Below are 288,358 nucleotides of genomic sequence, written 5' to 3'. Positions count from 1 at the left end.
AACTCCATTAAATAATACAGTTCCTTCACAGGGATTTCTCCTGGGAAGGAATGTCTTCGATTCAAGTGCCATGTTATGACAAGCATGACAGACTTGATAGCGATCTGTTCCAACTCATGACATTGCTTAAATTAGGTTAGATAGAATCTGCACAGGCTTTTCGAAGGAAAGCTCCTCTGGGTGAAAGCACTATTATTTTTGTTAATGACAGTGAATTATGATTTTCTTCTCCTAGGAGTCATAAACTATGTTGCTACACAGTACTACATCATGTAATGTATGTAATACATGATTCCTTAGCAGGGGTGGAAACTGTTACATTTGCATACATTAGAGCCAGAGCTGTAATCAGAATGTGTTTTCCCGCTTTCTTCATTGAATATTTATGGATTTCTTTCCCACTTCCCCCTCTGCTGCACATGTCTCTCCTTGACCTGGTGTCTTGCTCTGTCTCGCTCAAACTGTGGAAGGGCTCGTGCTCATGGCATGCTCCTGTTGCTCAGCAGACACCGAGTGCCTGGCTGCCTTTCAGGCTGCTCTCTCAGCCTCACCCTCTGCCATGCACATGCAGCCACAGCCTCAGCCATGAGGAAAGACAGATGGAGGCAGAAAGCAGCTCCACTCCATCGCTGTGGGCTCAGGAGCTCATCAAGCCAGGCAGCTGCTGATGGCACCAAGGATGTTTGCAGGTAAACAAGGGGATTTTCAGGTTGTAGCAACACCTGAGCACCCTTGAAAACACCACAGCCAGCAGATGACAGGGTAGAAAGGCACAGGGTGATGCCTTCAGTGCTGTGCCTCTGTGTTCAGTACATTCCACACATATATTTCCAAGGGCTCAGATCTCAAAAGGTGCTCCAGGACCCCTACATCACTGAGGCTTTACTCAGAAATCCTATTTAGCAGCCCACCAAGCAAACCCATGCTTGTATTCTTCCACAGCTTTGATAGTTCACACCTCAAATTTAAAAGTAGTCATTCAAGTGCAAACACAGATGATAGACTTAAAGGATTTGTTCAGAGCTCACATGAGCACACCCGTTTTCCCATCAAGACAAAGCAAGACAGAAGACTGACACCCATTTGTAATTTGCAGAGGGGCTGGAGGCCATCTGAGCAGCCTAGACAAAGGGAAGCAGCAAGTGTACTAGTTTTGATGCCACATGGGAGCACAGAAACAAAGCAGCAAAGCTGGAAGACTGTGATCAAGAAGCAGAAAAAAATCAAATTGCTTTTGAAAGCTATAAAACAACAAGAAGCATATAAAGTTCTAAGAAAAATGCTTGGATCTCAAGCACAAAAACCCACACTTGGTCCATTTTGCCAAATAAAGCGCCTGCAACTTGAGAAACAGCACATCTCCAGTCTCCCCTCCAGATAAAGTTGGTGCAAGTGCCTGAGGTTAGGGACAAAATGAGAGCTGGGTGAGATCCCTCACTGGCTCCTGAGGCCCTGCTGGAGCACTCAGATGCTGATGGAGGCGGCCGATCAGGGACGTGCTCCCAAGCACTTTGGTGCTGATCAAAACAGAGTAGACCTTCCTGATGTCCATCATGCTGGCAAGGCTCAGCCAGGTTAAGAGGAGGTTTCACATCCATGTGTCAAAAGCCCACAGTAATAACAGGCTGCACACTCAGAACTGAATTATTGCCCGTGCAGGGAGGTTAGAGAGAAACCAAGAGCATTCCTTACTGACTCAAACCAATTTAAGCTCAGGTTGCCAGAGTGACACGTTGTTATTTCTTAGCTGAGAGATCATTCAAGGCAAACTGGAGCCCTGCAGGCAGCCTGTGGGCAGCCCTGCACACAGAGAGGGGCAGGGGCTGGTGTGCGAGGGAGCACTGCAGGTTAGAGGCCACTGCCACCAAAAGGACACAAAAAGAGCTCTGTGCTGCCACACCGAAATATTCTCTGCCTCAGAGCAGATTTATGGCTGGGCTGCCAGGGAAGAGCTGCCTTCAATGAAAAGGAGCAGAGGGGGTGGTTGCAGAGTGAGACTCCTGAGGGAGTGAGGATGAGGAGGTGGCAGTACATGGTACTCCGAGGGGTTTAATACATGACCAAAGATGTACTTACAGCTAAAAGATGACTAGGTGCCTAAAAATGCAGAGAAACATATGGGACCAGATCTCTGAGAAAGAAAGTTTTTCCTGGGATGGGATTAGAGGAATTTCCAAGTTCTCCCAGTCAAGGGAAATGCAATGACAGGAGCATGGCACTCCTCCGCTTCTTAAAATTGCAGAAATAGCTCTGCAGAACTGGTCTTTGTGCTGAAGAGCAGTTGCAAAACTAAAAGAGGAAAACAAATTTTAAATAGGATGTTTATAGGATAAACAAGTTTTAAATAGGATGTAAATAGGCAATTCCTGTGCCATTGGGACAAGTGCAAAGCAAAGAGTGTCAGGTGGTTTTAATTCCTATGTTTGAATTTGTGACAAATTCATGGTAAAAAAAAATATGAAAAGCATCTTGAAATAACTTTGGCCTCTCTCTTCCCACATGAGACACTAGTCACAATTATCTTATAATTATGTTACAGCCATTTGCCATCCTGGGAAGGACAGACACAGTCACTCTTCTGCTGCACTCATCCTGGAAAATCATTTATTCAATGCAAACAAGGAAGGAACATGCTTTAAAACACTATCCAAACTCACAGTCCCTAAAGCTGGAGGAATGACACACCACTGAACAGGCACGAGCCCTGAGTTCCCACCCAGTTCAGGGCAGATGCCTCTTCAATCTCAATCTGTGTGAAGATTTGCTATTGTTTTGGATCATGTTTTTTCAGCTGTTAACCAGCAGACTGCAGTGCTATTAATCTAATATCTTTATGAAAACAACATTATTTTCGAAGAGAACTCTATATTTATTTATATGGTAAGTGTCATTTGATCACTTTTGTGAAATTAAATCTAAGTTCATACTGCATGCTCTCCAAACTACTCTATAAAATTACACTTAAAGCAAAAATTATATAAATCATAGACAAGCTGAGACAGTCCTTACCCCTTAAAAGTACTGCATGGGTATTATTTAACCATGATATATGCAAACAAAATGCAAATTAAATAGCAGTGGGTGTGGTATATATGCAAATTTCAAACCCTCCCCAGTCCCAATTTCCCCTTCATGAACTGCCTACAGCTATAACTCAGAATTTATAAGCCTCTCAGCTTCTAATGCAATCTCTGTCAAGGGAATGAGGCAAAAAGAATGGAAAATGATACAAAGTCAACCTGCTGCCTTAGGTCCTGCTCCTATCCAGGGATTTGGCCACCCAAAGTATTGTCAGCTTGAACATCCCAAGCAAGGTGAGGCACAGGAAGATGTGGGACTCATGAAAAACCCCATGTCCAGCGGGCACCTGGATCTGTCTGTGTTACCCAGCAGAGAGCCGAGAGCTCTGCAGGGCTGGAATTCACAGATGGGAAGCACCACGGACCAAGAGCTGCCCTGTGCTCCTTGCAGCAGCTCACAGGGACGCCTGAGCAAGAGGAAGCCTGCAGCTGCTGTGCCCCTCAGCCACTGCTCCAGCCCACAGCCCTCTCATTTCCATCACACCTTTCTCACTTTCCCACAGCACAAATTCCTTTCATCGGCATCTCCCCACGGTTTCAGTGCAATCTGTCTCTTTGTTTTCCAGCAATAATGTGAAATGACAAATTCCATGAAGAACTCTATCACACCTCTACCTAGAGGGGATATTTTTTATGCTTCTAAGGCCTAAGTACCTGGATTTAATTTTTATAAAAGCAGAGCTCAGGTGTTTGGACAGGAAATATTCCCCGTTTCAAATCAAATTAGTATTTTGGAGAGTCTTCACTCCTAAGGTGAGAACTGGCAGCAGAAATGACCTGTGCTTGGGGCACATAGGTCAGTATTTTTCTGGAGGAAACATGAAAGTCATCCTTTTGGCTGACCTACCTGCCACTGGCACAAGACATCATCACACTCACCCAGCACTGAAGGAGAGATGCCAACAGCTTGAGTTGAGCCCTACACTTCAAGTGCAACCTTCCCCACACTGGTCTCAGAAGGAAATTTTCCATATGTTAAACTGAAAAAGCATTGCAGGTATTCTCCTCCATCTCTCCTAATACTTGAAGGCCTCCCTTACTTTGATTCCCTTTAAAATTTTCTCTTCAAGCATTAATTTGAGCCTTCTCTCAAAGGCTGTGGGGACTTTCACCCTGTGACAGCCTCACTGTGTTTTTCTTGAGAGCCTTCCAGTGTCTTCATTTCCCTCCAGGGCCCTCACCAGGGAGCCAAGGCATCACATTTAGTTTCAAGAGACTCGATAACAGAGGATCTGTCTGCCAAACCTGGCAGACTCAGACTTAACAGAGTTTTCCTTCAGAGTTTCAAAAGCAATAGGATGAAGCAGCCCCAGAGTCTCTCCTTCACCTTCCTCCTTTCTAACTCAAACACTGCAAAAGGAAGCTGGTTATTTTTCACTCCTGTATTGAACTCACTGTATTTGTCATCAAGACCTTCCCCTGAGGACAAATCTAAAGGCACACCTAAAGGACAGAAATGAAGGTTTTCCTTATCCCACTAATTGAAGACATGGAGAGGGAACAGAGCAAAACACACAAGACAGGTCTGTAAGTCTGTCCAGTTCAGTTCCAGGACTTCCAGATCAATCTCACCACTCACAGCCCTGGCCACTGAATGAATTTCTTGAATGTTACTACATTTTCTGCTTTTATTAGACCTTCATGAGCCACACAGCCTTCACAGTCACAGCTATGTAGAAAGGAAACTTAGTATATAGAGCAGAGACAGGGCTTAAAGAACAGAGGATTAAATAATTAATTTTAGTTCTGAGAAAGCACCTCAAAGAAGAACAAATGAGAACCTACTTTTTAGTTCAAACTCAGTGAAGGTGAACTTTATGTTCCTGGAGACTGGGAGAGTTGCCTTTTCCCCTGTGAACACCTTTTGGAGATAGCACAGTTTCTCCCAGTCCAGCGTAGCCTGAAAATTTCTGCATGAGAAAAAAGGTATTTGAAGAGGAAATCAAGGAAAAATGCAGCTTTGAGCACAACGTGCTTGAAGCCCCATCCACTGCAAATAGAACACCCTAATTTGTGACTGCAAACCTGGGAGTAACACAATGATCAAAGGCAGTGTCTGATAGCGCAGTACTTGTGACTTGTTCCTGTCTGTTCTGTTCCCACCTAATTATCCCTTCCTGAAGTGAATGGAAAATAGTTTAATCTGGTTTTACAAAGCTCATTCCATCAAATTAGTCAGTGAGGTACATGGTACAGCTACTGCTGGTAAAACCTACACCTAGGAAAAAGTGAAGATGGAAAAACCATCTCTCAGTGTCTTGTTTTTTTATTTAACAATTTTAACCAGCTCCTGCAAAGGAGGGGGGGGGGGAGGAAAAATGTGTGCAGGGAAAAGGCTCAGCAGACACCACCTTCCACAGAGGTGCCAGGATGGTGCTGCACACGTAACACAGCAACCCCTTTAAACCCTACTGATAGAAACAAACAAACCAAAAAACCACAGCACCTTTTTCTCTCCCCAGTCCTCTCTCTCCCACAGGAGCACAGGTTTTCCATTACTAATAGTTAAAGTCCACCAAGGCTGCTGTCATAGGGGATGCTGTCCTGAGCCCTTCCAAAACTTCAGAAGGAATGCTCACTCATACCACTTCACCAGATTTTCACTCTGGTGAAAATCACACAGTTCTCAGGAACGGAGAGAGCAGGCTGTGTTTGGATTAGCAGGGTTATCCACCATTCAGGAGTGTCTTAGCCTACCCTTATCCTTGGAAGGAACAGCTCCTACCCAAGGCATGGTCTCGTTGGAGCATGAGCAGCTCCAGGCTTTGGGAGCTCTCATTAGCAGTCAGCACTTACTTTATCAGCTGCTGGTAGGCTGCACCTGTGCTTTGGTCTCCTGAGTCTGTCAAAGTAATAATCCACTCGACATCTCCTCCGTCTGCTGTGCATTTTATGGTTTTATGGCTTATTCTTCTGTAACATCACTGTGTGCATGCAGTTCGGGTGGGTTGACCTTGAGAGGCAAAAGCTGCTGTTAGGTAACTACACCCATAAATCCAGCTCAGCCCTGTGTCCTGCTGATCCCTCTCCACACTGAGCCTAACCCAGGCCTGACTGAAACTCCTGGGAAACCTCTGCCACTAGGCGTATTCTTTATCCTGTTGTCATGCTTCTCTGACCGAGTAAGCTGTAGTGTTACTAAGCCTTCGATCTAAAAACAATCCTCCCTTATTTGGAAATAAACTTAAAGCAGTGAATTAGATAAATATGGAAGACAGATCCACAAGGGGACAGAAAAGGTTACCAGCCTGCTCCCCCAATCCCACCAGAGAACCATATCTTCTTAAACTATTCATGGAAGGTCTTCTTTAAGCTCTTTTGAGAGTTTCCAGGGGTGAGCCCTGCTGCATTTGTATTTAGACACAATTTTTTAATTATTCACATGGTTTAGTCCTTGCTCAGGTTTTAATATCAATTCTAGGACCATGGAGTGAATCAAATCAAGATGATTATTTTTGAGGGGGTGCCAAGGGGTGGTATTTGCTTTACACTGGTGCATAAAATACACAAGACACTGTCAAAACAAGCTGGGAGTCTCTTTGCCTGCACTTTTCAATCTGAAAAGACTCCAAACAATACAGTGCAAAACACATGAAGTTGGAAAGTAACCTATGGGGAGAAATAATGAATAAAACAATTTGATGCCTTTCCAATCTGACAAAACAAAGAAACATTCTGAGCAGAAATTCTAAGGGATAAAAATCCAGCTTTTCATTATATGTGTTAATTTATGCTTTACATATTTTGAAAAACGTTGAATTTTTTACTTGGAAACCTGCTACTGCATCTCACTGAGTGACACTTGGGCAATACACAGAGAAGCACTGGTAGATCTAAGCACTGAGCATGGGGCATTTGCAGTTACTGCCAACACTTGCTAATTTATCAGGGGATGGAGCTTTGCTGAATGATTGGTTTTCCTAACCACTGATGGCCATCTCCTTCCACCCACAGCTCTGGCCTTGGTGACATTCATGGGAGAAAGGCCTTTGAGCATTTGACTCTGTCACCTTACAAGCACATCAAATTCTTTGATGTGTAATTTGTTCAACCAGCTGAGGAAGAAACACAAATCTTGCACAGAGTCCAGAAGAGCCGAGAGATGCCAATCCCACTAGGGCTCAGGAAATAGAAACCACTAGGATGAAGTTGCTGTGATAGCAGTGCCCTAAACCTTCTCAAATTGCATAAAATATTTCTTCCGACTTCACCATTTGTTGAATCAGTTCTGAAAACAGTTGCTCATTCTGCAACACCATTAAACAGAAAAGAAAGAGAGAAAAGCCTGACACTGTCAGGTGACTGCAAGATCAGATGGCAATAAAACAAGCCAGGCTGGGCAGGATTTCAATTTGGCTGCTGTATTTAGTCGTGGCTGCCTCACTGAGACATGATTCGATGCTATAGACTCTTGAAAAGACACCTCTCTCACTTTTGTCCTTCTCATCAAAAAGTCTAGGATACGTTCCACACTCTAGGATATATTTTAGTACATACCAGACGAATGAAGAGGAGGGGTTAACTGTTCCTTAGTTGCAGAAAGCATTCCTGCATTGAATAATCAGAATTAAAAATAAATACATGAAGAAAACCCACACAGCAAGAAAGTAAGATGATCAACAGCATGTTCTCCTCCAAAAAGAAAGACTTCTGACTCTCTCAGTGATATTATAGAACAGCTGCCTACCACCACATGGAAGCTTCATATGAAGATGTTCGGCTATCATGTTATTATCTGGATTTTCTTATGAGGTGAACATATTTTGCATCAAATTATAAATACAAAATCTGAAATCTTGTATTCTGGAAGCACTAGGAATCTCAGACTCTGTTGGAATTATTACCAACTAATGAGAGCATAGATCAGAGGTTAAACTACACACCAGCATGGTTGAGAACAACTGAAACTGCTTTGTCTTTCAAAGAAGCCTCAACTTGTCTTAAACGAGCAAACCAGACAGAAAAAAAAAATCATTATGTATTTTCTTCTACTGTTTAGATGCCTTCACTCTGCCTATTCCCTTTATCTCTACCAAGGTCACTCCATGAATCTGCAAGCCAGCAAAAGAAAAAGTCGTGGAGAAGTGTCAGCTTACTAATCAAGTACATATGGCTCTCCCTGGAAAAGAAACTTTCACCTACAATCAAACTTATGTTTGTGTTTCTGTGCTCCAGCAAAGTTCTTTTTTTCCAAAAAGAGCCAGGATTCAAAATAAATATTTAAAAAAATCAAGTCTTCAGAGTCCTTCTTTCAATGATAAATAATTTCTTTGACCTTTTCAAAAGCTGATCCTTGACCTTGAAGATTCTTATTTGTGTTCTCCTGTTAACACCTGCCAGCTGTCTCACTTTAGCCAATTCTGCACAGAACAAGCAGGCAGCCCCTGAAACAGCACAGAGAGCTCTGCTGACACTCACTTCTTGTCACCACCTCCTGTCCACTCCTAGATTAGTCTGCAGCCTTTGATACAAAAATTGGAGGAACCATTAGTAACAATAACACCAGCGGTGGACAGTTCAACCCCAACATAGCTGCTGGCAGTGGTGTCCAGCAGAGCTGGAGGCAGGCTCTGTTCTCCCATCATTGAACAGCCCATAGAACATCCATGTAACCCTTCTTCTTGTCTTTAATTAGGAGGATGATTGGGAGAGATGGAGAAGGTGCTGCAGGCTTGGTTAGCAAGTTCACTCTCCACCACAGACACTCAGAGCACACCACAACACCTCCAGGAACACAGCTCTTGGAGAGGAGCAGATGGCTTGAGCTGCATCCAAGGAGGCTGAAGTGAATGAATCCAAGCACAGCCAAAATGCAGGATGAGGGGAAGGATTTCTTTGAACAGCTCGTGGAAACATCATCTCCCCTTCTGTGGCAAAGCACGCTGCTCATATTTGTCAGGACTGTGCCTTGGGTCTGACACCTTGCAAAGTCTGGCTGCTTAGGTGGCATCAGTAATCCATGAATTTGTCACCTCTGGGCTGGATTATAATAACTCAATGTGCTTTGAAACTCAGTGTGGAAACTGCACACCAGCTTCAGCTGGTCGGGAATGGGGAACAACTGCTTATTTCATGGCTTATGTTGCCAAGGGCATATCTGGTTTGTGCTCAAGTCTTTCCCATGGCTCCCAGCCAGTATCTGATGCCAGCTTAAGGCCCCAGTTCTATATTTCAAAGTAATTAGTGTCTTAAGTTCCAACCACATCAAAGTCTGAATTCTCATCCATGAACCCCTGTGGCATCTGCAAGCCTTCAAGAGGTCTTAAAGCTCAGAACAAAGCATCCAGGAGAGCTGTGAAGAAAATAAGGTGGGTTTATCAATAGCTTTGGAATATTTTTCCTGTGGATATCAGGCAAGTCCAGACTCTGGTATACTTCAGGCATATTTCTTTAAGGTGGACTTACTTCCTGACCTAAATTCACAACTCAGATGATTGTTTCATGCCAAAACTCTTCCCAAAGCCCTCATCATATCAAATGTCATGGGTTTCTACTCCAGTTTGGAAGAACTAGAAGAGGCCCTACAAAGTCCATTAGTCCACACTGCCACTGACCTTGTCCACAACATACAGATGCTCCAGCAGGTTAATACCCATAGAGAAGGTAGAGAAAAGCAAGAGCAGAAGGAACATGCTGAATGCTTCAATCTGTCCTTGACATTTTTTTGGATGACAGACCATACTGGAGAGGAAGTTAGAAACTATTTCCATTTGGTATACACCTACCTTCTCACATCTGGCAATTTTGCACCTTCATCAGATGGATTCTTTTGTTCCATTCTCATTAAAAATTACAAATAGGTTTGGGAGGTTTGCTATTTACTCCTCCAGGCAAAGCATCTTGACAAGAATCCAGGGTGATGTTATCCTACCTAGCACACCAGCCTGCAGGCAGACTGATTTGTCTCCAGTATCACCTAGTGGAATTACCAGGTTTATTTCCTGTGAAAACTTGGTTTTCCAGTTCTCCATAACTTTAAGAATTACAAAGGGATGTTCTTTTACAGATAGACAGGATTTTATATACTTTATGTGTGTTAAGCAGGCTTTAAAATGCTGTTTCTTCAGGAACTGTATTTTTTCTACATGGCTGTTTTTCACTCAGTAATTCTCCTGCTTCCCCCCCCACCCCTTCCCAGTGCATCCTTCTCCTCTTGAATTTTCTCAGCATCAAGTCCTGCTAGTGGTAGATGTGATTATCTTGCTATTCCCACCAATGTCCATGACATCTCTTGTTAAAAAACAAACCCAGAGTAGCACAGGCAACCCCTCACATTCATCATATTCTGCCCTTACTCAGACAAGATTAAAGACCTTTCAATAATTAAAGATGGAAGGGTGTCATTGAAAGGTACAAGGCAGCAAGGGAAGGTGAGTTATCCAAGCAACACATCCGTGAGTCTCTTGTCTCTTCTGACCCTTGTTCTGAAGGCTACTGTTTGTAAATCAAGATTAATGAGAAGAACAGCACTTAAGTGTACCTGATCATAAATCTGGGAGAGTTAGTACACTCTCTGACAAGATTAATATATTTTATATCTGACACTGTCTGTGAAACGTTCTCTGTTCAATTTATTACCATCTCAGACCTGAAAGTGGAGCACAGATTTCCTTGCAGAGCAAATTTTACTTTTTGCAGAGAGTTTAATTTGTAACTCTATATCCTCTTGAGGTAATTTTCATTATGAAATATACTTTTAATACAATTCCAGTATAATTCTACATAAACATATTGGCAAAAAGCCACAGAAAAGTGTTGCTGGTTAGACCATTAAAACAATTTGGGAATTTTTTGATGAAAGATCAGAAAATGCCATTTCACCAAACTCAAAACATTGCAAATGAAGAGTTGTTCAAAAATTTGTTAGCTGGGGAGAAAAAAAATCTGTAACCTAAACTACATTTTTACTTGAAACAGACTGAACTTTCTTCCTTTGAAATTTGTAATGATCAGCAAATACTTAATTTGCATTTTTAAAAGTCTGAACTCAAACTGCAGTAATTACAATTTACTGAAACAGGTTTTTCAACTAAGCCAGTTCCTTCCTTTAAATTCCCTCAGCTGATGAATAAGAATGGTTGAGATTTTGGGTTTCTGTCTTAATTTGAGACACCAGCATTTTTCAAATCTTGAATTTCTCAGCAATTAGGAAACAATTCCCATGGTGCCAAAACAGCCACAAGAACTCCATGACAAATTGTAGCAGATATTCAGATCTCCAGAAGTTCTTGACCATGGTCAGTGAACATGGTGAGCATTAGTTCCTCAAGTTCTCTTTGGTGGGCTGAACACGCCTGGGATCAGCATCAGACGTTTCAGAGAGAATTATTTTGTGCAAGGCTACACCAGCTGCAATGACAGCATGGTATAACACATAACAAGCAAAGATAATGCCTCCCAGCTCATCCCTTGTAGCTGAAATGTAATGGAGCAAGGAGAAATTCCGTCCAATGGAAGGAACTCCTCCTGGAGCTGCCCCTGTGGTCCCAGTGAGTGAGCCCCAGGCACCATGGGCTGCTGGCACATCTCTTCCCATGGCCATTCCCTCCTCCCAAGGCTGAAAAATGCCTCCTGTCCCCTTCTGAATCAAAACCAGACCTAGAGAATAATCAGAGGGCTCGGCTTTATTTCTCTGGAGAACAACCCATGGACGCAGAGCAGCCATCTATAAGGTGCTCCTCCAGTTCCCACCACAGCTCCCATGGCCTCCAGGCTGATGGGAAGAACCCACCTGACAGAAGGCAATTTCCCTCCCAAGGCTCATCCCTTCATAGCTCCTGTCTTTACCCTGTTTGATTCCCCTTTGCACAAACAGCCCTGCTCTCACCAGCTCCTGCCCTCTGACACCGCATTCCTAAAGGCAGCACCCCACAAAATGTTTGCTTCTCATTATATTTCTTGATCTTCACTGCCACTGTCACCTCCTCCTACCACACCATATGTTCCTCCTCTCTTCCCTGCTGAGCAGTCTCTGGTCTCTGAAATCTGACAGCTGAAGTGACCTCTCCCTCCTGGTCCCCAGCTCTGTCTCAGCTGAAGTCAGGGACTGCAGTTGGCACACTGCTCTCCTCAGGAGCACACCTGCAAACAAGGGTACAAGCACGTCCTCATTCCACCCTTAATCAGCTCTCTCTCCTGATGCTGTGGGGTTTTTGGGACACAGAGGTCTCCTGGTATTTGGCTCTAGAGTGTTTAAGCAGGTCCTCTCACCTGGTTGAGGTCACTGGGTGCTTCACAGCACAGAATCTCCCCTCCATATTACTACAGACTATCCATTTCTAAAGCCTTTTTGTCATCTTTTTCTCACCAGCACCACAGAAGAGCTTCTGCCATAGCGTGAACTCTCAACAAGACACAAGGTCAGAATCTCACCCATAAACAAACCAGTTACTTCTGTCTGTGCTCCAGCTCCACAGCCAGGACTAAAATGAAGCAAAGTCAAATTCTCTAATCTTCTACAGTATAAAACACCCAGCAATCAGAGGCTTATTAGCAGATAATGATTTACATTCTAGCCACCAGTTATTTGCAAAGATCATCCACTCTCCCTGTCTAAAGTATCATCAGGGTTTCTCCAAAAGTCTACTCCATTCATCATTAGGGGGATTTACACTGTAAACAGGACAGCTGCATTACTAAGTCTAATTACCCTGAGAAGACAGAGCACCGTGTGCCTACACATCACGCTGGAATTAGAAGTCCAGGTAGAACAGGAGAGAGGCTTTTAATTAAACAAAGTCAGTTACCTTTCACAGAAAGCCTACGATTTAATTTAAGCACACACACAGGAAGAACAGCAGGTCAAACACCTTCCCCATCTTGTGAACCTGAAGCTTAGTGATTGCCACACAAAACAATCATTTCTACCCACCTGCCTCACATTTCTCTTTAGGAGTATTTCATTCACTTCTTGGCTTTCTTTCCTTTAATTAGGAGTAAGGAAAAGGTTGTAGTGACTTCATAGTATGTCAGATTTAATCTGCATAAGACCCAGCCACATGTTGGAGGGACTTGTGGCAGGAGTTTTTAATAAGGGATTACAGAATGCACCTGCTGTGGCTGAAATATTGTGAGTTTTTTTGAAGCTCTGGGAGGCCTGCATTAGGTTAGCTTTGACTTGAACATTTATTACTTATCAACCTTTGGCATTGGGATGGAGTCTAGAGCACAGTGATGACAGCAGCTGATTTAAATTGCCAAAAAAGTGATCAGGTTGTTTGCACAAAACCTGAGAAGCATTTGTCTTAATGGCTGCTGCAAAGATGGGTAGGATTCCTCTGCCCCAGACAATATTGGTTTTTTGTTCCCAAATGTCATCAGATAATGACTTTTATGCCAACAAGTTAATTGCAAAAGCAAAGCAATGAAAATATATACTAAACCATAGTCTCGCATTTTCTACATTTGCTTCCAATTTAATGTAATGAACAGAGAGTTTTGTGAAGGAAGATTGCAGATGCCACGGAAAGTAAATTGCTTCTGAGCAATACTATCATGCTGCCAACTCTCCCCTTTGCTTGCACCTCTTGTGCTGTTCATTTTCTCCATCTTCCACAGGTGGTGAGACATGGGGTCAGTCACTTTCTTCATGTGAAAGAGCTCAACCCAGAGCTCCCCAGGACACACCTTTGGCCGTTTGGTGCAGGTTTGGGACAGACATCCTCACTCCAACCTGCTGTACATTGCTCAGGCAGGTCCAGACTACTGGGGCAGAGAGAGGCAGCACCTGTGCACTCTCCTGTGTGTTTGAGAAGCCTCCTGTTCACACTTCCTTTCCATTTTCTGGTTTTGAGGTGATTTGATCTGAGAAAAGCTCACTGTAGACCACTGCTGGCATGTGCAGCTGCACTGCCTGGTTCAGCAGCTCTGACAGCCCCGAGCAGAGCCAGGAAGGGGCAGTTACACAGACCACTTCACCAGGGCTGCAGAGCTGGACCAAGCACGGGAAACAGCTCCCTTTGGAGTGTTAGGTGCCTCCTTTGGAATAAATCACTTGTCAGTTCGTTGCTCACGGCTGCCAGTGTGCACCACGCTCTTTACTGCATCCCAGCCCTGTGCATTCTAATGGCTCACAACAGAAGTGAGAGACATCCTGAAAATACACGGAGCACTGACAAGTGCTAAAGGGGCTGCTCTCCTGCTTTAAAACAATTCTATTAACACATTATACTGCAACTGAGGGTAATTATTTCCAAGGGAAATGGCTCACCATGACCCACCATAGGCTCTCATAATGGTGATTAAACTCACATGTGACTAATACATATCAGACATTAACTGCAGTTTGAGGATTTATTAAGATTTGCAGAGACATCTCCAGGGCCACAGAAGACAGTCCCCTTGGGTTGCAGAAACCCAATACAAAGTAAGAAAACTTCTCATTGACTTATAAAGCTGAATAAAATTATTTCTGATTTTAGTAATACTTTCTAGTATTAGTAATAAAGGAATACCTCTGCAAATCCAACATTTTATTTAGTAAACACATAAAAATGAAAGGGTTGTCACTCATAATATGTAATAAAGTATTGCATTTCACCTTCAGTTAACTCTACTTTAACCTACAAGATTGAAGAAGATTCGAGAAGTGTTTAGACAGTACTCTCAGGCACATGGTGTGATTTCTGGGGCTGTCCTGTACAGGGCCAGGAGTTGGATTTTGATGATCCTTGTGGGTCTCTTCCAACTCAAGTTATTCTATGATTCTACCTCTTAATGTCGAGATAATTTAGAAACATTAGAAAGGGGTTAAAAAAATAACGCTTACCTTCCACTGTTTCTCATCTAGCATTGTATTTCTCTCTCTGCAATCTGATTGCAGCACAGCATTGTGCATTCAATCCTTCCCTGCCACACAAATATGCAAAATACTGATCAATGGGATTCTCCTTGTTGCTTTGCAGCACCCAAATGGCTAAGCCAGTGCTGGAGAGGGATGAAAGCCAGCAGCTGATTCCTGGAAAATCTCCACCTGTCTCCCTCCTGACACCAGCTCTCTGTTACATGCCAGTCATGCTTTCATCTACCACCGATGCAAATCCACCCCAGCAGGAGCTATGAGCAGGGCCAACAGCAAAAGTGATAATGCAGGTTCTGCTGTGCCACTCATGCTGCAGTCTCAGAGCGTCCCAGCCTTGCCAGCAGCATGAAAGGAAACCCTTCCAGGGGGTTCCACAGTGGCTTGTTGTGAGCTCCACTGCCAGAGACAACCGAGAGGGTGTCAGTGAGCCAGCAGCCTCCCGCACCTCTCAGGATGGCTCTGCTGTGTCAGGATGGCAGCTGGTTGCAGCTACAGAGCAGCTGGCAAACCTTCAGCCCTTTATAGGAAACCACCCTGCAGCACCTGTCTGTAAGAAACAAATGCTCTCATGAAGTTTCTCCGGCTGCACAATACTGTAAACATTCCTGACCAAAAAAAAATGTGCTGTTTTGAAAGGATAAATGACTCTCATCAAATTCTGTTCGTGCAAGAGAAGTGCTGGAGGCTTTAATGGCTATCTCTTCTCTGCTTTTTTGAATGTGTGTTTATGCACAGATTGGATATAAGGAGTGGAAGGAAAAGGAGAACAGAAATGAGGAAAATTTAGATCTACATCTCGGGTTGAATGAGCATAGCAGCAGCTTTTACCACGCAGCCAAGTTTTCCACTGCCTGTAAAGCCTCACAGTAGCTGCACACAGTCAATATTTGATAGACAAGTTGGCAAAGCTCTTACATCTCACATTACCTGCTTGCTACACAGCAGATTGGGTTGTAGGCTGTTGGGCTGCAGGAATCCACACTAGGGAAACACCACAGTCTGGCTTCTTCCTTGGACCTGTGCCCTGGGGACAGGATGGGAACAGCCCTGGCTTCTTAGCTCTCACTCTCACAAGCAATAAAGCAGAGAGAGATAGAATCGCTTTCCAACATTGATGGAAAACATTTGGGCTCCATCATTCATCCAGGATTTCTATGGATAAAGGTGCACACCAGGATATCCACTGCATTTACCGACCTATCTGCATTTATCCAACCAGCTTGGCACTGCTTGTGTGTCACAGCCTGAAGCTGGATCTCAAATACAATCTCCATGGCAGGACTTTGGCTGGAGCAGCACCAAATCCAGCATTCCTCTCAAGCTGGTGACACTCTCTCCCAGCCTCCTGCTTGGCCACTCCCTGAATTCAGCTGACAGCCAAACCTCATGGGTGCAGAACAGGACATTTATGAACTTGAAAGCCAAAAATATTTTAAGGATTAACTTTGTTATTCATCAAATATTGATTTGTCCTAGATCCGAGGATATAAGGAATCACACTCTAGAACACAAAGTGTAGTGGGGAAAGGCATTAAGAAGGAAATACTTCATAATTTCACAGGCTATTTATTCATATATACATATATATATATGAATAGCAGTTATATATATATAACTACTTATCAAGCAGGGGAAGCACAATTGGTAAGCTCAATAATGTCATTCCTTCATTAAAAACACCTCTAGAATCTCCAAAGCAATCTTTGAACTGAGTCTCCTGTAAGGGAAAAAAATATTGTTGGAGAATACAGAAAACATTCCTGCCTCTTTCAGCTTGTCTGACAGAACATAACTCTGCTCACCTATGGACCAGCAGATCAATGATCCAGGAACATAACTCTGTTGAAATATTCTTGATGTGGTGAGCATTAATGGCTCAGAATAGGCCTATAGGGTCTCACCCATCAGTGCACCTGCAGCAATTCAGAAAACTGTAACATCTCTGAAACTGCCACCAGCCCATTAAACCACAGCTCTACGGAAGTACCTCTCTCTAAAGGAGGAGCAAAATCTGATTTGATTTGGCAGACTCAAATAGCCTCATCAGAACTATTAGCTAAAATATATTCAAAGGTGCTTATGGGGGCTTTAGATCTTGTTGAAAACCCCACACCTTTTTCATGCCATGAATCCAGAACTCCAGTGGATAAACCAAGATTCTGTTCATGAATTATTGTCAACACAACACAGAAAAAACTCCCCGCATAGCCCAGCCAGCCTTCCCCATTCATCAGGATTGTGCCATCACTGCTGAAGGGTACAAGGGGGGAAAGACACAACAATCCATATTTTAAAGGTTTCTCTGCAAAAATACTTACAGATATTTGAATAAAAACTCTCTAAAATAGAAACTAAAATATTGATACATTAATCATAAATAAACATGTACCATAAATGCAGCTCTGTAAGAAGAGTCTTGATAGGCATTATAAACAGCTCAAAAAATTTCTTCTTGCATGAACTCAAACACTCCAGATCTATTCGTTGCTAGGCTTAATTTTCAATCATGTGGAAAAAAAAAAAAAGGTTTTACTAAAAGAATGCAAATATCCCTGTGCTTCATAAAAGAAAGTTCCTTTTTTGACATGATTACCCTAATCTAATTAAAAGCTGTGCTTGTCACATCTTGGAAAATTAACTCTTCACACAGGCAAATGCTATCATTTCAAGAGGTCACAATAAATTACTTATAAACAAGAAAACAAAATTAATTCCTGATCTAAGCACCAAATTCTTTACAGACCTAATTAAAGAGCAAAAATCAGCACCCTGAAGTGACTCTGAGATGCCTCACCACTTGCAGAATAAAAATTTGTGTGTTTAAGGGAACAACTCAACACATTTGGGAAAGAGATGGAAAGCAGCAAATGAATAATATAAAAGATGAGAGACAGAATTTTATGCAAATGCAATATGGATATCAATACACCCCAACACCAGATTAGTGAGTACATCATTATTGTGGAAACTGGGGGATTGGCTTTGTTGTCATTCAATGCCAAAAATCAATGCTCAGTATCCTTTTCTCGTGACACTGTTACAATTCATAAATTATTAACGGGAGTCTTTTGTAAAAAGTTCCTGTTTACAAGGTTACTCTGTAAGTTAAAATGTTTGTTTGTCCTCAGAGCTCTACTGTAAAGCATCTGTGGGTAGATTTACATGATGAAGTTGATAGATTTGTATTTTGACAGTACATCTGTCATCCTTGCTTCCCGTGTCAAGAGGTCAGGTGTGCACTTGGTGTTATCAGGTGGCTCATTAGTGTCCTGTGGGATGTGCTACCTTGTCTGCTTTGCTTTAAGTGACAAAAAACGTTCTTTCTAGCCCTTGCTGCAGGAATTCACATCCCCTCTACAATTGTTTGTGCTTTCCTACTGTCAGAAGATTGGATTCTTAGCACATGAACAGAGAATGGCTCTGGGCACAGCACGATGTAGGGGGAAAGCTCAATCCTTCCACACACCCCTTGCTCCATCTGAGGGTGCAGAGTACCCCCATTTAACCCCAAGCTTTACAAGGCTTGGAATGCATATTTAGACACTCAGCACAGCCACATTACATCCTGTACCATCCCTGTGTGAAAAATGCACATTAACCAGAGCCAGCAAGCCCTGAGCTCGCTGCTAACCACGGGCAGGGACTGGTGCTCTCTGCAGGGGTAGGGGCTAATCCTCAGGCTGTGAAAGCCACGGGCTGCTGTAGAATGAAGCAGTTTTCCCATGACTTTCCAAAGGCCCTGGAAAAGTTGTTGAAAGCAGCGGAACGTTCCTCTGCTCTTCCTGCAATATTCCTCACGGATTTGCTAATGCCTCCTGCTGGCTGCAGGCACATCTTCAAAAGGCAGATAGAGAACATCACTGTGCATTCATCTGGACCCGTGTGAACTCATCAGCTCCAGGAGCTCCTCAGGAATCCGAGTGACAGCAGAGTTTAGTCCTGTGAATAGCGGGGCTGTTTCACAAAGCACTGATTTTATTTTGTTGGGAGTTAAAGTAATGCATTTTACATTGATTTTACCACTGTAGTAGATTACTTTGTGAGCTACTTAATTTAAAGGGTAAGCAAACAGCTGACAATTTTGCTTGCAAATCACTTGTTCTAGTGAATTTTAAGGAATGGGCATATTTGTCGAAAAACATGGTAAAGAAAAAAATCATCGTGATTCTGCAAACTGGAAAACTACCCAGTGCACGAGCTTGGGTGAATGTGCATAATACTGCACAGCACACAAATAGATTCTATACCTAATTTTGTACTGTCTTTGAGGCTGTTTTTCCACTGCTGTAATGTTCATCTCTTTCTCACGACGGCTCATGGATGGTATCATAGATGTTCCTTTAAGGAACATGAAAATTATTTTGCAATTTATTGTGGCTCTCCAAGGCCTCAGCCGTATGAAGGCCACAGGCTAGCAGTCCTTGAAATGTCTTGAATAATGCTTTGTATCCATAACAAAGTATCTTGAGGTAAAAGTTCTATTGCCCATGTCACATTGCCACTCTTCTGGCTCACTGAGAGCATTTGAGGAGTTGGATGAACTTTGCCCCTCATGGATTTCTTTTCATGTCTGAGCCAAGCATTCCCTCTACTCAGAAAACCCACTGAGAAGTTTCCTGACTGGAAGGCATATCTGTGAAAAACCTCTCTGATGATTCAATTAAAAAAAAAAAAATAGGGAAAAAAATGTACATCAGCCCACAACCTTGAACTGCAAAGAACACAATCAGGGTTCTATGGCCAAGAGCCATGAATGGGATCCCCAAACCTTTACCCAGTGAGAACCCTGAAGGGCAGAAGGGATGCTGAATTACTGGAGTTTATACAATTTTGTGTAAATTCCTATACCAACTCATGCAACTTCACAGCAGCATGGATTGTCACTAAGTGAAGCACAACTCCAGTGAACAAGCAAAACGTTTGTGCTCTTATTTCTCTGCTGGAGGATTTCAGTGCCTAAATATCAAGCATGTAAGTGGTGTCAGTTCTGCAAAATATCATTTACAAAGATAAAATCCTTTGATACCCCAAAATTAAGAAGTCCCTACTAGTGTTGGATTATCCAGTGTCCCCAGATAACCCCTATGAAGCAGATAAAATGCAGGTTAGGGCTGAGACAGACAGCTGAGAGAGTTAAGAGAGCTTTAAAAGCTGCAACCACAGCTTGAGGTACCTCACTTTATATCCACAAGGAAATAGGGTACCTACCTTTCAGCTAAAGCTCCGTGTCTTCTTTGCTTAACCACTTGTAATCTGACCATGCTCTTAGATACCTTCCATAATGGAAAATTTATATTGGCTAGAAGAGATTTATAATTCTCTGAGCTTCAGTCCTAGGGAAGTGTACAAAGACTGAAGGTGGAATTGTTTTCTTCTCTGTTGTGGAATGGGACAGGAGAGTGAAAACAGAGCTGATTTTCCACTTAAGTCTCCCTCATGTCTGCACCTTTTACAAGTCATTACATCTCAAAGGACCAGAAATATATATTCATTTCCAGGACCCATCTTAGGCTGGTAAAATGCAACAGTGGCTTTTCACGGGCTTGAACTTCCACATTCAGAGCAGCCTGTGGGGATTTTTCTGGCAACATTTTACTGCCTATCATTTTGCATAAATGAATGTAATAACAATATGCTACCAATAAAACATGCTACCAAAACTGCTCTTCTTTTGAGTGATGTGATTTCTATGTATTAATGGGAATGTCACACTCACACATAGAGCAAGGCAGAATGGACCCTGAAGTGTTTTTACTCAATGTCTCCCAGTGGGTGACTTTGTCCTCATAACTATAATAAAGCTGTGGTACTTTATAAAATTCTAAAGGTCTCCTGAAGGTTGGTACATGCTGCTATTCTAATCCCCATTTGTGAAATTTCATCCAAATTAGAAAAATCCAGTAACAGACACATTCCCACAGTAGAGTTCTAGACTGTAAAGTATAAGCTGTTAACTCTGGCCAGGCACTTTTTTGATTGTCTTTTTAAGTAATTTTAGCAGCAAAAGATATTTAGGAAATTATTTGGAGATATGCTGTTTATGCATCAAGGCAAAGTCATCATTTGGAAAAAAAAAAAAGCCTCCTAGTATTATCATTGTTTAGTTAATCCTGCTTTTGCAAATGGGATTCTGGTTTCTCAACAAAACTCTAAGGTAACTGAAGTGAAAACAGTACATACTTCATGTTTTCAGGTGTAGCATTCTCATTTCCAGGCAGTGAGAATCCTTGCAACATTTACCTTCAAAAAACCACCCTCCTGAACATAACCAATATATTCCAAATTCCAAGGTGAGCAGATCCATTCTGAGTTTGTCCAGAATTATTACCCCAATGCATTGCTGAGAGACACTGTGCTGCAAAATCCAGTCCTTTAAATGACATTACTACAGTTTAGAGGTACTAATTTATCCCAAATGTTTGTTACAGGATCATCTCTATCTCTATAGATATAGAAACATCTATTGTTATGACAGAAGTCTTAACTGTTCTCTTACCTCGGGGTCTTTTCAGTCTGAAAGCAAATTGTGAGTCTTCAAAGCCATTTTCCATTGTTGTAGGTTTGTTATAAACTAACCCTTGAGAAAATTTACAGCAAGTGTAAAAAATTTATCCACTCTCTTTAGATCCAGATTTGAACAAAAATCCTTGAAGATAACAGACTTGGAGGTAAATGGAAAATGGAAAAAATCTATCATGAATTTGACAGAGTTTCAGGATGCAAGGGAAACCTTGAAGGGAGTGATATTATGATAATTTAATTTCTAGATAAATAAAATGCTATATATCTAGTTTAATCTATATGTCCAAGGATTTATTTGGATACCACAGATATTTCCTTATCTAGCTGGGGAATACAGGGATGGTGGTAAGGAATGGCTGAGGAGTGAACAGTGGCACATCCTGCTCAACGTGAGACAGGATGGAGCTCCTCACCAGTCAGTCCTGGCAGTGTTCAACACTCCTGAGAACCAGCAATGGCAGATGCCAAATAAAACACCTAATTCTGCAATCTGTGTACAAAAATATTCACCAAAACTGTGTGGAGGGCTACAAAGACAGGCAGAGGGGAGAAAAAAGGACATGAAGAAGCCACAGATATTTTATGCCTACTGCGATGTCACCTGGATGAAAGGAAAGGCATCAGGGTCATCCTGAGGAGGGACAAAAAGAACAGAGTTAAGAAATAAGATCTAGGTATAATCAGGATATTAATCAGTTCCGCTTGGATATTAATATATCATCAGAGAAGTGTGTGTCTGCAATAATCTTTGTTTGAAATTGTATGGCAAGACATTGCCATGTTTAGAGCAAGAAGATTATTCTCTGGTCCAGGACAGGAGAATGTCTGTCCAAACAAAACCCTGGGCATGATGACCCACAGGATTTAACCCCACAGAACCTTAACAGTGGGGTGAGGCTGAGGTTGCAAAGAGGTGAGGATTGCTGCTTACAAAAACTGCTCTTCTGGAGCCAGTAGTTAAACATAAACTGCTCCAGAAAGAGCACACCGAGGATCTGAGGCACTGCTCTCTCCCAGACTTTAATTCTGCTGCCTCTCAGCAGAAGGGCAGAGCTGGTGTCAGATGCCAGACAACAGCATCAGAAATAGCAGCAATCCTCCAAAAAATAAAAATAAAAAAAAAAAAAAAAAAAAAAAAAAAAAAAAAAAAAAAAAGAGGCAGGGACACATGACAGCATTGACCCAAGACCCTCTGGAACACAGCTTCTTCAGGGAATATAAAATCTCCGTCATGGGCTGGGCTTCTAGGAAGGCAAGTCATTCACTGGGCCATATTTCATAACCCCATGCTACCAAATTTATGTTGTAGTCTCTCCCCTCCCTCAGTGACAGCAAATGCACTTTCCAGGGGACTCTTTCAGGGCATGTGACATACTGCACTCCTTTGGGGTAGGACTGCATTAGAGAAGTTTTGGTTTTGTTCTCAATTCCACCACAAATCCAGTGTGTCACCACAGGAAAGTAACATATTTTCATTGTATTTGCCTTCAAAAATAGACAACTTTTCTCTAAAAGTCTTTTTTTCCCACCTAGAACATCTCAGCAATGGTTTTAAATAAGCATCACCATAGAGCACTTACTAAGATAAATAAATAAATTCCAGTTATGGATCAACACTGTACAAAGAGCAAATGAAAAGGATCTTCCCTGATGACACCATAAATACATATGCAGAGAAACAATAGAAATAGTAAAGGTAATTTTAAAATTTAATCAGAAAATGAAAACAATGGAAAAATATTGGGAATGTAGAGCTCATCAGGGCAAGCAGAGTCTATTAACTGTTCAGCTGTCCAAGCACAGAAAATCTGTTTGTTTATCACTGAGTACAATGATCACTATGATCCCAGCTGTAATCAAATACATAATTGAAAGTGACCTAAACCAAGGAAATCAAAACCAAGAAACACAGGGCCAGATCTTTCCACCACTGACTCTGGTGGAATTAACTGGCTGAATGCTCCCACTCACTCCAGCTAATCAAAAGTTAATAATTATGACCCTGAACAGTTTCCCACTGCTGATGGGATCTTTCCTATACACAAGAAAGCTTATGCAAAATTACTTACATTAGTACAAGACACCTTTTTTTGTTTTTTCGCCTTTCTGTCTATATAAAACTTGGATGTGCATTGTCACCCCAATATTTACATAAAGCATAACAATGACTTCTGTCTCTGGGTCACCAGCAGTTCATCTGCACCACTGCACTTCAGTCTGCTGCAATGTCAGGGGGGACAGACTGGCTACAGCTTCACCTCTTACCCTCTATTCTATTTATGAAGACTGATGACAAGAAACTCTTAACAGGCAAATAAGAAAAAGAGCATGAAATGCATCTACAATAATAGGGAACAATTATGTGTCTCAAAATGTAACCACTTGGAAATTGAGTCTGTCAAGGAACTGGACATTCAATTATTATAATCATTCTAAACAAGAGCTAATTGAAACTGAAGATTCACTTTTATCTAGAATTTTGCTTATGAATTTTAAGTATGTTACCTATTAGGATATAACCAAAGCTATGAAAATCCAAACAAATTATTCCCCTTCCAGTAAGCCTTCCTTATGCAGTTCAAGCCTGCTCTCCTTTTTTTTGAGTCATCTCAATGAATATTTCTAGCTAATGGCTAAATTCTTTTCCATATCTAGATTCAAAGAGGCAAGGAATATGTATACTTTGCTATTCCCCTAGAGAATGGATTTATTTTAGGACAAGAAAAACTATGCCTGCTTTCAAATTTTATCTCTTCCTCATGCTTTCCTGCCATCACTTATGAATGTAAAGGTTAAATTACCTAGAACTATCTAAGGAAATAAATCTAATTGCACAGCTATAACCAAGGTTTGCCCTACAATAATTGCTACTAATTCTCTAAGTTCCATCTTTTCACTTTCATACCACCTTGATAGGTACTAATTAACAGTTGAAAATACACTAAGACATAATTTATAACACAGTCCCGTCAATTCACTGGGATCTGCTTTGTATTTTTATGTTGTACTGTATGCAAGAAACACCTCAGACAAATCCACAGAATCATATAAGTTATAAAGACCTTAGAGATCATCCGTACCAGCTCTAACCTCAGCATTTTCTTTCTATGATCCCCTAAGTTACATTCATGACCTAAAATCATTTAAAACAATTTTACATATCTTTGTGTCATTAAGAAAGTCTTATCCTTGGTGCACCACAAGAAGCTCAGGTGTGTTCTTCCACAACTTCCAGATAGATCTCAGATCCTTGGGAATCCAAGGTACATTTCAGGTTGAACCAAATCTCCTTGTTTTTTCTTGTGAAATCATAATGTACCACTGAATAGCAAAATCCAGGTTCAGGAACTGCAGCCACAGTTGAAAGGAGAAGCGTTGTCCTTTTCCCCAGCTCCTTTGTAAGTTCGAAGGATGAAGTCAATAACATCATAACAAAAAAGGGTCTCTGTGTAACAGCCATGGAACAGTTCCACATGCCATAGTCCTGGCAGTGACCCTCAGGTTTAGCCTTTGCTACCGTGTTACCTATAAAAGAAGAGGAAAGAGTTACACAGAATTGACCAGAGGGAAAAAAGAAAAAAAAAAAAAGAAAAGAAAAAAATAAAAAAGAAATGTCAGGTTCATTGTTACTGCAAAAGAACTGTGCACACAAATAGACAATGAATGAGCTTGCCCCAGCCACACCTTTATACTACACAGAGAAGCAGAATCTCTATATAAATGTTAATTATGCTGTTATTTGCCAGCATGAAGGGGATTTGCAGGTAAAGAAATGTTAGTTCATCATTAAATTTGCCACCAACATCTCCTGGAAATCTCCTATTTTACTTTGCTTTGTGTCATTCCCAGCACCAATGCCTCCAGCACAAGTGTAGGATTTCCATCCCAAAGGGTCATTCATGCAAACTGCTGCCCATTCCCTGTGGTCCATCCTATGGGAGGGAATCAGGGACCAGGCAGCACATGGAGGGAATAAATTGTTCTTGCAGCAGAAATCTCTCCCAGACAGCAGAACTCCCCCAGGACCCGGGAGGGGCTGCAGGGATGTGCTCAAGCCTTAATGCACACACAGGGACAAACCCAGCAGCTCTGGCTGCACACTGAGGGTCCTCTTGGATTTCCTGTCCTGGAAATGGATGAGAGCAGGCAGCTGGAAGGGGAAAGCTTTGTCAGCTCTGCTCTACAGTGTCTACATGTGTCACAAAACTAAACAGACACTCAGCATAGAGATTTTATTTCCTTCCCTGAGGGAACTGATGGAAGATGCAAATTCCTCAGCTTTGCACATTTTAACTGTCCCACTCAGACACTAACTATTCATCTAAATACTGAGTAGTGTCAGCAGTCCCCTGTGCTTCAAATATTTTACTTACACTGTTTTCCCTTATTTTCATGGAATGAAAAGACAGAAGACTTAAAGTTGATTAAATGACATTTCCTCTTTCAGTGTATAATTAACCTGTGGAAGCCACTGTCCCACGTAGCACTGATCCCAGGGTCTTAAAAAGCTTTAAAAAATTGATTACAAATTTAAATGGTAATGAGATCATCTCTGCTGCATAACACCAAAAAAAAACTTAGTATGGAATGGATCTCAGCTATTGTGTTTTATGCATAAAGCAGCTATTAAATTGGAAAAAAATAATGGATGTGTACATTTTCTGTAATTGTCCCTCAAAGGATTTTGCTGTGTCTGATTTGAGCATCCCATTGCTGAGGTGGCTGAACAGTTTGGGCTACTTGTCTGACAGTTCAAATAGTCCTCTTTGTGTAAAATTTTAACAATATACCTAAGAAATATTTTGTTTATTGATCTGAGAGAAACCTTTGGTTCATTTTCAAAGTAAATTATAAGTTACACCATACTTCCCTTTTCCCTGTGGCAAGGAAACTTGTCTTTCCATTCTAGTTTCCTTACTACTGTCCCAGGGAAGGAAGAGGCAGCTGCATGATTGAGAATTTGACACCTCAGGCCTTCAGTCATCAGTGACAACATAGAAATCTTTGTTCTGCCCCCCACCTCTTGAGTATCTGTCAAAGGCATCAAGGATAATTAACTCACTCAAAGGATAATTAACCTGATTCCCTCTTCTCCAATCTGGTCCCTTTGGTATAAATCATCAGCTCTCTTCTGGTATGTCCAGAGATGGACTTGTCTTGTACAGTATCTAGAATTCCTAATTCACCAGTCTCACCCTTCAGTGTGATGCTACAAAGCTACTCCTTATCTACAAATGAGTAGTTAAAAAACAGCACTGGGAGAAAACTGAAAGGCTGAGGGTGGTCTTTATCTTGCAATAACTGAGTCCCAGTTATCCACACTGATTCCAGAATTTGCAGACAAATTCCAGGAGTAGTGTCCCCCACAGGAGAACAGCAGGACCCAGGCATGCTATGGATTACAGCTTTGGCACTTAAAAATAACATTGGCCATAGAATCATAGAAAGGTTTGGGTTGAAAATGCTCTTGAAGCTCTTCTAATTCCAACCCCTCTGCCACGTGCAGGGATGCTACTTCCTCTGTGCCAGTGTGCAATGTCTATATCAGTATCACACCACAGCTGCCCAAAACATCCAATTTCCTCTCACCCATCCAGAAATTAGTGCAGTTTTCACTCCTCAGAACAGCCTTTACTAAAGAACATTTGGTGACAGTATTGCTTATTAACTCAGACTGTAACCTAATGAACAACATTCTTTCCCAGCTAGAAGAGGCTGTAAAGGGAAAAGCTGAGCATATGTCTCTCCTTGCTATTGCAAGCTAAAGACTCCTGGTTTATGATGTATTTAGCCATGCAGTTTGCTGTGACTTGCTGAACTACAATGCACTGAACTCATTTTAAATTGCCAAGCAGACAGAGGACATGATATTTTCTCTCCATTAATTAGGAAATAAAATGATATAGCAAAGGTCTGGAATTTAAAAAAAAAAAGCAAAAAAACAAAAAAAAAACCAAAAAAAAACCAAAACAAAAAAAAAAAAACAAAAACAGGCCAGCTACAGGGTAGTCTGTAAGTAGAAATATTCTGAACCAACCTGATTTCCAGTGGTGTTCAGTGGCACAGTGGCATCAGTGCAGGTTTTCAACAACTAAAAGGCTGTCCAGCACAGGAATCTAACTTTATAAGACAGTGGTGAAGATCTTGGATCCCTGTACTAGTCTACAAATTGAAGAATTGGTTCTGGAACATGATTATCCCTCTGGCACTGAGCACAATGAAATAGTTTCTTTGGCTCACTGAAGACTGAACCAGGACCATTTTCAGTTTAACTGCAGAAGTGAGGGGACAGTTCTGACCAAATATTTCCTCTGGGAGCAACTACATTAATCGCATCTTTCCAAAACTTTGAAAAGGCCAAGACTGGTGCTCACACCCATAGATACACATCACAATGCAACAACAGCAATCAGCAGACTGGCACCCTTAAATAGAGGTGATCTCTGTACTTGCCTTTGTGGTTTTGACTTTATTTCCACTGCTGCAAGACCAACCTGAATAGTCTGGTAGTACTTTACAGTCCTCTCCATCCAAACAGGGGTTCATGTGACACCACCACTTCTGCAGGACAATGGAAGCTAGAAAAAAAAGAAGCAGGAAAAATAAACAATTTTTTTATCACTGTTGTTTTGGTGGTTTTGGCTTTTTTTAAGGGAGGTTGGCTATGCCATGTTCAATTGGTTGATTTCAAAAGGTAGAAACAATTACTGGTATAATATTGAATTACATGGAGTGTGTTTGAGGTTAAAAAAGTGGCTGAACACTTCACCAGCTCTCAGAAGGGTAAATGCCATATGCAAATGGTAGAGAGGCAAGCACCACCAGAGACTGACTCCAACATTAGAATTGACCTCTGGAAGTGCCTTCCCATCTCCACTGACTACAAAAATGACTTGTTGCCTTCATTTGCATGCTTCAGTCAAGAACCTGCTGTAAAGGGGGAATGAAGCTGAGGTTTCTTGTTTAACTCATATATGCATATGGTAGACTGGACAGAGAAATGCCAATCTCTTCCTTCACTGGGTGAGAAAACAGAACTGCACAGAGATGTATACCCATGAGATGTGTCAGCAAATACTGCAGGTAAGAATGGGGGAAACTCTGGCAAGTACTAGAATATCAACTAAAAACCTGCTTGCAGTCACAGTGCCACTTTTGCAGTATGTTTTGGAATGCTGCAGTTGTACACCTTAACTGGGCAAATTTATTAATTTTCTACCCTTACTCCAATTTCTATTAAGATCTATTATTTTTAGAAATGCAGTCATGGCTTTATAAACCTGCTGTTAACAACAGCAGCTGCATGCATTTCTCAGTTTTGCATTGTTCATCGATCAATCATCGAACCCCAGAAAACTATTATAAAATATATCAGTGCACAATCCTACATAATCTATACTGGATTTCAAAATAAAGTATGGCTTAAAATGTTGATTCAATTTATCTGCCTTATGTTACTATGTGCACAAACTATTGAATCTCATACCTTAAAAGATAATACATTCAGAAAAGATGAACAAAAATAATGGAGTCTACTTCTTGTAAAGCACTGTTTCTCCCTTTTATTTCAAGATGCATTTGTTCTTCTGCAACCTTAAAATTAGGGTGTCAAGCAGGCAAGCTGACATCAGGATATTGCTGAAACGTTCATTCAATTACTTTTGTTTTGCACTTTTACTGAAAAGCATTATGAAAAAGTATACTGCTTTGGCTTTTATAAACTAATCTTTCAGCCTTATAATATTGCAAAATAAATGTATGAACTTCTACCCGTTGTTTGGGTCTCTGATCATTTGCATTGATACTGATTGGTTGTGGATATCAGGTTGTGGACAAAAAATGGGTTAAACCTGACTGTGTTTCCTGGGAGGTGAGAGATCATTTCCGACAAGGTCAGTAAAGATGGAGTAAAAAACACCCAGAGAAGATGGCAGCACCCAACAGGGTTCCTGGCACAGAGAAAAACACAAAACAGGGGATTGTGTGTTGGAAGGAGGCACCATGATCCTTCCTGGAGGAGTGGGAATGAGGAATGGCAAGCCACGGGTCTGCTGGGGCAACTAGGGCTGGGTGATTTGAGATGGGAACACCACCAGGCACCAGCCACAGCAGTGACCAACAGCAGAGAGAACTGCTGCCCTAACACAAGTGATCACCACCACTGGATAAGGGCTGAAGCTCAATGGAAATGAAAAACAGCTACAAGTCAATTGCAATTGCTTTATAGAATATTTTTGGTTTTGTTTTTGTTTTGTTTCATTTTGGTTTTTGTTTTCTTACGTTGGACAAGTAACTCTATGCTTTGGGTGAATCCTTCCCTTTAAACTCAGGGCAAATTATAGGCAAAATTAACAACCCTGAATTCAGGACAACGGTGCTGGAAAAAGAACCTAAATGTCTGTATCAGTCTTCAATATGCAAATTTAAGACCAGTTCTTGCTTTCACAGTGTAGGAGTCTACTGAAGGATGTGTATAGAGTGGGAGAAAAACACATCTAATCCTGAGGCTAAGGAAAGAGAGTTACTGTGCTGCAGCAACTCACTGTAGTCCCAGATGCTTGCAAAAATAAGCAAAGCCTGCTAAAGCATTACCCTAAGGAATGAGGGGAAATCAAAAGCTTTCACTTTAAAAGTCAAAGTCTTACATTCATAATATTTTGTTGCACTTAATTGCGACTATACTTGAAAAAAAGAAAAAAAACAACCCAGCTATTAAATTCCTTCAGTAACTGTTGACTAAATAAGGCTTCTACAGTATTTATATATTTCTGCCATAGAATGACAGTGCCACCATTGCAGTCTTTAAGCGAGTTTAAAATAATATCTGATTTATATTATGTGTTATATGTAAAAGTATTTCTTCTATTTGATGTGTCACCTAAAAATGCAGAAGACACTTCAGATGTAAAAAGAAAACTCCCTAAGAAAATACACAGTTAAACTTAAATATATTGCTGAATTACAAAGCATAAAAGCACTAGGAATCTAAAAAATTTTCTCAAAAATCCACTTTTTAAAATATCTGTTTTGACAGCTTCCTAATAGGTTAAAAAACCCTCAAAAAACAGATTCACTTGTATTTAGAGTTTATGTCTGACAGTAAATATTTCTGAATATTAGATTAGAATTGGACTTCGAAGCTTTTTGTTTTATGTTTAAGTGAACCAGTTGCAACTTTATATGCAAGAGAATGAAAAGAGGATCTTGCTTATGAATTAATGAAATGAGAGATTTTGGTAATTTTGAGATTAAAAGACGTCTGTCTTGGAGTAGCTTGACTAATTTAACAAGAGCAGCAACCTCTACAAAAAATAGGCACATTAAATGGTGCAATAATGATCCAGAGAAAAGCTCTCCATATCAGATGTCCCAGCACCATCTGCATGATCACTCTTAGGGCTGCATTTATTATTCAGTGAATTTTTAGCCAAGCTACTAAGTCTTAGGACATCTGGAAGAGTTAATATCATAAGCTTGAATTTCTTGGCTTATGTTGTTTTCAAACTAGTTTTAGAGGAGAATTCTTGCGTGAAAAAATTCAGAATTTATTGGCGCAGAGATGAAATGGACCAGTACATCTATTAAGAGGATTAATTACACCAAGATTTACGCACAGGCTCATTATCATCAACTCACAGAGATCTTTCCAAAAATTAACAAAAGAAACGACCACGCTTCTTGAGGCAGTGGGAAGTCAGACATCGGGGAGACTAAACTTCTCAAACAATGTTTAGGAGTGAGCAGAGCCTCTCACCTTCCACGCAGGAGGGCTGAGCCCGTGTGGTGCCAGCCACCTGGCCCGGGAAGCAGGAGCACTTCACGGTCTGGGACCGCTCCTCGATCCGGTTCTTGTTGCAGCACCGGTGCACGGCCACCACTTCACACGTGCCTTGCTTCACCTGGTGCTGGCCTAATAATTCCAGGGGTAAGAGGTGGAGAGGAAAAAACAACACATCAGTGCCTCAAGGAGGAGTCGGGTTGTGCAGTCCTACAAGATACGGAATCTCCCCAGAGCCAGCTTAAATCCCAGGAATGTAAAGAAGCAAAGAGTCTCTTGTAGGATGTGTCTCTTTCCCTGAGTTTATATACTATTCTTATAAAATATTGTAAGTCAGTTTTCCAATCTTTCTTCCCTCACCCTTACAAAGCCACAGGGAGAAGGACAGGTTGGAATATTCAGTTAGATGATGAAGGCAAAAAGACAGGCAGACAGAACGCATCCCTTTGCCTTCCTGACATCCATTAGGCTTTATATTTAATTCTTTCCCTTTATAAATGGACACAATGGATAGGATAATATTTAATACAAAAGAGACATCTTAAATAGTAGGGAAACTTTTAACACATCAACATGTAAGCAGTGCTTGCTATGCTTGTCATCACAGACAGGCTGAGAACAAGGTAGGCTGTAAAGCTGTCATGGATAGCAAAGTTTAGTCCAAAAGAAAAAAAAAAAATAAACAAACACACCCAAACTATATGGATTTATTCAGTTCCCTCCCAGACCATTCTGAACAAACCTCTGATAAATATTGCGTCTTCCTGCTTTTCTCTTGATTCACTGTCCCCTCTTTCTCCAGGTTTATTTTCCCCTCTCTTTCTCTTCCTTGCTCTTGCCTTCACGTCTCACCTCACTGCTCCTTGCAGCTGAGCATTTTCCTCCACTGCCAAACATCCTCTCCACCCTGCCTAAACCTTCTCTCACAAACTCCACTTCACAAGCCCCTCAGCTCCTTGCATAAGTCATTTCCATGTCCTCACTTTCCTGAACAGCCTTCAAGTGCTTCATCTTGCGCTTGTCTTGTCTTACTTAGAGTAGAGCCTTGGAAGGCTCTTATCTGTGTTTGTAAAGCACCTTGTAAATTAACAGCACTACAGAGCAGGGTGAGTTATTTCATGAGAGCGAGACAGAGAGACAACACTGAGAATATAAAAATAGTCATCATCAAAGCAGCACAAAGTATGAGTAAGAGAGACAGTGGAGATATCGGCGCAGGTGTGGCTGATAGCCAAGGCACAGAGAACAAATAAATGCAGGGAGAAGAGAGAGAACTCTGCAGAAACAGACAGTCCTCCAAGTGACAGACCTGAGAATTATCCTGCTTCCTCCTCACTCTTTGTTTGCCCTGTTTGGAAGTTTATGTTTGGGTATTTTGGGTTGGTTTGGGTTTGTTGTTGTTGTTGTTGTTTTTTACAGTACCTGCTGCTAACTAACATTGAGCACACCTTTACAAATTAACTTTTACTGAGGGATTAAGATCACTGAAATTTTTGTGCAGGAAACTTTATGACTTGATTAGGTGAGAAATCTTGACTTTCAAAAAGAGTTAGCAATGCAATTTATGTTTCTATGGGGGTTCTTTAAAAAAAAAAAGTATTAAATACATACATATAACTTTTTTAAAAAGTTGGCTTGGCAATGTTCCTTGCTGTGTATGTTTTGGTTTCACAAGTATTTCGAGCACAGCTGAAATACTTGTGAAAACACTTGGCTGCCTGAATTTTGTTGCCAAATTTGCATTCATGACAACCTCAATGGACAAGAAACTATGCATATTCAATCTTGGAGTGGAAATGTAGTGTTCTACTTGAGCACTCAACTTTTAAAAAAATTATATATACAGAGATTTTTTGGGGGTTTTTTTTCCTTTTTTTTTTCCCCCGAGGACAAAGCTACATTGCTTTTAAAGTAAATGTGCTACAGTAGAAAAATGCATAAGGTATTTTACAGGAAGTTAGTTGGCAAAATGCTGAAGATAACATAAAAGTACCTTACAGAGCCACTGTAATAAGCTTATTGGCAGACTCTGACTTTTCATAAAAGTGCCTAATAATAATATAATATATATTATTATTATATAATAGGAAAAAAATGAAAGCAGCTACTGGTCAGGAAGACAGCAGCTTCTCTGTAAGGCAATATGGAAAACAAACATACAAAAGAGAAAGTAAATTTGCCACTTTATCCCAAAGTATTGTTCCTCAAAACACCTGACATGGCAATGCTGGGAGAAAGGATGGCACAAATTCTGAGACAAAAGATTTTGTAAAATGAGATTGTTATTTAAGAGAGGTTGTTAATTTAATAAGGTAACTAATTTATTTATTAAATAATTTAATATTTATTTCATTATCTGTTTATTAGTGCTACAGCCTGAATCAAAACTGTTGGGAGCAAAGAGGAAAAAGTTTCCATTGGTTTTCTACAGCTCCCACTGTGGTGGTTCTGCATTCACTGGAATCAACAGCAGAGTTTCTATTCACTCCAGCAGAGCAAGGTCACAGTCTGGTTTGTCTCTTGAGAATGAGACTTTATAAGGGAAACAATAAAAAGCAAACATTTTGAGCTGCTCAGGCCATATATTTGTTTTTGCCATGTATCTCATCTGAAAAACCGAGTGGCCAGGTCTTGTCCTTAGTCCAAGCTACTATTCACCAGACATCAGATGCTGAGATAAGAGAAGTTGTTTTTTTTTCCAGAAGGTACATCATAAGGATAGACAACATCCAGCTCCAAGGATCAATACGTAGCTGCAAGGATGTCTATTTTTCAGCTCAAATCCTGCTTCCTTTAGGTGAACAATCCTGTTAAGCCAATACCAAAGGAAATCAAACACACTGGCCCTGAGCACACAGCCCCAAAAACCTGGGGCTCTCTTTCAATTATCTTGTTTGAATTTTAGAGCAGTGACAGTGCTGCCCTGAAGTGCCAGGAGTCAACAGACACACTGCTGTTTGCAGAAGGTGAGATTAAGTTGCCTCGTGGAAGCTGCCCTTGGTTCAGGAGCTGTTTTACTGTCACGTTCCTGTTTGGCAGCTCCACAACCAGGTAGGGGAAGGTGTCCCCTCTTCATCTCCTGGCAGGAGTGGGATGCCCAGGTTTGAAAACACCACTGCCACACAAGGGAAGGCAGCACTCCCCTCCCTCATCCCTAATGCACAGCCCTCATGGAGAGTGGAGGCACTAAAAAGCCACAGACATCTGCATGCATCATTTGCATTAATTGGATTGCCCTTGTAATTGTCTTTCCCCTCCTACACGCTCACATCGATATTTCCTCCTGTTTGTTCACACACATCCTGACACTTTTTATGCTGTTGAGCACCATATGAATTTCTCCTTAATATTCAGACACATCTGTGAGCAGGTGCTGAACAAATGCTGAGGGTTAACGTGGTGCCTTTCGGTCCTATTTTTGCCAATGTTCAGAAATCAAGAGGATAAACACTCATTTGCAGAGAGGCTTTCACATTTAAGAAAACTCACAGAAAATTTTAACCAACCCTAACTCAATCTATTCCTCCCTAGATCTACTGAAACCTGTTGTATCTGTATTCAGGTACCCAACAGCAGCAAAAAGAAAGAAAGAAAGAATTCTCTCCTGCATGTTTTAACATTCATCTTGCACTAAATAAACCTTCATCTCAGGTTTAAAGTACACTTAATGTGCAGCTGAGATTATACTGACAGAAACATTCAAAAAAATGCCTTAAAATATTTTAGAATTGGTGGATTCTCTGGAAGCCAAAGCATTAGAGGAGCAGGGACTGAAGAGTTTTTTAAAATGTGAAGATCACAGTAAGTGAATTCTATGGTGGACACATCAGGAAAGGCATTTCAGGGAGAAATGCAGTGTGAGAGAGGGAGAAAAGCTGTGGAGAGAAAAGCCCATAAATTCATAGCTCACCACCTGTAAACCTATTGAGATCCACAACTTAAGGGCTGTCGGTGTTTGCAGTTGAAATTCAGTTCCATCTTCCCTTTTAAATAAGAAAACTCTCAGAATGGAGAAACCTTTTATCAGCAACACCAGCACAGAAAGGTCTCTGTCACAGAGACAGAACCTTCTATATATTGAAGGGAGAACAGGGGCCAGCCAGGCATGGAGGAGGACAGGGGATGAGTGTTGAGAACCACCTGGCTCTGTGTTTCCTCTTAGCAGGAGTTTGGCACGAGTGTTGCTATCCATATCCTAATTTCTTTGCAGCTCTGCTTCCTCAGAAACACCAGTGCTGTTCTGGGTCACTGAGGACACTTTCTCTGCCTTCCCAGTACAGCACACAGACACAATGGGACAGGGCTGCCTAATGGAAGCAACCTCCAGATGCTCCCTGCTCTGAATGTTGTTGCCTTCCATAATGAATACCTGCAGGTAACAACAGCCCTCGGGTGCCCATCCATGAAGAATGGTTCTTAATGACCTCAAGAAGTGACCACATGAAGGTTCTGTGACCATTTACTTGTTATCTGTAGGATTTTCATCCCAGAAGAAAGTGCTGTGTAGAGCTGCAAGACAGACCCCTGGGATTTCAGAGAACACAGGCATCTCTGAAGAACAAGAAAGTACAAAGCAGGAAGTTATTAGGCTTTTTATTGGAAGTACAAACCAGGAAGTTATTAGACCATTATTGGACATTACAAACCAGTGCAAGTATTGTGAGTAGAGTTGACTCAATAATCAATGCTGAACTACTTATTCTCAGTGATATTCTTAATATTCTCTGTATTATCCTTAATATTCTTTCTCAACAAACATATTTGACAAGACCTTATTTTCACTTTCTTCATAGAAGTCAAAGGGCAGATACTCAATTAATACTTCTAAAACTCTTTGAAATGCTCAAAAGAAAAAGAGGGAAATACAATTATTGCTAATAAAATACCAAACATGGTAGTGATGCACTTCAAAACCGCAAGGAACATGTCAAAGAAAGAAGGAGGCTTTCAGAAGGTTGCTAACTAATTCTGTCCACATCCATTTCATCTCTGTGACTAATTCTGATCATTCCCAGAGAGTGCTAGCTCAATGCAATTCACATGCAGGCAGCACGCCTCTACCAGAAATCCTGAACAACCGCCTCTTCTTTCTAATCTCTTGGCTAAGAAACATAAGGAAAAGACAAATTTTAAGGGAATTTTTAGCTCTGTTTCATAATCTGACACCTCTGATGAAGAGAGCTACTATGCTGTGCAGAGCAACAAATCTGGAGTAGGATGAGCCCAGCTCAGCACATTCCTCAGAAAGCCTCAAAAGCAGCAAGCTGGGTCTGCACAAAATCAACTGCATCATTTATTTAAAGGGTAAGAGAATGGATGTCAATAGGAAGATGAACAGCTATGGAACTAAATATTGCAGACAACATTCAGAGAAACAAATGAGTTTAGAAGTCATCACTGATGCTGTTGGGAAGAGGAAAGCACTTTAAGAAGCTTGGTGCCAGTTCATCATCTGCCTTCATCTCACGCTGGCTTTTGCTTACAAATACATGAGCATAGGAAGCACACACCAGAAGGCAAATATTGTTAGAAAAACACAAAATTAGAGCAAATAACACTTGCTATTTTTCCTATTCTTTGCCAAACATATTTACAGGAACCAATCCTGCCCACATGTCAGGGTTTTTCGAGGGGTAAAAGAGAAAAAAGGGTATTTCTAAAGTTGATAATTCTTCTCAAGAAAAGGAGCTGAAAGTCACTTGGAAAGTAAAATTTACACACCATCTTAAAGGCTGAGAACATTAGCAGAGCTTTTTCTCTGCTGCCATTCCATCAGCTACTGGAGTTTTTTCATAATTTCACAATTATCACAAGGTTTATCTTAGATGCTCTCCTCCTTCAAGGATATACAGTACATATATGTATACACACACTTTCCCAGAAACTACCTCTGAATATACAAATCAGTCCAGTTCCAATTTCAAAGTTCAACCTTTTCACTTACAGGCAGTAATGGAGTGCTCAGAGAGAGTCCAGAACTGCCACAAAAGTGCAGTTCAGCTGTTCTAGGAATAAATAGACAAGAAATATCTTCCCATAATCACTTGCTCATGATAGTAGGCAAAGTAAGATGCAACACACCAAAAAAATCAAACAAAAACAAACAAAAAAGGCAAAAGGAATCCTATTTGCTAACCATATTTTTTACAACCCTCAAATACACTGCAGGATCATGATTCCTAATGCTAACATATGTAAGAAAAAAATCTAGCAAAGTTACAGCCATTTTCCAGATATAGGAATAGAGAGGTTGGAGCTTCCACAAAACATGGGTTTCAAAACAGAGTTTTTTCACAACTTATAAAGTTACAGATTTTGTTTTCATCAAGACCTTTGTGCTTTTTTCCTTGTGGAAACTGGGGAATCAGGGAACCAGCCCTGAACCACTTTAATTTGTTCCAGGTTAGAAGTGACATGCGGGGTAAAAAAATCCCAACTCTCGAAACAAGCAAGTAGAGAGGAACACCAGGGGTACAGTAGGTGTAGCTCTATATTTGAAAATAGGTGAGTGACCTCAAACCCCGATAATGAGACCCAAAGAGTTAATGAAATCATAACCCTTCAGAGCAGGTGGAGGAACCTGCTGACACAGCTGGAGAGAATCAGGTAACACAGTGAATTCTGCAGTGAGTGTCAGAGGTCACATCCATATGGAGATTAAAGTCCCCTGGAATAAGTAGCACAGGTGACCTTAGATCAGACACAAGCAGGGAGACTTCTCCAAGGAATGAAGCATTAAATCTGAGCGGTCGATAAATCAAAACAGCTGAGAAGGTGCTGGAAATGCAAGGGGGAGGAGAGAAAAGCTGCTGCAAATGAGAAGGTGGATGAAGGGTGACCTGGAAGCAAAAACAAATTAAAACTTAAGTGTCTCTATCTGCCAGGGCACACACTGAAGTCAATCAATGAGGACTGCTGGGCACCAATATTCATCCTGGTTCAAGCACACACATCACTTGTACAGACAGGATCCAAGAGCGTAAAACCTCATAAGGCACCTCAGAGTAAAGCAGTGTTAATAATTTCCTACAGAGACCTTCCTACTGTGGGGCTATTTTAGGTGAGGCAGAGGAGAAAATACAAAGGAAAGATTTGGTTTTCAATCATAACTTGTAGCAAATGAGCAACATTGTGCTCTCTAATATAGAAGTATTTCCCAGGTGTCCCATTAACATTCACTCTTGCTATTACACGCAGACCACTATTTTTCTCTCATTTGTTCCTTCCGCCACAAATTTATCATGAGAGAAAGGGAAGGAGAATGAAACCAGTTCCCTAGAGAGATTTCTGCTTGCCTGAAGAAAGCAGGTACACACACATCCATGCAGGCCGGGCTTATGGTTAACTCACCACTTTGTAAGCAAAAATTAAATTTTCTGCCTCAAGTGTGAGAGCTGATTTCTTCTTAAAACAAGGTTACTCTTGCCATAGGAAAGCAAAAATAGCATAATTGGGACCACAAACTGAGAAAGGCAGTCACATCCACATCAATAATAAAGCCATCCTGCCCCAGGTGTCTCTAACACAGCCCCTGTAGGTACCAGGAGCTCACTGCCATTTGCAGTTGCTCTCCACACCCAGTCTCAGGGCTGTGCTTGTTGTCTCAGAGCAGCTCATTGCTGCTCATCTATGGCATGACAGAAGTTCATTTAATAGTATCATAATCTCTAAGAAATAAAAAAAAAAAAAGAAAACAAACAAAAAAACACCAAAAACCCTTGTAAGCCAGTCTCATGCATGCAACAAAATATATTTTCAGGATTAAGCCTTGTTCCTTTCTGAGCATTCCTTCATCACCTGAAATATCTAATGATCATTTCAGGCTTACTTCTGTAAAACAAACATTTTTAATCTACTAAATACCAGAGGTATTTTTATCCCAGTTCAAGGTCATTCATCAGACAAGAATGATATTTGTTTAGAGAACATGAAACACTAATTGTCATCTAAGTCATTAGGCTTTGCAGATTAAGTAAATGGAAGCTGCCAGAAAACAAAGTAGATGTTTGGGGAAAAAAGCATTCCCCTCATTTCAAGTGAAAATTGAATCTTTATTCTCACGTCCAAATAGAATCAGTAAAACTGGGGTGAGCTACCAAGGAAATATGTATTGTACTCCATTTCACTGCTCAAAACATCTCACACTTGCAAAGCATAAAGAATTGCTTCTCTGGGTTTTTGGGTTTTCTTAATAACGCAAAGGTGTATTTCCCTCCTTAAATTACTTTGATGGGACTATAGAATATTAGGACTTTGCCTGAATTTGACAGTTAAAGGAAGGCAAACAATTATTCATTAATTAACCCTCATTTGACAACCTCTTCCAGAAAGATCTAGACATAACTGTTATCATTAAGTGGTGTGAATGGTTTATGAAACTCTTCTGGTTTTCCTGTCTGACATTCTTAATTTAAAAGATGGGCAGTGAATCCCTCTTTCCACTAATTGCTGTGTTTATTAAAATCATAGAGCAGCGTTTGTGGCACTGGAAGAACTGCCTTTTACAAAAACCAGAACCAGCAGAGGAGACTGAATTTGAATGATAGATTTCACTGCTGAAGTGGGATGAAGTTTTCCTGTGATAGGCAAATCAGGCAAATGGAATTCTGAGGAATGTCACCAGCAATCAGATCAGTTAATGCACTGGGCACCAGGCCATCAGCTCCTCAACTGGTCTTTAATCCCTGGGCAAAGCCTTATGTCTTGATCACCACTGATTAATTATTTTCAAGGTTTGTCCCATTTTATATCAGGTTTTATACAGCTGTAATGATTACCTAGGATTTATCTAGCGGAATAGACAAGGAAAGCAACACAGCAGTCCAAGTATAAGATCCAGCTGCCAGTTAAGCAATAACAGCTCATAAAACTAAATTGAACAAATGCATTTTTAACTCTGAGTGGCGTGAGGACTTCTAAGTGGTTTCAGCATGTACAGACTCTATCCAACCTGGCTGAAAAGTAAATTGAACTTAAGTTGTTTTAACCTTGATATCCAGAAGTACAAAGCATAAGTGAGGTTTCCAGAATGCCAACAGATACTTTTTTAGTCAACATTGTTGAAATATGGGGGGTTTCTTACATGAAAAAGCCCCCACTGCAGACTGCCCACTACTTCTTGCTGCACTGTAACTCACACACAATAAAATATAATCACAATGAAACAAAGTGAGAATCAAACTGGTAACTTCCCCATAGGCCCACATTTAAACTCCTGACCCCAACTTACACTGTTAATGACAGAATAATAATTTAAAGGTCAGAATTCAGAAGTTGTCAGGGTCTGTACATTTCCTATTTTGTACTGATGACTCTGTCAAAGCTTCAGCATTAATACTTCTTTTTCTTTTCAAGATTCTAGAGTTCTCTTGAGCCTCTCAACTCTCACTTTTTAATCTTCTTTACCAAAGAATAAAGGCGCAAGACTAAAACTTTAACATTGCAGTCACAGGTTGTAACCCAAGAAAATCCCAGAAGGGTGCAGTTCAAAGAGCCAAATGTGGAGACCTCTGCTCTGTAACTGGGCATACACAAGTGGGTGCTGCCACAAAACACAAACTGCTGGCCTCTCACCTTATTTCCTCCTTGCCATTTATATTATTAAACCTATTATTTTATGCAGCAAAAAGTTGTTTTTTGAAATCAATGTACAGGTAGTTTTACATAAATTTATGTTTTCTTCGTTTGGAAACTGGCAACAATAAAGATATTTCACCCAGGCTTAAAATGTGAATTACTACAAAGAGGCTGCTTGACTCAGTGAAGACAGAGTGTTAACACACCCTTCTCAGGAATGAAAGAACTATCAGTTAAAACATTACTTTTTTGTTCCACACATCCCATTCCAAGTACCCCAGAATCCAGCTCTTCTTCCATTCTTATTAAAATTCACAGTTCTTGACAATGACTAAGTAGATTTTCCATTTTAATTAACCCGTTCAGCTTGAAGTCACAAGTTAAGACACAACTTTATAATGGCACAGAAGCCACCATACCCTGTAATATTTACCACAGGAACAAACTGGAGAGTAGCATCACACAATGTCACAGCTTTGACAGAAAGAGACCACAACTCTGGGAGAAAGTCTGAGAGTTTGATACTTGAGCTAAATTCAATCCTCACTCCTGCCATCACTTAAAGGACTGAAAGAGCTCTTGCAGATTATTGCATTTGGCCATGAGATGGAAATTTGCTCCCTCAAATAACTGAGCACATTTATTTTGTGATGCAGCAGATGCAACAATAGCATTTCCCTGTGCCTGTAGGAAACCAGACAGACACTGGCTTAGCTCCAGGACACTTGACAAAGCATATTTGGATTAGAAGCTCAGAGGAGCTAGAATTGAAGAGGAAGTCTCAAATTCCTAGGGGCTTTTAAATGTCCCGTTCTTATGCTGGCAATGAAATCTATTTGAAATCAACAGCAATTAGATGCTTAGATAGCAGGAAGACACTTGGATATTTTTCTAGATGTTGTCCAGAAAAAAAATAAATCATTCATGGGAGTCTGAAAAGGAGATTTGCTTCATTCACCACAGAAGAGAGGGATTGCTCATTTTAGCTGGAACACTTGCCACAACTGGGCAAGTTGCAGAAACAATGTAGGGAAATTGTCCCTTGAAAAGTATCCCAGCCAGCTTGTCAGATTTGACAAAGTTTTATTCTTACCAGAAAACAACAGGCTCCCTCACCTGGTGAATTTTCCCTTGGCCCTAATAAGACTATCAGCAAATGCAGAGATGAATTAGAATAGTCATTAAGGAGACAGAGCATAAAAAATGAGCCACAGGAAAGGTCAGAGCAACGAGGGTGAATGAAGAAAAGCACATGCCCTGTCACTACCGCTGCAGATGTGAAGGAAACAACCAAGGGGGAGAAGCAGATGTTCCTGTTAAAGTCTTGCAATTTTCATGGCTGCTTTGAAGGATAATGGAGCAGCCATAGGTGGCAGGAGAGGACATGTCATTACCTTCTGCAGAGCTGGTTAGGCTCCCCCAAGAGCCATTGACTTTAACAGCAATGCTCCACCATCTCCCGTCTGAGAAAGTTAAAGGTGACCTGGCACAGTTGTCATTAGTTTCACTCTTTCCATAAGGATGGTACTTTAAAAAAGCTCTTGTGTTTTGCTCTTGAAGTCAGCATATTAAAAAGGGAAAACTTTTAACTGGTTTCTTCTGATCATATTCTCAAAAAAAAATTTCAACCCACAGTTTATGCAGAGGTTTTCTACTCTTAAAAATTGTGTTGACTTTAACTCACTAGAAAACAGTTTCTCCCAGTGTGGTTGGCTTTTCTTGACCTCAAAACACACATTACCATGCAATACAAAGAGCCAGAACAGTAGATAGCTTTCAAAATCCATGGACATTGTGAGATTATATTCAGTGTCCTTTTGATACTTCCTTCAACTCAGTGTCTCAGCAGGGCCAGAGTGGGAAGCAGCTACTGTTTGCCAAGCTGTTCCTACAGAGCAGCAGTTCCATAAAGGCCCATTGCTCTGCAAGACCCCTTGCTTGAAGGTCCTGAGAACCCAAGAAAATGTCAGTTTAATCTGCAGCGAATCCCAGCAGCAGGAGACCGTTCCAGCTGCGTTAGTGCCGCTGTCTGAAACGAGCTGCCAGGTGCTCCACAGCTCTGTACAACACGCTTGCTGGACAGCCCATGGAAAAAGACTTCCCTTCCTTTCACACCTGCTCAACTCCTGTTACTTTCAAAACCTCTCGTGAAGCTGTGTGGGGTTGGACTGCATCCTTCACACCGTTCTTTGAGCCTTTAAACGTGAACTTCTAGCATTCTCTGCTTCAAACACGAACTGCTGTCCTGCCTCCTGCTGCTGGGCTCCCTCCAGTGCCCACGCCGGAGGACTCGTGTCCAGCAGCATCATCACTGCCCAGCAGGCAGCTCCCAGCAGCAGGAACCTGGCTGGAGCCACATTAATCTCCCTCAGTCAGCACAACCCAAGAAAACAGCAGAAATTCTGTCTCCTAACTGGATAAGAGGGAAGGAGACAGCCAGAGAGAAAAACACAGCCACCACAATTTTTGTTCAGTGAATACATTCTTATCAACAGCCCTGAGAGTTCCAGCTCACTGCAGACCAAGCACCTCTCTGAGGGCACTTCCCAACAGCAGCAGGCACATCTGGCTTGGGAGCAACAACCTTGAGGTAAAAGGCTCTGTACCTCATTACTAATCTATCGAGGCTTCCTGATCTTATGTGATTGCATCTCATAATTATTTGCAAGTGCCTCTTTCGAGCACGAGAAATTACAAGACTCTCTTTATAGTGACTATCCGCCTTCAGAACATGCAAACCTGACCAGTTGAGACTAAACAATGTAATTAACAGGTTGGTTTCTGCACTACCACCTCCCTGAAGAGAACTCAATTGCCAGCACACTGACAGTCCTGGCTAGCCCAGTTTAATTCTACTTTGGCAAACAGAAACTTTCAAGGAAAATAACTCACCCACCTGAGCTGCCCTGGCTTTTCTTTAATGAAATAGTCAGAGTCCCGTAATGTAAAAATACCTACATTTCTGCATTTAATAAAAATATTAGTTTTGCTTAACAAATATTATAAAGCTTTGTTGTTAGGGAACAGGCATGGTGGTATTCAATATGACAATGCAGAAACAGAAATTACTTTTGTTCAAAAGTCTTTTGTTATTTCATATGTGATTAAGTGCCTGCAAGCTTTCTGTTTAAATGCTTCTAACAAAGCCATTTACTTTTTATTCCTGAATTACAGGTGAAATATGTAATAATTTTAATTGCATTTAATTGCAGTCTCCAACAAGCACTGCTTCTGAGAATGTAAAAAATGGCAGTACAGAATCTAAGGTAAAATTTCCCCTTTACTTTTGGCCAAAGGTTAAGGGAGAGACAGAAAATGTGGAAGAGTTAAAGGATTCTAAAATGATTACAGAAAACTGACTGGGTTTAAAACAAGAAAATACAGCAAAGGATACATTCCACTGTGAATCAATGGCTGTGATAAGGCGAGATACAGCTAGAATGGATATTTTAATTCATTCTGAAGTCAGTGGGGGATGGCCTGAGGTTATCATGAATATGTGCACTTTGGAAGTAGCCTTAGCTGAGAAGGGATCCAGCTTCAGCAACAAAACACCAGAAGAGTTCACTTACAAACAAGAAAACAGATTTCTCACTATCCTGTTCCAAGCACTCTATTTCTGTGAGGCTGCAAAGTAACAATTTCTCTTTAATCACAACTCAAAACTACACAGCAAACCAGACCAGTGAGCAGCCAGTAAACGTGCTCATCATTTGACCTGGCCATGTACAGTGTTCCTAACTCCAGGTTATACAAAACAATGTTTCACAAGGTTCAGCACCAGAGAGAATTAGACATTCAGATATTAAAACCACCTGACACTTCACTTAGGGTCTTACCTCTACCTGAAGGAAATTAGCCATGCAAGCTTCCTAAAAAAGCAGGGAAGCACCAGAAACCACATCCATTGCCAGCACGTGCAGTTTCACATGGGTGAGTGAACTGTGTATGTATTTCAGCATCGCCTGCTCCTCGTACCCTTAACTCTAACACATCCCAGAGACAAGAGCTGGACAAGTGAACCATCACAAAGATGCGATTCCCCCAGGTACCAGGACAACTCCAAGGAAGGGAACATCCACATGACAGTCCCTGAGCCAAACATTCTGCCCTGATGGTGGATAGAACAGTTGAAGAAAAGTGTGATAATCATAAAACCATTGAATCATGGATAGAATTGGATTAGAAAGGACCTGAGAAATCACCTAGTTCTAACGTGCCTGCCATGGGCAGGGACTCCTTTCTCTATCCCAGGTTGCTCCAAGCCCTATCCAATCTGGCTTTGGACACTTCCAAGGGTGGGGCAGCCACAGCTTCTTCGGGCAACCACCCCCACAGTCAAGAATTTCTTCCCAATATCCCTTCTAAAGCTGCTCTCTTTCAGTTTTAAGCCATCCCCCCTTGTCTTGTCACTACAGGCCTTTGTAAATTAGTGTCCATCTCTCTCACAGCCCCCTTCAGTCCTCACAAGGGTTTCTCTGCTGTCTCTCCACAGAGCCCACAGCACAGTGTTCTGATGGACCCAGCCAGCAAATGATTTCCAGAAAAGAACTTGGAGGAGGTTTCAAGTAATTTTCCCAAACTGACTGCAGCACTGGGGCACCTGAAGGCCTGAACCACTGAATTTAGTATAAATTTCACTCCCTACATAAGTTTTAGGTATAATTACCTTAAATATCAAGTACCTTAAATATCAATACTAAAGCCAACACCCTCCTTCAGTTACAAAGGCTGCCCTTTTTTCACTCCTCTTGAAATCTATTGAGCCTGTGAGCCAGGGTGGATTTTGTTCCCATTTTTCCCTGTTTCATATTTATTTTTTTCACACAGGCAAGGCACTGAGAGCACTGAATTGCCACCTGTGGGTATCTTTTACAATCGAGTGAACAGCAGGGTGTGTCAAAAGAAGAACTCAGCTCCCTTCCTACTGAGAACTATTCCACTTTTCAGTTTGTACTCATTAAATTCCACTAACTATTAGATATGAAATCAGACATGTTATTTGGCAACAAACCTGACATCCATTTGCAATGGTTTAGAAAAAAAAAAACCAGCATTATTTCTCCTTCAAGAATGCATTTTTCTCTTTAAGATTAAAGGGTGCAGTCTTCTGAAAATCATAACTTGTTTCTCCTTTTATTTATTTAAAATCATTATCAGGAATTTCAGTAATATATTGTTATTCAAAAAACACGGAAGTTGGCTAAGGGAGAATAGATTTCTATTTCTTCTAACATTCCTGTGAGTTCAAACCAGAAGGATTTTTGTAGTTAACTTTTTACTTGTGCATCAAATTTCAGAAAATATTCCAGCCAGTAGAGAAGAAAAATCTGTTAATCTAGACCCCATAAAACCTGAAAATACTACAAGTGAAGAAACAGACATATTTGTGCTTGAAACACCTTGTCAAAATCGGGACTACACTCTTTAAGAGTTAATCACCTCTTATTTCTCCTTCCTAGCATTATGAGAACAGAGCTATGACTGATCATGATTCACAGCTTAAAGCACAGGTGAGTTTCATATGATGGCAATTATCAGGATGAATAGATTCTGTGTAAGAGATCCAACATGCTGCCAGTCCAGCACGTTACCCTTCTGAGCTTCTGAGTAATTTTAAATATCTCTGTAGGGCTAGATTATTAGGTAGTTTATGTTTTATGGCACACAGACCATTTATGGGGAGTCTGTTAGAAATGGAAGACAGCTTTGTTTGCAGGATTCTGTAAGTGGTTTCCTCAGATACCTTCACACTGGAAGGGGCTGGTTTCATGGGGTCTAAGCAGGGACCCTTTTCTCTCAAGAGCTGACTCTTCAAGCCACACAAAAACATGGAAAGCGATGAATTAAAATACTGAAAGACAATCCTGGAGCAGCTTCTGGCTAGAGGCAGAGAGAAAACAAAGGACCTGTGCTGCTTTCAGTAAGCAACCAGGCCTGGGTGTAAAAGTAAATGCAACACGGTTTGTGTCTTGTCTTCAGAAGTACTGAACCAAGACAGCAATAAGACAAAGTGAGAATGGACTCAGTGAAACAATTTGTTATTTGTTTATTATTCACTAACATCTGATAGAGACTCCACAGAAACAAAATCCCTTCCTGGAGGTCTTTGCCTTGCTTAGAACTCATTACCCCAGAGACTGGAGATATCACTGATGCTATTTTAATCCACTGAGCTGCTGTTGCTTAGTTATGTGGCAAGTCTCATAAAACTCTGCTCTGCACAAAGCAAAATCTTCTCTCTCCTGGCAAGAAGTCCTTGAACTTGAAGGTTTGAACCTCTAGCAAGTCAGACTGTGGCAAAATTACTAGTCATAACAGCAGTGCAGGATAATGCCTTATATTTTCAAAGTTTAGGGTTTGCTGTACTGTATTAGTGCACATCCAGCAGCTCTTGTCACCAATAATTACTATCCCACAGCAACTACACTAAAGTACCCACCAATTAACTAATTTCATTTTGACAGTTTTAGAAGCAGAAGAGGAGAAATATTGATGTCTCCAAAGCACAGTCAGCAGCTGACACACATCTTCTTTCTATCCAAAGGAGCTGCTGTCAAATGAATTGCTTAAAAAGGTGTTTGAGGTGGTTCTATAGAATACAGCAAGGATGCAGTGCAGAGCCTCCTGCAAATATTAATTCTTGGGGTGCTATGAAGATTGGTACAAATGAAAAATACTCCTTGGTAGCAAGAAATGACAACTTGAGAAAAGTAGTATTTCTAGATGGCCAGTATTTTAAAGGCTGAGCAAGTTTTGAGGATAGACATTTCCTCTAAAAAATAAAGCAAATCTTGATTTTTTTCAGCAATATGCACTAAATATTTAATCAGGTATCCTGGAGCTCGGGAAGGTTTAAGACACTGTGTTAGAATATTGAACTAATAAGCTCCTCCAGTAAGCCTCTAAATACATATAGTTAAACATTACCTAGTTTATTTTAATTATTTAACACAGAGACTGAAGGAGGTTAATGTGACCCAGTGGACTTGTTTATGTTGAAAACTATTGCCTCTCCTTACTCAAAAATCTGCATGCTGAGCTGCATCAGAGCACAGAGCTACAAGGGAGCCATAAGGAACAGGGGTTTACAGCTGCCTGCTAACACCAGGATGGGAATGTTTGCACCAGGGCTGTGCCTGCATGGAGACACAGCCTATAAACAAAGTCAGGCCCATTAATTTTATTTCCAGCACCTGGAAAACTAATGTATTTAAGTAAGAGGTATAGTTGAAAACACCCTGGATGATGGGGGATATTGGTCATTTCCAAAATTTAGTTTTAGAAATATAAAAATCCCCATCATTTACTCTTCAGCTCACAAATCCTAATAGCTAGTGGTCCTTCTCTTTCTTCAGACTGTGGATGATACTTTACTTGGGTCTTCTGGTCCTCCAGCTACAACAGGAGAGAAAGTTGCCTTCACTAAACCACAGAAAGAAAAGAAATAAACCACACAGGAAAACTCAAGAGATAGAGTATAGGTACAAAATATTATGAAGAGAAAACCAGCTTTGCAGTCTTCCACACCCATACAAAAAGAAGGAGATGAGGGAGAGGCAACTATCCATGGCCCCCACCAGGGGAGGGGAGGAATAATCCAGTTTTATGCAATGGCAGCTAAGACCCAGCCTATTCACCTGGATTTCTCTTCTTTAGAAAGACTAAAAACTAGTCTTGCATAAGTAAAATGCTTCAGCTTAATTTTAACTGGGTATCTTCTTTATCAAAAGAAATCTTGTTCAGCATTTGTTTTCATTTGTCCTTGGGAATGTCAGCACAAGCTGAGGCTTATGTTCCTTCTTGTACAAGGAATGCAAAATCATCCATCTCATGCACAGCATAACGTGCCAATGAACATCATGGCTTAGCTCTGCAATGTCTCTGTTTCAGGGAAGTGTTCAGAGCCATCATTTTGATTCTATAAACTGGTATTTATAAAATAAAGGTTGTTACAGACTAAGGAGAAAAGCCACTGAGAGCAGAAGTCAGGGAGCCCTTAGAGGATCAGCTGGCAGTCAGAAGGCACTGAAGTTCACTGTAATAATGGAGTCATATGCACTCAGGAGGGAACATATAATGAAAATTTTGCATATGTGTTTCCTAGAAACAAAGAATCCTCCATGCTAGAGCAATCCTATCAGCAGATCCGTGCAGAAAGCTCTGTGCTGCTCTACTCTTGGAGATCTACTGGCTTAAAACTGCAGAATCCTGCCCCAAAGGATGGCAAACACCTATTTCAGCTTCACAAGAGACCTGCTCTGCCACCTAGACCTTTTCTCACCATCACCTTCTAGGAGGTTATGACCGTGTTTTGTTCCTAACTCATTGCTCTACTTAAGTGAAAGGTGTGGTGTTTAAAAACCTTCAAGAGGTCCAGGTGCCTAAATTCCACAGCTATTCAATTTCCAAGATTTAAATAATTTGGGGCTTGTTCTTTGGAGCTTTGCCCTCTAGAAAAATAAAATTTCATGAAAATTATTGATCTCACAGTAAAAACAACCTGATTTTCAAACAAAGCTGAGGTAAAATGATGAAAATCCTCCAAGTAACATCAGCATCATCTTCAATCACCTAAAAATCTCAGTACTGGGGGAATTAGTGGGGCAGAAACTCATCCACACGAAGAGAAGATAATAATTAGTGATTCAAATGCTTTATCTGAGAGTGAGCCCAGGGGGTAGCAGAGTCTTTTTTAACCCCTAAATAAAAATAGCATACTTAAGTCTTAATTTTGTTGGCTTGTTTTTCCTTTTCTGCAGGAATTTCATTAGTGCTTTCCTTTAAAGCTCTCCCAGGACTGAGTTATGTGCCCGGAGAGCTTTTAAAGGAAAAGCTCTTACTCACTTGGCATCTCCCTCCAGCCCCTCCTAGCTCTAATTACAAGGTATAGATTTAAAATACAAATTAGTTCCATCATCGCATCCTCGGCCTTTTGGAAAAAAACAAACAAACAACAACAACAACAAAACTCAACAAAAACATAAACAAAACCCCAAAGGATAAAAAAAAAAAAAAAAAGCAGTATGTCCAACCTAACGTAGAATGTTGAAGTCAGCAGCTTGTACTGGGAGAGGGGGGAAGAAAAGATGAAGTCCAAATTTAAAAAAAAATTCAGTACAAAGCTCACATGCCCGTGGCAGTCTTGCTTGAGTACAAAGTTGTGCAGCATGTAGGTGACATAATTAGGTCACTGGGGGCCAGTCTTCTTAGAACTATTATATAAAGAAATCCATAAAAGTTCTCAAATTAAACACCTTCCAGGTTTCAAGAAGGTTCAAAACAGCAACTCTGTAAGCAACCTGGTGTAAGTCCTTCCTGGCAGTACAAAGCATTGCAGTTTATGATCTGGCTAACTAGCTGCTTTCCATCATTATTCTGTTCTCAGCTTGCAATCATTTATGGGATCCCAATAAGCATTTATCACTTTATCATTGAACACAACAACATTAAAGAAATTAAAGGTGAGCTACTATTGGTGTTTCCCTGTCATTTGAGGATGAGGAATGACATTGTTCATGTAACAAATATAACTAATAAGAGAATTTTCACATGAGGTTTTCAGAATAGTCTTAAGGGAACACTGAAAACAATGACCTTTCCTGTTCAGCATTTGCTGATGATATCTAATGGATTATATTTAACCCAATGGATGATATCTAATGCATGACATCTCAAAGGGATATCTAATAGTCAAAATCTAATGGAAGTGAAGCCGAGTGTGAGCTGGACACTCACATCTGAGAACAGCACAGGTTGGAGGCTGTGACGGAGAGGGGTGGACCCCAGTGTTGGGTCACTGCACTGACAACAGCCTCTGCTGGCCCAGCACTCTCAAAAATAACTGGGGAGCCAGTGGCAGGTGGAGGCACTGCAAAACAACACCTGTCCTGCTCCTTTGGAACTTTCAGTCCTTCAGGATGAAGAAGTTTTGAAATTCAAGGTACACACATGGTTCCCCTTTAGGAAAACATTGTGAAACACAGAGTGTCACTAAACTCAGCAAACCACAGCAATTTCCTGTTCTCTGCAGCAGTCCCAGTTCCATTTACTCTGAAGCATTTCATAATTAATTCAGAACATGCTGGATTGTTGGATTGACAAACATCATAATAAACAAGAGCAAATTGAAATGGACCAAGCTAAAGAGAAGAAATATCTTGCTTAGGGCAGAAAACAAATTATTGTTCTTATCACCCGTAGCCAATCCCAACACTTGGAACAAGACACCAACATCCTTATGTCCTTAACAGCAGCCTGTCTACATCACTGTTACAAGTGCATAAATCATCTCTTGATTACACTGCATCATTTCATAATGAATGTATAGCACCGAATCCCAGTACACTTCTAAGCTGTGCCCTTAAAACTTCCAAACTCCCCTAAAACTCCCCAGTTTCATATGGATTATTTTTATGTATCTGCCAGCTAGACCTCTCCATGGATATTCCATCTTCTGTCACCTGGAGCATACACAGCACTCTCCCACAGGGTGAGGCACAGACCTAGATTAATAATGCTAATGAAATATCTTCCCTGGATGGCACAATTAACCCAAACTAAGGGATCTCTTTACTTTTAAAAAATTCTCCTTCAAAGCAATTTTTCCTTTAGGCTTTTAAGTCAACTCGATAAATCCAACAGCTGGGAGAGTCATGTAAATCAAACAGCCCCAATTTCCATAGTGCAGCATCAGATAATACATTTGGCCAGTGCTGGTGTTGATAAGTTTGGAACAGTTTTGTGTCACTGTATCTGCAAGCAAGTTCAGAAGGAGGTGAACAAGTTGCCAAAATCTTGTTTCATTCCAAGATTAAGGGCTATAACAGAGGTCAAGCCTGTACCAGCTCCAAGCTTGCTTTTTTTTTTTTGCCATATAGCAATTTTCCTCACTTCATTGTCTCCATGTTCTTGCCTAAAACAATCATAACGACCTGTGGCTTGGATTAAGTCTCTTCTACATATCCAAAAGGAAATACTATGGATTTACTGTTAATAATTCAGCATTTATAGCCCTGCTGTTCTAGGGAAATAGTCTGTTCTGATCTCGTATTTCCTCCTTGCAACAGCACTATCCTTATTGCAACCACTTTATGCCATATTCACACCTTAGTAAACACAAGTATTTTCTCTTAAACTTAGAACCACCTCCAAAGGAAGCAGGTGTGATATTTCCTAAAATAGAGATTTGTACAGTTAAGGCTTTCTCTTCAACATGAGAAAGTCCCACAAAAATTAAAATTCAAATTATAGTAATGTTTTGGGTATCTAGGTAGAGCCTGAACTTCAATCAACAAAACAGAGCTTTTTAATTTTTAACATCTGGTCTCTTGCAATTAAATGTTGAGAGTAAATGCATTTTTTAAAATTATTCTTGGCTAATTAGTAAAAAAGTGTAGCTGACAGCAAAATGTATTTTTCTCTCACAGTACAGAGTCCACACACAAATAGCTAAAAAATACAGCAGTGACAATGAGGTGAACTGCCCACACTTTCATCCTAATAGATCGTTAGCCTTGGAGGTGAGCTGGAACTCATTTAAATACTGGCACACATATAAAGTATTGCAGGTCCTAGCACCTAACATAAAATCATGACATTTGGTTATGAAACATTATTACATATCTCTATAACATAAATGCTATACATCTTCATGCTATATGAGATGTTGTTACAAATTTTAAGAAACATAATTTGCATTTTAAATAGACTCAGAAATTCAGATACCACTTCTAACATGAGGATACCAACATGAGGAACGTGGGGCTGCTTAAGGTCAAACCTAATTACAAAGCCTGCTAAAATGAAGATCATTTTTTAAGCAGTGCAAAATTAGATTATTTGTCAGCGCTATCAGGCAGTAAATACCTGCCTGTTTTAATTGCTGTTGATACAGCCTAATAAAGCTTGGGAAGGAAACACGCAGGCTCAATTTCATTTCCCTTCCCAGGTGAAGATGTGCCTGACAAGCTGGGCTGGGCTGGTGCTGGCTGCAGTGACCCACAGCAGGGACCTGTCCCCTTCCCACCGCCTCACCTGGCCCCTGCTCTTGGAGAAGCTGGAGCAGAAACACACGTGCTTGGACACTGAGGAAACTAAAAACCGAGCCGTGCCTCTCCTGGGTACACAGAGGCAAATAAAACATGAAGTAGGGAGAAAATGTGATGGGAATCTGGGGTAGTAAGTTGTAAGTGGGAGCTCAGGCAGGACCCTGTGCTGTCGTGCTGCTGCCATCCAGCGGGCTCAGCACAGGCACAGGGATGCTCCTTCTGCATCCCCCTGCCACTGCCCAGCAAGGCTGAAGAATGCAAAGTGAAATAAAGCAGAGGCCGAATAAATAGCCTTTGTAAGAGTCTGCTCCTTCTGCACTAGGACAAAAGAGGCGCCTCCTGCCTGGACTCACTCCTGGTGCTGCCAGAGAAATCACTCCATGGGTTCCGTCCACTTCCATCCTGCAGCTCTTTAGCCGGTTTAAGATGCTGGAGCTGAGAGAGGAATGGTGACACAGAGCTTGGTGATGTGCAGCATCTTACCTATCTTACGCCAGTACAAATTCCAAGTCTTCAGATCTAGAATTTCATTGCACTGAAAATGGAAGTTCAGCAGAGACCTCGCATTTGAAAAATCCTACTGGCTGCTAATCTGCTGTGATAGGTATCTAAATATATTGTTAAATCTAGCTTTAAAATGCTGTGTCTACCTTGTTTCATTACTTGGGATCCCAGAATATGTGTAGAGCAAAATGAGGCTTTGATATTCTGCTATCTACTTATCATCTCTTCATAGATAACAGAGGGGCTAAGAATTTGTAAATGATAGCATAACATTTTCATTATCAACATCATTACTTGTGGATGATGAAGCAGAGACAGTGACAACAATTTAAAGCCAACTCAAATTGTCAGGGTATCGTCTACAGGGCAATTTATGAAGAAGATAAATTTCTGATGCTAATAGGACTCTACGGCAAGACATCAGTGGCACAAACTACTCCAAATCAAGGAGAATTGGAGGGAAGCAGGGGGCAGGTGGGATGACTTGGGACCAGGAAAAAGACAAAGATTTTGCTCAGCAATTTAGCTGCACAATCAGTACTCTGCTCTGTGAGACTGTGAGATGCTGCTGAGATAGAGGAACAAATGTCAGTATCTGTATTTTTCATACCTTCATATTTCATGTAAAATTGCTACAAGAAACATAAAATGATCACTCATCTACTTTTAATTTTACCCGTCTTTAAATCCCACTACACAGTATTCTCCCAAAGAGTGGCAGTGATTGAAGTCAACAAAGAAGGGGCATGATGCTTTGTTTTTGGTGGGAGGAAACAGGTGAACTGTGACTGAAAAGCAACACTTAACTAGTACCTGATATTCAACTACACCACTGACAGAATGGGAGAATAATAATCCACATTTCAGCGGGCTTGGATACTTTAGAGTTTTTGCAACAGCTGGAAAACCTGACATGCTGTCCTCCCTGTACAGTCAACCTCCCAGAAAAGCAGGGTCACAACCAGAACTCCTCCATGTCCCAGAAAGACCTGAGTGCCATAAAAAAACTCCACAAGAGTCACAGGCAAAAGCCAGGGCTGCCCTGTGACTACAGGCTCTACAAGTCAGCTTTTACAGAGTCTGCAAGGGTATCTGCCTTCATTTGCTGCCATATGCTCAGTTCAGCTCTGAGTGGGACACCCAGCCCAGGACACTCTCAGTGCATAATTTCAGGACTCATTTAAGATAGTTGTGTTCTGTCAGTAAAGAGACGTGCTTGATTTGCCTCTATACCAAAACACAATAAGCCCATTTACCTGATAAAAAAGTTAACTGGAGCATTAAAGTCCTGATAATTCACACATCCCTACAAGCAAGACTTGCACAGCACCTAACGTGAAGAAAAAGCTCAGCTGTGCACATTTCTACCATGTTACTTCTCAACTGCATTTTAAACTTGAGCACTTGTTTGGATATAGGACCACAGATTTAACTGAAAATGTACAATATATTATTTGATTCTAGTCAAGAGGTTATGTAATCATTAGTGCAGACCTATTTATCTCCCTCCCGTTTCATCATTCCAAAATTTAAATGTGAATTTTGAATTTCAATTGGCCTGTCCAGTGCTCAACGACATCATGAGATCCTGTTTCCACTGAAAGGGATTTCTGCCCTTCTTCCTTGAAGACTCACATCCTGCTCACTCTAGCATGCAGTCCTTTCACAAAGTAGATAGCTTAAGTCATCAGATTTATGCAAAAAAAAAAAAAAGACCAAGGAGCTCTCATTGCCCCAGAGAACACTTTGCAATTGGATGCTGTTTTTACACACACTCTTGCCGAAGCACAGTGTTTATCCTTGTGATTTTGATATCAATTTATTTTTATATTCAGAATTACCTTGTTTAATGCTTTATTTACAGTGTGTTATAACGTCACTGGTCCCTTCTCTGCTGGAGACCACTACATGCTGCCCCTCAACACCAGGTACCTTGGTGTTACCTGTGCATGAAACGAGGGTCAGCCAAGGGGTACACAATGCCTGTGCTCTCACCTCACTCACCTGAGACACAAGGACCCCATTTCTTCTCTCCACATCCTCACAGCCAAGCAGCAAGCCAGTTCCTACTTGCCACACTAATATAAGAGCAGTGGCAATTAGCAATTGCCACTCAGTACAACCACCTGCTGAGGCTGCCACAAACCAGACATCTTTCCAGAGCTTGTCCCTTGACTGAATTCATCATTGCACAACAGGCAGCTTTCCCTTGGTCAAGGAGTGACCCTGTTAATAATATTTATCATCTAACAGATCTCAGACTGAAAGGTCATGTCATATTACACAAAAAAAAATATAGTGAGCAAAACCTAATAAGTAAGAGTTAATGTTCTTTCTTTGCAGTGCCTTTTGACACACTCTGGACCAAGAAACGCTGGAAATAAGTTTGGGAACGAGCTCTGCAGTCACTTGCCAGCTCTGACAGGTGTGCACCTGTGCTGGCCAGCACAGTGCAATGATGGCATTTAAAAACAAGTGTGTTGTTTGTATAAATCACAGCCCAGCCACCAAGTCCCAGGCAAGACAATCTAAACCTGACCCCTGGCTCTGTTCTGCAGCTGAGACCTGTTGGCTCCCAAGACATGGAAGGGTTCACCATGCACACAGGGGTTTCATCCCCCATCTCTTAAATGAGAATCCTCATACTTCCTTTGGAAAGCAGTTCATGTTGCTGACAAACACCTTATATTGCTTTGATTTGGCTGCCAGAGGAACTACCCCAGCAGATCACTGTTTATTTAGGCTGCAGAATCTGGGGCAAAGACCCTTCTCTTTTTTGGAGAGACAATACAGAGAAAATGGTGAATCACCTTTATTCCCTGGTAAACTGGTCCTTCTGCAGCCATAGTTCTTTTAATGCTGCTTTGATGCTGTTCTTTCTACAGCCAAAAGAAAAATGGAAATTATTTTGGAAGAAACCCTACTCGGGTTTTGGATTTGATCCAGAAATCAGTCAATCCAAATCCCTTGATACTGGAGAAGGGTAAGGAAAATTCTTTGACAGTCACTGTTGGATTAGATTTGTTGCCCCAGAAGAGGACATGTTTTCAGAGTAAACTCTCTTTTCTCTCTAGCTTGGCACAAACGACCATGTGATGCAGTCTGATAAAAGGATGTTTCATTACATTAGCATGGTAGACTTATTTGTCAGTTGCAGACTAATTATCTTGGCTCCTTGTTTGGGGACTGTGGCATCCCTTGCAGTAAATTGCATTTTGCTGAGGGCAGCAATTTTACTCCATTTCTAAAATTGTCAACACAAAGTTGTGGGGTCTATTGTATTTCCAAATAAAATATTAAAAACAGCGTGTGGTGGGGGGAGAAAAACAGCCCATCTGTCACTGTATTTCTGAATTAAATATCAAGCTATTGGGTTTTTTAATATATATATAATTCAAACAACAAACAACATAGGTCTGATAATAAAACCTATTATATTGTCTCCATATTTCTGAAACATTGGAAGAAGAACAAAGGCTGAAAAATTAACTCTATGCAAGTAAATTATTAAACTCTATTGTAGGCAGCCATTCCTAAAAACAGACAACAGAGTTGGACACCCAGCCAAGCAATGACAATCCTAAAGAGCAACTTGCAGAGCAATCAGACTTTCTTGTAACAATATGCATTTAGAAACACTGAAAATAAAATTATCAGCTGCATTCTTTTCCTCAGTGACACAACAGTACTAACTTCAATAGGGTGCATGTAGAGAACAGCAAGGAGCTCTTTGCATTCAGACTCTTTTAGATGGGAAATTGCAGTTGACTTAGTTTTGGTCTTTTTTGTTTTGGTTTGGGTTTTTGTTTGTTTGTTTGTTTTGTTGTGGGGTGTTTTTTTTGTTGTTGTTTGTTTTTGGGTTTTTTTTGCTTCATTTTTTCCAGTTGGAAGAATACCAGGATCTGCTGAAAGGACTCAATGGACAGAAATCATTAGCATAGCCACAAGTCATGCCAGCCACTCGTGTTGCTGGGATGAGTTAAGCCAACTGACATCATATGTTCTTTTCTCAAGTCATTCTGACTTGATTTTAATATTTTCGACAAATTATGTTTTCTAAAGACAAATCTGAGGATGCTTAGTTATAAGTGTCAGTGCTGACACACAGTCTTTAGATCTTCCTGTTTGATCTCCTCTGGAAAGGGCATCTCCTCAACATGGCAAGTCAGGGGAGACTTCATGTCCCTTCCAGAGACAACCCAGGGACACCACAAACAAGGAAAGCTCAGTGTCTGCTCTCTATCAGCATTACTGCCTGTTAGGCAGAATGAAATCTCCTGAGAAAAAGAAAAGAAGCTGTAGTAGATGGGATATACAGAGCACAAAATATGCTTTAAGGTTTCTCACCCAATCTGAAAATAAAATGAACCCAAAGACTACCTTGGTACATTTAGATTTGTGTTTTACAATCACTGATGATTTTGTTTTTGCTGTCAGGCAAAACCAGCCAACATGATGCAACACCCTACAAACAGCTGTTAACACACTCCTGGTCTGTTAAACACAGATCCTGCCATTCCATCCCAGCTAATTTGCAATAGTTTGTGCAGAAAGACATCAAAAGAAACCTGCTTATTCCAAAATATTCACTGCATCTTAAGATGCTATTTGAAGGAAATACAGGTTAAAAAAAACAGAAGTGGTATCAGGAGAATGCAAGCAGGAAATAAAGCTAAGAGAAACCTTGCCTCACACCTACCTGGTTATTATTTCTCAAAATAACAACATAAATCTAAAGACTAGTGACCATTCACAGACTGCAAGGCATATGGATGATATCTATAAGGAGAAAAAATAGGTAGAAATAAAGAAAGGAAATAAATAAATAAAGGCAGGCCAAACACTAAGCCACAGAACTGTTGATCCTAGAATTTTCCATTCATAACTTCTGGCATTTCTGGAGGTCTTGTCAAAGATGGCCACCCTGGAAGATAGTGAATGTCAGGTGCAGCTTCCATCTCCAGTGTGATGAGGAGAGATTACCCTGCTGAAGCCTACAAGACATCTTTAATCTCCTGATTTAGAATCCATTGCCTGCTATCAGTTGTCACTGTTCTGAAGGAATGCAAGAATGCTGCCAAGCACTGAGAAACTGCTGCAGCAAAGGGCTACCAGCAACAGTACTGAGGTGCTCTGCCAACAAAACACTTAAATGTTAGTTAAAAAAAAAATCCCATCTCCAGGTTCTTCCATTATTAGTTAAATGTTTTCTGGGTTCCAAGAAGAAATGCTTGCTCAAATACGTCCTTGAAACCAGGCACATCCACACCACAAACTTTGAAACATAAAGTTGAGTGGCAGCTCTCTGGATGGGAGAACACTGTGCTTGGCACGAGAGCAGAGCTGGGCACTCCTTGGAGCCTGAGTGGACCAGGCACAGGTGGGATGTGTTTGATTCTACAGCCAAGGATGACAACAGATTTTCTGCTCTTAAATACAAGGTGAATATTTTTTTACCCACCCTCAGCCAAGTGGACAAATGAAAGCCACCATGGAGAGTCAGCCCACCTTTTGCCTCTGAACCACCCTTCATCAGCTAGCACAAACAAAAACAGCCTCTATCACCAGAAACTGCTACTCATTTCCATGGACATTTATTCAACATGTGCAGCCACCCATTTGGGATGAAAGGCCTTACAATTATGCTGAAATGGGACTTGAAGTTTGGGGCAAGCTCTGCACTGCTGTCACAATCAATGTAGCTGTGAGGCTGTGGCAGTGCAGCCCAGCCAGGGAGCACAGACCTGGTGATCAATAGAGGAACAGGCCCTAAAACAGTTTCCATCCTTCAAAATGGCAGTGATTTTAAAAGCACTGAATGGTGAATTATGTGAGAGTGACTGGTTAAAGATTTAATAGAATCATAACTATGAAGTTTAACTTTTCTGCTGGGACTTATCTGGAGTGGGCTAGAAACTAAATCACAGAAGAATCACAAACTCCCACTTCAGTGGGGTCAGAACTTCACCTTAGGCAGGTCTTTTAATCATTTCAGAGCAAGGAACTTGATCCAAGTCCTTTACATCTCAATCTCTTGCCTTCATCACTCTGGCATCCATCGTCCCAAGGACTCAGCATGCTGACCTCCATGTAAACCCAGAGCAGAGCATGTGCCACTTTTTGCTGCATCACTTTGCTCAAATGAACACCAAGGACAAGATCTTTTCCGTTCTATTTGTGGGTTTACACTTATCCAACCTTTTCTTTCTCACACTAGCACAAGACTATCCATTTGCAATGTAATTTATTTTCTGTTATCAGATCTAAGTTGGGAGAAGTAGATTTAAAAGAAATACACAGAGTAAAGAAGGCTTTCCTGGCTGGAATTTTGGTCAATGGAATATAAAGATTATCATTTACAGCAGGCGGCAGCTATGTAAAAAAAAATGATGGTGTCAATGTAAAATGAATAAAATAAAGGCAATATTTTTAGAAGCTTTCCCCAATGGTTTTAAGATAAGGTCACTTTGATACTGCAGGAAAGAGCTTGGTACCAGCCTCCTGCTCTACAGTTTGATACACTGAGCTAGGCCATTTGTATTAAATGAGACTCTATCTCCTTTTTATAACAGAATTCCCCCCACACACACTTTTGAAACAATGACAGTTGATACATTTACCTGCACATTTACCACTTTGCCTGTAATTCTCCCCCTCCCACCCCTCAACTCCCTAGAATACACAAATCTTTCCATATGCAATCACATTCCACCAGTTAAAGTGTACATTCTTGGAAAATGACACCAGAAGCTACATTTTACCCTATAAAAGAGTAAATCAACACTGAATTGTTACTTGCTGGTAACATAGCTATGCATCTATTTTGAAGTAATTGTCAAAGTGTGTCATATATATTAAAAGCTCTCATTGTTATTTAAGGGGGGGGGGGGGGGGAATTAAAAGAACAAAAATACTTCTTATGCTTTTTCTCCTGAAAAATAACTTCACAGCAAACTTCACACAGAGAATTCTGCTCCTTTTTGTCTTAAAGGGAACCTATTTCTCAAGTGAATTGCCTTCCCCACCTTATTACTCTAAGAGATTACAGTCAGGGTTGTATATTGTAGCTACCCTATATTTAGAAGCTGGGTAATAAACCACATAAATAGCACACTGAATAAAACATTAAGACATAAAAGGAGTTAAATTGAACCAAGGGCTAAAGCTTATTGTGCAGTAACCGTGTCTGACCCATGAAAATACTAAGGACTCATAATTCTAGTTAGCAAAACGCAGAGTTGGGATTTAATCAGGAGAAGCGTGGTGGCTGAGTGCTGGAACCCCTTCCACAGCCTTGCAGGGCCCTCTGGTGGAAACGGGAATCCATCTCATGGCTGCCCAACAGTCCTGCCAGGAAAAACGATGCTCTAGCCCCAAAATAAGAGAACAAGCAGCATGGGTTTCCCCTGTTTTCTTGAAAGCAGCAATCTTTCTGATACAAAGCTGCATTTTTCAGCTCTCCTTTAAGAAGATTAAATCCTGTATAAGTAAAAAATTTTTCCTCTCACTCTAATGGGGACAGAATCTGTCCATAAAGCCTTGAAAGTAGAGGGGAAAAAATCCTTAAAGTTGTGAAAAACTGCAACTGATATGGAATATTATGTCCAAAAAATTTAGACTCTTCAGCAAAGCTGGAGGCATTTCAGGTGACCATCATCACATAAAACAGTCTCAAAAAAACCAAGATGCACCAGTAATTCATGGCAGAAACTGCTCAGCTGGCTGCGCCAGCTCAGGGTCTGCAGGGCCAGCCCTCGCATGAGCTGACTTGACAAAATGTCTTTTCAATACTTCTTCACTTGTGACTTAGAGCAGTCAGGTGGAAACAAATCTTTTCTGCTATTAAATATGTGTTGCTTCGTCCAGCACAGCATGGAATTGATCATTATATTGTTATTAGGTACTCAAGAGTCTGAAATACTGCCCAGTTTTTAAAGAAAAAGTAAAATTGATGCTTCCCTTAGTTATTGTCAGACCAAAAGAAAAACTTCAGAAGGGTTTTCACAGCAGCGAAGTCAGATGAACATTCTCATGTTTCTTCTCCACACAGATATACAAGGAGGCTATTAAAATAATCTGCACAAGCAGCATCTTCTATGATCTAATGTTGATGAGAAGGAAAAATTCTCCTCTACCTTTTGCCTTTTGAGTCTGTCAGCCAAGATCCCAACTGCTCCAAGGCAACAGCAGGAGCAGATTGCAGGATTGAAGAGTCTCTCCCCCGACAGGTATTTGATGGTGGTGAATATTTCACAGAGCAAAAGAAAGAATCAGGTCTGTCCTACACTTCATTACAGTGAAGAGGCCTCCATTGTCAAAGGGATTTCTCAATGACATCCTCTCCCACTTTTCAGGAGCAGGATGGCTATAAGGTCCATAAGATCCAGTCTCTGTCCCTGCTTGAATAGGGCAGACAGCTGTCAAATGTCATTTTCTCAGCATGACCTAGGTCAATAATTGTCTTTTTCCAGATTAGGCTCCTTAAAAATTGCAGTATTTTGAAAAGAAAAAGTCGATTCCCACTTTTCATCTTAAATTCCCTTTTCTGCTCTTAGTTAAAAAAAGTTTATTAGCTGCAGCAAGTACACATTTATTTGAAAGTGCTGATGATGTAAAGTAAATCACTTGAAACACACAGATTGTCCAGGAGAAGACACAACCTGTTCTTAAAAACCAGCTCCTCCTAAAGCATCCCAGGCTGGGCACCTCATGCCTCCCAGTTCAGCAGGTACCTGTGACAGCTGCTGGACCTAAAGCACAAAGCCTTTGCAGAACCCAAAGCTTGGACTCATCCTTCTAATGTGCTTCAGGGTGTTTTACTTTAAAAAATGTGAATGCTGCCTATTGACTGCAAAACTTTTATCTCAATAGCTACCCAAGAACATGCTAATTTGTATGAAATAAATGAGGCTAATTGTTTGCTTTCCACAAAATAGGCTCTGCTAAAAACCCTGAATTATTTGCTTTCCTGACAAACAAGGCAGCACCTTGCTCACATAACAGATTCCATCAGAGGTTTGATTATCCACTGGAAAGTTAATCTATGTGTTGTGTCAAGCAGCAAAGGTAAGATGAGGCTGGGAAACACAGGACCCTCCAGGACAGGCCCCTAAACCCTCTATATCCTCTTTGGTGCCAAGAGTTAGATGTAGGGAGCTGGAGAGTCAAAAATGGGATCACTGCTTCATCTGCCACATGGGATCAAATTGGGATGGGGCTCACTTCAGTGTACAGAGGGAAACTCACATTTGGGGAAGAACAAGACACCACAGTCTAAAAAGGTACATGAAGGCTCCAGCTTCAAGGGTGTCCATTAGAAAAACAGCTCCACAGTTGGACCAAGCTATTGATGAGGAGCAGAACCTTCTTGCAGCTCACCAGAGGAATCAAAGCACACAAATATGCTTAAAGTCAAGCAACCTGACTGTCTTTGTGGTACCTCTTTGATAGGGCAGAAAGAATTCCTGGTGTCAATTTAAAGTATGATCTCAAGCATTCTGAAATTTTATGCAAAAAATATTGTCATGATTTACATAATACACTCTGTTCATCATACAAGCCCACAACACAAGATCACTGCTGCCTTACTACAGGTGTTTCCCTTAGTTATACAGGCAAAGTCCATCTTGAAAGGACAAAAATAACATTTCTTCTGACAAGACTGCTCCCCAAATGAAAAAAGCTGCAGAAGGCTCTTCTCCAGGTTTTTCTGCAGCTCTGAAATGCTCGTCTATTAACTTGTAATTGTGCATAGATCCCCTTCCTCATGGAAGTGATACAGCTAATTCCCAGAACAAAGCAGCAATATGGGTTGTCCTCCACCACTGCATTCACTGGAATCACTCCTTAGGCTTTTGCCTCACAATGCAGTTCCTCTCCATAAACTGTGGCTGTATTTTATAGCAAACACAAGGGTTACACAGCCTGGGAAAGCAGAGCTGGTGATGGGGGAAGGCAAGGAGGAGGTTCTGTAGCTCTCAGAGACACAGCAGTTATGTTCAAGTCAGTCAGTCCTTCTTGCCAGTTCTGAAGATATTTTGGTGAGCCCAGGAGGAGCCTTCAGCTCCTACCTAGACAACCACTGGAAGCAGCCAGGAAAGAGATCAATAGTTTGTCTCTTCTGGAGGATGGAGTCTCTACCAAACACATCCTCACTTCCCAGCCCTCAGATGAGTGGATGCTAACATTAGACCTGGACCCACAAAAGTCTGGCTGAGACTTAAGAACATTGCATATGGATTTGAGGACAAACACCTAATTTAAGAATAGGGCCACATCACAAACAGCAACACTTGCAGAAATCCCCAAGCCAGCATGAAGCTGACCATGAGAACACAGATCCATTGCGGTGTTTGCAGACTTTTGGCTCTCCTAAAAGCAGCACTGACAGGAGGTATTTTGTTACCTTACCTTTCTCTAGTGGGATCAAAGGTGGCACAGTCTTGGCACAGCTACCCTGTTTTATTTAGGACTTGCACAGATATCTTTGCATTAGCACTGGTACACCTCTTTCTGCTTTCAAGCTGCTGTCTGCATGACTCTACCACAGAAGTTGCTACAAAAATCCAGTCTGGAAGCCAATCCAGCCTGTTCTGAGCTTTTTGGCATTTATGATATGGTAACACATAGTGGCTGGTAGGTATTTCCCTACTACAACAGTACATCCCCTTAAATGCAAGATCCTTGTTTCCCTCACTATGCCAGTTAGAAGAAGGAGAGTATCACAGGCTGATCTAAGTACAGGTCAGAATTTGTGTCAGTCAGTGAAAGAACTGGCTAACATGAGTCTGAGGGCTTCGATTTATTGCCCACCAGACCAAATGATACCGCTGTAAAGTCTGTTGATAACAACAGGATTAAGAGGGTGAAGATAAAGATACATCTCAGAATGTCTTTGGATAAGGATAAAGCAAAATGACACAAACAAATCCCAAAGTCCTAGCAGTCATGAAGTCACTCCAAAACCCTCCTGGCGAGCTTCAGTACATAAATAACTAGAGAAAAGCCATGAAAATTTACAATAACTTTTTTTCTTTTTGGTGGTGTATTTTTAACCTATTGCACTGATTATAACGCGCTGTCAACAGCCTCATCAATTATCCATTGCTAGAAAGTGGGCTCTAACATGCTGCAAGTGGTATTAATTGGTCTCAGTAGCACATAATGAGTTTAAAAGCTCCTACCTGTGTGCCCCCGGGGATGGTGACTAGAGGCGGACAACAATTTACAGCAGACCATTAACACATAGACCAGAAAGAGCCAGTCAGACAGAAGCATTGATTTGGCACAGAATCTCATCCTGGAGGCAGAAAAGGAAGCAGTTGAGTGAAAGAACAATGCAAGCAGGGAATAACATAAAAATGATGTGGGGAAGGAGAAGCTGAAAGGACGCTGAGGAATAACTGATGTGGCTTATTGCAAGGCAACACTCACAAAATCATATTCATTATTTGGCTGGGATCAATTCTTTGTTAAGGACATTTTATAATTAGAAGCAATGTCTGTCACACATCACATTACCCAGAAGCACATGTTTATAATAACACATTATGAGTGCAATGCAGTTCTATGAATCTGAGATAAGGGATGGGTTTTTTTGTCTTTTATTAAGATCCAGCCATACTCCAGTTTAAGCATACATATTTATGAGTTGTACTACTATTTTTAAACTGCACCTCCCCCACTGACAAAAAAAAAAAAAAGTCATTTTTACTTAACACTTCTCAGGACATATTTACTAAAGCTACCAACTCCCCTGTAGTCATGCACAGGGCTTGGCTGGGTCTCTCAAATACACAATATTTGGGAGATTTCCTGGAGATCAGCCAGTTGCTGAGGGTAAAACATGAAGCAGCACCTCAGTCAAACATGCAAGGACTCACTTCTCTGCCAGGGTGTTGGAAACTGCATTTCAGAAAACGTTTGCTCTAAAGAAGGTGCTGTTACTCTTACTCATGTCATTTTGAGAATTAAGATCCCAAATACTCCGTAATTTTTCTGCAAATATCTACAATTAAATCCCTCAATAGCTTATGTTATGCCATTCATCATATGGAAAGGGAATCTAATCATCTTTTTGAACTCAGTTATGATGATTTATTGCTTGCATGATACATAAATGGGTGTTATGTACTTGAACCCTTAGATACCATGTTCCACACTTTCAGCAAATTCTTCGAGCAGGAATACATCAAATTAATTAAAGGCAATTTATAGATTTGCATAAATTGAACCAAATACTGTTTTCATGGCAGTGACATTAGTCTGCAGTTAATCAGCATGCTGGGATTTGTGCAAGCCTATCACAGTTTATTTGCACCAAAGGTCCTTTGGACACTGCTTTCCCTCTGCAGATTCCAGTTCTGAGTCTTCCATGTATTTTTTTTTTTAATTATCTGTATATCTTGAAAACACCTAAGACCATTCAGCTAATCCAATGTTCCAGTACTGAAGAGACAAGTTTATAGAAAGAAATCCCAAGCAACACATGCCTTAGACATGTCACTACCAGGTGACACACTTGGATGTTGTTTAAATTTGATAAACATCTACCAACAAAACCAAAACAGAGGCCATAATTTCTCATTTTAAATTGTTTGCACAATTTCCCTTTTCACACTTTGAAGAACAATGCTTTTTCTGATTGTATGTGTTGATAAAGCCCGAACAAATAAAAAATGTGCTTTTTAATATCAAAAGTGAAAAGACCAGAAGCCTGCTACATGTAAATATATTTTAGCAACAGATACTTGTTTACACTTCAGAAAGAAATGCATTGGTGCAAACCACAGCACCTTCAGCCTACTTTTTTTTTTTTTTAATTACACAAATATTATGGATAATAAACAGCTCACGATGTCTACAGACTTAAGAGAATGAAAATTATGTAGAAAGAAGCCATACATAAAGCATTGATTTAGCAAAATGGTACATTTTCTGGCTTTAAGGAGATGCTCTGTTTTGAGCCCAATATGTTGCTACCCTGAACACAGGAGCAAACACCCTGACAGCCTTTTGCAGCTGTATGTAGGAGACTTCTGTGAGCATGAATCAAGCCCAGAAGACAAAGACATCACTGCTCCTCACCTACCCTATGAGTAACCCTCTTCTGGAGCACTCCCAGGCTAATTCAGAGCAGCTGAACCTCATTCACCTCTTGCATCCAGCTGAACCACATAATGTCACTGCAGCTAATGGGACTGAGTCACTGTGAAACCAGCATAAATGTTACTATTGCTGTTGGTCCAGTATCAGCCTAGAGAAAACTGCCTGGTAAATTCCGAAGTCAGAGTACCATTTCAGATTTTGGTCATCCGAATTTTTCCCAGGTGACTGAACCTCATTTTTTTTTTTTTTTCTTTAATTTAACCCTAGTTTTCTTGGCCTCTCCATGAGAAGCACACAAGTTACAGCTCATGCACCAGTTATTACTGAACAGGAAGTCATCATCTGCTCAGCTTCCAATGCCATCCTTCTGTTGCTGTAAATGCAAACACTCAGATCTGATCTGAGTATCAGTGGATACCCCAGCTCTGGTGCCACTCTGATCTATCACCATGAAGACAGAAACCTTCCTTCAGGTTTCCTGGATTTAGCCTGTGGAATTTAATACCCCAGTCCAGGCATTCTGAGCATGCCATTTCAGGTGGGAGTTAGTGGAAGGGACAGGTGTGATGATGGACAGGTCCCAAACCATGCATCATATGCTCAGCAGCTGCTGTTTCAGCTCTTAAATGGACCCAGGTGTTCCCACCATTCCCAGTGCAGCAGCAAAACTGGTCTCAGTGGACAAGGCCATGTATTGACCTATTTTCAGAAGTTTTCCCCAGCTGAGTTTGACTCTTTTGAGACATTAAACAATGTGAAACCAGGGCTCATCAGGTTTACAGGGTAACCTTACCCCTGTGTAAGAATGTTCAAGTCCAGGAATAAGCGTTATCATTACAAAGCATCCACTTGGTCTATCCAAACTGAAAGGCTGCTAAAAGCATCCAGTACCATCTAAATGACACATCTGCAGGCTTTATCTGCCTTGCAGGTAGACAGGATGCAAGTTTTCAGCCTGCTAAAGTAAAGAAATACAAGAGGATCTTTGAAAAGGCAGAGAAAAAAAAGAAATTTGGCAGACAGATGCAGCAAGGGGTGCTGAGCCCTTCAGCATCAGTGGGCTGCTGCTTTCAGAAATGTCAAGCCCTCATTCTATATTGGATTCAAGTGGATATTGTTGCTAACCAGAACAGAGAATCTTCAGTGTCATTTGAAAGGTAAAAAATGCTCTTACCTTGGGGACTTCGCAAGAATTTTGTTCCAGTCAAACACAATTATTTCAGTGTGTTTTTCATAGTTATTCCAGATTCCCATTTGCAGCAGCAAATAAGCCTTTCTGCATCTCAGAATTTTTCCTTCACTTCGGGGACCTAGAAAGAAAGCCACATTACACTGCAATTAACGTCTGGAAAGGTGCTGTAAAACACACCTTTGTTACCCAAATCTTAGTTTCACAGTGCCATCTACAGTGCAGTCCGGGGCAAAAGGCAGCAGTTGTATTGCTGTTTTCTTTCTGAGAGCATAGGGAAGGTGTGGTGAGGCAGCTCTGAGGTGTCACTACATTAACCAAAGGCAGAGTTTGCTGTCCTAGCGGGTGCAAACAGAATGCGTGCAGCTCTCTGGGGCCTCATCACCATGTGCCCTCTCACCACCCAGCTGCTGGGAAAGCTGTAAGGTCTAAGCAAACACATCTCCACACGGTTCCATGAAGCCACCAACAGTTTGAAGCAGAGATTATTAAAGATAGTGGGGAAAATCTGTCACTGTCTTCATAAAGATTTGGCCCAAGTCCTGGAGCCTGCCTCAGCAGCAGAGAGTCACACTCACAAGAGAGGATCATCACAGTCCCTGTCTGGGATTATGCATCATTGCACCCTCTGACCCTGCTTCCAGCATCCCCTCTCACACAAAGTGCAGGAGCTGCACTTTGAAATCTCCACATGGAAACAATTTTGCAGCAGCTCTGACAAGCTCAAGCTCTCCATTTTATAGACATTCAGGCCTCTTTGCTGTATATATTTGTACTCTCACTTCCATCCCTGGGCACAACTTGACCTTCTGCTATTGAAAACGTGACACAGAGCAATTTGTGAGAGTAATAATAATGTGGTCGTCACCTACACAACAATCACAACAAACCTTTTCTCATCCACCATTCTTTCCATTTCACTCCTCCTTTGATCAATTAGAAATGTGCTTTTAAGAAGCACAAAATTACAGCACCACATTGGAGGGCAGAGCATGTCTGGGGTCATAAATTACATAGGCAGACACCTTTCAGCAGGTCAGGACAGGAAAGCCCCTGGCTCAACATACTCATACAATCACAGGACCTTCCATTCACAGGTTGGAAGGGACCTCAAAACTCATCTTGGCCAACCATGGGCAAGGACACCTTCCACTGGACCAGGACTTGCTTGAAGTCCCGTCCAACCTGGCCTTAACAGCTCCTTTTTGTTCAGAATGCCATGAGAAAACAGAGTCATTACTGGAATTAAAGAGGCGCCAGTCCAGCAACCCATAATTAATCACATTTTACCCTCTTTGCTTTCCAAGGTGGAGTTCCAAGGTGAGCCAAAATCAGTGATCAAACCAGCAGTGGAATTCAACACAAAACACAGGCAAAGAGTTGCCTTAAAAGAAAGAATTGCCATGCTGTATTAATCCTTTCTTCCACAAATACACATAAAATACAAAATAAAAAATAAAACAACAGTGTGCCTCAAAAGACCTATTAAGAAGAAGCAAACAAACAGGATTTTCAATATAGCATTGACTGACTGAAATGGTTATGTGGTACATTTTTATCCATTTCAAAATAGGACAGGTAGATAAATATATTCTTACAGTGCTCTTGTAGAAATCAATACTGCAATACACTAACTTGGGTTTTAGTGCTTATCTGTTCCATAATTTTTATTAGAGAGAAAAATAAAACCCTGTGCAGATGCATCTACAGGTAAATACAAACATCAGCGTAACCTGCTCTGTAAACACATGTTAAACACTGGTAAAAGGCAAGGGAATATTGATTAGTCCAACTCATTCTAATTAAGTGGGTGCAGTAAACGTGACAGGTGATACATCCACCTGCATATCTCCAGGCTTTCTGATGCCTTCCAGGCAGTGATATTTCTTTTAAAAATAGAGTTGTGTTTGGGGAGATAAAGGCAAACTCCTGAAACCAGCTTCAGCTGGTTTATGTCAATAATGGAGACAGATCAGAAAGGAAACAAGAGGCTCACCTGGTTAATAACTGTAAAAGGAATTCCAGGCTTTTCAAGGCAAAAGCATGCTTTGTGTGTGTTTTGTGAACAGTGGGTTTAGCTGCTGGCCTCTGTCTTGTCTCAGGGTGACATGTTACTTTGGAAAACAGAGCTGCTTGTTTATTTTTATACAGTGAGCTCTGGCCAGTGAGCAGCTGGACTCCACCTCCATCTCCAGCAAAGATATAGAAAAAAAAGGAAAAGGGAATGGGAAAGAGCTCCATTTTCAGTATTTATGCATGGACCAGCTGTGAACAACTCTTGCTTTGCACAGGAGGTCCCAGAGGCTAAACCGCTCCTCTGGGGCAGTATTTAGGGCAAATAAAGATTGTGGGTTCTGGGATCTGGAGGGAATTGCAACAGTCAGGTCTGCTGCGCCTTGGTCCCAGCACAGTCTGCTCTCTGTGCCTCTGCACTCTAGTAAAATGGGTATTAACAGCATTTCCCTGTGCCAGGGAATTGTTTCAAGAACAGAAACAATAAAGGTCTAAAGTTATTTGAAAACTCTATAGGCACTGTATAATTCCTTTGACAGATGGAATAAGATAACATTTTAAATTAGGTGCATTTCCTACCAATATTTACATGTTGTAAAATGCTTTTTATGGCTACTTTCTGCAAAGAATAAATTACTAAACCATTTTGTGCCATCTTTTATAATAAGCTATTAAATAATTTAGAAAACCTCCTTTCATTAAATATTTAAAAGGCCTTAATTTCTCTATTCTGAATAATTCCTCACTTAAAATACAACTGTGCATCTCTTAAAGACTCCTCTTCTGTAAAGCAAGGGGTGAGAAGGAAAGAAATTTGGGGGCTATGTACTGTTCAGGGGATTTGCCAGCCTGACGTTAACCCCACTGTCAGTCTGGCCAAACTATTACCTCATATTGAATAAAGGACAAAGGGAAAATAGAGCAATATCTGACATTTCTTAGAAGAAGGGATAAAAGATCTGATTAGGTCACTGTGTGCATTGAAAACTGCTGCTGTTTGAGGGGAACTAGAAACAAGAGAGAGAGCTAAAGCAAACACCTACACACTGGATGACCAACACAGAGCCCTATTTTGGGGCTAAACCACTGTACACAGGGTAAGTTTTCAGTGAGAGTACCTGAAAGGGCTGTTAAAAAAAAAAGGAAGAGCAACTTTTTACACAGGCATGAGAGATTTATATTAGATGTTATATAAAAGTTTTTCCTTGTGAGAGTGGGGAGGCCCAGGCACAGGCTGGGCCAGGGAAACTGTGGCTGCCCCATTCCTGGAAGTGTCCAAGGTTGGACAGGACTTGGAGTAACCTGGGATAGTGGAAGGTGTCCCTGGCCATGGCAGGGGGTGACACAGGATGGGCTTTAAGGCCCCTTCCAGCCCAAACCATCCCTGATTGTGATCCTGATGTTGCCCCCTGGCCTGGGGCAGTTCCAGGGCAGTGGGGTACAGGCACCACAGGTGACTGCCCCTGTCGGGATACAGGTGATGGATGTCCCTGTCGGGATACAGGTGATGTCCCGCTGTCCCTGTCGGGATACAGGTGATGTCCTTATGTCCATATCAGGATAGAGGTGATGTTCCCATGTCCCTGTCGGGATACAGGTGATGTCCCGCTGTCCCTGTCTATCGGGATACAAGTGATGTCCCGATGTTCCCATGTCCCTGTCGGGATACAGGTGATGGATGTTCCTGTCGGGATACAGGTGATGTCCCGCTGTCCCTGTCTATCGGGATACAGGTGATGTCCCGATGTCCCTGTCGGGATACAGGTGATGTCCTTATGTCCATATCAGGATACAGGTGATGTTCCCATGTCCCTGTCGGGATACAGGTGATGTCCCGCTGTCCCTGTCTATCGGGATACAGGTGATGTTCCCATGTCCCTGTCGGGATACAGGTGATGTCCCGCTGTCCCTGTCTATCGGGATACAGGTGATGTCCCGGTGTCCCTGTCGGGATACAGGTGATGTCCCGCTGTCCCTGTCTATCGGGATACAGGTGATGTCCCGCTGTCTCTGTCGGGATACAGGTGATGTCCCGCTGTCCCTGTCTATCGGGATACAGGTGATGTCCCGCTGTCTCTGTCGGGATACAGGTGATGTCCCGCTGTCGCGGTGATGTCGGGACCGCTCCCGGCTCTTCCCGAGGATCCGTCGGGTCGGTGCTGCCCCCTGGCGGCCCCGAGCCTCTCTCCATGCGGATCCGGAGCCCTGGCAGCTCCCGGGAATCTCTCCCGGCCTCTCCCGCCCGGCTGCGCTCCCAGCCCCGCCGGAGCCCCGGCCCCAGGGACCCCGGGCTGTCCTCCCGGGGACAGCAGCAGCGCTCCCCCCGTGCCGGCGCGGCTGTCCGCGGCGATCAGCCGCTGTCATTAATCACACCAACAGGGTTCGTGCTTTCAGCCTGCCCTTGCTTCATCGAGACCGCCGTGTCCTCCGGGTGCCCCGGCGGATACAGGGGAATAGAGCGTCTCACATTCCGGATTTGGTCCCCTAACCCTCGCCCAGAAATTTCTGCATCAGCTCACGTAGCTGCAGCTCGATCTGAAGGCTCTGAGTGTCAGTAAATCCACCTTGGCCGAGTTGTTCCTACAGTTAATTAACCTCACCTTAAACACTGCACCTTCCAGCTTGTACCTCCTGATACATTCCACTTGTTTCCCAGCTGGCACATCCCATGGGGATGTGTGAGGTCCTTAAAGGTCTCAGTTCTGCCAATCCTTACTCACACCAAGTAAGGGTTACACCAGGTAGGAAGGTACTGTGCAAACTGAGAGAGGACATAAAGTTACCCAAGCAGTACAGTCACAGAATCACAGAGTGACAGACTCACAGAATGGTTTGAGATGGACAGAACCTTAAAGCCCATCCTATTCCACCCCCTGCCATGGGCAGGGACAACTTCCACTATCCCAAGATGCTCCAAGCCCTGTCCAACACTTCCAGGGATGGGGCAGCCACAGCTTCTCTGGGCAACCTCTGCCAGGACCTTGTCATCCTCCCAGGAAAGGACTTTTTCCTAATATCCAATCTAAGCCTACTCTCTATTAGTTTGAATCCTTCCCCCCTGTCCTGTCACTTCATGCACTTGTAAAAAGTCCCTCTCCACCTTTTCTGTAGGCTCCCTTCAGGTACTGGAAGGGAGCACAAGACTAAGCTCACTGTGCAAGAAAATAAAACTTTTGTTGGGCCCATTCCCTCTTATCTTTTCTCTCAGAGCTGACATCAGCTCTTCTGCTTCCCTACAGGAATCTCTGAGGGATGGAGGTCTGGTCACATCGAGCTCCCCACAGCAAAGCAAAGTGTGAAGGCTCTTTGGACAACACAAAAATCATCCAGGCAGGTTTCTAAAAACCCACAGGGTCACTGCAGCAGTGCCCAGCTCTCTCAAACCCCAGCAGACTCCCTACACACTTCACGGGCAATTTTTGAACTGTTTTTTTTTTTTATTATTATTACATCACGTCCCATTTATGACATCAGTCTCTGCTGGCAGCAGCTCAGTCTGTCACCCCAGTCAGGCCTTTCCACAGGAATATTTCAAAATCTCACTTAACAGGAACTGGGGGTGGTGGGGAGGAAAAGAAAACAATACCAATGAGAGCTAGAGGAAATAAACCCCACATCCTCCTGAGGAGGGAGAACTGAACTACTTTTATATCCACATAGCATGAGATATCGACCACACCAGCAGCCAGACCATCCACACACAGACAGACATCCTCTGTGCCCTGGGTTTGAGTCTGTCTTCGGCAGCATTTGGAATTCTCTAGGATAAATCTGTCCTCACCACCTCCTTTAAACATGAGAACTAACCTTTTGTCTGTTGTTGGCATGTAGAGATTATGTCCTGGGAGGATATCCTGTAAAACATGCCCAAATCACCCTGATTTTCTAGCCCAGACACCACAGACTTCATTAGTTAGTAGTGCCAGAGTCACAGTAGTGATTTGGATGGATGATCTGTTGAAAAGGTTTTTCAGTTGGACTCATTTTAAGTGAGAGTCTGTGGCTCCAAGTTTGAGCCAGCAGAGCTCAGGTCACACAAAAGCAGAAAGAGCAGGAAAGGATCAGGAAACAAATTCAAGCAAGGGACTGAGGGCAAGGAACAGAGGACTGACTGCCAGAAACCCCAAAGTCCACGCAGACTAAGGAGGAGCTTAAAATCAAAGCTGTTGCTTCTTCTGCACTCTCAACATAAAATGAGTTCTCATCTTTCCTCCAGGATAAAATCCACCAAGACCAAGAGGACTGCTCAGAGAGCAAAGTGCAGCTATTCTGACTGTCAAGTGGAGGCAGAATAGACCCTTTTCTCCATGCTGCATTATTTATTATTCATCATCACCCCACTAAAGACCATTCTGCCAAACTCCAGAAAAGGAAGGTATCACCATCAAGGTTTCATTTTAAAGGTTGCACAGAGTTACCAATGTGGACAGCCAACACAGGAGATCTCATTACAGCACAGAATTTCAACTCTTTCAATTACCTTTATCAGAAAGAATTTTTCCTTGTGATTATCCAGGTTCTTTCAGTCCCTCACTGCAGCTCAAAATCTTCTCCACCCCCCTGTGCAAGGCCTGCTTAAGAGATGCACAGGCTTCAGGCACTTTGTTCAAGGGAGAGCAGGAATTACTCCAACCCTGTTCAAAGAGGACACAGAGCAGAGACAGTGCCCTGCTCCACTCCCAGCTGCCCTCCCAGAAGCAGAGCAGTTCTCATCTAAAGCAGGCAGCACACCAAAAAAACACGAAGAGAAATGTCTTTGAAGGAAATCTCTTCAGCAGAATGTTTCAGACACGGCAAAAACACATTTTCCCCTACTGTAAACTTTGCCTGCCAGGTAGCAAAGCATTAAAGTTGTTGCACAGGTTATCTTGAGCCATAAATCACTGTTTTCTATACCCTGAACTGAGGGAAGAATTTAATTTCTCCCCTGGAAGGCAAAGATAACTGACCTGCTATAGAGCAGATCACTCACCTTCCTTCCCTCTCACCAGGGACCCAGTTGAGCTGGTGGTTATTTTGCAGAGGTTGTTCAGAGGAGGGAGGAATGGATGGAAGGGATGGAGGAAGAAAACTTGTGTCCATTTGTGCCTCTGGATAATCCACTGGGAGGCCCCAGATCTATTCTGGGTGTGTGGTGGCCAGCCCAGTGCTCACGTGGAAGAAGCAGGTAATTCCTAAGGGTGACTGCTCGAATTAAGAACAAGAGGCAATCCAAGGGAAAGAACACGAAAATTAAGAGAGTCAGCAAATGCAAGTGGTAAGGAAAGGTGGAAGTAACTGTTTGTTTAGTAAAGAAAAAAGAGTTTGGTGGAGTCATGTCAACTGTCTTCTTGAAGAGGCTTGCTTTAAAGGACAGGATTTAAAGTGGTTCTCTGTAGCTACTGCAAATAGCATAAAAATAAATTCAGTGTCCTGCAAAGATTAATTGTTGTGTGCATGAAGGGAAAATTTCTGTATCTAAGTGGGAGAAACTAGTGGTACAAAATGCTCAAAATCTCATGGAGCCTGGTTCATGGAGATTTCTTTAAATTGGATCAACACCTGTGGGATGGTCAAGGCTCACCTCTCCACCCACAGGGCTGGATTACATGTTTGCTTAGGTTATGTAACAGGACAAAATATCCTGTATGCCCTGGAGCAAAAAAACCATTGGGATATAAACGTGGGGTAGTCAGTCACTGATCAGTGTCATCCTCAATACCCTGAATTCAGTCAGAGGTTACTGGAGGAAAATCCTGGCAGAAACAACTGAAAATGCCTCCTGCACACATCGGGTTTTTCATGTAGGCAGAGTCAGGGTGTGCTGTATTTAGATATATTTCTGATGGTTCTTAGGGTCCTCATGCAATCTAATTTGGTTCTTTCTGATTCTACTGCATTAAAGTATTTTATTCTCTTGACATTCCCAAAACCACCTCACTCACAGTTACAGCATGTCCACTCGTGCTTCCCTAAGCTGTATCAGGCCATGGCAGCAACAGGGCCTGTCCATTTCTCTGTCACCAATGTAACCTGGCTCCTGCTTTTGTTTCAGTTCCCAAAGCACTCCAAGAGGAAAGCAGAGAACAGTCAGCTTTGCTTTTAGAACACAAGCATGTTTTATGAGCACTGGATGCATGTTGGCTGATGAAGAATCCTGACTGTCTCTGTATATGGGATAATTGTTCCACTTGGGACTCATTAGCTAATTATTTAAAGATTCTAAGGAAAAGCATTTCATAAATACAGCACTAAATTTCCAGAAGTGTAATTACAGGCTGAGCACACATTTTTTTAGCACCTGTATTATCCACTACATAAGCCAATAGCAAAGTACCCTGTGCTGTGCTGCCCCTGCTCTCTGGCAGGCTTGGGGCAGGACAGGATAACTACCAGGAAATTGAAAGGGAACACTTCTGGTATTCCCATTTCAGTAACAAAAATAACACAGAGTCATCTTGGGTGGTTTAAAGTTCTGCCCCTAACATACAGAATCTCAACAATGAAGGATAAAACTTGCACAGATTGAGGGAAGCCCAGACCAAACAGCCATCACCCAGATACTTGATCTGGTTTGGTCACTTGACTTTGATGCTATGGGATCAGCTTCTTACTCAGTGGTAGAAAAAGTTGTTTGCTTATCAGTAACTTCCTTGAGTTACTGTGGAAAAACATTGCTCTGCTGAGCAGGAGAATTCCAGAATAGGATTTATGACCCACCAGTCTGGGAATTGTTACTCAAAAGTAAAAGATGTCACATCACAGATTGACAAAAATGAGGCAATTGTGTGGCATGGAGACTTGGACTTGGGTCAGTAAAAAACTGCATTTAAAGGAGAACCCAGTCTTGTTCAGTCTGGATTCTCATTAACTGAGCAAAAACATATTTATAACCAGTCTCAGAGTTGTATTTGTTTTTTTTATGGTTTGGTAACTCATGCTGGATGGGAGCCCTGCCCATCACACCCAGTGCACCCAGACATGTGTTTGTACAGGGGTTCTACGTCCCTCCAGCAGGTCCTGCCTTTCTCCTGGTAACCAGGAAAATTCCAAATCCCAGTAGGAGTACATAAAGCAACACTCAGCTATTTTCATTTCCGGACACACCAGGAACTGCATTCCCTTATGCAAGAAAATTTCTGAAGTCCCAGAAATTTTGCTCCTCACTTCCAGAAGGAATTTCCTCCATCCTTTCCTTCCTTTCCTCTTCCTGCCCAATCTTTCATGCCTCCATCCCTGTGAATCTCAGCCCTCTCTGTTTCTGGTTTTCACAGCCCTTCTCCCTGCCTCCTCTGGGAAGTTCTCCTGCTTGGCATCAGCCCACGTGTGAATCCCCAGAAAAATGGGCTGGGAGGCAGGGGAAGAGACCCCCCCTGAGGTACCTATTGATCAGTCATGAAAAAGGTCTCCCATGGCAGCCTAGTAATCTGCTGGATGCTGTTCTCATCCCTTCATATGCCCAAGGAAGCCACACAGAGTTCTGGGTACTGCTGCAGTGGAAAAGGAGCAAACCCCTAAAGGACCCAGGCACCTTCCCGTGGCTGCACTACCAGGAGAGCAGAGCAGCAGCCACAAAAAGCTGATAACTGCCTTTCAGAAACAGTAAGAGAGGTGTTAATATAGTGTCTCCTTCTCAAATAGCTGAATTGTCAGAGGGTCCTCCTTCCTGCACCTGTCACAACTGGGGGAGCACGTTTCCATGCAGGAAACCTGACCCCAGCCAGCCTTGGAATGAGTAACACCATCTCCTCTTCATGGCTAAGGCTAGAAACTCTCTTTTTTTATATGGATTTGTTTTCTCTCTCTCTTTTTTTCTTTTTTTTAATTCATAATAATCATTTTCATTTTCACAAAGCTCAGGGAAGCCTGAACTTCAGGGTTTCAGTTCCCAATCTGCCTACAATGGATTTTTCTTTTCCTGTTCTTCATTCATGCAAAAGCCTCTTCATGATCATGGAACCGTGTGCATGATGGGAAGAGCAAGAGGGAGGGTAAGTGGCATAATTTTGATTATGCTTTGAAATGCTCAGGGTTGGAAATGAAGTATGAGATTCCCCCCACTTCCCCTGCCTCTCTTGAAGGCAATTATGATTGCCTTAAAGATGTGAGATCTGTTGAAAGTAACAAATCGTTGACTGCTTATTTTCAGGGTAGACAACAATCAGCTTTTAATCAGCTTCTCATCACCGCTAGAAAGCTATTAACTCTCCTAAAAATAATTAGAAAACAGAAAAGAAAAATCTTCTCCAATTATTTTTATCCAGGAAACTGAGATTTTATGCGGGAAAAAAAGAAGACACCTCAAGATTCAGAGGAAAAAAAAAAAGTTAACATAGTGGCACATTAAGTTCTCTCTTTTAGCAATGAGTTATTATTTGCCAGAGGTTGGATTGTGCTTCCTGGGTTTGTACAAGATTATGGATATTAGCACCTGAATAAGAAGCAGTATTTTCAGTCACCTTGGGCAGATACTCAGATATTTCTGCTGATCGTTTTTGTTAAAGGAAAGGGATTGCATGTGTCTTCCATTTCTCTGATTTCTGACTATTCACAGAATCCTGGCTTTCAGATTCCCACAGCACACAATTTTTTCCATTTTTGAGTAAACAGTCTGAATTTCCATTCTGGGGTAAATAGTACTCAAACTTATCAAACTTACAATAAAGAAAGCAACCTCCAAATTTCAATTATATTGGAATTAGCAGCAGGTATGAAGCATCTCAGATATCACTTTTTGTGATTTCAGACGGGCAACTGAATAGTCATTTCAGCTCATGTTCAACTTTCCAGAAGCCAAAAAGGTCATGAAAATATCCCCTCAATGTGCCTCATTTACTACTACCACACAGAGTTTTAATAGTACAATGCTTGTTACTCAAACGTAACTCAGATAAAATCAACCATGAGCACTTTGCAGGGTCCTGAGACAGCTGCTGCTGACCTGCCCAGCAGGTATTTGCCTTCCAGGTGATGGCCAGGCAATGTCCTGGGTGTTCCTGAGGTGCAGTTACACAACAAGGAGCCTTTGGTAAGAGACTGGGGGACAGGTAGATTTTGTCACAGTCACATTGCAGGGAACCCACCCTCCAAAAAAGTAATGGACTAAAAATCCCTTATGGACTCTAAGGGACAGTTCTCTAAAGAGTGTGTGACTGCTCAAGAAATTAAGTTCTCCCCCACCAGGACCCCAGTGGCTGTATCTTTTTGTTTTACTTTCTCTATTGCCCATTGGAGATGAATTGTGATTACTTTAAAAAGGGATTCTTCTTGTCCATCTTTCAGTGTTGTACCCATCTGACCTACTGGTGTCTCTTAAAAGATTGATGAACTGGAACACAAAAGTGGAACTCTCTCAGTTTAAGTGTTCCCACCTGAGTTTCCTGCCCTGTGAGATACCTTTTTAAAGAGGCCCACGGAGTGGTTGCACCATTGGTTCCAGTTCCAGGGTTATTGCACACAGAATTTCCATGGTATGGCAAGAGGCAAGACAGCAAAGATAGTCACAGGGCTGCTTTACATTAAAAACTGCTTTCATTAAAAATGTGCTACATCTCGGACCAGAGCAGGAATTTAAGTCTTCTGCTTTAGTACTGGTCACTAATTAGATGAGAAACAGCAACACTCATTTAAAGAAAAATATGGAAAAAATTAATTACTGGATTTATATTTTCCCCTCACCAGTTGAAACACCTCTTTGCAAATGACAAATTTTTTTACTAAAATTAGCAAGAAAGGCTGCAGACAGCCAAACCTTCACTCACCAGAGGGTACCACCACATCCAAAAAGGAAGACACAGATTTTTAATTTAGAGCTGTGCCTTGCACTAGGCAAACCCAACATTTTCACATAGCTATGTACTGCCAGTTTAGTCTAATATTTAATCATTTTTAAACCATAGATAAAGTCCTGTCCACCTCTATCCTCCCTTAAAACTGACAGACAGTGGCAAAAATTCACTTCTCTGCTCACAGAAATTGTTTGGTGAGCCAAACCCAAAGGACATTTTCCAGAGAGTGCAACCACCCTTATTTTACCTTCCTGGTCCTTTTTGTAGGCTGATGGCTTTGGGCAAATAGAATATCTACTTAGCCATTTATTTGTTCAGCTTCATTCAGATTGTATAATTTTGAGGGGCACTTGTGAGTATGAAGTGTCTTGTAGCAGCTGTGTGTCAGAGTGACAGAAGAACCCACCTGGAACACTGATATTGCTTCATAAACCAGAATAAATGGCCAGTAGAGGGTATGGTCTATCATTTTAAATTATTTTTGCTTTCCAGCCAAAGACATTTGGTTTCTTAAGCCATGATTTTATCCTTTCTAATTTGACTTCTCAATTGTACCAGAATTCTTAATTATTTCGCTGCTCGCAATAGCACCATCCAATTTATCAGCTGAGAGCAGCAGCATAGCATAAATAATCTATTGCCTTTTTAACCTGAAGGTCTCAGCATTTAGTCTTCAAGAATATGAAAAATTTCTAATTTAATAACGGAATGTTCCTGTGACGGTCACCCTAACTGGAAAGTATTGATTTCTGAGGTTTCCTGTTCTCCACTCAGGAAAAGTCAGCAGAGCTCTCTGAATACAGAGCTCAAGCCCAGCTTAAGCTCCATTCCAACAGTCTGGAAACAGCTGGAAGTTATTTGGGATCCCCTGGAGATCTCACCTACCAGAGACACCTGGCTACTCATGTCCCGAGGTGCATGTCCCAAAACACAAAACCAGCAGCCAGTTGTGTCTGTGTGTTGAACATTGTTGAGAAAAAACCGTGAATGAAAGGGAAAATCCAGAGGTTGCTCCCCTGGCACAGAGGACCAGGAACAATCTCTGCTGTGAGTGGTAAATTTCAGTGATCTTGCTGTAGGAACAGGATTGAAAAAAAAAAAAAAAATTCTCTAAGAAAGACCTGCTAAGCACCATGTAATAAAAACACAGAGAATTAATTTTCCTTGGCTCTTATTTACATCTTTGATTCTGAAAGTCTTGTTCTGGACAACAAACATGGGTTCCCATCCATTACTCCTGACAGAGCAAGACCCACAGTGTGGCACAGTGTTTGTTACTCATCTCAGAGACACAAATATCATGTTTAACCAAAAGCTGAGGTAAGATTAAATTAATAAAACAAGGTAAAACAAAGTAAAGCCTGAAGCACCAGAGTATCCCCAGCACTCTGCAGTTTAGCAGGGCATTGCTGGGTGGAGCAGAAAGAGTAAAATTTGCTGCCCAAATCTCACTTTACCATCAAACCATCCAGTGGGAGCTCACCAGAGACATCCTGCTCACATCATGTCCTGTCTGCCAAGCAATGCTTTACCCAGAGTTCTTATAAAGCCTCCCCAGCCCCCTCCCATTATAGGTACAGCCCAGTTACAAGCTGCCCCTTTTTTCTCAGCACCCAGCTGAGTCACTTCACACAGGACAGCCCTGAGTTAGAAGGCAAAAATCTGCAGATCTTTGTGAAGCATCTCTGTCTTACCCTAGAAATCAAACAGAGATGTCTAAAAAAGACAGGAATAACTAAACTCCAGCCCAGCCACTGGACAATGTGTTTGCCACAGAAGGGCAGTGACCCAAGGGCCTGAGGCAAAAGCTCAGCCATGCTTGTCAAATGATGCATTTGTAGCTGCACTGAGATCTGAGATTCAAGCTTGAAAACCAGCAGGGCTCAGGAGTCCCTTAGAATTGAAGCATGAGGACTGTGAAAGTCTGAATCCCAGGTGCAAAGCCATGCACATCATTATTCCCACCAGAGGATCCACCCGGGGACTTGTGCGGGTGCCTGCTCCATTAATACGGGACTGAAAAAACCCAGAGTGTGAGACACAGAGGATCCCTTCCAGCACCAGGCTGCTTGTCTCCTCCTTTAATAACATCAGCTACCACATCTTAATAGAGCAGCTCCTCCTCCTCCCAGCTCCTCCTCTACCCTGTGTACCCTGATGATGCCTCCTCGATATTAAAAGCAGCGTCGGATGAAAAACGGAGGCCCCGAGACGTCCCTTTTTTCATCATGTATAATTTGTAAAGCTAGTCAGAAAATAGCAAGCAATTTAGGCTGGAATTTTGCCAGCTGGGATATTCATAGCACATGTGATCAAACAGCAGAATTTGCCAGTCACTGGAAAAAAAATCAGGCTCCGTAACCCGACTTCACCACCGAGGACAGAGCCTGTAAACATCATTATTGATCAGGGCAGAGCTATTTTCATCAGCCTGCACTGCTCTGGACATTAAACATCTGCAGAGTCAACACCTACACAGCTGAAGTTAGGGCAGATAGCTCCAAGAATTTCACGTTCCCGAGACATGAGCAATTTCCAAAAGAATTAGCAGGCGAACACACTATGAAATTACACTGAAAATTGAAGAAAAAGGTATCATCAATGGATTTGATGTAAAACTCTGGGTTATGGTACAGCTTATTGATATATACAACAAATTAAAACAGCTAATTCATCTTATTACCTTCCACTGATAATTTTTTAATTAAGTTACTTATCTTTATCTACATATTTAGGAATGTAGGTCTTTCATTATTCATCTCTTAAAGAAAATCAATGCTGTCCTGATTTGTTACAGCTCAAACAAGGGAGCAGTATTATCTATGCTACGACTGACTAATAGAAAAAAAAATTCATTAATTTTATTAGCAAGCCCTAAGAAAAGGGCTATTGAGCACATTTTCATACTCCTAAAAGTCTGAATTATGAACAAAAAGCTTAATAGTGTTCAATATGACTAAAATAGACATAGCTTAAATGCTTATAAATAAAGAAGAAAAAGAAAATTATTAAAACAGTCTTATGTTTTAGAAAGTTCAGCCCTAATTCTGGATTATATTGTAGAAACCACTAGCAAAAAAGCTTTATATTCTTGCTTTTATTATTTATTAATTATTATTCTGTGTTTTATTTGTTACTGAGACTGGAAGCTCATCTGTAGTACTGGTTAGATTCGAGTGTCTAAGTGCCTATCCTCTACACAGTTTGGAAATATTTGCACATCAAAACAGACTCTGGTTTTACACTTGGGATTCTAAAGCTTTATAAAAGACACCATGAAAAGAGTAAACTTTGAATCTCAATTTCTGGAGGAAACAGACTTTTTCTAGTCATCTGGAGTGTCCTTTTCTTCTCAAGGTGACCTTAAGTTTCAGATTTGTGAAATGGTTTTCTCTTGTGTTCAATCCTACTGTGTAATAAGTTTTAAAAATGACTATTTATCTTCTTTAATATATTAGTCATATATAGCAGGAGAAGCCTCTGTGGGAATTTTTTGCTATCGGGTTTGCTCAAGCCTAAGTCAATGCTGATTTACAAGACATAACTTACCCTTAGTAACAAACAATCATGGATATATTTATTGGAATAACATCTTCACATTCTCCTCCAGCATCATGTTTCGTTTATCAGTTCCAGTGCTGCAGACTGGGGGACATTTACAGTGACCAAGGCAATTTGAAAGAAATGCTTTTATGTTGCCCATCTTATTACAATTTTACAAGCCTGGCATTTGGCAAAACAAATAGATCTGACCGTTCTGAAAAATGCTAATGAAATGCAAATTAGCCAGGCAGGTATAAGTTATATTTATGCCAGAGAAGTGAGAATTGGTGCATTGCTCAGAAACTGCCCATTGCAGAAGTTATATTTAATGAAGTTTAATTTTTTTTAGATTTTGCCTTGCTAATCATGACCTCGGCTGCCTGCACCATGTAATGACAATAATGAATAAACATGCTGTGCTTATGAAGAACTAGAACCTAACAAGCTGATCAATTGTTAATTCTATAAAGTGACTAAAACGTGTCTCTACTATCAATAAGTAAATCAGCTTCTATTTGCAGTACTAATGCACCTTGTACATATCCTCCAGCTATCCTGCCCTTCTCTGTAATAATGTAATTATCAGTTTGGTCATATTTAAGTACAACCTGAATGAGATTTGATATTTTTTTTGTCTTGAGGGCGGAAAAATAGGAGGAATAAATGTTTGGGTATTTAAAAAGACACAATACATTTATTTGGAGGATGCAGATTTTCCACTTGCCCTCAAATTAGTTATACAAAATTATTCATTTGAAAGCCAATTATTTTACAGCATTATTCTTAAATCATACAGGCTATTATCAGACAGACATTCCAGAGAAGAAGGCCTTTTTATTATTAAAGCCCTTTTGCTCTAAGCCTCTGTAAAAAAGACTTTAAACAAAAGACAACAGTGCTCATTAACTGTAGCAGAGGATGTTTCTTCTGTTGGGGGAAAAAAAAAGCATTCAGAATAAGACTAATTTGGCTTTATTCAGGCTTTATTTTTCCTCTAACATAAAGAAAACACAGAAGGTAGATCAGATCTTCAGCCATAATACAGTTATATCTATTCCAAAAAGGATGTTTAGCACATGCAAAACCCAAGAGTTTTGCTTGAATTATCTGTTTTCCTTCTCATTCCTGGAACTCTGTGCAAAGACAATGGGAGGAAACAGCTCCCTGTTCATCCACCCAAAACCAGCACCTATCTCAGTTTGGGGTGCTAGCAGTGAGGAAGCCTCACCTGGAGCATTTCACAGGTGAATGATACACACTGGAGGGTGAGTAATTGTATTTAAAGTGGCTGCACTAATTGTATTTGAAGTGGCTGCCCTCTTTTTCAGAGTTATAAGCAGTAATTATTCTTAATGTTTACAGCTTCTGTGACCATCCTTCTATTATTAAACTGAAATATATGTCACAAAAATACATTAGAAATATTGCAAGGAGAAAATGTTCTGGAGGGAAATGCTCTTAAGTGTGTGGATAAGCTCAGTATACCAATTAATTTCTAGCACTTAACCAAGTGTTATTTCTCAGGTGGAAGGTTACACTCATTCTGCCAGTTGTCCCAATTCACCTCAGATCTATCTCTCCCTGACAATTTGGCGTAGAAAAGGAGGGATAGTCCTTTTTACCTGCTACTCTCTTAAATTAAGACAATCAGCACAGGTTTTTTAAAGGTATTTGATCTAACAAAGTTTTGCTCTTTCGGTGGTCCCTGAATAGAAACAGATCTATTGGTAAACAAAAGCAGAATTAACTATTTCAGCAGCACACCAAAAACACAGGGATAGTTTAGTACTAAAATAATTATTTTGCTTTTTCCTCCTTTAACCCCAGTTAAACCCATACACCACATATCTGGCAGGTATTTCCACAGTTAAACTCTTACTCCAGTAGTACTTTGCAGTTAAATAACCCAATTTAAATTACTCTGTGCTGTGCTTCCAAACAACAGGCATTAACTCAGAGGTTCAGAGGCACTGTTTAACTGAGCAATGTAACAGGAATACACACATGACAGTCTCTCTGTATTCCACAAAATAATGATTCCTTTTTGAGACTCAATGACCTGTTTTATGTGAAGGCCCACTCACTGCTGTAGATCTGTTTGGGGAAATTTTCATAGCATTTGACTTCTAACCATGGTGCATCAAAGCCACTAAACTGGCAGTGCTCAGCACAAACAGTGACATGGCCAACACGAGCCCACCAGACAGCCAGGATCAGGCTTTTACACCTGCCTGGATCCAGGGCCAACCCCAGCTGCATCCCAGTTTTCCTCGGGGAGGAAGCAAGGCCCCAGAGCAGGGCAGCCACAGCACCTTCTTTAAGATTATGAAGATTTCCTTCACTATATCTTATTTTTTCTGGGAATAAAACAAATGGGTATCTGAATACAGCCCTGGAACTGCCATGGACCCTGGCACTGGCCAGAGGAGGAGATGACAGCAGAGGGGAAGGGATGAGTCCTCCTTCCTCCTTAATAACCTACCTGCTGAGCATTTGCCAGGAAATTTGAAAGAAAGCAGCAAGGAACATGGGCATCTCCAATGCCCAGTGAATGCACCTTCACAAGCAGCCAGAGCTTCTCTATTTTCTTTCCAGTATTATCCTAGAATCATGGAATGGTATGGGCTGAAAGGGATCTTAGAGTTCCAAACCCCATCCCAGCATGGACAGGGACATCTTCTACCAGGTTGCTCCAAGCCCCATCCAGCCTGGTCTTGAACTTTTCCAGGGATGGAGAAGCCACAGCATCTCTTAGCAACCTGTGCCAGGGCTTTGCCACCCTTACTGTAGAGAATTTATTCTCAATATTCAAACTAAACCTGTTCTCTTTCAGTTTAAAGCCGTTCCCCCTTTTCCTGTCACTACAAGCCCTTGTAAATTATAGGGAGCAGAGTCCCAAAGACTAATTTAAGCAGGGCACATTCACCCCCTACTTGTGTCGTAGAACCATACTTCCATTGAAGAACTCAAGCACACTTTTGTAATAGTTTAAACATAACAAGAAGTTTTATTTAGGAGTCTGAGCTAAGTTAATTTTGCCAGGAAATTGTAATATGGATGCATTACATTAAATTCTGAAACATGGCATTTCTCTTCCTGTCTCCAAGATTATTAGCATCTTACAGTGGCTTGAATTAAAAAAGAAGCATTTATTTTATCACCCTGATATCAGCCCACTGTAATATAACATTTTTGAAACAGGGAAATATGGCAGCTTGAAATCATAAATTCAACACTGCAACAAGATAAATCCTTCCCATTAATGTAAACCTCTGTACTTCCCAATATATCTGCATCTGCAACACACTTGTGTTTGCTGATCAGACTATCATAAACACACATAACTCTCCGTGAATAATGGAAGCAGCAAGAAAATCCGAGGGTAACTGCTCTCCAGACTAAAGCAGCCACAGCCTGGTCCTTCAGACAGATTCACTCATGCAGGGACGTTCCTGCTTGTGTTTGACAGTATAAAATACCATCGTCCTCACCACTGGAATCCACATAACACAGCAAAGGACACCGAGGTACAGTCACTCCTTAATTACACATGCACAGAACGGATGCTGGAAGCTTTATTAACTTACAATATATATAAATCCCAGAGATGCACAAAGGAGAGGTTGGGTACCCTATCAATTAAGAATTTCTGGATTTCTCACTGAATATTTGAGGTGAGAATGAATTGACACAGGAGGAAAAAAAAATAAGCTGATTTAATTTTGTTGAAAAGAAAAATCACGTAGTGCTTCCTACAACAACTCAATTTCCACCTTTTCCCCTTTACACTGAGATCAACACTCTGAAACTTGCGCCAAATGGGAATTTGGCACACAGTTTAGGAAATGCAAACACATGAATTAATAACCTGAATTATGCAAATAGGAACCTGAAATTTGCAATTTTTTTCAAAAAGCTTAAAAAACTCCTCTTAATTGGTTTATCCATGTCTAGGCATTACTCACATGTTTCTGGTTTAGTAGTTAGCAGCCTCTTGCAGGCTCAGAAAAAAAAAAGCCTACAAATGCTTTAAGAGCTAAAGCACTGAGGTTTGCTCTCTCCACTATAAGAAAAAGGTTTGTTGCTTCCAGAACCAGAAAGTCCGAGCTGATCCCATATTCTTCAGCTCAAAGGGATGTAGCACATTACTGAGTCATGCTTAGCAAGAGGCTGGAGAAGAAAACAGGGGCAAGAGCTCTGCACTGGGGTTGGGGAATACGTACTTTAACCATCTTTTACCATCCTGTAACAGCAAGGATGGGATTGCTGCCCCTTAATATATTTATCCTGTTATACCTCACAGCACATATAGCACAACTGCTGTGGAAGGAGGGACAAAACCTGTACTGGTGCTGTGCAGAGGGAAATATCCTTTTAGGAGAAAGACCTGACCCCACCAGAGTTTTTATTCACTGATGTTCCCTGTAAAGTGTAACTGAAATTGAAACACAGCAGAAAGGGGAATAAAAACAACAGGTCACCTTTGGAGTCACAAAGATACCTGGTGCTACTTTCCCTCATTTGAGCTTTACTCTGGCACTGTTGCACCAAGTCTGAGAAAATCAGCCTTTCAGCTCACAGACTTTCCGAAATAACTTCTGGGAAATATAAAATAGAGCAAAACGGGTGAAATCCGCACTCCTTTGTTCCTCCTTACAAGCCTCTTCAGAATAGCAAAGAGGCTTCGGTGCCCCAGTCCCATAGAAATCCCCGTCCTTGCAAGTACTCAGGATGCTCTGGCACTGCAAAGCAGCTCAGCTCGAGCTGCCTGACCCCAGGTGGAAGTGTGCTGTGATCTCCTGATCTGCAGGGCTGGCACCGGCTTCAAAGCAGCCGCCTGCGTGATGGTTATCACATTTTCAAAGGGGAAAAGAGATGCTGAAGGAGTTCTACTAGACCTTGAGAAAAGGAGTCCCAGGGCCATAAACTCTGAGAGAGAGAGAGACAAGGAAAATCCAATACCTCGGATGAAAAGTATTTGCATAGGAGAGATCTTTATTCTGAGTGTGCTTCCAAAATCCAGGACAAAACATTATGCTCAAGATTTTCCTTCAGAGACTGACTGGAATGAGGCTTAGGACTCAAAGGTATCTTGCTGCTCCATATTCATATTGATAGTGAGTTTAAAAGAATAAAAGATGGGTCTTAGAGAGTTATAAAATATTGGTAGTCCAAAGAAAGCAAATTTCTGCGCTCACAAATTCCAGTTTAGTTCTATATTAAGAGCTTATTTTTTCAGTGGCCTACCGAGGTAGGTGGAATTACAAAACCATAATAATTTCAAGATGCCATAAGAAACTTTATTTTACACGAGGCTGAGAATTAATTGCTTTCCATCAAGTATTTTGCTATTTACTTCTCCATGTACAGTTTTTTCTAGCACTGGAGCAGTATTCTACCCTTTTCACTCTCAGCCCAGTCCTTAATTGGGAAGCTTTGCCTGAGAGAGGACACCAGGTACTGGCCTTCAACTAATAAAAGATTGGCATGGGGAGATCAGGGGCTGCTCCCAAGTACCACCAACCAGTTGCCAATTCAGATCCAATCCACAGCAGTCACATCTGGAAGGCAACACCAACTAACACCTGCACCTGAGCTGTGTGACCAGGACAACTGGTGGATTCTCAGCAATTTATAGAAAACTCAGAGAAGTCAAGGTGAATTTTTTTATGCAATTTAAATAATATTCCACAATCACCAGAGCTGGAGCAGCCTTCTAAACAGCTGAGAAAAAGGGCCAAGGAATAAGTGTCATGAATCCAGACAATCTCTGCACCACGGAAAGTCAGAAAGCTCTTCAGTATTGGACTAAAAGCTATCACCAAGACTCTTGTTTCCTTTTGCCTCTGTTTTTCTGCAATAATTGGAAGATTTCAGCTGAGTGCATCAAACCTGTACCTTCCACAAACACTGAAGTCACTTAGAAAAATATATCAAACATCAATATGAAACTAGATGGGGAAGAAAAAGAAATCTGCTACATCACCATCTAAATGTAAGACATTAAGTAATAGCATTTTTTAAAAAAATCTATTTCACACAGATGAAAATCATTACAGTTCTCTAGAGACCCCCTCTCTCTCTCTCTCTCTCTCTGCAGCTCCCCGTGTCATTTCCTAGCTGGTAAAAATGTGCCACAGGATATCAAAAGACGGTTACGTTCTTCTAATTTTAATATTCCTCTAATCCAATAATGGCTTGTTTACCGCTTTCTAATTTAAAGGTAATTCATTAGATGTATCCTGTCACGTCTTATTGGCAATGAAGGCATAAGGATCTTACACAGAGCTCTGAGGCATGTCAGTCATATTGCTAATATTCTGTGTGGGTCCCTCAATGCAAAGGGCTATCGATGCAATGGCACTGATAAGGGACTCTGTGTGTGTGTACATACATACAAATCACAACCAAAAATATAAAAAGGCTTCGGGGGTGAAGTCTGGACCCAAACATTTCTGGTTTAGCATTGAGAATTCTAGCAAACAGAAATATAAGTGATTTGAGTGCAAATATTTGTGATAGTGACAAAAAGAGTCTTGCACAGCCTGTGGGGATGCCCCTGTGTGACCTGCAGGGGAATTGGATGGGTCTGCAGTAAATGATGAAGGTTAAGGAAACATTAGACAGAAGAGGCAGCCTGAACTCCGAAACGAACATTTCAGGAGCCAGACCATGCCAGGCAACATCTGTTGTGATTCTCCAAAAGCTACCCCGAGTTTCTGAGAAACCCTAGGGCAAAGTGACAGGAACTGAGGCCAAGGGCTTCGGACCTGCTGGACCTTGGCAGCACGAAGGCACCAAGGTGAGGGTGAGAGCAGAGCAGGAGCCATTGGCACAGCAGGGCAAGGCACCTTCCTGCCTCAGCAGCCACGGCAGCATCCACCTGGCTGCACGGGGTCCCTCCTCACTCCCCGGGCACGGAGTCTGTGCCCACCTCCACGGGAGCAGCTCTTCTCCAAGCAGTCAGGCAAAGGAAAGCAATTTACTACAGGTGAAAGCACTGTGCGCTCTAACACGCTGCTCAGACAGGTTTTTTCTGCCACAAGGGCTGGGAACTCTTTGGCTGTTTCCACTCTGCCAGCAACCAGCTCAGCCACATCAGCTCTGTCTGTGCCAGGGCACCGATACACCCATTTTCAATAATCTCTTCCCGAGAAGTGAAGCCTTTAACCAAGCAGACTAACCACACACGTGCGGCTGCTGAATGAATTGTTGGCTATCTCAGAGGAGGACAGTGACACCGTGCTAGGAAACCACGCACAAACTGGCATTATTCCCCAGGAGCACGGCAGCATCACCAGTTTGGAATACAGTTTGGGTCAGTACGTGTCCAAACCCATCCCTTCATTGGCTGTCGGTGATGTCATGCCCGTGCATTAATCCCCGGTGACTGCAGGTTTAACATCACCCGTATCACCCCATCCTCTGCTAACGACAATGACCACGCACTTGGAGGAAATTACTCGAGCAGAGAACAAAGCAACTTGTTGAAACAGGCAAAGTCGCATCTCTTAAGTGATTATTTCCAGCTTTTCTTTTGTCAAAGTGAAGTTGCTGGGGTCAGGAGACGACACGTGCCTCGCTGAAAGGAGTGGGTAATGTTAGAGCTCTGTTTTAAAGAAAGTAAATCCTCTCACTCAAAAAGGTGAGAGTGTCAGTGGTGAGAAACCAACTGCTCTGGGAAACGAAAGCATTTCAGGATCTACAAAATCGCTAACCGAAATTACAAACACATTTTAAAATAAAAAGAATGGAAAAAAAGAGTGGTATTCAAAGAGCAAGCTTGACCCTTTGCTAGCGGCACCCTCATCACTGGAGTAACGGGGACAGTAAATGAATTTCGCGCACACACCCCAGTGCAGAGACAGATTTGAGTCCAGGACCAACACTTGCAGTGTTCCGGACTGACGCTCGCACAGCCCTCTCCCTGAGCCTGCCCAGCCTCGGGGCTCTCCGCAGGCGCTCTGGGAAGCGCGGACACCGCAGGCACTGCCGGCACGGGGGGTGCCCGGTCTGGGGATCCCGCTGCCCCCGGCCGGGGAGCACTGTTAGCCGCTAACTGCGCTCCGAAACGCAAGTTACGTCGCAGCTGAAGCGATGTTTCTCCGCCAGCTGCCTCCCCCCGGCGCGCATCACACACCCCCCCCCCCCTCCCGGGGGACCCCCGGCCCCAGCCCGGCCCCTCCGGAGGGATCTCTCAGCTCCCGGCCCGGCCCGCACCTCCCGGCACCGAGCAGCAGCCCGGGCAGCCGGAGGGGAGTCCCGGCCCGGCCCGGCCCGGCCCCGCTCCCGGTCCCGCTCACCTGGCCGCCGTCTCGCCCGGGGAGCGGCTGCGGAGGCTGGAGCAGCGTGCGGGGAAAGGGGAATCACCCACAGAGGAGCGGGGAGAGCACCCGGCGTTCAGGCTGCGAGAAGGATGCTCCGCACAGACTCCCGCACGTAGCGGCGCAGCGCCCAAAGTGGCTTTGGAACTCCCCTCCCACTCTTCCTCCTCCTCCTCCTCCTCAGAGCCTGGGGAGGAAGCACGGTGTTACTGCTTCGGCGTCTCTCCGACCTCCGCGGAGCATCCTCCCCTCCCTTCGCTGGCGCCGGTCCCTGACCCCACCGCGCTCGGGGAGCTCAGAGCCGGAGCTGCTCGGGCGAGGTGCGCTCTCCTCCCTCCCTCCTTCCTTCCCTCCCTCCTCTCCCTCCGCACCGGGGAGCCGGGATGCTGCCCCCGGGGAAGATCGCTCTGCCTTCCGGAGGCAGAGCCTTCGCTCAGCCCGGGCTTTTAATCGCCTGACGGAGTCCTGACCTTATTTCAGCATCCGAGTGGTCGCAGCTCAGCCCAGGAAAGACACGGGAGATGTTTGCGTCGCAGCCGGGCCGGAGTTCGCAGCATCTTTCGGAAACGGCTGCAACTTGAGAAGGGAGCGGGGGCTCAGGCCGTAGCCTCCCCGCTCCTCTCACCGCATGTCCACAGTCCTGCGGGTTATCAATAAATCATCATCTTCACAAATTTGGTTTAAATGTTCAAAATGAAAGCTGGTGTTTCCCTGGCTACAAAGTCGGGGTCACTTTGCCTTTCCAGCAGCCACCGGGAAGCAGAGCGTCCTTCTTGCTCTGCCACTGACTCTCTGTACAACCTTTATCCCCCACTTTACACCCTCAGATTCTCCCGTAGCTCTGCTCACCTAAACAGTGACGTCCAAATAAATGCTTCAGTGGCTGTCAGGCATTTAAATATGTGTAGAATCGAGTCTCGTTTCTGTGAGAGAGGGCAGTGTCTCACCGTAGGTAACCACAGGGCTCAGTGCAACAGTAGGTTGATCTCAGCTATGTTACCTAAGTCCTGTTGTGATATAAATCGACACCCTCCTGGACAAACATTCCTTAAATTGGAAGAATCACTGTAAAAATGCCTTGTGGAACAGAGCAGGCTACTTTTATCACATGAAAACACTCATTGGCTACTTCTGTGGAATTGCAAATTGCCTTTCAGGTTGTCTTTGTGCAAGTTCTCTAGTCTATATGCAAAATGCAGTAAAAATCTCAGCAGTTTCCATGCCACCAATCATAGTAAATTAATAATCCAAAAGCAGACTCTCATATCCTGGATAAATTCACTTAGCCTGAAAGTTTAAGTGATTGGTCCAAAATCCCCAGCCTTAGCTCTCCCTCATCTCATGTTAGCACAACACGGCTACACTCTTTTAAGAACCAGGAGTTGCAATATAGTCAAAATAGGAGGGAACAAGCCCACAGCCTGAGACCACATCTCTGCATCTCATTCCTTACCTGAGGAGCTTCTTGCCTACTGCTCCTGACACTTAACACCCCTCCAGACCTCTAGCAAGCCGAGAAAAGGGGAGAGAAAAGGCAGAAGCAGGAAGGAGCTCCAAGGTTGCATAAAGAAATGTGAGAAGTAGGTGTGGGTAAAAGGGAGGGAACTGGATGTACTGATGGGAAACAGAAAAATTTAGAGGACAAGGGACACAAATTAGCAGGAAGAAAGGTTTAATCTTACTGGCTGGGGTACAGTTTGTTGAAAGTAGGCTGGTCAGAACATCAGACAGGGATTATGTAGGATCAACAACCCCCTGATATATGTGGATGGAGAGTTTACCAGCTGTGGGAGCTTTTACTGGGTTGCTGAGCCACAGGAGACAGCAGTTCACAGCTCTCCCTGGCCTGGTACTGTCCTGTGCTTGTAATTCCTTCCCATCTCTTAGCCTCAGTTTTCCCATCCAGACAGCAGAGATGGCATTTCTAGCACTGGGTTGCTGTCAAAACGAATTAAGAGGTCCAAAGAGTACTTTGAAATGCAGATATTATGCTCACTGGTTTTAATGTCTCCAAAGCGGTCTCCAGATATCTCTAAATCCTCAACATATCCCTGATCAATTCCTGTTTTGCATAGGAGGAAGCCAGGCAGAGGGACAGAGGCTTTAGTCCACCTCTTTTATGTGGTGTTCTGAGGGTCCCCCTGACCTTGCCATGGCTCAGGTTCCCAGTTTTTGTCCCACAGTGTCTGATCCCATCCAAAGCCCTGTTTTGCTGGTGCCACAGACCAAGCTCCATACATGCAGAGCCTTCACACCTGATTATTAATTACTACCTTATTAGTAATAAATTACTACCCCCCAGAAAGCTATTTCCTCTGGCAATAGTCAACGCCCAGGCTTGAGCTCCCTCACCCTGGAGTTCCACCCATATTTCTGATATCCACAGTGCCCTGCAGGGCTCTCCCAGACAGCTTGGGTACTCTGGGGCTGGACTAAACCTCGCCCAGTATTTTCCTTGCCTTTGCAGGTGCACTGGGAAGGAGCAGGACACAGGAGCTTCTGGTCCCCAGGCCTGTGATCAAATTATCTCTCCCTCTGTCACACATCCTAATCATCACAGCTGGCAGCCATGCCAACAATATTAACGCTGCTGAGTAGCTTTCAGTTTTGCAATTAGCAAGGTTTTCTGCTTCCCTCAAATAAAAAATAGGCTGGTGCTTCTTAGCACTGCATAAATGATACAGAGACATTCAGGGCCCACGTTCCTGCCTTGTTGAGATGAACCGACATTAGAAGTGCTGGAGATATTTTAAGTCTTCTGAAGATTAAAATGGTTACAAAGCTTATTATTTCTAAACATGTTTATCCTGCCTCTCTTTTTTGTTTGCAAAATTAGGCAAAGCACAGTTTAAACAAACAACTATTGTACTATTAAACATTGATTAAAGAAAAGGGTTCCATTTAAATTATTAAGTGGTAAGATAAAAAGCATCCCTTCTCTTTTGTACGCTACTTTATTCAGAAGTCAAACTTCTGTAGTCTCACTGAATGCTAATGAGCAGCATAATAATGCACAAGGGCAAGAGGGGGCTGAGTAATTAAAAACAGAGGCCAGAAATCAAAGGGCTTGAAATACACTTAAGAAAATAATTCAATTATACATTAGAAACCTGGGATAATCAAGACACATCCCATAGTTTCATTCATCATTATGCCCCAATTTTATATCTCTACTGGTTTGCTGTGCACAGGAAGCAGGGATTGGGACTTTCATGTGTGATGCTTCAGCTGGAGAGACAAAGGCAGCGTGCACTCAGGTCCCATCCTCATCTCTGCTCCTTGAAAACGGCTTCACTTGAGTGAGTAGATTCTCACTTATCTGATTTAGGGAAATATTTTTGGTCACAAGATAGTTCTGTATTGGTTCTATATTTCTTTTCTCTGTAGCTTTGCAATTAATTAACACAAAGCTCCACACCTACCATTTTATTTTCCCTACAAATCCATCTCCCACCACTCTCCTTGGCTTCACCTCTTCTCATGGCTTCAAGCTTGCCTGGTTGTCCACAAAAGCCTCTGCTAAGCAAAGTAGTGGGTAGGTTTGTCCAGCAAACCATGTGTTTAGCTGGGGTGACATCATGAGACTCTGAGGCTTTCATGCAACACAAGCTGGGTCAAAAAGTCCTGATGTAGCTTTGCATTGTCACTTTTATGGGCCAAGAAATCCCAGCACAGCTCCTGGTCTCCAGGACAGCAGAGCAGACTGTTAAATTTATAGGGAATTCCAGTGCCATGTGATAAAACAAGGAAAAATGGGACAGTTTAGTCTCGTTCAGTGACTTTGGAGGATTTAAGTGATTTTGCCTTATGCAGTCTGGATGCAATAAGCAATTATCAAACTTAGACTCATTGCACTGACTCCAGCTTAAAGGAGGGAACTGTAAGTGATGCATTGTCAGGCACCACGGAAAAAAACAGAAAAAGTGAAAACAAGAGCTTCCATCTGACAAAGAGCACTGTGTTCACAAGCTTTGCAGATGAACAAATTGTTACCTCCTTTCAGTACATAATTAAGGCAATGACAGGAAAAAAATATTGGAAACAACCCAGAGAAGAAAAAAAATCAGGAATTTTAGCAAAACCAACAGTGAATTGCATATCAGCTTCCTGAGAAATCAGAGCTGCTTTGTCTCATTAGAATTTTTAAAGGTTTAAGCACAGAGACTCTGAGTTGTCTCTAATGAGCAATGGAGCCAAACCAAACACTGCTGTGCTACACGGGGCCAGAGGAGCCCAGAGTCCAGCACAGGTCACAGTTTTGAACAGTGGGAAAGGGAAACAAGAATCTCAGGTCAAGTTTTCCAAAACTAGGGGTCTCAGAATGAAGGTTATGATTCCAGCAGATGGGGACTGTTTAGTGTAGTTCCAACTATTACTGAGGTTTGCTGCATCTTCCATTGAGGATAAAAACCCTGAAGGCTGCACATGAAGAGCTGATTTCAACCAGCGCATGACAGCACTGGGTGAAATGACAATGTGGTTGTCTCAAGATTTCCTCAGCCTTATCAGCCACATCTTCCTCAATCAGGAATAAAGCTCTTTTTGAGGTGATTCAGCTTCCCCCAAAAAAAAAAAAAAAAAAAGAGAGAGAGAGAGATGCACAGTCACTTGTTAAATAGGAGATCATAAAGACAAGCAAAGCAGCTCATAACATGAGTGGAGCAGTGTTTGCCAGAGGTGAAGAGGGAAATGGGCAAGTTAAGACAGACATTAGATTTCAACCTACAGTGAGCTAGAGAGCAAAAATATCCATTTCCCCCTATTTTTGTAACGAGGAATTAATTTTTAGATCAGACACAGACAGACACGTTGCTTGATTTTGCAGAGGGAGTGACTGGAAGTAGGGAGCTGCACCCAAGGGCAGAGCCTGAGCCACAGAGGAGCCCCACTGCTCAATATTTGTTTCTCAAGTTTGTGGTTGAAATACTCTAATAGATATCTTAGTGACATCCTTTTCCGAGAAACAGTCTGGGGCAGTAATTCTGACAGGACAAGTCAGCTGTAATGAATCTTTTTCCTCAGCACAGATGGGGCCTCACATGCATTGCTCCTTCCACTCCCTAAGACTATGTGGAGACAAGAGAAAGCAGCTTTGGCCTCTTATCTTACCTGCCTGAAACAATATAGTGGCAATCAATAAATGAACTACATTTTCTTTAAATATGCAATTACATGGAATAGATTATAGAAGTGACAAAACCCAGAACAACTCCACAAACACAGAGCTGGGCTCTGATTTCTATCAATATGAGATGAAAGTCGTGTAGTTGCTCATTTACAGCTCAAAGCTGCATTATTTTCCCTAACTCGGGCTCTATTGGTAGTCAGCTGAACACTCTAAAGCAGAAATACCAACTCATCTTGATATTCCTTCCACAGTAAATAATGATTTACAAAGGAGGGGGGGAAATCTCCCTTTCCCTCCCTCTTTCAATTCATTAAGCTCAACTGTGATAACCAGTGAGGCATACAGGAAAGGGCTAGGTATCTCTGCCTCTGAATATTTAATTCGGGACTAAATGTAATGCACAGCCTCCTTGCACCCTTGGGAGTTCAGCAGCCAATATGCCAATGAATATATCCTGACAATAGTGATTTTTTCTGCACTTCGGAGGCATGAGTGACATTTGCTCACCACATATGTTACATCGGATGCTGAGGTCTACACTTGTGAGAAATTAATCAGAATCCATCTGTTTCCTTCTCATCCTGGACAATTTCATTACAACTTAACCAAAGATTATAGGATTCCCATGTCTGTGTCCCCAGTCCCCAGCCCCCAGCCCAGTCTTGGTGTTTCTATACCGAATGATTAAAGCTGCTTAGTTTAAGTAAGGTCAGAATCAATCTTCCTTCCTGTAGGGAAAGGCATAATGCTCATGGGCAGGGTCCAAAATCTGCTCTAAATTACATGTAGGTAAATCCGGAATATCCCTGCTGAACCAGAGGGGGTTCAGATTTATCATGGAGTGGGTTGTGGGCCTTGATCTATCAATACATATTTCTGGTGGCTGATTTTGATGCTATCAGGCTCAAAATGGCACAGTCACTGCAGGTCCTCTGTTAGATTTTCATTTACCTGTCCAGGTGGTGAAGGGGGATGGCTCAACCCTTCTGTGGGGATTAGAGATACCATGGCACTGTTGGGAAAAAAAGTGCTCTGTCTTAAAATACTTCCTGTACTTAGGTGGCTTGGAAAATTCTATGCATATTTCATATTTACTGGAACCTCTTCAATTCATTGTTGTAGTAAGGCAGAACTGGACAAAATGGTTGCTTGGACAACCCTGAATTATAATGACAACATCTGCACAATGATGGATTGAGAGCTTAAAAGTGGGGGGTTCTAGGAGTTCTTTGGACAAGGCACAAATGGCTTAACAAGCCCAGAAGCAGAAATATCCATGAGATTCTGGTAGCAAATTAATCTGTGGCAGTCCCAAACGTGAGGCTTCCTGAAAGAGAAGCCAAAGCTGGGAACCAAAAAGAGAGGTTTCCATTACAGAAAGTGTACAGAGAGATGGGAGTAGGAGGCTGGGAAAGCCCAGTAAAGAGGAAAAGGGGCTCCAGTGACAAGGAGCTGAGAGGCAGCTGTGGCACCAGGGCTCTGCAGGTCAGGGAGGCCACACTTGACACAGAGGGGCCAGCCTGAAAGTTGCTGGCTGCACGCAGTCATGGCAGCTCCCAAAACCTTTTGGCCACTTACCTGTGACTGTGGCAGAGAGACCTCAAGCAAAGGAGTTCACCCAGCAGCGGGGAGGTGGAAGCTGAATGAGGATGAGGTGTGCAAAGCAAAACACCATCAGCAGGCTGAGATGGAGCTGGGAGAAGCTCCCTGACCCTGCTCTGAGCTGTGCTGCCTCCCCCACTTCTCCCAGCCATTATTCCAGCTGACTTGCAGATACCTGATAGTTATTTTTGAAATGAAGGTGCGTTCGGATCAGGCTGTCACAGCCTGTCTGTTCAATCAGGAGTTATTTGATCAGATGGGGTTTTTTTTTGCTGTAACATAATCACACGATACCAGGGATGGAAACAGGGCCTCCATTGCCACTCCAGGTCTGGATGCTTCCTTGCCAATAAGATATTGACACATTGGGAGATAGCTGTAAAAGAAGAGGAAGATCTTGCATAAATTAACTTATGCTATTTATAGACATGGAGAGCAGTCTATCCATGGGACCATCTGCTAATCTATGTCCCATGGCAATTAAAGTCAACATTTCACTACATCTTCTCCATCAAGGGCTGAGATTATGCACTGAACTCCTTTTTTTTAATAACACTAACCTTGCATCTGTGCTGTTTAGTGTCTCTTTCCAACTTTCTGTGGCACTTTCCATGCCCATACTCGGAGTGCCTGCTGCAAGAAAGAAAAAAACTCAAATGGATGATTTTTATTAATTTATAGTAAAGGGGGAATAAGTATTTAATGTTTCTCAAGAACTCTTCTGCTTTGATAACAAGAAAACAGACATTATGTACTAAATTAATGAATTCATATATTTGATATAAAGTGATCTTTACACAGTCACATTTCATCAATGCTTCTTGTTACAAACCACATAGATTTTCAGAAGTAACTTACAATTCTGGACATTATGTTTTTAATGTTCCAATCCAAGATACTTCCAAAAAATTATCAAAAGCCCGAGAGCAGGTTTCTTCCTCTTTTCTTCAGACAATCTCATTTACTTCAAGGAAAGGTGGAAGCCTGAAAAGTATGGCATCCAAATATTCTGCTTTAGAAAACGTGCAAAGGCAAAACCCAACTGTAGTTACTGTACCACTTGTACAGCAGATTATAGATATAGAGAAATTTCTGAAGTAACTTGGAAGCCTGAGTCCTAGTGCCTTATTCTGTACCTTTTTATACACAACACATTTTTATTACTCCATGTAATTTTAATAATTTATACTGGCACCATCTCTTTAACAATTGCATCCACTACATTTAGCAATAGGAGCTTCTATAACAGCAAGAAAGAAAATACATAAGATTCGATTAGCAGGAGGGTTTGCAGAAAGGCAACCTTACAGCAGGACTGAAGGGCTCCTGCTCAGGCCAAAGATATTATTTTGCAGAAATAATTACAGAAATGCACATTTCATGGACACTAATACATTTGGTTAATTTAAAAAAACAATAAAGCCTTTCTTAGCTAGTGAATTGATCAATTACACAAATAAAAACTCCAGTAATGCTCCACCTCTGTCACAGCTGATATTACAGAAAGCTTCTCTTTTCCAGCTGTGTGGGGATGTGTGTGAGGGAAGGAAAGAAATGGAATCATGAAGCAGTGACACAACCAAACCTTATCCCACGCTGGTCTGAAGCCTCACTGCAGTCACAAGACAATTAGAAGTTCCGTGACCACAGAGCTTTCCCCAATTTGTGTTGGCTGAGCTCCTCTGTGGGGAATGATCACCACCCAAATATCCCTTTGCTCTCTCTGGTCTCCACTTTGCATCACAGGATACAAAACCTGAGCTTTACATCCAAAACTGCCTTCCCAAAGGTCCAAACTCTCTGCTCAAAGCCTAAAGGTTATTATGTAAAGTCCTAGAGGAGAAAAATGGTGTAATACCTTCCCTCAACACCTAAAAAGACATAACAGACCATTATTGGCTACAGATATAACATAAACAGAGTATAGCAGGGCAGAGATGTAAGCATTTGTGGAGAGGCTTTAAAGCCATTGCTGTCCATTTTTGCACATTAAAACCCACAAAGAGTTTTATTTAGAGCACTAAATCCTTTCATTTCTCCCTGGCTAGATTTTTTACTGTTAAAATATTCATCATGCACTCTGAGAATCTAGATGCCAAGTATTTATTTTATTTTTTATATCCTTTTAAAATTGTTTCCTTAAAATATTTTTCAGGTGTGCAGATTGCTCTTAAAAAAACCCACTGAAAATAATGGTTAATTGTAAAACAGGAAAGAGAGAAATGGGACATCAGGCACTGCTGAGACCTCAGTACAACAAAGGGTGGACTCCACAAAGCTCAGCACTAAGGGCGAACAGAAACAGCATTTTCTCAAAGTTAAAAGTTTTCAAAGTTAAATTTTTTCAGGTTTCAGGTAAGTAAATGTAACTTTCTATTGCCAGCGGGGGTGGGGGATGGAGGAAGGCTTCTTTAAAGGGGATATTTGTGTCAAAGACTGACATTTTCATTTCCCTTCAGATGAACAATATTTCTTCTGAGGTGGGTGACTGGCACTGAGAAAAATCAATGTTTTTCCTATTTCCTACTTGAAAATTCCCCTCTAATCTTGATCCCCTGAAGGCTGAGCCCAGCTCGTCCTGTAGTTTTTGGGCTGGTGTCAAGTCAGGCACCTTCTGCCTGGAAATTCCCTTTGGATGGAGAGAGCTCAGCCAGGGCTGGCTCACGCCCAGTGCTGTGCTGCTCCTCACCCTGCAGCCTCCCCACCCAGGGCTGCTGGATGTGATCAAATGTAATCTGGCAGCTGTGAAGCTCGGTTACAAACGCCTGGGAAGAGATTACCTTCAGCTTCCAGAACATTTCTTTTAATCTGAAGAGAAGCAGACACCTCCCCTCTCCTCCCCGTGAAGCCTCGGCTTTATGCATGGAGTCAACCTCATTCTCAACACCACAGTTTGAACCATTATGTTCCCATCTCTAGTCCCACGTGGAATTTAACTTCTTCCACATGAAAAAGAAAAATTTAACTCTCCTTCTTTCTGTTTATTCTCACAGAGGAAGCAGTCAGAGTGAGGCACAAGTCTGAAAAATTATCCCACACTTTTACCAACTGCTTTGGCATCTCCTCCAAGAGCTCTCTGGCCACTGGTGCTCCTTGGAGGACGCAACAGCATCTCCATTTGATTTCATAGAGAATTTGTGCCATTGCTTCTCTGTCCAAAGGGCTTCCATTCTGCATCTATATAAATATAGAAAGCAGAAGATAATGTTTACCAGCGATGGTCTCCAAGGAGCAAGGGATGTGCTTGTACATAGTCATTCCACCTGTTTTGTTTTCTCTCCCAGACACCGAAATTAATGAAAAAAAAAAAAAAAGGCAAGGCTGCATTTGTAGACACTGACTACATTATTACTGAGCACAGAACTTAACACTGAAAGTCTGGGTCATTTAAAAAGGTGACCTGCATTTGTGAGAAAAGGTATTGGGTTTATTTGTGGACAACAGAGGGACACACTGGATTCACTATACCATAAGCCTCCCAAGCAAAATGCTCCAGTTAAAGCAGAGTAAGTAAAGACATCCCACAGCTGAGGAGGGAGCTTGCTCTCTTTCAGCAAATTGCTGGTTCTATGACATATTAGGCGTCATTAATGGATTAAATAACTTTTATGAAACATGACCTGCCATTTCCACAAACAAGTCTCTTAATTTTACCACAAATATTTCCTCCAAACTCTTTGATTTTCATTTAGTGTCTATCTAAAAGGCTAAAGACCCAGGCACTCCACTCAGTTGCACTGACATTATCTTTTAATTAGCAGAGGTCACTTAATGCTTTTAGTGCAATCAACAGTTGCTTTCTTTCCATGATCAACTACAAGAGCACCACAGTTAATGCAGACTGATTAAAACTTGAAAATCCTTTAGTGTAGAAGTATCTCAGGACAAATATAATCAAGCTACTGCCTGTAGATCATTTTCCTTGACAGCTTTGATTGCAGCACCACCAGGAAGAACAATGCAGGAGCTGTGGGTAAAAGGCCTCTCTTGTCCCGTGGGTCTCACTGAGTCCTGATAAAGTCACGGGTGAAATTAATCCCCAGGGTTATCTCCACCTGCATGTGTTCGACATCCACTGAGCACTTGCAAAACCTTGTCTCTGTAGGGGGAAAACTGAAATTAGTGCTCACATGTGATTGATAAATGGTAAGTAAAGCTCACAGTGGAGAGATTTACACAACTCGCTGCTTGGCACTGCAGCTGAAAGCACACATGAAAAATTAGGACCGACCATATTATGTCTTGCAAATGTAAATCAGACTCCTTCATGTGAGGAAGAAGCTGGAATTCTTGTCGGATTTCAATGGAGAAAGACGTATTGGATATTTTGTAGTGAGGAATTGGTCTGAAGTGAGCAAGTTTTTTGGGAGTAGGGACCATGCTCAGTTCATGAGAGTGGCAAGTCTTCTATTTCAGAGTCACCTGCCCTGTTAAGAGACAGATTTTAAAAGCTAAAGGCAAACAGATTGGGCTATTGTCTACAATATATAATAATTTTGTTAATCCTTATTCTTTTGACCCATGCACAAAGAAAATTATTCCAGGAAGCCAATAGTAACCATTCCTTTTTAATCCCTGCATTATATCTGCTATGGAGGTCACAAAGTCAGTAAAATGAGAGGAGCTCTTACTATGCCAGTTATAAACTAACGAAGGTTTTTAATCTTGGCAGCTTTTCATTGCTAGACAAGGAGACATATCACAAACAACAAAACCAGGATGAACCAGACCAAAAAAAAATTGAGCAAGCATGTCCATTTAAAAAACAATTACATAGAGCTCCCTTGGAATGGCCATATACATCCCCAGACCAGCAGATTTCATCTCCTCTGCTGCATTTAGGTTATGAAAGGATTTCGTTTCCCAAGAAAAGAATTTGAGACACAAGGAAGGCAGGGCAATTTTAAATTAAACAGCATGACTATGGTAACATCTGCAATAGATTGAATGTCCTAAACACGGTGCAGGAGAGATCTGTCGTCTTATCTACGGTTTGGTAAATAATTTCTCTTACTTCAAGGGTCATTACATCTTCAGCTCTTTCTGTCATTTGTGATTCCACTGAGGGGCTGGAGAATAAAGTCTCTACAGGTGCTTGTGGTGCAAGTGAGCAGCTATAAATAACATCCTGGAGGTCTGCTGTGCGGGGTATAAAAACCTCATTCCCAGCCTGACGTGCCTTCATTAGGCACCGACTCCCAGCCCCACAGGTCTCAGCATCTCCCGACACAGAATTTGGCAGGTGGTCACTAAGCAGCAATATGAGCCATTAGGGAAAAGGTTTTTCTGTTCCCGCACATCCCCAAAGCTCCACAGCGCTCTCCTGAGAGAAATGGGAATTTGGGGTGTGGGGGGAATCCTGCCAAGTGGTGTGTTCCCAAACGGGTGATTCAGCACAAAAACCTCCCTCTCCATTCCTCAAGCCTGAACTCCTTAGGTGGGGGATGACAGAGCGTGGGGTGGGAGCAGATCCCCACCGTGGGGTTGCACTCCCACATCTCTCTCCAGCCAAGTGGAGCTTGAGGCTCCCTTGGAGCCACCCAGCTGTGAGCTGCCCCAGAGCCACACACCACAGCTCCAGTGCAGGTGGAGGTGAGCTAAAATAAACCCCTCAGTCTAACTGGAGACTGCTTCTATCGCTGGGGAAAAGATTTAAGGCTGGGGCTGGTGCAGCAGCATCTCCCTGCTAATCCCTGGAGAGTCACAAGCTTGGGGTTGTAGCAGCAAAAAGAGGAGTAATGAAGAACATAAAGGCTGTGGAGGGGTTCTCATTGTAGGGGTGCTGTTTTTTGGAGAGTGCCAAAAATAAGTGTCACTTTAATTAAGGAGAAGGGGGGAAGATCCCAACCAAATCTTGTGTGTGAGGTATTAAAACTAAAAGAGCTGAGGAGAAGGTGAAGGGGCAGGCAGAGCTAGACACGTAAGCAGTGCACAGAGACCTCATGGGACAAGGTTAGGACAGAAGTGACAGCTGGTCTGAAGAAATAGCATTTTAAGATCCAAAACTCTGTCAGGAAAATCCAACCGTGTGGCCGATAGAGGAGTTCAATAAAAAATGGGCAGGCGGAGAAAGGACACGAGGTACATAAATACATGCTTATTCAATAAAGCAAGAAATGGAACGGCAAAATTGAGCAAACAAGGCTGCCTGGTGGTGGGAGACAGCCTGATTTATTTGCCTTGCTGAGACACAGCAGCGTGGAAAACACAGCGGGGAAACTGTGTTGTCTCGGTAGGAATTATTCAGCACAGGAGGGTTAGGTCATGGCTAGAGCATCACAAAGAGCCTCTGCAAGCCAAGTTTCCACAGGAAGAAAAATCACACAGACAATGCATAATTGATGCAGATGTACCAGGAGTGCTGAACGCTCTGGGGACGGGGAGGAAAATTATTTAAAAGGAAAAAAAAAAGTCAACAAATAGTTAATAATAAAGCAGGAGTGACTTCTAATTACCTGTACAGAACTGCCTACAGCCCATGCCACAGTGACAAGCTGTTTCTTAGCAACTCAGAGGCAGATTTTGGAAGGGCTCCTTCCAAGGAGGGAAGCTCCTACCTTCTGGGGACCAAAGTTCAGCAGTGAACTCTGACTGCACCATCAGGTTTTAGGGGCTGTGGTACTTTGGAGTGATGTATTTTGCCTCCTAGGTAAAGAGAGGAGAGAGCAGGCATCAAAAAAAAAAAAAATCAGGGAATGCGGACAGGAATCAAGAAACCCTGTAAAGGAGGATATTGAAGTAATGGATTTGGCATCAGGGACACCCAGGAGTTTCTGGCAGAGGAGGGGTGCAGGAGGGGTGCAGCATCACCTGAGTCAGCAGCGCAGAGAAAAGTGCAGATTCTCAGAGCCAGATGGTTTCACCCAAAGCTCTGCAGGGAGAGAGCAACAGAGCTGTTAGCACAGAGATCCCTTCCCATTAACCCCCTTCTTTGGGAAATGCTCAAGACAAATCCATTTCCCAGCCATTACTTTTTTTCCTTGCCAAAAAAAAGCTGTTTATTTTGGGAAGTCAGCAAATTTACACACACCTCACTGAACAACACATTTCCACAGAGTGAAACTGCACCTTTCTGCAAGCAAATCTGAAAATAATATGGGAAATTAAAAAAAAAATCGCATTATCTTTAAAATCATCTTAGGCACAGGCACTGGCAAGGGTCTGTTGATGAGCCAAAATATCCAAGAGAGAGGGAATATTGCCATGGATCAAGAACCGGTTAGGAGACATGCGTAGGTGGTTAATTTTTAAGTGGATCAAAGACCTGCATCACCATTGATGTTTAATAAATTAATGAGATGGAAAAGTACACGAAGAATAAATGTCAAATAGCAGAGAGAAGCTAGGAAAATTGCAGGGGTTCAGGAAATCTGCATGAGCAGACATATAGAAAAATAAACCCACCCAGCACAGCCCTACTCCTCCACAGACATGAGGATTTTAATTCACTGGAAACTCCTTCCAGTGATAATTAATAGTGAAAAAGAACAAAATTAAATGGAGCTGCTTACAGCAGACCTGCCTAAGATTTTCTCTGTGGAGTGCTGGCTGGGAGAGTGGTGAGCAGAAATGTCCCCATCTCCAGTGTCATCAGACCCTTCCTCTCAAGTAATCTTAGTGCCACTGAAGTCTCAGGAGGGATGAGTTGTGGCTTTCAGTGTGGGCAGTGCCAGCCACCACCCTCCATCTCAGGCTGAGGGCAAAAGTCCAAAGATAACAAAAAATAAACCCATCAAAAAGAAGCAGTTAGGGCTTGGTTAACTCCAAGAGTAACAGAATATACTGAAGGTTAATTGACACTTTCCCTCAAAGGAGAGAAACTTGGGATTTCTTCTCAGTAATAAGAAAAAAGAAAATTAAAATAATAATAATAATAATAATAATAATAATAATAATAATAATAATAATAATAATAATTTGGGTGTCAGGAATTTGGATGCGATGGAAAGGTAATTTCGGGGACAGAAAAGGTGCATGGAACGTGCTGTACTTACTTCACAACATGTCATTGTCCAGCCAGACCTTGCCCATGGTGGGATTTGCCCAAGGATCTACACAGGATCTGCAGTTGCCTTCCTTTTCATCCTCCTTCATCTAAATGTTCCAAGCACAAAATTTGATAATGAAGTGACTGTACTGGTGCATTCAGGAGAAGCCCTTCTCACACAGCAGTGCTCTGATGTGCATTGCAGTGCAAATATTCTCCTGAAAGACACTTTAATAAAGTGCTCTATTAAAAATAATCTGCCAGCAGAAGAGTATTGACTGTGTAAATATGATATTGAAGAGCTGGGAGAAAGTAAATATGGGTACAAGCAAACACTGTGTTGTCAGGAGGGGGCAAACCCCCAAAGCCACAGAAACAAGCAAAATTGTTTATTATTTGCAGAACATAAGGTAAAAGTGTTTAGCCAAGCACTGAGACAGTGGGATCTGGGATGTCCTCGGCCAAGTCCCTCCTGCTGAGAACATGCTCTGCCTTGCAGGGGTTGTGCTTCCTCCTGCTGTCCCCAAAGTGACAGCAGCATCCTCAGCTGATGTCACTGCACAAAGCCAATATTAAATGCTTTCAAATCCGATCAATAAAATAGAACTTGCATTAAACGGCCAGAAGGTTGTCGGTTCTGGTTTTTAGTCCTAGACTCTCTCCTGGGTTCCTGACTCAAAAAGAAAACATTGTGGCTATCAAGTTAGTAAAGCTTGATTTTTCACACAGCATTTGAAAATGTTTTCTCTGAAGCATGTACTAACAGGTCAAATATTCCCAGCTATTTTTTTGGCTGGAATGTCAAAAGCATTGAATAGATAATGTCCAGAGCATTTTTGCAACCAAGGCCGTAAGAAGGAAGTTTGGAACATCTGTGGTCCTCTCAGTTTACTTAACCTTTACTTCTTTTTCTTAAGGGAGTGCTACAATACTCTGAACTGAGCTACCTACCCAGTTTTCTTTTGTTAGGTAAAGGCAGGGCTAGGAACACGACCCTCTGTTCCTGGATGCCGGCATTACCCCTGGAATCTGGGGGGAATGACTCCTTTGGCAGCACTTCAAACACCGCTCCCAGGGAGAAAACAGATTGCTGCAGGAATTCCAATCAAAGCATCGCTCACACTTCACAATGCACACACTCGTTCTTCAGCTGCAAAATGTTCCTGTTGACAGCTATCCAGCTTTGTAATTCGCGACAAGACAGGGAATTCTTTGCACTCCAGGTGTACCTCCATCTAAGGGGTCCCCTGCCTCTCACCAGCGCTAACCCAGACGCGGCTGCAGGGTGGGATGTGCTGCCCAAATGGATTTTCACCGAGTGCCAGGAGGGGAACTCCGGGTCCCAGCGGGAGCGGGGGTTCCGCCGCACCGAGAGCTGCGGTGCCCCATTGTCCCACCCTCCCTGAAGTGCCACTGAGCCACTTTCTCTCTCAGGGGACCTCTGAGGCCTCAAAACAGCGCACGATGGGGCATCACTCTAGCATTTCTTCACTCCAGCATTTCTTCACTCTAGCATTTTCTTCACTCTAGCATTTTCTTCACTCTAGCATGTGTTGGTGCTGCAGCACTCGAGCTCTGAGTGCTCAGCTCCTTCCACCGCCCAGCCCCTCTCCCTGCCAAGCCCCCTGCTCCTCCCCAGGCAGGGCAGCCGGGATGGGTGCAGGAGATGAGGGCTGGGGGATCAGCATCCCACCCTTCCCTTTCCCTGCTGGAAAGCTGCTGACACAGATACACAAATAACTGATAGCATTAAGGTACCAGGGAGGAGAGTGTTTTGTAAAGCAGAGCGCAGGCTGCTTAAATAATGAATTAAGAGGCATCAAAAATGCGTATGTAAAAGGACAGAGAGGGAAGGGCTGATATTTTAGACTATGCTAGACCACAATGAATAAATTATAAGAAAGGCTGAATACTTTACTAAGTATAAAGATGTCTAGCAAAAGAAAAGTTCCTGCTCTTTTCATCCCCCACTGGGTCCCAAATGAAGACAGAACTGAGAGGGTTCAGCTGGTCTGCGAGGTTTTTCTTTCCATGTACATTTTCATCCGGATGGAAGCATTTTATTTAACCACCCTGTCTTTAAGCCTTTCACACCAGAGACAGGCTTGCTTATTTCTCTGATGCCGCTGAAGTTCTCCCAGTCATAACAAAGGCAGAACACCCAGTCAGTGTGACAGAGATGAAGTGATGGGTAGGAGGCACATTTCATTGTGCTATCAAGGCCTGGATGCAGTAATTGGTGAGGAAACAACTGGGAGCTGTCAGCTCCAAGCACCTGCCCTGGTGCTGACTGCTGTGCAGAGCCCTGGATGGGTAATGAAGGATGGTCACTGTGCTCCCCACTGCCCTCTCACTGGTGCCAGGCTCCTCCCAGAGCCCTGGCCAGCACAGCCATCCCTCCCTGTCCCTCACAGCCCCCTCAGTCCCCTCCTGCCTGTCCCAAGGGCTGGGGCAGCTTCCTACACCCGACGCATGAACACGATGAGGATTTTAATTACCTGCAAGAAGCACAAAAAAATCAAATGCCAAACGGGCAGAGCTGCCCACCCTGCACATTCAGGCTCTGCCCATGTTCCCCACCTGACACAGATCCATGGAGAATGGCTGAGAGGATGAATTGTACCAGTCATTTACTGACCTTTATTGTGCCTGGCAGCCTTCCTCTTCTCACAGGGTCTGCCCACCAGCCAGTTCTGAACTGCTGTTAGTCAGCATGGAATTCTCTAGGTTAGAAAAGACCTTTCACATCACTGAGTCCAACCATTAACTCAGCAGTGCAGCAGTGAAAGCAAAATGAGAGTTTAGGTGTTTCCTCACAGATGGGGATGCCAACAAGCCCTGATTCAACCACCAAAGGTGACGGGGAACACCTTGCTCTTGCATCACATCAGCCTCATTTCAATGCTTCCATCATATTACCTTTATCATCATAAACCTCACCTGCTTGCCACCCTTCTTGCACGGCAACTCAAACAATTCTTACCTTGTATTAACATGTACAGTTTATTTTTATTTTGCTCAGCTGCTGAAAGCTGTGGATCAGATGTCAGGCAGACAAATCATCTCCTCTGGCTTCAGCCCATCAAAGGGATAATGCTGGACACCAGAGCCCTCCTTGGGCAGCCAGAGCCCTGTGTCAGCTCAAAGCTTCCCAGAGCTGAAAACAATCAACCAATCCCATCTTTAGTGACCAGCTGGGGGATAAATTTGGAAAGGGGGCAATCTGCAGTGCTCAAACATTTTTCTTTAAAAACAGCTGTTTTCATGGTGGTTTCTTTTAAAAAATAAGCAGAATAACAACCCCATCATTTTTCAGTATTTTCTTACCATTTTTCAAGGGTCAGTGGCCCATATTTCCATGAAACCAGGTGCATGTGCACACAACCACCCTTCCTAGTGAACTGTACTGGAGAAGTGATTAGGCAGTGGAAGGTGCAGGATATATTGCATGACTGGGTGATGCTGCAGAAGTGAAAATCAAGAATTTGCAGCAAAACAGGAATTGCATTAACCACTAAAAGGTGAAAGTCTGTTACAAAGTGGTTTTAGAACAAAGCATGAAGCAGGATTTTGTTACCAAAAATTAACTGAAAATTATTTTCCAACACCAACTGAGTTGCTTAAAGAAAAGCTGAAGAAAAGTACACCAATATTATAGCATCTGAATCATCCTAGGCTAAAAGCTAAAACCTCCACGGATTAATTTTTTTGCTTCTACAAACAGGAAGGAGGAAAAACAAAAGCAGGAGCAGTTGCTTTGCCGTCGCTGAGCAGATTCCGCGCCTGGAATGAGGTTCCCTGTGAGCGCTGGGAAGGGCTCTAGTGACACCTGCTGCACTCTGCTGCAATAGGAGCTGGCAGCTCCCCTGCCTTCCCTGCAGCGGGGTGTCCCTCCTGGCAAGGGGCATTCCCAGCCTGCAGAGACCCCCGAGCTGGGGCTGTCCCCTGCCAGCAGGGCGCTGTGACCTCCTGGCAGCCCAGGGACCCTGAAATGCAGCCCCAGCACCGCCGGGGAGGTGCGGGCAGACACGGCAGATTTCAGGTTCTGAAACGGGGATAATCAGCCCGTAAATTAGAAAAGAGCTTTTGCATCGAGTCCAGCCTTTACCCCAGCACTGCCAAGACCTCAGCCAAGCCATGTCCCCAGGTGTCACCTCCTGTTAAACACCCCAGGGATGGGGACTCCATCACTTCCCTGCGCAGCCCCTTCCAACATCTGACAACTCTTTTGGTGAAAACCTCTCCCCTAATATCCATTCTAATCCTCCACTGGCACAACTTAAAACTGCTCCCTCTTGTCCTGTCCCTGTTCCCTGGGAGCTGAGCCGGTGCCCCCCGGCTGTCCCCTCCTGCCACAGAGTTTTGCAGAGCCACAAGGGCCCCCCTGAACCTCCTTTTCTCCAGCCTTTATCAGTGATGATTGATTTGATAATTTTTTTTCTGTTTGTTTGCTTTATTGAGACTATTTATATTGGACGGAGACTTATTACCAGCTCAATCTAAAAAATAACTGATGCATTCTCAACTTTGTCTTTTAAAATCCTGGTTGAACGTCATCTTTTGTTCAGCTTTCAACAAACCCAACCCTCAAACACCTGGCAACCAAAATTAACATTCCTGACACTCTTTTGTTCTCAGGTGATGGGGGAGCTGAGCTCCAGACAATTGATTTCTCACCCACTACTCAAAAGGTTTATGCCCTTTGTGTACTACACTAATAAATACTTTTCTAAAGGCCAAAAGGTCTGATTAAAAAAAAAAAAAGCCAAAAGAACAATGTCACTGTATAAGTTATACATATTCAAAACAAATTTATTCTCAGTAATAGTGCAATTTACCTTTTTTTTTTCTACTTCTCCTCCTTTTTGATTTGCCATGGAATGATTGGAAAGGGAAGGGAAATGAAGAAAACATAAGGGAAATTAAGAGATAGCTTATTATTCAAGTTTCATTCACCTATCCAAAAGGTAATGGTTACAGCAAATAATGTTATATATATTTATATTTATTCTATTATATTTATATGCAAAGGTTATTTTTTGTATTTTATCTATATTATATTGTTACATTATAAAAATATTTCAGTGTTCCAAGAGAGGACAGCAGCCAGTAAAAAATTACACCTGTGAATGTGCTGTCAGCTCTACCCCACCGTGGCAACGCCCCCTCTCCTCCTCCCCTGCCCCTTCCTTCATGTCTCCAGCACAACTCCCAGGTCACCACCCAGTTTTTCAGCCCTGTCCCTCTCCCCACAGCCCCCCTGGCCAGGGATGCTGTTCCCCTTTCCTGGCTCAGACTCAGGGGAATTCATGACCTTTCCTTTCCCCCTCCTCTACCTCCCCGCAGTTTGTGACATGAGTATTTTCACACCCCTCATTTTTGGCTCTGTCCCAACAAGGTTTCCACACATTTCACTTGATTTATAACCACATTCCCAGAGCTCTCCTGAGCTCCAAGCTTGAGAATGACTCTGTGCCTGTTTTACCCATCTGAAACCTTGCACTAGCTGCTCCCTCCTCACCTCTCTCATTCCCTGTGCACATCTCTCCCCCCCAAACACAAAACGCTCTTTTCAGCTGCACTGTTGGCACAGTTTGGGCTTTGGGTGAGGCAGCTGGGCTGGGCTGGGATGAGCTGAGCCCTGGCACTGACCCAGAAGGGCTCCCATTCCTACAGCAGAGGCTGGACAGGACTAGGAGAGTAAGAGCAGGTATTTCCGAAAGCTCTTCAACTGGGTCTTCACCTCGGGCAGTCCAAAGCCTCCAAGGCTACACCCAAGACGGGCAATGGTTTTTCAAACAATTATAAATGTGGTCCATTTACATATCAGGGGTTAATCCCCCAGTTACAGCTCCAGGTACTGAAGTCATTTACCCCCAGTTTAATCCTCCCCCATTCACTTTTGTTTGTACTTTTCAGAGCCTGAGTCTTTCCTAACCTAAAGAACTCCAACTCAAGGATGTCCTTGAGTTCCACGCCTAGAGGGATTGTTTTGTCTGACCAATATGTGAAGAGAGTTAACTAACACTCTATATGGAGTTTAGAGTTATACCCTAAAGTGGTACAGGATTTGAAAATAGAAAAGCTAAAATCCTAAGGCAGCAGTAGCACCCTCACACCCAGGCTTGAGGTGAGGACCTGAAATGCAAGAATGAGGAGAGTTCATGGATGAGCAACAAAACCCAACCTTCTGTGGCCATTTCAGGGCCAAAGCCAGAGGGGATTCAATAGCAGTTCATTTATTTCAGGCAAAAAGCCCAGTCCATGAGAAATGTGTGTTCAGAGGAGTGGAAGTAAGAGCTCAACTTAAGGCAAACACTGCAAATTGAAACAATTATTCAGTGTGGAAATCAAACATTTTACCCTTCTGAGCACAAAAAAAAAGCTTTCAAGGAGGTTTTCTTCAGTTTTTCTCCTAAAAAAAATTCAGGATTAAGAGATATGCTAAACCCTGAGTTAGCTCATTAATGATACTGTTAAGATTAACAGCAGAAATTAAAACATTTTATATATATATATGTAACATAAGGGCATTTAAAAATGTATTGCTTTAATATTTATAATAAGACTCTAAAGATTAATAATGCTGATTTGCCACCTCTCCACCACAAACCATTGCTCACACTTACCCAACTTCCACAGAACTTCCCAAAGAAAAAAACTGAAATTACATCTTGATGAATTCTGAAGTAAAAAGAAACCACATGCATCCATAAATTATTTTTTATTCCAAATCCAGCTCTTGGTTTATATCGTACAGGAAACAGAGGCAATCCCAAAAGCATTCAGGACTTGCAACATTACACGAAGTCCCAAAACTGAATTCATCACACTGATGCCAAGGTACTCCTTAGACTCTAAACTTGGTTAAACTGGAGAGACCAAAATAAATTTTTTTTTAAAAATCAGAAGTAGCAAGGAACAAGATTCCCATAGTCTGTTAGGAAAACTTAACCCAGAGCTACATCCTGCCTTAAGATCAAGTGGCCCAAAAGTCTCATGCATTCCCTCAAATTCCAACTTCCAGACAGACCCAAGATGGTCCAGATGCTCTTCAAGTCACAATCCAGACCTCTGCTGGTGTCCAAACTCCCTCAGGATTTATTGGCAAAACCCAAAAATCCAACCAAACCTCCTTCTGCTGCCAAGAAAATGTCGTACTATTTGTGAAGTTAATCAACACAAACAATCTTTTCATCCTAGCAATATTAAGCCATAAAGGCTGAATAACATGTTGGCCATCAGCTGTTGACACTGCACTCAAATTTGCTGAAACTGGTGAATGTTGGCAGGATATTTTGCCCTTGGATTAAGTCCCTGCAGCCTCTCCTGCACACATATGCTCAACCATTTGTTTTAGTGATCACTTGAAAGAGCAGCTCCTCATTAGCTGCTCCTGTGAAGACTCAAGCACTCACTCACTGCCTTCAGCAGCATCACCTGCACCACAGGAAGTTAAATATATACAGAAATATTCACAAACCAATCTTCAAATGCCCAGCACTAAGGCCAGAAGTGCAGGATGGCAGCATCACCTCTGAATGATTCTTAAGTAAATAGACCTGAATATCACTTTGGACCCCATAACATCAAACTGTCACGCAGGAGAAAGAGACATGTGACTCCAAGTAATTAACAGTATTTAAAACATTTGCCTCCAAAACCTGGCAAATTACCAAAACATTTTACACTTTTTTTTAATTAAAAAGCTTTTTATTAAAAAAAAATATGTGCACAGTTCATAATTAAATGTCTTCTTTCCTTTGACTTGGTTTCATTCAAACACAGACATTTTACTGGCTTAAGTTTTACAGTTTTTTGGTTTTTTTTTTTTTACTTTAAAAATCCCACAAGGTAAAAACCCCAACAGACACATGCAAACACAGGAAATGGTATTGCTCAAGGGCTTTTTTTTTTTTTTTTTCCCCTCATATTAAGAAGTGCAATTTTGCTTCTATGGTCCTTTAAAGTGAAACAGTTTGCTCCCTCAGTAAAACAACACTCTCCAGGAAGAATTGCACCACACACACAAAATATATGAGCTCTACCCAGCTTCCCCTGTGCACTGATTAAGGTCACGAGAGATCTATATGGAAGTTGTGCCTACAGTAACTCATCCCCACTGGTACAGACAGGTCTGTAAATGCACCCACACTCTGTGAAATTGCTGGGGAAGGGAAGTCAATACCATCTACAGATAGAGCAGTGAAATGTTTGTATTTACCAGAACTCTCCTGCTTTTCCATACAAATGTGTGCCTGGCCCAGCCACCAGGACTGTATGGCTGAACTGCAAGTCCAGCACGGGGGCACATTCCCCAAAAATCCACAGTTTACCATGGAACTCTAGGGTTTTATCTCACTGAACTTGATTCTTCTACGCATCCTGATGGCCCCACTTAAGACAAAAGAACTGCTATCTTTATTTTCCTCACTAGAACATCCCAGCTCCAGGGGGAATTTCAAAAAGAACTCAGCTTTGGTTTAATATTCCCTTCACTGAAAACAGTGAACTGTGCTACTGGCTTTGGAAATATTTCATTTAAAAAAATTTTCTGGATTAACTCTTCAACATTTTGAGGAAACAAGAATACTAAAATTTAGGCTTTTAGTGACTCTAAGAACAAGGTTCCTCATCAATTCATTTACTTTCAACTGCAGCTGAAAGATACTCTACACATTTTATCATTTGTCCTTAAAAAAACTAGAAGGCAAATCCCTTTAGAATCCTCAAAAAAATCAAGTTTTGTTCCAATTTGCTCAAGTTTTCAAATGCAGAGTGCTGGTTTTTGTGAAAAAGTAGTAAATGCTGAGACTACCTGAAATTTGAAATACTCACTCAGGAAAATATTTACCTGCTCTGAGACAGAAAACTGACTGAACCTACTGTGCAGATCTCTTGTATTGGAGCATTTATAACTACAGGGACAAGAGTCAAAGTTTATATTTAAATGCAAAATCATAAGAATGTGCTCTCTAATGTGAAAATGCTTCTAAATTTAAAGTAGAAGCTTGCAGTGTCTGTTGAGCCTGGATCTACCCCAGTAAACCTTGCATGAAATGGGTGGACATATCTTTGTATAAAGAGTATTTCAGAATCTGGAATGTAGAAATACAGTGCAAAAAAACCCAGAAACAGTCTGAAAAAATAGTTTTTAGATATCAAAACCTCCCAAATTAAAAAGTAATTGTTAAGACAAGGTATGGTGCTAAGAAGTGGTCTGACAAATTAACAATGGGTTATTTCCCTCATAGGGGGAAATTTATTTTTTTATGGGTATGTCCTAACAGGACAAGGGGGAATGGCTTCAAACTGACAGAGAGTGGGTTTAGATTGGATACAAGGGATAAATTCTCTGCTGTGAGGATGGAGTGGCCCTGGCACAGGGTGTTCAGAGCAGCTGTGGCTGTCCCTGGATCCCTGGCAGTGTCCCAGGCCAGGTTGGACACTGGGGCTGGGAGCACCCTGGGATAGTGGAAGGTGTCCCTGCCATGGCAGGGGGTGGAATGAGATGGTCTTAAAAATCTCTTCCAACCAAAACCATTCTGTGATTAACTAAAAACAGTATTTCACTCAGAAATCTAATTTAGAATTCATCATGTTTTACCCTAAATGGCCACTTTGAATGCTGTGAAACATGATTTGCAGCCAGAAGCACCAAATACATGAATTCTTCCACATCAAAGGAATAGTTTGTAAATTTTGGATGTTCTCCCAGTGTTGGGTGGTGTCCCTAGAAAAACAAGATAAGAACTTTTAGACAGAAAAAAATAAAACAAAGATCAACACCTCTTCCATTCAAAAAAGCAAGAAAAAAAAGGATCTGCCATTTTAATTTATTATTTCTGATCCACTGATCTGCTCTGAGGGAAAAGATTCAGCAAAGAAACTGCATAACAGCCATGCTATGAATGGTTCATGGTCAATTGATTTAATTTCTTTTTTTCCTCTAGCCATTAATATCAAACGATTTCTTAATCTTAACAGGGAAGTTAATTTGGCCTAAAGAATGAATATCATCTTTCAAATACCAGAACACAGGAAGGTAAAACAGGATAACTGTGAAGTCCTTCAGTTACAGCACCTCACCCTTCCAGAGTGGCCATCATTACCTGATCTTGAGGGAATACTTTATTCCTTTTCCTCCAAGTGATGTAATGAATGCCTCTCAACCTTGCCAAATCCAGGTAACAACGTTCATCTTCACAATTATATCTAGGGACAGGCAGAAAAAACATATTCACCTACAGAGATTATGCTGAAGTTACCAGGGTGAAAAAATTGAAATGTCTGCTGTCCAGTACTAAGGCACCAAAACCATGGACAAATTCTGCTGCACTGAAACAGCAGCAAGAGCTGCCTTCTGCTCTCAGGATGTGGCTTTGGAGGCAGTTTGAGGCACGTCTGCATGTCAGACATGTCCCTGTCCAGCTGCAGCAGCTCTTGGACATGTGAGAAACAACCCCTGAGTTTCTGAACTTATTTGGAGACTGGACAAAACATTCTTGAGCCAAGACTGCACTGCAAAACACCAGTTCTGCAGCTTTCCCACAGCAGAATTTCCCAGGATGGAGAATTCAGAGCTCTTGTAACAAGCATTCTAGATTTCTTCTTTGCTCTGTGGATTGCAGTGTCTGCTAACACCCCCGATTTGTGACAAAATAAGTTTAAAGGGTAGCTGTAAGAGAAATTTAGGCAAAACACAGCACAGGACTGACCTTGGCCAGCAAGCTTGTGCCCACATCCTGAGTAGAACAAGGAGGATAGAAAAATCTCCAGGGGGTTGCTAGCACATAATCAGTTAATATCAATAATTGCCTGGACATGCACATAACCAATTCACCTGGATCACTAAAATATCATTGGGTCTCAGACTCATCAGGCAGAACCTGAGCAATGAGGTTCTCTCATTGTTTGCCATTTTCCCATTATATTTATACCATGGAAGATTAAGAAATCACAGGCTTAGCCTGTATGATATAATTACACTGTATTTTATAATGAAAGCTTTCTCTGTTTTATCTCCAGGAGAAGAGGCTGCCAACTATGAAGTCTGAACAAGGCTGCAAGACAAACATTCATGGTCAAATACCAGGAAGGAAGAAGCTCCATTAGCACACAGCAACAAACAGAGGGGGAAGGAGAGGCAAACAGACTTACAGCTCAAACACAACAGCCCAGTCTGGCAGAAAGAGCAGGTGGGTCAGTCCAGCTCCATGTATCCCAATGAATATATCAGAGTTGTGAGTAATTCTCAATTGCTCCGAAAATTCAAGTTCCCTGCAGACAACACAACAAAAGTGGTGATGATGTGGCAGCTCTACCCACCCCAGCAGAACATGGGGAAAGCACAAAACTGGCTTGAGGGAATGCTGGAAGAGAGAACTGGTTTTTCAAAGAACAGTAATAAGAATCGCAAATGCTACAGCTAGCAGTAACTCAGCATGGAAGTAAAAGAAATGCAGGCAGGTTTCAAAACTTCACAAGAACTTGTTTCAAAAGTATTTTTGTCAACTTAACATTCTTGTAAGTTTAAGGGTTTTTTCTTTTTACTTGCCTTTGAAAAAAATGCATGACCTTAAAAAAAAACCCGAAAAACAAAGAACAAAAAATAAAACCTAAAACTCAGCATAAAAGACATGTTTCTGAACAGCATTGCATGTAATGTAAAATACACAAATAAACTTCCTCCCACTGTCTGTGTTTGGTCAGAACACAGATGTCTCAGTGCTGCTCCAGTTTCTCACTCCTCCTGCATGATTCATGACAGCTCCAGGTGGAGCTGCTGCCATCTGGGACAGGCATGCTTTGTTTAGGAACTTTGCCTTCAATCCATTTCCTCCTGGCACAGTGCCCACTACACCTGGCACCACAAACTGACCTCGACTGGCGTCTTCAGGGGACACCACAGCAGCAAATAGTCACAGGTACTATTGATTACTAAACTAAGGCTCATAAAATAAGACATTGACATCATACAAGGGAAACCCCTGTTAACACAGTTATTGCAGAACAATATGCAAAAAGGTGATGGGAACACAACTGGCTTTGACAGAGGGAGCAAAAGGGATTTCAAACCTTGCTCATTGTACAGAAGCTTTAACCTGAGCCTTCTAACCCCAAGTAGTGCATTGTGGAATGGGTGTGCTCGACTACCTCACCCAACACTTTTCCTTCCCAGTCCTTGAATTTTGCCCAGGTTAGACCTGGGGACAGACACAGCTGTCAGCAGCCACAGGCAGCACCAGCTCACACCAGTTTCCTTCACCAACTCACTTGTACTTGTAGTCCACCACTCTGACCTCCAGCGCTGACACAGTTTTCAAAGCATTCACAAGCTGGGGAGAATAATAAAAAGACAAGGATTTGATGGCCTCCTTCAGATAATTGCTCCCTTGCACTCCTGACCTGGTAAAGATAAAACCAACTTCTCTCTTTGCCATGGTACCAGAACACAAACTATGTGCAGCAGTGGAGCCATCAGCTGAGGAGAGCCCAGCAGATAAAGCACAAACCCTTTGCTCTGTCTGCTCTGCCACTGAGCTACTGCATCACACGAGCCTCAGTTTCCCCCTGCATAAGGTGGGGATGGTAATCCCAATTCATTTTTGTCAGGCACTAACAGCAGAGAATCAAAATAGTTATGAAAACATGAAATATTATCATTTTACCATGAAAGCAGCTTTTACACAAGTCCACGAGGTTGCACGATTCAAAAACATAAATCAATATGAAAATTAATTATGTTCTGAGTGCACAAACTCTGCTTCAAGGGCTTGTGCACTCCAATCTGCAGGCATTACAAAGGGTTTTTTTAGACTTCAATACTGGGGATGTTATAAATAAAAGGAATAATCTGAAAGTGAAATAATTGAATTTTAACAGAAGATCTGCAGTATCTGTTTGCTCAGAGGAAATACTTTTAGTATTACATTTGTAGTCCTCCACTGGATATTTATAAAGGGCAGAAAGGTCCAGTGTCTGGGGTATAAAATGGAGACTGCTTAGAAGACATTTTAGAACAAATTAATATAAACATTGGATATATTTGTCAGAGATTTGCCAGAAGATAGATGTCTTGGCTGTACCTGAAAAAATAAATCAATCCAACGAGCAAAATTTAACTTCTAAGAAATCTTTTTTGAAGATAAAAAGGACCACACCTCGTTCTGGTTTAATATTTTCCGGTAATCTGTGCTGCGTGCGAGGATGGTGACTCGAATTTTCCCATCCTAAAAAAAAAAAAAGCAGCAGTGTATTAGCTGAGAGGCAGCCCTCACAAAAAAACAATCCCCAACTCTTCCATATTTACTTCTGGCAATTATTTGAGCAACTAAATATGTTCCTTCCACATGTAATAAATAGATGATGTAACCACCTTAAAATTCACATCGTATTTTCTGACAGATTCAAAGCACCAAAAACTTTGTGAAAGTTTGATCATTAACCAAGAACTAAATATTTTCTGAAAGATTTATTTTATTCACTACAAAAGAGCCTTTGTATTGCACATTATATGGCAGTTTTTGAAAGCAGGAAAAGCAGCTTTCTGGATGGCTTGTGCACAAGTTCCTTGGGAAAAAAAATGTTTTACTTCCATAACAGTTCCTCCTTTTACCTCTTTTAATTAATTGGACTCACAGGGGTGAGCGTTCCAAGTGAAATAAAGAGATTTAACTGCATGGCTCCCATTAGTGTCAGCAGGAGAAGCATAACTAAATGCCTGTGCAGAGCTCTGAATGTGCCCCTCAGCAATAATATGTGGGCTACTCTCCAGCAGACCTGGAGACCTCAGCTAGCCCAGAACTGGCCTGGCCACCAAGGCAATGTGCAAAAACCATCAGTGTGAGCAACAGAGAAGCCCAGACCAGACAGATGGTGCTGGGCAAGCATGGAAGGACCAGATTCCACAGTTTCCAGCTCTGATCAGAGCTCAGCAGTATCCAAGGGGGTTGATAACGGGCTCTGCTCCACGAGATCCCTACTGCTGCTCCATGGAACACGTGCCTGACTTAACTGGGAAAGACACAAAGCCTCCAGCATAGAGAATGGATACAGGGATGAGACCCTAAGGTGGGAAGGAGAGTGCTCTAAAATCTGTCCTACAGAAATAAGACATAAGGGCAACTTCCACAAACATGCACAAATGTTCTCTGAAGGCCTTTACAGGGAAAAAACCAAACCCTAAACATCACAGGAAAAGGACAAAAAGTACACCCCCATTGCCCACTGGATTCAGTTTGCTACTGCTGCTCCCTGGCAAGAACCACCAGCTCCATATTACAGTTGCATTATGCAGTTTTCACACCTTGGGTCCTTCCTGGGTAATATTTAATCTGTGTAGCACGTGCTGGGAAAAGGCTCGGAACAGCCCCGTACTGTGACAGCCAGAGATCTGAAATCAAAAAAAGCAATTGTTAACATACAAAGTTATTTTGCTCAGGAAACTGAGCTTTGTGATCAGGTTTTTACCATTCTTGTGGAACAAAAGCCCAGTATCATGCACTGTGCTATTCACTGCAACACAAGTGGCACTTTCATTTAGAAAGAAATATAACTCTCTCTAGAGCTAGGGCCTGAGTGCATGAGCTAATACCCTCAGGGAAGTCTGACTGTGCTCAATCTCTTGTGCTCTGCAAAAAAAACAGTTAGATCACACTGCCCACCCATTAAAGAGGAATAATTTGCACCTCCTGAGCTGTGACATAGGAGACTGCACACAACCAGCTGGAATAATTTTAAAATCCCAATCCTTAGGGAAGATCATTCCATTTGAAGTTGGAACCTTCCCTGCAGTGTATTTCATGATTTAGGAGGGATTCCCCAGCTCAGATTCCACCCTGCCACACCCTCCTAGTGAGAATGGATGGACAAAAGGACTCACCAGAGGTGTGTTGTAGAACAATCCATATCGCATCCGAGGCAGCAAAGAGAACACGGCTTCTTTAAAGCACACCTGGCAAGGGGATCACAAGGAGTTACAGCCACCCCACTGCTGCCTTCCCCCCGGCCCATTCACTGCCAGCCCTGCTCCTAATGAGCCAGAAATTCCTGCTCCTGCCAAGGACAGCCTGGATTCCTGGGCTGTGCAAATGAATAGAACAAAGATCCCAAAAGAGCTCTCACTTGGGCCGTGCAAGTAAGGGAAGAGGTGATGAAAACACCCCAAAACAGAACAAACATGGACTAAAGAGAAGGAAACCAATTAGTGAGTTTACTACTAGACTGAAGAGAATGAAATGAGCTCTGAATGAATGGATGCATTTTTTTGGTGTAGGTTTTTTTTTTTTTTTTTTAATTGCAAGCAGCAGGAATGCCAACAGTTACAGGGAGAAAGAAACACCTCAGGAGGAATCAGAAGACTTTAGAAAGACTATTTGATAACCCTTAACTTCAGTCAGGAGTCCTGCAGAAGCAAAACCTATTCATAAACACCACTTCACAGGACATAAAAGTTATATCCATCCATATAAAGGATAGACACACCACAGAATCAGGTTACTGCTCTTGTTTCTGAGGAAGAATACTCATACTACACAAATTAAACATGCATGGAAAGTATTAATGCTTTACTCTGGAACACCCATAATCCCAAGCATCTTGAGAAGTTGTCATATTTGCTCCCTAGTGACCATGAATTAAAAAAAAAATATAGAACTCCATACCCTTTTAGAGTCAAAGGTTTTCAAGTGAATTATTTCATAGTCAGTAAATGCCTTCCATGTCTCACTGAACAGGTCACCGTAGCCATATGAGCTCTATGAGGAAAGCAAAAAAAAAAACAAAAACAAAACAACCAAACAAAAATCAAGGGTACAACAATTACATAAATGCATATTATAACCTCTTTTCATTATTTACAGGCTCTGTATATGAGTTTTAGTACAGTTAATGTGTGCAACACCACCAAGGCAGCCTAGCACAGAACATTACACAGCACCAAACTCAGTGTTTGCACTGGCAGGTAACTCAAATTACCTCTCAGATAGTTATTTTTTAATAAAAAGTTCTATAAATTAGCCAACTAGACAATTTCCTCAATAGCAGATTATAATTTCTGAGTTAGTAGTGAGAATTGCTACTTTCCCCGGAGTCAACAGAGCACAAGTTAAATTTGAAGTAACACAAACACAGGGATGTAGAAGGTCTAAACCTAAACACCTGCCATTAAAAAGCCAAAACCACCTGGAAATTCAAGTGCAGCACTGAAATTTGAGGTAAAAATTCACGACAAGCTTGTTTTGCAATTGCCAATTTTGGGATTGTCCTTTGCATATGGTACATGTATCACAAATTGAAGGCAACGATCTGATTTGCTGGAACAAACAGCTAAGAGCTTTCTATACAGAGCAGTAAAAAACCTTCCCCTTTAAAAGTTTTGTGGGGAACTTTTAAAGAGCCATCTAGTCCCTACAACATTATCCCAGCAGCAGGGGCTCCTGCCTTCAATCTGTCACCTTTCCTACACATCCCAGGGCTGAGGCACCACCTCTTGCTCTCTGAATGCAATTAAATGTGCCCTCAGTAGCCTTGGTGCAGATTCTCACTAAAGCTTCCTTTCAACTCTGGGGCTGGCTCAGGCTGCTGGGGAAGTTGTGTGGGAACATATTAAATAGGAAATTTGAAAATAGGACTACAAATCTTAGCAGGAGAGAACAGATATCTGGTGAAATGTAGAAGAATCTAAAGGACACCAGATTTCCTTTGGCTCAAGAGGCCTTCCTCTTGCTCTGCCATTAGGTTTTAATGAATTTTACATTCCAGACTCCCTTCTGGCCATGTATTACAAGAACTGCTCTCCCAGATTAGAAGTGGAGAACTGATGAAAGCACCACTTTCCAACCCTCTCTGCTCTCCTTAAAAGTGCTTTATAAACATTTTTTTCCCTTCACACCAACACCCAGTGGAATTCCTACTCATTTTCTGCTTTGTTTAACCTACATCTAAGGGCATTACTCTTTAATATGAACAGTAGCTAGGAAGTATGGCCAAATCTAATTACATCAAGGGGGAAAAGAAAAGAGAATTAATAATAAGCTCAAGTCCACCTTTTGATGAGCACAGACAGTTCATCAGCAGTTGACTGGTGCCATCACCTGGTTTCACACAGCAATGAACTCCAGCTGCCTGAGCAGGTAATGCTCATTTTAAATGGTAACAGTGTGGAACTACTTTGAATGGTACATTTGAAATAGTTACTTGTCTCTGCAATACCATATAAGACAAAGAGTTGCTTTTCAAAGTAATTTACAATAAATTACAATGTCTGACACCTGATCTTTTCAGAAAGCCACCAGAGCTGGATTAACAGGTCCCTGTGCAACACCTAGAGAGCTCACTTACCTGACAGATGGCATGGATTTTAGTTTTAAAATACAATAGAGTTAGAAAAAAAAGAGTTTCTTCTAGCCAAACAGGTTTCTCATTAAACGGCAAGCAGGGAATATTTGCCATTCTCTACTGAAGTTCAGCTGTTTTAGCACAAAATGCTCAGAGAGAAAAATCAGCACTTTATGATCACAAAAGAGGTGTGGGACAGTGTCATATTCAAGAACTGCTATTTCTGGACCAGATTATGCACGTTATCTGGCATATTACAAATTGCCCAGTTGTTTTTTATTTAGTTTAATACCCTCCTACGCAACTTAAATACTGTTCAAAAAAACTAATATTACTCAAACACAGTCATGGTTTCAACGCATCTGTACAGAAGAAACAACTTAAAAACTCATTTAATGTTATCATGGCAATGTGAGAGGTGATTGAGGGAAGTAACTGCAAGAAGGTGCTTAAAGGAATTAAATATTAAACTCTGTTTTAATATATATAAGGATTTAATTCAGCTGTTTTCTTTACTACAGGCTGCACATTACTGATTTGCAAGGCTTCATTTCTTTGTAAACATAGAAGAAACAGTTGAGCAAATCTACTTCAATATTCCAAGAGGAAAAACCCACAAAAAACTATTTAAAACTTCAAATGCTACAGATTAGAAATACCGTTTGGGTTGTTTTTGAGGTCACACCAAAAAAAAAAAAAAAAAAAGGCATAACTATGTACAGGCAAAGCTGAGCATTCCAACAGTACATGGTTTATCATAGAAAATCTTTAACTATTACTCATGCCCGTGCAATAAAAGGATCCAGAAATTTATCAGTTCCACATGGCTATGCCCATGAGAGAGCTAAAGATTGGCTACTAAAACCTTCAGAGCCTCTATAAAGCAGAAATACAACCCATCACAAATGTGTTAAAAGCACAGCAGACTTACAGTGTCCCACATGACAATGTTGACATCAGTACTGAAGGAATTATTGATATGCTGGGTAATGTAAAGATTGACAAAATCACAGAAGTGATGGTACATATTAACACCTGAAAAAGAAAGAATTGTTAGCAAAACACTGCATTACTTGCTCCACTTTTATCAGTTTATTCATTTTTCCTGATTAGCATCCTGCATTTTATGTTAGCTTCCCCTGCTTCTGACTCCTTGAATCCTCCTAATACACCCTAAAAAAAGGAACCTCTAAAAGGAAGGAATCAAGGAAAAAAATCAGAGGTAAAATGTGTTTTAAAAGAGTACAAAAGAGTTAGAAGAGTGACCAAAAGAAAGACTAAGATGAGCTTCGTGTGCTATTTCTCTTTACAGTCTGCAGCTGATTTCTGAAGGCTATGAAAGCATCTCCTGCTTTAACACAGCCCAGTCAGACATAAGGAAACATGAAAACTGGCTTTCAGCACAGGTCTGGGTTCTGCTCTAGTGGGGCTGAGGGAAGTTCTGTCCGTGGGACCACAAGACAGAACCTGTCCTTTCACAAAAGCCAAAGCCCAAATCACTCCTCAGATCTCTCTCGTTCATTCCTGGTGCACAAACATCTCCCATGAAACAAAGGAGGGAGCACAAAGGAGGTAGCACAGTCCAGTTCCCTGCAACTTGGCTTAGAATGTCAGGCAGTGGCAGGAGAAGGGGAGGAGCTGGGGTCACAGCTGCTGTGTGTCACAGGGACAGAACCCAGCACAGCTCACCCCACTGCAGCTGCTTGCTTTGTCCACATCCCCAACACCTCCTCCAGCAACACTGGGCTGCAAACCATGTTGCACCAACAAAAAGGCTGGTGAAGCTCAAAAAATGTCAGATTCCTGAAGGTGCCAGGGTGCTGCCCCTCTTGGAAGAGCACTTCTCTTCCCTATCACCCAGTGCACACAATCCTGCTGCCGAGCACCTTCTGCAGGACACAGACACCCACACGCTGTGTTTCAAGGTATGGAACCTGACATGCAGAAACACAGTCAGAACAGCCTTTGGCACTAAGTCAAACACTGCCAAACCACAGTCCAGAGAACAACTGTGCAAGGCAACAACAGGAAGTCGTTCCGATTTCTTTTTTCAGTCATCTGTGGGAAATCACAAGTTTTTCAAATTTTGGTTTCCAAGTTCATTGCTGGAACTACACCAAGAAGAGAAACTAAAAAGGAACTAATAAAAACACCATTTTTTCATATTACCAGTGAACTGTCACAAATGCATAATGTAGATGGGCAAGTTTAATATGAGCTTTTTGTTACTGCAGTACAAAAAAAAAAGTATATATGTATCAATTACCTGCATCTAATTTCATGAAGTATGTTGGCTTTTCAATAACAATGTCACACTTCCCATCTTCTAGAGGCCTGAAGTCTAATGCAGTGAATGTCTGGAGTTCTGCAAACCTAGAAAGAGTCAATCACACAGAATATACTTTGACATCAACACATTTAAACAAATGTACTTCATATGTCTCAGGTTTAGTAACTGTCCTTCCAGTCCATTTCAGTTAACAGGACTGCTGAAAACTGATAGAGTCTGACAATTAAAATGATTTGAAATTATAATGGAAGGTTCTTCAGGGCTTCTAGAGGTTAAACACTGCCTTTGATCTCAGGAGTGAACAGCACCTTTGATCTCCAAATCAAGGCAGCAGGGATGTAACAAAGAGCCTCAGAGCCTGGATCTGTGGCTCCACACAACTTGATCTGCCTTGCCAAAGACATTTAAGCTAGACTTTCCTTGCGCTTTGGTTGGAATAAAGAATGTAGAGGCAGTATTCATTGCTCCTGCATCTAAACAAGAATGAGCAGTTGTGATGACAATAGCAGGTAGAGGAGAAAAGTCTTCCTCCTCAGCAGCAGTTCTTGACTTAAATTAAACATCAATGAAAAAGGGGGGAAGAAAAAGAAGATACAAGCAAAGCACAAAATGAATTATTATATGGACCTTAATAGCTCCAGTTCCTTCATCAACTAACTGGCAAGGCAGCTTTGAAGTGCTGACATGCAAACTGAGATGCTCTGCACTTTCTACTCAGCCTGTGGACTCAGGCCACCCCACATTCCCAGCACAGGCTCCCTGGGAATGTCGTGTGAGCACATACAGACCATCCTCACCAAGGATTCCTGTGTGTGAACTCACACACAAGGGCCAGCCCCGAGGCACCTCACCACAAAACAATCACCCCTTTTACACACAAATTAGGCACGGCACCAGCACCTTGCCCAGAAAACACCTGGGGGTTAGAACTTCGAGTTGCAAAATGACCTCACATCGTTTGCTGCTGCAAATGAGGCAGGACACAATTACACACAGTGTGGTTCAGACTTTCTGCAGAGATGTAATTATCAGAGGTTTCTAACATGAACTCTCAAATTGACCTTAAAAGCAGCAAGTCTTTCCTCAGTATGAAATCCCCTACACACAGCTGGTAATGCCAGTGACAAAAATAAAATATAATTAGAAGTGAACTTGGAAGCAGCCTTGACAAGAGATTCTTACCAAGATTGCAGAGGGCTCTTTCGTTGACCTTCAGCCAAAAATGCTTGAACATCAAGAGTACAGTGACCGCCAATTTCCCCCTTCTGGAAAAAGTCTTCTTTGAATCTAATGAAAATGAGAAAAAGTCTATCAGCTTTTGTGCATCAGGGCTACCAGCGCCCTGCAGTCTCATTTACATACTCAAGCCAGTGCCACTTAGTCTCAGTTATAGCAGGGCACTTCATACATATTTAAAACCTGAGTATTTTGCTCAGCTGTAAATCAAGAATTTCCCACAACTCCCAAGTAAAGATAGTGGTGTCCTTGAAGGTCTAGATATCATCTTAGAAAGCAGCACTAATCCACCCAGAATGTTACTAAGAGTTATTTACACATACCCACATGAGTAATTCAATTAGATTTTGCTTCATGACAGTGATGCATCACTATATTGTACAGGACCATTACTGGTTGTAGTTTTTGGGGTTTTTTTAAATTAAAATAAAAGAGGTAGATTTAAAATAACTCAGATTTCACAACCCACTTTGCTACCCAAAGATTTTGTGTGACATATGAAGAGTGAGGTGCAAGAATAAATATCCTGAAAGCAAGTTGCTAGCTACAAGCACTGTCTAAATTAGCTTCCAGGACAGGCTGTGATGATGACAAAACCCATTCTTGAAGGGTAATGTCAGTCTCAGTCATGAACCAGATCGAGACACTGATTTCAAAGACAAGGCAGAGGGTCCTGCCAGCACCACAGGCATGGTTTATCCATCCAGTTTCCAATATTTAACTTTTTAATTTGGGATGTGGAAGATCTGGGTTCAGATATCTCCTCAGTCACTCAGTATTTTAAAATGCAGCTCCTGGATCTGGTATAAAGGCACAGGAAAGGTCTCAGCTCCTCAGACAAAAACAACTGTATTTTGCACATCACCTGCAGGAAGGACATGACTGAAGACACAGAAATGTCTTCCTCTCTTCCATCACCCATCATCATTCCGTAAAACTGAGAACTTGGGTTTTTACACCACCAGCAGCAGCCAGCAATGAAGAGGTGTAAACCTTTACAGGGCTTCAGCAACAAGCCTCTGATCAGCAGTAAAACCCATGGCAACAAGCAAACCAGCTTTGTTAAAGAAATTCTCAAATCCTTTTCCCTGCCATCCCATTTTTGCTGTAACGCAGGCAAATCAGAGACCTGTCATGGTTTCTCTTTACAGCTCGTAAATCAATGTACAAGTTTGTTGCTCTGCAATGCTGAAGGTACTGGGAACAGGTCAGAGATGAATCCCCCTGTTAAGAACAAGTAGAATTCTGTCAATAACAAAAGTTATTTTTTAAAACAAGTGCAAAGTATCACATCTATCAGAAATACCTACTGTTGCTGCAGGCTTGCAATGGGTTTTCACTTCACTGAGCCTCTCTTGAACATATCCAAAGTCTGCTTGTTTCCAGAATATCTGCTGGGCTGTCTCGATGTCACTTGCCCTGATGTGTGAAGGAGAGAGGAAACAAATCAAGGTCTGTTGCTCAATTCTAGTAATAACTCCAACAGATTACATTTTTCCATTGAAAGTGGAACAGAAGGACCAGCCAGTTATTTTACTGGCATATAAGATGCCAAAACAGGAAGCACTTATCAGCTGCATGGAAGTGAAAACATCAATGGCAATTTAAAGCTATTCTCCCATAAAAGGGTACAATTTTTTTCACATTTTTTCCTCTGTTTTTAAAGCTAAGAAAGGAAATACAGTTATTTTAGGAATCTGAATTCAAGGCTGAATCAGAATAATGAAAACATTCTGGCAGGAAGTACTTCTAGCAGTATTTTCTTCCTTAAAAAGGTAAATTTTTAAATTCATGTTGAAAGGCTCATTATGCATAAATACACACAATATAAATATACATAGGTGTCCACAAAAAAATCACTCTTTAAATTCTAAATATGACAATACTATTTACTTCACTGCTATATCAAAGTCAACACTACTACTCATTTTTTACCATAATGTACAGTAGACATTTAAAATTAAACTTACCATCCAGTTTCAACATAATCACACACTGGGTAACTGAACCTGTTCTCTGATCTGCAAGATTTCTCATAACCCCAGCAGGATTTTAATTTCTTCAAATGTTTCTGCAACACAGAATGACTGAATAAGAATTTGCAACAGGAAAATGGGAAAAGACTTAAGTAAGTTGTTGGCTTTTAAATGAAATCTTGCATAAAAGGCTTTTGGTTCGGTCTGTTTTCAAACAGAGTTTGAGAAACAGCAGCCAGATTCTTCATGCACAGCAGAGGCTCCAAAGTGGACACACATGCACAACAGTATTACTCTTCTCTTTTATATATTCCAAGACAAACCCTTTCCCTGACTAATTAGCAAGGAGACCAATTAATCATCATCTTCAACTGCTACAACACCCCAACAGGACATTTGAACAAACAGAAAAAAGCAAACTTACTTTATATGGGCAAAGAGCATCCTGCTTACAGATGTCAGCAACATGCTGGTTATTGTGCAGAAAGTAGGGGATATGCTCATCTGGCAAGTTGATGGCTTTGTAGCTATAGAATGGCTCTTCTGGAAAGTTTGGGAATTCAGCAGGATTTTCAGCTTGGGAATTAGCCAGAATTTCTTGCAGTAGCAATCCAAACACGAGCAACATAAACATGGCAACCTGTGAGTTCTGTACTTCATAAATAAAATTGGGGAAATAAAAGTAAATTAACGTATCTGCAGCATTTCAAGCACACGAGACAAAATTCAGTCACAGTCAGACATACAGTCAAAGAATTTGTACTTGCATTTCTGGGGTGGTTTGTTTTTTTCCTGTGAAGACCAAACTTTCACTGAGAGGCCAGACTGCACAACCTCAGGATTATCTTTGAATCATTAGTCATTGAGTTTTATTATGCACTACAAACTCCCAGTCAAGCTAAAATGGGTGTGTTTACTTTAGCTAAATGCCAAGGGATCCTGAGAGTTCCATGTGGAAACTAAGTATAGAGCATGTAATATCCAGCGACAAGGGAGAAGTAGAAGAACTGGGGGGAGGGATGAGAATAGAGGGATTTTTATTTTTAAAATAAGTATGGAAATAATACGTTCTCCACTTTGAACTAATCATTAGCTGAGAGAAAAACAGGCAGACGCAAATAGAGGGTCACAGACAAGTCTGTTTTAGGATACCTGTTTTTAGTACTTAACATCATGTTAAAGAAACTTGACTACTGAGTATGTTCTATAAATAATTTTTTGTATAATAGAAGTGTATTTATATATAGGCACATGTACACACACACAGGCCCACACATCTGTATACCCTAAAGCTAACTTCATACCTTCCTGCTAATACAACCTTCTCATCTAACACCCCTGCTTTGAACCATTAAACTTTCCGAGGAAAAAAAATGTATGACCCCACCTTTTTTGGCGTTAGAATTTGCTAAAATTTGCATGCTTGCTTTCAACCGAAGCCTTTGGCAAAATTCCTACGATATAAGTGGTTTTACCTGTTTGATTTGAGAAGAACGACTTCAAATTTCCCAGGTACAGAAACCTAGAGTGGGGGAGGAAGGTGGAGTTATAAACGTGCTGCAAAAGGAGATTTCCTCAGGACACCGTCCTGCTCCTCGGGACACGCTCCCAGCAGAGAGAGCAGCTTCCACAGCACTGTGCCCATCGTCACTCGGGTCCCTCTCCCGGGCACACAGCCCGGGCCGCGGGGTATTTCACAAGGATCGCACCCCTCCCATCGCAAACCCTGCGGTGTGCTCGGAACACGCGGCTCCTCACGCACCCCTGGGCGCTGCCTGCGGGGCTGTCACTTCGGGAAGGCGCCCGGCATCCTGTGCTGGGTCCCAGAACCGGTCCCAGACCCGAACCCAGCCGGACCTGGTGCCTGACCCACGCTTGTCATGCCCGTGCTGGACTCGGCACCGCCGCCCCGGCACAGCATCGCATCTCACCGCGTATCACCGCGTATCTCACCGCGTATCACCGCGTATCTCACCGCGTATCACCGCGTATCTCACCGCGTATCTCACCGCCTGTCTCACCGCCTGTCTCACCGCGTATCTCCGCGCATCTCACCGCGCATCTCACCGCGTATCTCACCGCCTATCACCGCGCATCTCACCGCCTGTCTCACCGCGTATCACCGAGTATCTCACCGCCTGTCTCACCGCGTATCACCGAGTATCCCACCGCGCCTCAGCCCCGCCGGCCCCGAGGAGCCCCGCGGCCCACGGGACCGCCCGCTCCTCCTGTTCTGCGCTCGCCGCCGGCCTCAATCCTCATGTCCGGGTCCAGCGCTCGGTCCGGCCCCGCCGGGCTCCGGGGGAAGCGGCCGTGCGGGTGCGAGGGAGGGACGGGCGGCACCGCCGCGCCCGCCCCGGGAGCGCCGCCGGGAGCAGCCGCGACCTCCGGGACCGCCCCGCCGGGGGCGGCGGGAGCCGGAGAAGGAGGCAGGGAAGGAAGGCAGGGAAAGAGGCGGGGAAGGTGGAGCTTTCCCGCAGCGCCCGGGCGAGGGTCGGGCTCGGGCGGCGCGGCTCAGGTGGGCCCGCAGCGAAGGGCACCTGCCCGCGGGGGAGCAGCGGCGGAACAGCCGCGTCTTCCTTCTGCTGCCGGAAATTAAACGCTGCCGCCCCGGGAGCGGCGAGCGCAGGATGCGGAGGAAAAGGGCCTTTTCCTGCCGCGGCCCGGCAGGAAGCGCAGGCTCCGGCACCCCATTGTTCCAGGCATCCCCCCGAGCCCAGGCCGGCGGCAGCGGGGCCGGGGCCGGGGCCGGTCCGGGACCGCCGCGCTCACGGACATCCCCGGGCTCACGGACAGAGGTTCACCCGCGCCCTGCTCTCCCTGACACACGGCAGCGCTCCTGCCTGCGCCAGCACACCGACCCGCCTTCGGTTTGACCCAATTCCCGCAGGGACTGGCGCCGGGGGAGGCTCAGGCACCGACACTAAAGTGCTTTAAATCCTCCAGCACAGCCCAGATCTCTTCTCCCCGCGTTCCCAGGTGGGAAACGAAGAACAAACGCTCAGGCCGAGCCAGGAAAGCTGCGAGAGAACGCGGGCGCCGGCAGAGAGGACCCCGCAGGGACACCGCTTACCGGAATAAAGGAAATTAATGTAAATTATCCAGAACCCCATCCCTGCGCTGCATTTAGAGATAAACCAGCCCCTTACATAAATATCCACGGTACTGCAAAACTTCAACTGGCATCTGTAACTGTGTTCCAACTCCATCTGCTATCTTCTACCTTAAGTAATATTTTCCTTTCACAGCATTAGGTTCACACCCACCTACCCTCCCCAGAACTATTTTTGAGTCTTTTCTCAAAGAGATCCAGAGCACACTGTTAGCGGAAAATTTTATTTTATGCTGACCCGTGCTTTTTACAGTTTATACATATTTTACAACTAGAAACCGAGGGGGTTAACTTCACTGTGATAAGCACTTCACCTCGTATTAAGGATCATTATAGCCCTTAGTAAAATGTAAGCACATAAATTACAACAAACGTGTAGCAGGAAAAAAAAAAATAGAACTAACCCTCCTCTCATGTGATTTTGACATGGGAGTTTGGGCATGGGCTCTTGAGTTCTTGAAGTGAGTACCAGAGTAATCTATTCCTCATCCAAACCCACCTACATTCACAGAGGCCTTTCCATCAGCTCCCTCTGAACACTACGCTGAGTAACCCTTAAATAACCTTTCTTCATACTTGCATATGCAGTGGAAATGAGAGCTAAATTAGTTGCTTTCAGAAGGAATGTTCTAAAATAATACATTTAGGCAAAAGTGAGTAGTAGAATTCTAACCTAATTCCTTTCATTTTGCACGTTACTCTTCTAAGCAATCTCAGTAAGAGCAATGAATTTTGTTCAAGCAGACATTAAGATTTCTTCAAAACAAGCATACAGTTATATCAAAGATGAGCAAACCAGGATATTTTAAAGTCTATGTTACCTTCCAACAGCCACTTTGTTTTCTAAGGCTTTGATGATTAAGACAGAATGCCATCTGACTTTCGGTGATAGTAAAAGTTGCACAAGGGAATACAGAATCCAAAAATAGTCAGTACAAATATTTACATCTACTTTAGTAAAGTTTAAAAATCTTAATACCTGTTGTGTTTTTACATCTAGAATAGCTAATGCTGATTGCATGTTAAAAATTTCCCTTTTACCTAAGCTCTTCCTGAAAACAAAGATAGCCCAAGACATACTCAGAGCTGTCTGTCAGCCCTATAGGAGCATCTGCTCACATTACACAGGAAATGTTACCTTCAAAAGCACTGGCAGCAAGAGATCCCAATAAAAGTTCAAAGGATAATTTATTTTTCTTTGTTGCTGCATTTGTCTGCTAAGATGGTAAAAAAAAAAAAAAAGGTGAAAACCAGGAAGGTATTGATTTGCTGTTGTAGATAAAAGCTGAATTTCTAAGCTTTGACCATAACAAAGAATTTTCTTAAGAAAAGGCTGAACTAACCCTTGTACATAATAATTCTAAATCAGTAAAATTCCAGCAAGTGTTTTAATATGGACTGATTTTTGCTGAGATTTCACTGGTCTGGGGTTTCTCAGAAACTTAGGGCAACCACCATTAATATGAAGGTAAAGTGTTAAATTCTGAGGTTTTTAGAAGAAAAATCGTACCACCATGGTTTCCAAAACTGAAATGAAGACAGCAAGAGGGTAATTCCCTCCCACCTCCCAGTGGAAAAAAAAAAAAAAAGGAAGTGAAAAAAGTGTTTTATTAAAGCAGTTAGAATTTTCTATGACAGATGGGGAGTTAGAACAAATTTAAGTGTTCTGGCTCTATGGCTTTAATGAAACTCTCACAGAGTAACTGCCTGAATCTCAAATCAGACTAGGACTTTTCATGAACATTCCCTTGCCTGTGTAACTTCAGTGACTGTCCTCCCAGTGAGGAATAAATCCTTAACACCCATAGTAAAATCATATTACCAAGAGGCATTTCTCCAGAAGCAACTCATCCTTCACATCTTTTGTCTGTGAGGCCACCAAATACCCAAGCAGGAAAGGAGTTCCCAAATTACAGCATGCACTGGTCTGGGAAAAAAAAAAAAAACCTCTCCCAACAGAGGCACTGGTGTGATAAGCAAAGAATTTCAACTGCCCAGTATTTCACACGAGTAGGTTCTGAGATGCAGCAAAATATTTGCTCTCTGGAATGCAGAGAGGAAGACTAAAGCTTCTTCTCAGCATTCCCAAGGGTCCCATTCAAACATTTCCTCTGACATTACCAAAAATGCAGCTCAACTCCAAGTCACATGAGTGCTGTTTGACCAATACCTTGCTTAAGGAATGCCATGAGAAATACTCTGCAGCCACTGGAGACTTGCTTGAAAACTATTATTAAGCCACAGTTCAATTTTGCAAGAAGTCTAACCCTTGCTACTTATATAAAAGGAATCATGAGATCTGCAGCAATTTATTTTTAAAAAATCAGTTTCCTGCATTCTTCTGAACTGTTCTAGCTACTGTTAAAAATCAGCTACTAAGTCTAGAACAGCTATTTAATATCATATTTCTGGTGTTAAAAGTTGAACACATTTATCATTACAAGCAGAGCTGTTGTCTCCAGACTGCTCATGAGAACACAAGCAATATACAAAATGAAGTTGTATTTTGAAGTCTCCTCTGAGTCTCACACTCTGCTTTAGGGGCTTAGTGCAGTCAGACTAATCGGATTTGTCTAAGAATAATCACCCTGACACATTCAGATGATGTAAGCACAAATCTAAGAATTTTCTGTCATAAAAATATCCATCAGTTATGCTTTAGATAGCAAGTTCCTGCTACTTAGTTAATAAAAATTACCTGATGAGATTTTAGAAAAACCCATATGAACACTTGAGAAAGACTTCTAATGTGATTTTCATAGGTTTACAAAGATTATTAATCAAGGGCTGCTTTAGAACTACTCATGTCTCCCAGTGCTGCCTCACAAGCAATCAGCAACCATAATTTCTGCTGTTTATGTAAAATGACCCACCATTTAGCAAAAAAATAAAGGGATGACTGAAAAAAACCTTAAATATTGCACAAATAATTTAACTGCAGACAGAACAGGACACTTAAAGCATTGATTCTTCTGTCAACATATGAACTCTATTATATAGTCACATTTCCTATAATACAGAAGTTTTTTACAAGACATTTAAATTCAGCATTTACATAAACAGTTATCTTTACAGTCTGTCACCATATAGTGTTAAGAGTTCCATGAGGAATTAATTTTGTCTTTGTTTTAAAAGTTCATCTATCTGAGTCTTGTACATGTTTTTCACATCTTCCAGATCCAGTCGGAGTTCCTCAGCCTCCTCTGCCTTCTCCCCATACATCTGGAGAATGGTGTTGTACCTCTGATCCAAATCCTGCAAGGACACACTTTGTTATCTCACTGGTTTTCCAGCTTCAAAGAAGCTGCTGGGACAGTGTTTTATACTACCAGGGGAAATAAGTGCAGCATTACCTCATCAAAGGGTAACTACAGTGAAGTACACAGTAAACTCTTCAAAAGTACTTTGTGCTTTGAATACAGCTAGATTTATATTCTAGATGTTAAAGAAGATATTCCAAAGATCCTAAAAAGAATTAGTGCTGGTTTCAGAGGACATACTGAAGCACCTGGAAGTTCAGTTGCTAAAAGCATTAAAAACAGGAAAAGTTTTCTGGTTTTAATGCTTACAGTACTTTTCAGTTTTCTAAAAATTAGGAAACTTCACTGTTCTACTACAGGAATGATCAGTTTGGGAAATGTTTCATGAGAAAATTATTCCAAAACTTTTCAAATATTTCAGTTTCAATTCAATAGGATTTAATCATTTCTCTTATTTCCTGTATCTCTACTGGACACATATCCAGCTTCTGCATCAACCTCTCGTAAACCTATGGTATTTATCAAAACCCTCCCTCTGCTAAAGAATCCAGTTCCAGACAAGTGCCTGAATGATAGAAATAAATATGGTCTCTCCCTGATGTAGCACAGACTCTTATGCACAGCACGTTTTCAACAAGTCTGTTTTGAAGTGACTCCATAACCATGGAGTGGGCATTTTTAGATTCGACTGTAGTTTAAAAAAATAAAAAAAAATTAAAAAAAGAGGCTGTTCAGGCACTTGTGCTTAGAGACAGATTTGAATATATTCCTAAACTGATAGGACTATTCCTAAAGAAATGCAATTATCTACATTTTATGCTGGATTTACACCAGAAATCCACTTACCTTTAACTGAGTGCGTAATTTGGGTATTTCCTTCACCTTTTCTTCAAGCTCATCATTTTGATTTGTTAATTTAACCAGCTCTTCTGCCATTATTGATCGAGTTTTCTCCAGGTTTCCAATTTCCAGCTAAGGTAAACACACAAGGAGAAGGAAAGAATTCAGTGTACTTATAAAACACCATATCTAAATACACAGTAATTAAGGCTTATTCTTCAACCACACTGTGAAGCAGCACATCTCAGATCAACTCTCACTTTCTCCTCAAATTTCAGTGTCTTGGGTATTTTTACTTTTCAGACAGATAAGGGATAGGTCCTTGCCAAAATAAAAAAAAAAGAACCAACAAATCCTCCTCATGCTCATCCCTACACAGCTGTGCTGGTTCACAGAATTATCATAACACCGACCAAGCTTTCTGAAAAGATACCTGTAGATGTGAAATCTCTCCTTCTCTTAGTTTTAGCTGTGACTGCAAGTTTTCAATTATACTTGAACCTGATCCCATCCTTATTGCATCATAGAGATTGCTCCCACTGGTAGTTATTGGTCCAAATGAGTGATCATGAGGATCATCCTACAAACAGAAAGTTAGAGAAACTGAAAATCAGACAAAAACATGCCCATTTTGGAATCTTCCCTCCCCTAAATATGATATCATTTAAGATTTAAAATTACACTGCGCAAGGCAAGCATTAAAGCCTCTTTTCAAAACAAAAGCTTAAGGTACAATTTGGGATAGCTCCCTACTGGCAAGTTCTCCTGACACTTACAACCTGCCACTTGATGCTGGCAGCATGAACTGGACTGACAGGGAAGGAGCAGCAGTAGGAGACAGCAGAGTACAGCAGTCAGTGATGCTGCCTAGGGAGTGCCCTAAACCAGGAGTGCAAGTAAAAATAAACCAATTCTATGTCTTACAATCACAGACAACCTGTAAGCAGATGTCTTTACATGTTTCTGCATGGGATGTTACCTTGTCTAAGGCCAATACACTCTTGAACAGTCATTTTCTATATTACTAGAAGTTCTTGAGAAGGAAAGTAAGTGGTCTGTCAAGAAGCAAAAAGCCATTATAGGTGATCCATCCTACCTGTGAGAGGAACGAGGTCTGAAGACCTGCCATGTCCACCCCACTCATGGAACTGGAGCGGGACATTGATGGTGTACTTGATACAGTTTCAACTGTAAATGATTTTCGGTCCTTAAAAACAAACAAAGACATCCACTATCAGCAGTCAGAAAAAGCAAAAACATTCTCAACATGCTAAAAGAGATTCTATAAATAGCCTCCCTTTTCCACCAAACAACTCTAGAACACTATGTGATAAGATTTTCAGCTTGCCCCATACCTAAAACATATGGAAATTCAGTAACAAAAAATTTCTGTGCTGTAACACAGCCTATCTTCAAGAACCTCAGACCTTTCGGGAAATTAAGACAGAAGCTGCAAATTGCATCAAAAAAAGGCTCTCTTTCAAGTAGCCAAGAGAGACTCAGAGGCAGTTTCATATGTCCAAACACATCACAGAAAGTGATATGAGATATCCAGAAGAAAATCTCTTCTTAGAATGAATGTTAAGGCTGTTTTCTTCTTTTTAAATAAAGTGTATGAATCAAATTCCAGCATTTTCCACATGCTAATAATTTACTGATACCTGTTCAAAACAGACTGTCCCCTTTCTCCAGGCATCTACAAGCATGCTAACTTCTGAAGGGGAAAGCACTTAGATTTTAGGACTGGAGACAGTAAGAAACAAACAGAAATAGTTTTACTTGAATACTAACTGCTAATTAGTGGTAATGAATTTAATGACTATTGAGGATTGTTCTGTGACTTGTGACTTCAGCTGGAAAGCACGTGGAACATTACACACAGTCATGTGAAACAAAACAGGAATTCAATGACAGCAGTGCTGGTAGTCTAAGCAAAGAAAACAAGTAGCTTCAGAAGAAAAAGGATCCAAGAGCACTCAAAGAATACAGATCATTAAGACAACAATCCATATTTTTCATGTTCTCAGGTTAAATAGACTATTACTCAAAACTTATTTCACTGAGCCTAACACAATACCTGTTTCACTGGAAAGATACTGCCAGGTACTTAAAGTTTCAGGTATAGATATTTACTAAAATAAAGAAAATATCAATAAGACTTTGAAATGTTAGGTTTTGGCACCTTCTCCTTTGCTGCTTCTTGCACAAGAATAGCCTTCTTCCTCTCCTGTTCAACCTTCATCTTCTCCATTTCTAACTGAGTAGCCAGCAGCGCCTTCAAAGATAAATAAAAGCTTTTAATCTCCTGCTAGCTCAGATTTCAACCATAAGAGATTAAAGGTGAACTAGGCAATACCTTTTCTTTCTTTGCATCTTCCAAGGTTTTTGCATACTCATCTTTGAGCCCTTCTAGTTCAACCTCATACCTACACGGAGGAAGGAAAGAGGTAAAATCACTAAACAAGTATTCTCTGTTCTCCATAGATTCAGATGCTCTTAAAACAAAGGCAGCTGCAAGGCTACAAAATGTTATGGATGTAACACTTTTCTATCTTTGTCATGAAACAAAGTATCCCTAACAGTTTTTTTTTTTTTACATTCAGCCAACATGTTGCAGACTCATATCAACACTCCATTTCACTACAGTTATAAAGAAATGCTGTTAACCAAAAATGAACTCACCTGCTGTTTTCATTTTCCATTTTCTTCAGTTTGTTTCTCTCCACTTCCAGCTGAGCCTGAAGACGGGTATTTTCTTGCCTTAAAAGACTATTTTGAGATTCAGAAGAAGACATCTGAATTTTATTAGCAAGAAGTTCTTCTGTAGCAGCTCGTTCCCTCTCAGCAGCTGCTGCTAGAAGAGTTTGAGACTCACCTAATAGTAAGAAAAAACATTAAATTTAACCTTTTTGATCAAACACCTAGAATATGAGCCATTTACTTATACATCAAAATTGAATGACAGTGGGGGATTTTTATATGCAACTCATCTCTGCTAAAAAATACATCTTGTTTTCTCTTGTAAAGGAAATCAAATATTTGCCACATACAGACAGAGGACCAAAGCAATGCAGAACGAAGAGAATTCAAACTCTTTCAGAATACAATATACATCTACAGATTACCTCCAGAAAGGAAATAATTTTTTGGGGTCCACTTTTGGTCTTTTAATGTATTTTTCATTTCAAACTATAGGTTATTACTGTATCAAACAACATATGTATCATCACCTGTGCAGTTAGGTAAGTGATTCCAAACTTTACAATCTGGCATCTCAGCATCAGGTTCCATACTGGAATACTTTCAGTGTCTCAATGCCTTTAGATGCTGTAAGGATATGTGCACCTTACCCCCTCCACCTTACAATCTTATGTTACAGTGTGTTTTACAGAGAACCAGTGCATTACCTGTCCAAGAATCTTGGCATAAGCCCCCTCCCACACCATTTCCTTACAGGAAAGCACTGGGTGCTCATCTCTCCTGATGCACCATCTACACTTTGGGCAAGTGTCAAGCCCTTTGGATTTACCTTCACACATCTCACATCTTCACCCAGAGCCTCACAGCTCAGTAAAAGCTAAACCATCTCACCCAGCCTGTCAGAAAGGTTCTTTTCCAGTTTTTCCCATGCAGAGGTCTGTGCTCCCAGCGTGGCCTGCAGGTTCTCTATCTGCCGCAGAAGGGGCCGTGTAGCAGAGGTAACACTTTGGCTCAGTTCTTGGTTCCTGCTCTCTGCTTCTTGGAGTCTCTGAAATCATAAATTAAATGTAATTAAAATCATAGGATGGACTGAAAGATTCATACAGAATTCATCTCAATAAACAGCAGCTGCTTTATATTCTAAAATTATTGCTTTACAATCTAACATTCATGTGGTTCAAACTCATGGTAAAGTGTGAAATTCCAAGAGAGAAGTTAAACATTTTTAGATAACAGACCAAGGGCCCAGAAATTCCAGAGCTCTGGACAGAATTTAAAACATTTTGGCAACAAAATGTTGGCAACAAAATCTATATTCTGGCCCTTACCAATAAAAATTCTTAAGAAGCAGATAAAGAGTCATCCAAAAGTGTATTTGCCAGCAATTTTAGACAACTATCACAAAATTAATGTCTGTATTCTGTCTCATATTTTAAAAGGACAGCATTCTATTTAAGAGGCATTATTAAAAATTATGATTTTTTTCCACTATGTGATTTAAAAAAACCACTTTCATTAATATTTTTATTGCTCCTCTGTAAAGGACAACCACTGCAGGTAACCAGAAAAATAAGGCCTCTCTTTGAGGCTGTTCATGTCATGGTAGCATTTTATTTTTGGGTTTTTGGAAGTCCTCCTTGCAGATGCAAGCTGGTGTCTTCTGTTTGTTATAAGTACCTGTTGTAGTTCACCAATTTCCTGCCGTAAATAATCTTCTTTTCTTGCTGCCTGCTGCTCTGCACGTTGTAGAGCCAGCCTCAGGTCTGCCACCTAAATAAACAAGAAATTGTTACTAAACTCTTGCCAAAAGTTTTATCACCACCTATTCCTTGCCACAGTCCCACACCATTTTCAAACAAGTGTTAGACAGGACATCTGTTTTACAAGTAAAGGTTTCATTTTTGCATACATGCAAACAGTTACAATGATTTATTTATCACTAAAAATTCTAAGAGGTAAGAGTACTGTGAACTTAACACAGAGCCAGTCTAAGCAATTCCATTTAGACAAGTAAAATTACAAGTACTTTCAAATAAATTTAGTATTTTAAAGGTTAGTACAACCACCCTGTAATATGAAACAAGTTCCTTGGGGAAGAAATCCTCTGGGTATTTGCTAAGTACACAAAAACGAGTTCTACCCGGTTCATTACGTCAGGTGGACACAGCACCTCAGTGCAGTCACTTGTTGAATTAAAGAGTTTATTGACTGCATTTCAGACCCACCTGAATTGCCAAAGCTTCCTGTTGCTGCCGAGCCTCCTCCTGGGCCTTTTCCAGTGCTAACCCAAGCTCTTCCTTTGCCTTCATTTCCCGACTTAGGGCTGCTTCCTGAGCCTCACTGTCCTTTGTAGCATTAGCTTTGTGAAGATCCGCAAGTTCCCTGGGGAGAAAAAAACCAACCAAACAAATAAACATACCCCAGCACATTTCAGTGCCAACAGCATCTTGGCAAATAACTTTGTTAAGTTTAACATTTAAATATTTCACAAGCATTGCACAAGAAAGAGCCACAATCTGAAGGTGTAATCACTTTGCTTACTTGTATGCACTGTCGAGTGCTGCCTGCACACTCCTGTTCCTTTCTTCAAGTTCCTCCACTTCTGCCTGAAGTTTAGCAAGGTCCTTTTCCTGTCTCTCCACAACACTGTTCAGCTGTTTAATGCTGTCTCGGTGCTGCTTCTCAAGGTCTTCCTTGCCATCAAGCACCTGTCAGTGCAAACAAGAAACACGAAACAAACCCCAGGACATGAGGTTGACAACACAGCCTGAGGACAGTGACAACAGTGGCAACCAGTTTGGGATAAAGTGACTAAACCTATCTAACATTAGGCAAGAAGAGAAAGATTTTGCTTCCCTGCCTTCCCCAGAGGAGGGAGCTGCTCTTCACCACAACTCCACATCCTGGGTCTGAAATCGTTAAGGTTTTGACTCAATCATTAACTGCCCAAATTTCGGTGGTACAGGTTTTCCAGCTCAATAGTAACAGCAGTGCAAGTGCAAACAAACTGCAGTTTGACAGGAAGCACACACATAAATCACAACTCAGTGTTCCAATCTCCAATAATGTGAAATGGTGAGACCCTGGCACAGGTTGCCCAGAGAAACTGTGGCTAGCCCATCCCTGGAGTGTCCAAGGCCAGGCTGGATGGGACCTGGAGAAGCCTGGAGTAGTGGAAGGTGTCCCTGCCCATGGCAGGACCAACCCAAACCTTTCTGGGATTCTATGAAATAGAGAAGTCTCCAGAAAATAAAAAAAATGTCAATTTATCAAGGGGCCCCCCAAAATGAAATTTTGCAGCTAATATATAAAGCTTAAAAAAAAAAAATCAACAAATACCTCACCTGTTTTAAATGCTGCAACTCCTCTTCCAATTCTTTAATCTTTTTGCTCTGTTTTGTGTTAGTATTTTCTCTCTCTTTCTCTTTGGCTCTTAATTTCTTAATAATGTTGGAATTGTGCAGCTGCTGTTTGGAAAGCTTTTCTCCTGTGAAGAAATTGAACATGAAGCTAATGCATCGTGGTGATATTCCATGGATTCTCTCTATTCACACCAGCCTTGCTCTTTAGTCACATGAAAATAATACTCCAGTAAATATGGAAATACTTATTCTTACAATTTTTCATGCAAGTTCTTAAGTTTAAATCTATCTTATCCTGAGATACCACTGCTACACTGAGCTAGAGTGAGTTGGGTTAGGATGTACAAGGCTTTGAGAACAAAGCAAGTGAGCTCATCATGTTAGAAAAAAAGATTACCTTCTCATTTAGTACCTATATTTTACTTCTAAAATTTAAAAGTATTAAAGGAAACACTGTAGAAATGCCATGAACAATGCTCTTGTTAGATTTCTGAATGGAACATGGAACATTGCTCTGCACACACTGGTGTTATCTCTCAGCACCTTTCAATGCATCGTGCAGGAAGCACCTCTCCAACCATCTGTACCTGCCTGACCCCTCCTGTTGCTCTTTGATACTCACTAAATGCTTCAAATGTTCAGAAACTTCCAACATGCTTCAAATTTAGCACTTTTTCCCCACACAGAGAAGGCCTGTATGCAATGCCAGTACATTTCCAACTATTCCACACGTTTTTACTAACAAAAAAGAGTTAATTCTCACCTTCCTCCATTAATCCTTTGATTTGCTCTTCTTTTTCTTTCAGTAATTCAGCAGTTTCATTGGTATTAAGTCTAGTAGCTAATTCCTCTTTAACAGTCTTTACCTCCTAAATAAGAAGATAAAATACTTAGGATTGTTTATTAAAATACATGTAAGAAAAAACAATGACTTACACTGATCACCTTTTTCTTCTGTTGTTTCTCTCAAAAGACTTTGCTTGGAAAACAATTTAGGTTGGAAGGGAACTCTAGAGATTATCTGATCAAAACAGATTGCTCAGAGCCTTACTGCACCAAGTTTTAAAAACCTCCAAGGATTGAGACTAAATCCTCTGCACAATTTGTTCCAACTTCGCCATCCGTTTAATTTTCTTGAAACTTTTGCAACAGAGAAAAACCAACCTGTCCTATTCACATGTAGATACTGAATAATTTTTCTACTTCAACTCATTGCTATGTCAACACAGTGACAAACAGCTGAAAAACATTTGTTTTCCAGTTAGATTTGAGCTTCCTTTTTGCGTTAAGCTAGAGAAATGAAATGCTGTGACATCAGGTCAAGAACATTTAAACCCCATAAACTTTGCTGCTGTAGATTTCTTTGCTCGTTCCAAATCAATCTGTCATCAGCCCTTAATTTTCCTACCAGTTAATCCTCTAAAGAAGCCATTCCCATTTTCCACCCCTTCCTCACCTACCCAGGCCATTCTCCCTCACCAATGCAAATACGTATTTGGTACAAGGTACCAAATATGAGCACATTAAATCTTTTTTTTTTTCCCCAAACCAGACCAACTTAAATGAGTTCCCCAAGCTGGTTCACAGAATGGATACAAGAACACAGATGTAAACACCAAGAAGCCTGGATGGCTGGAAACAGCTCATGTTGGTTACTTACAGCCTCAAGCTTTCCCCTGGGTTCATGTTTATTGTTTTTCCTCAAGAAATTCAGTTGTGTCACAAACTAACAAATATCAATTTCAGAAAAAAAAAAAGAAAATTACCTTTTTAGCTGCATCTCTCTCTTTGCAGGCTAATTGGAGCTTCTTCTCAGCATCTGCAATTCGCTGAGCAAACTCCTCTTTAAGAGATGAAAGGCTGCTGCTCTCTTCTTTCATTCTAAACATTTCACTGCATTTAAAATGAATGTTTCAGAACAACTGCGTGGTTATGTGACACTCCAAACACTTTGCAACAGGTTGTCTTAAATGCTTTCAAAAAGTATTTTAGTTGCATTACACATGATAAGAAAAAGTCAAAAAACCTCACATCCATATTAGAAGTCCTAATCAATGATCTTTATTAATTCAGTAGTTTACCCATGAAAACAACTAAATGCTTAATTTATCTTAAATGTTTTGCCCCTTGATAAAGTCCTTTCTAATTAACCACAATCTGGATCATAAAAAATAAACTAAATCATTTACCCTTTATAAGTTAGGAACAATTTAGTCATTAAACAACAGCATCATGTATCTGTAAATTTTATAACTCAATATTTGATCAATGAGCTGGTAAATACAACCTTCCATTTTTCTCCCCTTTTAACTTTAACCACATTAAATAATAATTTCAGGTTTTTTTCCCTACAAGCAGCCCTTCTTCCATACTTTCACTGCCTACATTTTAGCCAACAAATTACTTAGTAAATCAGGTTCATCCCTATATATCAGGAAAGTTTCTCTTAATAGCTGAATCCAGCCTTATAATAAAGATCTTTATTAATAACCAAGACTGACTCTCCACATTTGTAATTCCTCCTGCTTGCTTACTGAAAAATCTCTTCCCAGCCCCTTCCCAAAAGAGATTTTGGCCCCGTTAAATAACAAGTCTTTAAACAAATCCCATCACAGCACATGCAATCATTATTTCCACCTTTCCCAAACAGTGCACATCCCTGTAACCTTTGTTCCAGTCATAAAGCTCCTTTTTTTATCTATTATCTAAGATTTTATTACAGCAAAGTCACAGTTACAGCACTGAGTGTATTTTCATACTTACTCTTTGAGGTTATCGTAAGCTTCTTCCAAGCGAGCCCTTTCTTTACTAGTACTTAATAACTGTATTTCCCTCTTTTCCAGCTTCTCAGTTAATGAATCAATCATCTGGAGATTTTATAAATAAAGATCAGATAAATGGAACAATAAAACACAAGAGGGACAGACTTTCCCATTCCCTCACAAGATTACTTGAAGTTGAACTGCTCATGTTTCCAGGAATCCGAGGCAGAAGTCAGTGAGGATTACCATGTTTCTGCCACACACCTGAACATACAGACACCTGCTTTCTATAGGTGTAGAAAGCCTACTAAATCAGCACATGTGGCTCAAGTAAGTTCCCCAACATAATCAACAGTGATATTTAATTACACACTGAGTTTTTAACTAGAGATGATAGTCTATAAAACTACGGCTTACATTAAGCATTAAGACTCTCAATGTTCTCCATAGAATAATTTCTCTGGGAAGGTCTCTTCTGTGAAACATTAGCATCAGAGTAACCTCATATGAGGGAAGAAAACTTTCACTCAGGGTCAAAAGCTCTTAGCTCACATCCTCAAAATAATTTCTTAATATCAGATTTTGGAAAGCTGAATATAGATAAATAACAAAAATACAAGAAAACATACAAATGTAAACACCGAAAACTTAAAAATAACAGATTTGACCTATTAGGCATCCTGTTTGCCACCCCTACTCACAATTCATAACAACAACAACCAGTTGGATCAGGTGAAACCCACAACTATCTGATCAGAAATTTTACCAGTACTGTTCCACTATAGGATATCAGGGACTGTTTTCTACAGGGTCAGATAGTTCAGCATCGAATAACTCATTCAAATAAGCTGATATAAGAGATACAGGACAATGTAAGAAAATGCCAGGAGTCTCATTTGTAATTGAAATGTGTGTTTACAATACATGCTTTACTTACCTTTTTCAGTTCTTGCTTCTCAGTGTCCTCTTCTACCAATTGCTCCCCAGCATCCTGCTGGGGCTCGGCCTCCTCCTTCACAACCTGTTCTTCAACGTTTTGCACAGCAGCAACCAAAACAACATCTGGCTGCTCAGAATTAACAGGGGTTGCACTTCTCCCACTCTCTTCCATCTCAGCTTCCTCAGCATGTAACACAGGAGCATCATTCACGTTTTCAGATTTATTTTTCAGGGCGTCAACCATTTCTGTCTTTGGCACGGAAGGACTGACAGCAACAGAAGCTGAAGCAGAAGCCCTGCCTGATAACTCATCATCTGAATTTATTTCACTGACACTCCTGCTATCCAAGGACTGCACACTGAATGAATCAATTCTTTCAAAAGCATCCGAGGAGCTGCAGCTCTCAGTCATTTTCTGGAAGTCATCTAAACGATTATAATCCGCACAAGCAGACGTGGATAAGAGCTGGAATGATGTCTGCATGAGGTGAAGGCTGGATTTTGAATCTGCAGCTTCTTGCCTGGAGCTTACTGAGCTCTCACTTATCACACTTTCGTGGTCCAAAACTTCAATATCACTCGTTGTGGAAGTGCCTGAGGAGAAGGTGCTGATGGGAGGTGATGGGGTATTGCTTTGTCTGTCCTCAGTCTTTCTCTCCTTCCCCTCCAAACCCAGGTCTTTGGTGCCTGCTCCAAGGGGCTGAGAAGTGCCCTCAGGTGCACCTGCTGCTCCATCCCCTCCTACACTGGATTTTTCAGTAGGAGAATCTTCAGGTTCTTCAAAATTTAGAGCAGACACCTTTTGGTCAGTAACTTCATTTGTGCTTGCTTCATGCTGGGCATCAGATTTAAGCACAGCATTCTCTTCTAATTTCTCCTTGGGAATATCAAGGCTTTTCGAGGCTAGGACAGCTACAGAGGAATCCTGCACTTCTGCCTCTGCTGTCACTGGCCCCTCCAGCTGACTGGAGTGCTGAGACTCCTTTAAAGTGCTCTTCACCTCCTCTTTGGGTCGCTGTGATTTGGCTGGAGGTTTGGACACCACTGGGTTTTTCTGTATGCTTTGAACGTCTGTAGGGGAGAGAAAGGCACTGAAGAAGTTTTCAGATTCATCCACTACTGTCCTCCTCACTGGCTTTGTGATGGCTGTGGGTGATACTGGCTGATTCTGGGGTTCTGTATTTGAGCTCAAGCCCCAGGAAGATGTGTCCCATCCTCCGCTTATGAGAGAATTTGTACCTAAAAAAAAAAAAAAGGAAAAAAGGGACATGGCAAAAAAAAAAAAAAACCAAAACACTTTGAAGGCCACAAGCAAAAGCAAATGTGGTCTCCTGCTTCCCTACAGTGAAAGGAGTTCAGTCAAAACAACCTGAAAAGCTGTAGTTAAGAGAATGATACTGATTTTAAAAGGAGGAAAAAATTACAAGGTCTTAAAAGTTATCTGCAAGTAGCACATAAACACTTCACACACCATTACAGAAAACAGAGGGGAAAAGCTTTAAGTATTTGCAGAATTTACACTGTAAGAAGGGTTCCTGCCCTTCAGATTCTGACAGACTTCATTTTTCCTCATACACCAAGCATCACTATGGAGCTGACAATAAAAATCAGCAGCAGCCCAGCTGAGTATTTTCTTCTTCTGTAGAGAAATACTGAATTGTTCAGCTCTGAAGCTACCCTAAAACAACATCAACAATTCCAATTATTGTATTTCTTGCAGGTTTTCCAGGACTTGTCAACAGCAAGAACAAGAACGTCAGCATTGAATTTCAGTAGCATCTGAAGTTAGAAAGAGAAATTGAAAGATATCCAATTTTGTACCTACAAACACAATCTGGGTAATATAACTATTTCAGGCTACTTAAAAACAAACTCTCAGCAGCATCTATTAAAAACGCTGAGTAACAATATTTAAAGCTGACTTTCAGAACAGTTGATACTTGTTGGCCTCAAGCCTCAAATTCAGATAATTACGGCTTCCATTGCCCAAAATACTACAAACATGTGATTTATTACTACAAGCATCTGACTTATTGCTACCTTGTCCATGATTCAACAGCTTCAGAAAAAGCTCTGAGTTAACTGCAATATTCAGAACGTATTTTGACATCTCTTAAAAACAAGTCTGTTTTCCCTGAAAACCAGACGCAGGCTGATCTTTTCCTGCTCTTCTTATGAACTACAGAACTACCACAAATACTAAGATATAAATCAAATTTTAAAATTACTGGACAAATATAAAGTTTTCCTTAGACAATTCTTGCATTTCAAGATGACACCAGAGTACTGCATGATTGCCAAGCTCTCAAAGGGACAAAGACATCCCAAACTGACCTTTGCTGAGTACCCAACCTGGAAAACATTTTCAGTTGCTGCAGCCTTCAGAAATCTCAGTCCGCTGTGGCTTCACCTGGAAATAACCTCTTCCTCCTCCAAATACATACAGTTCTTCTAGATACAGTTGTAACAATGACACTGATTCCAGATTACTTTATTATTATCTATAAGATATTATTTAGGAGGGCAGCTCTAATAAGGGGGTTCCTTTTTGCTCTTTCCCTTCCAAACAACAGCTTAGGGCTGACCATTCCTTCAGGTTCTCCATTAGCACACACACAGGGAAGAAACTTCCTCATAGCCATGACAACTTTTCCACCAGCACATTCCTTTCAACAGATGTTGGAGGATTATGAACTGGAAGCCACAAAAGGTGGAAACTTCATCTGGTTTACACAGACCAGACTTTTAGCTTCTACTCTGCCCTTCCTTTTGCAAAGAGTGAATCCATGCATGCCACTGAAAAGAGTATGATTCCCCCTTTTTTATTGCTGAGCAGTTTTTACTAATCATTAGCCCCTCATAAAAATATAAATAAATAAATAACGCCTCGAGAAGGGCTAGGAAGCTCAGTGCTACCCATGCAATAAAAGCAGGACACTGGTGACATTGAGCTAAGCCTGTCCCAGCTTCACGCCGGCATCACCCTGCACAGGGGACGTGGGAGGGATTGTATAAACCAGGGGAGGGGGCTCTGAATTGCACAGACGGGGGGAGGGGGCTCTGAATTGCACAGACCGGGGGAGGGGGCTCTGAATTGCATAGACCGGGGGAGGGGGCTCTGAACTGCACAGACCGGGGGAGGGGGCTCTGAACTGCACAGACCGGGGGGAGAGGGCTCTGAATTGCATAGACCGGGGTTTTGGGCGAGGGCCCGGTTAAAGCTCCCGCAGGCAAGGGGGACACAGCAGAGGAGGTGGGCGAGGCGAAGGGCCGCGAGGCTCAGCACGGCGGCTGGGGCCGCCCGCCCTTACCGTCACCGTAGTCGGGGATGACGGCGTCGGGCCAGGGGCTCTCCTCGGCCTGGATGTCCAGCACCCGGTCGATGGACTTCTGCGCCTGCGACAGCGCCTGCTTGGCGAAGCTAGACAGCTGCGAGGCGTTAAACCAGCTCATCCTCGGCGGCTCCGCAGCTGCCCCCGCTGCCGGCAGGGCCGGGCCGGGCCGGCGCTGAGGGAGAGCAGCGGAGCGGAGCGGAGCGAGGGGCCCCGCGCAGGCGCCGCCGGATCCACGTCGCACCCGGGCCCGGCGCAGCCGCGTCCGGCCCGACACGTCCGGGAGGCGGGACCGGCACCGCGCCTGCCCTCAGAGCGCTCCCAGGGCTGGAAGGGACTTTAGAGAGCGGCCGGCTCCGGTCCCCGCCCCGGGCACAGCCACCTCCCACTCCAAGCCCCGTCTGACCTGGCCTGGAACGCTACCGGGGGTGGGGCGACCTGTGCCAGCCCCTCGCCACCCTCACAGGAAAGAATTTCTTCCGAGTATCTAGACTAAATTTCCCCCTTTCCCGTTTGTATCCACTAGTCCTTGTCCTTTCCCCCCTCTTTCAATTTATACCCGTTACTCGTTGTCCTATCTCCCTTCCTTCAATCAGTACCCATTACTCCTTGTCCTATCTCCTTTCCTTCAATTAGTACCCATTACTCCTTGTCCTATCCCCCTATTTCCCCTCGTTCAGTTTGTATCCATTAATCCTCGTCCTTTTATGTTCACAGTTAAACAATTGTAAACTTCAAACACAGCTAACACACCAGACTAGAATTCAGGTTGTAGCACCTGGCGCTGCTTAAGTCTGACTAAATGATGACTCAGATTTTTTAATGGAGGTTATAAATGCTCTTCCATGTCCACAGAAAAGCCAAAATCGGGTGTCTTTCTGATTTTTTTATTAATAAATATCTTAACAGCACCAATGATATTTGAATATAATCTTGCAATGCTGTGCTTGGGGGCAGTGAAAAGACACATCTGTATTTTCATGTACAGCTGATCATTTTTTCCTTTTCTGTAAACAAAGCCATCTCTTCCACATTTAATACCTTCCATAAAATTGATCAAATCAATACCAAATAAGAGGGAAATGCTCATTTTAATCTACTGCCTCCTTTGGTTTAAGGTGACTCAGTAAGTCTCAGGAGTGCTACAAGTTAAAACCAGATCCTTGTGGCTCTTTTAAAAAACATATTTTCTTTGCATATATGTGTGCACACATGTTGAAAACAAGACTTTGACCACCTTAAAGTTCCATGAGTTTGAAAGTACATTAGCATGAACATTTTGACAACAAAAACAGAGAAAAGTGTATTTCTATACATCAGAGGTCTGTACATGGATAAGCATTTATACAAATATAATCCACCAAATATTGGCTTCTACGTACAATTCTGAAATATGGTGATTCATTTAGATTTCCTAACCTTCAACCATGCTGGCACTAACAGGAACATTTCAGGCTGCTTTAACACCCACAGAGTATGTTTGTTTTATAAGGTGGGCAGATTTCTCTTGCCGTGTTTGCACTTATGAATAAATTAAGTGGTAAAGTGAAGCTTGAACAACATGGTCTGTGGTGTAGTAACATCAGCAACTGCAAGCTCCTGGCCATCCACAAGACCCAGTTCTGAAACAGAAAGAAAAGCTTAATTTAATTAAACCTGTGTGCTTTGCCTTTTCAAGAAGCCAAGAACAAATCAGAAATGCTATTCCCACAAACTGTAAATATGACGAAATAAAGCCACAAACAGCTCACTGGCTAAATGAATATTAATCTAATTTAACCAGGAAACAGACCTTATTGAGAATTGTATATAAAACTCTACTGACGTGTGTTTAATTTACAGCAGTTATTTTGTTGCTTTGCTGCAATATTCTGTGTATCTGCCTGCACTTCACTTTTAAACAACTGATATACCTGAGAAATGTGAAACTAAAATTGAATGTGAACTGAATATAAAGGACAATGAAGAACATTCTACTGCATAATGCAACATAAAGCTAAATATCCACACAGAGGAGTGAAACTGGCTTTCTCTAACTTGCAAATCTACACCTGACAGCTCCAGGATACCTTTTAGCGTCTTGGAAAGATTTGGCCTTGTTCGTTCTTCAATTGAAGCTACTGTCTGCAAATAAAACAAAAATTTACAAAGGGCAATTTTTTTTTCCAATTCAGTAACTTTAAGTAAATTCAGACTATTAAAGTCAATTATGTTATGTTCAGATTACCTGTAAATAAAGTGTTTTATTTCCTCCATACATAGTTGCTGTGATTGCAGGTGATTTCATCTGCCTATATATAAAATACAAAACAAAACACTAAATCGAGGCAATCAGGATAAAAATACATCTAGAAATTACCTTTTTTAAGCACTAAACTAACAAATTATCAAATTAGTCAGAATGGTTGCAACTTACAATGAAGCATTATTTGTCAAGTAATCCAGGATCTCCTGCAATTTAGCTGATGGAGAAATCTCTATGTTTTGAGGAAGCTGGCTGCAGGCTGGACAGCTCTCCTACCACAAAACAGCAAAAGAATACACATGATGTTAAAGATTATTTTAGAAATGCTGCTAGTAAGGTCTCAAAAATATTTGTGGTTTTTTTTTTTAATTTTAGCTCTAGATATATTAATAGTTTCAAATATTAATGACAAAATCAGTTTCCTTCTGGTCTGTCACTGATTGACTCCCAACAGCACTTAAGTTTTTATGAATGACAAATTTCATCTGACATAAAATGCAATTCTACGAACTTTCAGATAAATTTTTGCCATCACCTCTTTTTGAGAAGATCTGCCCATGAGTTGTGTTAGGTTAGAGGATCTTACTTTGTAGGTTTATTCTGCAGAAGCAGCAGACCACTGATGCTGTAGTTTCCACTTTTAAAACTTCAGAAATATTACTGTTCAGTGCTAGGGGCAAATTGTTTCAATACTGAGGTTCAGACACACACACAAAGTCCATAAATACAAACCAAGGAAACAACTCTTCAAGCCTTTAATGGCACTAACCTTTCTTTCAGCTTCAAAACTGTACGTATACAATCCATCCACATCATTAAACACCAAGTAGTTGTTAAGAGGAACATATGCACTGTAATGACAAATATGTCAGTGTTGATACATGGCATTCTGCTGGAAATCATGTCTGTTATTAATAAGAAATTAAATACCTTGTGGCTATTTTAAACACTTCTGTGGCGCAAACAGCTGGAATGAGAAAAAAAATGTCTTTACCTAGCTCTACCAGAGATGCAGACATCACACAGTTGTACCAAAGTGACAAAAACAATCAAGTAAAACAATCTATAAAGAGAAAAATAAACACCTGAAGGCAGCTGCTAGTTCTGTGCATTAACACCATAGATTTGGCACTAATCTGAGACTATGTCTAGACCATTATGTACTGTGATTTTCAGTTTTTCTCCCCAGTCTTAAATGCTTTTGCTCTCTCCCAGAATCATAGCATAGAATCGTTTACTCAGTCACATGCAATTTCTTTATGGAGAAGAGAAATGAAACTGTAAGAATAAATGAGACACATTTAAAAATTACTATTATCCTCTCCAAGTTCTCAATTCCAAATTGTTGCCCCACAAAACTCTCAAGTCAGTAAAGCAGAAGTGAAATGAGTCCTTTCAGCATACCTGCAATTACTGCATTTGTAGAAGCTACTGCTGGAATAATTCGTTTAACCACCCCTGTAAAAACAAAACATACAGCTCTGGGTTTTCCAAGAAACTCTGTTGAGAGACTACTTTTAGATAGAATAATTTCAAAGGGTGGGTCCAAATGTACTTTAAAGTGCCCAGGAATTTCTGTAACAAACAGGCATAATGGCATGCTGCTGCAGTACTTGGGTACTTTTTTTATTTTAGAAATGGATCATGCACATTGAAAAAAAAAGCAGGTATCAAACAAAGAAAACTACTGGACAAACTCGGAAAGCAAGTATTCTGTATTTAGCACTGAAAATTAAAACTGCTGTATTCCTGTTTAACTGGAGAAATACACAAAGGAAAGGTAGTTTGGGTTAGTGTTTAAAATCCTGATTAAATGAGTGTCAGCATACTGCACTCGCATGTCAAGAGGCAGGGACAGCAGAGGAACAGATGCTATAGACTTAACCAGCCTGAGCTGGCACAAAATGCTGTTATTGCTAAAAAAGACAATCAAGTCCTTTTGTTTCTACTCTTTGGCCCAGCAAGAGTGGTCAATGTGTAATGTAAACTGTGGAGCTGCTCCAAGTTAAAAATAAAATGGCAAAAAGAATGTTCGGTTTTATCCCAGATAAGTTCCCCTGACTCATCACGAATGCCCAAACATCTGATTTGTCATAAAAATATTTATGCTGGCACAGGAAACGAGCTGCTTGTTTCTGATTTAAGGCTGAGAACTATCTCAGCACAGCTGCCATCTTAGTTGTAACAGAGAATGCCAATCCAGCCTAGGTGCAAATGCCACAATTTGGAAATGCCATCCCCTTACCTTGAGTGAGTCTGTAGGTAACACCTTTAATATTAAATTGTGATGCTCTTTCTAAAGACTTCTGGTAAATCCACTGTATATGTTCAGGGTCATCTCCATCCAATGCAATACCTTCTACAGTAAAAAATTTACAGATAAATTGCAATTATAAAAGTTCTTCAGAAATACATTCTTTTTGTCAAACAAAAAACCCCTTGTTTTAATTTAAAATGAATACCCCAGTTTCAAGCTACTGAAACTTTACATTTTAAATAACCAAAGTATTATTTTTACAAAAATCTTTAGTTTTATCACATCCTATATACAAACTATCAACACTGCAGAATTTATAGAGCTGTTACAGATTACATTTTAATTCAGGGAAGACAGTGTGCAGTGTGAGGAATGTGAGAAAATATGGAACTAGAGAGTGAGTTCAAGAAGGGAAAATCCATCTCCAGCTCAGAGGAGGCTTAGATTCAATATGACAATGAACCACACAAGGTTAAGAGGCAGGATTGTTTTATTAAAAGTATATACCCAACTCAAGTTCATTAAAAGGAAAAATGTTCATTTAGCATGAGTACAACACATTAATTACCTCCAAAAGGCTGTTCCTTTGGCCACTGCAATATCCTGACATACTCAATGCAATGCTCTGGCAGTCTGGGCATGGATGCAATGGTGCACATGGGAAAATTGACCTGGTTGGGCAGGGGAGGAAAACCAGAAGAAACCATGACACATTAGGTGTAGTACTAAGAAAATAAAGGAGCAAAGCAGAGGAATATGAAAAAATGGCAATTTCACTGTCTGAATTACCTGTGGTGGGTAAAGCGCAAGTGTGCACTCAATGCATGCTGTCATACCAGGAATAATCACACGAACATTTCCTTTGAAACCTTCTGTCCCTCCATCTATTAGAGGTATGATGGAACTTGGATCCAGGACACCATCTTCATAATGCAAAAATGACATCTAACAGATAAAGGGAGAGAGTAGTGCTGGTTTTTGTTTGGTTTGTGTTTCTAAACAAGTTGCAGGAAGAAAAAAAATCCTAAAATTTTATTCTTAAAAGTACACACAATTACTGAGTGCTTAATATACAGTTTATATTAAGGGTACGTAAAATACTTCTTATTTGTCAGTGCACAAAACTTCATCAACCACCTTTGCCCTCTACCTCCTCCCCTTACTCTCCTGATAAATGCCATTATTTGCTATATATGTTCTTATAGCTCATCAGAACAAACGGTTGGATGATTGGCTGGTTGGTTGGTTGAAGGTTTGATTCTTGATTTGTTGTTTTTCTTTTGTCTTTTTTTTTTTAATATAGATAGATACTCCAGATCATTGTTTTATAAACAAATTCACAATGAGAAAACTACCAGCTTTCTGGTCACTGAATTCTGTAACAGTGCAGCTCCAAATAATGGCATTTACAAGCTGCAGCGTGATAAATACTGTTTGGGTAATGAAGTAAAAATTCACAATGAGAGCACCCAGAGCAGCTCTGGAGCTTTCTTCTGTGCTTTTCAAAAGCTAACTGCAGAAGGCCACAAGCACGTAACCTAACTCTGAAATTATCCCTGCAGGGCACTGCACAGATGTTGGCTAACACTCCTCAAGAAAAGGGCGAGTAAAAGAGCCTGCATTTCATCCTGCTCACAGAAAGAAAACAGAAATAGGTACAGAAAGCTGTGAGTTTCAACAGCCCTCAATCATTTCCATGACATTCTATACAAGTATATTTAATTTTAGTCATCTAAACTCAAGCAATAATCATGCATTAAGAAAACTGAAAACTTTACCAGCATGCCATTTATCCATCTTCTTGCAATTATAGAGTCCAGCCCACAAACAATAATATGGAACTCTAGGGAGAAAAAAACATTATTGAAAACCTATACTAATGCAGACTTCCTAAGACAAGCAAAGTATTCTGTCCATAACAGGGACAGTGACTGTATCTTAGCTATCTCCCATAGATCACCTGCATCACAGACGGATTTAAATTTTCTCCATGTGTTACTTCCATTATACTGTGGAAGACTAAAATAATTAGCAAATAATTAGCAAACTATCAGTGAGCAGCAACATCTGCAAGGGTCCCTTAAAGCAGCAGTGGGTGTTTGTCAAGCAAACAAATTCCACTTACGTCGATAGAAGCTTTCATCCATGTCCTGAATCTTTTTAAAGTATCTGAATGCAAGCCCAGTAAAGGAATATATTTATAGTTAAGTTTACTGTTTTCTATTTGCTAACCTAAAGCCAAAATATCTAATTTATTACTGTAATTCTATATAACACCTAAAAAATGATGTGATCTGAGATTAAATTCCCACAGCTGAAGCTGTAACATATCAAAAAAACTAGTAAAGGGCACAATGGAATAGTCCTAAATGGCAGAGTTCAGCAGGTGAAATATTTAGGAAGCTCAAAATATCTGCTCTCACCAAGTCCTTTATCAGTAAGTGCTGCTCTATGTTTATACACTAATGCCTCCTACCAGTGCTTATTCAAAGCTCTCTGGTGAATAATTCCAGTATCTCAGTGAAAATTTCAATATTGCAGCTGAATAAAAAGACTCAGTGGAAAAATACAAAATAATTTCTGAGCCTTTCCCATGCAGATTCCCGGTATGCTAACGGCATGGAGAAAGAATTCTCATCTCACCAGCTGAATGAAAGTGTTCTTTATTGTATGGGAAACAAGATGGCAGCAAAATGCTTTAGATACTCTTACCACCTACAGAGTTTTCTAGGATATTGAAGCCTTCAGGGCTTCTCTGTGAAAGGATACGGTACAACAGCACAGTTGGGAATGCGACTGTTCAGGAATTCTGCTGCAACTTCTGCTTTTGGTCGCCCCACGTCCTTCGGTCTGGGAAAAACCCAAGAAATTCTAAATTATTTATGTTAGCAGATTTTGTCTTACCAATCTCTACTCATTACAGTACTGAATTAAGTGGCTAATTGTTACTTTAGAATAATTTATTTAACTGGATAATATTAAGGCATCCAACCCAAACCATTCCACGATCCCTGTAAAGCATCAGACGTGAGAACCTCAGAATTAACTACAGTTATCAGCACCAAAAAATTCCAATGAATTTTCACTGTACTTGAAAGAAAAAGGTACCAGAAAATCTGAGATCTCAGTCTGTGTGTATTTTTTCCTTGGTGTCACCTTTTCCATTAGTCATTAGCTGTACTGGAATGGCAAGGAACATAAATTGATTTGCTTCATGCCACAGATCACAAAGTAAGAAGAGATCACATGCAACATTTAGTTAATTCTGACTACTACTGTGACATGAAGGTCCAGTAATCTTTAATGACCTCTTCTCCAACCAAAATAATTAATATATTAACATGTTTTATTTAGGTACTTTAAAAAAAACCCCAGAAGTTAAACTGTGGAACTATAAAATACCACTCACCGAAACAAAAACTGTCGATTGAGGTTAGAAACATCTATAGTATCCATGTCAATAACATGGATCTGTCTGAAGCCAGACAGTGCCTGGGAAAAGAGAAGGTCAGCTTCATTTACCAGGAAATTAAATGCTCACAAAGCTCAAAACAGCAACCTTTGGAGGAACAAATGTATCTGCTCCTCATTGCCTGTGCACACAGGTACACGGTCATTCTTTGTTCAAAGGTGTTTTGTTGGGCTGCTAATGCTAGATGGAATTAATAACATTCCAACAGTCAAAGACAATGCTCTCCTGAAGGCAATATTGCTTTGGCCTACCTAATGCTAACACAGGGAAGCCAACAGTAGGATGATCTATAAGGGGAAGCTGCACTATTCCTTCATGGCTGGAGTAAATCAAAAGGGTCCATCGGGGAAAAAAACCACAGATTTAAACAAATACCATAAGCACTTCCATGCTTGGCAGGAATAGGAAAAACAAAGTTTAATTCCTTTAAAATACTTTTAAAAAATTCCTGTTAAGGTTTGAGACATTGACCATTTTCCCAGTTGGCACAAATGAGTCTGGCATATTTGACCCAGACATCACATTCAAAACACGGCAGCATTCCTCATGGCATCCAATGCTGAAGCAGATGGCAAACACAAAAATCACCTCCCTATCTAAGAACACACTAAACCTGTGAAAGAAGCTCTGCCTCGTCTCCATTTGCATGCAGGCCATCACTGCATCTGGCAAATAACTTTATATTAAAATTGCCTTAAAACTGTATCGTGGCTCTGATCTGATAAATTAGTAACATCAGTCACAAACAAAGAAACAATGTGAACTGCAGTTAAAGGGAAATAAATGCTGTAAACATGGTTTAGAAAGAAAGAAATGAGTTGTGATGCTCTGAAGCAACTAAAAAAATTGAATCATATACAGAATATGTTTTTTTCCTTTAAGACTCCATTGTTTTATATATAAAGACTTTGAAACTTCTCCCTTTACATTTTCTGAACAGAGCTATCCCATGCATAACAAGGGATGCACAGAAATCCTTGTTCTTAAATAGAAACACGGGAAAATAGAGTAACAGTCCAAACTACCAAACTCAAATGGGATCATAACAATGATACACTGAGACAAATATGAGTGCTTGTGAGGATAAAAACCACAATAAAAGGGTAATTAAACTCTTGCATTCCAAACCACACTTCCTTGTAGCTTTAGGAGCATGATTTGTTCATTAAGTTGACTTCATTTCCCTAGATCCAGCAATTAGGGAGAATCACCAACATCACACTGGATCTAAGGCTGCACATGAACTTTTGGCTACTCTTCATACAAAGCAGCCTGTTGTACATCCAGCCAAGCTTTGAGATAGCTGAATAAATAACATGCAACATATGAAAATACCACCTTTCAAGTGCATTCTTCATCTTTATTGTCTGCATTAGCACTTATTTTACACATGTTGATTAGAACTTAAAATTCTAGTAGATGCATACAACCACAACTGCAAAAATAGTCAATTGAAAAAGATGGTTTTGTGAAGGAAAAGAAGAAAAAGAAAAAGAGGAAATTCTAAAAAAGGGTTAAAACAGAGTAATTACCAGGTTTTTCAGGAGTTCACATCCTAATCCTCCTGCTCCAATAACTAGCACTTTGCATGTGCTTAACAAAAAATCAAGGGCCTGCAGAAAACATAAACCAAAAAAATTAGTACAATTTGTCCTTTATTTCATAACCCTTAGAAACATATTACCATAAATTTTCAGTGCCTGGTGAGTTACAGCTAAAGCAACTTTGCATTTGCAGGAGTAATTATATATTGGACTTTAATCAGTTGTTGACTTCCTGCAGTTCCCATATCCCCACTCAGAGAGAATCAAGACCTTTTATTCTCAGTATATCAGTATATTGCTTTTATATTCCTTTTGACCATGAAAAAAGCAAGGTCCACTCTTACTATTATTTGGTTTAAGGTGATAATGTTTCCTTCTTCAAATATTTCACTGATATATAATACAACATAAATCTAAACAGGTAGACAACATTACTGGACAGAAAGAACTGAAAATGTTTATTATATAATTGCTTTCTGTGACTTGTCTCCAACTAGTAAATAATGAAACAGTACACTAAAATGGTAACAGGAAAATACTTTCAACCATAAGCTCCAAAACAAAATGTACAACAAAAGAAGAAAAGTTTAAGAAATACTTTAAACAGTCTGCCCTGCTACACATCTTATCCAGTTCTCAAAGAACTCATATTAACACTAATTTCTTCCTTAAGTACAATAAATTCCTCATTGTATCAAACTACTTAAAATGGAGATATATATAAACGCTGCTATTTTTCATGTGAAACTCAAAAACAGCATAATTCATACATTGCTATGTATTTATAAATGATGAAAGCAAGCTTGAAGCTGACAGTGTAGAACTTAAAAATACAAACTCATAAAAAGAACACATGTTCTCCTAGGATCATGATGAACTGATTAAAACAAAAACTTTTCATGCAGCTTTAGTACGCACACATTGCTGGTGGTCAATTAATGAACCTGTTTACATTAATTTGCAACACACTCTACAAATATTTGATTGAAATTAAGTCTTTCTCACTTGAGTGCCTGGCTCGAAATCGGGATGTGTGAATGGTCCAGATCGCTCGAGGAACTTCTTTACATGGTTCCAGCGACCTTCCCAGTCTCCAGAGTCCCCACACCCACCATCAACAGCCATTCTGCACAGAACACAGTAAATTCAGCTGCAAAATCAGACAGGAAAAGCCACACCTCCAACCTTCTATACAAAGAACACCTTAATTATTGACCATTCGTACAAATGCATCTGCATATTCTTCATGGCTGTAAGGTATGCACATGAGCATTTGCATGAGTGGGTTTTATTTGTGGAACTAAAAAGCAATAATATAAATATGTACAGAGGGGAAAAATAATCCAGGCATTTCAATAAACCCACTGATTTAACTGTTACTAGTAAAAGCTGACCTGCAGTGAAAAAAGGGTCCAGTCTTATTATTTTTATTTCCCTCATATATGAAGAGGACACAGAAAAATAGCTTGTTCTTTTAGATATTGAGGGTGATGGTTTTTTCATTAAACAAGTCTTGTATCTTTTTTTGACGAATTTATCAGTCTGTAACTGCAATTGTGAGGCTCTAAATAAATTACAGTAACGTGCCCTAACATCATCCTCTGAATCTTCAGGGTAGTTTATTTAGACAAATATTTTTAAAATACATGACTCTTGAATGTCCTTCACCCTCAAGTGGTACCATGAAATTAGAACTGCCCCATTTTACAGGCATCCTCAAGCCTGTCTGCAGTAACAGACTCACTTGAAAAAAAGAAATATTTGCAGTTATGTTTCTTTAAATTTTCAAGGCAGAATTTTGCAACAAGTACTCCACTACCCTCTTCCCTTTTTGCAGGTCACTTTTAATAGTGCATAAGTATAAATTTAAATTTTTAAGACATTTACTGGAATAGTTCAAAATCAGCTCTCAAGTAATTTTCTACTTTAAGATCAACACCTACTTTCCTATTAAATAAACAGGAGTCCCGCTCAATAAATATGATCATGTTCTATATTAATATAAAACTAAGTTTGTTATATAAAAAAAAAACCTCTGCTAACCCTTAGTGGCAAAGTGTTATCTGCTTTCTTCTATAAAGCACTATGAAAACCACTTGTCTAACTACTCTTGGGTAATGTTTAGAATTTATTATAACTTCCTCGTAACTCATCTCAAAATCAAAGGAAAATGTGGTGAAAACGTCTACAGCAAGTTCCTTAATCTTCACAGAATTCAGAACTTGGACAACATGGTATGCTGATAGTAAATGAACTTACAGGCAACTGATTTTGCAAAAGATTTTCAGTAACAGGGAAAAACTTCTCTAAACTGCAGGAATAAGTAAACCATAATTCACCTGTGATGTCCCTGCCCATGGCAGCAGGTTGGAACAAGATGATCTTTAAGGTCCCTTCCAACCCAAACCATTCTAGGATTCTATAATTTGATTGCAGACTGAACTCTCCTTAACTGTAGAGGGAAGTTACTTATGACATGAACAGTTATATAAGACCTACAGAAATTATTTGAATTCATAAGGGTCTTTTGACCTCAGATGCACTTTGATATCTCCTCCAGTTTTCACAATAATGTGAAAATACACGTATTTCACATAATGGGAAATGGTGTAAGTAAACACAACACCCCCTCTGCAGAACCCCTCATCTGCTGTACACCAGATTTCAGGAGGTGCATCAAGCAAATAAAATGGGTCAACAGACATCACAAAAACTGCTTCTATGGATATTACAGTTTTTAGCATTTCTTGAAATTAGTGTAGAAGGTGTATTTAAGAACACCTTTTTTAAAATTAAGAACCTTTTTTTTTTTCTTTAAGATAGTCCCTATAAACAGCTACTGAACAGCAGCACTCCTTTTCTGATTAGATGTGTATTTCTGTTTGGATGTGTATTTTCCTTCCTAAGTGATAAAAACTGTAAGATCTAGATTCACTTTTGCAGTTATGCTACAGTTCATTTTTTAGAGGGTTGGACATTGTGGAGATCTGAAAAACATCAGTAACTCAACCTGAGATTTAACGTTTTATTTCAGAGACAGTTTTTTCAAGTGTTTATTTTTTGTGCTGTTACAGCATGACCAGGTATAAGAGTTCAACAACATTCTTATTTATTTCATTATTTTCATTTTAAATTTTGTATGAAGTATCAGAGCACCACAGTCCTTATATTGCTTTAAGCTCAGACTTTTCCCTGCTACCTTCACATCTCCAAAGCTCCATGCTTTTGGGGGACTCGGCATGCACCCCTCCCATCCCACATGCCCAGAGAATGTTGTGACCCTCATCCCCACACACATGCACTGCCAGCGCCCAGGCAGCCCTGCCTGGTGACCCTGGGGTACAGGGGACACAAGCACATGGAATGGAGAAGTCAAGGGATGGAAGCAGATGATGTTAAAGGTTTCTCAACAGGTGCGTAGATTTTAGAGTTTTGATGCGCAGAGACAACTGTTCTGCAGTCTGAATTTTTTTAATTTTCAGCCAAAACTTAAGTCACCTGCTTCTAGCCTAGAGGCCCTCCCATGTCCCTGACCGGCAAGGCAACTTTTCCCCCCTCTGGTCACCAAGCTCTTCAGCACACCATGCCAAGCTGCGAGCCCGCAAGTCTCACCCCGCTCCGGGGCAGCCCCTTGCTCCTCTCCCCGGGAGCTTCCTCTCCCCCAGTCCTCGCCGCTCAAAGGCCCTGCCCCACCTACGCCACCTTTTCTGGGTCTCCCTCCTGCCTGCCCGCGCCTCCCGCGGGCCCCGCAGCCTCCTCCCAGCCCTCAGCTGCTGCGGGGCTGCGGCTCGCCCTCACCTACCCCCGCCCCAGCAAGCGCTGCCCCTGCCCCGCTCGCCCGCAGCCCCGCACTAACCCATCCGCCAGCAGCTCCTCTAGCCTCCTTCTTTTCTTCTCCCTAAAAGAGAGAGAATAAAAGAAGGGTCAGTATCGCGCTACAGAGACCGGGGAGGAGGGAGAGGGGACCCCGGGCCCGGGGCAGGGCCGGCCGAGCACACACATACAGGGCACTTACGGTTCCTCACCATCCGCCATAGTTCCCTCTGCTTCCCACAGTGCCCCGCGCGGGGCGGGGCGGCGCCGGCCCGGAGGGCTGAGGGCGGTCGGGGGGGAGGCCGTGGTGGCGGTGATAGCCCGTAGTGGTGGTAGTAGCTCATAGTGGCGGTGATAGCCCATAGTGGCCGTAATAGCCCATAGTGGCGGTGATAGCCCGTAGTGGCGATAGTAGCGATAGTAGCCCATAGTGACGATAACCGGCACGGACCCTCCTGGACACCCCCGACCCCTGGCACAGAGCCCCCCTCCCATCCTGCCTGCCCGCACCTGAGGGATCTCCCTGTGCCCTCCTCTCTCATGAGCACAAAAGTCATGGAATGGTTTGGCTTCAAAGGGAACTCAAAGTCCATCCAGTTTTACCCCTGCCAAGGCAGGGACACTTTCTACTACCCCAGGTTGCTCCAAGCCCCGTCCAACCTGGCGTTGAACACTACCAGGAATGGAACAGCTATCTGCAGTTTCTCTGGACAGCCTGTGCCAGGGCCTCACCACCCTCACAGAGAAGCATTTCTTCCTAATATTTAGTCTAAACCTACTGTCCATCAGTTTGAAGCCATTCTCCTTCGTCTTATCACTCCAGACCTTTGTAAATAGTCTCTCTCCATCTTTTTGCAGATGCCCTTCAGGTACTGGGAGGCCACAATTAGGTCACCCTAGAGCCGTCTACAGCTGAGCCATCCCAATTCTCTCAGCCTTTCCTCATAGCAGAGCTGCTCCATCCTTTGAATCATCTTGGTGGCCTCTTCCAGACTCAGAACTTCCTGGGAGCAATGGAGGGCATCCTCAGGGGCAAAGTGTGTGGAGATTACAGTGCCTTAAAGCCTTCAGGAAGGCCAGAACCCAAATATGATCAGGTTTGGGTTGGTCGCTGTCTGGCACAATAGCTTTTGTTTTATCAGCACTGCCTGGGCAGGACCTGGACAGGGACCACTCATAAACCAGAAGGAGTCCAGGCCAGAAAGCAGATGAGCAGGACTAACCTGAACTTGCAAACTTTAGGGATATAAATTCTTCATGGATGGAGCTGTGAGAACCAAGTGCCAGCCTGCTCACATTTTGAGAAGGATTTGGATGCAAAGCTGGGGTGCTGTGTGATGCACAAACAGCCCATGCTTGAGCCAGGGTGGCTGAAGTGTGAAAGCCTGAAAACACAAGTTCTTCAACATGGACTGCTGGGGTCAGAGCACCACAGCTGCTGGCACCAAACTTTCCCTCCAAAGACACAGTCACCCTGTTGCCCATTTCAGGGGCTCTCTAAACACAGAGTCTGGTTTAGAAAGGAAACATTCTTTACTCTGCACAGTGGAAGTCCACAATCAAGCACCCCAAGGGGTAAAAAGTTCCATCTATTATATAGTAAAATTTACATGAACCCGCCTATATACTATATATTCTCCGCCCTCCTAATGCATATTTATTTAGGTGATGTAATCTTACGCAATGCCTGAAACTCGAAGTTATTTTTTTTCACGAGGTAAATTCTATTGTAGAAATTCTCAGACGACATCAGATACTTTGCAAAAGGCGAGAAACGTCAGCCTGAAAACAGAAAATTCAGCTTAAAAACATCAACCCCACTAGCAGAGCCTCCCCTGACATGGCACACCCGCAGTGCCACCTTGGCTGGGGCTGACACTTCTCGTGGTGCCCTCTCCACTCATCCCTTGCTTAACAGATGATGCCAAGCGGCTTCGCCACGTGAACGCTCAACGTGCATCACCACTTGCTAAAGGAACAATGAATTTACAGCGATTATTGACAGCAGCCCCTGTCAGCTGCCAGCCCGGGGCGGTGACACACGCCTGGCGCTTGTGCTGCCGCTGCTGCTCGTTCTCTCGCGGGTTCAGCAGGGCGGAGCAGCGGGGCCGGGCCGGGGCCGGGCCGGTGCCAGGGCCGGTGCCAGTGCCGCTGTGCCGGTACCGCCGTCGCTGTCGGTGCCGGAGCCGCCCCGGGGCGGTGCCGGTCGCTCCCGAGCCTGCGCGGCGGCGGCGGCGGCCATGGAGGTGCAGGTGGCCCCGCTGCGGGCCTGGGACGATTTCTTCCCCGGCTCGGACCGCTTCGCCCTGCCCGACATCAAGGACATCTCGAAATGGAACAACCGCGTGGTCAGCAACCTGCTCTACTACCAGACCAACTACCTGATGGTGGCCGCCGCGCTCGTCTCCATCGTGGGGTCAGTGCGCGGCCTCGCGGTGCGGCCGGGCAGGGCCGGGGCCGGCGGGGTGCGGTGGTGGCCCCGGTCCCCGGGCGGGGGCTCTGCGACCCGGCCCGGCGCCGCAGGAAAGGGCCCGGGCGGGATGTGAGAGTGTAGGGGCTGGGGAGCTGCCTTTTCCCTTCCTCCTTTCTTCTTCTTCCCTTTCCCCTCTTTTTCCCTTACCCTCTTCCACTCCCCTCTTTTCCCTTCCCGCCCCTCCTTACGCCTCTGGTGTCGTTTAAAAATGTAGAGGCCTGGTTTACAGCCTTCCCTTGGCGTGGGGACTGGGTAGCAGTCAGGTTTGTGATGGAGTGGTGGGGTGTGACCGGTCTGAGGACTCGCTGTTTGTTATCTCCCCTTCCCACGGGCTGCTCCTCCAGCCCTGTGCCCAAGGCGGAGGCTGCGGACACCGCGCCTGGCAGAAGGGAGTGATGCTTGGAGCGCGGGATGTCGCTGCTCGCAGAAAACGGAGCCGCATCCTGCGCAGCGATCTGTGCTTCCTCCCGAACCTGCCCAGCGGGGCTGCTCAGGCTGAGACACGCTCAGCTTTGAATTTAAAAAAGAAACAAATGCATAGATAAATTCTTGCTCTCTGTTACTGTTCTAAAGTAATGTTCAGGACTAGCCGTTCTTGTTTCTGAACTAGCTCATACCGAAAAATTTCACTAGAAAATAAATAAGGTACGCTTTCATTTCGTTTTGGTGGGCAGAATTCAGACCTTTGAGGTAGGACATCTGGTAAAATGTTGTGTCACACCCAGCGTTCCTGAAGGGAATCAGGAAATAACCTTATAATCACCTTCTGAATCAAAGGCTATGTGACTATTTCAGGTACTGCTCTAGGATCTTTGGTCAGAAAGCTCTTAAGCAAGACATGCGGCAGAAATGATGATTAAGCTTTTAATTTGGAAACTGAAATACTCCACTTTTCTCAACGAGCAACGCACAAATGCTTAAATTGGAGAACTGCCTGTCCACCAGGCCAGAGTGGCTTTGGCTGAAGTACATCTTATCTCTTATGTTGCAGAGGCTTAGAATGATTCCCCTAAATCAATTTTTTTGGGGGGGAGTAAGTATTCTGCATCCTGTTAGGGCTTCTGAAGCTGTTGACCCAGTATCTAAGTTGTTAAAGATTCTCTGTGCTCTTTGACTGTGCTCTGTGGAATGATAGGGTCAGAATCCTGTATTTTCTTCTTGATGCGTATGATGGTTTCAAGTTCAGTATAGTGGCATAGGTCTTGTTCTTGTGTATTTTGGTGGGGATGTGTGCAGTGATCTTTACAAATGAGACTGGCAAAATGAGACTTCCATGGACTTGCTGTTTTTCTGCCACTTTGTTCTATGACTTTTTAGGAACGCCAAGGCTGCGTCCAGGCCTAGGGGTAGGATTATTGGAACCACTAATGGAGTGGTCTTCCTGTGATCAAAACTAAACTTAGCCCATGACCAGCTCTACCTGCTCATAAACCATCTAATTATATAGACAGACTTGAAATACAAAGATAATATTTTCAACTCTTGCAGTATTGTGGTTGTGCTGGGCTGACACAGAAATTGTAGCCCAGAGCTTTCTTGATATTGGAAATACAGTGCTTTGTGCCATAGATTTAGTTTACTGCTCCTCCCACAACAAAGCTCCCTCCATGTAAATTCCTTTAAGAAGGACTCTGGACTTGCCTGCTTATTCTTTTCCCCCCCTACAAGTCTGTTGCAATAGATTGCTGATAAAAATCAAGATCTTGACAAAATTCTGCCCTTTCTCCCAGTTATGGAGGAACTGGACTCCCTGTTCTTACTCTGAGCCAGGGCCCTGTCATTGTGAGTCCTGTATGAATTTTTATTAAAGTCAGGGCCTTCAGTGCCTCCCACATCTTGCAACTTTCCTCAAACAGGCAATTTGGTTAATAAGTGAAAATTTTCTGTTCTTCCACCTACTCCAACAAGGCCTCTCAATCATGTAGTTCAAACTTAACTACTTTAAATTAATGTAATTTAATCTAGGCTTTTGTTGCCATGTGCTTGCTGAAAATTAGCTTCTAAATGTGACAGTTTTTAAAAAGCATGCTGAATTTCGGAATGCTACATCAGAGTGCTCATTCTGTCTTGGAATAATGTTCTCCTTGCAGCCTGAGGTTTGATGGCTCTTTCCTTTGCCACTTCTTCAAAGCATCTACTGTCCATCTGTACAACCCCAGCAGTCCGCAATTGTGTCATGTTTTTCTTAAACTTGTTTCTTCCCCAGGCCTTAGCTGATGTACTTGTAGTGATTCCCTTTGCTGAAACAAAGGCTCCAGGGCAGCAAAATATTTAGTTTTTCTCATGCTTGATGATGAGTGAGCAAAACTAATTTTAAAACATGTTGCATAATAATATTGGTGCATAACTTCATAAAGGTCTGGAAGTTCTGCAGGCAGGAATCTATCTCTCAAAAGCATGCAAGTGAGCAACAGTAAGTACAGAGGCATTGCTGAATCCATAGATGCTGAGGACTATCCCTCTGGACAATGTGCTATTTATAGTTTTATATACTACCTATAGTTACAGCTGTATAACCTCAGTGAAGCTCCAAGTATGGGGAGAGAGGAGGTAGAACTTAATCTTTTAAGTTATTTAAATTGGTACAGAAGAGCATATTCTAGTGCTCTAACCTGCCCAGTGCTTGGGCAGTGGTGGAGCAAAAGGTCTTCTAAGAAGGAATTTTTGTGTTTATTTCAGCCTAACTGAGCTGCCCTAAATAAGAAAATGTTCTCAATGACTGTCAGTCAGACTTGCCTGGTCACATATGAAAGAAACACATGTGACAGCAACTGCTGAATAATCACCCCAAGACAGTCATCTAAAATGGAGATAATATGAGGATGGAGCTATCTTGCTTTTGCTTTTTATGTGACCTATCCTATTTCTGGGCTTGTGCTGCCAGGGGCTACTTTCTTTACCAAGCTCTTTTTTCACTTATGCTACAGCTCTATGTCGTCCCCCTCTCCTGCTGTAAGGCTGTGCACAAGTGTGCAGGTATGAAACAATCTGACAAGAAGAGGTGATGTGATAACTTACTGAAAGCAGAGCTTTTTGTGTTTTCCTGCTCTTGTGTGAGAATTTTGACCTGTTTTGTGATGCATGTAGGGCAGAGCCTAGAAATGTGAATCTAGTTTAAAAAAATGAAGTATTTAATCTTCATCTGTTTCTGCTGCCCAGGGGTAGCTTCCAGTACTTCCAGTGCTTCCTCCCACACAACTGCACCCCCAGCATCCCTGCTCTCCTGAGGCTGCTCCTATCAATACAAAGTATTTCATGGTCCTACTTGACACAGGACAATGCCCCTGCAGCATTCTAGGGTGTTTCTTTTCATGTATTTATTGTCCCTATCTGTACTTTGTATCTAGGTGGATGCTGAAGGAAGCCTGGTATCTTCAGGGCAGCAGGAAACTGAATCTGGGTGATGGCTTTTCCTTGTCACCTCATCCCAGCTTTACTGGAAGTCACAGCATCCCACCAGGGTTATACCTTGTCACTGCAGAAAACAAAGGAAATCATCCAGCTGGGGTGCTCTCTTGGCACCCCCAAATGCTGTTAGTCCTGCCACACTCACTGCTTTCAGGGTCAGAGAAGTTAGTGGGTTTTATGTCCAACCCTAAAAGAGTTTTTCTTCCCCTAAGTCCTCTGAGCAGTATAAACTCAAGTTACCGTACCCTTGTCGTGCTGATACTTCTCTGCATTACATTTTTAGGTATTTGATGTCTCATAAATCCCTGCTAAAAGGAATTATATTTAGAAAGTATCTTGTAACATACTTAATGGCTGGTCACTCACCTTTTCTCTGCATCTCTGAAATACTTCCAGCCTCCTTGCCTGAGCACAAATTTGTCCTGTTGTGTTCTGACCTCTGTTTAAATAAGGCAAACATCAGTGTTGGTTGTTCAACAGTAAGGTGACTTCTAGAGCTGTTACAGCTCTCTTTTTCCCCAGTCTTTGTTGTTCTAAAATTACATACCCCTGTTTTTTCCTTTTTAGTTTTTAGCTATTGTGTTATTGAGAGCAGCATGCCAACAGATCTGAGTGAAACTGGATAATGGAGTTCTGCCTTCCTGAAAACTGCCATTGTTGTGGAAGAATGTTCTATATATGAATTTCTAGGAGAATCTTAGATAGTGCTGTAAATTATGCTGTGGGCAAGTCAAGCAGTAAAGGGTGGCTTTGGCATATGACATCCTATCCAGCACTGTAATCACCAGTAGTGAAGTCCATGGACACATGGCTGATAATTTGAATACTGGTTTTCAGTGGCAACTGCGATCCCCATCTGTGTTTGTGTGGCTCTGAATGCCTTCACTTGATACTTCTGTTCAGTATTCTGTTGTACACACTGGAATGCAGCCCACTTCAGAAAACATGTGATTCAAATCACTTTCCTCAGAAAAGAGGGATCTTCTGAATGCATTCTCCCCTCACCCCTCTTCATATCCCTTACAGCCAGTCAATTATACAGAACCTGTGTAATACCAGAAAGAAATGTAGAGCAGAGAAGTCTTTGGTTTCTTCCTTATAAATATGGAGGGGTTGTTCTTCACCACAAGTTTCTGAAGTTGTAATAAGAGTAACGGGAAGCGTAGGGATGATAAGGCTTTGGGAGTATTTTCCAAGCACATGGAAAGTGTAGAGTGGAGCTCTGCCTAGATGTTTGTTCCTTCCAGGATTATCTCGTCCATAGATTCTTTGCAAAAAAAAAAAAAAAAACAACAAAAAAAACCAAAAGACTCCTGTGAGTTGTGTAGGTTTGGCCATTTCTGCTCCAAGACAGCTGAGGTGTGGAAGTGAATCCTACTTTAAGAATCTCATATGTCCAGTAGTACATTTATAACCCAGGCACCAGTGTGGTCCAGTCATGAGTCACCCTGTTCCTGCTGCAAACGAGCACAGATGAAACTGATTTCTTTCCAGAGTAATGCTGTTCACTTTTTCCAGCCTGGAAACTTTAGATTGACAATTCAGAGCTAAATTTAATCTGGCTGGCTACAGGGAGTGACTCAAATGCAACAGGCAAGTCTGGCCTGTCACCACTTACAAAAAGCCCGATTGGCTTTTCAGCATGAGTAGCAGAAGCAGGTGAGGAACTACTCTGAATTTTAATCTTTTTCTGTCCAGTTGTCCCATCTCCTGTTGGCACAATTGACTTTAAGAATGAAGAGCCAGTCCTTGCTCTGAAATAATTCTTGGGGGCTCTTCCTGCTCCAGGAAAATGCTCCCTCACACTGTTGGTAGAGTGTTGGCAGTACCAGTCCAGCAGCAGATTTCTTCCACCTGGGCCAAATATGAAGCGCAGACCACAAACCATAACATCCTCCTTGGCAGTGGGGGGGAGTGGTGAGTCACTGGACATGGTAGCTTTGAAGCAGCAGGATGAGCTGCAAAATCTGCAGAAGTAAACCTTGAGCATGTCTGGCCTTATCAGGGCGCTGTCATGCTGCTGCCATAGTTGTAATAGCTCAGAGGCCTCAGCTGCTGTGTAATCAGATCAGTGCATGTAAAAGCCAGAACATCAGAATGCACATGAATTCACATAACTTAATGCTGTTTAAATGAAATACCATAGAGGCTGGACTCCGGGTGAGTACGGAAGCAAGCTCAGCAAAGTCAGTGCTGAGCACTTGATTCTGAACAAGCTCTAAATACTTGGGAAAGTGATGTTCTTGCCTTCATCCAAAAAAGGGACTTGCTGTTTATAGTCCAAAGCTGCTCCACTCGATGGCTTGGTTTGCTTGGAGACTCTGATAACAATAACACAACACAAACCTCAGCAGTGACTCTCTTGCCAGGCCTGGCTCTTCTTCCTGTGAGGCCTTTATCACATACTCCAGTTCCTTCTGATTCTCAGGCATGCTTGCTTGGGACAGGGCTTCCATCTGTTGTGCTAACAGTGGCGAGCTCCTTTTGCAGGTTCATACAATTCTTTTGTTCGAATGTAAACTAATCAGAAGTGAAGTAACTTCCTTTACTCAGTGGTCTACCTTTCCCATTTTGCAAACCTGGACAAGATAGCATGAAGAGCTAGTTCATCTGAAAGCCTAGCCTGAACCTGGGTTTGGTCATGTGAAGGGAAAAGATCAGTCCATGTTGTCTCCGTCTGCTGTCTGGATATGCTGACTCTGGGTATACCAAATGAGTTGATTGCAGAGGTAGGAGGGGTCCTGGTGGGCAGTGCTTCTGTGATTGTGTGCTGCAGAAACTCATCATCCTGAGCTAAGCTCAGGAAGAGAACATAAACACAAAGATTATCCAAATTCAACGCTAAGGGTTTCTTCTTCAGTTGTACTTTTTGCTTTATTTAGCTCCTGCTAAAGACCTTGGTGAAGGTCTTGACAACAACAACTGCCTTTTCAATTCCTTACCTCCCTAGTAACATTACCATTGAGCTGGCTGCTCCTGTATGAACACATGTCATGAAGGTTCTGAAACTGAACTCTTTGTTGTTATTGTTCCTCTTCTCTCCAGGTTCCTGAGTCCCCTGAACATGCTCATTGGCGGCACTGTGGTGGTGCTGGTTTTCCTGGGCTTTGTGTGGATGTCACACAACAAGGATATACTCCGCAAGCTGAAGAAGCAGTACCCAACCACGTTTGTTGTGGCCATCATGCTGTCTAGCTACTTCTTGATCTCCTACCTGGGAGATGTCATGGTGTTCATGTTTGGGATCACGCTTCCTCTCCTCTGTAAGTATTTGTTCTCTGTGTGGGTAGAGCTGTGTGACTTGAGCTTTCTCTGACAAGTCTGCAGAGTTTAAGTCGGCTGTTAACTTTGCTATCTGTCTTTAAATGGTCCCAAAACAGAACTGGGGGAGGGGGACACACAGGAGCACAAACCATCTTTAATGTTATTATTAAATGGGTGCCTGAGCTTATTTAAGCAGTCATTGATATGTCATCATCTTCCAGTGATGTCACGGTGCTGGGATGTGGCTTAAGTGCTGCAAGAATTATGCATTCCTTGGGGATGGACAATTAATGAGCATGTTTCTGTCATGCAGTGATGTTTGTCCATGCTTCCCTGAGGCTCCGGAACATACAGAACAAGCTGCAGAACAAGATGGAGGGGATAGGCTTGAAGAAGACCCCGATGGGCTTCATATTGGATGCTCTAGAACAGCAAGAGGATAGTATCAACAAACTGGCTGACTACATATCTAAAGTGAAGGAGTAAGCAGCTGCGACGTGGCGTTTCTGTTGCAGGAGTGTAGTTGCTATTTACTATTGTTCAAGCTTGCTTTCAGTTTTATGTACAAAACAGGAAATGCATGTGGTACAGGTTAATAGTTGCAGGATACAGGTATTCCAGGGTCTTCAGGGCTCCTCTAAGAACATAAGAACAACAATGTTTTTTTCTATTGTATAGCAAAGTGTTCTGGTGTTTACACAAATACATACTATCTTAACCATGTTTGCTTGTCTCTTCTTCTGGGGGTAGAGGAGGAAGAGGTAGAAACCTATGGAATTCAATCTCTCAAACTTTGTAGCAAATTGGTCTATTAAAGCAAGATCCCTTCCATCTCAGTTCTAAAATATTGCAGTTTAGCCAGGTTATGCTGGGTAGCGCCTTTCAGCTTGGTGATGCTCAGATGAGCTGGAATGTATCACAAGCAGGTATCTCTTGCATCCTCCAAATCCCTCCCTTGAGTGCTCTGTTTCACAGAGACCATATTACCAGCTTAACTGGCATGTGATAAAAATGTGCAGTGCTTGTGCCCAGTCTGGGCTCCTGATCTCACCTCACAGCCCTCCTTTAGCAGCCCTGAAACAGTCTAAATAGCTGTAAGCTTGAAGAGTATACATGGCACTGCCTGCCAGTCCCAGTACTATTTACCTTCAGGCTCTCCAAAATCCTCATCCATAGAGCTGCTCCCCTCTGGAGGAGAGCTAAACTTCCTTGTGTACCAGCTAAATTCTGGCCAAGCATGGGAGAAAAAGAGAGAGTTTGGATGAGCTTGGTTTCTACCCCATTGATGTTTTCCAGTAGTGCTACTTCAGGACTTACCTGCTTTAGTTTGCACAGGCTGTTTGTAGATGGAGGTGTAAGTGTGTTCTTGAGCGTGGGTCGTCTTTTTCTTTCTTCTCACCCAGAATGCAAAGATACAGGTCAAACATGCATCTGTTGACTCTGTACTTCCAATACTCCTCAAAGGAATAAACTGGATTTCAGGTTTACAAGTAAAAGCAATAAATGTCAAGATACAATATTTGAAAACCCATTGCAAATTCATTAAAATAATTGCCTGTTAAAACTCCTGATGTTGAAAGCAGTGTGGGGGATTCTTTTATATATACACAACTTAACTGCCAGCTCTGATGGAATCATCTTGATAACAGGAGCTTACCAACAACGGGGGGGAAAGTTGTCCAGGTGAGACTCCATTTCAAATATTCTTGCATTTCTCTTTTCTAACCAAGTAATTAATTTAACAGAAAAGCAAGGATCCTTGAAGTTGAAGCTTTTATGTAACTTGCCATGCTGTTTCCATAGTGAACTGTGTAGAACTCTGAACATGTCATTCCATTTAAGTGTTAAGGTGATCAGTATTTATCAAAAAGTCTGTATATTCCAGCTGAAGAGTCAATGGCCTGTTCCTCACTTGTAGCGCATGGTCTTTGTTTTTCAAAAACAGTTTCCACACCTAAAGAACATAGTAGCCTATGACTTCATCATTACAGTAGCATTTTAAAAACTGCACAGTTATGAAGAAAAATAAATTCTAATGGTTGAAAACCTGAGCTTGTGCCTGTGTCTGTGGTTGGTGTGGTGGAAGGTCTGCTGTCACCCTGTGGCTCATTCCACAAGTCCATGCTGGGGTTGAAGCTGCTGGCTCTGACTGCTCTGTGTCAGCTTTGTTGAGGCTCAAGGGACCTCTGAGCTGAAATGTTCCGGTCTTGCTCTTGCATCCTTAAAACAGCTGCTCTACAGAGGTAGAATACTTAGGATATTTCTTCCTGCAGTTTTGGTCTCTTACATAACTCTGCTTAACTGGGATTTCACATTTCTGTTAATTACCTGAGAGGGATTTCTGCTTCTAGGATTACTGGGAGCTGTGCCTTGAGCAGTGTGAGTACCAGTTCTGCTGCAGTCAAACTAATGGTGTGATCTGAGTGTCTGCTTCCCTCCTGTGATCACTGAGAGACTGCTCAGTGGGAGAACATGGATCAGAGCAGAATTTCACAGGCCATGCTCTACCCACCCTGGAAATTCACGTTTGGCAGCTTCTGGGTGTAGCAGTAATTGGTGTCTGGCAGCTTGAATTGGAGATTGTAAAGCACTATATTATATACTCCTTTGTGCTTCCCTGTCCCAGCTGCTGCAGTCTGAGCTGCACCAGCCTGGCCTTGAAGCCAGTCTGGGGAGCAGCATGCTCCAAGAGCTTTCCTGGGGAGTTCTTGGTGCATTTGTAATTTGCTGCTGTGCTCTGTGCAAGGGCTTGGTTGGAAGTGCCAAGCTTCTTCCTTTCCGACTCTTCTCTACAAAAAGAGGAGGCTGCAATGAAAATTATTTTCATTTTTTTTTATGTCACTTCCCTGTTGTGTGATACTTTAAAGCAACTTGCTCTCTCAGGCAATACAGAAAGCAGCTTTCCCAAGTTTGGGGCATTACATTTGCAAACACAAGCAGAGCTGAGAAAGAGCTTTACAAGTTTGGAAGGTGGAGATGGGAAAGAGACCAGGTAATAGGTACCAAAAGGACAAGAACAAATGAAAATTCAAACAAGTGGTAGTAGAGACTACCTTGGATTCAAGAGGTCCTGGACATTGCTGATACTACAGGACTATAAAATAAACATGGAAAGGGGGAGCAGGTTGGGGCTGGGATTTAGCTGCCAGGGGAAGGTTGCTAGGACTTGCCACTCGGAGAATAACTCACCTGAAGGAAATCCTGCCAGGAGCTACAAAGCTGTGCCTTTGGATCAAGTAGCCACAGGAAGGTGCATTTTAGCAGAGGGAAAGCTTTTGTTCTTTCCCTGTGCCTTATAGCTTTAAAAACAAAGAAAAAAGCCCCTAAAACAATTGGTCTCTTGTGGATGTATTTCACAAGAGTGTGACTTACCTGTAGCTGCTTTACAAGAAAGAGAGCAGAAGAACGTAGTGTGATTATAAAGAGGGGGGAGAAAATAAATCACAAAAATATAAAGGAAAAACTAAGTTGTATATATACAGGTTTTACCCCTTCAAATCCAGCCCTACCAGGATGTAGGATGCTATTCACACATCATACTAGGAGGAATCCAGGAGTTTCTTAAACCCCTGGAAAAGAGCTGAGGCTCATCCTCCTGCCACAAAAACAGCACAGAGAGAGACCTAAAATGGCATTTCAGTGCTCTGCAAGGTGGCTGCAATTAAGGATTGCAGTAAGACAGAGGTGAATCACAGGGATTGGACATCACAGTTCTCAAAGCAGAGCATGGCATCATCTTTTAAATGCTGATCAGGTACAATACCCACTAGACATTGTTCTGAAATAGAGGGAGTTTGGAAGGTGTTTGTTGTACAGAGCAGTCGTTCTGTCTGTGAGCGCTTTGTTAGCATTAGAAGTGCTGCACGCATCTTACAGAGAGAGCTTTATTTCACTTCTGTTTCCTTAGCCTAAAAAAATGAAGCTGTATACATGGAAACTAAATACATTTCTCATGGACAAGAGAGTAATAAAGTAGCATGTGTGTGAAAAGAAAGATAAGGTAAAGCACAGCGTGTTCCTGCAGAATCTGGCAGCAGAAGGACAACGTAGAAGCAAAATAGTTTGCTGACAAACTAGAAAGACAAGGTTATTGATGCCTCTGAGAAAATACTCCCACAACAAACTGAAGCCTCAAATCCACTTGGCAGACAGATGGCAGCAGGATTGTTTGATACTTGATGGAAATGCTTAGCACTGACTTCCTGTGCCAGCCATTTTCACCACACTTACACAAGTGTGCATTGCAAGCTTTGTTCCCAAAGAGTCGAATACACCACCTGGGTTCTGCAGAAAACCTCTGCTGAAACAGTTGTAAGCAAAACCTGAATAGTCCTTATTCCAAGTTGTTTTCTTCAGGTCAGTCTGGAATCTCACTCCAGCTGCTTTGGCAACGGCACCTGGACAAGGACATGAAGTATTAGGAGGAGGAAATTTCTCAGTCTTATTTACCAGTCCAGATTAGTCTAATACAAACTCTCAGGAGCTAAAAATATAACAGCTGGGAACTCCAAGGAGCTCTAGTTGGGAGCTTTCTTTTGTTTGGAATGCCCCACTTGGTGTTTGCAATGCTTGAGGTCCAGGAAATCAATTTGAAGGCATTGAGTTCCACCACAGAGAGAACAAACACCCGGCTCAGTTCATGCAGTAAAACTCCATTTTACAAATGAAGCTGAGGGAATTGAGGCAAAAAGGAGTTACCAAGATCATGGAGGATGGGGAGAACGACACCCTAATGCCCCAAATCCAACCCAAGTGCTCTAATGACAGAGGCCAAAAAGAACCAACCCAAAAAATCCCCAGACAATCCAGCAAAACAAACCACCCCAAGGCCCCCAGTACATGTCCATCATTTCATGTTTCCATGGGCTGTGTTAGCAATTGTTACCTGGCATATTTAGGATGTACTGTGAATTGATCCCTCTACCTTTAAACCCACAGTTCTCATGGATAAAATCCTCCCAATCATTTTGGGGGAATGGCTGGGGTTCAGTACTGCCCCTGATACATGGCAGCACCCAGGTTTCTCAACCATTTCTGTGCAGAGTAAGGGCTGTGCCTGGCACAGAACAAGTGCCATTGTCCTCCACCGTTCTGGAAGCTGGGAGGGCAGCAGGTCCCATGGCTGTGAAGGACCAGCCTGCTGTCACCAGCACAGTTTGTGAGCTTTCCACAAGCAGGTCTTGTTGTCTGGGATGTAGAATCAAAATGCAAATCCTAGACTGGCCTAGGAAGGCCAGAAATGCCCTGAGGAGAGGCCTTGGCTGCAGCCAAGTTGGACTGGCCAGCAGAAACTCAGAACACCAAAACTTGCCTAGGGGACAGAATGTTCAGGATAATCCTGGGACCAGGATCTGAGGTCACTGCAGGACCTGCCTCTGATGAAATAGCAGGACAAACTACTGTCTGGAATTACTGAGGAAATAATTATTTCTTTGTAAGTATAAATGAAAGCAAAATTAGGCCCACTATATTAAAATGTCAATATTGAAAAAAAAATAATTACAAAGTACTACTTGACTATTTTTAATTACAAGGGAATTTCTGTCCTCTTCCTCAAGCCTTGGCAATACAAACAGGCATCAAGCTACAAATACAGCAGCCAGCTTTTAGTATTCAATGAATCAATGCAAGGGAATATAACAGGTCAGGAGAGCAAGAGGTTAAATCTGGTGGCCAGCATTTTGAGAAGCAACCCCTGAATTTGGTACCCAAGTGAGAGCATACCCAACAGGCAGCGTTCAGTTTTGGGCTGATATTCTCAAAGTCAGGATGATGTTGAACTCGTGTTGACCACTAAGCCAATTTTCAGTGGCAATGTTTTACTTGAAAACAAATATAAAATCCTCAACAGTACCACTACTTTCTTCCCACAGCCTTGTTCCATCTTCACTGCTGGTGGATCTAATTTCTTTTTTTCCTGTTAGCACTAGAATTTTGCAATTGATCTACATAAGGACAAACAAAAGAATGAGCAGCAAAGGATCACTAAAATAATACACTCCTTGTTCCTGCATGAGGCAGGAGCTGGGCTGCAGATTGTGGATTTCAGTGTGTGCCAAGTGACAGTGCTCTCTTGTACAAAGTGAGAGCTAAGGAAAGATACAGCTATTGAAGAGAGAAACATGGGGCTTATGGGGGACTAATGTGAAAAAGTATACCTGTTGTACTCCTGAAACAGTTGTCTTATAATAGCATGTGCCTGCTGTAACTAATGCACTATTTTGAGTACAGTAAGGTTGAGTTTCTGTGGGTTTGCTCACACCCTGAGTGAATTTCCTTTCTTTTACCTCGTGGATGCAGGCAGGGACGCTGCAGCCTTGGTGCTTGCAGTGAGTTCCCTGAGCAAGCCATACCTCAGTGCTGTTGGAAAACAACCACCTGCACACCAGGAGTGGCAGCCTGACACAAAAGGGTGGCGATGCCATGTGCAGGTGCATCTGCCAGCCCTGCCAATGCCCAGAATTTCCAACCAGAGCTCAGAGCACAGCAGGTGGCTGCTGTTCCCCAGCTCAGAGCCTCCGCTCTGCACTTACCGGCTTGAGATAAGCGACGTTGCTCTGGCGGATGTCGTTGAGGAGCTGATCTCTCGGGGTTATTTCCACCAGGGGAGGGGGTCTTCTCCTGGGAATTGGTTTGAGTGTTTTAATGACGTCTTTGAGGTTGGTTTTCTCAGCGGGCTCCACGTACTCTGGCACGGGGGGTTTGCGCTGAGTCTTCTTCAGCTTGACCACTTTGAAGCTGACGGGTTTCTCTCTGCACGGCTGCTCGGGTGCTGGCGGCCTCGTGTTCTCCTGCCCTTTGCTCAGTGACAAAGCTGCAGGGACGGGGGGTTTGGGGGCTTGTGGGGACTCCTGCATCCTCAGTTGGGGCAGTGGCACCCCTAGCATTTCCCACATCCCAGGATGCAACCCAAGTCCATTTTCCAGCATGGCTATCAACTCCTTCTGCTCTTTCATTTGCTGCTGCCTTTGCCCTTCTTGCCTCTTTTGCCTCTGCTTGTCCAGGTTCCTGCTGAGCAGGTTGGTCACCACCATCCTGGGCCCCGGCAGCTCAAAGTGGTACCCCATTTTAAGGAGGGTGGTGTTGGCTTTCAGCAGCCTGGCGATCTCCATCTCTGCCTGGTGGCCCAGCAGGCCCCTCTGGTTGTGGAAGCGGAGCTCCGTCAGCGTCTCGTTGTACTGCAGGCAGCGCATGATGGCAACGATGCCTTTGCCAGAGATGAAGTTGGAATCAATGTTCAAGGTGGTGATGCTCCTGTTCTCCCTCAGCATGTTGGCCAGCGCGAACGCCACGTTGTCGTCAGCCCCCACATTGGCCAAGCTGAACGTTTTTATGTTCTTATTCTTTTTCATGGCGTTGACAAAATCTATCAGCATTTCCTTGGGGATGTTTTCTATGTTGTTCAGGTTGAGCTCCTTCACGTCTGGGTTGTTTTTCCGGACTTTCTCCAAGCTATCTTCTAAATTGGTTTGATTTCCTGAAGGCCTGGCACTTAGCTTCATGAAGCTGGTATCCAGTGCTAACTTCTGGGGGATGTTCAATTTCGATATTTTCTTTTCTTTTTCCTTAGGCTTTTCTTTGATTTCTCCTGGTTCTGTGCTTGACTTCTGACTTATCTGGTTGCCGTGACTGTTCTCACTGGTGTAATCCTCCTTTGTTTCCAATTCAGTCTCATTTTCTTCTTCTTCCTCCTCCTCCTCCTCTTCATCATCTTCTTCTTCCTCCTCTGCTTCTTCTTTCTCATCCTCCTCCTCCACCACTCTCTCCTTACCACTTCCATTTTTCTTTGTCTCCCCAGGGTGTGTTCTTGACTCGGACACGTGCTCATTTTGGTAATGTCTCTCTTTTTCCTCTGTTCCTGGAATCCTCCTGCCAGCCACTTCACCACTGCTGCCAGACTCTCCTTCCATCTCCTCTGCAGCATTTCTCTGAGGAAGACAAAACCTCACAGTTGAAATAGTTTCAAAACATCTTTGTTACAATAACTTTCTGCTCAAATAAACATGTAGCAGCTGGATTTAGATCCCTCTATGTCCATACAATAGAGAATAATCCTTAAAAGTGTCATTGCTGCAAATTCAGGCTGTACCAGTTTGCTTGGGAACACAGGAAGTTTGTTCCTAGAGAGGCTGCAAACCAGCTTCTCATCTTTGCCTACTAAATTAAGTCCTGACAATTAAATCCTCAAGATATTTAATGATATGTTAAGATGGTCTTTGAATCCTTCGGGGGGTTAAGAGTTTCTGATCCAAATTCTCTTTCTGGATTTAGATTTCTTTGACAAGAGAGAAAGTTTCCTTTGTATGCCACAAAGCACTGGACATCAGTGTGAGCCCCTGATGGTTTGCTCAGCCCAGGGAGGAGTGAAGAGGGCACATTGTGACCACTGTGGAATCAAGTCTCTTGATTGTGCAGCACGAGGGACAACAAGGCCACATGCTCTGGCAGTCCCACAGCATCACACCTAAGGCAGCACCTCTGAAGATAAAATATTAGCCCAGTTTGGAGTTCAAAGATAAGAAACCAGCCCCTGCACAAAGCAGTTGCAGGGCAGTGAGGCTTCTACCATCCAAATAAATTATTGACATTGCATACGTCTACCAATTCCAAAGACACTCCTCACTGAGATTTTTCTTTGTCAAGCATCTGTTTGCAAGCAGTTCCTCCAACACAGAGAAATGTTAATAAAGCACTAATAAAGTAAAGCTATTTCCCTGAGATTTGCACTACTTAAGGCAGGACAATGTCATGGCTTGTGCTGCACCCAAAGTTAGACAAAATGGTCCCAGTCACTTCTGCCCTTGGGGCTGTGGTGGTGAATGGGTTTGGTATGGGGATTGCTCGACCAGCTGTGAATGCAGAAGCCAGCTCCACACCCAGATTTCAGATTTAAGCTCAGAAGTGTCTAAAAAAACTGTTTCTTTGAGCCAAAGAGTGTTGCAGGAGGAGAAAAATCCCACAGATTTCCTCTGGGCTCCAAAGGCCATGAAACCTGCCCTGGGAAGTCTGGGATGTGCCGCAATGGGGTGTATTAGCAAACCACTGATATTTAAAACAAAAATAAAAAATATATCAATTACCTCAAATTCACTTCTAGTGAACTTCACATGCAAGTATGGATGTGTTTCATCTGGCCAAGCTTCAGTTCTATTAACCTATTTTTAAGTGTAGCCCTCATCCTGAAAGGTATCTAAGTATGACCTTAACTTTATTTCAAAGTCATGGGGATAGTCAAATAAATGTAAGCACTGTACTGAGTAGGGCTGAATTAGTTCACAGTGTTTGCATGGTTGGTTTTTAGCAAATGTTTCACCCTGTTGGAATACAGTGGTTTGAGATTTTTCTCCAGTATGTCATTAAATTCTGTCAGTTAATAATTTAATTTCTATGATTAAGATAATCTTCAATGGTACAGCAACATGGTGTTCTTCCACATACAAAGTCAAATAAATTAGAGTTACATCCTCCAAAACTGATCTTATGACAGTTTCTCAGTGATTTGCTTTACTCAAATTAGAATTAGAATTGTTTTTCTATTAAAAAGCTTAAGTAAATATTTGGAAAAAGCAATTAAAAAATTACTAACCCTGACATCAGTCCAAGCTGGATTCTATCACTGATGAGGCTTTTTGGATTAATCTACTTTCGTTTGTACTCTACCTTACGTAAGGGACAGAAGCAGAGGCAGGTTAATGTATTAAAGCTATAAAATAGATCCCACTGCTGATGCATAATAAATATTTGTGATTTTTTCTTGTTACCTCAGAGGGCAAGAGGGTGACAGGAACTCTCTCATCCTCGAGCATGCGTCTGGATGCCTTCTGCCAGTACAGGTAGTCAACCAGGGACCTGTGGTCGAAGCTCCCCGTTGGGGGTTTCTCTGTTTGATCCCTCTGTATCATCCCAGTCGGGACTGCAGGGTCTGGGGCCATGACTTCCATCTCACTCTGCAGCTCCTTCAGCTCCTCAGGGGACAGGTTAGCCAGGATTTCATCCTCATCAATGTCCTCAGGGCACACGTCTTCATCGGAGTTTTGGCCAAGTTCAGACATGTTCATTCCTCCCTCCTTCCTCTAACAATTTTTATACCTAAAGAGTTCAAAGGATTTTCTTTTTTCCCCCCTTACTAGCAGTAGCTGATCCAGTTAAATCGCCAAGTTCATGTTTTGGTCATGAGCTGTGGCAGCTCCTGGGCTCAGTGCAGGAGACAGCCCTTGCAGCTAAGTCTATATTAAGCTGCACTTGGCTGGATAAAGAGAATTTATGGCGATGCTCCATTTTCAGCAACCTGTCAGCTGTGCAAACCCTTCTGACATTTCAGTGCAGCTGGTGTGTCCCCCACTGAGGGAGGCAGAAGACAGACATGCTCCAGAGGATTCCTAGGACACTGCACTGCTCAGGGCTTCACCCCACACTGGAGTCACCAGAGCAGGATGAAGGGACATGAGTGGTACCAGTGAGATGTGCAGGTGAAATCTGACCTCTGGGAAGAATCAGGAAGGACTCTGTATCCACAGCATCTCCAATCTATCTCAAAAGGGCCAAAGACCACAGGCCCTGCACTGCCTTTGGCCAGGTCTAAGCCCTGGCTGATCATCACAGGGGGTTTTGGGGTGAGTGCAGCCACCCTCAGCTGGTGACCTCTTCCAGGCCTCACATCCTGGTCAGGGGGAAGTCCTCCAAGACGGAAAAAGGTGGATGGAGCTGGTACAATATGCACCTTGTGCCTGGGGACAGAGGTCTGTGCAAGGACAGGCACCAGCCCTTTGAAGCAGCCTGAGTGCTCCAGGGGAAACATTTCCCATCCAGGGCAATGCCAATGCCTGCTTCTTGACTGGCCTGTCCCTATCATGAACATCATTTCAACACTTGCACCATCAGCTCCTCTTGGCTGACAGTTCATCTCAGCCTCATCCTTCTCCTACTTTTTACCTTGTATTTTTTTGTTTGTTTTGTTTTTTTTTTTTTGTTTTGTTTTTTCTCCAGAATTAATAAGCAACTACAAAGATTTACTTTGCTATATTTGTAGACCTGATGTAACTCCCTAGACTCTTTTTTTTTTTTCAGGTGTCCATTTAATCTAAGTGCCTCCTTTCCTCAGAATATTTTATAGGCTGCTAAATTCACACAGCAAACCAGAAAGCCACACCTCCAACATCACAGTGTGCATGGTTTCTTTGTAACACTAGAGTAGCAAGGGTGGCTAAGTTTGCTTCTCACAGTTTGGGCCATTCATTGGATGAGGAAGATTTCCTCTCATAAATTCAAATTTTCTTTGCAGGGGTGTCAAATCAAATCCCTCACCTTGCAAATGTAGGAGCAAAACCATAGGAGAGACGCTATGAAACCATGCCCTGCCAATTTTTAAGCCATATTTCTCATCACAGTCTCAACCACACTCTGCTGGAGTCTGCCAGCATCAAAACAGGCTCTGCATGATGATGGTGTCTCTTTGCTGTGTTTTGTAACATGAAACATGGATGTCGAGGCCCTGTTAACCTCTATTAAAAGTCCATTATTCACAGGTCCTAATTTGATTCATGCTGCCACACAGCAGGGAATAGGGAAAATTTTAAGAACAGAAGAAGTGGTAAAGGAAAAGAATAAAAATCCACACCAAGAATGCCATGGCTCCATTTGCCCCTCTGGTATTTCAGGGGTGTCCTGATCCTTGTTTAATATTATGCAGTAGCAAGCACAACAGCAGACCCACACATCAATCTCTCTGCTCCAGCAGCTCTAACCCCCAGCAATTGCTGCCCATAATAGAGCCCATAAATGGTTTCCTGATGCTATCAAATAAATCAATGCTCTTCAGTAGCTGGTATGCTACTCTCCCAAACGATGCAGTTTGGGCCACAGAAGCTGTCTATTCAGTGCTTACTTCTCACTTGCTAATTTCTTGCCTGCCCCATGCCACCTTCTTGGGTTTCCGTGATCCTCAGCCAGGCCATCTTGGGCCATGGTCTTTTCAGATCATCTAAGTTAAGCAGGGTCAAACCTATGAAGTCCTCTTGAGAAGGAAAACAAGAGTACTGAGAACACTATCAAGTATTTGAAAACCACTTTTAAGTAGAAATATATCACTTGTCAATACCACAATTAGGAAACACTATACTGGGAATGATGTGTTCCCCATCAGATGCAGAGCAAGGGGCTGCCTGGTGACACCTCTCCCGGTGACACAGGTGCTAATCCCACAGATTTCTAAGGTGGGGATCATATTTTGCCTACTTTAGGTCTCTCCTCCATAAATTATGTTTCCAGGGTGTACTTCCTCTCCTAACACACTGCTTGGTGTTTCGGTGTTCTGGTAACAGCACATTAGAGCAACAAACAACACCCTTGAGGTGAGGACGTGCTCACGGTGGGTCTAAAACACTTTTCCAAGTCCAAACTCCCATCTTCTTCCTAAGAACTCGTTGGTGCTCCCCTTAGCGCTTTCCAAAATAACCACACATTTCTCAACCTTCATTAAAACAGGAGTGATACTTCCACTGGTGACGCTTGCTATTTCCACACCAATTTGACACTTGGTCAGGAATCCCTGGACTAACAAGCTGCTGCACGAGGTGCTTGCTCTGTTACCTGAGGGCAGAGCTGTGCTGTGCCAGAGCTGCACTCAGAGCCCCAGCAGAAGTCAAGAGGTACCCGCAGCAATCACAGAGCAATTCCTACAGGTAGTAGCAGCTCAAAATTCACACTAAGTTGGAACCCCAGAGGCATTAAACTAAAGCACTTTAGGAGCACACTGATAGAAGAAGAGGTGTGTCCTTGGTAGTGAACCATTCTGACTCACTGCTCGCTGTTTGTGAGGCAGGTACTCACATATGGATGGACTCTGGAATGAAACCCAGTAGCCTCTCCTGCAGGATTGCTTCACTTCATTGAATTTTGTCTCATTTACACATTCTCTTCAAAAATTCCAACCTGTCCCTCTTGAAGGGCAAAAGGCTGATAAGTTCTTTACTTGAATATCAGGAAGGCCTGACTGCTGTGCCACCATTTGTCAGGAGGCAGCCCACGAACCCATGTTTTAAGTGTCTAAAACTGTTCTATTTATAGGTAATTGCTGGGACACATGCTGGCCAAATATTGGAGAGCAATTACTATAATGTTGGCTTTTGCTTTTTTTTGCTTGTAAACCCTCCCCACATTCATTGCCCTCTATCACCCATCCCTGGCATTTCTAAATGCAAGTGGAATGAGTCAAGGAATGTACCCATGTAACATAACCTTGCATTACTTTTAAGAAACTCATAGGCTGATGGGAGAGTCTAAAATTGACAATCAGTAGTACACACCAAGCATGTCCAGCAATGCAGTGAAACCCAATACAGGGATTATAAATGGTCAGATGATGGGATGTCAACAATAATAACCACTAAGGAACAGGAGCAGTCATAGAGAGACACCCTGTGGAAAAAACACCAAGGCGAAAAAAAAAAATCACCTACCACAGCTCCAAACTCTTCCAGATATAAATATATCAGATTGAGTTTGTTGCTCAAATAGAGTAAGGACATCTGACTTTGGAAGTATTTGCCCAAGTCACTTCACAGGGAGCTGCAAAGTCAAACCCTGTGAGAAGCAGCAGGCTCAGCAGTGGGAGCAGCAGGGATGGGGATATGAGCCCTCCACTGCTGCCCCAGCTCAACCAACCACCACATCTCACTGTGCTGAGATCTCCCATCATCTCCCGTGATCTCTCCCATCACCACTGTGTTGATGTCTTGTAATTTTCTCTGCCTCTAGAGCTGCAAAAGGAGCTGCATCTCCTCTTTCAGTGGGATCTGGATGCTTCTAATTTGACTCCCCCCCCCAAATAACTTGGTGATTTATTTATTTATTTTAGTTTCCATTTTTAGAGAAGTCTGAGAGCAGCTACAGTACCTATGCAGTAGGAAACCACCTCTGTCATCATCCTTCTTGATTACAGGGAGAAGAAAATATTAAACAAGTGCAGGGTGAAAAGGGGAGCATGGAGAAGACTTCAGCCATGATGGAAATTAAGGACAGAAGATTTCAGCCTGGGGTAAGGCACTGACCACCCACAAAGTAATCCTGTTGGGAAATGCATTAGCAAGTTCCATGTGTATGCCTTGGTTTGTATCAAAAAGGGTTAAATAATCAGCAGATAGATTTCTAAATAATTTCAACTGGTTTAAACAATTTAAAAACACCAAAAGCCCCATGATTTTGGAGTAGGAGACAGCCCCACAAATGAACCTCGACAGAGATTTTGCTGGTGGGGTTCTGGAGATGACACAAAAGGTAAATGAGCTGCTCCTGGCAGCCTGGGCTGACCCAGAACAAACCTTTGCCTGATTCAGAGCCAAAACCTGTTCCAAATCTGATCCCCAAAGACCGACTTTTTGTGCTTGCTTGCCACTGAACAACACTACACCTCCCCTGCCACCTCCCACCTTTTCTTTACTGACCACATTCTAAAGTGGCTGGAGCAGCACCCCCACAGCCCCCGGGGGGCTGCTCTGCACCATGGTTCAGTGTACACAGAGCAGATCTGTGGCTACAGGAAGAAGTTTCTGCTCCCAGGTATCATTTATAGCACAAACATGGGCAAAACGCTGGAACACTCAGCACTAGTTTCTGCTAACCTGGTATTTTCCTTTCCCAGCTTGTTATTTATGTGACCTTGGTGATGCACTTCTAAATACCTGAACGTTTTCATCCCTGGGTGGTGGTTTGTTACCTCTTCTTCCCAAAGCACAGTGTTAACAGCTGCCAAAAGGAGTAGAAAACCAGCCTGTGGTGAATAAATTCAGGTCTGTGACAGACCATGAGTAATTCTGTTATTTTATGGGGAACAAGCAATTTATGATGTTTGTTACCTGACCCTGACTTGAGGGACTGAGCTATGGCTCTGCCTGGGACTTTTCACCAAAGGGAGAATCCAAAAGGTGCCCTGAGCTGCCTCAGTGTGGCTGCACCTGCTTTGGGAACAGAACTGAGACTGGTTATGGCCATCAAAAGGGGACACTAACCCCTGCACCAGGGACTGCCTGGGGACAGAGACCCTGGGGCAGCACTGGCTCCTGTCTGATGGGCACAGCTCACCCAGACAAGGCAAACATGGTGCTGAATCTCACACTACCCACGGGCATTACACAGTTGCACTAACCCACATGTTTACTACTACTAACACAGGGGTTGCTATTGCAAACCTGTGTGCAAAACAGGCTCAGAGATTCAATACTTGAATTAGAAATGCAAGCTCAGACCTTGAGAGAAGACATTAATCTCCCTGAAAACTATGTAAGAACCCAGCTGTGACAGCATATGCAATTCAGCAATCATTTACTGCTAACTCTACCTTTATTCTCACAATTTATCTGTGCTCTGGGTTTGCAGGGCAGAACCCCAAGAGCGACGAAAGCCTCACGCTAAAACCCATTGCTAGAATTAAATGTTAAAATGTATTCTCTCTTTTTAGGCCAAGTCTATAGTTTCACTCCCAGGGTTGCCTGGCAGCACCATTAAATCAGAACTGCAATAACACCATGTCAAGGATTCTTCAAGAAGCAACACCAAAACTTTTTCAAGGAGCAATCACCTCCACATTCATATGAAACTGAATTCAGCTCAAGCAGATCAGATAAGAAAAAGAGTCATCCTAGGAAATAATGTCACCCTTCACACTGAAATTGGGTGTATCTTTCTTTTACAGCATCCAAACCTATCAGTCCCACAGCTCATATCCTCCTGCCACCAAAAGGTGATGATGCAAAGGCCACATGGCCACCTCGTTCTGTACACAGGGGACTCGTCCTTCCCTAACCTCAGGCTGGCAACAGGTGGAAGGATTTCTTCTAGAGTTACTCCTGCTGAGCCCTGGCTGGCTGCAAACTCTTCTCCATCTGCAGCTCTTTGATGGCACTCTAATGATTAAATATAAATTGAGACTCATTCCTGCTGTGCTGGAATGGGGCAGATGTCCTGGGAGGTAGAGCACATCCCTCTGCAGTCAAGGACTTGCTGAAGGATTTATGGTGATTCCCTTCATCATAAGGGTCAGACAGGGATAACGAAGTTGAATGGATAGCAAGGAGATGCTTCTTGCTAAAAGTCTTGCTTCTCTGTCATTAAGGCCCTGACCTTGGTGTCATGTGTCCTCCTGTCCTACCAGCACTGATCACAATTCACAGTGCCCCTCCTTCAGCCACCTCAGGCTTCATTTGCTCCATCAAAGCACAGAGTAAAAAACTTTGATGATAAATCCTGCCCTGGGAGAGATTTCACCGAGAGAGATTTTGCTACTTGTGTGAGGCCCTGCTGTAGCCATGACTGTCAGTTTTATACCTTAGAAATTTATTAAACATGACAGAAAAGTACAAAGGAGATGGAAGGACACTGTAGAATGCAGACGTCTTCCTAGGAGTAGTGTGAACTTGTCCAGACAGTGCCAGGCAAGTGCAGGGAGCTTCTCCCCAGGCTCAGGAGCAGCTCTCCTGTAGTGATCCCAAAGCCCAGAAGATGGAGCAAACCTTCAGTCTTTATAGGATTTCCTACTCACATTTTGGGATGGGCGGGGTCACGGTGGAGGCTTCTCACCCACCCAGGAGCAGCAAACATTGCTGCTGCATTTTTCACACTTCAGCTGAGCAAGTCCAAGATCATAAATGAGAAGTCAGCAGAAACCTGCAAGAGTCACATGTTGAGTCACCTTGGTCAGAAAGTTTCACATAAGTATAATCAGGTGAATTTTAAAGATTAGTGATCTTAAAAGATTTTCCTGTGCTGGGAGAAGGGGCTCCTGGTCTGAGCCTCATCCTTCCTGGCCCCTGCACTGGAGGAATGTCCACCACCAGCCTCCCACGGGGCTCATGGCAACTCCCAACAGTGTTTGTCCTCCCAGATCTCAGAGTGTGTTTGTTCAAAACAGCAGAGAAAAAGCAGACAGAAATTAAAATTATCAGGCATGGCTTATTTTAGCTCAGTGCCCAAATTCCTTTTTAAGGATTCCTGGCAAGGACTGGGTCTTTTAAACTAAAAACCCTCAGAAACATTCCACTACATACAGATTTAAGTGGGGATTTATTTCCCCTCCACACTCCCATCAGCAGCATCCACCTTCTGAAGAGAGAGAGGTTTGTAAAATCAAACCCCATGGGTCTGGTGTTTCACCTTGTTCACCTCTTGGCTTTATTCTGATATTACCAAATCAGAATTTCTAGGTATTTCTTCATACTGCAAGGTCAGGAAGAATTCCAGAGGAGCACAAGAGGCAGGAAGGTTCCTCTCGTCAACTCTGCTGTCAGGCACTAGATGTCCTCAGTTACCCTGGTGAGGCAGGCTGTGGTTAAACAGCAACACACAGATGAGATAGGAATTCAAACAAAGCACAGGCAATTTGTATTTCAGCTGTGAACAAATAAGATAATGATTGCAAGTATGTCTTTATTACCTCCTCAGCTGCATTATACAGACTCTGAACAGCTGAACATCTGCATCAAAACATCACTCTAGAAATGCAACAAAGCAAGCTGGAAATATTCAAAGGGCAAAGTTAAAGGTCCTGAGGAACAACTGGGGGCAGCAGCAGCTTGCTTGATTGGCAGGAGATGCCACAGGGACTTCATGGTCTCCCCTTCCCTCCCTGTGCCACCCAAGACTGACCCTAAGCAACGTCAGAGAAAAGCTGGATATTCTTATTCTCTTCTTCTGGGCCTCCTTCTTCACTCTGTACTTCCACTCTTCATAGACATTCCTAAAAACAAAACCCTTGCAGAGCCAGGCATGTGGAGAATGACAAGAGGGGCTCAAGAGCTACAGCTCCACCACCCCACTCAGATTTCCAGTTCCTCTGCTCAGCTCTTGCTAACTGGAAACCATGACCAAGCTCTGAACTCTGGCAGTAGAGGTTTTACACAAAATACCCCCAAATACAGCAGACCATCCTCAACCGAAATCCACCTCAAATTTCCCATATTCTCAACAACTTCATCCAAAATCACCCTGGCTCTGATACAGCAAGCTGGGAGGCCAGGCTGAGTGCCAGCGTTGTGCCAACATGGATGTGCTGGGCTGAGCTAAATCCTGAATGCTGATGGAAAAGCCAATACAAAACTCTGGCTACAGCATTAAAATAAAGGAATGCAAACCAAGCTTTAAATGGGGCACAGGCCTTATTACACATCTCATTTCCTTTTTGTAGGAAAAGCTTCTGGTCTTGGGATCACTCAGCTTCCTGCTCAAAGCGTTGGTGATTTGTTGCAGCAGGGAGCAGTCAATTTATGAAGAACTTGCCAGCAGAAAATGCTCAAATGCTGCTGGGAGAAATGCAAAAGTACAATGTCATGTAATGGGGTAATTTTAATGGGCACACTTGCAGATTTTTTTTAATACCTATTTTCACCAGCAACCTGAAAATAAGAATAAAATTCACTGGTGGTTGTGAAGTTTCTGGACACCACAAAAAGTAAGAAATGACAAATAACTCTGAGAGAGGAGAGTGAGACTGAATAATCTCAACTACTGGGTGACCAGGGTGCAGAAGCAGTTGTCACTCTTACAGATAGGTCAGTGTCTCAGGGGGCACAAACTCCAAACAGGAACCAGCACAAGAGCAACACAAACCCCAAAAGTCACGTTCCAAATGGGAGAGGCTGTGGCAATTCCTAGGTGCAAGGACAGATGAGCAAGAAGCATTTTCAACAACATATGAGCACCTCTGTCTCTGTATCACTGGAGGGATGCTGAGTGAGCCCAGCTTGGCTCCCCTTCAGTACAGCTGATGGAGAAGCAGAAATTCTGACCTGATATTCTGATGTTTTCATTCAGATCTCTGACCTGCCTGGGGCCAACCTTCCTTCAGATGAGGCCATTGACCCTTGGCACTCCACAGGCCAAAAGAAATCAGACCACGGTGACTTACTTCAAATCCCTGAAATAACACACATTGCACTTTCCCAAGGACTCAAGGAGAAACAGGAGAAATGCTGAAGTGGTTTTGGTAGCACACTTTTTAGTTTATTGACCTATACAAAATAATAGGTCTAAAAAATTCAGGAGTAGTAAAAGAATAAGCAAAAAGAGCTTTCGCATTTCTAGAAGGCTATACAAATATGCAAAACCAAGGAAATAAGTTATTTTTTATTCTGGTTTTGTTCGTTTAATTCCAAATTGCGACTCTAATAATACAAACAACTAAGTACCAGCTTAACAAGTGTGTCCTTCTGTATATATTACATGCTCTGGAATACTGGTAAAAAACGTCAAAAAAGATTATCAGAAACCTTTCTATTCACAATATGAACAAGGAGTAACTAATCTTTTGTATAAAAGAACAAAAGAGCACCATTTCTGGAATCCTGAAGCACAGTACAGCTGAGGAATGAGAGAGATTTTACCGTATGCAGACGAGTCATCAGGAATCAGGCAGGATAACCCCATGCCAATTTGTTCCTACAGATGGATGACCTGAGGTAGGTTTATCCCTCTTAAATCAAGACTGCAGTCACATGTTTTTTTCCTACACAAATGGTTCTGTGAAAACGCTGTTCTGTCACTCAGTGACTCTGCAACGCACCTGGCATTGCAAGGTGACTTGTGGTACAATTCTAATGCCCCTCTTTTTAAGGCACCCACTTGGCTGTTTGTGTTTGTATCCACCTTAAAATACTGGCCATTGCTACCAAATTGTCCCCTGGGGCTCCCCACTGTGGATCCTCGACCCAATGGGGCACAGCAATGTGTCACTGTTGCCTGATGAACAGGGGTCACCATGCAGCCATGGTGAAAATTTGCCTATTCCTCCACACAGTGAAGCTGTACCATGGAAAGGTCATTAAATAGGCCATTATTAATTATGTTTTATCATGGAAAAGAGACTTCAAAGTTTACTGCTTCTGTTTCCAAATCCACAACTACCTGTAATTTTATACAATGTATGTGTCAGCAAATTTTGTTCGTTCCAGAACTTGCTTGTGGTGCTAACAAACACTCTTAACAACACCCCAAAAACTAGACAGACTCATTCAAACCTCCATAATAAAAAAACTCCAACCTTCCTTCAAGTAATGTTCCAATACTGATTCAGTCACCCTTTGCCTCACTCACACACACAGTATCTATCCTTCATAAGCCTATGAAACCTCTTCCAGGTCCTCATAAGCCATGGTAGAATAAATTTTCATTTTTTCTTCTTTCAGACATCAGACTTGTGCTCCTAGAATTCCTGGTTTTTCCGTAAGAGTCTCCTTTTCACATTTTTTCTTTTTCTCTGAGGTTTGCCTTCAACATCTTCCAATCTTCCCAAAAAGTGCTTGCTAAATATAAATACTTCAACCAAGTGCTGCATCTGGTCATAGATGAACTGTGGCTTGCCCTGGCTCCCGTGGGCTGTATGGATTCACAAAGAAACTCCATTTGTGGTAAGACTTTGTCAGTTTGCTACAGTCCCTCTTAATGCTGAATTCACCCTTTCCCAGCAGAACAGCCTGCTTCCTCTTTTTGTTCCTTTTGCCAGTTCCACCCGAGGTCCGCCTCGGAACCGCGGTGTTTTGTGCAAGGCACGCAGGGGTAGGAAAGAGGGACTGCACAGGGGCTACACCAGGGTGCCAGGCTTGGAGTCCTCATGCCAGTACAGCCTCTGCTCACTGCTGGGCAGCTCTTCCTCCACTCCATCCTCCTCATCCCCGCCCAGCTGGCTCGGCTCTGCGTACGTCCTGCAACAAACACAGGGCACCAGGATCAGCTGAGGACCCTGAATTCATCCACCTCTCTTAGGATCAAAGTTACACTGGTTACTTTGAGTTTGCCTCCAAAGACAAACCTATTTTTTGTGCTGTAATCAGTAAAATTGTGCGCAAGAGGAATCTTAGCTGCTCAAAACTGTCATAGTATCACAGGCTGGCTTGGTGGCACCTTAAAACTCATCTCGCTCCAGGCAGTGACACCTTCCACTACACCAGGCTGCTCCAAGCCCCATCCAACCTGGCCTTGAGCTCTGTCAACACTGTTGGTGTAGTGATTGCTTGTTTGCCACGATCACATTAAAGTAGAAAATAAAACAGATGAACAAGCAGACAAGTGATTCAGAATATGAAAAATTAATAGCTAATGAACCACATTTAGATAAAGCTGCTAATATAAGCAGCATTTTCAAAGCTCCATTATAAGAAATTAAAAAATTAGTAGAAACAGTATTTTTAAACACTGTTGCCATAGATATTTTAAATCACTTCAGTAAAACAGCCCATGGCATGTAGTTTAGAAAAAAAAAATAGGATGTAGCAGCAGCTTTTATGTATTCCCTTACACTTTCATTTATTTTAAAACAAACAGAATTAAAAATGCAGTATTTTCACACAAGTCGGTCTGGCAGCAAGCACAAACTGCAACCCACAAAGCAGGAGGCACACGTGGGGTACTTATTACACTGAGCATAAGTGTATTTAAATGTGATGGCATTTGTGGGGGCAGAGTCATTCCCCAGGGCAGGAGCTTTCTGTCCTCACAGCCAAGCGTTCTACGGGGGGGGGGGGAGAGAACACATCAAAAATGCCTCGCAGAAGCAGCAAGAGCTGCAGGATTTCCTGCAAGGATCAAGCAGACTCTGGGCTCCCTGCAGCCCTTGGGAGAGCCCCCACAAGCAGGGACAGAAAATGTTCATATATTCTACTCACCTGCTCTGCAAAGGAAGGTTGCCATAAACATTCCCATAACAGCTGGCGTAGGAGGAATGAGATAAGGTATCGTAGTCTGAAAGTCCCAGTGCAAGGGGGTTTCTCCAGTTCCCAGCAGTGTTTGTAGAAGATGCTGGAATTAAAAAAAAGGATTGCAACAAATTAGACTTTTCTTCAGCTAAATCAGCTGAGGCAAACAAGACAATTTTTATCAGTGATGTCTATGGGGTTTTGCAGGACACAGGCAGATAACACAAACACAAAATATGACTTACAAGCCCTGTAGGGAAGGCAAGCACTGCACAGGTGGTATTCTGGAGCTTTTAAAGTGCTTTCTGACACATTCAGTAATGCTCGCTGGACTATATTTTGGAAGCCATCACAGCCACTGCATTTACATGGCATGAAGCTTTGTACACTGCTTCTGTTTGCTAATACACCTGACAAATGTTCTTTGTCCTTCTCTGGGTTAGTGTGCTTACACGAAGGGCAAAAAGACTGTTCTACCCTGAGGAGCAGATAACAAGCAAGACTTTCCTTCCAAGAATGGAACAAGATCCTACTTGGTTTCCCATCCACCTTTCAGGACAGAGCTCTGGCCTGGCTTCCACTCTGCTGACTTCACTGAAGCAGTGACAGGGGACAGAGCTGAAAGCACAGCAGGGACTTACAAAAACACTCAGCACGGATGAAATCAGACATTACCTGAAGAGAACGACGACACCCGGCTGCTCGGTGAGCACGGCGTCTGCAGAGCAGCAAAGCCCAAACTCCTCTGAGATCCTCTGTCTGACTCAAAGCCTGCCTGCAGGCTGTGACCCTGCTCCTTCTGGCTGGAGGCACGCTGGTACCAGCCACGGAGATGCTCTGCTACTAAGGCCTTGTGAATGTTTTTGGTTATGTGCTCCGTTTTAGCAACTTGCTTCCTCGGGAGCCTCAGGGTGGCGTAGGGGTTGTGTGGAACTCTGTCCACCTCGTCCTCGTGGTAGGACCGGAATTCCCGGTAGCGCTCGTATCCGTAATGTGCCGACGAGCGGTAGGAGGGATTGACACTGTACTGCCCCTCCGTGTCACTCTCATAAACGTATCCTCCATTGTAATAAACGTCAGGCTCGGTGTACGGCGAGTATCCAGAAATATAGTAATTAGAGGAAGGCTGCTCCTGAGTTTTGTGGAAGACACCACTGCGGACGTCCTTATGGGCCAAGTTTGGCATGCTTCCTGAATTTGCAGCAGAAATATTGTGTTTCTTCGACCGTCTTCGACCCCTGGTCCTGTTGTCGAGAGTCTGAGTGGTGTAATATGGATTGGGAGTGGGTGTCACGCAGTAATACTCTGTGCTTGACTGGCTGGTGTAGGATGATCCGTCGTCCAGGATCTCCGTGCTGCTGCTCCGTTGGGACTTGGAGAGGGAGAAGGCAGTCTTTTCAGCAGGAGCCTCAGACAGCAGGTGGGTCTGGGATTCCAGGCTTCCGCTGCGCTGCCGGCAGTGGTGTGGGGAAACATCTGGCCTGGAACAACACAGATGTTGGCTGCTTAAAGGCAGTCTCACACAAACACTCACAGCGCTGCGGAGAGCACATACAGGACAAGTCAGCTGCCTACCCAATCCAAACACAACACAAATCCTGCCTTATCTTTCCACACAGAGTATCTGCAATGCACAGAACTCAGTTTGGCTGAATTTTGTACTGGCTGCGACAGTAGGAGATCTGCCTTAAAATAATCTGTCAGGGTGAGCAAGGTTAATCTGTGACAGGGACACACAGAGCTAAGGTCAAGAACACACATTTGGTAATGATTTACAGGAGGGCTACCTCATCTTTTTAGAAAGGTAAAGCCTACACAAGTAATGAGCTTGGAACAGAACACGGAAAGCTGGGCTTCCTTTGGATGTGTCTCTCAAGGCTGCACAACCCCAACCAACCAACCTACCCACCCTTCAGCTCTTGATAACATTTTAAGATTCTTAGCATCTCTCCTGCTCCAGCATGCATTGTCAGCTGTCAGCAGTACAGGTGAGCTCATATTACAGCTGGCTGCCGATTGTAACAGCTCCAGCCAACATTTTGAGAGCCTGACCCTGCTGTGGGAAAACCACGCAACAAACGACCCTTTGTCCTCTTAACACCATTTTCTTTGATTCTCATGCTTCCCCAGCTGGGCATGGCAGTAAAGCAGGGGTCCCTTACTGCAGGTGGCTGCTGCTGTAGGCATTGCGAGTGAGCACTGGGGTGGTGGGCATGCTCCTCCTGCCGTGGGGCTGCGCCGGCCGCTCCAGCGTCCGGAAAGGGCTGCTGTGTGTTGAAAGCACCTCCCTGCAGCAAAGCAGACAAACCCTGTGAGGTTATACATCACACAAGGCACAGCACACTGAGTATGGGCACCTGAAGTCTTGGAGAAACAGAAGAAAGGGCAGAACGAACGTAACTGGATGTGTGAAAAGCAGAGTTGTTAAACAGAAGGGAAAATTCAACCCCTTCGTGCGGTTCAAGGGAGGTCTTCACAAGATGATCAGCAGGACAAGCTGCTGCCAAAGGACAGAACCATCGAGGGGAGACACAACAGGGAGCAGAAAAGCAAATAAATTCAGTTTTCAAATTAAGCACATCACAGCTGAATGGGAACATATGGCTATAATTTGACTTCTGAACTTCATGTGGAGGAGTGTTCTGCTTATCTTGAGGGACAGATGAAGAAAAAGCAAAGACATGGCATTGGTCAAAACTCTTAAAATGTTCTTAAGTGCGTCTTTAACAGCCTGCTCACACAAGACAGGCCAAGAAATCTCAGGATCAGTGGGAATCCCTACACTGGGAACAACTGGTAGCACCAGATCTGACATGATCACGAATGTCATACAATCACCTGCAAGCCTACTGCTATTGATGTGCTCCATGGAGCTGTTTTAACTCATAAAGAGCCCAAATCCCATAGATACACACACTAATGATGAAAGCTGGCCTGATCCCAGTAACTCTGCTTGTAAACAAAGAATTCTCCATCAGGCCCTACGTGAATTATGTCAGCTTTGACAATGTACCTGATGAAATACTGACACCATTGGGAGGAATGGGTAGGGTTTGGTGCTGCCTGAATCCACTAAAGCACAGTCATCAGGAAAATGACAAGTTGTTAAATTAACACTGAAAAATCCCAGAAACTGACACAAAGAATGACAGCAGTGGTAGGCATGAGCAACTCCTTAAACACAGCTCTTGCTATTAAATTCCTCACCCATCTCAAACCTCTTCACAAAAACAACACTACTCTTTGGTTTGAGATACTGTGTCAACTACTTATCCACACTATTGTTCCTAACCAGGAAATTCAGCTCCCATCACCAAATCCTGTAAGGCCAGAAGAGCACGGGGCAGTGGCTCTGCTGGAATGCTCAGCAGGGGCAGGATGGAGCTCATGCCAGCAGGTGGAGAGTTCAGCTGCAGTGAGATGTGCCTACCTGGAGTTTCTGCTTTCCAAGAGCTGCTCGTTTATGGATGACTTCCTGAGATGAATTCTCTCCACCCCAAGAGACTTTGGTGGAGGAAGTCTTGGAGAAAGCTGTGCAGAGCTGGGTCTCTGTGCTGTTGCAGGAAGTGATTCACTGACTGTTGGAAAGGAATATGCATTTTGTTAGAGCAAAATCCATTATATTTTTGCACTGGGTGCAAATCTGTGGCCCCTTAGGAGAAGCACTTTGCAGTATAGAGACAATGACAGGAGCTGTGGATCTAGAAAAGATTTCCTGCCTGCACTGAGCTCTCTCCACACCAACAGGACATTGTGGAGGCTCCTACAGATCCCAGCAGCACCGACTCCTATGGAGACTACACCCAGTTTGGGGCTGTGCCAGATCGCAGAATGGAGCTTCCTGGGAACACATCTGTTTGCAGAGCAATTCTTTCCAGAGTCAAGCAGGCAAGCTCAGCCTCTGCAAAGGCCAGTTCATGTCCCTCACCTTCCAGCTCTTGAAAGTGACATTTTAAGAATTGGTTTTGAAGCACAACCTAAAAGGGACTGACTTCAAAAGTGACTGAATAAGCAAAGACAACTGACAGACACATTTGGCTGAAGGCAATTGGGAAGATGCTGGTTTGATCCTTGTTCTCACTTTGCTTAGGGCACAACCAGGTCCCGACAGAGCCAACAGGAAACTCCAAATAATACATAAAAATGCAGGATGAGCATCACAGAGAACATGTTCACAAGCCTGGCTCCACTTCTACTTGTACAAGCAGGAATCAGGTGTAAATCCATTTTATAGCACCACCTGGTTTGTACAAGTCTAAAACTGGGAAAAAGTGAGATCAGAATCAGGCCTGAACTGAAAAGTGAGCAATAATTTACATAATGTTTGTCCCCAAATGACAATTATCCAGTTTAAGGGAGAGGCAGGCCAAGTCCTTTCCACCTTGTGGAACAGGGTGTGAGTGTGTCTGTGGGTGTGTGTGTGAAATGAGTAAGCTGAGCAAACACCAGCCTATGCAAGATGCAAGCTCCTAGGGAACAGATAAACTTAAATAGAGCATTAGTACCTATGACTATTCCACTTCTCAGTAAGTTTTATGGTAGCTGTGAGATCAGAAAGGCTGGACTAAATCTCCCAATTTGTAAATCCTTCAGTTCTAGGCCAGGCCCTATGGACAACATGTTTGACACCCACAGTGTCCTCAGCTTGCAGGTTGGCCATGTTAAAACCAACTGCCTTCCCTAAAGATGACTCAAGTCAGTTCACAGAGCAGAAACTTTCAATAACTAACCCATTAAGAGGAAAGACATGCCTGAGTAGCTATTTTTTCCTCTGCTATAATGTATCATCAAAAGCCACCAAAATTACATAATCATAGAATGACATGTATTGGAAGGGACCTGAAAGCTCATCTAATTCCAACTTCCTCTAAAAGGTTTTTGCTCAAAGCCCTGTCCAGCCTGGCCTTAAACACTTCCAGAGATGGGACACACTAAAGGACATAAAGTCAAAGAAATATCTTTGAATGGACAAACTTATTGAGGAAAAAAAAATAAGCATCATACCATCATCATAGGTGGTTGTGTCTGACAGGGAGCTGCTCTCAGATGGAATTATATCATCTGTGAATAAAAACAAACACTTTAAGCATTAAAGAGCCAACATCTACTTACAAATATCTTAATACAGTTTATTTTCTAGAGTTTCAGAGCCAGCTGATACTTTGTAACACTGCAATCCATATTCTTTAGCCCCCACAGCCTGAAGACAGTCCTGGTACATCACCACTCTGTGTGTTCACTGCAGTTCAGAAAGCAACCCAGGTAATTATCAAAGGAGTTTTGTTTTTTTTTTTCTTTTTAATCTGAAGCAGGAATCAAGCCAAGATTTACAAAGGTGTTTTCCACCCCACTTCCAACAGATCTCACAGGGTGTTTTGGTGCTTCAGTAGGAGTCAGGAGCCTACACAGACATGTAGATCTTGGCTGTTAGCAGCTAATCTCCTCTAGGTACACCTGAAACCCCACCAGGTAGGTACAAAAAGCCTTTTAAAATTTGGCATCCACTTTCGAATGTTTCATCAGCATACAGATCCTTTTTCAATTAAATTAAGATCAATCCAGAATAATTCCACTGATTTCCATTAAGGTACTGCAAATTCCAACACAGAAAACAGGAACTGTTGTATGGGCATACTAATTTTTCGTTTCTTTTTACATTTTGTTATTTATTCCCAGCACTTCACTATATCTGTCCCACCTTGATGCTACACACTATCCCTCACTGAGAAACAGCCTGTCCTCACTCATGTTTGGAGCAGACCAGCAGAGAAATGAGGCTGAACTAGAGATAATTAACCCATGGCCAGCTCAATCCCTAGGCTGTTTCTGGCAAGATATGGCACTGGTGGGGTGAAAAATCACCATGAATGTTCAAGCATGAGAAAAAGGAAGCAACAAAAAATGACAGTGGCAGCCACTTCGTGTAAGACACCTGCTTGTGCCCTCAGCCACCATGAGCATGTGCGATGTACGCTGCTCCTGCTGTCACAATTTGCTGCCAGGAAAGGTCTGGTTACAAGAATGTACTAAACAGAGCAGCTGTTCAAGAACAGCAAAAATCAGGACTGGCCCCTGCCCTAGGGGGACTTGTCAGACCACCGAGGATGGGCTGCAGCTCTGCTTGTAACCTGACACTGGGAAAAAGCTCCAGGGAAGCTGATTCATGTGGATTTGACCACGGGGTGGTAAAACGTGGAACCGGGCCCAGTGTGGAGGGGAACAAAGCCTGCTGAGGAAAAGAAAAAAGCCAGCCTAAAGCTACAGTGCTGGATTCAGGGGAAGGGATGTGTGTGTGTGCAATGCTGACATATTCAGATATGGTCACATATCTGAATTTAAATCCCAGGTCTGTGTAATTCCCTGCAAAGGTGGAAGGAACTCTGGGCTAGAGTGGGATGAAAGGAAAGTGGAACACAGAAAGCAGTCCAGTATGTCCTTCACCTCCTATCCTTTGGGGCTGGGATGGAAACTGCTATGGTTTGATTCAGTAAATCAATGGGAATATTTAACATACTACTTCCAACAAGTCATTCCCCAATTCACAGACAAGTGACTCATCACTGCTCATCACTCCTGAAACCCAGACCTGGAGAGGTTACACATAAAATCAATTACTGATAAGCAAATACACACTGCAGGGTGAGAGCCTGGGACTGGAAGGGAAAGCAGCTGTTTATTGCTGGCTTGGACAACAGGGTAAGAAACTGCCAGCAACTAACAACAGCATGGATGGATGGATGGATGGATGGATGGATGGATGGAGGGGTCTCTCTACTCACCAGCCCTCCTGGTCATTACCACACACACCAGGTGCCCCAGGTAATACAGGACTTTCCACCATCAGTATCCAGACTGGTGAGCAAGAGACTGGAAAAACAGATGTTTCCCTCCCCTCTGTCAATCAGGAACAAGCTGGGCCACATTAAATACCAATCATCAGCCTTTCAGAATAATCACTCTGTGATGATGGATATCCCAGTGATGCTGTGGTGTGTCAGGGGTAAGGATCCAAAACGCCTTCAATTGGCTTGGATACTAACAGGCGTACACATATTATCCTACAAAAGAGCAAGAATCTCACTTCCCTGAGGAGAATCACACTCAGAACAGAGGGGCCAAGAGTATCTGCTCATTGGTGGCAAATGGACTTAGTCAAAAATCTGTTTGCTACTAACTGCATTCATAAACTCCTGAACTTCACTTATACGACTTCCTGGAAAACAGGAATTTTGAATCAAGAAGCAATGTCTTTCATCCTTATTTCCTCAATCCTGCAGAAAAACCTGCCTGCTCTATTTCTGCTGGAACTGAAGCAACCCACAGGAGGGATGGGGGAGAGATGCTGCATATGGCATCTCAGATGTACAACTGCACTCAACACACCAAGAATCCAGGCATCAGAAAAGCTTTGTCCAAGGTGTTGCTGCCAGCCTTTTTGTGCACAGCATCTTCAGCCCACATCTGGTGCTGGAACATGTCTGTGCTTGCTCCTAAAACCGTGGCCTACTCTGCCCCCAGCCTACAGCAGTGCACTGAGCATCAGATACAGCAGTTTCATCTTTTTTATCTTATTTAACTGCCTTGGAGAAGATAAAAAACCATATAGAGAAGATGTAAACAAAACTGCTCTTTTTCCCTCCTGTTTGCATCAGAATGTGGGGAATTCTCTCACCTGGTAGAGCCAGAGTTGATTTCTGGGTTGGTTTTTTGCCACACTTTATTCTATATTCATTTATGGAGTTTTCTATCTCTTGCAGCTTTTTTACAGCATCAACATACTCCTGCTTTCTTTTCTTCTTCACGTTTTTGCAGAGGTCTGGCTCGCTAGCAAGTTTCTTTGCGGCTTCCACCAGCTTTTGGTGTATGATAAAATTGCTCTCCAAGTCCTGCAAAGTAGGATCCTGCAAATTCGTGAGATAAGTTATTTGCTTGTACTCCAGAGAGAAATTATTAATGAAAGTCATTAAAAACAAGATCTGTTTTTGTGGTGATAAAGTGGAATCTTGAGCACAAAATACAGAAATGCCAAAGTTTATACAGAAGACAATCTCAGCATATGAAAGTCTTAGATCTTATTTCTGACTAGGGCAAAATTTTGAGATCTCTTGGGCAAGGTCCAAAGTTCTGAAGCCCAGGTGACATAACACAGGCTTTTAAATTGAGGTTTAGGCTGCTAAAACCCCTGCTGTGAGTCCAACCATGAAAGCATCTGTTCAAAATCTCTCCCTACTTCAGAGAAAATAAAAATGGAAATTGGTATCACCATACCTACGTAAGAGGGAGTTTCAGGCTTTAATTAATTGTTTGTAAACTACTTTGAGAAGCTCAGATGAAAGGCACTGCAGAAGTGCTAAGAAACACCTTATTAACTCTGGTCAGCAGGATTTTGGTTTAATAGCATTTAAGCAGTCCACAAAATCACTTTGCTGCAGACAAGGAGCACACCAGCCCTGTGAGGCAGGGCAGTGAGTTTCTGGTGAAAAGACAGATGCCACGTGCCCAACACCTCCTTACTTGGATGATACAGCTTGTTAACAAATCTCACAAGGAATGAGGGGGAATGGAGTGTGTCCAGAAACTGCAAACATCTGAATTACCATATCACTCAAGTCAGTCTCTGCCAGCAAAGTTCATTTTAGCTTCTTGAGCAATGCAGGGAGGTTTTACTCAGGTGGAACCTTCATTAAGCCACAGCTGAAACTCCTCCTCCTGTCACCTGTCACACAACTACGCTCACAGACAGATGATTTGGCAAGGGGGATAGTGCACACCCCTGCCACCTTCTGGGTTCAATCACCATCCCAACACAACACAAGTCAATTCCCCAGAAAAACTCAGAGCCATGGGCTGCCAAATGTCTTTATGCACCTGATCTTCTCTAATTAGCAGGAAAATATCCATTAAAATTCAAACAGCCATGGCCAGATCAGGTGTTCAGGTCCAGTGAATTTGCAGAACCCACCAAAATTTATCACTCCACACAGGCAACTGTCCCAGGTGCCTACTCTTAAAACACCCAGGGAAGAGCTGGATTATCTACAAGTGGCTGTGGCCACTGGTCTGGCCACCCCAGCCCTGCTGTGCCAACAAGCTGCCATGCTCACCTCCTCACTGGGGAGCAGGTTGTCATCCAGCTTGAACGCCGTGCCAACACGCCTTCTCACCTGGGGAGGCTCCTCTCCAGCACCCAGGGGATATTCCTTGGGCATCTTGCCTGTCAGCTCCTGGGGAACAGAGAGGGCTCCAGGTAAGGTCCAGTGGGAGAAAAGGGCTCCTACCTGCCCAAACTCAGTGTAAGGTGCAGTTCTCACCGCTTCTCGCAGGCAGATTTTCTTCAGCTCCTCAACTTTCTGAAGCAGTTTTTCCTGAAGGAGTTTCTCTTTCTTCTTTAGTTCCATAATTTTCTCCTTCTTTTGTTCTTCACTGACCTCTGAATCCTGAGAGCCTGGAAAACACACTCTGTATCAGAGGATTTCCAGGTAAAGGCCATTTTTATTGTCTGGTAGTTTCATTTCCCTTTTAACAAACACAAGCCCCATTACACTTGGCTACTTCACATCTACATCCAGTATTACCTGAGGAGATCAAACTGCCATTGCTGGCCATAATAAGCTGATTCTTGGCCTCTAAAGTCACCAGCTTTGACACTTTTGGTGTTCCCATCTCTGTCAGATCCATGGCGATATCATCCAAACTTCTGGCTGATGGAATTTTTGCCTGAAGGAGTCAAAAAAAAAAAAAAAAATCCAGCCTCATTGAGTTATCTCTAATAAATGTCAGAGCACATCACAGAAGATGACATTTCACACCTCATCTCCCACAAAATTAAGGCTAAACCAACAGCATCACACAGGTGCTTGTGGTATACAAACAAGGGCTATTTGGCATTCCTTTACCCTCTCCCCCAAAACCTGAACCATCTCCCAGCTCAAAATCCCTGCAGATTTCAAAACAAACACAGGAAAGGAGACAAAAGGAATGGCAGATTAGACACCCAGACATGGGAATTCCCTTTTCCATGATTACACTTCCATAGGCCTTAACTTCAGGCAGGCTAAAATGGATTGAATAACAAAACCACCACTAACAGACCGCTCAAAAAGCTGATAAAAACAATTTGTAGTTTTTCTCTGGAGAGTAGTCCATCAGTGAAAAAACATATGCTGAAGGATATACAGGAAAGGTGTTGAAACCCATGCTTGCAGTAAAATGCCTCGTAACTTACTTTGCTTTGCTTCCTGTCCAAGTAAAACTGGTGCTGACTGATTGCCATCACCCAGATGGACTTGATCAGGGAAGTGTTTGCATACCAGGTCTGCACCACCAGCCCACTCTGACCAAAGGTCCTTCTCGACACTGAAATTCTGAGGAGGTGAAAAGAAATGCAATTTCAAGACAGGTCTTTGAGGTCTGAAGTCCACAATGCCTCTCTCTTAACCAGGCGAGGGTCAGTCTTTATTTTAGGGATGCAAAAACTCCTATTTCCTTCATCCCATCACCCAGTACTGCTGCAGACTTGGCCATGACAAATAGTCCTCCCCCTTTCTCCAAGAATTCCCTGAATGGACACAGAGGAAATCTGAGAGGACATCCAGAGCTGTGACAGCCCCAGTCTGCCCTGCCAAATGCTGAATCAGGATGAGTCCCAAAGCCCAGAGTGAACTCGGGTGTTAGCTCTTAGGCACCTCTCACCCCATCCACTAACACGAGATGATGAGTCGCCACTCTGGGTCAAGATTAACCCCGATGACAGAACTGCCTCCTCCAGCCTCACCTGCGGGGATCGTGTACTTCCACAGCAAATTTCTTCTCACGGAAATAGAGATTTTCCAGCTGTTTCCATTGAAATAGCTAGGAGAATTGGGAGAGAGAAGCAGCACACAGTCACTAAATCACCAGTCTTCTCACCCCAAGGTGACATAATTTCAGCAAATTACAATTCCCGTGCATCCTCAGCTATGGCATGGACTGAGCAATAACTACATTCAAAACATCAATTAAAAGAAGCACATAAATATAGGATGCCCCCTCAGTAATTTCACACTCTTACAGACAATGTGTTGCAAATTGAGGATTTTGCCAGTGACAACATCTGCCTCCATCAATAGCACATTTAATTTCACTGCTAGAAGTTCCCAGGGATCTTGGCAGCTCAGCTAAAGTCATTTTCTCTCTGATTAAATGCAAAAATCTCTTTACAAAGTAACTGTATAGAAAACTATGGTCTACTTCCCCGAGTCAGAACATGCCCAGGGAATGGCAGCAGCTTGGAAAAACCAAGACCCTCCTCTTGTGAAGACACAGTGTGAGACATCATCCAGTGTGACATTTTGGAGCAGAGGTACAGCATGTACAGAACAGCAGCAGCTACAGGAGGAAGCTACCCCCAGCACATCCTCCTGCTAGAAACCCACATATTTCCTGCAAAGTGCCAGCTGGGAAAAGAAATCAAAGTCAGTCGGGGCTTGGCAGCTGCACCCGTGGGATCAGGATTTCAAATTAATTCGCTTTCCTTTTGCAGCAGCATCAGCCAGCCCCTGGGGATGAGCTATGGGGGGCTGCATCCTTCCAGCCCAACCTCAAAGGTTTTGGTAGCACCACCTCCCGCTCCCTTTTCCAGCAGTGCCAGGGTGCCTGGATGCACACTGGGACCCACGTGGTGTCCCCAGGGATGTCCCCATGACCCATGATGGGCTGCACAGGAGCAGCAGCACGCTGGAGTTTACATTAGCTGCTTTCCAGAGCTGCAGCCCACATGGAGGTACCAGAGGTGCCTCCTTCCAGCTGGGCAGGCAGGGACAGGGCTCAGTGAGAGATCAGCCTCCGACACCAGAGATCCAGCCGAGGCACCCAGGCCATCACAGCAACTCCCTCCTTTCCCCACTGGAGTTTTTCCAAAGCTGCCAAGGGTGCAGCCGCCACACCAGAAACCCCCAGGACACACAACATTCCTGCTGGCCTTTGCCAAAACCTGCCATGCCATGCTACCTGCCACTACAGAAGCACTCGAAGTTTTGTAAAAAACGACGAATTACGCTGTGATGCATCTGAAACATTTATAACATAATGGAACATAACCCAGCGCATTTGTGTTTCAGGGGAAATGCGTCTCTTTCAGGAGCCTTTCCCTCTGTTTAATTAAAGCTTTCCTAAGACTACAACTGACTATTAGAAACTGCTGTAGAAAAAGTGAAACCAAGTGGAAACGCAATTTACTTGAATTAATAAATTATTTTCCAGACGACTGTGGCAGCTTCCCTCTGTGTTTAAGTATCTTTATGTCTGTCTCACAGCCCTCCTGCCCGGTCACACCGCCACCAGAAGCGCCTCTTTACAAAACTCTGCACCGAACTTTGAAAATAAATACATTTACAAAAAAAAGCAAAAGGAAACAACCCGAGCAGTCTGTCAGGACATTGAGCAACAGGCGCCTGTGGGTGCTCCAGCAGCGATCCCAGCCGGGATCCCGGCACAGCCCCGGCTCCTTCCCCGCGCTCACCTGGCCGCAGCCCCGATCCCGATCCCAATCCCGATCCCGATCCCGGCTTCCCGGCCCCGCCGGGCAGTGTCAGGGGTGGCATGGGCAGGGCAGGGCAGAGCCGTGCCGTCCGTCTGTCCCTCCGTCCTGCAGCTCTGCTTGGGCAGCCTCGCCTCCCAGCGCTGACACACTCCTGACATCACCGCCCACCGCTCCGCTGCGCCGCCTCCCACACACCTTTCCCCAGATAAAGGGAAAACCCAAGAGCGGAGGGAACAAGGAGGGTTCTACCGAGGGGCCGCGGTCCTCGGAGCACCCCGGGTGCCTGTGGGGGCCAGGGCGGGGGCAGTGCTGTGGGGGCTGCCCGGGGTCCCCGCGGTGCCGTGTCCCGGTCCGCCAGCCTCGACTCGCACCCAGAGGCAGCAGGTTCGACCAGAAGCATCATCCCGGCGTTCCCGGCCCGCTCCCACGCTCGTAAAAACCATGGGTGTGCTTCAAACATGACCTCTGGTGAAAATACTGCCTTGCTGCCTCTTATCGTGGCGGGTGATGACTCCCCGTCCCCTTCATCACTTCCTTTTGGGTTCTTCCCCTCCGGATGCTCTCGACATTCCAGAGGGCTGCGGGAGAAGGGGGCACCTGTCCCAAGGTGAGTCGAGTTTGGCAGGAGAACAAAACGCAGCAGCCCCGGCACCTGGAGCAGCCTCCTGCCCCGGCAGAGTGACACAGGGGTCTGTGCAAATCCGACACCACCACCCTCATTTGCAGTGCCGAGAAAGGATTTAAAAAAAAAAAAAAAAAAGCGTTTGCATTTTCAAGAAAAATTGCATGGAATTGCCTCAGGATGTGGGTAGAGCTTTGCCCCATTTCCTCCCCACCCCGTGAGATCCATCCCAGCCCAAAAGGAGCTGACGGGCGCCCCAAGCATTCGCAGCAGGGTACATTCAGCACAAAGACATCTCTGCCTCCTTGCCCAAAGTCTGGGATAACTCCAGCTCCCCCCTCTGCTGTTCCACAGCAGGAGAGATGGGAATTGGTGCTGTACCCAAGACACATCTTTGCTCTTGAGGACTGGAAAGTGCCCTGACTTCAAACTATGTCGTTTAAGAACAATATAAGCTCCTTAGCTATCACCTGATCTGACAAACCCTCCTAACTCAGGTCCCCGTAAAAAAACGCTGGTGATTAAATGAACAGCTTCAGAATAAGTTATGAGCTAGTAATATTTACACAGATGTGCATAAAAATAATCCTGAATGAAAGTATTACAAGTTTCTGCCTCACACGCTTGGATTCATGAAGAGGGAAAAAAAGGAACTCAATACAAACAAGGACAAAACAATAAAGTAATAACTTTAACTGAAATTTTTCTAACTTGTGGTCAAAAGGCAACACTCAGGAAACTGACTGCTCTAGAGATATCCTGCTCCCTTCAAATACTCCCTACCCTGTACAGACATGTTCCTAAATAATTCCTAATTTCAATCTTACCTAAACTACATGCATATTTAAAGACAAAAGAGTGGCAAAAAAAATCTGGAGATCTGGAACTGGTTTTTGAGGGCTGGAAGAACAATTAGGAACAATTAAAATGTTTTTGTGGAAGTTTTGCAATGTATGTTTCCTTTAACCAGATGATTAAGTCCACCTGAGCTAATTAATGTTTTCTTAATAGCCTTCCCATCCATGTAGGTTGTCAGATCCTTAAATGCTCCTGCAAACTACTGAGCATCCCAGGGGCTGCCTGTCTGACTCTGAGTACAACTTGGCCTGGTCAAGGTTGTTTTTCTGATTTTTTTTTTTTTTTTTTTTTTTTTTTTTTTTTTTTGTAGAAGGCAGAGGTGGAAGCTCTGATCACATCTCCTTACCCAGGCACCTCTGTGCACAGCCAGACTCCTACTATCCAGCTGCTGCTTTTCCAGCCCGCGAGTTTAGGCTTCCCTGCATTTCTACTGTGATTCAAGTCCAGATACCAGAAGCACTGAACAAAAAGGAACTGCCCTCCTTCCTGCACAAAAAGAACAGTAGTAGTCTAAGGTGACCCAAAGAGACATGGCATTCCTAAGTGTTCAAACACCTAAAAAAGAAGCAGCTGTTTTTTTACCTGATTTTGCATCCGGTTTTGAATAAAATGCAAGTTTGTCCCAGCCTGACAGCGGGAACAAACTGGCTCAGAAAAACAGCCCAGTCAGGATCACAGGCAGGAGCTGGCAGAGATCCTGCTCAAGAAGACCTGCTCAGGCTCCTAGCTCAATATTGCTGTGAGCCTGATGCATTTTGTTTTAAAAAAATTAAATTTTAGTTTTTTTTTTTTTTTAACGAAGTTTCTTTCTGCAAGGAGGTGAAAATGTGGAGAGCTGCTGAGTGCAGGGGCTGTGTGGCCACATGCTGCTGCACCAGCCCACGTGCCAGAATTGCACCTGGGATGTTTCTAAGGTTAATGACAAATTCTGAGCAAGAGTTAAATTACCCAGATCTCTGGCTTTCCAACCAGGGGGTCTCTGGGTAAGGTCAGCATGGACGTGCAAGCCATGCCACAGTGTTTGCAGCAGCCTTTCCCTCGGGAAGCACTTCCAAAGCACCTTGTACGTGCAGTGCCTGCAAGGAGGCTCAGCAACCAGCACCCCAGGAACTGGCTGGGAACAGCAATCTGCAGACAAATCTGGCAATTCAGAGCAAGGAAACATAAAAGATTTCTGCCCACAGGAATGCACCCCACCCGAGAAGGGAAATTACCACGCTGGCAGCAGCACTGGGAGCAGTGTTTCAGCCCCTCTGCTGCATTCAGCTGTCTGGCACCCTGCCTTCAGCTGGAATCCTGTGTTTTACTGCTGTGCCTGCCCATGGAGGGAGGCACCTGAGGAGATGGCAGGATAGCCAAACTGCCCCACCTGCAGCACCTTCTGAGGGAAGGAGGCAGACAGCTCCCACCTGTGCCAGCATATCTTGACAGAGCTCACCTGCAAGCATCCTTCATCCCTAAAATATTAAGCCAGTCCTCCAAAAACCTCTTCAATCATATTTTTCCCTAATACCTTATGATCCTTTCTTCCTGTTTCTCACTAGCACTGGCATCATAAGACTGAGAGATGTCTCAACATCAAACTGTCCCAAAATGTTTGTGTTTTGCAGCAGGTGGCATTCAAGCAACGTTTTGCACATCTGGAAATTTCAGAGCAGTCTCCTAAAAGCCCTGCTTTTATTTTAAGTAATTATGTGAGCTTAGTATCTTCTATCTAAATCAATGGCTTGGTGAGAAATAAACACCATAAAAGAAATCTCTGCCTAATTAGAGCTGCCGGCTGAGAAGGCTGTTCCAATGCTGCTGTGTTCTGAACTATTCAGCAAAGCAGGACAGCAAAATTAAGCGAAGTAAATGTTCTGCAAGGGAAAACTTTCAGCTTCAACTCTTCGCATACGTTGAATTAAGAAAGAAATATCATAATACCTCCTACTCATAGCTCAGGAGCAATGCATCCCAACAAAGAGAAAGTCAGGCAAAAGTGTCAGGAGATGTGCAAGGATGAAAAAAGAGTTCCTGGACAAACTCAGACACACAAAGACCCCTACAGAGGGTGGGAAAAATAGAGAGAAATTGTCTGAGCAGACAGGGGTCTGGTTTGGAAAGCTAAAGCCCTGCAAGTATTAAATCCAGCCAGGGATATTGTGAAGGTGACAAGGCACAGGTTGCCCAGAGAAGCTGTGGCTGCCCCTGGATCCCTGGAAGTGTCCAAGGCCAGGCTGGATGGGGCTTGGAGCAATCTAGGATAGTGGAAGGTGTCCCTGCCTGTGGCAGAGTGGTTGAAACGAGATGATCTTTCAGCCCACACCATCCTGTGATAAACATTACCCATTTCAAAACAAGTATACACTAACAAAAGCATTTCTGAGAGCACAATGCAGTCAATACATCAAGCATTAGAACCAATATTCTTGAACATTTGAAACAATACCACAGCAAGATTAGTTCTTCTCTTCAGATAACATAGTTAATTTATCACGAGGGAGTCGCCCACAGAAACACAATGAAGTGGGAGAACAAGTCAAAGAGCCAGCAAGCTGCCTTCTCCAGCCCTCAGAGGATCCTCACATATTGGCTGAACGCAGAATAAACTCAACTCATGCCTTAATACACCCTTCATTAACAAGACATACATTGTTTATCTTGCCAGAAAGAAGAATGGGGTAGAGATAAAGGAGATCTATTCTGGCTTGAAATGACAAAGTCCTGAGACCCGTTTTATACTTTTCCTAATTGATTCAGAGGATACCAGGGACAGGATCTTGGCATGCCACCCCCCACAGCAAGTGGGAGGCACTTCTCCAAGCAGGAGGTGACTCTCAATATTAACTGCAACTGAAAGAGAATATGTTTGCAAAGCAGCAGGACTGCAGAGCTAATCCCAGGTCTGAGCTCAAATCTGAACAAGGGTTGCCAAATCCAGTCTGTTTTAATGCCCTGTGAGACTTCAGGATGATAATCAAGTGAGCTCAGTATAACCTCCAGCCAGTGTGGAGCCACTGCTTTTATCTACAAAGACAATTTTCATAAACGATGCACAAAATAATTCTCCCTTTTCAGTGTGTGAGGAGCTGGAGCACAGTGCTTCCCTCAGTGCCTCAGCTGGCAGTCCTGGGTGACAGGCAACGCTTGGGCTTTGATAGAAACTGCTCCTGAAGCAAGACAAGCTCCCAGGAGTGACTTGGAGCAACAAAACTCCCTTGTCCAAACCATCTCAGGTCAACCAGCAAAATATTAATAGCTGGAGCCAAACCTCCCCAGCCAGCTGTACACAGACAGACAGCCAGGGCAGGTTCTCCAGGTCCAGCCCCAGTCACAGAGCAGCCTCCCCAACACCACACGTTCCCCTGGCGGATGGTGACGATGGAGCCCTGGCAGGGCTGGGTGATAGGGATCTGGAGATTGCTTCATCCAGGCCTCTCCTGCAAGTTGCTTCCTGTGAGGAGCTCTCAGCCCTGGACTTCATGCACTGGTGTTGATCCAATAACAAAATCTTGGGATAACCACTGCGCTCCAAGGCTCGTATTTAGGTGTCTTTGCCTGAAGACCTACTTGGATGATTTCACTTTTTGAAGAGGGTGGTTATATTTCCTTGGATTTAACTGACCCTCCATTAATAGGTGCAGCTAATAGATATTTTATTTCTATTATTAATAGTAAAATTTTATTCTAAATATGGACTTGGCTCTTGCAAGATGCCTATGATTCTGTGGTGAAGCAAACACATCTGACAGCACCACAGAAAAGACACAGGGAGCAGAATAAATCCCCAGGTCTGAATTCACTGGGGCACAGGCACCAGTTCCTTTTAAAAGCCTCCCATCTGCAATGCTGCAGTTTTCCCACCACAACCAGTATCAGAGAGGTTTGCACACCCAGAGATTCCTTGTGGCTTTAAAATCTGGGAGGGCCAACTCGGTCTTCATTAGACTTGGACTCAGCCTTTCCCTCTCATTATTCTCTATTTATTAATCAGCTGCATGTATATTTAAACATCACCAACTGGAGAAGCGGAGCACAATGAGGATGCTCTTTCCCAGATGGCTCGGGATAAACACAACAGCAATTTTGATCCACAGTATAAACAGCTGGGTAACACCAGCACACAGCAGTTGTGAGTTTGGCTCCATTCCAAAAAAGCAAAGCAAGAAAATTCTGCTAAATCCAGCAAAACTAGCACCGCTGCTCCAAAAGACAAGAATAGTTTACATGCCTATTTCCCTCCTGCCTGCTGCTCCAGAGACTCCTGGGAGATTCAGGCAAGCTGTACATACTTTCTTTCTCTGAAATAAATTCTGATACATTGATAAATATGAACAAACAACAATACTGACAGAAAGGAACATCTGCCTGCTGCATCACAGGCAGCAGGGCTGTAGTTACACTGAAAGAAGCAGCAGTATCTCAGCATTTTAACTCCAAACCCAAGTTGGAGTGTGGGTGCCCTTCTAGACCTGATGCATGCTTTTCCTCCCAAAAAATCTGATTCCAATCACCTACCCAAAGTGCACTTTGTATTTCAAACCCTGAAACATTTTTCATATATATAAACTGTTTGTATATTTAGCCACTCGTTAAAGGCAGTCATGGCTCAGGACAAACTGTGGCTTACATTGCTTGTGTCCCTTTGACACCAGAAAAATCCTTAAGGATACTACAACCATATCCATCCCCACAGTTTCAATGAGCTTACTGTAATTAAATCTTCCACCTGCATTTAGGCACTTCTCTCTCACCTTCCCTTTTAATCTCTATCCTCTGTTGTACAATTATAATTTCAGTGAAGCCAACAACTGTTCTCATTTCCACTGTAATATTTCCACTGCTGAGATGACCTCTGGCTTTTGTTTTATTTTTCTTAAACACAACCCCCACTGCATTCAAAGACAACGCCTTGTAACTAACTGTTGCAGGGTGTGACTTGGTATCTGGGCCCTGCTGACCTTAAAAAAGTTTCTTAATCTGCCTGGTTGATGTTGTAAACTCAAATCCCACAAGCATAAAACATGCTTGGTGGAGCAAGCTTCCAGCCAGGCAGGCTCCATTTTCTTGAAGAGCATTGCTGGTCACAGCTGGACATCTTGGCTGCAGAATGATCCTTTCCTGGCTGGAATATCTTAGAGATGTTGCCAAAAATCAGGGAAGTGCTCAAGGGCAAGAGGATCTCCTTGATGCTTTCCTCTGACATTCAATGGCTTTATCAAGTTGACTTGATTTACCAAGGGTTCCTCTTGTATTACTGTATTTTAGTGCAGGCATGGGAAGAGACAGCTGGGATAAAAGTCTGTATTTTACTGAACAAAGCAAAGGGAGGACATGAGAGCTCACCCTTGGACACCCAAGTACACAAATACACCAAAAGAAACTAAGTCACAGCCTGCTCTGGAAAAAGAGAAGATCAAGTTGGAAGCTTGAAGCGGGGGATCACTCTTTAACAAGGAAGTTTAAGATGTGCTTTTTGGCACCAATACACTAAACAGTATCGTTTTGCAAATGTAAAAATTCCCTGGCGGGGAGCACAACTTCATGTGAAATCCTGCCCAGATCATTCCACGGGAAAGAAGAACAGCAAAATCCCAGGTCTCCATCCCCTCATGGCTCAGATGTTTCAATGAAGACATGACCAGAAACAACAGCCCCAGCACAAGCAGCACTGGCTCTCCCACCAGCCATGGGGGTTAAATAATCCTTCAAAGACTTCCAGAGCTCAGTCTTGTCACAAGGACACTCATGTGGCCAGAGGATGGAGGGGGCTCCCACCACCCCATGTGTTGGGTGCCTGGTGGCTTTCCAAGGCTGCTGTCACTGCAGGGGCTCTGAGGTAGCCAGCAGGACAAGGCAGGGTGTGGGCAGAGTTCACTCTGCAGCACACACACTGGGAAGAAATGGGTTGGAGAAGAATGACCTCCAGTACTTGGCATTTATTCTCAATTCTCCCTCAGAATTTATGGAAACACACAGTTCCTTCAACAAACCTTCAATTTCATGCAGTTCCCCTCATACTCTGCCCGTACCAGTGGAACCTTTTGTGCTTCATGCACAAAAAAATCCACCTACAAAAGTGAACTGAAAACAGTGCCCGAGTGCAAGGCCTTGCAGAAACACAACTGCTTCATATTTCTGTAGTTATCCCTGGGGGCTTCCAAAATTCCCATCCTGAGACCACCAAACTGAAGACACACAAGCCAAAGCTCCCAAAGGGAGTTTCCACTATCTAGGAGAGATTTACTGCCTCAGTGCCAGCAGAAATCTCCTTCTGCCTCCAGCCTTTGGTCTTTTGCCCACCAGTCTAATAAGCAACAGCTTGAAAGAGTATATTCTGTCATAGAACATCATACCATGTTTCCCCCCACAAAAAAAAAATCAGATACAAAAAAACCTTACTTTTCTGGGCTTAACTTTGTCTTGTAAGTCGTACTGGCCGATTCCTTTGTAACTTATTCCAAGCCACCATGGGATTCCTTGTTTATCCTGAAAAAAATAGATGTCTACATCAACAAAGAGCTACTTAAGAATTAGGCAATTCCAAGATTACAGCCCTTTTCACTCTGTGACAAGTACAGCTAGGTAGAGAACAAAGATTTTCTTGCAAACAAATTGAGGTGAAGTGGATTGCTGGGGTGAATGTGGAAAATTTCTCCCTCTGCCTTCTGAGGCAGAGGCACAAAACCAAGTGTTAGCTGTGCAACGTGAACAGAAAAGCAACAGTGCTGCTGAAACAATGGGGTGCCACCGGCTGGAGGAGTGGCTGTGAAGGAAAAGGACAGGGGACAGAAGAAAATTGTGGCCAGTGACTGCACCCACTAAATTCAGGCATGGACAGCCACAGGAGAAGACACCAGCACAAACCATCAACTTCTCAGGTACCACAGTCATGGCCATAACTCAAAAGTGAGGAGACATCTCTGCTGAGCTCTTCGGCACAAAACACTTTGGCCCCAGCTCTGCTCTACAAGTGGGAATAAATGGGGTATTTCCATCACTCTCCAAAAGAATTTCTCAGCATTTCTCCACTCCAAGCACGTACCACTAATCATCTGCCACTTAGGAGGAGGTCTTTTCCACATTTTATTTTTCTAATCTTGATTAATGTCTCTGGGGAAATTATTAGGTGTTCCAGGTCTAGAAGTGATATCCAGTTTAATTAAGATGATAGGAATTCAGCTCCTGATAGGATTACATACCATTTTATAAAGAATCATTTCTGCTTTCTGGAAACAATTTCTGAAGTATATTGTACGGGGAAAACTTACAGAGGTTGAAAAATGTGGGGTTTCATACTGATAGAAGGGCACTGAATCATCCAACTGCTCCTTTAGGAATGCAATCTCACATAATAAGCCCAGCAATCACATTATCTATAGGCAGTTACTGACCTTTACTCCATAGTAATGAACTCCATATGTTGGCAAAGCTTCTACCACTTTCATGTACCTGCAGACAGATTTATAGCATATCAGATTATTTTCTCTGGAGGGAGTAATATCTATTAACATATTTTTTTCACACATACATCCAGGACACTTCATTTATCATTTGCATATTTTGAAGGCCTTAATAATTGAAGGTCCATGTTTTCAGAAAAAAACTTAGCATCTTGGCTTGGGGAAAGATGGGGTATTTTTGGCTCAGCTACAGCAAAAGGAAAATCTCTCATATAACAGAACATTCAATGTCTTATCAGAAGATCATAGGACTGAAAGCAAAAATTCTGAACTGAACGTGTGAGCCTTTTGGGTAATGCTGGCAGTAACGACCTGCCTATAATTATTCCATTATGGAGCTCTGGTTACAAAGGATAGGCTCCAAATGAATGTGTTTATGCCATTGTACAACTGTTTCATGAGGCAATTCAGAAAACCACTGAACAGACCATTTTTCCCTTGTTCCTACTGAAAAAAAGACCACAGATTATTGGGAGAGATTTACAGGCATTGAGGTACTTGAGAAAAACTGCAAGGAGTCTGCACTGTACAGCCATGGCCATCGTCTCAAACATCTCATAACACACCCTACTGCATCTGCTTGTAGGAAGAACAGTAAATATTAATGTAAATGAAAAACACAATTCCACAGGCTCAGGGGCCACCTTGGAAGACCTTGATGCTCTGAAAGCCAAATTCTGAACATTTCAGAATTTCTTACAGGACTTAGGATAATACACACCCTTAAGAGTTTGGAGTGAAAATTAATTGATGGCAAGCAAGGTACGGAAAAAGAGTTTTCCAGTAAAGATCCATACTATTTCTTTTGTATCTGAGGTGCCCAAATGGCTACACAAATGCTGAACTGCAAGCCTGTGAAATGTGAGACTTCAAATAATTCCACTTTGCAATGTAACAATTAAAAGAGAATCTGACAGATACAAATGACATCATTTGCAGGCAGTAATGACCCAAACAGTCTGCCTTGCCACTTCTCAACAAAAAAGAACAGGAGAAAAGTAAAAATATCTTCTTCACAAATTAACAAGTGTCATACTCACTGAACAATGGCTTGTCCTCTGGTCAGACCTTTAATTTGTGTATAATGCTCAATTACTCTGTCCTCACTGCAAACCAAGCACAAAACCCAATTTAGAGGCTCAGTGACTTTGTTCACGTGTGACGGCATCTGTCGAAGCTCAGCCACCTGCTCAGCATGCAGGGAAGGCTCCCTCTGCATGCTTCTTGCTCTAGTTTACATTCTGGTTCTTGCTGATTTCTTTCCCACCCTTCATTAGGCAGCGTGGAGCTGCCTGGCTCATCCCCACCATCACATCCTGCCTTCCAGACTAATTAACGAACCATTTCGGATCAGCCTGTTCTGCTGCAGAAGAATGGCGCTAATTGTGTAAATTCATCTTAACGTTCTAAAGGACCCAAACTTCAAAGGCTGGTTAATGCTCCATATGTAAGACAGAAGAAGTTTAACCAGAGCTGTTTTCATTCCTGTGTATTTTTTCCCCCCTGACATTTCACAGGTGAAAAAAACCCACACATTTGTCAGCAATGACTTTTTTTACATTTTTCCTGCTATATATTTCAATATTTTGTTTTGGAGGAATGAGAGATAAAATATGCATTTGTATGTCAAACACTTGAAAGCAAAGAAAACCCCAGCAGTTTTCATTCAGAGACAAACAAATAATAAGCAAGCATGGTATACGTGAAAATCCATCACGTACACATTAAGCCTAAAAAAACCAAAACAAATGAGGGAGTTGAATTTGCACAAAGGGCATAAATTCCAGGGAAACAATATCACTGATTCATCCTAAATGCTGTGTTCCTTTATAGCAAATTCAGGCCCCAGAACTGGAACTATCTCTCTCTTTCCAGCCTTTCTAGATTGTTTTCTTCCCCTGTCCTGTTGAGAGGAGCTGGGTGGGCAGCTGGCAGCCAGCAAAGGTCAGCACACCACAAAGGCTCCACTGTGTGACAGATGAAGACCGAGGTGCTCTCTGCAAACCCAGACTTGGCTGGAGTTTAGACTTCAGCTCCTTCTATTGCAGGGTCCCCCACATACTCCGATCCAGCAGTTTCTGACACAGCAACTTAATTTGCGAAAACTTTCAAGGAGGAATTCGCATCACATAATTTATAATCTTCTAAAAACTGGAAATCCTTGACCGTGAGCAATTAACTCATGTCCTGGGCTGAAAACTTTCAGAAGTTTGCAGACTGCTTAAAAGTGATCTTGTTATCATTCATAGCAATGATTTACATTTTAAATTAAACTGCTCACCAGTAAGCAAGTGATGGATGCTCCTGCAGTGTCTTGGTAGGAAAGACAGGCAGTGTCTTCAAGTCTTTTCGTGCGTTCTCATCACTGGAAAAGCAAAAATGGCCTGGAGTCAGCGCTAGTGAATCAAGAGATGGGCTCATTAGTTTGGGCAGAAGGAAGAGCTGTATTTGCTGCTCATGAATGTGGTGTGCTGCCCCATGCCAGGCTGTCATAGCAACGTAACTCTAGAGGTCCTCTCACATGACAGTGATGGATATGGTGTCATGCAGGCTCATTATACACACACGTGATGCTCAGGCCACCACCATATCAATATTTATTCTGCACGCCCTCACTGTATTTGCTGAGTGCAGAACGAGCCCTGTGACAGCTGCAGGAAAGCCTCTGCTCAAAAGTAAGTCTTGCAGTGCTAAGTTTTGCTCTGTCTTTAACAATGCATTTCATGAAGCAGTGTGTTTTTTGTTAATCTCAGAGTTTAACAGTGATCTGATTCAAAATAAGTGGTTTCAGTTCATATGTTTTAAAATATTTTCAGTGAAAATAGTTCTCCTGGACTGCCCACTGTATAGGAAGTTCAAATATTCTGGACTCTAGGCCCAACCTGAAATGAAATACAGAGGGGTTGAAGTATGCGAAGGCAATTTGTCATGACAAAGCCCCAACAGAGTACTTTAAAACCCATTTACAGGCATCAGTAAAATGGTTCATATTTTCTCCTCACATGGTCCATTAATTAATCAGCTGAAACCTGCACGCCCCATTTCGGCAGGATTTCTGCATGCCTTCGCAGCAGCGCCAGCAAGCACCAACACGACTTTTCTATGCAAAGAATGCACCAGTCACGTCCATCAGCGTCTGCCTCAACTTTGTCCAGGCTTTCCTTGAAGGTGTTTTCCTGCTCCCAAACTCTCTTCTCATCAGACTGAACTGTTAGAGTTTAAATCAGAGCTACGTCCCCCTTTGCTTCCCCCAAATTCCACACTCTGCGCATCCCTAGAGTGCATCCATGGGCCCTGTGGATGGAGCTCCACACATGGAGGACACAGCAACTTCCCCCCCAGGATTCCATCTCCCAGATGCCACACGGAAAGCACAGGGGAAGAAAGGCTTTTTGTTCCTCAGGAGCACGGGCAAAGCTCTCCCCCAGCCCTGACAATGAGCCTCAGCCCTGAGCAAGGGGGACCACCTCTGGGGATGAGGAAACAGTTCAATCAACAGCCTATTTATTCTTCAACCTTTGATGAAGCTGCCAAGAAGGGGTCAATTAGCACGAGGAGTGCTGGTTGTTGCACTCTTCTGCCAGGAATATCCATTTTTCTTTGCAAGCTGGCCAGCACCCAAGTGCCACAGATGGGGACAGCTGGGTATAAAATCAGACCTCTCCTTCCAGTGCTCAAATACAGCCAATGCTCACAAAAGCTGAGTTTTATTCAACCTTTTACAAGCCCATTTTGATGGGATCAAAAGGCTGAAGGACATCTCGGCTTGCAGAGAGAAGGTAGATTACCAGGGGTCTGTAGGGTCACATGGAAATGCAGACACAGAACATGCCCTCCTGAGGCCTCAAAAACCAGAGCAAAAAATAAAAAATAACACCCCAAAACAATAACACAAGCCCTGAGCAACCTGGCCTGAACTCCCTCTTGAAACTGGAGGGTTTGGCCAGATGACCTCCTAAGGTCCAACTTCAATCACAGACTCACAGGATAATTGATTATTAAACCACAATTTTTCCTCCTATTTTTAAACCTGACTCATCACTGCAATGGCTGCTCTAGCAGGCAGAGTTGGCAGGGAACTACAGTGAAGTACGAGAGGTTTTGGAAGGAAGTACTATTAAAATAGCTCATTTTTACCAAACAAAAGGGCTGTTTCTGTAAATGTGGATTCTCATCTCCGCAGTATTCATGAACAGAGGTTTAATGGGTGGTCATTAAACCCCTATTTAAAAATCTGGTGCTAAGGGCTGAGGCAATAAGGAGGCCAGGGATGAGCTCTGGCAGAGGCACTTGGGCACAGGGGACAGATGACACCCAGCTGTCACCACCACACAATGGGTGGAGAGGTCCCAAACTCTCCTTCACCAGCCCTTACAGGGCCAGGAGCCTCCCCATCACCGAGAGGCTGCAGAAATGCCACGAATCCTGGCAGCTGCATCTCCCATGCTCTGAAATGCCACCTTCTGCAACACCTGTGGCCTCCAACAGCACTACTCGCCTTCCTGTTTGGTTTCAGGGCCCCTCACCCCTCCGGTTTTTGGGCTCCTGGCCTCTTTAGATCTGGCTGAGCAGCAAGTTCATCCTCATCAATGCCAAAACAAGGGTGCTAGTTAAGCCTGAGTGATGAGTAGCAGCTCATCAATATGAAAATGTCTACCACTGAATTTAAATTTGGAGGGCCAGCCAGCAAGCCCGCCTCCAAGCAGGGCCTGTGGGCTCTGAGCTGGGACACTCAGTGATCAAAGGACTGTCACCACGTCTGTGCCATGACAGGGGACACGTCCCTGCAGCACTGACCCAGAGTCCTGCTGGAGACTGTCAGCAGGCAGAGGCCACAGAGCTGTGACAATTTACAGCAGAGCTGGGCCTCCTCTCTTCTGCCACCCTACAAACCCATCCAATTTCCTGCAAGAGCAGAGAACACACTGATTTTATGAGCCAAAATTGGCCCCTGGGACTTGTCTTGCTGACGGGACACAACCTCACACCCTGAGGTTCAGACACCATCCCATCCACATGCACTTGGGAGAAGTCCATTAAAATGGACTTATAAGGTCTGAAACTCTCTAAGAAGCAACATGAGGATTTTTTTTTCCCCCTACATAATTGTACGATCAAGCATGAAACAATCCTAGAAAAATGTAAAAGACCTGGGAGAGACAGGGCACAGCTCCTTGTGCGCTGGATGCCTTCAGACAGTGCAGGCTGGCACGCAGCAGCCTGGATCTGCTGACTGCCCGCCCCAGGATTAGCATTTGGGATGATTCACGGCTTCAGGGATAATAAAAGCCTCAAATTGTCCTCCCCCTCCTTCCAGAGTCCATTATCATTTCATCTGCACCAAGCAAGTCTCCCCTTGACCTTCAGGATCACTTTCCCAAGCCCTCCGAGACCCAGCCGCTCCCCAGAGGTGACAACTCCTGATAGCAGGAGAGAGGTTTGAATTATGACCTGTTCCTGTTTGGTTTCACAAGGACCACGAGACGATACAGCAATCCCAGGGCAGACAGCCCTGGCTCCAGATGTCCCACCATCCCCATTATCTGCCAGCCAAACACCCAGTGCTGTATCTGGCACGTCCATGGTGGGTTCCCACCAAGAGGAGGCTGTCAGGACAGGGAGGCCCAGCTTGCATTTAATGTGACCCCTGATACAGAGGGGGTTTCTGGACTGGTGGTTTTTGGCATAATTTCAATATATAAACCGCCCAGAGTCAATGGGACTGAACATTTTTTTGGCAAAAGGTTTGTTTATTCCCCAGGAGGAGAATATAGGAAACTCTCATCTCAAGTATTTTTCCACTATGGAGAAGAATTAACAGCAGCAGACAGACCCTTTCCTTCCTATTCCACCCTTTAAACAGGAGTTTTCTCTCTGGCAGATGCAAAGCAGAACTTGAATCAACCTGGGCAATGCAAATGGAAATAATGAAAAACTGCATCAAAGCCTCCCCACACCGAACCTCAGCTTGCACTTCTGGTACTGCCCATAATTAATTTTCTGTCCCAACATGATCAAACGTTGGGCAAGATGCTGTCCCCAGCACACCCTGCTCGTCAGTGCTAGCTCTGTGGAGAGGGAAGGCAGCTTGACTCTAAAACAACCAGTAAAAATATTTAATCATGTACCATACATATTGTCACTAGGACTTCCCACTCGAAACTATCTCCGGCAGCAAAACAGGACCAACCTCATGAGCTTCCTTATAACCCACTGATGTTACAGTGAAATTTTAGGCATCTTGCTAAAACCCCCACCAGGAACCCATGAAGGAACCAGACCAGACCATCATGACATGCTCTGCCTAGAGCACATTACTGAAGATTGAAAAAGAGTTACATATTTATGCCCCCAGAAAGTACATCTTGACAGCTTTTAATGGAATGATACAACACTCCCTGCCAGGCAAAGATTTAGAGAACTGTGCTAATTAGGACCATTTGTCAATAGTTTTCCCTGCACCCACTGTCAAAACACAATTTATGCCCCTTGCTAATGCAGGTAAGAGCTTATATGGAGTAAGATGTGGTTAATAAGATTAACAAAACATGAAGAGCAAGTGACACACCCAGCGGCAAAAGCCATATATTGGACTACAGCATAGAAGCTTATCAGCTCACAGATTCTTTGTAAATATTAACAACTTGATGAGAACAGGACTTCAGACACCTCTTAACTGAGTAAAGCAAGGGCAGGTGTGTCTGCCTCTGCTGAATTGTGTTTATAACACATTATAAGGTACATATTTATCAGTAGGGAAGGTGCTTTGTATAGCAACTTTATTCTTGGAGCCTCTTGACCTCACACAAGTACTTTCTCTTGTTTTGATACAGGATCATTGGAATAAGTCACTCCTGGGATATCCTGAATGTCATTATCTTACGTTCAGTTAATTCTTGAAATTAATTTTAGGCATAGCACAGGTAGAATTTAGAGTGGCCTTGCCTTTAGAAAATGTCAATCAGCCTCTCAAAATTAACCTGAAAGTTATTTCAAGGACACCTAAATATTACCAAATCTGAGAATTACATATGAGATTTAAGGAAATGCGCAGCTGCACAACAAAAGGATGATACATTATTACCCTATGCCATGAAGACTTTCCAAAACATTTCTATTAGGACTTGTCACTTCATTCAAGATATTTAGAGCTAGCAAAAACACCTCCAAATCAGCACACTATTAGAGCAGATGCTTGAAAGCTTGACAATCAAGGGTTTCAGAGGGCCAGATTATTCAGCTGATGTCAGTAACAGCCCTATTTCTTTAGAACGACCACCTTTGCACGAAATTGTGCAAGAACATCCTGTGCTGCTGCCCACACCCCAGGCTGGTCCTAAAGTGACTTCCTCAAGTGACCAAACTCAGGGAAACATCACCAAGGTCTCCAAGATGTTCCCATTCCTTAGACTCATAGATGAGAACCAGCAAAATGGACCATCCCATTGCAGCTGGGCTGCTTCAGCAGCAGCTGCCTGCTCTGTAGGCTTTGGGTTTGTCATAAAATAAAGAGCATGGCAACCTCAGGCTCCCCTCAAGGCTGCTCTGCCCTTCGAGGTACCACAAGAAACAGGTGTGAGGAGCAAGCAGTGAGGCAGTGGAGGGGAAAAAAATGAGCAGGGTTAAAAGTGCAGGAGAAGAAAGGGGGGGAAGGAAGAGAGAGCAGGAGAGGTACAGGGAGAGATGATGGATTGAGCGGCTTCAGTAGACCAGAGCAGCAGGATCTTGGCAGCAGGGTTTTGAAATGTGCTCTCTGACAAATCCTCTTTTGTGACAAATGCCAGACGTTTCCCATCATTTCCCAACCTTTCAGTTTATGGTCTGCTGGCACACTCAAGAAAGTTATTTTTCTACTGAAGGGAGCTCAGGATGTGGAAAGGCCATGAACAAGGGGCTCCCGTAGGTACAGGACCTCCAGAGCCCGACCTTCCCTGGACCTTCCCCGCAGCCAGCGGGAGCTTTGCTGGGGCAGGGCTGCAGAGGCTGCCACTTGAACACCACACAGCAGCTGCCTGCTCAGAGAGGTATTTGAAGGGGCATTTAAGAGTGATAAGCAGTGCAGATGGCTTCTTCAACCCCAGCTTGTTGGACATTTAGGCTGTGGCTGTACTGCGGGTTCCCACCTTGTGCAGCTGCAATGCCTTTAGTATCACAGCTCAAGGGGGATCAGCACCAAACAAGAAATGTGGCTGGGACTGGATGACCATTCCCCTACTTGGACCAAAGCCTTGGACTCCCAGGCCTGACCTTCAGCTCCAGCCCTGTTCCCAAAGCCAAATTTCCCTGCTTCCCAAGCACTGCCCAACTCCTGGGCAGAGAAGCAGCAGCACCTGCTGATCCTGCCAGGGTTTGGTGAGCCCATACACAAGCTTTTGGAATATGGGCCAAGAGCACCAAGGAAAATGCAACATTTCTCCCATCAGCTGAATGCACACACCTCTCTGTATGAGGACATGGTGAGCACACAAATGGGAACATGAGCTGCTCCCAGAGCCACCTTGGCAGATGAGGCAATGCTACAACTTCCACTTGGGAGACAAGAAACAGGGAGCCAAGGAAGCAGCTCTTCATGACCCGAGAAAATACGTGACCTGGAGCTGCCATAAATCCTCAGGTCTTCTTTTAGATCTCTTGAAGTGAAACATGAATATTCTGCAGAAAAATCCTTTTGGTCCGTGGACCTCATCCCACAGACCTGCTGTGATCCATCCATGTTTAAAGAGCTGCTTGGTCATACCCACAGTACATGTTAGCAGTGCTCCCCTAACAGACCAGACGAAAGCAGAATGGCTCTGCTTTACCTGGGGATTTGCTGCCAAGCAAAAGATGGATATTCACAGTTGATACAATGCTTGAAGGATCCCAACAACAGACTGTTATTTCTAACATTCACACTTCCTTCCTGTTCACAAAAAGGTCAGCTTAGCCATATTAGCTGTGGGTTTTTAGCATGTCTGAGTACAGTAGCAAAGTTTAAAGCCTGTTATCACAGCCCAGCTGATACAAAGATACATGGAACCACAAGAAAAATAAAGTGTCCAAATAATGATAAAGACCTGACAAATCTGCAAAAGCAAAAAAGCTGAGGTTGAAAAGCTGTCATTCCATTTCCTCAAAGCACAAAATACACCTCACGTGATAGATCTCAGCCACCAGGGGAAGGAAAAGCAAAAGATTTACTCCTGCTTTTCTGGAGTGAGGATTTTGTTAGGAATCAGACCAGAGTCCAAACTGCTGCTCACAGCTGAGTGTGCAAGACTGGAAAAAATCCCTGTAGACCTGATAAAGTTTTTCAGATATTCCACAAAAGAGAGGTGAATACATTACAATGCAAAAACCATGAAAGGTGATTTTTACAACAGGAAAAGGCCATTTGTCCTGTACTTAAGAAAATTTCTAGGGACAAGGGAAAAAGCATCTTTTACCTATGGCTGTGGATAACATGATGTTACCCCTATGTGACAGCTTCTCCCCTGCATGGGAGACAAGCTGGGGGACGTTGAATTTCCTGGCACCTTGCTTGCCTTGTCTCTCATCTCTTTGGATGCAGAGCACACACAAAAGACCTCTCGAGGTGGCTGGGTTTTACCCACCCTAGCTCTCCTCTCTGAGTTAAAAATAATTTAAAAAAGGGAAAGAAAAACCAAAGAAAATAAAGTACTCTGGAAGGACTATTAAAGAGGACAAAACACAGCAACCTTTTTTCTGCCTCTCTGGAAACTGTACAAACATCATGCATATGAAATCTAAAAATCATTGTTCCTTACCAAACTGCCATAATTATGTGTGAGTATTAAGAATTACATTCCTATATACAAATAGTAAATCAAATGAGATCAGGTTATTAAATTACTGCAAACATCCTTTTTTTCTCCCTCTCCATCTAATCCTTTTTGCTCATTTCCACCCACAGTGCTTCCACCTAATTAATTTGCTACATAATAAGCATTCTACACAAATTCCTTGAGAGCCCTTACAAAACTGCTTTAAAATAGGAGATTGTAAAAAACCATTACAATTACATCACTGCAGATTGTACATGCTTTAGTCTGCTGTGAACTGGATGAATCTACAAGTAGCACCAATGGGAAAAACCCTGTTCCTATGAAAAATCTATCCAAGAAATAGCTTCTTAAGTACTTTCCCTTTGTATTTGCACCTGGTTTACATGAAAAATAAAACACCAGGAGAAAACAATGTTTTCATCTCCTAATTGCTGCCTCAGTGCTCAGGGAGATGGAGCTCAGCAGTTCCCTGCCTGGCTCCCCTCAGCTCCTGTTCCCCATGGCAAACCTGCAGGGATTTACCAAGGGAAGCAAAATTTTCACCCTGCTAGAGAAAAATTACTGCAGTCTTAAACCGGCTTCCTTTGAAGAAGGTATAAAATTCAATTAAGCTCTTGGGAAAATGGGTATCTGATACCTGTCAGCAGGGCAATCAATCATCATCATTGTACAAAACAGACATGAAACATGACTTTCCCTAAACTCGCTGATTTACTGCCTTGGTTCATGAGATGTCCCCAAATAAAGCAAAACAAATAATCAACCCCCCTCAACTAACAGGCTCTGAGTAAGCAGATCTTTGCTCATCTTTTCCTAAATGAGCTGTTTGTTGAAAAAGAGGGAGCTGAGGAAAGCACACAGCTCGGTTTGACCCAGAGAGTTAATGGTTCAGAGCCAGTGCTTCACCAGGTATTTAAAGAAAAAGTGCTGGGAGTCACAGCTGAAAGGCAAAGCACACAATGAATCACTTGGCAAACAAGGGCCAGGAGCACAAGAGGCACAAGGCTGAGCCAGTGCTGGGCACTGATTTTACAGCCAGGCAGACACAGCCCACGGGGAGCTGGGGGCAGCCTGGAAAAGGGCTGAGGTATCAGTGCATGGGCATTTAAAAAGTGCACTTGCACGGAAAAGAACATCAGAAACTAAAGTACAGTGCTACTACAAGCACCAGATGAATGTTCTGAGAGTGAATCCTCCGGTGACCCACCAGCTCTTTTGCATCACCCACTGACACAGGTGTGAGGAAACACGTGGGGCCGGACCAGGATCCACGCTGGGCTCTGGCCTTTGGCTGCCAGATGAGATGTCCCCTTGTCACTCATCCCCAAACTTGTCTTTCTGCTCCAAGCCCAGTGCTGGGCATGGCCACACCTGGAATTTTGGTCACATGAACCTGGCAAAATTCCCAGAAACAGGCTGGACAAGCCACCTCCAACAGACCTCAGGTGTGTCCTGTTCCTGAGGGTGCCTTAATCTTGGGGTTAGCGGTAGACTGAGCAGGTGCTGTGCTATCAGACAATTATTAACTTCTTTCCAACAGCTATTTTGTAGCACTGCCCACGTTATCTTTCCCACATTCTTTCCTACCAAGACATCTGCCAGTTTGCCTGACAGAATATTCAGCTTCCCAACGAAACGCTACCCAAAAAATCTCACTCTGAGTACTCTTAATTAAGAGCAAATTGTTAATACTGATTTCTGCGCCCAGATCAAGAACTTCTCTTTCCTTCTAAGCAGAATTTCAAAACCCAGGAGTTTCTGAACCAATTATTCCATAGTCTCAGTTGCAGGGCTCTCTCTCACCCAAACCTTTCCCTTTTACAAACTGCCTTTATCACCCCCATAATGATAAACCCTGGTGCCTCGCACATGTCAGCTATCAGGAATTCATTATTTTGTCTGTGTTATGTTATACCAGTCGGGAGTTATCTTTGCAGCCCACAGGCCAAAATCAGAAACAAATGCGTCAGCTATTTAAAGAAAATAGAAGCCCTCCTCCAGCAATTTAATTAACTTCCAGGGAGCACAGCTAGGTTTCAGTCCTGGAAATAGTACTGGGAAAAATATGGCCCAAGATTATCAGTCAGAAAATAAACTTTTTTTATCCCCAAGTTACTTTCCTTATATAGTTCCTGTAGCTAAATCTGATTTTGATAAACATTTTTCCAATTTAGGACTTCTCAATTATAAACTGTCTCTCTCATCGAGCTACAAAGGACAATAAAAGTATATAATATTTTACAGCATTTTTGAGGGCAGATGCTTAATTTATAAACTAAATACAGCTAAATCATTTATTTCCCAAGGAAGCCAGACTTTATATGTTGCATATTTACAAGATGAATAATTAACAGACTGCCAAAACATTGTTTCTTTTAAAATTCAAATAAATTTCCTAAAATAAACAGAATATGCACACTTTTCCCCCAAAACTGAGCCATGCCAGAAGCTGCAATTTGAATCACATTCTCTTTCTAAAACCTTTGCATAGAGTTTAAAAACCAAGATTTCCTAAAACCCAGCTTGCAGATTTTTGTTTCATTTGCAAATAGGAGAGTGGAGAAATGCAATTAACCCACGCAGTTTCAAAACTCCAATCAATGACTAATGCTTGCTCGGGGTTCCTACTGCAGGAGCTGGGTAAAAAGTGCTGGGAATTTAGGCTGAACAGAGGAGCAGTCAACTGGAAGCCATGCATGAGTTATGAAAAGCAAACACAAGCCAGTGTCACATCCTTCCTCTTGAGCAAAGCGTGCCCAGCACTGCACAGGAAGGCAGAGGGGCAGGAATCTGCAGCATCCCAGCCTTCGTGGGGACAGCAGAGCTGCAGGACTGTCCTGCTCTGCTCAGGGCAGCCCTGACACCATCCCAGGCAGGGGGCAGAGGGACAGCTCACTGAGCATCCCTGTGACATCCTCTTCATCACACACAGCAGGGAATTATCTTGGCTGGGATCACCAGCTGGGTAAACAGGAAAAGGAAATGGGTACATGGTGAGCTACACTGGCTGTGGTCTGCTGCCACCTCTGTTCCTCATTCCTCCTGTGTCCCAAAGCCAGTCTAGGCTGCCTTTGAGAATCCAGAGTTGTCCAAATCAGGACAGCCTGCGGGTGCAATTTTGAAGCATGCACTTAAGTTTTATAAAGATGTCTTCAAAACCAGGGTCCTCTCAAAGTGGGACTTGGGTGGTTCATCTTACATAAAGTCTCTTCCCAAACAATAATGACTAAATGATCTAAAGGTCCCTTCCAACCTAAACTAAATGATCTTTAAGGTCCCTTCCAACCCAAACCATTCCATGATTCTGTGAAAGCCCTGTCCTGTAAGAGCCCAGCTCAGGACCTTGGGGTCCTACTGCAAAGCACCTGCAAGGACCAAACCCCAAAGTCCCTGGTACTCCCATGCTGCCAGCGCTACCAGACTGCAAAGCCCCTCCAGAGTGACCTTTGTGGTATAGAAATCAAAAGTTTTTTACTTTCTCCAAGTGCCCACGTGCCAGGTTTGCTCACTGAAAAGAAACAGATTTCCAAGGAATGTGCTCACCCACGCAGCATGGGGCAGGGGAGGGTGTTTCTCAGGAGGCTGCTTCTCCCTGCCATCAGGGTGTTATCTGAGAACTTGAGCAGTGGATTGGGAAAGAGGTTCCTGCAGAACCACAGGAGTGTTCGGGCCCTGGTACGGAGCTGACGTCAGCGGGAATGCTACACAGTGACCCCACCACAGGATGCGTCCCCACGGAAAAGCTGCCTATGGGATGTGTGTGAAAAATCAGACAGGAAGAGATCCCCAGCATTGCCTGGACTGGCCCAACCCTCACTTCCACATAGCTAATCTCCAGGACTTCAGGCAATTCCTGTATTTATCCACGTTCATTCAGCACTAATTCAGTATCAAAAAAACCAACCTGTACATTCTCACGGAAGCAGAGGTGGTGCAAGAGCCACATTCCAGAAGGTGATTCAAAGCAGAATGTCCAAATGACAGCGAGCAGAGAACACACTAAACTCAAGGCAAAGGGAGGCAAATCACACTGCACAGGAGCAAGCTGTGCAGCAGAGGCCAGTCCTTCAGTATCATCGTTAAGATATGCTAGTAATTAAACCACTGCTTTATCAGCACTGGCCCAAAGGACCACTTGTGATATGTGACATGGAATTCCTTCACTCCTGGTGTGCTCACTGGGCCTGGGACAGCTGGCTGTGCTCATTTGCTATGGGGGCATAACATATGCTCAGTTTAACAGAGGAAACAATTGCTGCAGCTATTTCCATGCAACTTGTAGGGGGAAGAGCTGCATTTGGAAATAACTCTTGTAGCAGAGACTCTTCCCTACAATTTTCTTTAAATACTTCTGAAGGTAACCATGGGAAATCCACTCCTTGCAACGTGTCCAGGGAACCATGGAAAACAACCACAGGCACAGTTCTTGGGCCCATGAAGCCATAGTTACAAACCTATTTATGGCAAATGATAAGGATGCAGTGTTAAGTTTAAACCACACAAGGAAGCTTTTCACCACTAAGGTGATTTTTAACACTAACCCCTGTTCTTGAGAATCAAGACAGTTGTGCCATCACCAGTTGCTACAGCTTAACAAGTTACTTATTGTGGAGTCAGCAGTGGTTTTCTGGTTAACTGTGCCTAAACTGAGCTAAGCTTAGGGCATCCCTGGAGAGATCAGACAAGATAAGGGGTGTTTCTAGACAAAAATGCAGTGTACTGCAGGTATAAGCAATACACTGGGGTTCACAAAGCAGGTCTACAGCAGGAACAGAAACGGTCTGCACAGCCAGCCCACCCAGCTGGTCAAAGACATCTTTTTCTCCCTGCAGGTCTGACAGGATGCCTACAAACAGGTGGAGGAGGTTTGATGGACTTCACAGAGCGTGTCCTTTGGCAGAGAACGGACAAGCCTTTGAAGGGAAGGGGTCTAGGGACTGGCACTGGCATTTACTTGACAACTGCCCCCTCAAGGGAAAGCAGAGTCACTCTGGCAGCCAAGCCTGACTGGCTCCCTGTACTTGGACAGACAGGTCTGTAGTGAACACTCTCCAAGACTGTTGTAGCTAAAGAGCAAAACACACCTCTCCTCCCATATGGAAACTCAGCAAGTAGTAAAATATTAACGTGACCAAAGCCAATCTTCAGAATCTCTATTTACTTAGTGAGCTGTTTCTAATGGAAGGTCTTTCCCCGTGGCTCCGGCAGGTCCAGGTGTGACCCCACCAGCTCCCCGCAGCCCCTCATCACCATCAGAGCTGGGTAAGAAGCACCTCCAAGGGGAAGCCAGACCTGATGATGCAGCTTTAAACAGCTCAAGCAGAGCAAGGGGGTCACACAGCAGCCACAACACAACTGTTGGGTCAGGTGTGGGGAGGGAGAGGCCCCGGGGCAGCTGCAGAACATGGCTCACTGATCCCCAGGGCAGCTGACCCCGCGTCCTGCACGTGCTGGGCTGTGGGCAAGGTCACCCACATGGACACAAACACGGCTCTGCAGAAGCACAGGCATTTTTTTGCTTGGCCAAAGTTTGGTAAAGCACAGGCTTTCCAGCAGGGAAGTGTGGGAGCTTCTCCCTTCTCCCACTGCATCACCCATGTTTGGGAGGGGAGCAAAGCGTGGTGGCCTGAAACATTATTTTGACTCAGAGCTTGCTCACAAAAGGCATTACTCACCCTACAGACTCAGATTTTATCCAGCCCAGCAGTGCATTTCACTTTCTTCGGGCACTGCTCGCAGCTGGACTTTACCCCCATGTGTGATTGTTTGCAATACAATGCCAACACAGAAAAACACATCCATCAAGCACACCAGTATTAGAAAGGAAAATGTTATTACCTGGAATAGTCCCCTTTAGCTTCCTACAATTGAAAAACAGTGACAGAATTAAAACACGATCTCTTCAAAACCCTCGATTTTCCCAGCATTGTTCACTTCCCCACTCCCACAGCTCTGCAGGCAGATCCTGACCCCCGCCACACTCCCTGCAAAACACAGAGCCAGCCTGCATGTGCTCGAGAGCTGGGCTTGGCCCCTCAAGCTCCCAGCTGTAGATAATCCACCTACAGCACAAATAAAACTGCTTCCAATGCAGGGATGAATTCCACATTGCAAATCAAATGTTGCTTTTACTGCACAAGAAGTGAAATACAACTCTCCCTCTTCTCTCATCCAGGCAAAGGTTGGCTCTACAGTCAGGTCAGCAGTTGGGAGGAATTGTGCTCGCTCGAGAGGAAAACAACTGTTCAGGCAGATCGAGCTGCTGCTGCAGCTTTGCTGTGGCACTTTGTCAATGACAGTGCAATGGGGGGAAACCCCCAATTTTTGAAAGGCAGAATTTTATTTCACAGAAAGCTGTAAAAAACTGGAGTTTTAAGTCTCAGTAGAACAAAGCTAGATTAATGACAGGGAAAACTGACACTGTATATTTCAACATAACAGAGGTATCAAAACCATATGCTCAGAAAAGAAGATTCACATGCATAATATAGCTGATTTAGCTACAATATTTACACTTTTCTTCCCAGATCTCTGGAATGTATTTAAATTAGGGTAAGTGATAAATTGAATGGAAACCTGCCCAGATAAATTACTTCCCGTGATTAGCTTTTATTCTTTCAATTTAAAACTCCTGAGATAAATATTTCTCTTCCTCGCCTATGAGAAAAATAACTCCTACGTGTTTCCAGCCTCCCGTCTGCTCCCCAGCCGCGGAGACCATAAACAACCCTGCGGGGGCTTGTCCGTGTGGAAGGGGGAAATTAAAAAAACAAACAAAAAACGCCGGGAAGGGGAAAGCGCTGAGCCAAACCGAGCCGGGGGGAGCCACTCACCTGGAGCACCAGGGCGGCCAACTTGAAGACGGTCTCGCTGTCCACCTCGATCTGCCCCTGTGCCGGAGAGAGCGGAGCGTGAGCCGGGAGTGCCGCGGGATGGAGGGAGGGATGGAGGGAGGGGGCACCGGGAGAGGCGGTGCCGGCTCCGGCTGCCGGACCGGCGCTCCCGCCCCGTGTCCCCCGGCTGCCACCGCCGCGCACACAGACAGACAGACAGACACACACACACAGACACACACACAGAGCCACACAGCCCTCCGCGCCCCGAGCCCTGCCCTCCGCCTGCTCGCTTTACAAATCTGTGCGATTGATGCGTTTCTCGGCACGCTGCTGCTCCGCATTACTGCGCCCGAGCTCAGCCCGACGCGGTCCCGCACCCTGCCTGCCTTTGCCATGCAGCAAACGAGGGATTTTAATGGCTCGAAGTACACCCCGTCCTCAGGGCGAGGTTCACAGGTCACAGAATCAGAGACTGGTTGGGTTTGGGACTTTAACAACCATCTCGTTCCAAGCCCCCTGCCCTGGGGGGGGGGACACCTTCCAGCAGACCAGGTTACTCCAAGTCCCGTCCAGCCTGGCATTCAACACTTGCAGGGATGGGGCATGGCAGATACATGGTTGGATGACACCCAGGAACCCGTGTCAGCTGGACAAGTATTAGTGTTTGACAAGATCTAAACCCCTGACACCATGTATAAGAAAATGTATTTCCCAGCTCATTTCTGTGCTCTCCCAGAGCACAGAAGCTGAGCCTGGGTGCATCTATCCACTGGGATAGCCCCGTCCCAGCCAAGAGAAAACCAAGGAACTACACCCATCTCTTGGGAAAGAGTTTTATTGCTTACAGTTTTAGAACCATTCCTTGTTTGTTGTGACTGTGGTACACAGCGCCCGATGCCGAACCAGTTATACTGATTAATCATGAGGACAGCATAACTGAATTCTGTCCTGCTCAGTCTGCATCCTACAGCCTTCATTTCTTCCAACTCCACTGGAGCTCTAGAGCAATGTTCAGAAAAACTGCATGAACCCCATGCTTGAAATCTCTTGTGCCTTGAACACGCTCCAAAACCAGCCCTGTCCTAACAGCACTATGTACTCAGAAACTCTAAAGGTGCCAAAGCACCTGAACTACATGAGGATCCTCTTTTTTTTCTCCTGCTTACAAGCTTAAGTACAAACTTTCAAGGTTAGTTTCTTACCAGGAAAATCCCTGGCCTTGGTTCTACTCTGGAAGAGTAGAACAAGTATGAGAAAAGGAGATGCACTGTCAGTTGCACTATTTACTCCTCCTGCATCCTGCAAACAGTGGGCAAAGAACAAAACTGAGCCTATGAAGCAGCCCCAGGAACACTGATTTTTCTTATTGACCTGCAAATGGAGAGAGTGGACATGATGCCTGCCTCATGTCACTGAGATCCCAAGACATCCTTAGTCCCCAGGATCTGTTGGCTGAATGAGGAGACAAAGCAGACTGAAAGCTGAAATAATGCCAAAACCAGGACAGCAGGAAGATCTACAGAATTACATACAGATACAGGGAAATGACATCTCAAAATATATTAGGGCACATCTGCAGCTCAGCTAATTTACCACAGCTGCAGGTCTGGCCCACAGAGGCTACATTCAAAAATGAAAAAACAAATAATTCAATTTTCATGGAAAGGAAGTTTTTTTGCCAGCTTTGTCAATAAAGCATTCCAGCAGCAGCACTCCCCCAGGCTTCTCAGAGAGGCAGACCAAGAGGAATTTCCCCTTCCCAACAGGTGTGGCACCAGCTCTGCAGGAGTAGCCCCCAAAGCATTCCCAGACGTACTTTATTAGAAGAAGAGGAGGGGCGCATCACAAGAGAAAAAAATAGCTTTAAGTGCATCCTTCCTTCAGGTTTCTTTCATGTTGGTGCTTAAGAAAATAGGCAAGACTGCAGCCCAGAAGCTCTTCACGTAGGTGCAATTTTAAGGCACTTTGTTACTTCCAGGTCTGTATCAGGTTAGTCTTTGTCATGCACATCTCAGCTGGCTTTTTGAAAGCTTGAATTGAATCTTCCCAAGCAACCTCTGATGCCAGCTGTGGTGGTGAGAGGATTACAGGAGATCAGGTCACCCCAGCACCATGGTGTCCTGCACCAGCAGGCAAAGAACTCGGATATGAGAAAATGCCATCACTGGGAACCTCAACTCAGCAGGAAGGTGAGATCTGGCTCAGCAAAGCTGTCCCTGGATCACAGAATCAGGGAAGACAGGGACAGGAGGCACCTTAAAAGCTCATCAAGAACACTTCCCTGCTCCAAGGCAGAATCAGCTACATGCAGCTCATCGCCTTTTAAGCCTACAAGAAACTCAAGGAGATTTAACTCTCCAAAGCCCTCTCGATTTATTGCTGGCTCCCAGATAAGCTCAGCAGCACTCAGTGAGCTGCTGGAGCAGAGTGTCTCCTGACCCACAGCAAGAGCTGCTGCTGGCCTTACAGGGGTGTTTGGGACTTAATAACCAAGCACCTCCTCACTTTTCATCTTCAAAGCACCTCACAGCCATTAACTAATTAGCAATAGTAATTACAAGGCTGCTCTTGTGTGTTTATATGCTTTTTCCTAGATACTGGCCTTAAGAAACTCTGGTCACTACTGGCTGCTATGGCACAGCCACAAGTGTTAACAGTGATCCCACAAACCACTTCATTTAGGGTTTTAGGAGACCAAAGAGAGCATGAAAGGGGACTGGCTTCTCCAGGTGAGGAAGTTCCAGTCTTTGCTTTCAGAGTGAGGGATTTGCTGTGCCAGTGCCCTGAGTTTCAATTGCATTTGCTTAGAAGCTGTAAAGGAGTGAAGAGGTAAGAGGGTCCTCCCTAACCTGACCTCTTGAAGATGTTGCAGGTGTCTTGACCAAGCAAAGGGGACAAACAGATCACCCCAGGAACAGGGCTGCCATCATGTCTCTCTAGCTGCTATAAACCTCAGAACAGGGTGGACCAGCCCTAGTTATTATTATCTCATGCTACCACACAGTAACAGTGGCAGGAGACTGGGGCCACTCGAAGCAGAGCTCAGGAGAAAAAAAAGGAAAACCAACCAACCCAAAGAACAACCCACCCTTGGGTTGGTTGGGACTAAAAATTACAGAAAAGGGGACTAAAAATCACAGGAAAAAAAAAGGTGCAGGGAAGTGAAGGAACTGCCTTGAAGTCCTGCAGTAGCTAAGTAGCAGAGCAAGGATTTGAAGCAAAGGATGCCAAAGTCCAGCTCAGCCTGTATTTGACAGACTAATGCTCTCCAAGTGACAGTGTCTTGGACAATTCCCTCTGAGCCTGGAAGTATTTTTCACCATAAAGTAACATTATTTGCCATCTGGCTTCCCAATTGGCTATTGCTGTAATATAATCCAGCTCTGCCCTGTGCTGTCATGGAGTTTGGACAGCCCTTGGCTTGACACAAATCCAGAGAGTGATACGTGTCGTTCTGGATTGCAGGACCGTGACTCTTCCCACTCACTCAGGCAATATTTTGATTTTATAATCATCCTTCAGCCTGGAGGTCAGCAGATGGGGGTTTCTGTTTTAGTATTGCTTTATCAGCAAGGTCAGATTTCAAAAATAGATGACGAAAATGACTGTAAGAAGATTAATTTGCAATGCCTGCCATTAGCAGGGTAATTCAAGCAGAGACTTCAGCGAGCAAGTGGGGGCCCTGAGAGCCAGGGCAGCCAGTGCTCCCATGGTCATGTGTTGAAAGTGAAGGTGGAAGGTTTTCCTAGATTTATCCCAGGTGGGAACAAGGTCACCAGCATGAGGTTAAGTAGATGTATGTCATTCAGATAATGGAATCTAAGTCTTCTACCTTTGAGATGTAAATGAGTTTAAACAGACTGGTGACTGCAGCTCCAGGGAGGGCATGAAGCTGATATTTTTCAATTAGAGTTTGCACAAGGGCTGATCATTTTAACCAGTGAGATAGACTCAGCCAAAAGACCACTGGCTTATCTATACACTGTACTTGGTCCAGCAGATTCAGGTGGTGGCTTTTGTCATCCTGATAAACATCAGACTAATAAAAGGCTGCAGCAGGTGTTCAAACTGGTTGGCAATTACTGTAGAGCAGGTCACTGTCTCAGCTCCTGGTAAAAACCAACTCAACCTTTAGTGCCCATGGGCAGAATTTAGCCCCCAGTTCAGATAGGAGCTCAAGTCTTGCTGCACAGACAGAGACTTAGAATGTGATAAAAATCACAAGCTCGGTCATGAATAGAACAGTGAACCCTCATTAGACACAGCAACAACACTAGAATTTACTGCCATAGAGATACAAGTCTGAAATCCTGATGAAAACTCAGATCAAGAGTGATGATAGTCAGATGAGCATTAACTGTGTTAAGAAAATCTTTAGGCCGTAAACTTAGATTAAAGGAGATTTAAAAAAAAAATAAGCACACACAGGAACAGTCATGTTTAACTCTTTAGAGCCTAAGCAAGAAGTGAAAGTGGACATGGTTTCTTCAAACCACATATAGCCTCCAAGAGGTTAAAGGCTGACAACAAAATCATTTCACATGAAGATTGGAGAACTGAGATACCAACACACTTGTTCCCTCAAACTAATTCCTTAAAAATTTGTATTAGCCAAAGAAACCCCCAAAACCACACACACTATGATTGGATAGCCTCGAGACAAGCATAAGATTGAATATAATTACTAGTGATTACCGAAAGGTGATTTAAAAAAAGCTGAAAGAAGGCTGCAATTAGTCAGAGGGAAAGAAAGGACCCAAACGTGTACAAGGCATTCAAACCGAGGCAGGCAATGAGCTGGGTGTGGACCCAGCGCAAGCAAACAAAGCGCCCTTATCCAGCACCAAGGTGACTTCCCACCAGGGATGCAGAATCCAGATGCTGTGTGTCCTGGCAGCCAGAGAGCTGGGCTGGCAGGCCCCAGCAGTGCAGAAAGCTTAGCAGCTTTTCAGTGTTTAGGGCCTTTTTTTTTTGACAGGCTGGGGAGGGCAGTGGGTGTTGGCCACAACCTGTTACACCACACAAGCTGTGCTGGAGGAACTGGGTCAGGCAGATCCTGTCACTCGCCCTGTCAGAGTGGCTGTGCTGGATAATTAATTACTGCGCAGAGACAAACACTGGCAGCACATGGATAACCTCCAGCTTTAAACTGCCTGTCCCAATTACCATTATCACACCTAAGTCTCAGTCCTGGTGGTGTCACCTGCTGTTCACGTGCCCTGCAATGCACTGGAGCTACCACCTCACTCCCTTCTGCATCAGATGCACCAAGCTCTGCTGAGCATCTTAACTGGGACTCAATTCCCAAGCACAGAAACTCCAAGCTGAGAAGAAGCACAGCAAAGAAAGTGTCTGCCTCCAACACCTCAGACAGGTAAAGCAAAGCACAAAAGCAGCAGAATAGGAGAGAGCAAATGGAAGTCTGCTCCTCCTGACCTTCCTCAGAGGAGTACTTCAGATTTCCATTTGTGCTGCATTTCCCCCATGGGGCCCTGCAGCCTGGGTGGCTCAGAATGCTACACAGCTGCTTCACAGCATTCAGATAGTCTGTGATGTCTTCCATTTCATGCATGGAACCCCACAGCCCATGATACCAAGCACAAGGGAGCACAGCCTGAGACCAAACACAGCTCAGTGCACGTGCAGAGGCCAATGCAGCTCTTCTCTGGCCAGACCTGCTGCTTCCCACCTCAGGGGCTTAGGCAAACCCAGCTCAAAAACAAAAGCTGTTAGTGCCTCGTGGTAAGGAACAGCTTCAGGTTTCCCTGTTACACCCTTTATTTTTCTGTCTCTGCCAGCCACTCTCATCCATTTCCCTTTGCCTTTTGTGCCTCAGCCAACACTTAGATGAAACTCCAGAGACAGGAGCAGCTACTCTGAGACACTTGCACGGTGCAACAGGAACACATTTACTGCTGCTTTTTTATCATTAATCCAAGAGTAAAAGCAGAGAATGGGGAAAAGGCATAAGGACTTCCTTGGTTTGCAAGCCATGGTATACAGCAAGTGTCATTAACCTTAAAATATAATCACAGCCTTTCGCTTTCCTACCCCAGCATTACGGCGAGATATCCAACACGCACAACAACAGAACTGGCTGAGCTGTCACAGCATCTTTGCTCCGTGGCCAGGACATCAAAGGTGCAGCACTCTTCAGGGCAATTAACCCAGTCGAGGTGACTACATCGAGAGATGTGAGGCACAAAACTCTGGCTGCAAATCAGCTGAATCTTCATATGCAATGGGCCAGCCCAGCTGGGACACAACCTGCACCTCCCCAAGAGTCTCACAGTCCCTGGAGCACCATCACCCTCTACAGCAGGACTTGGATGGACCTCAGCACTCTCAGAGGAGGCCCTGGACTGTCCCCACCATGGCCAAGCCCTTCCCCACAGCCACCAGTACAGCCCCATGTGAGGTCTCTGGAGGTAAGGAGATGTGCCAAACTACATCACCGTGGGGTCCCGCCTACCCCCTCCTGTCACGTTTTGTTCACAGACTCCATCCTCCTCATCTGCTGACATGCTGCTGTGAAGGCTGGGCCATGGAGGTGGCTGCCACGGCAGGATCCACAGGAAAGAACAGCTCTGGAGGAGAAAAAGGTCCTGCTGAGCCTCAGCCTAGGCTTTACATGTGCGGTCTTTGGGAGCAGAACAGCCAATTCAGCAATGGACAGAGGGTATTTAACAGCCCTTGGCTAGGATCACACTACACTGTGTTACAAGGCTATATGGGAACATTCCCCTCTCCCTTGAGGTGGGGGAGAATTAGGAAATATCCATTATAAAGTTTTCAAGAGCTCTCTGATATATGACCACTTTGCTCCCCATGAGCTAGGAACCAGCCAGACTTTATGCTCACACCACGGGTCTGTTTCAACAGCTCTTCTTGGTAAGCACTGGTCTTCAGGCTGCCAAGTGCTCACAAGCATTGCTGTTCATGGAGCTATCACAGTTACAGACTCCTCTGAAAACTTGCATTTCCTTTAACTTTTCCCTTTTCTTTTTTTAAAGCAATTCTTACCAGTCCTTGAAACAAATGGGAACTTAGATAAACCCCCCAACACCCAGAGATACAGAGGGAAAGGGGAACACAGCCAACTTGACCAAGATCTTCATTTACAGAACATATTTTAAGGCCTGGCAAAGACTCAGCTGTATGGATGCAGAGCTACATGGAGGTTAGCCCCAGTGCATAATAAACTTGACAGTGCTTTGCTAGCCAAGTAGGGTGTAATTTTTCCAAACTTGGCTGTTTCAAAAGAAGAAAAGACTAATTTATCTTTCCAAATTTATCATCAGCATATGCGTGACCAGTTGTGACCCACCTCCCTGAAAGTATCCCAGCTATGGTCATGGGCTGTGCAATAACACACTGAACACATTACAGAACTCCCTGTGCAAACACATCCATTCTGAGATACCCGCTTCACCTGGAACCGAGAAACAGGCTTTCACTCTCCTAAATTCCAACTGTACAGTAGGTTTCAGACAGCTATAAATCTTAACCCAGCTTCTTGGAGTCAAGGATGGGAGAGGAGGCTTTTAAACTGAAGTTGCCACTGCTGAAGCAGTGATTCTCAAAGCCTTGGAAAAGAGGCATGTAAGAAAACGAGAGCCCAGACGTACACAAAGCACTTCCAGCCTTTGCATTCTCCCAAAGTACATGTGGATAAAGAGTTTTTAACCAAGTCACTGGAATGCATTTCCACAGACCTGGATATATAATTACCACCAGCTCCCACCTCCTGCTCGGTGGTCCAAGCTGTTCCTGGCAATGGATGTGACTTCTCCAAGCTTCAAGAGCGTGGATGCTGGAGAGCAGGAGCCAGGCAGCTGCTGGGACCACACAGGACTGAGAGGGCCTGGGGACTGCAGTACCAGACCAGGAGGAAAATGGGCAGCTCGACATGAAAGGAGGGCAGAGTGAGAGCTCTGGCAGTACTGGCTGTCTCAGCTGGATGCCAAGGTTTGTGCAGTGAGGGGGACCAGATGTTCTACAAGGGCAACAGCAAATGTCGTATTCTGTTCACAAGCAAAAGAGGCTTCAGAAAAGTAAAAATGAGGTCTCAGCCCTCTTGTGCCTCAGGCAAAGGGGTCTCCAGGCAGAGGAGACTGCACAGAGAACAGCACAGGTCACAAAGGATGCACAAACCTGGCACGTGCCAGCAAAGGTCCCAGAGGCACAAAGGAGCTTTGACTGCACAGAAGAGCACAGAGGTGCGGGAGTGGGTGGGGAGTAAAAAGAAATACATTTTTGGCAGCTGAGATTTTATTGTGTATCTTGTCCCTTCCTTGCCAAAATGTCTACAGAGATTACAAAATACACAAGCCCCAGATTCCTCCAAGTCCTGGCAGGGTAAAGCAGTACCTGATTTGCAGAAAGAAGCAGAGAGATTGCAAGAAGGAATGTGGGGTTGAAAGGTGAGGAAGAGAATCATGGCTGTGCACTGTGAGCACCAAGCAAGCCTTCACCCTTTTCAGAGCTATCTTGCAGGTTTTGATTTCATTATTTATTACTCATAAGAATGTTCTGTAATATATTATGTAACTAAAAAATATAGTAATATGCTATAGTATTCACCTCAAATTTTGATTCACCTGGTATAAGATGGCCAGCACACATTGCCCAGCAGCTCCAACCTGACCCCAAAGGTGCTGGACTTTCTTAGGGGGATTCCATTCTCTTTGAGTAGATACAGCCACTTCCAGGATTTCACACACAGACATGTCAAAGAATACTGTAAATACATTTCTGATGCAGCCTCTGAACCTTGTAAGCCAAGGATAAATCCCCTCCACAGGAAGGGCTGGCACAAAGCTTTGTCATTGTGCTGGCTGTGCTCGCCCAAACCTTTGTCTGGCTCTCCTGGTGTGTCCCATGTGCCAGCAGGTGCACTGGCATGCCCATGGCACATCCAGGGCAGCATCAGCCTCTCCACCCTCTGCTCAGAAAAACACCACTGTCCTCTAAAGACAGAAGCCATGGGAGCACAGGTACCCACACATTGCTGCGCTGTCAACACATGCCAGTGCTTAGGAATGTCACAAGAGCACTCAAGCATCAGGCATTTGCACCACCCTGGATCTGGGTTTCTCCTATGGGGAAAAGCTACAGTGAAAACTTTGGAAACACCTTTGTGAAAGCAAAAAGCCACAACTGACTTTTAAGCAATCTTATCCACACAGGTATTAGCACACCCCAGGTATTGCAGCATTGATCCCAAACCACATTCTTGGCTTCATGCAGAGATCCAGGTTAGGATATTGTCCTGGCAGGGCATCCTCTGGCACTGCATGCACTGGGAGCTCTCCTGAGCACCTAGGCTGGGTGTGGGTTCCTGCATTTTGACACACTGGGGTTTCCTCACTCCAAGAACGTGGCAAGGAAAGGAAAGGACAGAGAGAGAAAAAATCAAAACCAAAAAGCCAAGCTGAGGCAGGTCTAACCTCCTGGAGCTGGATTAACGACTGAAAAATGCCAGGGAACATTCCTGGCTGTCATCAGTGAGCATCAGCCACTTGCCTCATGGAGCTGGGGATCTGCTCCTGTTCAGACACTGCTCATCCTGTGGCTCCTTCCCTGCCCCACAAAGGAACCAGCAGCACCATGGGAGAGGACAGGCTGTGGGAGCACATCTGAGGGGCTCTTTGCATCCTCCTGTCCTTGTCCCAGGAGCTTAAGATGAGGGTTGGCCCCGTGTGCCCTTCATGACTACTTGAAATCTAAAGACTGACCTGAAGTTTGTCACGTAGAAAGAATATTTTTACAAGAGTTAATTGGGAGGTTAAAAGCTAATTGAGAGTTGATGAACTGGCTCCTGCTGAAGGAGCCACAGGCTTGAGCTGAGCTGTGAAACTGCCAGCACAGAGAGTGCTGCAGGCAGAGCTGGGCATCCCCAGCTTTCCCTGCATGCTTAATCAGCTGGTGCTGCCCAGAGATCCTTCTCTCAGGAGGAAGCGATGCTCCTCATCCTCATCCCTCTCCTGTCCACAGAAACTGGACTCAACAGAAACCCTCTGCTTCTGGCAGTTTTGCTTGTAGGAGCAGGGATGCCACACTTTGGGTTGCTACAATTAAAGAACACACCTTGCAAGCCATAGGGGGAAAAAAAGAGCCAGACTGCCTTCAAACTTCTTTTTTTTTTCCCCCTTCTCTTCTCCTTTGATTTCTGATGTGCTTTATACATACACATAAACACAAACTAACACCCAAATGTTTTAATATTGACTAGGGTTTCTTTCAATAGCAGTGGCATTTTCCACATTATTCCCAAAACCAGACCCATTTTCCAATTCCAAAATTATTTTTGCTACCTGTCTTGTTAAACTGCTCCAGTTAAGGAGCAGTTTAAGGATGGCTACAACTTGCCAAGACCCTTCATTTTTAAGTGGCAGATATGTCAAATAGAGATTTGCTTTTTAATAACCATAATCAGTGAGGCCCCAAGTTCTTCAAGCATCTTTCAAACTTCAGCATGTTTTAAAAATGAACCAATTTCCTTCACTCTTCCACAAAGCAATTCCTGTACAAAGCACAGTCACAGCTCTGCAATTAACCACTTTCAGGTTTCTAGATTCTTTCATAAAATAATGAACACTTGAAACTGAATAAGAATCCTCCAAAATCTGAAGTATGTTAAAGGTAAAAACTTTGGCTGGCTACACTGAGCTCCACCACCAGTTAGTAGCACAGGATTGTTTCCCAAGGATGGGTTTTAAGAACCAAGTAACCCTCTCAGACTGACTGAACCATGAGTGAGAACAAAAGGCACCAGAGTTTGACAGTAACTGGAGAATCCCAAAAGCATCAGAGTAAAGTTCACTGAACTGCAGCTGCATATAGGGGCTTAGCAAAGTTGGCTCTTACATCCCTCTTATTCCAGACCAAGATGTACCTGTAGCAAATCAAACTTATTCTTTAAGATTTTGATTATCACATCCTGACGTGACTTTTAACAACATGTATTTTACCAATCTGAATATTTTAACAGTGGAAGCTTTTCAATCAGTAAGTAAGTACAGAAAATATTCCAACAGCTGGTTGTGATTGCTACTTCATAGGATTTGCTATTGCTATTTACTCTTACTTCACTATCTCACTGATTTAAATAAAGGAATTAGGGACCAAATCCACAACACAGGACCTTCCTCACAGGCCTTTTCTTCTTAAGACAAGTTTGCTTCAAGGTCATTAAAGAGATGCTTGCCTTGAGTGTTTGCTGTGCAGAGTGTAGGAGGATGTGCCACTGAGCTGAGTCTACCTGCGAAGTTACAACCCAGATTTCAAGTAACTTTAAAGCTTTTAAGACTCACTGCAGAGCACTGAGCACACAGCAGGGCTGGGAAAGCAGGACTAGGAAACCATCAGCAGCCTTATCCATTTGCATGAAGCATCAGCATTCAAGGCAATGAGCGAGTCAGCATGCTGAGATCTTAATACTTCAATTAGCTCTAGAAATCAGACATAGCTCCTACCAATTTCTCAGAACTGAGTATGTGGCAGAGGAACGACAGAAGAGAGATGCACAAGAAGCTCCAAGTCTTACCTGGTGTACGCAGGACTTGGCATTCAGAAAAAACAGCTCTACTGTAGTTTTGTCCTTGAGAAAGGAAATGCTTTCAATGTAGAACCTGCAAATTAAAAAAAAAGAACCATAACCATGAGCTACTCTCTTGAATAGGTTTAATCTTCCTCCCAAGTATTTTTATTTCCTCAGTATTTTGTTCTCTAGCAATAAAATAGCACAGAGGAACTATGAGCTACTGCACTTAATTTCCTGTCTTTTAGAAGGGAACAAGCAGAAATCACAGCCTGAAAGCACACAGGGAACAGGGACTCTTGGTTCAATACATCCTGGATATCTGATGACTTTTCAAATGAGATGAAAGCCCTGTTGAATGCTACAGGAGCAAAGCCCATCCCTCCTCTGCAGGTAAAGTCACAGCAGTGGACAAAACAACTCCAAACGTGTTACATATGGGGAAGCCAGTGCAACACTCTCCTGGAGGACAGGGGCTGCTGGCAGGACCACCTTCCTTCCAGGAGAGCAGAAATGCTAATAAGAGCCATTAACTTTGTTCCAGGTCCAGATGCTCCCACTAAATGCTAGGCAGAGGATACAACATTTTTACAGCCAAGCAAAGAGCTGAACACCACTGCCTCAGCAATGAAGATCAGCCCAGGACTTCCCAATGTCTTGTCTTTGATAGCAGGAAGGCTGGATGACCCACACAGGGCAACCAGAACCAGACCAATCTCTTCCACAGCCCCATGGTGCTCCTGAGGCTCCTGACAGCCTCAGGCTCCATGCCCTGACTTTTGCACTGATAATCATCTTGGCATGGATGATTTACAAGACATCTGAGCTGGTCCCCAGCAGCACAGAGCACCTGGTAAGGAGCAGTAAAGCTGGGACCTGCCACACGTGTCAGGAACGTCTGCATTTGTTTATGCTGTCACTTCAAAAAAGTGATACATTAAAGAGTAATTGCTTTAATATTTCACATTCCTACAGCATGTCCCATCAAATTAATTTTAAAGCACTCTCCAGAACGCCTCTGCAGATAATTTACCCATTTCACAGGCATGCAGCCTGTCCAAGGGGCAGCCCAGCAGCCTGCCCCACACATTTGAAAAGCTATTATACATTTCCATGACTCACCTTTCCCATGAACTCTAAGAGCCACAGGTATTTCCACTCTCTCTTGATCTCACCTGATATATTTTTTTCCCCAACGGCTTTGCTAAACTTTACTTTAAATGTCACTAAGTGCTTCTCTTCAGAAATTCAGAGCAGAGGGGCAGGATCCACACTCTTCATCCTTTCCAAGCCTGCTGCCAGACCAGCCCTTCACAGAGTGGACCTTCCTCAGCCTGCTAAAACCTTCACTGCACCAAAACGTGACTTTCCTCAGCCAATGATCTCATTTGCACTTCCAGTTTCTTTCAGCCAGGGTCAGGTGTGGCTGACTTACCTTCAGAAGCAGGACAGTTCTGGTTCTGAAGAGAGGCAGCTCCCAGTCACTCCTGGTACAAAGCAGGAAGCTGTAAAATCTATGGATTTAGGGTGAGGGCACAGGGGGCCACTACCCCTCATCCCAGCTGTGTCCCTGTGCTCTATTTCCTCCGTGGTACAAGCTGTACCTTCTTATCACCCAGTACAGATGGGGAACACTGGACCACAGAGATAAGGATGTTCAGGGCATGGCAGGCACATTTGGGAACACCATAAAGTGCACATTCTGCTTGTACTTTCGATGCTGTCAGCACTCTTGAAACTAAAATGCCATTTCTGAAAGTCCTCGGTCTGCATCATAGAGCCCTTCAGCTGAGTGTACCATCCAAAAACCTCTATGACTGAACAGAGTTTATGCCAGTTGGCAATAATTAAAATCTCAAAGGATTATCACATGTTTCCTTATTGAACAACAAAAGCTCAAGGATCAGAAATGATGAAGGAAAAAGAGGAATCTGCAGATTCCTCCATTTCCAGTAGTGCAACCGGAAACTGCAGGTTCTGAAGTGGCTTTTCTGCTGGAATATCTAATTTCTATGGATCAGGCAGTTTCTGTAGTGCTAATTATTTCTGTATCTTACTCCTCCTGTTCGGCATCTCACTGCCCACCTCTCTGGTTTGGATATCATGACCCCAGAGTCATCAGGCTTAAAATTCCCTTCTAAAAGTTGATCTTTCCAAGGCTGCTCTTCACACAAACTCTTGCCCAAATCTCTGCACACCCTGTCCTGTTGAGGACCATCTTGCAACAGAGAGGGCCAAAAAGAACACCATGAGCAAACAGCATAAATTCCAACCAAAAGAACACTCTAAGCTATAGGATTGCCTTCACAGCTTTCTTGGGCAGCCATAGGCTTTGGCCTCCCACATCCTGATCAAACATTGTAAACCCAAAGTGAAGAGCCCATCATCCCTTTACAAATGGAGCTTTTTCTTTCTGCTAAGTGTGGAAGAGGAGCTCTGAACACCACCACACACCAGCACGTATTCAGCCAGAACAAAGTGCCACTTGTTTGTCCCATTCCCTTGATGACCAGTGGGAGACATGGGGAGGAGCTGGTGCCAACCGACCCAGCCAAGCAAGAGGCTCTGCCTTAGAAGTGCTTCAAATAATTAAGCACACAAGGCATAAATTTACCCAGATCTGAAAAGCAAATGAGGTCAGTCTGCTCTCATTCCCTGATAGACTGCAAGGAAAACAAAAAACTCCAACAATATTAAGAATATGATGGTTTATCTTTTCTGCCAGCACAGCTCTGTTTTGTAGGACGTGAGTTTTTTTCAGGCCCTTAACCAGCAGGGCTTTGCCAGCAAAAGCCCTAAAGTACTGCAATTATATTGGCCAAAATCATCATATTGCCAGGGATTTTATTCTTTCCTGGGGACTGATTAAGCTGTGAGCAAAACAGCCATCAGCAATCACTTTAAAGTAAAGACAACCCTTAAGTAAACAGGACAGAAATAAGTGAAATTGTTTGAATAAACTGCACTGCAATTTAGCACACTCAAAGACAAGTCAGGCAAAGAAGATATTTAAAATATGAGGTTTAAAACAAACAAAGAAAACCAAAACAAACAAACAAACAAACAAAACAAAACAAAAAAAAAAAGCCCAGACCCACCCTAAGGATAATGTCCTAGGAAGTTTAAAAAGTGGCAAGTTCCAACCTACTTTATTTCATAGTTAAATACAAAAGAGAGCAGCACTTAGCCAGAGTCTAATCTCCTTCTAAAAATAGCACACTGCTTTGACATTTATTTCCTATATCAAATCTGTAATCAGTTCCTTTAAACAAAACTCCCTGGTGATAAATAAACCCAAGTGGTAATGTTTGCTTGGTGGAAACAATTACTCACCTAACAGCAAAGTACAAAGTTGCTGGCCCTGGTTTCTTGGGCAAGTCATGGTCCAGGACACGGTGATCCAGCTGCAGCCAGACACTCTGACCTCTATGGAAACAGGTTGGGGAGAAGGTTAAAAACTGGGATGGAATATACAGAAATTGGTTCTTTTCAGTGCCTCTGTTCACTCCAAGTGTTACTTTAAAAAGTTCAAGATTCAGCTCCAAGGCAGGCAAACATCTCATCAAATGACTTCATTTTCTTTACCTAACCCTTAACCCTGTAAGGCTGAGCCATGGGTGCCCTCCAGAGGCCACACACTCCCTCCAAGCACCCAGCCCTGTGCATACACCAAGGCAGGCCCTGGAATGCCACTGGAGTTTCTGGGGAAGCTGACAGCTTTTACATAAAATCCCAGCAGCACTTTAAACCTCACCATGACTCTGTGCCAGCAACCAAAAAACATCCAGAAGAATTTCATGGCAGCTCTTTTTTATTTTGGGGGGGGAGGAGAAATAAGCTAAGTAAAAACAGCATCCTCAAGGGATTTACAGAAGAGATGGGGGAAAGTATTTTCCAGCAAGTGAAAGGACAAGGATATGGCAAAAATATTCTAGCGATAGCCCAAGATGTGAGTGGCTGGTAAAAATAACACAGTGCTGGGGTCAGAGCCCCATTGGGAAGAGCTCCCAGCAGCTCCATGAACTCCAGTGTGTCCCCAGGGCCAGTCCTGCACCTGCACGTGGGATGTGCCTCAGCAGGGTGGCCCCAAACATGGCTCTGATGGGGTTTGTAGGTGAAGGCTTCCATCTGAGACTGCATAAAAAGTGGCAATGGAGAGCAGCAGGAATTAATGTTATCCCCACTAGACAAGAGGTTTATTTAGGGGCTGTATTAGTGCACAACTTCATGTCCCCACTGCCCTAAGCACCTCTGCTCCAGCTCTTTTGGGGAAGCTGAAGGTAACTCCTCTGGAGATGCTGGCCCTGCAGCCAGCAGTTGTAGGGAAGCATTTCAGTGTTCTGCTGAGAGATGAGCCTGAGCACCAGCGAGATTGCAATGAACCCAGCTAACTCTGGGTTAATGCCAGGGAACAGATCTCCCACAGCCTCCCCAGTCTGGACAGAGCATCACACACGGGCTCAGCCAGAGGAAAGTGGTTCCTGGGCAGGACTACCCTCACAGCTCACTCTGCTCAGGACATTTGGGGTTAAAAGGCTCAGTAATACATTTGAGATGCAGGTGAAAAGCAGTAGGAGCAATTAATTTTGGAAATAAATGCAAAACCTTTTTGTTGTTACTAGAAGTGCAGAGGAAGAAGGCTGAGGGTGTTCACATGGGAAATTATCACTCAATCAGGTTTTCACCACGTGAAACAAATATGAAATGTGAAATCACCAGGAAAGTATTTTACAAGGATTCTCTGGTTTGTGCCCAGAAGATATTTTCCAAATATTTTCTATTTTGTGCCTTCCCCTTTCCCCAACCAAGCAACTCAAGCACAGGGTAGAAAACTCTTCTTTGAAGGAAAAAGTCATTTTTTCATCATGCCAAGCTGCCACGGTAGCAGAGATAAGGTTTCACATTGTCATAATGACAGAGCTGCTTAAAATAAATAAACATACTCACGTATCATCAATAAATGTTATCCCAAAATACTCCTTTTCTTTCAGGTTGAAGTGTGAGGCCACCAGATCCAGTAACTCCCGAGACAAAAGTTTGGGCTATTGAAAGAATAAATATAGTTTTATTCATTTCAGTCCAGGCTTTTAATATAAAATAAAATTTTCCTGTGCAAATACTGGTATTTGAGTACTTATGGCCGTGCTAAAACCCTGCTGTACACCTGAATACAGAAGTGACATATCAGACTCAGGGTGTCTCAGTGGAGCTGTGTGGAGCATAGAGAGGCAATTCTGGGCTTAATCCATGACATTAGGCTGAACAGCACAGACTTGAGTGCTGCTTTCCTCTTTCTGAGGGAGAAAGCTGCATCCCAGGCTTTCCTGCACTTATGGCAGGAAGGATTTTCTAATTAAGAACACATTGTATAGTGGAGGATCTCATACTTCGAGTTTTGTTATGGGAACAAAACATCCCCAAAACCACAGAGTTTTTTTCCCATCTAGATGACAAAAAAACACCGCCACAAGGGGTGTGTTTAATATGCTTTACGAATTTTGGTGAAAGCAAAAACTGAATGCAGAACTGATGGCAGATATTTTGCCCACGATGCACGGGGAAATCCTTCAGCTAATCCAGGTATCAGGAGAAGCACATATTTCCTCAGCATGCTTATTCCACTCCTGTGAGTTTTTCTAGGAAGAGGTAATAACTTTTCTTCAGCCCCCAAAAGAAAACGTACCTGAACCAGCAGCTCCAAGTTCCTGTCATCGAGGAGATGCACCTGGCAGTGCCGGCCCTCGGTCATCTGCAAAGACAGCAGCACAGTCCTGTCAGGAAGAGCAGGATTCCTGGCTTTCCTGGCTCGCACCAGAGCATGTGAGGCTTGGGGACAAGGGCAGTGTGAAGCAAGTGTCTGATTCTGATGGATAAGGCAATTGATTCCATATGGAGCTGAGGGTCCTTCTCCAAGGACTCGGTCTGGGGAGCTGCCTCAGCACTCTCAGTTCCTGTCAACTTCAAGCTGAAATTAAGGGTGCTTAGCAGCACTCAGGATCAGATTAAAAAAACCTCATAAATGCTGTGAGAAATCAATGTGAGGATGAGCCAGCCTGGCCAGTGCCACAGCCACAGGCTTTTGCTCTGGTGAGGAGCAGATGACCAGGGACCCAGGAAACCCAGATCCATCCAGCCCTCCCTGCAGATGGTCAGCCCAGATCTGGTCCATTGTCCTGTGTCTACAAGAGATGGAGTCCCTACCAGCACATTTTCACTTTGACAGCTATTGAAAGTCATCACCTCCATGGAATTCTTACACAGGAGCTGCACACATCAACAAGGTGCTTGAACTGCATGACTAAGAATGGGATGAGCTTTGTAACCTCTGATGCTGTATCTGAACCACCTCTTTCATGTCACATTTATCTCCGGCAAAAGAAGTCTCTTCCTCTCTTTAGGAGGCAAGCAATTCAGAAATAGCTGCCCATTATGCCCTTTTAATATCTGCCCTTTGAAATCTAATACATTTCAATGAAAGCTTTTACATTATTTAATATCTGTTCTAATTCTGGGCCTTTCAGCAGCTTCACTGAGGACCATCTTTGCAACACTCCCCGGGCCAGAGCTGGTGAACGAAACCTGGCTTTCATATTTGTTCTCCCAGCCTGAAAGTAACTAATTTTCCTGACAGCACAAGCTTCCAGCCGACTATAAATTGTGAGCTGTGAGCAGGGGCCGGGGGTGGTTTGCTTAGACAGGGGCTCCCAGGGGGATTAAACAGTAACACGCAATGGTTTCTGCTCTCACATCCCTCTGGCTCCGCAGGGATAGGGACAAGGACAGGGCTGAGCTGTAGTGCCATCAGCACCTCTCATCACCTCCTGCCCTGTGCATGCTGCACACCCAAGCCTTACAGAGACTTAAAAATAAACACAATTAATACGTGATTACAGTACAACCGCAGAGACCTCCCACCTCTGCACTGCGAGGGCTGCCCAGACACAGCCGCTCTGCCCGGAGCACCCAAATCAACAAATCTTCATTGTTCCAAATAATGGAGCTCATTTTGACCAAAAGCCGAGAGGGAGTGCCCTCCTGACCATGAGGGGCTGCAGGCACAACTCCCTGCAGTGTCCAGCATCTGTGCTTCAGCACCGGCAACTTTTGGCACTGCTGAGCATCACATCGCCCACCAAAACAGCAACACTGGTGCAAGGACCGTTTGCAGAGAGAGTCAAGAGAAAAGAAATCCCTTCCTTCCCCTTTGTCTTACTGCTACAAAATGAATTTGTACAGAAGTGCCAGGTGAGGAGTGACACATGGTGCCCGCAGCAGTTCAGAGCACAGGGCTGCTCCACCCTGGACCAGAGATCTCGCTGCTGCATCCCTTGGTGCTGCACCCTGCAGAGCATCCATCCCCTTCCCCGTGCCCTGCACTCCCAGCAAGGCACCACCTCCAGCCATCCATCCCTCTGGTTCTGGAAGCAAAGCTGCACCACCCCAACTCCAGCTTGCAGCACGCTCCCTGAGATTGATCTGCTGCCCAAACACAGTGCCCAGAGCCCTTAAATCCACTATGATCCATTCCCAGGTCCATTTGTTCCCGAGAGCTGAAGGGAACGTGGCAGGCTCATAACGAAGTGCCCATTACCATCAATTAATCATTTCATCAGCACACCCTTTAAGGTGCAGCACATTTCTGGCTCTGACACACTGTTACCAATCTGCCCCTGTTGCGAAGTGTCCAATGCAATGGTGTTTTCAAATCATTCCCCATCTGTTGCTCTGAGATAGCACGAGGGTTGCCATTATTTAATTGCAAGCTGCTTTAGCTTCCACCCAGTGAAATCACATCAATCACTTCTGACCGTTTTAATTGCCTCGGTTGTCTGTTGTTAAGTAAAAAAGGTTTCTGTTATAGCAAACACATCCACAAAACTTCATGCTGAGGAGAAAGAAAGGCATCTGGAAGGATTAAAACATAGAAGAAATACCAAGCATCATCCACGCTTCAATTCAGCTATCCAAGGTAACTGCAAAGCACCTCAACAGTAAATAAACCTCATGACACCCCTGAAGATAGGCAGGATACAGCTATCCCTTATTTTATTGATGAGATGATGTAAAGAAGCATCTTAGAAGTCTCATTTACAAATATGGATACAGACAACATTTAAAGCCTGAGACACTGGAAATCTTTACTCAGAAATCACACATCCACTTCCCAGAGCACTGGAAAGCTCAGTCAAGGAGTTGCAGAAGATGCCAAGGCACTGTGAAATGTGACAAACCTGGCAGCTCCCACCTGCATTCCCAGAGCTCTGTGGCCACAGGCTCGTGTCACCCCAGGAACACTTCATCCCATGGACAAAGCTACAGGACAGCAATGTCCAGAGCCATGAAATGCCTGTGGCTGTAGCTCCGAGGAGAGCTGTTTACACCCCTCTGCCCTCCCAGCTCGTTCCTGACCACCCGAGGGTTACATTCCTGCTAAAGCACCTTCTTCCCCCAGGATGAGACACAGGGATACTCACTGTGTGACACCACAGCCTGCCCAGGGAATACCCATCTGCTGGTGTGACCATCAGCTTTGAATCTGTAGGCTCCAATCCCTGAACAAAGCAATGTTAACCTGGACAGCCCAAGCCCTTTTCCTCCTCCTGCACGCCCAAAGCTTCAGCCACCAGCACCCTGGTTCCTGCAGCTATGCAGGAGCTCACTCCAAGTATCCCCACCCCATTCCTGATGGGGCAGAGAGCACTTCACTTGGCTCACCCCGTTTTTACAATCGGAAGAAAATCACTCCAAATTGCTATCACAGGGAAGCACAAGCCCATCCTACATCAGGAATGTCGCCCACCAGAGAGGTCATCTCCAGGAGACAACTCTCTCCTCACATCCAGCTGCCTCCCTGTGCAGACAGGGCTCTGACAAGGCAATACTCACATTTCACAAACCTTTTCTGTACAGGACGTAGAACCAAAAGCTTTGGAAGCTATTGCAGCTGCAAGCTCACCTCACAAGCTTTGGAGTGTCAATCCCCTTCCACCAGCCCTGTACGGTCCCAGATGGAACATGACTGTGGCACAGCAATGTTCCAGCATGGTCACAGGTACCAATAATCTGGTCCCATCCTCTTGCCCAGAGAAAAGCTTCATAAACAGGCTTCCATCAGTTTCATCAATGGATTTTGGCCAGGGAAGGTGCCTACAGCTCAGCAACTGCAGACTCTGGGCTCCTGGGGCTGGAGAGCAAGAGACTCCTTTTTAACTCCCCCTTTAAATGACACTGGTGTGATTTATTTGATTTATTCCCCACAGCACATCCACTTGCAGGTCTGTTTTCTCAGGCTATGGGAAGGGACTTGTGCTATGTCCCAACTCCCAGGGCACCAGGCTCCTCAAAGACCCAAAGCCCTGGAGCCCTCGCTGATACCGTTTCTTTCATCTTTAATTCAGGACACCCTGCTAATCTGAACAATATAATTGATTTTCCCTCTGTTGGACCAATCCATCACGAGATGAGCACAGTTGTCTGGCTCAGTCAAGAGCTGGTGTGAAGAGTCTTGAGATATTTATACACACACACACACATCTGTTTTCAGCTTATTCTTACTGATTTGGCATTGTCTGTACAAATGAACAATTTTTGCAACATGTCCCCAGATTAGTTGACTTAGCAGTTATTTTTAAAAGCCTTCTAATATTTAAGCTATTATCCAGTAAAAGAAGTAGCAGCATAAAATTCATGAAGCATCTCTGTGTCTCATCTCATTCCCAATAGGAAATTAGGAGAGAGACATTACACAGTCTTATTTCTGGCAAAACCATACTGAGAGGCTGGGAAACAATAAAAATCCAGCATCCCAAAGTCACTTGTATTCTCTGTACACAAGTAAGCAGCAAAACCTCAAAAATGGAGAGAACTGAAAGGATACACTTTCCACTGCAGAAATACAGTTATATCAAAATAGTGCAGCTCTCCTAATTTACAGGCTGTCAGCAAGAGTCTGATTCACTCATATCTTCAGTAAAAAAAGGCAGATAATGAAGGGAAACAAACAATTCTCAGAATTTCCATGTGTGGAAATTAAAGCATATGGCGAGATTGTGACTCTACATAGAAAATTAGCATTATCATAAAGATTTCATTAGCTGGGAGGAAACAACATTTTGTCCTCCCTTTTTTGTCGCAAAAAATGGTAACAAATTCTCCACCTAAAATCATCAAAGCAGATTTTCCAAAACATCCATCCTTTAAAAAGAAAATCAGCAAGGCAGAGGGAAAAACTACTTTTTGGCTACTTAGACCAATTCTCTACAATATTCTGAGCCTGTTTATTTGAGGGAAAAAAAAGCACATGCAGGATATTTATGCTATTTCTCTCGGAAAGAAACATCCTCCCTATGCAAAGCTGGTCCTTACATGCAATATTTTTAGACATCCATGTGTGTCATCACGTTAGGGAAAAAATAGGGTGTAAACAGGAAATCTTAAAAAAAACCCAAAACCCCTAAGCCAAAAAAAAAAAAAAAAGAAAAAAATAAAAGAAAAAGAGCTGTCAGAATAACACATCTCCTGAAGAGAAGCTTAGGAATGGAGAATCATGAAGGGTCTGGGTCAGGAGCAAACCCCAATGTGTTACAGTCCCTCCAGGTCAGATTTCTCCCTCCCAGAACTGGGCAAGTTACAAAGAAGTCACTTGGCCGATCTGTCACTGACTTCTACTTTTAAGCCTTTTTTGTTTTAAGGTCTCTAAAAACTCTCTGGCCAAAGAAGAGAGGATTAGATGTCATCTGCACATAATTAAGGCAAAACTGGGAGCTGTGTCTGCCAGTGACAGGCTCAGAGCTCTGTGTGCATCCCAGCTGCTCTCCCTGGGGATGTGCCACGGTTTGGGCTCAGCAGCCCGTGTGTGCACACACTGCACCACTGAGTACAACCTTTCCAGGGACAGCCAGCATCCTGCAGCCACCTAAATACTCATCAGCAAAACCCTCACCCACATCCAGCAAGGCTTCACACCTTTAATACTCTCAATTCCATGAGAAGTCTTTTGGAAGGAGCAAACCTCTCCCCCCAGTTCTCCTTTTTCCTTCTTCCCAAGATAAATCCTTTTGTTCAGGCCTGGGTGCTACTGGAAACATCCCAGGGTGACACCAGGGATTTGGTCCCAGATGCACTGAACTGTGCATGTTATTTCCATGAGCTCCTGGCAAGGTAACCACATGAAATTAAACTTCACTGGCAGATGAATAGCTCTGAAAGATATTTTATAGGCAGGGAAAAAAAACACCTGTACTGATGCACTCAGTGATGAAAGAGAAAGGGGAACCATTTTCACTACATAAATGACCAGCATTTAACAGCCTTAAACCTGCAGTTTGAAAAGTGAGAAATTGGACTGTGGTACATCATTAGTACATAGATTATAAAAACTGGCTCATTTATCCTGAAACAGGCACACCACAGCAGTTCAGGCAGTCAGAGAGCACTGAAGAAAATAATACAGATAACAAAAAGCCAAAGAGCAAAATTCCCTCTCCCAGAGGGCAATGCTGTCCCCTTTGCACACTGAGTTCACAAAGCCTGTGCCATGAGGACATCCCAAAATGCTTCCATCCTGCCCTTGGCAGTGACTCGGAGGCAGCAGCATCACTTTCCAGGTGCACAAGCCTAGAGCACCAGCCTGGATCTTTAAAAGACTTCATGTCCAAATCCCTACCTGAACTGCACGTAACCACCCATTAAAGCATCACCAGCAATTCCTTGTAAAGGTTCTAATTTTTTTGTCCAAACCTCTCTTCTGTAACTCATAAGCCTGTAAGAGATTTCAAAGCTTAATACTGAAGCCCCCACACTTCAGATTTTTGTTGGCATTTAGGTGGTTTTTTTTTCCTAAAGGGTTCTGAAGGCATTTAGGATCAGCTCCTCAGCTGCTTCAGATCAGCACTGCTTCGTTGACTTTGGTACAACCTTACAAGCTTATGTCTGGCCCCTGAACGTGCACAGCCTGATCAAAATGTGAAATCACATGCAAGAATGTTTAGCAATAAGGAGCTGCCCTAACCAGGCACATCTCAGGAAAATAAAAGCCTTTGCCTGTCCTTCTGGAAGGAAGGGGCCTGCATGCAGCTGGGGGGAAGAAGGAAAAAGTTATAATGGTTTAAATGACCTCAGAGTTTCCTGGTGTGTCTGTTGGGAGAGCAAAGCTTCATCATGTTCCAGCACTTGGAGTCACTCAGAACTTTAAGGAAGAAGCAGGAAAATAACAGACAGAAGTTTGGGTCTACACCAGCATTGCTGTGGAAGCTTTTTAACAATCTGCACAGATCTCCAAAAACACCATGATGCACATTCTGGGGAGCCTGTCTGCAACCCACAGGTCTTCCCTGACCAGTGCAGGTGTCATCACTCAGTGTCCCATGGTGGGAGGGGCTCAGGCTGAAACCGAGGGATGAGGATTGGAAATGCTCCACTCTCCCACGAGTGAGGATCCAAGGAAGGGGAGCATTGCCCCAACCCACTGCCCCATCCCACCTCACTGTGTGCCTCTCCACCAGCTCCTTTGCCACAGAGCAGTGCAGTGCCTTCCCCTCTGGACCCACAGATACCTCCTGCACTGCCCAATGGGTCAGCTCTGGGTCCAAAAACTCCTTATTCCCCAGTCTGCTCACACCAGCCAGGGCAGCCAGTGGTTTCCTGCCATGACACCACAGTCTGGCTCACACAGGCACGATAAACCTGCAATGATCCCTTTGAGGGCAGTGACAGAGCTCCCACAAGCTTTATGGGGGCAGACCACATCTCCAGACATACTGCCTCTCCTTCCTAATCTTAAGTCATAAAGAAGCCTTTGGCTGAAGTCCTGTCTCCAGTGTAGTCAATTAATTTTGTCATTAATTTTAAAAGGATCAGGATTTTGCTTTAAATCATTTGTTATCTCACTATTAACCTCTAACAGAAGCCAGTATCTGCTTAATGTTAAATAGCCAGTGATGGTCCAGAGTGGCTGGCTACATCTTTCATCCTTTGTGCCCTGGCAAACCATCCTGTAGGACCCATCAGGTGACTCCAAGTGCCACCCCCATCCCTCCCAAGGGCTGCAGAGGCCACCTTGTCTCTGCACACTCATGAGATGTTTACCCACAGCAGCTGCAGGGACTAAGCTGAGCCATTCCCAGTACTCAGGGTACTCTCTTTCTCAGGATCAGCCAGGCAGGGACAGACACTTAAAGCCATAACTGAATGACATGCACAGAAATAATGTTTTAGGATGAGACAGGCTGGAGAAAAGTGCAAGTTTTGCACTCCGATGCCCCTCTGACAATGCTCTACATGGAAATGTTGGCTCTGCTAAAGTTTGGCAATGAGCTGGAGATAAAACAGTGCCTGGAACAGGGGGCTGAGAGGCTGCCTGGGTTGCATGGCACCTTCCTAAAATAGCCATGTGAGCTGGAGATAGGATGAAAAAACTGGCTCCTGCAGAGCATCAACTGACTTTCATGTAAGCCCCACCAGCTGAGCCAGTGAAAAAGTCTGGCAGAGGAACAGCTCAAGTGCTCTCCCTCACTGCAGGCACTGTGGCTTTGCAGGGCCACGTGCCAACAGACTTCCCATGCAACCCTCCTTTCCCCCATTTATTCTATTATTTCTCATTGCAGGGGATGGCAGATCTAAGGCACTCTTTCACCCTGCTGATGGCTTGTACAGGATGACAGGCACAGCCTCTTGGGTTCATTAGAAAGATCCCACTCACCAGAGCAGGTCGTGGGGCTCTAAATCTCATCCTCACCTCCCAAAATTCTTAGAAGTAATGATGAGCACACTATAATAAGACCCCCAAAAATGAAGAAAACCAAAGAACAGCAATAAATTAAAATCCAGGAAACAAATTAATTCAATCTTCCTCAAAATGATAAATCCAGTAACCCAGCCAGGAGTTAAAGCTCTTTGCCAAGAGCAAAATATAAGCAGCAGAACTGCAACTTCTTGCTCCCTACCAGGAGTGTGCAATGTGAAAAACTCACCTCTCTCCTCCCCATGAGGAAATCTTGCAGTGTGCCTGCCTTTCCTGATGCTACCCATGGCTTTTCCTGTACTTGCCTTTGCTCCATTCCACATGGGGTTGCAGGGGGTGCACGATCACTGTGAACTCAAATGCACAGGCAGCATCATCCTGCCATTGCAGCAGGCAGAGGGAAGAACTGCAGCTTAAGTCTGGCTCTGCTGGCCCCAGACTTTCCAGCTACCAAGCAGCACCCAGCCAGCATTTCACCTCTCCTGGCACTGCCAAATGATCTCTCTGGCAGTGTTATCACAGATGCTGAATTCCTCAGAGAGGGGGAGAGGTTAGCTATCCTCTTGAAGGATCAGCACCTTTACTGCAGTAGTATCCTCCTTAAAGGCATCTCAAGACAGAAAATAATTTCTCAAGCGAGAAAAGAATAGGCAGGCAACTCTACAGCTAATGCTATAAAAAAAAAATACTATCTGGAAAATTAATAGGAAACAATCAGTACGAATCTGCCACAAATATCAAGTCAGTGAAATCCAACATCTGCTTTCCTTGGCAGCACACAGCCAGTAAAGTTGTGTCTGGCAGAGACACTTATCACCAGCAGTGCTGAGACACTGCAGACAGGTCATTACTGTACACAGCCCAGGGTGCTGGTCTGTTCCAGTGCAACCTCCTGGGAATTCAGGGGAAAAAGGCGTCCTGTGGGATCAGAGTGCTCTCCTGATGCTACCTGACAGAAGAAATGCAGGGGCTGCCCCTGAAGGGGGGCACTGCCTGGAGGCAGCAGCATTCTCTGTCCCTGAATAAGCAGTGCCCGCGGTGGGGCAGGACTGGCCACCAACCCTCCTGTGACCTGTCCTGACCTTTGCTCCTCTGCCAGGAGGCAAAGCAGTTAAGCTCCAGCTTCTCTGCTTAAGTCTCTACAACATGAATCTCAGGGTTTATTCTGTGCAGAGCTTCTGGTAACTTTTCCTGAGTTCTGCCTCACCCCAGAAGCCATCCCTGACTCACTTGAACAAATTCAGCTTTCCCTGTTACAGGAATAGTTACAGAAGATGAAAAAAATGCCTTTATGGAAGAGTAATTTCACATGCCTAGAGACCCACACCCTGCCCTTGATGCCTTCTTGCCTCTCCCCAGCCCTGAAACTCTCCCCCATTTCTGATGGCTTTTCACAGGATGCTCCTCTGTCCCTCCCTGCTCACCCCTAAGTTGGGTTTTTGAGGGAAGGCTCCCAAAGCAGGAGACACAGGCAGAGCAAGCCATGACCAAATAATTGCCATCCCCTCCTCTCATCCTCTAAAATCATCTTGAATCTCTTCTTCTCCTGCCCCATCCAGGTCTCTGCACCCAGCATCTCCCCCTAGACTTTTCCAGCCACTCATGCTTGCCAACAGCCCCTCAGGAAACCCAGATGCCAGCCTTGGACAGACAATCAGGTAAGGAGGAGATGAAAAATAATTTATAAAGAAGGCTAAAGCACAAGTCCTTTAAATCTGCAACTCTATAAAGAGTTGCAGAGAGCAGGTAAGTAAACCAAAAGAAGTCACAATAGTGGGTATGGGCTGGAGCAGGCAGCGAGCAGCGTTTCTGTGGAGGCAAGGAGCCAACATTCCCAGTGCCAGCAGCTTGCCAGGCACTCAGGGAGGCTGATCCAAATGGTTCCACATTTCACTTTTAAAGCAAAACAAGTGCTCTGGATCAAAGGCTCTTTCTCAGCAGCCGGTACGCCCCAGCTCTGTGTGCACTGCTGCACCTCCAGGCCACCTCTTCACAAGGGTGTTTTGGGGGCTGAGAGGGGACTTTATGAGGAGATATTTAATAGCTGCATGCTGAAAGGAGTTACTGTGCCAGGCGCCGACTGCCTTTTCTCGGGACTCATGAATCTGTACTTTGTTCAGGTTAAATCATATCTCAGAGCAGGCCATAAAGGTAATCTCTGAAAAGAGGTTTTCTCTCTAACCAGAAGTTAGAGATCTTTGCTCCAGCTGCAGCAAAGTTACCAGAATCCAGCTTGGATTTAGCCCTTTGCTAAAGTAGCCAAGACAGCATTTACAACAAAGGCAGGAAAAAGCAGCTGTAAATGCTGGGATAAACAAACAGCGCCTTATCTCCTCAATGGAGTGCAAAAGATGCAAAGAAATTTTTATGGACTGATCTTTCAAGGCAAAGAAAAGAGCAAGCAGAAAGGTTTCAGCCTACCCTACCCCAAACTTTCTTAGCTCTGTACTGTTTTCTGGCTCTCTGGGGCTCACAGCTCTGAGCTCTGTACAATGTTTAACTCAGGACACACTGCAAGAGCACTAAATAACATTATCTGTCACTGCTAAGCATCAGAAATTAAAATACTCTTACCTCCACGTCTCACACCCTGCTGGTTTAAATGGACTTGAGAAACCCAAGAAGTACTCCCAGCATGCATGCACTAAGCCTTCATGTTTTCTGCACATTTGAGCTGGGGGAAGAAGGGAGACACGATCCCGGACTTCTTCCGTTGCCATATAATCTGAAGGAAGTGACCTCTGCATTTGCTGCTTTGATTACAGATTCAGAAACAAAAGCCCTTCCAGAGTGAGTCAGGGGACACGAGGGGATGAAATGGGATTGTTAAAAATGGGAAAGCATTACAATTGTGTGTTGTTTTTTTATGCTTTTTGCCTTTTTTTTCCCCCCGTGTCTGTGATATTAACCCCTTTATTATAAAACAAAACTAAATGAAAAAGCAGCAGTTACTGACCAAAGGCACAGCATAGGTGCCAGTCCTGGGGCAGTGAAGACACCTCAGTGTGGGATCATGATCCCCGTGTCACAGCAATGCCTGAGGACCCCCATGCTGGCAGCTCTGTGCTCCATCCCCCCTCCCAGCTCCTCCAACCCACACGCTCCTATCCAGGGACAGGAGGGACCTTTGTGTAAAAACTTGGCACAGCATTAAAACTTCAAGCCATGCCCAGTCTGAAACCCTTGGAGCAAAGCTGAGCCCTGTGGCAGCAGGGAGCAGCCCATCTGAAGGGATACAGGAGCAGAGATAACCAGAGCTTGTCTGCTCAGCACACCCACCCTCCCCTCACCACCCCACATCTCCACTGTCCCTCCCTGCAACACACACCCCCAGGCACAGCGTTCCACTGGACTTCCCAAACTGCTTTCCAAAGCTCAGGTCTGCTGCTCTGAAGCGGGGTGCTACATTCTGGGGAGGGAACTGAGAGTGTGGACACAGTTCACACCCATGGCCATCATTCCGGACTTGCTCCTGCTCTACAGGAGTGCACTTCGCTGCTGGTAGAGGAGTAAATCATCTCCCTGCTGCTCCTTTGCTGTTCTGAGTGCAAAACACTGAGCTCTACTTTGATTCCCTGGTTCCTTCCCCACTGGCACATCAACCCACAAGGCTTCACACACACCCCCCCATCTCCGACACAGCAGCACTAACTAGGTAACTGTGTCAGGCAGAGCACAGGTGTCACACAGGCAAAAAACCAGCTCTCCTCAAAGAAAACTCAAACAACTGACACTGCCTTCACTGAAAAAAACAAATGAACAAAAAAAACCCCAAAGCACACAAAAAACCAAAAACAAACAAACAAAACTAAACAAAAAAAACCCCAACAACAACAACAACAACAAAAAAAAACAACAAAAACCAACAAAAAACAAACCCACAGAACAACAAAGAACTGTCCACCCAAATCCAGGAAACTGCAACTTCCAGAGTTTCAACCTGGCCTTCAGGCAGGTACACAAAGAGGCACAAAGTCTCAAATTTAAACCTGGAGTTACTGCAAAAATCTGAATGCACTTATTCAGTCATTTATGCTCTCAACTGACCAGTCACTATGCACACAGGAAAAACTGTGAACACTCTCCCAACCAAATTTTTTAAATCCAGGGATCTGTCTCAATTAAAAAAAAAAAAAAAAGAAAAAAATGAAGTTCAACACCTGGAACAAACTAACTTGCTTTTCCCAGAATGAAAACAAGTCAAACTTTGGACAGCAACACCTCAGATGTGGCTCCCTCTTCTCAGAGGTCCTGAGACCCTTTGGCCCAGCTGAAGTCCCCCAAACAGGAGACTCTGTGCCAAGTGTTTGAGGCCAACAAGAGGTTCCATGAAGTTGCAGAGCACTGTGTAAGGACAGAACCTTCCCAACAATGCTGGGGAGAGCAGCAGCACTGCCTGGTCCACCCATCACACAGGGTGAGTCAGCCCTGCTCCCCTCCTCTCCCTGAACAGCCATCAATCCAGACACCTCCAGAGGGCAGCTACCCCAGACACCCAGGATGCAGAAAGGTGCCAGAGGTGCCTCACCCTCCTTGTTTAATTCAGAAGAGCCAGCTTTGATCAAATAACCACCCCTTAAATAGCTGCAGACAAAGAGTTGTCTTTTCCCCCCAAAGTTATTTTGTAAAAGCCAACATGCTCATAGTCATGAGACTACAAAAGCTTTCCATTCCATGCTCAATATCACAGATTTAATGAAAAAACCATAAGCTGGCCCCACATCAGGCAGGAGGGTGCCAGGTCAGGTCCAGCCAGCTGGTCCAGACTGAACCAGCAACCTAAGAGGTGGCAGTGAGACAGTTTTGGGAGAGGATTTCAGAGCAATAAACTTGTATTTATCTCCAAAACAGACTCCAAAGCCCCAAAAATAAGATGGAAAATAGACAGTGAGTCATGTTTCCTTAGAGAAATGATGTGAAGGTTACCTGGGTGGTGCCAGCTTCTGCCCTGCTGGGATAACCACAGGGACAGGAATAGCTGGAGGAGGGAGAGCACAGCTCCTTGGAGATCCATGGCTTCCAAACAAACATAGATCAGAGCTTCATAACTCAGCTGTACAGAAAACTTTTCTTTAACTGAGAAAAATTAGAGTTTAAAAGAAATACAGCACACCTGTAAGAGGTAGGAAGCTGCTGGAGTTGAGCACAGGGAAATCTCTGCAACTCTGAGGCATGAATGAGCTGTGTTTGGGGACAGCAGTGCCACGACCCTTCACTGAAGGGTGACCCTACAGGGAATGCAGCACACCCCAGCCCCTCAGCAAGGTGAACAGATGCACTGAGCTTGATAGGAGAGAGCAATTACTGCCACTTTCACTATGGCTTAACAAACACCACCCTGCTCCAAACCTCACAGCCTCTGCCCAGCCCACATCTCCCTGCCTAGAAACCACTGGCCCAACCAAAGGGAAAGCCAGGATGCTCAGGAACCAGCACATCACCAGCAGTGCCATGGGTGGAAGTGCAGTGACTTCTCCAGCCCCATTCCCAGCTCTGCTGGCACCACACTCCTGTGCCTGATGGCCAGCAGGGAGATGCACACTGGGGCACCCATCCCCAGGACAGCATCTACTCCACATCAGCTGGAAAAGCATCAGAAACATCACAGTCTTAATCCTAGCCTTGCTTGGACTGTCAAGGATGACTTTTAAAGGCTAAATCCAGAACATTCAAGCTCTTCTCAGCTTTTTGATGACACTCATTCTCCCCATCTCCTTCCCCAACACACCACTGATGCATGTTTAAATGAATGACAGATCAATTAGTGGGGAAAAGTGTACATGCGTATTTGTGTGTGGGAGGGTATTTGAGCTAATATATTCCAGCACTGATAGCTTTATCCTCTTTGCAGTCTCTGAGAATGAACTGGCCTCCATCTGTACAGAAGATTAGTAGAATTACTAATCACTAATTATGACTCAGAGGTTTTAAATGCAATGCAGACTGTACAAGAGGTGGCCTGATTTTCAGAAAATGAGGGGACAAAGATAGCACAGTGTTATTTTAAGCACATGGACAGTCCATCCAAGATCACAAAGCACTGCAGTGACAACACCAGCAAAGGGGTGACAGAGAGACAAACATTCAGAAGGACGAAAATGAAGCTTGGAAAAACCAGCAAGTGCCTGAAACACTTTTAATTTACCTTTTACAGTTTGTGTCCAGTCAGAGTAATCTGGCCAGCCTCTGCAAAGGCCAGAATGGAGATTTATCCAGGCAAGCTCATACAGTGATACCTTTGTACAGGACCTTCTGCCTCTGAGAAGTGGCGCCAGCGACATTTGAAATCCAACGTATTTTGTGAGCTGCGTCACATCGAAAAGGAAAAATATTTATACAGGCCCAAGTGGTTTGTGAATAGAAGGCACTGTTTGGAACTGGCACCATGACACGCTGAAGGAAATGAGATGACGTTCACAGTCTGGTTGTGAAGTTTGTCAGTGAGGGAAGAGGGAGAAGCCATAAAAAAAAAAATCATATTTTTGTTTGAATAAACTCTCTCAAACAGAAAACGCTATATCATGAGCTCAGATGGAAACATATCTGGCAGAGAGCTCTGGAAAGCTGCTGCTGGAAGTGTGCAGAGCCAAGTTTAACTCTAAGCTGTCAGGAGGCAGTGCCCAGAGCCAGGCCTGTTCTCAGACCTCCTAAAGGCTCCCCCAAAGTCCCTGCCATGGGGACACCTCCACATGCCAGGTTTGGACATGATGGGAGTTTCAGCAGAGCCAAAGCTCTGCAGGTGACATATCAGCAGTATCATTGCACTAGATCAGATCCCTTAGAAAAGAAAAACAGCTGGATGAAAGCAGCCAGAGCAAAGCTTTTCCAGGGTAACTGGTAATCCCCAGTGCACAAGTTTAAATCTTTGAAGGAACACAGACACATTCAGTGTCCTCTAAAAAGGTTTTCAAGCTCCCTTTGAAAAGCCCTAACCTGCAAGAACACCTGAGATGCTTCTGCTGAGCATCACTCCTGGGGTCTGTCTGGTGGGGAACAAAGTTCTGCCCTGACAACGCAGCCCCAACTTTGTGCTCTCCCTCGCCACTCCAGCACTGCTTTTCATCACTGTGAAAAGAGAAGGAAAAAAAGGCATCTCAATTTGTTGTCAGCATTTTTCATAATGAAAAGTTAAGGTGTGGTAGCAGAGGAAGCATGGTGCTCACTATCCAAACCAACTACGTTAGCACTGGAGGAAACAGAAGTCAGCCACTTCCTCTCCTGCTCCTCCACCCCAGGTACCATGGGCCAGACACACTTACAAAGCTGATGCATTGTGCTTCATCAGCAACATTTTTTCACTTCATACAGAGGAAATGACCTTTCAGAGGTTAAAAAGCACTTTGTCCAAAAGACCCATATGAAAAGTTTATACTTTAACGCAGTAATTTATCAGCTAATTACCAGTGCAATTGGAAATTTCAGTTACTCCTAAACTGCTTAATCATAGCAATGTTCCCCTATCTGGCTGTACATCCAGCAGATCAATCACAACACGCCATTGTATTCTGCAGGGGGTTTGGGAACCATTTTCCCAATTTCTTTACCGCTTTGTGTGGACCAGACTGACACACATTTAAACCTGAACCATTCACTTGACCGGTTTTTAATTTGTAAGTGTTAGCTGCATCATTAAACAAAACTTTGATGCCATACCTCATTCTTGCTTAACCACACTGAGGAATCACTGTGTTGTGGGATACACTGGTGGCAACTTCATGTCAATATTCCAGTGAAAACCAGGCCAGTGGTAATATAGGCAACCAAACACAGGATCAATGTTGACTCAAAGTTTTTTTGGCTTTGCAGCTGCTTATTAACCTCATTTATATAAAATTTTCACTTTGTTTTACTGCTCTATAATTAAATCTAAGACAGGTGGCCTATAAAACCAGCATGTGGAGGGTCCTGCAGAAAGCTTTCTTTGGGAATAGTATCAAGACACCTAGAAATGCCATGTTGCCCCATCTCAGGCATCCAGAGGGGCTGTGGGAAGACCCCCCCAAAGCCACAGCACTATGTGCCAGTGCTCCACAACAAAATACAGCCCTCACTCATTTCTCTGGTAGGAAGTGGGAATCCCTGAGTGAAGGTTTCTATGTTGAATTCTCATCCAGGAATTTTCCCAAGCCCTAACAGCCCAAATAATTCACACTGACTTGCTGCTGTTAGAAAAAAGACCTGTGCCAGCTTTTCTATCAGCTGTCTCTGCAAATCTAGGACAGGCTTTAAATGCTCCCTACCATGGAACAAGACAATGTTCCCTGGCATACAACCCAAGGGCTCAGAAAATCACAGAGAACCCTCGTGAGTGTTCAGGGGTTATTTCAGAGCGAGACAGGACACCCCAGCACTGCTATGGCTCACAGCCTCCTCCAGATGAATGGGCTCTGGGCAAGTAGGACATCCTTTCTCCTTCAGCAGGTGGGACAGATGATGAGAAGCATCCTGGAGCAAGGATCAGCTTGGGGAAGTGCCTGGGCTGGGGCAGAAGTCCCTGCACCAGTGACCAGGTGAAACAACAGGTAAAACCTTGGAAAAGGTTTCCCACATACACGTGCCAGAAACACAAAGGCTAAGGAGAAGGTGACTGACAAAGGCTGGTTTGTGCTTGTTGGGGTGGGTTTTAGTTATGCTTAAAGCTGCTAAGGCAGGTAAGGGCTTTATGCTGGCAGAGAGGATTTGAGCCTGCCCTGCCAGCCGGCGCTGCCCCGTGACCACCTCCACACCTGCCAAACACAGGTGGGGACCCTGCTCAGACACACAAATAAAGGTGTTGTGGCTTCTCCCTGCTGTGACTCGAGCTCAGCTCTCCCACCAGGCTACCAAGTGTTTTGTATTTTAAAAGGACTAAAAATCCCCCTCACCACAACAACACATGTAGCACTTCAAGGAGAAGGAATCCTACTTGTTTTCCTTTCTCTACAAAAATGAATTGATGATTCAATAGAGACTTGCTGGCAGCATCCAACTCATATGAAAATAGCCACTGGCCCACAAAGGGTGATCCCCAGATACTGATCAAAGCAAACTGAGCCTTCCAGGGCTGATCAGCAGCACAAGTGCCTGTCACCTCACCCTTCCCTGCACATCCCTGGTATGCAGCTCAGGGGACTAAGTTCTACCTGGTGTCCTGATCTGTCACATCACACACAGCCCACGGAGCCCCCAGAGAGGGGAAAAGCCTATGTTTAGCCAAAAGAGCCTCTATATGAAACTCATGGTATTTTTCACATCTGGAATATGAATGCAAAGGAGCTACAGAAATATGAGCGTTCTCTGTGAAGCCAAGGTGGGAAATGCTAAGCACCTGTCCAGGAGTCAATTTTAATAAGAACACAGGGCAAAAAGATGTTTTCATGTGGCTGCAATAACTACTGGACTTCTGGAGAAAAATCAGAGTACAAATAGCATCCATGGCAGTTATATCCTTTTTACAAAGAACAGGGGAACAAAGGGAAACAATTTGCTCAAGACAATGAAGGATCTGCGGTTATGATGGGTCACAAAATCTCACACCCAAGATTAGTCCTGTCCCACAGACACTGCAACATCCACTTGCTCAGAGGAACAACCCCATGGAATGCTCTGCACTGCTTGTGTTGCTCCTGTGTTGCTCCACTGAGCCTGAGGTGAAGAAACATGACCCAGGGTGGCTCATGTAAGGGTCACCCAGCCACTGTCTCTAGCTGTTTCCATAGCTTGAAGTCCTTAAAACATTAAGAATACCAGAGCGATTCAGGCTCTTGCAGGGCTCTGGTATCTGAGCAGTTGGGTGACATTTAACACTGTGTGCTCAGTCCTGTACTCACTGGACTCAGCAAGAGGTTTGAGCAGCTGTGAGCCAAGACTTCAGCACAGAAGGCAAAGTGCTACACAGCCCAAAAAGGAAGAGCTGCAGGGCATTTTTTCAGCCATTTCACTTTAATACACCCCAAATTACCACTAGCAAATTCCTGATGTTAAAATGTGAGAGCTGCCTTGCTCCTGCCAGGTTTCACCTCCCAGGGAAGACTCTCAGAGCAGCAAGTGAGGAACAACAGGTTCCTGCATGTCCCCAGCAGGACAAGTTGTGGGCAGAGGGGAAGTTCCCACTTCCCAGGCTCAAGGTCTGCCTGGAAGGATGAGAGAAGGACCAATCTCCTCTCCTCACCCATTTTCACATCCCCACTTTCAGACACAGGCACATGTTGGTGATGCTATTCATAAAGGAAATACAAGATAAAGCAACCACTAGGACATAGTAAGTTTGAGCAGAGATACATCTACTCTTTGTTTTGAAAAAAAAAAATCTCTTTTCACCTCGAGCCAGCCATCAGAGTATGGTAGCTGAACAGGCTGAATACAGCTGTTGTCAGAGCTGGTCCTCACCAAGCCTTTATTCCAGCCCTGGAGGGATGGGGTTTACCTCCAGAGGGATGCAATGGAGAGGGAAGGCAGTCTGAGCTGCATGCTCTTTATGTGAATGGACCGTAAAAATAACGCCCACACAGCACAGGTGCAACTGGATTTTACTGAGAGAGGAAGAAGAGAGTCAGGACTGCATCCCACTACATTTCTACAGGTCAGTAAAGGTGGGCAAAGGAAGAACAATGATGCCTTTACTCCTGCATTCCCTAACTAGTCATGATCCATGAACGGATCCACACCCACAGTGACACCTGTGTCAGACACATCACAGTGCTTCCATACATCATCTGCCCATCTTGTACCTCTACCACTGTAAAGCTGCTCTCCCACTCCTGAGCCTACCCTAAAGCTAAATACCAACAGATCACTTTAGGATTAAACAGGCACACATGTCCTGTTAGCACGACTTTCCCAGGGAAGCTGCATCCTGGTGGCTCTGGAGAGCTGTTTGCTACGAGCTGTGTCATTCTCTGTATTGCAACACAACAGGGAGAAGGGAGAAGCTGCTTTGAAATATTCACCCTGATGTAGCAAACACACAGTGAGGCTGAGAGCAGGCACGCAGCACAAGTTCACATGCAAGACAGAAGTACAGACACACAGAAATAAATAACTGCCAGCAAAAACAGACTTGAAAAAGAGTGACACCACCTTCGCTGCAACTGGATACCACAATAACTGCAAGTACAGGGCTGTGCCTTCTGCCTGCACAAAGTGGAGCCCCCCAGTTGCCATTCCAGGACTCACTGTAGCCCTCCCAAGCAGCAATCCCCCTATCATGCAAAGGACTACCACGTTACAAGATACCACTATGTAGTGACACAAACACAACAGAAAAAAACACAGCCAGTCTCTCCCATGGGAGAATCGTGCTCCAAGTGCACGGGCAGAGAGGAGCCCCTGGGGCTCTGTCCCCAGATCCCCAGGGCAAGGATGGTGACAGCAGCAAGAGGGGTTCCTAGGGGGTGCTGTAGGGGGGGCAGCTGGCTGCCAAAACACCCGCAGATTGACTGACTAATAAAACCTATTTGGCACAGAAGGCATCTCCCCCCAAACCCTGAATTCAGGCACAGAGCCGGCACTTTGCAAGCAATACCGTGATCAGCTCAGAGCCAGGTTCAGGCTCCTCTGAGCACCTCCCCAGCACCGCCGCGATGCTCTTCACCCCATCCCAGCCGCCTCGCCGGGGGTGCGCACGGAGGGACCAGCCCGGACAGACAACACGCACGCGGCCAGGTGCCGGGATGCTATTCCGAGGAAACGCTGGGACGACGAGCTGGATTTTGTTGTTGTTTTGTTTCTTTTTTACCTGGTAGACATCGCGGAGGCCACACCAGGCTCGCAGCGCCTGCCGGCACGCCCGCAGCCGAGCCGCGTACCACCGCCGCAGCGCTGCCACCGTCACCGTCCACACGAAGCGGCTGCCGCTGAACAGCAGGTCCTCCACCCCGCACATGAACACCGAAGCCATGAGCGCCTCTCCGCTGGCAACACGAGCCCTCCGGCCCCGGCTGGCTGCTCTCGCTGTCCCGTTCAGATGCCTGGCATTGAATGACGCTGCCCGGCTTTATTCGGCACGGCTGCTGCACGGAGCCGGGGTCAAGCCTTCAAACAAACTCCTCTTTGACGGCGCTTCCTGGGCAGATTCCCAGGCATGCCCCGGCTCCTGACGCCCAGCCAGCGGCTGCAGTAGCTCAGCCCTACCGGCAGCTCACACAGCAGCCTTGTCCTTAGCAGCTTATATAAAGCTCTGTTAAGCTCCAGTCGCTACCACTATGTTTTCTAATTAAATTTTAACCCTTTTGCCATATGCGCTGACAAGAAGCCCATTTGGATGCTGCGGGAGGAGAGGAAGGCGCTCGCCGCGCTCAGCGCTGCCGCACTTCAGGGAGCTGGGCAGGCGCTCCGCACACGAATCCCGCGCTATCTGCCTCCAACACCTCATTATCCGCTATACAGGGAACAAAGCTGTCATCGTTTTCTCCCGGCTGAGCCCGTGCTCAAATTATACAGTAGAAATCCTACTCGGAAAAGGCACTTCTGGGAACCAGCAAGTGGATGAAAGCGGGGGGAGGAGGGGTGTGGAAAAAACAGTCCTATGAGTCCTGCAGAAATAGAATAGCTTGGACGAGACCCTAAAGTTCATATTGTTCATATTGCTCCAAACCCCCTGCTATGGGCAGGGACACCTTCCACTAAACCAGGTTACTCAGAGCCTCATCCAGCCTGGCTTTGAACACAACCTGTGCCAGTGCCTCACAGTAAAAGAGATGCACTAACTTCTCTTCCAGCTCTGATCGTGGCAAATACCGACAGCACAGAGCCATCCCTCTGTTCAACACTTCTCCCTTGGTTGTTGCATCATGTGGGTAAAACACCCCAAACGTGCTGAAGAGATGATTTGCTCTACTCTTATTAAACTCACTCCATTAACAGTGCTTGCTACATGAGAAAAACAAAGCTGGGCATTGTAGCCGAGCTCTTCACAACAGCCCACAGCAAATAAACACTGCAATAATGACCCACAAGAGACTCCAACCTTGCCTCAAGCTAGTTTGAAATTAAACAGCAGCCGGCCCTTCTGGGGCTTAAAGTGTTAAAGCTCCTAAGCCGAACCTTCCATTTGAGCGTTCTTCCCTATTCCAAGCTAAGGGAGGGTGGAAGACTAACACCCCCCCTCAGAGAACTTGACGCTTTCTAAGCTTTTTGGGACAAGAAACTGCGGGAAGCCCAACATGCTGCCATCAGCACCTTGTTGAAGAAACTATTCAAGGAGCAGAATTTTGGCTAAAATCATCAGCGAAGCTAACCTGTACGAGTAAACTCTTGTGCAGTGCAATGAATGGAAAGGGGCAGGAACAGCTTGTGCACAGGCTGGGTGGGAGAGCTAAATCCCACAGCATTGCTGGCACTGCTTCCCCAAGGGCACTGCCTGCCCATCAGATGGTCCTCAGGGGAGGAAGACACCTGTGTGCCCACAGCACAGTGAAGTATTCACAAACCCCACCTCATTCCTTATTAATCAACCTGCTCCGTACTGCAGGAGCTCGCATGCCGCTGTGGCAGCTGGGTGATGTAATTCTGCAGACAGATGACTCCTGCCTGTTTGAGACAGGCTTTGGACCCGTGTCTCCGAGATCACCCTCTTCCCTTTCATGCATAACAGAGCAAAAGCAGCCCTGGTCCTCCTGGTGCTGGTATCCCTTGGCTGTGCTGTTGCCAGGGAGTTTCGATCCCCCCACATCTTGCTTTCACACATGGAAAACAACGACCATATTTCAAATAAATAAGAAGCTGCTACAAATGAGCCGAAGCAGAGGAGGATATGGCTTCTTGTAACAAGAGACAAAGAAAGATTTGGACTCAGCATTGAAATCCAGCATCCATATTCCCACTCCAAGGGTTTTATCATCTCCTGGAATTACTTAGAGCCACAAAATATCATCCTCCTCCCACTGTGTTTAGAGGACTTTGATAGCAATCCACAGGTACTAAATAAAAAGGGTTTCCCTCTTCCACTGGGAGAGAATGGTGACAAATATCCACGGGGTTATTCCAATAACGTGAGCCAGTGCCGGGCTTGGCATCAGGGAATTGCCATTCCCTCACAGAACACTGCTTTGGAGAGGAATCAGCCAGGAAATATCCAATGGCATCCGTTCACTGTGGTCAAGTCATATCCAAATTTAAACACAGAGATTTTTAAAAAATCCAGTTTTCAAGTGCCATTTCTAAAAGAAAAGAAAAGGATCCTTGTAGCTAAAGAAAAAGCGCAGGGAACAGCCCTGTCCCGTGCCAGGAAAATCCAAGCAACCCACTAGGAAAAGTTTATGTGGTTTTGTGCTGTGCCTGCTGCCCTCAGTGCCTTTTTGTTTTGCCTTTTTTCCCCCTATTGCCTAAATAGATTGAAAAAGAAGGACGATGATTTTTCTCCTGTAACAGAGCACAGAAAATTTGCACCAAGTTTTTTCGGTTTTGGGTCTGTTTGCACGTTTGGTTTTTTCAATTGCTCCATGATCCATGGTATCTTTACAATTAACTTACATGTTCTGCACAGCTATTCTTTATGCTTCACAAGCTCCAGAGCAATGGCCTCAAATGCCCCATCTCAGAAGTCAGAACCACAGGTACTGAGGCATTCCCTCCTCAATGCTCCCAACTGCTTTTCCCATCAGCATTCCCATGACCTTGTGCAGGCTTTATGCCCCTACAGCAAAGTAACAGCTCCATGGGTAGGCTGGAGCAAGGCAAGAAACTTTTCCCCACCCTTATTCAGGGCACATGGACTTCAAGTCCAGTTTCATGAATAGAAGCTTCACCCATTTTTTCATCCCTTTGACAGATGGAGTAGGTGATAAAACAAGAATTAAGCCCCATCTGAATTTCAGCTTCCCAGCTGACCTAAGTACAGTGCACTATCCATTGAACCTGGATAAATGCACACAGAAGAAAAAAAGAGCAAAAGAAGCTTGTGATACAAAAAGCAGCTAAATGTAATTTAGGATAAGTTTGGTGGAATTTTATTCAGCTGATGAATTATCCATTCACATCAGCCTTAGTCTTTTATTGACTTCCACTCTAAGAACCTGATTGCAAGTGGGTTAGTTAGAAATATCTAAATAATACCCAGGCTCCTTAGAGTTGGAACAGAAAACAAAATTCAGCAAGGGAAAGCCAGCAGGATAAATACCCAGGTGGTTTCCAAAGGCTGTACTATCCAGATTCCTGTTCTGTGAGGAGAAGGAGGGGAAGAGAGAGCTCTCAGAAAATGTCTTTGTAGATATATGTACCACTGTCAGGGGAGCAGAAGAGACAGCTACTGCAGATCTGTTTGATGTACAGTCTTATGAACAGCACAGCATTCATTGCTGATAAGGAATAAGCCTGCACAACAGTGATCTTAGGAGAATGTCACTTTAAAAAGCAATAGAAAACTTGATGTGCAGCAGACGTACTTCTCCTCACATTATTGACTGCAGATCCAGAATAATGAGTAATACAAAGAACAAAGGTTTGCTACCAACATAATAGGAAAAGATGATCCCAAGTGGATTCTCAGGCTTCCTTGCATGTTATCTTCTATGCCAAAATTAATGGAACGAGGCTTAGCTGAATTGCTGCTCCTCTTTTCAAAGTTGCTCATATGAAGTTCACATGAATAAAGAATTCATCTGCCTGTGAGGCCAGAGGACAAGAGCATCAATCTGCTTTTAAATCTACAATGCAATATTGCTCCTAGATAAGACTTGATTAGGCATACAGGAAAGGACACACAGACACACAAGTCCCTGGTGATAGCTAATGAAATTAAAGCTTTCATCATTTTCAGTCTCTGAACCTTCCACAAAAAAGGTGAGTTATTGTGCAATTGCATAAAATGCTGAATTCTCCAGGCTCACAGATACCTGTCCTGACCAGAGCTTTAAAACATGCTCTAATCCATAATTTGCACTCATATTGATTACACCTGATTGCTGCCAATATTTGTAGTATTCTGTAGAGTGAGCAGTGAGGTTCAGGGAAAACAAAACAAACAAAAAAAACCAAAAACAAACAAACAAAAAAAAAACACTGAGAGCCCTCACAAAGTTGTGAGAGACAGTTCTGTTTCACAGCACACACCACTATTGACATCTGCTGTTACCTCAAGTCCAGGGGCTCCAACACTCAAGCCCTGACCCCCTGGGTGGGCTCAGGGCAATGAGAAGCATCACTGAAGTCCACGCTAGAACCCAAAAATCTCACTGTCCTCTGAATTCCCACCAGGAGCCATCTGCAGCCCCACTTCAGCCTGCTTCACCTAGACATGTTTGTTCTTTCTGTACAAAGCTCTGTGCAGATCTGCATGAAAATCTTCCCATTTTGCTGAAGTTAGAAGCCACAGCACACAACTACACTGGCTTTAAAAATAAACTTAAGAACTGCTCCAAGGTGCTGCTTTGTAGGCGGTTTCATGAGCATGAACAACAGAATTACTTAGGAATTAGGACTTTCAGACAATGCTGAAGGCTGCATATCTCCTACAACTTTATTTTTTAAATTCCTGTCATGACCCAAGCCTGTCAAGCTGTGAACATTAATGCAATTAACCCCAAATAAAGACTTTTTAAAAATCGGTTTTGCTACACTCTGGCCCTTAATTACCAACTGCAATATAAAGTGAAATGCAGACATTGGGCACACTCTCTTTGATGTTCTAACCTCTCAGTACATAAGATGCTGAAGCAGCAGCACCAGTGCACAGGATAAGTCTGTAATCCAACCTGCCCTGATCGAGAGCTTTTGACACAAGATTCAACTTCTGGTAAAAGTGTTTGCAACCCAATTTGGTTCCTTGAGATTATCAAAAAGAATTAATCATAATGTGACTCTAACCAACCTACTCAATCCTTTGTATTAGCACAAATTTGGGAACCTCTCAGAAATTAAGTCTACGCTTCCACAAAGATTTATTTCCTGTCACTCACATTATCAAACTTTAATTTAGAAAAAATGAGAGGGCCATGCTACTCTGCTTTAAGGCTAACAACAGCATCCAGTGTAGCTATTTATTTATCAGGTTCCACACCAGGAATTTCAATTCCCAGCTTTTGCCCACTGAACTGCACCTATGTCAAGTGCCTGATGTAGCTGAAAGCCACAACTACACCCAAAATGATCCACAGCTCCAGAGGGAGGCTGATACCTAATGCTCCCCTCTCTGGATGAGGCACAGCCTCTAACAAGTTTATTTAGCAGCAGACTTCTATATTTCAAAATGAGGTGGTGATGTTTTCCCTCCTCTCACAGAGCCTGGGCTGTATTATATTGCTCTACAATAATAATATAAACATAACACTGTAACAAACACATTTTTAAAGATGAACAGCCACTGTGCCAGAAACACGAATTTCCTGCAGTCTGGATCCCATAGTAAACTAATTAGCACTTCACATCAGAAATGAAGTGCCACAGTCTTTTAACTTTATAAATGATTAAGCAGCTGCTGTCTGATTCCTCAAACAGCAAATTTCATACCTGCCATACTCAGAACTACAAAATCAGGTCAGGTTCAAAACAAGTAGCAGATGCTCCAGTTTCACAAGTCAGGGTTTATCATCTTGCACTACCACACTATCACCATCAGAACAATGTCACCCAGTTTTCAGAACACAAACCCAGCTCCTCCAATACCCTATGGCCAGTGCTGCAGGGCTGTCATTTGGCACAGCTCCACTGGCTTCAGTGAAACCTCACGTGCCCAAACACACAGTCATCAGGTGGGGACGTTCAAGGAGGCTACGTGACATCTGGCAGCAGGGAGCAGGACTTCTAATGCAGGTCACTATTAACATATACCTGCATACAAATTGTATTTAGATTTTTATAAACATGTATTCCGAAGGTGGGAGAACTTTACAGCCTCAAAGTCAGTTTGCACAGAAAAGATACCTAGTAAGGAGAAACACCAGCCCAGATTTGTGGGGAAAGAAGGATGAGGAAATGGAAGAAGAGAGTTTGATCTCCAGCTGAAAGAGTAATTGTCTCTATCACACACAACAGTGCCTGTGAATGCTTTCCAAAGTCACATTTATGTCCTTTCTCATGCCAGCAGAGCAGATGGGGACTGGCAGGAAGGCTGACATCTACCCAGCCACCAGCACCACTGCCTGCACCTCTCTGGGCACAGAGACCTGCCCAGGGACACAGCACAGCAGGTCAGGATGTGACACTGCCTTACTGCTCCAGGATGGGGCAGGACTCTGGAAAACCACCCTCTTTTCTCTGCTTTGTGGGAAGGGCTTCCTTCTGAAGGAAAGCTCCTTCAGGAGGGGACAGTCATTGCCCGTGACATGGGAAATCATTCTGCACTTGGTGCTACTCCCAAGTCACATCTGGAGGAAACGAGAGATCAAACAGCCCAGGGTGGAAACGTGGAGCATCCTCAGAGCTGCAGAGATTGGCATCACCACCACCCTCCCAGAGAGGGCTTTACCCAGAGCCTCCCTGAGACTGAGGTGCCAGAGGAAATGATTCACCCCCAGCAGCCCCCTGTGAGGGGAGGACACCCCGACCCCAGCTCAGGGCTGTCCTTCTGGGAAGCATCCACGGGAAGCGATGGCATGGCAGGGAGAGACTGCGGCTGCCTTTGGAAGCTGAGGCAGGAAAAGCAATTTCTCTCCAAGCTGCTGATTTCACCTCACTGCTCTGGGTGACTCACTGGGACTAACTAGGTCCCAGCCCAGTAGCAGGTCACTCTCACTCCCATGCAGTCTGTGCCCTGCCTCCTACCCCAACAGCAGCCCTCAGAGACAGTCCCCAAGCCTGAGAGGGGACAAGGAACCTCCGAAGAGCGACCCAGACCCTGCAGAGCAAAGGGACAAGCAGCTGTCACAGCCCATGAAAATAAATTACAGAGAGAGACAAACACCCCCTACATCTCCAGTCTCAGGGGTCTACCTCTACCTCCCACAAACTGGCAGAGGGGAAGCAATAAAGTGCACACAATACTTTCAGCATCCTAGTTTTTGAGACAAAACTATAACATCTGTGCACTGACACACCATGCTGACAAAATTTCTACCTCCTGTGCCCAATTACTCAGGTGAGTCAGTAGAGTCCCTTCACCTCCCACCCAGGCCTGCTGCAGCAGCTTCCCAGCAGCTGGAGCAATGCCAAATCCCTCTCTGTGGCTGGACACTCCTCCTGTCCATCGCCTCACTGGAGCCATGAAATGCTTCAGGGTCTTATCAGAGAAGTTGCAGGTTCAAAGTCTGGAGGACCAAAGGGTTGCAAGCAGGTGACACATCCAGCCCCACTGGTTTGTCCCACCTTCCCCTGGCAGCAGCAGGGTTCCCTCCTCAGCTCTGGTCACTCAGGTGGACACCATGCCACACCTGCTCAGCTTCCCTCAGGCACCACGATGGATGCCCTGCTAATGTCCCAGACAAAAATGGGGCAGCGTCTCCTTCATTTTGAGTCGTCAAGGAGTATTAAAGGGAGCCTGGAGAAGCCAGGTAATTATTTCTGGATGAAGTATTTCACAGTAGATAGAAGTACGTGAGGAGTGTGAAAAACCACAGCTGCCCCAGCTTTATGATTATTTTATAGCCTCATTAATCTGTGGCAAATGGGGTAGAATTACCACATAACCTAAATACTGGACAGAGACCTACAGCTCTGTAAGAGGAAGCATAAATGAGATAGTAAAGTTTCAGTATTTTGCATGATATATATGGACACAAAGACAAAAATAAGAACCCAAACTTACCAGTTTCCTGACAAGAATCTTTTAAAGAGTGAGAATAAATGCTACCTAACTCTTATAATTATACCCTCAGTGCATTCATTCTCTTAGGATGAGTAACTCAGGATGCTGTAGCCTCCAGAAAAATCATGACTCAGAGCAATGTTCTGCCCTTGAATAGACTTCGTGGGTCATGCCTAGCCCAGGGAAGGTGTGCACCTAGGAGAGGACTTGCTATTCCCTATGTACCTGCTCAGATCACTCTGCTCAGACAGAGCTCAGATCACTGCATTCCAAACATCAACATGAACCAAAACATCATGAATGCCTTCGTGCTTCTTCTTCCTATCCCCAGTTCCAGATCACAAACCCAGCGGAGCAGGATTCGCTTCTGTGTCCATTCAGCATTTGGCACAGCAGAGCACCAATAGCATTCCATCAAAATCCTTATTTCAAGGCTGCTGGCTGGCAGAGGCTGGCAGGGATGAGAGCAGCAGCTCAGCAGAGCAGCTGATGCTCTCCCAAGGCCACCAGCACTCACTTTACCTCCTCCAGGTCCCAGCCCACCACTCCAGCATGCCCAAGAGAATTGTCCTGTGGACATTTTTATCTGGGACTTTATCCTGCACAACCTGAAGATAACAGATCTTGTTGCACCTGCTATAGGTGAGGTCAGTTCAGACCCTTTTGAGGTAGAGATGTGCACTTTCCCAGCCAAGGGAGAATCACTAAGCAGTGGAAAGAGAGAGCACTTGTTAACAGAAGAGGCAAAAAAGAAATTGGTACTGTAAATCTACATAATAAATTGCTAGCACTTTTGGTGCTACGGACTGATGTTTTCTGTGAACACAGGTCTGCTGCAATTGCACTTCCAGAGCTAGGAGACACAAAAGCAACATTTCACAATGTCTCATCTGTTGCTACAACAATTAGTACCTCATTTTATTAACAAAGTACCTGTACAGTGCTCATTTGCCAGCTCTGGACAAATAAATGGGCATTAACCATCTAAAATTTGAAAGGAAGCAGGTTGGAATGTCATGTTGTTAGACCAGATCAGCTGTGGTGCAAAGCATCTCTTGAAGGTGAGCCTGGGTTCAGGGTGTTTGGCTGTGGAGAAGGAAACAAGCTGAGCAGCTCATGGCATTTTCCTAAAGAGAGGTCACTTTGTGGCTGCAGGGGTGCAAGGAGCAGCTGATCCAAAGGAGAAGGAGAAAGAGCAGCCATTGAAAGGATGCTTTCATTCTCAGAAGGCATACAAAACAAACAAGCAGCACGCCATGGGCTTGATCCAAGGCCCATAGAAATGAGTGGAGAGCCTCCAGCTGCCCTCAATGGGCTCACGGGGAGGCCGGGCATGCCTTGGGAGCCCCACGCGCTGCCCCACCAACAAACACCCCGACCCCAGTGGGGGCTCTTCACCTCCTGCAGCTCCTTCTACCACTGCTGTTCCGCTCTTCTCAGCCCCAGCTGGCATTTTGCAGTCATTAGCCATTCAAGCCACCTAAATAATCTTAAATATGCTTCTATAAATTTATTTTTCTTTCTAGCCAGCCTCAGGAACTCATACAGGTCGTGAATCCATTGCTGATGCAGTTGTGGCCCACATATCTGCACCAACAACCTGAACCACAACTCTGCTTCTGTGCTTCACAAGGCTCCTTCTGGAGCCACCACACAGGTCAGTCCTCTCCCCGTTGCCACCCTCCTGCTTGCCCTGGAGCTTTCAGGAATTGGACAAGAACTCGGCACTCATACTACAGAATTTCCAAGTTCTTCTCACCAAGACAGGTCAAGTTTAGATAACACATGAGCAAAGCTCCTTCAAAAGCCATGCGTCCTGATCCAATTTCCCCTCCCCTTTTTTTAAAGAAATCACCAAGAGAAAGGCCTGACGCCAGCAGCGGTATCAGATGCTGCAGGGTGGGAGCATGGGCAGGGTGGGAGCAGTGACGCTGGGAAATGTCAGAAACACAAACAATGAGGAAGGAAATAGGAGGGAAAGGCAGAGGGGGTAGCTGGGATGGCCAAGGGGGCTGAATCAGACTGCTGAGTCAACAGGACCTCACCCCTGTGGGAAGCAGGGTGAGGTGCTGGGCATGGATCCTTGTCCCTGCCTGGTGAGGTTCACCCACACCTCACCCCGTTCTCACAGTCCCAGACACATGGGGCACAGCAACTCCATCCTTGCCAGCACATCTGTCCCCACAGCTGGTGGCCATGGCCAGATCCACAGGAAAAACCATGCAACCCCTTATCCCAGTACTTGTGCAGGGTGTTACCTCAGCCCACAACTCAGAGTCACTAATTTTGTAGCTGTTCTGGGGAGAAAAAAAAAGGGGAGAGTTGATGCTAAAGCCCATCCTCCCATTTTGCCAAAGGACTGTTGATAAAATAGGCTGTTCAAACTCACCTTATTATACTTTGGATCCAGTGTTTTGTTCTGGTTTTTAACTCCTTTCAACTCTTCCCTCGTCACCTTGGCAAAAAGGGAAGCAGAGCAGACATGCTGAGAGTGGGGCTTTAGCCCAGCCAGGCTCCCCACAGCTTCCTAATCTCTCTTCTGGCCATCCTGCAGCAGCATGAACTCCCCAATGGGGGTCAATCTGAGACCATTCATACACTTTAAAAGTTATTCCTGCTATAATGGGCACAAATGAGAATTCTGCATTTGTTAACAATTATCCCACACAATAACTTCGGTCTCCCCCTTGCTTCCGATGGAAACAATGCAGGACTCAGTAGTACCTGCTAGCAGAGAAATTTTTAAATAGATGGATAAAAGGGGCTAAAATGGCTTCCTAAAAGAAGAAATCCCATTGCTTCCCTCTCCCTGCCCCCTTGGGATGTAAAGCAGACTTGAAAACTGTCCTTGCCATTATCAGAGCTGTGATTCAATCAGCATTTCATGCTCTTATTTAACGGGTGTTTGTTTTCATGGGTGTGACTCCTCACTTGCCAAGACTGCAGAATTATAATGCATTTTCCACTTCCTCCTTGGAGAGGACATAAGAGCTTACCCAGGGAAAGGAAGCCATTTAGAGCAGGAAGGGGATGCTTGGAAGTAGAACTGGGGTGCTTATATTAGGCCCATTCAGAGGAGCAAACTGACTTTTTTTTTTTTTCTTTTCAAGTCTGCTGTTCTCATTCACATTAATGGGCAAAACTGTAGCACAAAAGGCCCTTTGCCTGCTCGTTTGAGCAGGTCACTCTGTCCTGCCCAGCTGGTTCTAGAGGATGCTTCCCAGAAACCCTACTCCCATCCTGTGCACATGGCTGGAAGGGGACAGGGGACATTCAGCCCAGGGAAACCAGAGCACCTGGTCCTCCTCCCCATACGGTTCTACATCAGGAGGAAGGAGAACTTCCAGCTGCTTCTGACTGGACCCTGCTACACCCAGTTTCATTCCCTCCTGCCCCACACATCTGTTCCTCAAGGCAGGTAGCAGCTTTTGGGTGGGAACAATTCCAGGACCAGGGTTTTGGAGGGTAAAGAAAGCACAGCTGAAGGCTGAAAGGGGCTCAAATGTCTCATAGGCTGCCTGCAGAGACAGTAACATTGCTCCTTATGGATACAGATAGAGGGGACTGTCCCCCCATCACAGCCCTGTCCTTCCCACCCTCCCCAGGCACTCAGTGGCCTTGGGAGGGACATGGGGTGTCTGTCCCTTCTGCACAGAGACAGCAAGCTCTTCGGCAGACAACTAACTCCTTCACTAGAATTCACATAGGAGGGGAAAATAAATTCTGGGGTTCAAAAACAAATATAGCTGCTGCTACCTTTTCAAGTCCTCCGGGAGTTTAAAAAAAAAAAAAAAAGAAGTTACAATGAACATCCTTTCCTCCTTCCCCTGCTACTGAATGTTAAATCAAATAATGCCTATCCCCACCAAGAACACAGCAGCCACAGGAATACGATTCCTGATCCTGTAATGCTAAGTGATGCACTGGCCTTACAGCAGGTAAAATTGTAGCACAGCACCATCTGTTTCTCAATATGCTTGCTGCCAGCTTCCATTGCATGGATTTACTCCCATAGCCCTTCCAAGGCAGAGCTGAGCTGTTGGGCAGAGCGTCTGTCACAAGAGAAAGGGATCTCTCACCTGCCCACTGCCTATTTGGTGTGGACAGAACATTTATTTTCTGCACATACGGCACAGGCTCACAGTGCCAGCTTCAGTGAATAGCCCTTGATGATGCTACAGTTCCTTAAAATATTGCAGGGGAAGGCACATTTTCCAGCTGTTTGTGCCTTGTGCCAGAGCACATTTAGATCAGCAATTTCTCTTCTAAATACTCTGAGGGTTGCTGCAAATTTTCCACTATGATAAAGTAGAAGGAGAAAAGCAGACAACAGTTCCACATCTTTAGACTGAAATTTAAGGGACTTGTACACAAGTACCTGTGAAAGCCTCAGATGTCAGTCAGGCAGATTCCAACTTCTTGTGCGTCAAGGTTTCAGGCAGACCTCAAACAGTGACCAAAGCAGCAGAGAGCTCAGTGCAGAGCAGACCCCAAGGGTGACCATCCCCAGGGGAAACTCAGGGGGTGCCAATCCCAGTGCTGGGGGTGCAGAGCCCTCTCAGGGCTGCCCCATCTGCATCTCCCTTGAGCTACTGCTGGACAGACGGGGCAGGCACCAGAGCAAAACCCACACCCCAACTCGTCCCAGATTCCTGCTGTTCTGCCTGCAGAGCAGCTGGTGGGGCTCTGTGCTCAGCAAGGGGAGCAGAGCCCTAGATAGCTAGAGCAGCTGCGGCTGCTGTTGCAGCATCAAGAGTTTTGGGGCTGTGAGGCTCTGGAACAGGTTCCAGCACCTGGCCCAAGCCAGGTCAGCATTCCCACATGGTTAAGCCTTCACCCCCTCAACACCCATGGCCAACATCATGTCCAAATGGGCAGCTGATCTACCAGGCAGCCCAGCACTGGGAACCACACCAGGAGCAGGCCTGCCAGGAGCAACACCCATGCAAAATAAATTTGGGAGAACCCTCTGAATATCCTTCATGTTCTGTCACTTCTGATCCAAGCTCCAGGAGCAACCACAGAGACATCCCCTCAACTCCTAAAGTGGTAACAGCCTTCCAGATTCAATTAACTCATCAACTCAAAGTAGTTCCTCTCACCTGAGACTCAGAGACAGGCACCTCCTGGAAGGGAAAGCTGCTCGCCCACCTCACCCTCTGCCACACGCCATAAAACTCCTGAATCTGTATCCGGATACTCCGCTCAGTGCCCCGACCTTGGCTTGGCTCTTCTGCTGTCGCTGGCCAAAGGCTGCTGGCCACACACCAGGCACCGAGCTGGTGGCTGCAGGCAGGGGAATTCCTGCAGCACCGGGAGAAGCAGCCAAGCACCTCCCAGGGCACCCGGGACAAGAGAGTGCCTGTCAGCAGACGAAAGCAAGGAGCAAACTGGTTCAGCCTGTTGCTGCCTCTGCTAAAGACCCGCTCGGCACAGGAGGTGTGTAAGTCATGTGTTTGCTCCTGCCTCAGCTTGGGGGGAAAAAAAAAAAAAGCAACAAAAAAAAAGCAAGTGGTTTCATAGGATTTAAGACTTTCACCTGACTACTTTCAAAGAGGTTATTTGATGACTGAAATAAAGACAAAACAAGACCTAGAACTTCAATGACAAAGTTGTAGCAAAACAAACCCTTCCTCCTCCTAGATTTTTTTTTTTTTTTTACGTATAAGGACCTCCTCTTCTACAGCTGTAATTTTATTGTTCAGTCAGGAATGGGGAGTCTCGTTTGCACTTCTCTTCCCCCATCTATGTCACAGGCTGTAAGAAATCAAGACAATAGCATCACTTCACAACCACTGGCCCACCTGTGGCTGTGGGACTCCCCCTTGATGCCATCAGAAACACAATCTCATTCAGTTCTTCGAGAGAGCCCCAATGAGCTCAGGTCTTGGGATTTTTTTCCCTCATTTCTCCCAGTAAAATGACTTCCTAGGGAGAAGTCATTGGACACCTCATTCTTCACTGCTGCAGCACTGTTAGTGCCTGTGCTTTGCTGCATTTCAGCCCTCTGGTAGAGACCTGCTGCTGTTTGGGGAGAGATTCACCTGCTTCACTGTGCATCCCAGAGGTGTGTGGAAAATCATCACCCCCAAAGGAGCCACTGCCTTGCCACATCATCCAGAACACTCTGCCTGGAGATTCTGACATTCAGGATTTAAAACATCTTAAAGCATCTGTGTATGAGTGCTCTTCTGACCTGTTGTTGGACTGCTCTGCTGGGAGAAGCCTAATCAGTTCATACTCACAGTTCTCCAGCCTTTGCTCACCCTCAGTTTTATGCACCACGTCTGGATTTCATCCTTTTGATTATTTCACTGTTTTTGCAGTGTCTTTATAGGACACTTCAAGCCAGAGTATCTATTCTCCCTTGCACAAATCTCATGCATCCTAAATGGAAACATTTTTCCAGATTTCTACCCACAGTCACACAGACTGTAACAGCAGACATGGATTACAGAAAACACCAGGTACACAGCCAAGACCCTGGTGCAGACTGAACCACAGCACAGCTCCATGGTGACATTCCTGTGTCCCCCAGCCCAGCAGCCACTCCTGCTGCAGGCCTTGGTTTAGTCCAGATGCAAACCCCTCCTTGCTTAGCATCTTTTAGGTTCATCTCTGCATAATCCTTCCCTCCATTAGGCTAATGAATGAAGTATTTCCAAGGAGCAAAAACATACCTGTTACCAAATTACAGGAGTCAGGCTGAAGCAGATCCTTTAAACAAACATATCCTGACTAAGCTCTTCTAACCCTGTTTACCCAATCTCCCTCCTCCAGCCCTTGGGTATCCCCAAAAAAGCAGCAGCACTCTGCTGCTGCAGGACCGGTCTTTCCATGGCCCAGGGCACTGGGGAGTGTTTCAAGCCTGCCCTTATGCAAGGAATCTGTCCAATTCCCCTCCTGGGGGAATTCTGCTGTGGCTCCCCTCCTGCATCCACACACCTGTTCTTAGAGAGGGCAGCTCCAGCATTAAAAACATCCAACACTGCCAAAACCTCCTGCTCTCACTGGCTTTTCTCCTTGGCAGCTGCAGCATGCATTGCTTACAGTTTTGGGGGTCCTCACACATAGAACTCAAGCCTAGGGAATTTGTCCACACTGCCTGGGCAGCCCCAGCCCCACAGGGACCCCGGGGTTCCCAACCTCATCTCAAAAACCGTATTTTTAGTCCCAGTGGTCACAGTGATGATGCTGGCAGGACTTGCACCGGTTTCAACCCTCCCCAAACATGTGCACACCACGATTACTACAATGTGCAAACAGCCAGAGAAAAACAGGATAAAAAAGCCCATCCTGAAGTATTTCAGAACTATGGACACAAAGCAAAGCTTTTCCCAGTGTGTGGTGCACGTGTGTGGTTTGCATGGTGTGGTTGGGGTGCACAGAGGGATGCCAGCACACTGTGGTACCCAGAGGAGAGGAACGGGGGGCTCTCCCACCACCAGGCACAGCAGCACAGGGCACACACTGCCCCAGCCCAAAGCCTCCCCACAATTCCATGAAATTTTATTATACAGATACCGTGTCCCCAAAGACACCTTCCCACCTCCTGCGGTGGTGATGCTCTTCAGGAAAGGCAAATTTACCCCTCTCACTTCACAGCCACTAATGGTCTCCCACCAGCAAAGGGAGCATCACCAGGCTGATCAGAAGTCCAGGGGTTCCGCAGACAGAGTGGCGTAAATCAAATAAAATGGATTTATTTATTTATTCATCGTGGGCAGTGCCTCACTAGAGGGCAGACAGCACCCAGCTCCCACACCCCAAAGCTCCACAGCACAGAGCCTCCACCTCGGAGCACTCCAAGAGAAACCCAGAAACAGCAATGTCAGAAGGGCCAGTGCCACGAGGGAGGAATAAACCACTTTATCAGCTCTGTTCTGTGCGTTGGTGTGGCTCAGACTGGGACTCTCAGAGGTACATTCCTTGCTCCCAGCACCCTGACTGCTCAAATCCCCTCACCAACTCCTACATTAAACCCTGCTTTTGATGGTTTTCCCCACAAAAGTGCCAATAATTTTTGAACAATGCAGTTTTTTCAGCAGAACCTCTAAATTTGGCTCCACAACCTCAGGAGAAAAAGGCAGAGAGTTATGTGGCTACCTACAGAGGAGAAAAACAGCAACTCATAAAAAAACCCAGCAATTCACACACACAAAAAAACCCAAAAATGAACAAAAAAAAAAAAACAAAAAAAAAGAAAAAACCAAACAAACAAAAAAAAAACCACACACAAAAAAAAAAAAGAGGTCCAGGCCCCAATTTTGTTCTCCTGCTTATACCAGACAAATATAAATCAATGAACCAACAGCACCACAGGAAAGTTCCCCTTTCCCATGGGAATACACTAGACCTCACCAGCTAAATTCCTTCATGACAGAAACAGTGAGATCAAACCCCAGTGCTGGGAGACCTGCTCTGCATTTTCGGTATTTATGGTTAATGCTTACCATGTTGTAATTGCTTTTGTATGGCAACAATACCTTATCTTATTAGGAAATCTTATGGCAGTAGGGATTTAAGGTAGATAGTGTAAGTTCTCACCAGGATTTAATAACCTCTACTGGGACTGATTTGCTTAGATCAATAGTTAAACAGATCAAATATTCCCAGTGGGCCCTTTTCTGATGGTGTATAATTTATGTGAGGGACCAGCAATCTGATCCAAAACCTCCTGGAGCCTTTCCAGGCTGGGTCAGTCTCCCCAGTGCCAACAGATGGTTCTGGAGGGGTTTGAACCCAGCACAGCCCTGTGGATGACCCCCATCCCAGCAGGGACTGCCCTTCAGTCAGTTCTGCTCCATGCTTTAACTAACCAAATTCAGTTTTATTATAGATAAAAGTCTTCAGAAATTGATCTCTGTTAGAAGAAAATTGCTCTCAGACTAGAAGGGAACATAATTTAAAATACACTGCCAAAAAGAACATTGGTTTTAAAGAAGAGGACAATTTTTCTCCTTATAAGTTGCTCTCAGCTCTTCAAGGCCATCATGGTCCCAATTCCACACCCAGACCCCAAATGTCAGATCCCAAATGTCTCCTTGCTTTAAGGAGTAAAACACACTGCATCCAAGAATTCCCCTGTGTGAAATCAGTCTTGTCCACAGCCACCATATAATTAATGTTTTCCTGTTCTGTGTATTCTAAGAGCACATTGGCAAGCTGGAATTTGTTTCATACACATTTTTTCCAGTCTGTCTCTTAATCCACCTGAACTCATAGCAAGATGACAGGACAGAGGTCACCCTTCACTCTGTTACTAGAAAGTGAGCCACTGTGGGAAAGAATCTGCAGGGCAGCACATGAAGTCACTGCCTGAGACACCTGCAGTAGCTTAGAAACTTGGACAGAATGAAGAATTAGCCCTTTTCCAGGGCTGCTGAATATTATTACTCCTTTCCTTGAACAGGAATTTTCACTTATGCATACACCAGAAATGAGAAAGCAAGATGGCTTGTATTAAACACCACCCTAGGACTTTATAAGCAATAGTTACATGCCAAAACCTCATATTGGATTTTTTTTTTATTTTATTCTCCAACTCCAGTAATTTAGCAGTGTATATTGATTTTGAAAGACTAGGCAAAGCTAAATGAGCAGGATGCAGGGGCAGCCAGGAGTAACTGCTGAGCCAGAGAAAAGGACTAAAAAGAATAGGAAAAAAAATAATATCACTTAATCAGAAAAGATTAAAGACAGACCACATTTTCCCCCATTTGAATGGCAAACTTCCCATCAGATTAAAGAGACCACTTAAAACCAGAATGCCTTCCATCAGAAATCTGGGTACAAAAAGAAAACCAGCTCATGTTGTCCAGAGGCTCAAATATTCTTTCAGTTTATTCTAAAAAGAGAAATGTAGAGGGGGGGAAAAAAAAAAAAAAAAAAAAAGATGATGTATCTTTTCTTTTTTCCTCAACTAAAATAATTTTCTGGCAGTGCTTTCCTGCCCAGTGCAGGACCACAGGCACTGCTGGGAGGCCCAGTCCTTCCCAGCAGTGCCAGTTCCATGTGGGACACACAGGATCAGCCCCTTGACACTGCCCTCAGAGGACTCACACAGGCAAGAGGCTGCAGCCGAGGCTCAGGGCCATCCTTTGAGGTAAATATTAAGTTCTCCTTGTTCTGGGTGGGCTCCTGGGAATGCTCCCACCTTCCCAAAAGTGAGCTGCAGCACAGGGCTAGGGAAAGCCTCCCCCAGCCCTGGGGACAAGGGGACAACACAACGTCCCCCCCCCGTAACACAGCACAAGCTGTCCATCCTCTCCTTGAACAGAACTGCATTCTACTATCTAAAACCTGGAGAGAAAGAAACAGTGTATGGGGACAGGATTAGTGTTCAGAAATAATTAACAGGTATTGCCTCAACAAATGAGGTTCATCCCAGTTTATTCCCCCCATCCCAGAGGGAGAACAGCCTTCTTATCAGAGCTGCAGAGAAAGCGAGGACCCGGCTAATAAAAAGACAAGCTGTACTTCAGAGAGTTGTTATTTTTAAATAACTTCTCCCTCTTTTGTTCCACGTTTCTTTAATTAAACAGCAGAGATTGTGGTAAGAGCCCAATCTTGCACCAGCACTAATCTGCAGTGCCCCACAAGGCAACCAGGGGCTAGGCTTGAGCTGCTGAGCACAATTTCTCAAGAGGCTGCTTTGATACACAGCACAGTCTGTGCCACATTACCCCAGGAGAGGAAAAAATCTGTGTTCTGCAGAGCTGTGACTCTGCTCCGTGTGTCAGGGGCTGCTACAGTCTCCAGGTGACGCCTCCTAACCAGGCACCTGTGCAGCAATGGTGAGGTTGACAGCTCTATTTCTTCTCCAGAGGTAAGGGTTTGGTGATTTATTTTGGGGTTTTGGTAAGGGGGCGTTTTTAAAGAATTTTTCAGACATTTTTCCCTTCAGAAATGCTCTTCTAACCAAAGCATTGCTGTGTTCTGTTGTAGTTAAATAAAAGCTCAGGCTACCCTGAAGATTAGATCTAGCAAAGACTCAGCAACAACAAGCTGTTCCTACAAGCCCATCAGACAAAGCCAGGGCCTGCCCCAGGACCAGGGACTGAGAGAAGATGGCAGCAGGGTCTGTCTCCAGCACACATCCATATGATGGGCCAGTTTGCAGGGTACCCCACCCAAACTCGAGTCACTGGGGCAAAAAGGAAGGAAAATATTTTGAGAGAGGAGTGCAGAGGTTCAGCTGGCAGCATGCTCCAAACCCAGCTTCCCACAGTGTCAGGATTAGAGGCTCTCTCCCCTCCCAACACGAATCCAACAATTTCACTTCATCTCTGCACCAGCCAAATGAATCCCCGATGCAATCCCACGGAGTTCCCGAGGCTTGGAATTTTCTGGGGCTGGCGAGTGTCCAGCCCTGACAGCCTGCAGGACCCTGTGCAGCACTGAGGGTCCCCAGTGCCAGAGGAACCTTGCTGGGGAAATAACCCTGTGACTTAGCAAAGGGGTCTCAGGTTAGAGACTTCTGTCTCCAGTTTGGGTCCTGATAAATGATGTTCTTGGGCAATAATCACTAATCCTGTAAGAGGAGACCTCGATGACAACAGCAGTGAGTCATCCCCCTTGCACATGAGCCCCCAATGCCTTTCACTCCCCCTTCCAGGATTTGACTCAAAACAGTCCCATCTGTTTTCAAAGCTTCTTATCTGTTTGCTTTAGCCTGCAGCTCACAAGTTTGCTCTTTTTCCCTTTCTTTAAGGAAAGGCCACGGGCAGTGTGTTCAGGCAGCACTGAGGAATAAATGGACATGGGTTCTGTAATCACTGGTCTGAGTGAACTCTGCACCCTGAATCACACTGCTGAGCCACTCTTTGCAAGTGTTGTCCTACATAGCTGCAGCTGAATTCAGCCTGGAAAAAACATCTATTCCCTTCACCACCTATGGAAGTTTATTTTCCTGCAGTGTGAACCATTACACATAATACAACCTAGAAGATAACAAGCAAAAAAAAAAAAAAAGAAAAGGACACGTTTTAAATGCCTATTAAGTTCGAAATATTAGTTCCAAGATCAAAAAATGCCATCTGTTGACTATGCTGATTTTCTGGGACAGGTATAGTAAAAGA

The 288,358-nt window shown here is 43.6% G+C and overlaps 7 protein-coding genes across 11 annotated transcripts; 1 reads left to right on the top strand and 6 right to left on the bottom strand.

The window, feature by feature from the left end:
• Positions 1-26,921: 26,921 nt before the first annotated feature.
• TAFA4 (TAFA chemokine like family member 4) lies at positions 26,922-67,671 on the bottom strand. Its single transcript, XM_062500777.1, has 4 exons — positions 67,592-67,671; positions 64,494-64,609; positions 31,157-31,312; positions 26,922-27,980 (listed from the first exon to the last, which is right to left on the bottom strand). The coding sequence occupies exons 1-4, from the start codon at positions 67,669-67,671 to the stop codon at positions 27,829-27,831; spliced, it is 504 nt and encodes a 167-aa protein (XP_062356761.1). The 3' UTR covers positions 26,922-27,828.
• Positions 67,672-115,556: 47,885 nt separating this feature from the next.
• Positions 115,557-129,446, bottom strand: EOGT (EGF domain specific O-linked N-acetylglucosamine transferase). The gene is made up of 15 exons (XM_062500732.1): positions 129,237-129,446; positions 128,807-128,907; positions 128,147-128,255; positions 127,966-128,060; positions 126,783-126,887; positions 125,577-125,683; positions 124,242-124,345; positions 121,636-121,728; positions 120,855-120,926; positions 120,279-120,365; positions 119,134-119,202; positions 118,247-118,308; positions 117,131-117,250; positions 116,083-116,185; positions 115,557-115,703 (listed from the first exon to the last, which is right to left on the bottom strand). Exons 1-15 carry the CDS (start codon positions 129,444-129,446, stop codon positions 115,557-115,559), a joined length of 1,584 nt encoding a protein of 527 aa, XP_062356716.1.
• Positions 129,447-132,129: 2,683 nt separating this feature from the next.
• On the bottom strand, positions 132,130-149,266 carry TMF1 (TATA element modulatory factor 1). Of its 2 annotated transcripts, none has more exons than XM_062500588.1 (17): positions 149,099-149,266; positions 145,777-147,026; positions 144,850-144,953; positions 143,853-143,979; positions 142,850-142,955; positions 142,069-142,211; positions 141,266-141,432; positions 140,950-141,106; positions 140,402-140,494; positions 139,616-139,772; positions 138,707-138,899; positions 138,381-138,450; positions 138,207-138,299; positions 137,121-137,231; positions 136,458-136,604; positions 136,031-136,156; positions 132,130-135,179 (listed from the first exon to the last, which is right to left on the bottom strand). In XM_062500588.1, the coding sequence occupies exons 1-17, from the start codon at positions 149,238-149,240 to the stop codon at positions 135,036-135,038; spliced, it is 3,330 nt and encodes a 1,109-aa protein (XP_062356572.1). In that variant the 5' UTR covers positions 149,241-149,266; the 3' UTR covers positions 132,130-135,035. The 2 variants fall into 2 exon arrangements, with proteins under 2 accessions (XP_062356572.1, XP_062356571.1); XM_062500587.1 differs by having other exon boundaries at positions 145,786-147,026.
• Positions 149,267-149,990: 724 nt separating this feature from the next.
• On the bottom strand, positions 149,991-162,676 carry UBA3 (ubiquitin like modifier activating enzyme 3). Of its 4 annotated transcripts, none has more exons than XM_062500622.1 (18): positions 162,653-162,676; positions 162,494-162,535; positions 159,643-159,763; positions 158,626-158,706; positions 157,031-157,113; positions 156,391-156,471; positions 155,747-155,790; positions 155,400-155,464; positions 154,411-154,566; positions 154,190-154,292; positions 153,610-153,723; positions 152,769-152,822; positions 152,295-152,331; positions 152,134-152,215; positions 151,536-151,636; positions 151,347-151,410; positions 151,189-151,243; positions 149,991-150,741 (listed from the first exon to the last, which is right to left on the bottom strand). In XM_062500622.1, exons 1-18 carry the CDS (start codon positions 162,670-162,672, stop codon positions 150,653-150,655), a joined length of 1,392 nt encoding a protein of 463 aa, XP_062356606.1. In that variant the 5' UTR covers positions 162,673-162,676; the 3' UTR covers positions 149,991-150,652. The 4 variants fall into 4 exon arrangements, with proteins under 4 accessions (XP_062356606.1, XP_062356609.1, XP_062356607.1 ...); XM_062500625.1 differs by having other exon boundaries at positions 162,642-162,668; XM_062500623.1 differs by lacking the exon at positions 162,494-162,535 and having other exon boundaries at positions 162,653-162,675.
• Positions 162,677-164,690: 2,014 nt separating this feature from the next.
• On the top strand, positions 164,691-173,646 carry ARL6IP5 (ADP ribosylation factor like GTPase 6 interacting protein 5). Its single transcript, XM_062500702.1, has 3 exons — positions 164,691-164,866; positions 171,377-171,594; positions 171,909-173,646. The coding sequence occupies exons 1-3, from the start codon at positions 164,691-164,693 to the stop codon at positions 172,079-172,081; spliced, it is 567 nt and encodes a 188-aa protein (XP_062356686.1). The 3' UTR covers positions 172,082-173,646.
• A 2,319-nt stretch (positions 173,647-175,965) lies between these two features.
• LMOD3 (leiomodin 3) lies at positions 175,966-181,653 on the bottom strand. The gene is made up of 3 exons (XM_062500805.1): positions 181,357-181,653; positions 178,129-179,523; positions 175,966-175,992 (listed from the first exon to the last, which is right to left on the bottom strand). The coding sequence occupies exons 1-3, from the start codon at positions 181,651-181,653 to the stop codon at positions 175,966-175,968; spliced, it is 1,719 nt and encodes a 572-aa protein (XP_062356789.1).
• Positions 181,654-192,161: 10,508 nt separating this feature from the next.
• Positions 192,162-268,499, bottom strand: FRMD4B (FERM domain containing 4B). Its single transcript, XM_062500700.1, has 23 exons — positions 268,338-268,499; positions 248,564-248,629; positions 247,828-247,922; positions 246,214-246,306; positions 242,887-242,971; positions 231,336-231,392; positions 230,341-230,363; positions 216,999-217,082; positions 215,758-215,823; positions 214,649-214,706; positions 213,657-213,743; positions 204,047-204,123; positions 203,498-203,636; positions 202,848-202,989; positions 202,584-202,717; positions 202,377-202,496; positions 200,945-201,173; positions 198,277-198,333; positions 196,703-196,850; positions 195,435-195,560; positions 193,948-194,753; positions 193,243-193,375; positions 192,162-192,282 (listed from the first exon to the last, which is right to left on the bottom strand). Exons 1-23 carry the CDS (start codon positions 268,497-268,499, stop codon positions 192,162-192,164), a joined length of 3,108 nt encoding a protein of 1,035 aa, XP_062356684.1.
• Positions 268,500-288,358: the final 19,859 nt, after the last annotated feature.

Source organism: Cinclus cinclus, chromosome 12 (assembly GCF_963662255.1).
Source record: "Cinclus cinclus chromosome 12, bCinCin1.1, whole genome shotgun sequence".
NCBI classification, from domain to species: Eukaryota; Metazoa; Chordata; class Aves; order Passeriformes; family Cinclidae; genus Cinclus; species Cinclus cinclus.
The sequence above is the reverse complement of the archived record's forward strand: the minus strand, read 5'-3'. Positions and strand labels throughout refer to the sequence as shown.

Bases quoted from the DNA above. Each gene is read 5' to 3' on its own strand.
- TAFA4 (XM_062500777.1), bottom strand. From the start codon at position 67,671: ATGGGAATCTGGAATAACTATGAAAAACACACTGAAATAATTGTGTTT. The intron at 64,610-67,591 runs GTAAGAGCATTT...TTCTGCCTCCAG, and splicing joins ATTCTTGCGAAGTCCCCAAG to GATGAGATTCTGTGCCAAAT. The intron at 27,981-31,156 runs GTGAGAGGCTCT...TTTTTTTTCTAG, and splicing joins TCAGCCCTCCTGCGTGGAAG to CTTCCATTGTCCTGCAGAAG.
- EOGT (XM_062500732.1), bottom strand. From the start codon at position 129,446: ATGTTTATGTTGCTCGTGTTTGGATTGCTACTGCAAGAAATTCTGGCT. The intron at 126,888-127,965 runs GTCTCTGATTTG...CATTTTCATTAG, and splicing joins GTAAAGAGAAACCATGACAG to ATTCAAAGAAGACTTTTTCC. The intron at 118,309-119,133 runs GTGTGGTCCTTT...TATTCTCCCCAG, and splicing joins AAATATTAAACCAGAACGAG to CTTGTGAATGCTTTGAAAAC.
- TMF1 (XM_062500588.1), bottom strand. From the start codon at position 149,240: ATGAGCTGGTTTAACGCCTCGCAGCTGTCTAGCTTCGCCAAGCAGGCG. The intron at 142,956-143,852 runs GTAATTTTCTTT...CTTCTTATTTAG, and splicing joins AGAGAGATGCAGCTAAAAAG to GAGGTAAAGACTGTTAAAGA. The intron at 141,433-142,068 runs GTGAGGTATTTG...TTGCACTGACAG, and splicing joins AGTTGCAGCATTTAAAACAG to GTGCTTGATGGCAAGGAAGA.
- UBA3 (XM_062500622.1), bottom strand. From the start codon at position 162,672: ATGGCGGATGGTGAGGAACC. The intron at 151,244-151,346 runs GTAATCTGAACA...TTTTATTTGCAG, and splicing joins ATAAAACACTTTATTTACAG to ACAGTAGCTTCAATTGAAGA. The intron at 150,742-151,188 runs GTATCCTGGAGC...TTTCTGTTTCAG, and splicing joins TCTTTCCAAGACGCTAAAAG to AACTGGGTCTTGTGGATGGC.
- ARL6IP5 (XM_062500702.1), top strand. From the start codon at position 164,691: ATGGAGGTGCAGGTGGCCCCGCTGCGGGCCTGGGACGATTTCTTCCCC. The intron at 164,867-171,376 runs GTCAGTGCGCGG...TCTTCTCTCCAG, and splicing joins GCGCTCGTCTCCATCGTGGG to GTTCCTGAGTCCCCTGAACA. The intron at 171,595-171,908 runs GTAAGTATTTGT...TCTGTCATGCAG, and splicing joins GATCACGCTTCCTCTCCTCT to TGATGTTTGTCCATGCTTCC.
- LMOD3 (XM_062500805.1), bottom strand. From the start codon at position 181,653: ATGAACATGTCTGAACTTGGCCAAAACTCCGATGAAGACGTGTGCCCT. The intron at 179,524-181,356 runs GTAACAAGAAAA...TGTCTTCCTCAG, and splicing joins TCACCCTCTTGCCCTCTGAG to AGAAATGCTGCAGAGGAGAT. The intron at 175,993-178,128 runs GTAAGTGCAGAG...GTCCTTGTCCAG, and splicing joins ACGTCGCTTATCTCAAGCCG to GTGCCGTTGCCAAAGCAGCT.
- FRMD4B (XM_062500700.1), bottom strand. From the start codon at position 268,499: ATGGCTTCGGTGTTCATGTGCGGGGTGGAGGACCTGCTGTTCAGCGGC. The intron at 231,393-242,886 runs GTAAGACTTGGA...TCTCCGGCACAG, and splicing joins CCAAGTCCTGCGTACACCAG to GGGCAGATCGAGGTGGACAG. The intron at 202,718-202,847 runs GTAATACTGGAT...TGTGTTTTCCAG, and splicing joins TGGCAGTTTGATCTCCTCAG to GCTCTCAGGATTCAGAGGTC.